The sequence below is a fragment of the Epinephelus fuscoguttatus genome, linkage group LG7, assembly GCF_011397635.1.
Source record: "Epinephelus fuscoguttatus linkage group LG7, E.fuscoguttatus.final_Chr_v1".
Taxonomy (NCBI): domain Eukaryota; kingdom Metazoa; phylum Chordata; class Actinopteri; order Perciformes; family Serranidae; genus Epinephelus; species Epinephelus fuscoguttatus.
This window is the reverse complement of record NC_064758.1, coordinates 22,904,640-23,131,104: the sequence shown is the minus strand read 5'-3', so window position 1 is coordinate 23,131,104 and position 226,465 is coordinate 22,904,640. Positions and strand designations below refer to the sequence as shown.

At 41.5% G+C, this 226,465-nt stretch overlaps 11 protein-coding genes across 18 annotated transcripts; 4 read left to right on the top strand and 7 right to left on the bottom strand.

Annotated features, from left to right (window-relative positions):
• Positions 1-15,920: 15,920 nt before the first annotated feature.
• LOC125891702 (vasopressin V2 receptor-like) lies at positions 15,921-35,939 on the top strand. Of its 3 annotated transcripts, none has more exons than XM_049581144.1 (7): positions 15,921-16,201; positions 17,237-17,312; positions 24,658-25,043; positions 27,072-27,317; positions 27,550-27,696; positions 28,654-29,203; positions 30,489-35,939. In XM_049581144.1, exons 3-7 carry the CDS (start codon positions 24,660-24,662, stop codon positions 30,689-30,691), a joined length of 1,530 nt encoding a protein of 509 aa, XP_049437101.1. In that variant the 5' UTR covers positions 15,921-16,201; positions 17,237-17,312; positions 24,658-24,659; the 3' UTR covers positions 30,692-35,939. The 3 variants fall into 3 exon arrangements, with proteins under 3 accessions (XP_049437101.1, XP_049437100.1, XP_049437102.1); XM_049581143.1 differs by having other exon boundaries at positions 15,921-16,268; XM_049581145.1 differs by having other exon boundaries at positions 15,921-16,268; positions 30,492-35,938.
• A 5,410-nt stretch (positions 35,940-41,349) lies between these two features.
• ssr4 (signal sequence receptor, delta) lies at positions 41,350-46,338 on the bottom strand. The gene is made up of 6 exons (XM_049581545.1): positions 46,159-46,338; positions 45,812-45,930; positions 45,645-45,719; positions 44,327-44,416; positions 44,119-44,184; positions 41,350-42,019 (listed from the first exon to the last, which is right to left on the bottom strand). Exons 1-6 carry the CDS (start codon positions 46,205-46,207, stop codon positions 41,915-41,917), a joined length of 504 nt encoding a protein of 167 aa, XP_049437502.1. The 5' UTR covers positions 46,208-46,338; the 3' UTR covers positions 41,350-41,914.
• Positions 46,339-47,934: 1,596 nt separating this feature from the next.
• Positions 47,935-63,739, bottom strand: LOC125891439 (rho GTPase-activating protein 4-like). 2 transcript variants are annotated; one of them, XM_049580742.1, is made up of 22 exons: positions 59,899-61,139; positions 59,503-59,592; positions 59,113-59,284; positions 58,817-58,979; positions 58,514-58,576; positions 58,310-58,429; positions 56,951-57,079; positions 56,628-56,849; positions 56,415-56,516; positions 55,071-55,241; positions 54,830-54,914; positions 54,579-54,603; positions 54,376-54,475; positions 54,160-54,220; positions 52,513-52,590; positions 52,264-52,392; positions 52,072-52,177; positions 50,524-50,751; positions 50,393-50,442; positions 50,074-50,305; positions 49,939-49,978; positions 47,935-48,756 (listed from the first exon to the last, which is right to left on the bottom strand). In XM_049580742.1, exons 1-22 carry the CDS (start codon positions 59,906-59,908, stop codon positions 48,577-48,579), a joined length of 2,556 nt encoding a protein of 851 aa, XP_049436699.1. In that variant the 5' UTR covers positions 59,909-61,139; the 3' UTR covers positions 47,935-48,576. The 2 variants fall into 2 exon arrangements, with proteins under 2 accessions (XP_049436699.1, XP_049436700.1); XM_049580743.1 differs by lacking the exon at positions 59,899-61,139 and adding an exon at positions 61,162-63,739 and having other exon boundaries at positions 47,938-48,756; positions 54,579-54,606.
• A 142-nt stretch (positions 63,740-63,881) lies between these two features.
• Positions 63,882-66,940, bottom strand: naa10 (N-alpha-acetyltransferase 10, NatA catalytic subuni). The gene is made up of 8 exons (XM_049580744.1): positions 66,746-66,940; positions 66,481-66,579; positions 66,300-66,358; positions 66,160-66,205; positions 65,925-66,040; positions 65,738-65,782; positions 64,615-64,699; positions 63,882-64,450 (listed from the first exon to the last, which is right to left on the bottom strand). Exons 1-8 carry the CDS (start codon positions 66,764-66,766, stop codon positions 64,268-64,270), a joined length of 654 nt encoding a protein of 217 aa, XP_049436701.1. The 5' UTR covers positions 66,767-66,940; the 3' UTR covers positions 63,882-64,267.
• Positions 66,941-69,323: 2,383 nt separating this feature from the next.
• zgc:158263 (ceramide kinase family protein) lies at positions 69,324-80,015 on the top strand. The gene is made up of 13 exons (XM_049580467.1): positions 69,324-69,696; positions 71,874-71,969; positions 72,216-72,353; positions 72,443-72,571; positions 72,685-72,748; positions 72,844-72,989; positions 73,930-74,004; positions 74,137-74,289; positions 74,568-74,673; positions 75,582-75,685; positions 77,653-77,849; positions 77,931-78,247; positions 79,656-80,015. The coding sequence occupies exons 1-13, from the start codon at positions 69,573-69,575 to the stop codon at positions 79,741-79,743; spliced, it is 1,737 nt and encodes a 578-aa protein (XP_049436424.1). The 5' UTR covers positions 69,324-69,572; the 3' UTR covers positions 79,744-80,015.
• Positions 77,959-86,335, bottom strand: LOC125891312 (glucose-6-phosphate 1-dehydrogenase-like). 4 transcript variants are annotated; one of them, XM_049580470.1, is made up of 13 exons: positions 86,127-86,335; positions 85,394-85,431; positions 85,168-85,276; positions 83,520-83,737; positions 83,277-83,435; positions 82,996-83,121; positions 82,814-82,907; positions 82,525-82,711; positions 82,166-82,401; positions 81,591-81,667; positions 81,403-81,495; positions 81,230-81,295; positions 77,959-78,098 (listed from the first exon to the last, which is right to left on the bottom strand). In XM_049580470.1, exons 1-13 carry the CDS (start codon positions 86,253-86,255, stop codon positions 78,089-78,091), a joined length of 1,542 nt encoding a protein of 513 aa, XP_049436427.1. In that variant the 5' UTR covers positions 86,256-86,335; the 3' UTR covers positions 77,959-78,088. The 4 variants fall into 4 exon arrangements, with proteins under 4 accessions (XP_049436427.1, XP_049436425.1, XP_049436428.1 ...); XM_049580468.1 differs by lacking the exon at positions 77,959-78,098 and adding an exon at positions 80,151-80,525; XM_049580471.1 differs by lacking the exon at positions 77,959-78,098 and adding an exon at positions 80,539-80,718.
• A 784-nt stretch (positions 86,336-87,119) lies between these two features.
• Positions 87,120-97,507, bottom strand: galnt6 (UDP-N-acetyl-alpha-D-galactosamine:polypeptide N-acetylgalactosaminyltransferase 6 (GalNAc-T6)). 2 transcript variants are annotated; one of them, XM_049580466.1, is made up of 11 exons: positions 97,294-97,507; positions 95,523-96,031; positions 94,770-94,942; positions 92,189-92,338; positions 91,267-91,501; positions 91,063-91,180; positions 90,043-90,243; positions 89,718-89,849; positions 89,505-89,606; positions 89,254-89,412; positions 87,120-88,001 (listed from the first exon to the last, which is right to left on the bottom strand). In XM_049580466.1, the coding sequence occupies exons 2-11, from the start codon at positions 96,002-96,004 to the stop codon at positions 87,888-87,890; spliced, it is 1,866 nt and encodes a 621-aa protein (XP_049436423.1). In that variant the 5' UTR covers positions 96,005-96,031; positions 97,294-97,507; the 3' UTR covers positions 87,120-87,887. The 2 variants fall into 2 exon arrangements, with proteins under 2 accessions (XP_049436423.1, XP_049436422.1); XM_049580465.1 differs by lacking the exon at positions 97,294-97,507 and adding an exon at positions 96,156-96,608.
• Positions 97,508-101,634: 4,127 nt separating this feature from the next.
• On the bottom strand, positions 101,635-145,056 carry LOC125891397 (adenylate cyclase type 6-like). The gene is made up of 24 exons (XM_049580665.1): positions 144,811-145,056; positions 142,450-142,647; positions 141,408-142,299; positions 118,987-119,136; positions 118,471-118,592; positions 115,879-115,990; positions 115,483-115,610; positions 115,123-115,281; positions 114,877-115,018; positions 114,574-114,702; positions 111,604-111,632; positions 111,202-111,349; positions 111,007-111,104; positions 110,768-110,855; positions 110,513-110,629; positions 107,818-107,982; positions 107,465-107,640; positions 107,211-107,243; positions 107,088-107,117; positions 106,844-106,976; positions 104,474-104,737; positions 104,111-104,315; positions 103,800-103,924; positions 101,635-102,104 (listed from the first exon to the last, which is right to left on the bottom strand). The coding sequence occupies exons 3-24, from the start codon at positions 142,296-142,298 to the stop codon at positions 101,976-101,978; spliced, it is 3,573 nt and encodes a 1,190-aa protein (XP_049436622.1). The 5' UTR covers position 142,299; positions 142,450-142,647; positions 144,811-145,056; the 3' UTR covers positions 101,635-101,975.
• Positions 145,057-151,551: 6,495 nt separating this feature from the next.
• cacnb3b (calcium channel, voltage-dependent, beta 3b) lies at positions 151,552-177,783 on the top strand. Its single transcript, XM_049582018.1, has 14 exons — positions 151,552-151,784; positions 167,796-167,915; positions 168,689-168,811; positions 168,933-169,054; positions 169,304-169,356; positions 169,792-169,811; positions 170,017-170,097; positions 175,716-175,774; positions 176,003-176,103; positions 176,271-176,422; positions 177,027-177,122; positions 177,232-177,402; positions 177,494-177,541; positions 177,649-177,783. The coding sequence occupies exons 1-13, from the start codon at positions 151,746-151,748 to the stop codon at positions 177,521-177,523; spliced, it is 1,167 nt and encodes a 388-aa protein (XP_049437975.1). The 5' UTR covers positions 151,552-151,745; the 3' UTR covers positions 177,524-177,541; positions 177,649-177,783.
• An 8,867-nt stretch (positions 177,784-186,650) lies between these two features.
• rnd1b (Rho family GTPase 1b) lies at positions 186,651-199,133 on the top strand. Its single transcript, XM_049581133.1, has 5 exons — positions 186,651-186,882; positions 187,415-187,502; positions 194,546-194,655; positions 194,841-194,975; positions 196,106-199,133. Exons 1-5 carry the CDS (start codon positions 186,763-186,765, stop codon positions 196,349-196,351), a joined length of 699 nt encoding a protein of 232 aa, XP_049437090.1. The 5' UTR covers positions 186,651-186,762; the 3' UTR covers positions 196,352-199,133.
• Positions 199,134-217,696: 18,563 nt separating this feature from the next.
• On the bottom strand, positions 217,697-225,195 carry LOC125891699 (probable E3 ubiquitin-protein ligase DTX3). Its single transcript, XM_049581134.1, has 3 exons — positions 224,836-225,195; positions 221,856-222,073; positions 217,697-218,612 (listed from the first exon to the last, which is right to left on the bottom strand). The coding sequence occupies exons 1-3, from the start codon at positions 225,133-225,135 to the stop codon at positions 218,534-218,536; spliced, it is 597 nt and encodes a 198-aa protein (XP_049437091.1). The 5' UTR covers positions 225,136-225,195; the 3' UTR covers positions 217,697-218,533.
• Positions 225,196-226,465: the final 1,270 nt, after the last annotated feature.

The window sequence follows — 226,465 nt, the reverse complement described above, 5'->3', positions numbered from 1 at the left end:
CCACTGTCAGTCACTGAAACTTGTCATCCATCCCATTTGGCTGGTTGATGCGGCGTCATTACTGCCCTGTCACAGCCCTGTCATCATAATCACAGGAGCCCAGACTGAGCAGGAGCAGATGGAGAAAGAGACGGAGCTCGCGCTGCCACTCTTGGTTTGCCAGCACACTTGACTTATGCAAGGCCTGTTACGGTGCTCGGCAGGACACAAAACAGTTTGTTCCAACGTCCCGAACTCCTAAGTCGAAGTGACACCTCTGTCCCAGGAGAGGAGGAGCATAAAACCGGTACACCAAGGTCTGTTCATGGCCTGAATGGTCAAACTGATGCCGGGTTTCCACAGCTTGCTCAGTCTCCTGTCCCTGGGAACTGTAGGGTCACGCTCCGTGAGAAGCTACGGGAACACTGCCATAAACACATTATACCATACAGCTTACATTGGCGCTGTGAGACTATATTTGATGTGAACTTAAAGTATAATTCTGCTGACAGTTGATTGCGATTTCACTACCATGCTTAGCACAAAATTACCATAATAGTGTGTCTAGACACGGTCTAACAAAGTTACTGTATCAGATTAGCACCCTTGGTCGAGTGAACAGCCAGCGCCAGATCAGGTGTTAAGACTCCTTTTACACATGAGAGGGCTTCATTAAACAAACAGAAACTGGTGGACGTGCACACACACACATGCAGAAACACCACAACGAGTGAGGAGAGCCGCTCTGCAAAGGGCACTAACCTGACACCTCTCAAACACACTATGGTGACTGACACACTCAGTGTTTCATTGGCTGTAACAGGAGATGAACTCCATCTTCCTGAACACCCTCGTTTATGTATACATGTTTGTTTGGGTATGCCACTGTGTGTGTGTCTTCCTCTCTCCTTTTTAATCACCCCATCACTTTTCTGACATTTCCTGCTTTCTATTATCATGTCATGAGGTTTTCCAAAAGATTTTCCAAAAGATTACTCCTCAAGGCGAAAAACAAAACGTAGACTCCCTTCTCCACAACGGTCTCTGATCTCTGTATTCTGTTTGGCTTTTTCCATCCTTCCACCCCTGAGACAATATTCTCCCCCATTCCTCCCTCCTCTTTGCTTATTGAATAATGACAACCAGCCTGATACAACAAGCTCCTTAGCAGCTTTAAATTCAGGGAAACACTCAGATGTGCACTCATGACTCACACCAATTGTTCCCACATTATTTGAACTTTGCTTCAAAGCAGAGCGGAGCGTGTCTGCTGGTGATGGGTCATTTCCTGATAACAACCTCGTAGCAACATATATGTCTAATTAAGTGCATTGATTAACGTGTGCAATTGTTCTGAAGTGGCCGGGTGCAGTTCAGGAAAATATGGATTTTCATCTTGGATCTAAATACAGTTGAGTAATTGTGGAGTTATTACTTGCAGGTGCCATTTATTTTCCATAAATCACACCAAATTTGGTTCATTTTCCAATAAAATATACCTCCACTGGTGTCTCTCGGTCCAAAGCAGCATGAAGCCAAACCCCGGATTTACACTGCCTGCCACATGGAGGAGGATTGTAGCTTTACGCTATGATAAATCACAATGGTGGAATAACCAGGAGCAAACCCTTTAATACACTCCCCTCTCCGCAAAAGCCAGGCATTACTTACAATGTCCAAAGGGTTACTAAATTAAATTACACACAGCAACATATCATTGTATAACACTTAGTATGTAATAGACGTAATGGTCCCACTTAAATTATAGCGTAGGGAAGCCTAGTATTTCAATGTGGAAACCCACTTGGTGACACAAACACACACACAGATACAATCAATCAGACGAGGAACTACGTTGACATGTAAACATACCACAAGAAGCTCTCTCTTTTCTCTCGCTTCCCACACAGAGATCTATTCACCCCTCTCCTCCTCGCTCCCTCTTCCTCGCTCCCTCTCTCTTCCTGGCTCCGCTCTCTGCAGCCCCTGACACTGCACTCATTCAACCGCAGTCTACCTTTTTCCACCTCCGCAGATAAATAAACACCATCATCTTAATCATCATTAACACGGTGACGTCAGCACACTCATGCATGCAGATCTGCACATGATAAGTAGGTATGTGGAAACATGCACCAGCACATACATACATGCGAACGCACGACTTGGGTTTAGAAAACTCCTTTTCCACAGGGGAACACTGGTTTCTTGATGTGACATAAACAAATGCCCATTTTGACAGAAAGCACAACACCTTTAAGGTGGCATGAATGTGTGTGTTTATATGTGTGTGTCCATTTGGGCTACAATCCATCTTCCACCTTCAGTCTTCATTAGGTGAAACATCTAGAGATGATTTCCAACCTGGATTTACTTTGACTCAAAAGTGTTTATGTCGCTTTCTTTCACTACAACCATAGAAATAGATTCTAAGTACTATAAGTGCTAGGCAACTGGACTTGCTTGGCGTTTCACTTCTTACCCCAGAGGCCTCTTCAGCTCCGAAGAAGAAGCCAGAACTGAAGAAGCCTCTTGGATGAGAGGTGAAACGTCTTCAAGAAACTCAAGCAAGTCCAATTGCCTACAATAGAAGCACTTAGAATTACCATGACCTGAATTACCTGGATGATGGAGAATCTTCACCAACACATAGAAATAGAATTATTATTATTTTTATGGCTTTAACGCTTGTGTGGAAGGCCATCTTTTCTCCTACGCTTTCCTCTTTGTCTGATTTTGTAGTTACAAATGAAACTGATACACCTCTATCGTCAAATATTTTCCTCCTGCAACTCTTCATCCATCTCTTCCAGTTTGTGTAACACTGTCTCACCCAGTCCGTCTTTTGGGGTTTTCAGACGGATGTTCCTGGATTCAAGTAGATCTTTGTAAACAAACAGCTGTAGCCCATCTGGTGGTTATCTGGATTCCGTTGTCATTCTTCTCCTCACACACTACTGTTTCTGTGTGCTTAAATATCTGCACTGCCTCAATACATGAAGGTATACATGACCACAGAAACCTGCTATAGACGGCCTCACAGCAACATTGAGCTAATGGGCCCCTATTGACCCCCTTCTCCTCCCACTCTCTGTGCATTGTGTATGTACCCTTCTGTTCGCCTGCAAGTATCAATCAAGTGCAGAACACACTGCTGAGTGCGCCTGACAGCTTGATTATATTTTGCCTGGAGCACCAGAAACCAACTATTAGTCCGTTGCTGGAAAACCACCTGACCCCAGGTTTGCTGTGGGTTATATAGGAATAAGCACCATGTGAGCACAACAACATCAACTTAAAGGTCTTAAAAAAAGATGCCGACAGACAGAGCCTCAGTATTGCATATAGAACACATATTCAATAGATCAAATCAAAATGTTTGTTTACAGTAACCCCCCCCCCATCAACAGCGCAGAGCAAACGCTGCCTCAACTGGTTAGTTTTAGCCACCTAAAAAAGACCCATCCAAGAAAAATCTATATCAGTTTTGGTATAGATTATGTTTAGAATATTTTCACTGCTCTACCAAACTGTCAAACAGCCCTTTTGATGGGGACCTGAAGCCGTCATCTCAAAGTCACCACACCCCATCGTCAACACAATCAGATTACAGTTAAACAGGGGGAGATGCTGGTCTGCCGCTGCCTCAAACAGTTTGTGTACAATGTAGAGTTGTGAAAATATTCCAAATATAGCTTACATTTAAACTAGTATTGATTTTTTTGAGTAGGTTTTTTAGGCAGCTAAAATTTCTTACTGTAGTCGCCATCCACAGCAGTACATAGCTTTGCTGGTAGATTTGATTAATCAAAGATGCTAGCAAAGCTATACAGTACATAAGATAATGACAGAAAGGTCAAACCACCGTGTTTAACTATGTATCTCTGAATGTTACAGTTACAGCTTCACATATCTCTGGGTTCAAAACAATTCAAAGTTAAAGTTAAAGCACAGGTTGGAGACTTTGGGAAATACCCTTATTCACTCTCTGGTGGAGAGTTAGATTAAAAGATTGATGCTACTTTGTGTTGTTACTTTGAATATGAAGTTATCGCCAACAGCTAGCTAACGTAGCTTAGCATTAAGACTGGAAACGGGGAAAACCTGGGCTGGCGCTGTCCAAAGGTAAGACAATCCACCTTTCAGCACCTTTGAATCTCACTAATAAACGCTTTATTTGTTGTTGTGTTTTTAGTGCAAAATCCAACATGAAAAAACAACTGTTTGCTTTTTTGCAGTTGCCAGGCAACCAGGGATGTTAATCAAGTTACTGTCCGGCCAAGGAACAGTCTGACACCTAACTCCTTGTAAAACAGTCAATTGTCATTTTTACACTTCTGGGTTTTTTGTGTGTGTTGTTTAAACAAACAAGATAAACTGTGTCAATTACTATTTGCTTTTTTTGCAGTTGCCAGGCAACCGGGGAAATTACGGAAGTTACTGTCTGGCCAAGAAACAGTCTTGCACAAAACCCTTGTAAAACAGTAAATTGTCATTTTTACACTTCTTTCTTCTAACACTTTTTTGTATGGATTTAACAAAAAAAGATAAAAAAGAAAGTGTTAATTACTGAACTTTAGAGGTGCTGATAGGTGGATATTGTTACACTTGGACAGAGCCAGGCTAGCTGTTCCCACACTGTATGTGAAGTTAAGATAACCAGCTGTTGGCTGTAGAGTTATATTTGATGGACATTTACGAGAATCAATCAATCTTCTCATCAAGGTCTCTGCCAAAAAAAGAGAGCATCTTTTCCCAAACAGTCAAACTATGACGTTAAACAGTAAGCTATAAATACCATGAAACACAAACAAGATTTTGTGCATGAAAGAGAAGCATGATACCAAATAAAAACACAACCTTATTTCCACTGTGGCTGCCCAGGCTTTTAGAAATACATGAAATGGATACCTACAGTGCCTTAGGCTACATGGTGATGGGCATAATATGTGTTAAAGTTGCATGCTGGCAACATGAAAATAATGCAAATGCAAAGTTAATGAGGATCTTGTGTCGTGGTGGAGACACAAATTAAGTAAGAAGTCCATGTAGGTCAAGTGGATCGAACAAACATGGACAGACACTGTTCGTTTTCTGTGTGAAACAAACACAGTAACATGACTTTATGGACTTTATAAAATATGCAAAGTATGTAAGTTTACAGTACTTATGTCCTGTAGCCTGTTATAAACAAAACCACAAGCAGCATGAAAATCCATTATTTGAACCTGTAATGCATTTTTATCCCATCCATATGATAAATGGATGGAATAACAACAATAACAAATGGCTAAATGACAGGTGGACATTTTTGTCATGGATGGGATTAAAATGCATTACAGGTTCAAATAATGGATTTTCATGCTGAAAGTTGGGATTTTCAAATTTACCCCACAAAATTACTCCAATAATAATAATAATAATAACAACATGGGTTTTGGGGCCGTGGAGATCTGGGTCATCTCTACACATTAAGATGCATGCCACATACAGAGACACTGATCCGACTTTAACCATGGATGTGCACATGCATAGATAATGGACATAAAGATGCAAATGTGGTTGTGAATGCTGCATCCTCTGCTGTACACACACACAGGGACACAAACACACACACACTGCAGGTTGTGAGTCCAGACCCAGCTGGGGGTGTTGGCTGACACTGAGAAAGTGGAGGGAAATTCAGAGGGCAAAAACTTCTCAACACTGCCAGTTTATCCCAGAGATCCCCGAAGCGCACAGAGTGCTATTCACCACATCTGCATCTCCATCTGCATACTCACTTCTCACACTCTTGCTACTGTAAACAAACTTCCATCTGTATGGAAACATGCTCCGCACTGCGCTGCTCACTGATGTACGCTCTGTGTACACACACACCACCACCATGCTGCCTCCCACAACCATCACGTTGTGCTTACTCTCTGTTTTCCCCGGACGATCACGTTCAAGGCTCCACGGGCACAATGCTCCTGAGCCGTGCACTTTATTCCACTGTGACGTCATGTTCCCATGTCTTGCTTTCTCTTCACTGAACACTGACAGACAGTCCCCCTCGTCCTCCTCCTCTAATTTACCCTGATCTCTTCCTTTCCACCTAATCCTGCTAATTATTTCTCCTCATGCTGTCTGTTTTTCTTTTTCCAGGATACATTTATCTACCTTCCCACTGCCTTCTATCCATCTTGATGCTTGAGTTACAGACAATCCTGTTTTTCCTGTTCCCAACCACTTTGTGCGCCACAGAGGAGATGCAGGATCCGGGAGGATGGATGGGCAGATAATATGTGTGCAGAGGGGAAAATGCTCCCAGTGCAGAGAGATTACAAATGTTTGTTTTTGTTGCAGCTTTCCCTGACTGACGCTTCAAATGGCCTTAAACACAGCTGTCATTAGTGGATCAAAACATTTTAAAAGCATCTTCATGCTGAGTTAAAAACATAAAAACTCCGTTCCCCTCATTGTTTAACTGTGTTGTCTCTCACTGATTTTCTTCCACTTTTTTTTCTTTGTTCTCTGTTTCTGGGCTCCTTTTCTGTTGTCTCCTCTTGTCTGTCAATATATTTGCTTTGTTGTTTATCCTGTCCTTATCTGAGCTTTTTGTATGTTTGCTGTGCACACAGAAAATCCATCATAGCCATTGAGCAGTAAGGAGCCCCTGACAGCTTGAGCAGAAAAAAACAGCCCATGTAAACCAAGTAAGGGGCCGCAAAGAGGAGAAGAAACAGATGATAAAGATGAGGAAAAAAACAGGTTTGGATTCTTGACTGCTAACACAGACCCTGTAGAAAGTACACAAATATCCCAGACCCTCCTGCAGAAGGGGCCAGTTCTCAGGACCCCTGTGTGGTGGGCACACTGTAAATATTGAAACTGCACGTATGCTTTAAAATTAGAATTGTCCCAAATTCATGTTATTCCTAAATCCCATGGCTTCTTATTTCAGTCCAATATATTTAATATTATTTTTGTGCTGTTTTCTTTTAGTTGTAGTAGTCATTAGATCTCCTCCGACATTTATCTTTGACTGTGGATTGGCTCTATATCAATATATGTAGCCTATGGGGCCTGATCAAAGCTTTTCTTTGATGGTGTCCTATATTATCATGTGCTATTTTACTGTGTATCTGTGGAGAGAGGAGTATCCCTGTGGTATCCTTGTGGCAGGAAAGTTTCGACAGATTTGTGACAGCCTCTCTTCATAAATTGAAGATATCAAGATCTAAAAAACAAGTAGGATGTAAAGGGGAGAAGTCTGAAAAAAGTTTGAGAAACAGCAGCAGATGTGGATCAAAAACATCTGTCCTCAGTCTAGAGGGAAGGATTCTGCCAATGCCAGATATTAATGTTACAGCATTGTGTTAAACATGACTCAAGTTGGATGCAAGTACAGTGTGCTGCGACTTCTCAGTATTTGTAGCCACAACCCAGATTTTAAAGGACCCAGACCTCGGGAGTGGTTCATCTGGTAACTAGGATAAAGTAGCTAATGTTAGCTAATAAGCTAGCAACGTTAGCCTGAGATGAGTTGAATGTTATACTCAAACACGTTTACCCACCTGGCCAAAAACAAGACAGCAGTCATTTTTGTTGTGGACACAACATAAAAGTCCACTAGACCTGTACGCTTTCACTGGCTTGGTGTATAACGTTGGTATTCTTAGGAGGTCTGGGGGATGAGGTATTTCATAGCAATGATTGTGTCCACTCTGGGCAAATCGGTCAAATTGTGGAAGAGATCAGTTTCTGCACTTTGTATGGATCACATCCGACATGAGTCTCAATTTTCTCAAGATACCTGCTCCCCGCGATCCCGGTCTCACTCTGAAGTCGTCGAAATCCGATGCTTGGCCAGTGGCTTGCGCCATCAGAAACCAACAAAAAAGGCATCCTTTAACGTTGGCATGATACATGGCAGGTTGCCATTATTGTTTAATGGCGCTCGGCGGCATCAAGGGGAAATGCGGTGGGACAAGGACGAAAGTTAAGAAGGCTAAAGTCCGAGTGGGGCAGGCTGGAGGAGTCATGGGTGAGTCCAACAACCACCAACCTTCACCCGAGAAAGCGGTGTTAGCATCTGTAAGATTCTAAAGCCAAACCCTGTTGTTTTTTCCTAAACCTAGCCACATGTTTTTGTTGCCTAAACCTAACCACATGTTTTTGTTGCCTAAACCGAACCACATGTTTTTGTTGCCTAAACCTAACCACACGTTCTTGTTGCCTAAACCTAACCACGTGTTTTTGTTGCCTAAACCGAACCACGTGTTTCTGTTGCCTAAACCGAACCACGTGTTTTTGTTGCCTAAACCTAACCATGTGTTTTTGTTGCCTAAACCTAATCACATGTTTTTGTTGCCTAAACCTAACCACACGTTCTTGTTGCCTAAACCTAACCATATGTTTTTGTTGCCTAAACCAAACCACGTTTTTGTTGCCTAAACCAAACCACATGTTTTTGTTGCCTAAACCTAACCACGTGTTTTTGTTGCCTAAACCTAACCATGTGTTTTTGTTGCCTAAACCGAACCACGTGTTTTTGTTGCCTAAACCTAACCACGTGTTTTTGTTGCCTAAACCGAACCACGTGTTTCTGTTGCCTAAACCTAACCACGTGTTTTTGTTGCCTAAACCGAACCACGTGTTTTTGTTGCCTAAACCTAACCATGTGTGTTTGTTGTTGAAGGGAAAAAAACCATCAATTCGATGTGTTGTACCGACGTGGTGCATTTATTTAGAAAGTGACCCAGGGTACCTTGCGTGTCGTATGTGGACATGGAAAGTCCATGACCAAAACGTCAATATGTGAAGAAGTCGGAGTGAGAATGTGTTCTCCCTGCAGGTTCATCCACCCCTTTTAATGTAGTCACCTTCCTCTAAATTTACACAGTATAGGGATTTATCACTTCCTGCCCTCTATCTGAACTTCACACGTTACACTAGTCATGTGATTCTTTGGTCACATGAAAAAAGATGTTCACAACGCTTTGTGTTTCAGAAACAGTTCGAGTTTTTTAAAGGACAGGGTGTTTGACAGATGGCGTATCCAGAGCAAATAAACAAAGAATCAAAAATAGACAGAGTTCATGAAGTCAGTATTCATTAATCCGTTTAAAATGCCTGGAACGGGACGGATCCCGACCCTCCTGACTGACTCAGAACGTGACATTCCACACGCACACATGCAGCCTCCATGCTTTTGTTCCTGTCCAACCACTTATCTCTCCTCTTCCCCCACATATAGATGCACACAAAATAAACAATTTATTCTAGCTGTCCAAAGATTTGGATCGTGTTCATACAGTAATGCTGGTGAAAATTCTTTCCTCGCATCAGTTCTGCATCCATGTGTGATCCATCTGTATCCGTGAAGGCCAGTGGATCAGATCTTTCTTCAAAAGCTTACATTGACATCCAACTTGGCAGCGAGAGTCACGGGTCTGCCATTCAGCTTATTCGTCTGTGTCTTCCACAGCTATTAGAATGACAAAGCACACGGAGATAATGGCCGCATTCGTTTATGAAAAGTGGTTATGGCTAGCACACTGTGACCATGTGCAGAGCTGGCTATGATATGATGAATTAATTCAGCACTCCACGCTTAATGCTTTGAATTTTCATAAACAGATTATGTCATGGACAATCTGTCTTTTGCAATGAACATAAAGTAAACAGATACTCATAGCGTCTGCACTTTCGAACAGCAGGAGTTTTGTTTACAGAGCTCTTGTAGCCCGTGCGCTCTTAGCTCAAAGACCACAAACCCGATCCCAACAATAGCATCGGATCCTGCCAAAGTGCCTCATTTATAAATCCTACTTTATCGATCTCACAGCTGTATTAACTTCATAAAATTGATATGGTGTCATGAAAAATATTTCATTATGTCATAAGAAGAGCTTTATGCAACTTTTTTTTTTTCTTCATGCACTCGGTGGGATGTAACTTAAAGATGGAACTGTACTTAAGTACAAATTTGAGTTTTAATCTCATGTCACTTTCTATTTCTACTCTACTACACTTTAGAGGGAAATATTTTACTTTGTACTCCACTACAATCATTTGATAACTTGAATTAAAATACTTAGAAATTGAGATTTTGCAGCTGAACCCATTAGTTGAATGATTAGAAAATTAATTGGAAATTATTTTTGTAATTGTTGAAGTTATTTTTTCATGCAAACACATTTCATAGTTCAAGCTACTTAAAAATGAGGACTTGCTTCTTTTTCTTTGAAGCATTTCTGATTTATTAAATAGATCTAAATATTTCTGCACTGAGTACTTTTACTTTTGATAGTGAATATACAGTACAGGCCAAAAGTTTGGACACACCTTCTCATTCAATGCGTTTTCTTTATTTTCATGACTATTTACATTGTAGATTCTCACTGAAGGCATCAAAACTATGAATGAACACATGTGGAGTTATGTACTTAACAAAAAAGGTGAAATAACTGAAAACATGTTTTATATTCTAGTTTCTTCAAAATAGCCACCCTTTGCTCTGATTACTGCTTTGCACACTCTTGGCATTCTCTCCATGAGCTTCAAGAGGTAGTCACCTGAAATGGTTTTCCAACAGTCTTGAAGGAGTTCCCAGAGGTGTTTAGCACTTGTTGGCCCCTTTGCCTTCACTCTGCGGTCCAGCTCACCCCAAACCATCTCGATTGGGTTCAGGTCCGGTGACTGTGGAGGCCAGGTCATCTGCCGCAGCACTCCATCACTCTCCTTCTTGGTCAAATAGCCCTTACACAGCCTGGAGGTGTGTTTGGGGTCATTGTCCTGTTGAAAAATAAATGATCGTCCAACTAAAGGCAAACCGGATGGGATGGCATGTCGCTGCAGGATGCTGTGGTAGCCATGCTGGTTCAGTGTTCCTTCAATTTTGAATAAATCCCCAACAGTGTCACCAGCAAAACACCCCCACACCATCACACCTCCTCCTCCATGCTTCACAGTGGGAACCAGGCATGTGGAATCCATCCGTTCACCTTTTCTGCATCTCACAGAGACACGGCGGTTGGAACCAAAGATCTCAAATTTGGACTCATCAGACCAAATCCCAGATTTCCACTGGTCTAATGTCCATTCCTTGTGTTTCTTGGCCCAAACAAATCTCTTCTGCTTGTTGCCTCTCCTTAGCAGTGGTTTCCTAGCAGCTATTTGACCATGAAGGCCTGATTCGCGCAGTCTCCTCTTAACAGTTGCTCTAGAGATGGGTCTGCTGCTAGAACTCTGTGTTGCATTCATCTGGTCTCTGATCTGAGCTGCTGTTAACTTGCCATTTCTGAGGCTGGTGACTCGGATGAACTTATCCTCAGAAGCAGAGGTGACTCTTGGTCTTCCTTTCCTGGGTCGGTCCTCATGTGTGCCAGTTTCGTTGTAGCGCTTGATGGTTTTTGCGACTCCACTTGGGGACACATTTAAAGTTTTTGCAATTTTCTGGACTGACTGACCTTCATTTCTTAAAGTAATGATGGCCACTCGTTTTTCTTTAGTTAGCTGATTGGTTCTTGCCATAATATGAATTTTAACAGTTGTCCAATAGGGCTGTCGGCTGTGTATTAACCTGACTTCTGCACAACACAACTGATGGTCCCAACCCCATTGATAAAGCAAGAAATTCCACTAATTAACCCTGATAAGGCACACCTGTGAAGTGGAAACCATTTCAGGTGACTACCTCTTGAAGCTCATGGAGAGAATGCCAAGAGTGTGCAAAGCAGTAATCAGAGCAAAGGGTGGCTATTTTGAAGAAACTAGAATATAAAACATGTTTTCAGTTATTTCACCTTTTTTTAAGTACATAACTCCACATGTGTTCATTCGTAGTTTTGATGCCTTCAGTGAGAATCTACAATGTAAATAGTCATGAAAATAAAGAAAACACATTGAATGAGAAGGTGTGTCCAAACTTTTGGCCTGTACTGTATATTTTTTAATAGTACAGGGTTATGCCTTAATTTACTTAAATAACATTTTCAATGCTGGGCTTTGACTTATAACAGAATATTTCTACAGTGTGGTAATAAATACTTCTACTCAAGTAAAGGATCTGAATACTGGCTCCACCTGTGTATGCAGTAGAACTCCCTTATGACCTGCTGACAGACTTTACAGATGTGTAAAATGGGTGGAGTACCCCTTAAAATACATCTTACTGCAGCAGACACACCTGTACGGTACAGCGACTACATTCAATGCAGGCCTTATACACACAATGGTGGCTTCACATAAATTACAAAAAGGCAGATTCATCACTTATCTCTGGTGGTATTCAGCCATGCAGGTAGTTTCAGTTTTATTTGACCAGGTGTTTGAGACATTCATCTCTTGAGATTCTTGCTGTCACCTCAATATAATAGAGGTGGATGGAATTCTATTGGTGATACTCACAGCATTGGAAATGTGCTGATTTTTTTTCATCAACAGCAAACACACTTTGACTTTTTTTTTTTTTTTTTTTTAGTCATGCGTATACCACAATCAAAATTCCATTCACTTTCATTGCACTGTGCTGGAGGCAGAGGATGGGATTGTTAAAACATCAAATAAAACTGAAACTATGTGGGATTCAGATGAAGCAACCTTATAAATGTTGTACTTTTTTGATGTGGTATAGCTTCAGTTATTTAATGGAATATACACCCAAGTTATCAGTTGTATATAAATTACTCACCCCTTTGCAAACCTGTCACTAACTATTAAAAATATATGTCACACCTTTATTTTGAGCATTGATGGTAAGGCTCTTACAGAGAGCAACACAGGTGAAAAATAAAACACTTATTTAAAGGAATACTTCACCTCCCAAATGATCATTACTCACCCCGTGTTAACATTGAACTTAATGTTTTTCCCCCATACCTCCATGGTGATCAAAGAATCTTAAAATGGAGAAAATGCTTGATGAGTTGAAGTCATAGGGGAGCATGTTTAACGACACCAAAACATCTGTTTACAAACTCTCACACAACTCGTGCAGCACAATCCAAGTCTCATTTATCCAGTCAAATTCTTAGTACATCCCAAACACATGCATTTTTGCTAAAACCTCATTAAACACATCCACATGTGCAGTCTTACACATGCGCATGTAGCACGCCTGCACTCTTTAAGTGTTTTAAATAGTAACGTTAGCAAAAATGTATGTGTTTGGGAAGTACTGAGCATACGACTGGATAAATGAGACTAGGATAATACTACGGGAGCTGTGTGACAGTTTGTAAACACATGTTTTGATATAGTTTTGCTGTTGTTAAACTGCTAATGCTCCCCTATTTCTGCAGTTATCAAGATTTTTTTGGATTCTACGTTCCCCCGTGGAGGCATGTGAGAAAAACTTTTTTTTTTTTTTCATAAATTCATTGAAACACAGAGTGGGTAATTGATTTGTGACTGATAGTTTGTGGAGGTTAAGTATTCCTTTCAATAAAATGACTCACCTTTTCACCTATGTTGCTCTGTATATCAGCCTTAACTTCAGTGCCCAAAATAAAGGTGGGATGTGTATTTTTAATTTTTAGTGACAGGTTTGGAAAGATGATTCACGCTCATAGCATCTCATGGAAAAGGGCTCTGAGAATATTCACAATAATAGGGCCTTAGATAGAAATAAAACTGCACTTCATTGGCAGAGTAATGTCCCACAGTGTCTTTTCCTGGTTATAATGGATCCACGCAAGATGAATCTCAAATTCTTCATCTGTCTCTGTTATTCATGGGTCGGACGACAGTTAATGATTCCCTCAGATGCTTCTTAACTTTCCAGTGCCAACTTTGACAGACCAGGTGTTGTTCTGTGCTCTGTGCACTTTTTAACCTAAGGCATGGCCTAATTCAGGCCGTCCCACAGGAAGACAAATGTCTCTGTTGGACTTTTCATCCCCCCGAGTGAACATTTAGTTAAGCCTCATCTCTCTGCACGGAGGTTGATGGTAGCCATGTTTGTGGTCTCTGACAGAGTCGGAGATGAAGCCAAACACTTTGGACTGAAAAGTGAACTTGATTGAATGACTGCTTTTGGAGTCGGTTCAGTGTATTTCAGGACTGTCTTCATCTTTCTCCTGTCCAGGCAGAGGAGCTGACTGACCACATGGCAGATTCATGCATGCTCAATGCAAGAATTTTCACGATTGTCAACACCTCTGTTCGAATAAAGAGGTCCCCGAGAAGAGTCATTAAAAAGCCTTTGCAGAAGAGACTCCCTCCCAGAGGAAAACAGCTGTCATTTTTTATTTCTGGCACAATACTAGGGGCTGGAAATAAGCCCCAACATGTGGGAGAATGTCCAGCCAGAAATCTCAGAGGGAAAGGTTGTCATAGATTGAGATATTTAAAGGTCTCAACATTCCTTTTAAACTTTAGGGCTGCTCTGCGACTGAACATGATGTGCAAGATGTGCTTTACCTGATGATAGATAACAGTAATATAATGTGGCTTGATGTGTGATATTTCTTACAGGTTCCCTGTGATGTTATTTTCCTAACCTTAAAACTCTGAGCAAACCACACATTATCTCTCTGTCACACATTCGTTTTCCAGCTGATGCCTTTTCTCTTTGACGCCGCTCAGTTTCATCAGTTGTCATGTGTGGCTGTTAAACGAACAAAGTGGATTTTGGAGACACTTTGGTGCTTTACCGTCTTTGTGACAAAGCGTCCTCTAAGACCAGAGAAGCCAGGGTAATCATATTAGAGTGATTCTCAGGGAGCTCACAGCCCCACCTCCTCAGTGGCAGGACAGAGTGGTTCGACTGAGGGAGACATCTGATGTGAACCTGGCGGCAGTGCTGAAGGAAGACCGCCAGGTTTTCTGACATCATGGGACAATCCAGTCTCTGCTGGATAAGGATCAATGGCTTTGGGCTAGACAGGCAGAGTGCCCCGTGCATATAGCATGGTGTCTGTGTGTGCTGCTGGGGGGCCACTGGATGATATAATACTCATAAAATGTCAATGAACTACAGTTTCCTTGCAGCTTTTAGGGGAAAAAGTAAGAGGAAGCTGCAATTTAGTTGTCAAAATAAATGTGGATCCATCACCAGCATTTGCCTGTTTGCTTGGACCTTTGTGTCTGCACGTGTTCGAAGTTTGTGTGTGAGAGTGTTTGAATTTATGAATTCACTCGTTGTTTACACCTGTGTGTGCGCGTACATGCCAAGTCTATTTCCTACCATCACGTGTGTGTGTGTGTGTGTGTGTGTGTGTGTGTGTGTGTGTGTGTGTGTGTGAGAGAGAGAGAAAGAGCCTTGACATTAAAACTAAGAGACAGCCATGTTTTTTTCTTTGCACCAACATTTACTGCTGTGTGTACACCAAGGGCGTGACCTGGCTGACTCAGCTGATCGGCATTCCTGGATAGGTGAAGTGCACCGGCCCTTGTCCACCATCAACAAGGGAGATAGCAGGTGAGAGAGCACAACAGGAAAAGCTTTGAATAAAACCATGAGTGGCATGTGTGTCAATGACTCACATCAGGCATAAATCATTACAGTGAGAGGAGGTACTTCTCTGGCACACACACACACACACACACACACACACACACACACACACACACACACACACACACACATTAACTTGAAAACAAGTTTGCACATATATATGCACACACAGATACACTATGTGCACATGCAGATACACCCAGTACCTTGTCTCACTGTCCACCTACCTCCCTCTTTCTCTCTGTCTTTCTCTCTCTCTCTCTCTCTCTCTCTCACACACACACACACACACACACACACACACACACACTGTCCCTCTCTCCTTCTCATATACACTTCATAGGTATGTATATCACCCTCCCTCCACTCCTGGCTCCATGCTCCACCCTCAGTCCTAGAGGACAGGCGGGTTGACCCAGGAGGAGGGGATAGTAGGGGAGGGAGGGGGAGGTAAGAGCAGACGGGGCTCAGATTCATTTCTGCTGGTGTTGCTGGAGGCACAGCACATTGCGAGCGCATATCGTGACGCACAAGGAGCCGGGACACCCATGGCTATCAAATGGATTACTCTGCCATACACTTGTGAACTCCAACAACACAGCGCGGACAATACGGTCAGGAGGTACACAAAGGACCTGCACAGAGCTTGCAGAACTTGTTTGTCACACTGACAGAAAATTAAAAAAAAAACTGCCTGGCTTTAATGAGGACGCGTTCATTCAGGAGCCAGCTGATAGCAGGCTGAGCGGAGGGACTTGGGCTGACAGCACTGAAGATGTGAGTGAATATTTTGGGGGGGGACTCTCTTGCCTCTTGTAACACAGCTGTATCAAGTGGATCACAAGTAAGTGCGTTTTTATTTACTCTGTGGTGACTGATTGATTTTTCATACAGATTCTGATAGGGATATTTACACTACAAATACTAATTAAAATCCTTCAATAATTCTCCTCCATTGACTTACAACACTGCAGCCTGGGAGTCTATTGGAACTTAAACTTGTTCACATTGCGTGGGAATGGATTTGTTTACTGATCAATCTAGGTCATCTCTCTGTACATCTACAGGAACTCATGTCCACACGAGACGCAAGTGTGACACTCAGGCTCTGTACTCAGTATTTTAAAAAATGACTTGGACTTTTATTTCACATTACATTTCCAACTTGTCACCATCAGTGTCATGAATCTTTTTCTTATGATTACTAAAACATTTCTACTCTTAACATAACAGTAGTAGGTTTTCCTAAAAAATATTTTAAAAAGAAAGACAATGTGTGTCATTTATTTAATAATTAATATTAAAAGACAAGAGGAGAACAAATCTAGAAACAGTACCACAACATGACATCTATTTTGGAAAGTGCACCTATGACTGAAGCAATTTAATGTATTGATTATACATAGACATATATCTAAAAATGCAAACATATACATTAGTTATGAGTTTTACACATTAATTTTCAGAATATTGTTATCTGCTTATTTCAAATGATTTAATATCACTCAGGCTGATTTGACAAAAAATATACACACCATACATAAAGCTTCTGATGAAGTAATGACAGTCACAGTTTGTTTTTAACTTTCCTCTCAGTCCTGATTTCAACACATTCAATATTTAACATATGTCCACTATGCTTGATTGGAAATATTTTATGACAGCCTAATTCAAAAATGTGTGTGGTCCTCTAAGTGTTTCTGTGGATTAAAAAAGCTCAAGGGAAACTGTCAGGTTTTTTTATGTGATTTGCTCTTGCATGTAATGTTAATGGATTGTAATGGTGACGGCTCTTAATGCTTCGTCCCACAGCCAACAAGACAAGAGCATAACACACACCAAGAGAAAAGGACACGCGTGAGAAAGCTTACCATGCACTGACAACAAGGTGAGTAGTGACTGAGGCGTATACACTCACCTTGAGTGCTCTTCTTTAATGTGTGTCTGTGTCTTTGTGCGCGTGTGAGTGTGTCCTACCCGTATTTTAAAATCAAAGGTCTTTAGATGATTAAAAGGAGATCTGTGGTCCCACAGCAGCTGTGTGTTTATGGTGAACACAAGTTTGCACTTCAGAGTTAATTGCTTTATAGCCTGACTTGATTTGTGTACACAACTAATGACTTAACATACAGACAGAAATTTGAAATGTTTCCTCACAGTGAAGCTTTCATTCTCAGTGAGAGCCCATAACTCTCCCATCGCTGGAGATTGTGCTGTCAGTTTACACTAGTGTCATAGCAATTAGACAATTAAAGAAATCCCTTCAGCTTGTCAGTTGGATCAACAAACCACTGTTTGGCAGGATCATCATCATTTTTTGTGAATGAGAACAGGAAGCTGTTTGTGTCAACTCGAGTGCTTTAAAATTGTTTTTCCATTACACTTTTCCTGCGTTTGTGTTTGGCACAATCTATATTATGCACAAAATGACTTTCTTGATTGTGGCCCCCATCAGGAAAAATCATCATCATCATCATTACTGTTATGTTCATGGTCAATTTAGTTTGGTCTCTAACAGGGAATCATTTCATCGTGTGGCACGGAGCTGACCATATCTGCTACATACTCCCCGGCCTGTTTTAGCTGCTGTGGTAACACTGCGGCCCAGTTTCCATTCTTCATGGGGAATACTGTGAATTTTATAACAGCTATGTGACATGAAAAAAAGGCCCTGTTTTTGTTTAGGTCACATGCTTGTTGGCAGTGTGCTGGTTAATGATACATAACAGGAGCAACAGTCAGTGGTCTTATGCGCAGGCTTTATCAGTGCTGATAAGGGGAAGTTGGACCGTCTTCAACACCAGACCTGGAGAGTTGTGTCCACTGGCTGGTGTATTATGGAAATAAACTCATAGTGATGTATGTGAACACAAAACTCAAGTATAACAGCAGCACATATGGCTGAAATGTTGGCAGGTAATGGTTGTATCAGCATGTGCAATGAGGTGTGGCCCCTCATGATTAACATTTAATGGGTTGTTTGGGCAAGACAGTAAAAGAACAAAGTGTTTGCTTTTATTTCTCACATGGGCTGCAGTCTGGTGTCCGGAGGCTAGTTACATACACTGAAAGGGAGGAATAAATCATGGTCACAGAGCTCTGAATTAATGAGGACAGCTGATGCCCCCACAAATTGAAATGCATAAATATATACAGAGCGCCCACCTGTCACTGAATCGACCCATTCAGATGGGGAGTATATATGCTGCATATGAGAGTGCCAATGTGGAACTCATTTACTGATATGGGGGTCTTTAAGAGGAGAGTGTGATGATATCTGCTTTATCATGCAGATGAAATGCTGCGCAGCCCGGCCTGTGGCACCACATGACTCACCCAGACCTTTATTGTGTAAGGATCTATTGACCAGTATGTAAATAAAGTCTCCAGCCACACCGATAAAAGCAGAATACCAACGCTTAAGTATATCACATGGTGTGATCTAATGCTTGATGCATATGTTTATTTTCAGTCTATTTATGCAGATCAGGCCAGGCCATTTTAATCCTGCTGCCAAGGTCTATTAATGAGGGCGATAATTAAAATCAAACAGAAATAACAAGCACATCAGACACAGTTTCCTCTGCAGTTTTGATCCTTAATGACAGGAGGTGGTGGATTCGTTAGGACAGACGGAGAACAGGTGAAAGGACGTGGGGAAAAAAGGAAATTAACATGTGAGGGGAGGAAATAAAAAAGAGGAAGAAGAGAAGATTGGAGGGGGAAATTAGCGACAGGTTGTTTGAGTACACACCGGGTTGCTAATGAGGACAGAGAGAAGTCCTCATTAATCAGGTTGGGTCAAATGTGGTCAAAGGGAACTAATCAAGGGACTGACATGCGGACACAAGACAGGAGGGGCAGTGATGGATCTTTCATTATGTTTGGATTATTGCACACAGTGCTAATAAGCACCTGTTTGCCTGTCTGCCACTGATGTCACAACCATTTCACGTCAGCTACTGATTAGCTTTAAATCTGCCAAACAGGTTAGATTCACAGCTGTCAGTGTAGTTAAATGCAAATAAAGTGCTCAGGTCATGTAAGAGAGGGTGTTTATCTGCCATGCAAGAGATGGCAGCGCAGAACCAGAGGCAGGCAATATTCTGACATCCAAACACAAAGTAAAGATGGGCGGTTTAGTGTCCACTTCATGTTTTCTACTTTTATTAGAATGTTAATTTCTTTAGAAAAAGTTCTGATTTGACCATCAGTACAACACTAAACACCCAAATCAAAAACACATAATTTGTCCTCTCACTTCTCAGGAACTCAATCAGCTTGTGGTGCTCAAAGCACAAAAACATATCTTTGAAAAATTCAACAGCAGTGTCTCATTCCAGAAATCATGACCCGATTACTCAAAATAATCCACAGACCTTGTTGAGAGCGGTTTTATGTAGAAACTATTCTATTTCTACCAAACTCTACCAGCCACCTGTATCATGGAGCAGAAGAAAGTGTGTATCTACTCATGGATGAGAGGCTCGTACTCGTAACAGTGCAAGATGTCAGTATTATGGTGTCCTCTTCAGCTAAGCTGTAACTTTAGCTACCTCGGTGGTGCTAGGTGAGCTAGCAGTAGATGCACACTTCCTTCTTTGTGTGGTGACATGATTGATGGGTGTAGTTTAGTACCAAGAAAATAGTTCCCATATATATGTATATTTTGTTGGCATGCACTTTGAGCACCACAAGCCCAGGGCCATCTAGTTCCATATATTCAAGAGAAGGCAGGCATCTCTACGTGAGTTTTGGAGACTTGGCAACTCACGCCAAAATAATCTAGACTGATAAATAGCACTAAAGGTAAGAGGAAAAATATGTAGTTTTGATTTAAGGGTCGCAGTGGATTTGCATCACATTCCTCACACTTTACATCACAACTGCCTGTTTTGCAAACCTTTCTTTTGTGTTGTTAAAATTTGCATGTAATTTGTGTACTGTTCCAGTCATCCATTTCACACAATTTGAAACTCCATTAGCATCCCCAGAAACATGATTGTTACGTGAACATTCACAGTGCCAATCCAGTTTGCATTGGTTTTTGTCAAAGGAGTGCAGACTTCAAATCAATCTGTGCTCCAAGTGCATTATCACACTACAATAATTCAACACTGACAGATATTGATGTAGACCAGTTTTTAAGTGTAGCGGATGATGCAAGTTTAAAGTCTGCTGATTCATTTGTAGATTGCACAGAAAATAATAAAAAACAAAGGGTAGTTTAGGCCTGCAGGAAAACACAAAAAATACAAAAAAATAAAAATAAAATAAATAAAAAACTTTATATTGTATAACTTGAATTTGCAAATAATCTACAAAAATGGCAACTATATATAAAGAATAAGATGCAAACATACTGTTTTGTCCTTTAAGCATACCCTTTCTGTTGCGTGGAACATTTTTGTTCATATTTGTTTTAGTTGCTGTAAACCAACACATCCTGTAAGTCTGAGTCAACACGCAATCTTAACATCACATGTGCTTATATAACATCAGATTTATGACCAAACTACCCTTTTTTGAACATCTGTCAAATTGACAAAATGGCCAAATAAGTCATTTTGACAAAGAAACACAGCAGTGATGATCTCATCCTAGAAATGTTTCTCTTAAAGGCATTTGGTACTTTACGTACTTCAAGATGCTTTAAGAGGACTTTGACATTAACCGATAGTATTTGAATCTCAGCATATCTGAAACATGACGTAGGCTGTCAAAGAGAATGATCAAAACATGTGTGAACAGCGAGAAAAGTGGACTGGGATGTTGACAGATGTGAATGCTTGGTAGCTATAATGTTTTTGGGGGCATTTTAAATACCTGTTACTGTCACCCCTGAGGCACTGAGTCCTTGGTGCGGAAAAGCGGTGTATGGAGAGGACACGAAAATGGATGGTTGCACACAGGTTTGCCTCTGGAGAGGAGTGCAGGAGAGGAATCGACTCCATCATTAATCACAGTGAAAGCTTTAAAGTAAAGAGAGGAAGCGACGCACTGTACCAACTACTAAAAGCAGTGTCTTTGCTTCGTCCAGCACAGAGCGATGGAATAATTTGTGCCTTGCAGTAAGTCGATCAGACAGACGGGAACGCTGCGCTGTGCTTGTGTTATTAAAGAGAGAGCAAAGCAGAATCCATTTTCAGAGACAGGGTATGTAAAGGAATTAACTGCATCCAGCACAGATCTGCAGACAGTATTTACTGTCTCTATGTACCCTCAGTTTAAGGAATTTCCTCTGAGGAAAGGAAAGATCAGTGCCAGAAATTTTGAGCCATGCGTGGGTCTCCTGTAGTGGAGCCATTGAGCAATTTCAAGACAATCCATCTTGATTTCTTGGATGCACAAAGCATGCAAATGAGACATGAGCATATTTGGAGAAAATACTTTGTGTCCTTGAGGGGTTTGGGAAAACAGGGGCTCATTCAGAATTTATAAGAATAAGACTTAGATGTGGAACAGGACTTTATCAATCTGTTCTGGAGAGAATGCCTCACACATTTTCCCATAGTCTTGACGCCATCATTGAGGATGCTCCCATAAGGTTCAGCGTGAAGGATTTGGGCGGATATATCGGCAGAAATGGAATGTAATATGAAAAGTCTGTTTTCTTTAGTGTATAATCACTTTGAAATAAGAATTATCGTGTTTTTGCTAAGGATCCGTTTATATTTACATTGGGAGCAGGTCCTTGTTTATGGAGTCTACCATGTTGCAGAGTAGCCCAGATCGGACAAACCAAACTCTAGCTCTAGATAGGGTCATTGCATTTTTGCATTTTCACATCAGCCACTGTAAAAAAACAAAAAAAACAATGATTTTTAAACATGAAGCTGCTTTTTGAAGTGTTTTTACTGGTTTAAATCACAGGGTCTATTTGTTTTGGAGAAGAGGAGACCTTTGTGGATGTCCCAGCTTTGCTAAAAACCTGCTGACTGTCTGGATCTTAACTTATCGGCGAAAAAAGGGAGCACACAGTTGAAGGTCCTGGGCAAGACGGGTTCATTAAAACACTGATTGGTAACATGAAGCTGCTTTGTTCAGCATTTTTACCGGTTTTAATCACCTCATCTGTTTGTTTGGAGAGGATGCAACCTCTGTGGATAATTTGGCTCCCGTAAAAATCTCCTGAGCAATGAACACTGAAGGAATTCTAACCCGGAGTTCACACACGGCACATGGGAGACGTTTTACCTCACCACTAGATGCCACTAAATCCTACACACTGCTCCTTTAATACTTTTATTTCATCTTATCAAATTCAATTGGGGATATCAGTCTAGCATCACTGTTATACTGTGGATTAATTTCTCCCTCCCCCCTAAGTCATTACACCTTATCTTCACCGAGGCATGCCTGAGAAAGGGGACTTCACTTCAGAAATTTGTCACATGGGCAAATATACATAATGAGATTATATAGTGGGTATAAAGGACTACAGCAGCACAAAGAATCCTCTCATGAATTATGCTGTAATTACAGAGAGGGGCACAAGGCTCCTCAGGTCCTGACAAAGAGAGGCCAGGAGATTCCTTGATGAAAAAAGGCCCCATTGTCTAAACTCCTAATGAAAAAAAAAACTTGAAAAGGAAAAAATAATAAACAGATAATAAGAAAGAATATTACCAGCTTTGATCCAAACGACCTTCAGACAGGGACAATATTTGAGCAGAATGTGAAAAACTCACTAAACCAGCGCAGGCTTAGACTCGGTTGAACCATTTATGGCAGTGATGTGGTCGCCTGGTGCGGCAGTGGGGCGTCACTCAACCCAAAGAGCCCTTGTTTGACTCAGAGGGTGCCACTCAGATTCTCTTCTTCTCACAGCTCTACCTTCAGGCAAGGGCAGAGAGGTCCAGCTGGCCTGGCTTGTCATGCGTTCATCTGAATACATTCCTCCGGCCAAGCCAGCATGTGACGCCCGACAATATCAACTGTGTTATCTCACACACCCAGCAGTGAGTGCTCTATTACGGGCAAATTGGGCATTAGGCCTCAGTTGAGTAGTGGGAACAAGCTTGTAATGTCTTGTTAGTCATGCCGAGTTGCACAATACTATGACTATTGTTTGCCTCCTATTTTTAGATGTGGAAAGTTTCCAAGCGCCCATTCAGTGTAACATTTGTATACCTAACCACTCCTGCACATCAGTCAAAATAATACATCAGCTTGGTGTCAATCAACACACACTCTATGTTAAGAAACAGACCATAGCACTCTTTAAAGGCACATTCAACACCATCTCTTCCCTTATCTTATCATCCGATTTCCACAACTCTATTCTTTTACCTTTTTTTCCCTGCCCTTTCTCCACTCTGCCTTCATCACTCTTCTTTCATCTTCCTCCGTTTTCCCTCCCAGACTTTCTTCTTCATGCAGTTTATTTGACCAAGGCTTCCCCTCAGCATCCCACGACCGTTTCTTAAATTGTCATATCGGCTTTCTTTTCTTATGGGACATTTATTTATAAGCAAAGAAAAACAAACATTAAGTTTAGTAAGATTAAAAGAGAGTGTGACAGGGGTAAGAGAAAAGGACAGCTGGATGTATGAGAGAAGAGAAAGAGAGGAATGGGGGGGAAACAAAAACAGGGGAACGCAGGAATGTATGGGGGTATGCATGGGATGAGAGCGATTACGAGGTGAAAGAATAAGAGTGGTGGGATAGAGGAGAAAGCTGTCAAATCAACCTTGAGAAAATATGAAAAAGAAAATAAACCATTCTGGACTTGCGTCAAATGGAGCGGGCAGCTTCGAGAGATACAGATACGCTGAGGACTTATTAAAAAATTGGAGACAGCACCAAAAACACAACGATATTCACATGGCAGCATGATTGGTACAGCCTCTGGATTTCATTACTTCCGCTCAGATTTCACAAAATTGCATAAAATAAGCTATTTATAATGTTGTTGTTCATCTCAAATAAAAGGCCCAAGTGTTTTGGGTTGGATTTCCAGTGAAATTATAATTTAAAAGAAAACTCAGCTGACAAGATTAAGGGTCACACATGACATGGAAATTATGATTATACAGAACAAGTAAATTGTTTGTTGATGAAAAATGTTTATTGTTAACGCCCAGCCGCAAACAGTCATATGACCCTGCGCTAGTGAAACTCCTGGGGTCTATTTTTTGCAGGCTGCCCCTGAAACAACCCAGAAACAAAAACAGATTTTATGGTCTTTCATGGACTTTCACAGATTAACACTTGGTTTGTGAATCTTTCAGGAATGGAAAGCATCAGTGTGGAAACAGGCTGGGATGGGTTGGCCCTCTCCTCTCTGGTCGCCACAGGAAGGAGCAACTTCTCCTCCTCGTCTTTGTTTGTCTCTGAACTGAACTCCCTGAACAGTTCTCACAGCGGAGGGTCCTTCTTCGGGATCTTCCCTGAGAATGGTACCACCACCACGCCTCACACCCTGCCCCAGCCCAGGATGAGGGACCTGGGCCTTGCCCGGGCAGAGATCGCAGTGCTCGGGGTGGTGCTGGCTCTTACCACCCTGGGGAACAGCTTTGTGCTGTGGGTGCTGCTGAGGAGGAGGAAGCACAATGCGCCGATGCACGTGTTCATGGTGAACCTGTGTGTGGCTGACCTGGCGGTGGCCCTCTTTCAGGTCAGTTCGACAGAGATGCCAGATACAACGGCCTCGTCACTTTGTTGATGCATTCATTTTTTTTAAAAAAAATATAAGACTCCTCTGTTCTGGTGATCTCAAAAAGAGATGAAGGCTCAGACCTTAAAGTGTTGCAGTTGTCTGCTTTTCTCTTTGCTGCATTAAGCAGAATTATTTATGACTCGTGCAATTCAGAGGGACATCTGGCCTTTTAGTGAGCATTAAGTAGGTTGTTACATCTGTTTAAGATGACACATATTGCAAATATCTCTTTAAATTAATTGGACTTATAGTGTTGCTGTCTTTATAACTGTGATTTATACTACTAATGTGATGGGTTGTATGCTGCCCGTATTGCTCAGCAACACTAAAAAAAACTATGGCAACAAACGTTAACCTATTCTTAAGAGGTGAATAAATGGTTTTGAACTCTGTATTCCTGTTTTGAACTTTAAGGTATTTCAGCTGGTCATGCCTCTATTCAACAGGTCTCGGTGTTCCATATTTGTCTTATCGTCAGCAAATCCAGTGACCAACAATGTGTCAGACCGTTTCTCAGTACTGTGTGACTCTTGCCCCCAAACCCACTGCTTTCTGCTGAGCATGTAAATCTTTAACTTAAAAAAAACATACACACGTTTCAAAACCCACTTGGTTATTTTATGTGCTACAGCACCATAGCTGAGCATTTTCACCTCAGAACTGCAGTGTATCAGTGACAGTCTCAATAATGGGGATTCTGACTTCCAGGGTTTGTGACATCACAAACTGAAGGAATCAATCTTGTTAAATTGCAAAACAATGGGTTATCAGAGGAGAAGCCAGGTGTAGCTATGTAGCTCATGGAAGAAGTTTGCCTTTTCTAAAAGAATATTTATTATTTTTAACCCAAACCATTATGTTTTTTCCAAGAAATCCCTGTCTGGCAGACAGACCAGAAAGCAGACTTCTCCCAACAGCAGCTATGTATCGGTATTTTGCAGGTTAAGTTTCACTTTCACTTTGACTTGTCAGAGCTGGCAATCAGGAGGCAAATTTGCGTTTCCTACGATAGCAAAGCCATGACCCGCCCTACTCTTGTTTACTCCACCTTATGACTGGCTTACCCTGACATTCTCACCCTAACCGTAACCAATCCCATTCCTCTCGCCTAAACCTAACCAACCCAACCAACAAAGGCAATGAGTACTAGCTAATTGGAGTGAAAGTAGGGCAGGTCATGCCTTCACCATCCTAGGATATGCAAATTAACGATCAGCAACACATTATGAGCTGTTTGATCAGTAGTAGTCAAGCTGAAGGCTCATGTTATGTATCACTGTTTACAAGCAGAGGTTTGTGTGTTTGATGAGCTGGGGCGAAGGTGAGATGCTACACTCGATCGGCTGTGGAGCTTGACTAATTTGCATATTCACAGGTCTGTGCAGGTGCATACTAAATGAGGCGAAGGTTAGAGTTAGATCTAAACCCTAACCCTGACTGAATGTGGAAAAACTAAGACATACTGTTGAATTTGCACACATTTTCTGAGGATATCGCGGGCTGTTTATCATTTGTTTCGTAAATGGATGAACATTTTCACAATGTTCTTCTTATTATGCAGTGGTTTCACTGGTCCAGCCTACTTAAGCTCAACTTGGGCTGGTTGCGGGCCATGAACCACAATGAGTTTGACACCTCTGCACTAGGGAGTGTTTATAGCAGCAGGATGGTATATGTGGGCAAAATATACTACTGTGCCATGTCACCCAGTGTAACAGTATGGCTCATTAGTGTGTTTCCGGACAATAATGAAAGTGTATGGCACAGAGAGATAAACTACATGAAGACTTGGCTACACTGGGAATCAATTCATTATTGTTCTTTTCATGGGTTTTTTTTAACAGTAAGACAAATATACAGTACAAACTTACCAGACTTGTCCTTTAGTGTTTCTTTTCTACATTTCTAAATGCCAAACTAAAAACAATGCTCCACTATTCCAGGAACCACTTTTACATCAATAACTTTCTTTTCTAATCTGTCCAGGTTCTTCCCCAGCTAATATGGGACATCACAGAAAAGTTCCAGGGGCCTGACTTTCTCTGCCGGTCCATCAAGTACTTGCAGATTGTGGGCATGTTTGCTTCCTCCTACATGATAGTTGCCATGACAGTAGATCGACACCAAGCCATCTGCTGCCCTTTGCAAGCCTACCGTGGGGGAACGATGTCCCGCTGGAACACCCCTGTCATGGTGGCCTGGGGCTTGGCGCTAGTTCTCAGCATACCGCAGGTAGGAAGGGATGGACACACACACAAACAGAACCTTACACACACACAAAAACACATGGTGAAATAGGAAATGAGAACTCAGCAGGTGTGCACACCTTGATCGCTACAGTAGAACTCAAGATGTTGGTCTATTTTTAGCTTGGTGAGGTCATTGCAGTTCAGCTAATGGAGGAGGAAACTGACAGTCATGTCTGCGGGTGTGCTGACCACCCTACTTGTGTTCGGTCTTTCAGGTGTTCATCTTCTCTCGGTCAGAAGTGGCTCATGGAGAGTTTGAGTGCTGGGGTCACTTTGCTGAGCCGTGGGGGCTGAAGGCCTACGTCACCTGGATGACCGTGGCTGTATTCCTCCTGCCCGCCCTCATCATTACCATCTGTCAGGTAATACAGGTTGTACTGGCTCGTCTCTCGATCTCTGCACCGCCCACACACAACACCACTGACTAGGATTACATACTGAAGGCAACCTTATCCGATAATGACACGTGTGGCATGAATGAAATTCTGTTTTGTTTTCATTTAGGGTGCATTTGGCATGCATTGTTTGATAACCCATGGGGGACCGTGGTTGGTGTTATGTAGCATCCCATGGTGGACTGGCATTCTGGGCTGCCTCCCATCAGCCCTGCTGCTCTATTTAGGGAAAGATATTTCCAGGGTCCAGCTATTTCCCCTAATTAACACAGCACTTGAAGGACCACTGCTGAGACGGCTGCTCAGAAAATGTGCCCACTCTGAGAACCTCCCGCCAGGAAGTGGAATGTACCAGATCTCAGCCAAACATAGAATCCCTGACCTTTTTTTCATTATCGGATTTCAAATCGAAAGGTTTCTTTCGACACTTTCAGAAGTATGAAAGCCGCAGTGTCTAAATCATGCCCTCATAAAGCTGTTTAAAGAAGTAAAAGGTGGCAGAAGATCAACAGTTGGCAGTAGCAAACCTTTAAAAGTGTAAAAATAAACTTAAAAAGCTACAAGTATGAATGACTTATTAATACTATTCAGTTTCATATTATTGTTTTAGTTTCCCAAATGAGCGTGAAGAACCATTTTACTGCAATAAAATTTTATAGTAGCTTCTCTGATTGGAGTGGAAGAGTGGCAGTATGACATAAAAATGTCCGACATTGGTTTATTGCTGATGGTGAAGGCCAGCACACGTTCTCTCTTTCGTTTCAAGTTTCCTCTCACTGTTATTGCCAGAAAGCAAACAAGAGCAAAGACAAGAATCTGAGTCTGGCGCGTGCCAGTCACAAAACGTAATCCTCGGGCACTTCAGTCTGCGAATGATGGAATGGTTTGTTTCCCTGCTAATTCTTGAAATTTGTTATTTTTCAGATAAGAATCTTCCGAGAGATTCACAATAACATCTACCTGAAGTCAGAGAGGATGGTGATGGCTGAGCTGAAGAAGAACGAAATCTTCTTCCGCTTTCACAGTTTTAAGAAGGAGGACGAACGTGCCAGGGAGAGGGGGAGACGGGCATCCGGAGGGTTCAGGGATGGCAGAGGGGGACAGCTCTTAAAGGGTGTGAATAACAACCCACACAGTAACACCCATAGCAGCCAAGAGTGTTACGACTACGTACCAACCGCTATTCAGTACAACAGTTGCTGTGGGGAACATGTGACAACAGCATTGCCTACACAGCAGCACTGTGCACTGAACAACTCAGATTGCCATGACGAGCTGGCCTCAGGCTCACCACGCTGCTCCCTTGACTATGCCCCCCCTCCCCCTCCAGCCACTCCGCCTCCAAGCATCACTAAAGCCATGTCCAAGACGGTGAGGATGACTCTGGTCATCGTGTTGGTCTATACTATCTGCTGGTCACCTTTCTTCATCGTGCAGCTTTGGGCGGCCTGGGACCCCAACCCTCCAGACCAAGGTCAGTCACACATTCTTCACATTCTTTATCCATGATAAAGGAAGGTGGTTAACATTCACCAATTCATGCAATAACCCTCACAAAGCAACAAAAGCAGACATCTTTTCATTGCCTGTGAATCACCTCAATTGTTTTCTCAGGTGGGTTGATGTTCCTTAGCCCAGTTTATCCGTTTAATTGCCCTAAATGTGCATAGACTTTCTGTTTTGCACTATAAGCAGCCAAAAACAAAAGCTTAACGATCAGGTCTGGTTAACAACAACAACAACAACAACAACATCCTCTGATCAATGCTGTTGTCATTCTTAGTGAGGCAGCGTACTCATTCATTATTCCAAGGATACCTAGCTCCTGCTAAGCTGTGGCAACAGTGAGTGAAATACAAGGTCGAAAACAATGTTTGTTTTGACCCACAACCAGAAACCCCTGGATGACATCTCTGGCCTCTGTACATTTTGGCACACAAACAGCATCTGTTGATGTCCTTACTGGCAGCCAGTGATGAAGCAAGTGAGGTTAGTGTAGCCTGAGGTTGTGGCCGATAGTATGGACTGGGTGTGTGTCCTCTGATCTGGAGCTAAAGACAAACATCAGAGGCCTGTAAATAACCTGTTTATATCCCCTACTGATTTTGCAACACGGCCAGATGTTGACATTTCATCAACAATGATACATGCCAGCAGCTTACACACATCATCCAAATCACATGCAGGCACACAGAGCAAGACACATAAACACACACACAGAAGCTCACTTGCATATACAAAGTGTGAGCATACAAGTACGCATACACATGAATGAGTCCTCATTGGCAGGCAGCCCCTGTTCCCGCCACACAATCGTGCACACACACATGCACGCACACACGTACACACAGCTGATTATTATCAGCTTTGTATTCTAAAATCAGTTTTCCACATCTATTGTCCTCAAGTGTCTGTGGTAAAATAGGCATTTTTAGTTGTTATGTAAAAGACTTATTATTAGCAGGGAAAAACTGAAAAAGGAAGTATGCAGGATTTTTGTCCCTCTGGGATATTTACAGCTCCTGAAAAACGTAAAATAACAAACAATAATCATGAGCAGTTTACATTCAAACTGAATAGATGTTGTACATATTTCTGTTTGCTTCATAATGGAGAGGAAAACAATGTGATGTACACTGTGATCAACTGTCCCAAGTTGTTCATGTGAAAACAGACATTTTAATGCTTGTGTATGAACTTGTTCCTGCTTTTTCATTGCACACTTGTCTTACAATGTGTGTGTTTGTGTGTGTCCTCAGCAGGCGTGGCATTCACCATCCTGATGCTGCTGGCCAGTCTGAACTCGTGCACCAACCCATGGATCTACACAGCTTTCTCCAGCAGCGTGTCCAGAGAAATGCAGAACCTGCTGCAATGCCGGTCACGAGCTGGCCGCAGGGGCTCCCTGCCCGACGACTCCACCACCACACACACCTCCACCACCAAGGACAGCCTGTACTGACAGAGACTGATGAAACAGATATAGACATATTTGAAAAAGACATGCACGGATGCACGTGGGCCCGTTGCAAGGACGTGCCGTTGTACATAACTCTGCCACCATCACCTCCAGCGTCGCAGCCTGAGAGCAGAGCATGTTGACCTCTACCAGATGTTTCCAACAATAAAGGACAGCTGTACTGTCAACAGGACCTCTATCTGTAATCACCGGTCCTCTCCACCCCAGCAGAGGGAAAGGGTATCATTGAGGATGTCAACACCATTTGATGAAGGCACTGTGGAATATACAGTGACAGCATCTGCGATGCAAAATGGCCTTGAAAGTAAAGAGATTTTCACCTCAGCTGCAGCGCTTTGCATTGATTCATACGAGAAAAACTCTTTCCCTGCCCAGACAGAGTGGAGGAGCAGGAATGCAAGGGGTGGATCACTGCATTAATAGCCTTACGGCACGCCTAATGTACAAAGCAGCAGACAGGGCTATGGGTGTAGAGAAAACAAAGCAGTAGGCGAAGGGAAAGAGACAGAGAAACACATATGGGCAGAGAGGGAGAGAGCGAGACTGCTGCTGGACTGAGAACAGACAGGGGATGACATGGATGTTACAGCTGCAGGAACAGCCCTGAGAAGGCTGCAGGAGAAATCTAATAATGTGAACAAACGTTGTTGAATTAGAGAAAGTGGATGAGAGGTGGATGCTTGAGGCTGAATTCATATTCGCTCAGAAGGAATCCAGTTCCATGGAAAAAGAGTGATTAGCAAGATGGACGCAGATTCACTCATGAGGGCGGTGCGGTAGAGTCAACACACTGTCCCATGAGTAACTGGAATGGCGTGGATTAATGCAGACAGATAAACACATACACACACACAAAAGAACCAGAGGTGACAGAAGGGGGATTAAACCTAGAAGAATACAAATGAACAATCCAGGTTTCTGCAACTAACCGGGACACAATTACCTGATTGTGTTTTGTACAAACACAACATATGAGGTACATAAAATTACCTTCCTGTCATGCTCTCCTTAATGAACATTATGCAGAAGATGCAGGAAGGAAACAAACAGCATTCCATGCACAGTGATGAACAATGTAAAGTATATTTATTAAAAATGTAAGGCACATTATATATTATTACTTTTTGTGTAAGATGAATGTTGAATGTGTAACAGAAAACAACAAGGGGATGTCAAACCAAAGATTTTTTAAAGCTCAACTCTGTCAGTTCAGGTCTTAATAGTCATTGCAAAGCTTCAACAGATACAACACATAGAGTGCTGCAGGGGTGACGTTTTTTCTGTAGGTCAATATAGAAGATAGCATCGCCCTGGTTCCCTTGAAAAAAGCCAGTGGGATTTTTGCATTGGATTATTGCAGAAAATAAGCTCTATCACAAACAAAAGTTTATAGCACTTGCATGTTTTGTTCAGCAAGATAATCTTCACAAATGAAAACCACTCTTATGACTTTGAAGTGTAAATGCAGTCACTACAAGTAAAAAGCCAACGTTGTGCTATAAACAACACCATAGTCGCGTGACCTAACATCACCACCACCACGAGGCTGTGAAACTGTGTTCACTTGTTACACATAAAGGCTCCAAAATTTACAAATGGGGTATTTATGTCACAGAACAAAATGTTAAAGTCTTTTAAGCTTGTGTTAACCACAGACTTTACTGCAGGCATCGAACCAAAAAAAAAAACCCCAGAAAACCCACTGACTTTGACACGAGGGAAATGGGAGTGCTAAAACTCATTTCTGCATTTTGGGACTCATTCCTGCACCACTCTATGAGTTGCAAAGAGAAACTACTGCATGTCATGTAGACGGTTCGGCAGTTCAAGACAAACCGCGCACCAACAGTGAAAATACTCCCAGTCAAACCAAGTGCCTGTTACGTCAGTAGACAATTTCAGAGGGGCCTCCCTTACTGGATTAATCTCTGAATGATGTCAGCCATGTTATTCTTAGACAGAGCTACTGTTCCACCACAGCAGGAGTCATTGGTTATATCACACCATGAGCCATGCATTCTTTTATCTTTTTATTTATTGTTGTATAAATGAAAATACACACACACACACACACACACACAGACACAGACACATATATGTGTGTGTGTGTATATATATATATATACAGTATATATATTTCTCAGTTTCTGGTACTGCCTCATGTTCATGTACAGTTTTTGTATTGCATTTCTTCAGTGTAAAGAGTAATGTATTATGCCCCTCAACTGCATGACAGACTTAAAACAGTAATTTTTTTTATTAAAGTATGATTATATAAGCTGCTGTACATACATAGATGTGATGACTTTCTGTGAGTATAAAATAAGATTAGAATTTACTGATGTGGTCAAACTATTCATTTCCGTCAAGATGTTCCTAAGTAGTGGCATTTGTTCTTTTAATGTCTTGTTGAGCCAGTTCAACATGTCCGTTTTTCATGAGAGAGCGTGTCGGCGAGTCTTCAGGACAATACTTGGATGCTTTTAAGGTGTCTCGGGAGTGCTCGTCTGGGTCAAAAGGAGAAGCCTCACCTTTTCCTCTGTGTGGCTGGAGTGTGCATTTGTTCCCCAGACGCGAGGCTCTGCTTTGATTCTCTGCCAAACGAAAGGCTACGGCAACAACGTCCCGTGTTTTACTTTGTTATATCAGGAAATAGATGAACTTCTCCCAAACCCTCGGGGTGTTCATGTATTTTCCTCTTCCTGTCAGGAAGTTGAAAGGTCACAGGATGATTCCTGTCCACTGAAAGGGCCAGATCTCAGACCCATCCAGCCTTCCAGACTGATGGGCGAGGCCGAGCACACTTTGGTTGTGCATTATACTGTCCGTGCAGCCATTAGTGCGCATTACAACAGCTAAATAATGAATGTTCTCCAATAAATGACACAAATACCCTTTAAAATTAGACTCATCGCTGCAGAGAATTTCCCTGTGACTCTGTCTTATTTCCTGAGGCTAGCAGATCTGACAGTAGCTATTATCACCCCAACACCCATCACAGCACATGATAGATGGCCTGTAGGATAGGTCACTGCGTTTTTGTAATCCTGCTGTGTGTGTTAGTGAGGGTGTGTTTATGCTGAATGTCCTGATGCTTATGGTTTCCAAGCTGAAGCAAGGTTGATGTCTGAACTCAAGGTCACTTCTTCATTACAGAGGGGCATAGAGAAATAAATTATTCCTCCGTGTAGTTGTCACAAGGGCAAGGAAACAGGTAAACCTCCCTCTCTGAATCTCTGAATCAATTTAGGGTCAGCCAAGAAGTGCATCCAGTGGCTTTGAAGAGTGACGGAGGCCCCCCCAGCCCTGACCAAAGTAGGAATAAATCAGACCTGGAGCCAGGAGCTTTACTACACTGAGCAATGTGTCTGCATTGCTTAACTCAAGACCCCTCAGCAGACCTGATGACTGGCGAAGCCGCTACTGAGCTCATTCCAAGACACCGGGAGGTATATCTGGCCCCAACCAACTTACACAACCAACTCTAGCGTCTGTGTTAGCAGAGAGCACTGAAGCATCATACGTTATAAACAGAGGAAGCAAAAGAAACATGAGCCAGGCGATTTATCATTCCTTTTCAGAGCACAAAATTATTTTCTTTGTTTCACTTTTCTCTCTTTCGACTTGATTTTTTTCACAAGGCTGTCTGTCAAAGCAGCTGAGAATTTAATTGGGGAGTTTGTTTCACACAGAAAATTGTTCTCACATAAAAGGTATCTGCATGCAGATCTGCCTTTGTTTACTAAAACAGCTAAACTGCAGCTGTTTGTGAGATTTTTTTGCCAAATATAGCCACACTTGTGTTTTTATTGGCGGCTGTTACGATTTTACAGAAAGATGAAGCATTTATTTATCTTGAAATGGTTTATTCCCCGGAGAGCCAGGAGGATCAAGGTTAGCTTTTATCACTTTCGCCCACCTTGTTTTCATTACTTAAAGCGTGGTTGTGTTTACAGCTCAACGAAGACCCTGTAATTTTTCTCCTTCGTAGTAAAAACAGGCATGTGGACAAGGTCTGATAAAACCCATTTTATGGGAGCTCATTCAACATGCTTTCTCAGGATTTATGCGCAAAGAAAAGGTTTGTTGTGATGTGTCTGCTCCTGTTTAACCTACAGTATTTCATGGCTCCCGGCCAACTATGAGTTCTATTACAGTGGTTGACCTTTTGAGTGTGAAAGTGGAGGTGATGTCTAATATGATGGTGGAAAAGAAATTGAGAGAGAGAGAGAGAGAGAGAGAGAGAGAGAGAGAGAGAGAGAGAGAGAGAAAAGGGCATTTCCCCATATATGGCTGGTTCTTGACTGGCAATTGCATCCACAGACAAAGCCAATGAAAGGATGCCCAATCAGGACAGGAAGAGGGAGATAACCATAGAGGAAAGCACAAAAGCTTGCAAATGACAGTGAGTTTATTCACCCCAAACACAGCTCAGTTGTTGTGGTTGAAGCAGCTATGCATATAACACGCCTCACTGTACATACACGTCCATGAAATAACCACAACAATAACTGTTATTGTAGTGTGACGAAGGGGAAGCCAGCGTGAAAAAATATAGCCTGTTGTCTGATCACTGAGTTAGCCCTCAGTTTGTTGGCCTTGTGCTGCTTTACAAAAAGGTGTGATGAACGAGCAGCAGAAACAATGCTTAAAATGTGACATCATGTGAAAATGGTTTGTGCGACGCCAGTTTCCACATTGCTGAATCTCACTAAGCCCATCAGTGTCTGCCTCCCGGAGCTGGTGTTTTACACACCTCTGTCAAAGCGGCTTTTCTCTGCCTCACAGCATTCACACACACACACACACACACACACACACACACACACACACACACACACACACACACACACACACACACAGATTCCTCTGCACTCACTCCTATTTATCTGTGAAAATGTTTTGTCTTATGTAATAATAAAGATGAACTGAATAATAATAAGCACATGTACACTGTACCTCTAAAACTAATTTACAAGTGGTAGCACCACCAGAAATGTTTTACAGATGTAGCTAGACGGGACCACTGAAAAACCATAAATGAATTTCAGGGATTCAGTTACGCTGTTGAAGCATATGGCAAGTTGAAAACTATGTCAGTGCGAGAGTTAGGAATATACTTTGGTTTCTTTTTTTACAGTTCAGATTACTTATCATCTGATGTGCATAGACAAATACTGGTACAGTTAACATTTTGAGCTCCATAACAATCCTGTTATGTCCATAATGTGTTATGTATGTATACATGTGTAAGATGATTCGTTGTTCTTCAAATAGGCTGGTTGTCCTTTTCCTTAAAGACAAATAAACAGTTTTGATTTGATTTTCGTTGATTCTAAGGATCAAAAGATTCACTGAGAATGATTTACTGAGCACTGTTGCCCCACAGCCAGAGGGTTCTGGGTTCAATTATTCTCCCCGTGTCACCGTGGGTTTTCTCCATGTACTCAAAGACATGCAGGTTAGGTTAATCTGTGACTCTAAAGGTGTGAATGTGGGCGTGAATGGTTGTCTGTTCCAATTGCCCCCTTCATCGTGCCGTTATGCTGCCTTGCTATACTGTATATAAGGTACAATCACCTCTGACCCCGGAACAGGGGCAGTAACAGCGCCAACACAATGTTTGTGATCCCATCCTGCAGTTTGTGTAAATGGCACAACCAGCAGGACGGGATCATGGGCACCACGGGTGTGATGTTTTGATGACATGTTGTGCGTGCGGCCCACCACGGGAGATTTCAATGTGAACATGTCCTCAGATTGGGAAAACAATGAGGTGCAGGAGCTCCTTACCCTCCAAGCAGAGCATGAGATCAGCCGCCACATGACAGGCAGGTAAATAATTGTTATTGCCATGCTATGCCATTGTTTTGGTCAAGGCTGACACGCCTGTGTTACATGCCACGCCCAGCACGCCTCTTTTGATTCCACAGTCCTGGCATGCTGTCTTAAATCACACATGGAGCAACATGATGCTGCCATTGTTTGGTTCTAAAAATGCAAAGGAGGCATGAAGAAAGGATTTGGAGTGTCTCTATGGCACGATTAAAAAGGGCTTTTGTGACAGCATCGTGTCAGATACTCTGGCAACCTGTCCAGGGTGTACTCAGCCTCTCACGCAATATCAGCTGGCAGGAAGGGCCATGGCCCCCTCCTGCCCCCCTTGAGAGTGCCAATGATTACAAAATGCTTTCCAATGGTGAATCAGATTAAAACCATGTGTTGTGTAATTCTGTTAAAAATTTCATGTGGTTCAGATTTGTTTGTTAACCTGACCTCGTAAATTAGTGCCTGAAACAGAACAAAACATAAACAGATAAACAGTTTGTCACTGGAAGAATAAATTGCAACTTCCTGTGAGTGCATTCACTCTGAAACAACAACAAAAATCTCAAAATATTTCAATCTACATGCGCAATCGTTCGTCCTGATGTGTGGGTTCGGAGTTAAGCCCTTTGAACTCCATCACACAACAAAGCGGAGGAAGAGTCTTGTGTCAGCATCGACTCAGTGAGGCCTTCTTTGACTGTTTGTTTGTTCATTCCATTTATATCCGTCCCCCACTTCCCACAGCCTAATAGGTGACTCCATGAGGGACTGCCTGGATTTACTCCAGCTCATGTCTTCCCTACATTACCAGCATTGTGATGTCTCTATTGTAGCCTCATCAAGGTGACAAGAGACAAAAGCTGAGATGTGCTTACACCATGAGAACATGTGTTTACGCTGACAAAGCTACAGAAAAGCAGAAATATGAGAAACTCCTTGTGTACTCTGTACACCCCGCAGTGTTTATGTGTGCGGATCATGTTACTCATATACAAAGTTTACATTAGTCCCATGGGAGTCAGTGAGAAGTTGCAGTTGTGCTGCTCTTGTAGACGAAAAAGCAACTCTCCGTGTGAGGTAGGTAGAGTGTGCAAACACTTGTTCGAGCCAGCTACAGAAATAGACATGCTAAGTTTAAATCTGTAACAAACTCGATCACATAAGCATGAGAGTACCTATAAATGTGACAAACTAGAGTAACTGGAGTGAAGTTGATGTGAAACAGAACAGGGGCTCAAAGTGCATAATGCACCGGTTGCATTACATTACCAACAGCTGATACTGAGCCAGGAGTGTTATCTCTCCATGAGGTAACAACTGGCCTCACTGGAGCCAACAGAGGCCTTACACAGCAGCACAGAGCTGCCACAGTGTGTTCAACTGGTGGCACTGCAGCAAGTCAAAGAGGCAGCAACAGCTCCAGTGCCACTTTCCTGATTTAACACCTGTACTGTGTTTACTGTTGGTGTACTCTGAGAGAGAACAGATCGGGACATCAGCTGCTGGTGTGCTGCTGTGTTCAAACACGTACCCCTCCATGACTATCTAGGAATGCCAGGAGGACAGTCATGCTTCTCGTCTGCAGACAAAAATAGCTCCCATGTCCACCAAGAGTTCGGCCACAGTGTTCAAGCTGAACATGTTTACAGCAGAGGTGTTCTTCATGGTTTGTTAATTTTTAAAAATAAATAAATACATGGGGTGAGTTTTAAGAACACACAGGGTGTCTACAGATACCATGTTAAATTTAAGACTTCTTAAGACCTTTTTAATACCACCATATATGAAATTTAAAACCAATCCTGCAATGGACATACACAATATATGTGTGTGTGAGAGAGAGACACACACACACACACACACACACACACACACACACACACATGTGTAAGTACTCTTTCCAAGTAAAAACACTGATGTTAGTTCAAAATGAACAGTAAGTAAAAATTACAACAATTGGGTGAGTTTTAGTTTAATGTAAAAAGAAAACAAAATCTCATTGCTGTCATAAATGCTATTTATTATTGCATTCTTCAGTCTGTCCAATGATTGTCAGGCTGCAGATTTTCAAGGTAATGTGAATGAAAATATTGAACACCCGTTGATTCTGAATTTAAGACAATTTAAGTCTCTTAAAGGGAAATTTCAGTTTATTTCAACCTGTCTCCTATTGTCCTAAATTTGTTTCAAGTGACTAGTGACATAATAATAATATATCTGCATAATATTGCGAAAATTAGGCCTATCCTGACCCGAAAAGATGCAGAAAAATTGGTCCACGCTTTTGTTACCTCTAGGCTGGATTACTGTAACTCTCTATTATCAGGTAGCTCTAGTAAGTCCTTAAAAACTCTCCAGCTAATTCAGAATGCAGCAGCACATGTACTAACAGGAACTAAGAAACAAGATCATATTTCTCCTGTTTTAGCTTCTCTGCACTGGCTCCCTGTAAAATCCAGAATTGAATTTAAAATCCTACTGTTAACTTATAAAGCTCTAAATGGTCAAGCTCCGTCATATCTTAGAGAGCTCATAGTGCCTTATTATCCCACCAGAACACTGCACTCTGGGAACGCAGGGTTACTCGTGGTCCCTAAAGTCTCAAAAGTAGATCAGGAGCCAGAGCCTTTAGCTATCAGGCTCCTCTCCTGTGGAATCATCTTCCTGTTACGGTCTGGGAGGCAGACACCGTCTCCACATTTAAGACTAGACTTAAGACTTTCCTCTTTGATAAAGCTTATAGTTAGGGCTGGCTCAGGCTTGCCCTGTACCAGCCCCTAGTTAGGCTGACTTAGGCCTAGTCTGCCGGAGGACCCCCCTATAATACACCGGGCACCTTCTCTTCTTCTTCTTCTTCTTCTCTCTCTCTCTCTCTCTCTCTCTCTCTCTCGTATTCTATTACTGCATCTTGCTAACTCGGCCATTCTGGATGTCACTAACTCGGCTTCTTCTCCGGAGCCTTTGTGCTCCACTGTCTCTCAGATTAACTCATATCGCAGCGGTGCCTGGACAGCGTGACGTGTGTGGTTGTGCTGCTGCCGTGGTCCTGCCAGATGCCTCCTGCTGCTGCTGCTGCTGCCATCATTAGTCATTAGTCTTACTTCTACTGTTATTATACACGACTATTGTCACACATGTATACTGCCAGATATTAATACATACTTTCAACATATTGTACCACAGTAGCCAGAACTATAACTATAATATTATTACTTTCAATAATGTTGTTGTAAGCTACTGTCATTACCTGCATCTCTCTCTCTCTCTCTCTCTCTCTCTCTGTCTCATTGTGTCATGTGGATTACTGTTAATTTGTTATGCTGATCTGTTCTGTACGACATCTATTGCACGTCTGTCCATCCTGGAAGAGGGATCCCTCCTCAGTTGCTCTTCCTGAGGTTTCTACCGTTTTTTTTCCCCATTAAAGGGGTCTTTTTGGGGAGTTTTTCCTTATCCGCTGCGAGGGTCATAAGGACAGAGGGATGTCGTATGCTGTAAAGCCCTGTGAGGCAAATTGTGATTTGTGATATTGGGCTGTATAAATAAAATTGATTGATTGATTGATTGATTGACATAAAAATAATAGTTAGCATGTTAGCCGTTAGCCTAGATACAGCCGGGGCACCTTGTAGCGTCAGACCTGTTAAAACATAAGTGAACAGGCATACTTCAAGTGCAAAGTTAGTCCACTAAACAAGCTTTTTTCCACAAAGACCACCTCATATGGTTAGGATAAATGTCAGAGAACATATAGAAAATGACATGTAAACGTCAGACTTCGACTTTGTGGAGGAGGAATTTGATTTTGCAGATTTTGATGGCCACCCTTCGTGAAATTGAAGAACGGAGGAGGAGAGAGAGCGAGGCACAACAGGTAAGGGACGAGAGGGGAGGAATGGCTGCTGCAAGCTTGCGTAGCTCTGGAGATTGGTGATGTACCTGTGAATGCTGTGCCCCAGTGGAGAGGACGAGACACCTCCACCTGGAGTAACGTTAGTATCCAGCTGGGCTTTATGTAGAGCTCGCGAGAATTCAGGCACGGTATGAGATCGCTGCTTGTTCTTGCAATATTTCAGCCGCGCTTTGGAAAGCAGAGCTAAATGGTAAACAAACATGGCAGCACACCGGTAAGGTAAGACAACACGTTTACATGTCGTTTTCTATATGTTCTCTGACATTTCTCCTAACTAAAAAAAGCTTGTTTAGTGGACTAACTTTGCACTTGAAGTATGCCCGTTCACTTACATTTTAACAGGTCTGACGCTACTATGCGCCCCGGCTGTATCTAGGCTAACGGCTAACATGCTAACTATTATTTTTATGCCACTAGTCACTTGAAACAAATTTAGGACGATAGGAGACAGGTTGAAATTAACCGAAATTTCCATGCCTTACAATAAGAAAACTTAATTTTACTTCTTAAAGATCTGTAGACACCCTGACTTCTCACATGACTCATATCTTTCTGAAACGCAGAAATGGAAATTCTTAACTTTTTTATTGTTAGATTTTTGAGTGGAGGACAGAAACAGTAGCTGTTATGAACACCTGCACAATCTTTCATCCCTCTACCAATTAAGTGTGTGGAAGCTAAATCTGCTTGGAACTGGTTACTGTTTAGTTTGGATGTGGTCAGGGACTGTTGAATCATGCAGACTGCACTAATTTACTACTGGCAACCAAAAACAGGACAAAAACCTTCTTGGTTAACATGTTGCTGGGGAACGAGAGATAAATCTCAGTCTGTCTTGGAAAAAAAGGAATTTATGGAGGAGGTGGTCTGTCAGTGAACTATCAAACGAAGCAACACATTACACTGGAAGAAAAACAAGCCATTTATTCAATTTACTGGAAGAGACATGTACACTTGGCCAGTTCAGTCCAGCTAGTGGAATCACATGATCGACATTTTATGTGCACTGAGGCCTTGGCTGCTCTCTTTTGGTGTTGAGCACATCTGTACAAGCCCCACTCCTGCCAATGCATCCACACAGAGGGACAAAGGATAACCTGGTCTGGAAGTAGCAACATCCTTAAGCAAGACAGAATTCAGGACATAACCTACATTTATTTTCATTTATTTATGTGGTCCAGGTTTATTGTTTGGTATTTATCAAAAAAAAAAAAAAAATTACAAAATCCCATCCCTCATAAAAAGACCAACTCGTGACGAAATTCATCTGAAAAACTGATAAGACTGACGGCATACAGACACAGTCTGAATAAAAGAAAATTCAAAGACTGCTTCTCCTGGTCCTCGTCCCCAAGCAGATCAAGTGGCAAACTCCTTTTGGCTTGCCACAACACTGGATGATGGATCGTTGGTCGAGATCCACCAGAATTCAGTCTTTAACAATCCAGTGATTGTGAATCTGTTTATGCCTGGATGGTGCTCTTAGCAGTGAAGGCCATGTAGTAGACCAGGATACCTATGAGGGCAGCCACCACCTCGGTAGACACCCATGGGCCGTTCCACGCACCCTGTGGAGAGAATTAAAAAAAGCTCATCACAGGTTCCGAGGAAGAGAAGTAGGAATCAGATCATTTATATCCTTCAGAATAGATTATCAGCGTCTTTTTTTTAACAGATTCACTCGCTGCTCCCAGAGAAAACAGACCACATGCTGAAACTATTGCTGCAGATTGTGAGCCAACAGCTGAGATTGGCACCACAGCACATTTAGTGTGAACAGTCCAAATGCTTAACATGGACACCGAAAGGAAGCGGGCATCGCTCCACAGACAATCGCCACGCTTTGCATTGATTTCACATCCGGCGTGAACCCAGCATGAGGCTTAAGAGCAACATGGATGGATGATTACACAGACTGGGCCTCGTAAAGAACACAATTAATCACAGTCATTTTTAAAGTACGATGTTACTCTCAATGGAGCCGTCCTACTTTTTTTTTTTAATGATACAATAACAATATTGTAGAGGATACATTTCTTATCAACAAAATATTTTCCCAAAATGTCAAAACAAGTCTCTCTGTAGCCAAAACTGAATTACTGAGTGTCTCTGTGGGCTTCATAAAAATTATGTTTTTCATGAATGTAGGGATTCCAGCTGTGAAGCAGAGCCCTTTCCCATTGAAATCAGCACGGCTGCTGTCATTGTGTCATAAGAGTTAGTTGATCCTTGTTCACAATCTATGGACCAGCTCCAGGATTTGTCTCAACAAGACACAATCAGTACAGTCATGTACAATAAAATCATGTATTGAGGAAGGGAATCCTGTAAAACTGACCTCACTAATCCTGAAACAGTCAGTACGTTTACATGGACAGTTTAATTCCACTTTTAATCGGAATGAACGGCCATTCCGATTAAAAGTGGTCATGTAAACGGTCATTCCGATTGAAAAATGGTCATTCCAATTGAAAATTAAATCCGATTAAAGGGGGTGGTTTATTCCGTTTGTCATTCCGAATGAAAGAATTTTGTGTGCATGTATACACTCATTCCTCTTTAAGTTCATTCCGGTCTTTCTGCGCATGCTCGTTTCCTTGCCCTTCTCGTGCGATGACGTATATAGCGCGCATAGCAACGGGCTGCATAGCAACGGGCTGAGCTAGAGCAGTCGGACTCGTTGCAGTCACCGGTTTCCATTCGCCACAGCACGGTCTTCTGCCTCCCTTCTCCTGCTCAACAGATGAAGTATTAGCAGAACAAGGTTGTTGTCGTACTGCTGCTTTAAGAATATAAGCAAAACACGCCCGAAAAAGGCACTAAGAACGGCATCGTCAAGCATCTTGTTATCTGGAGCGAGTACTACAGTGTTTTCTTCCGGTAAACGTAAACACGTAACATCCGCCCCGCCCCCTATCCAATCAGAAACCTTCCCTGCCCCAAACCTTACGCAGACCTGAATAAAGGCGATTGAACTGATCTCCCATGTAAACCCTCATTCGGAATTAATATTTCCCATGTAAACTACCTGGAAACACTTTAATTCCGAATGATTTCATTCAGATTCATTTCATTCTGAATGAGAAGCCATCATGTAACCGTAGCCATTGAGTGGTGTAAAATTATTCTTCTAAATGGACTGTGTCTAACAAAATTATGCCTTAAAGCCATTACAAGTTTAAAGTTTTCTTATGACTCTTTGAGGAATAATATGCTAACTTGAGCCAGCAATAACTGATTTTTTTGGCCTCTTGTGGGCAGCAGACTAAAAACTGGGAACATACATTTAACATTATATTATCACCTTTAAAGTTTATGCAGCAAATACACAGCAACATTAGCATTCACTGGAAGTTATTTTTCAGGCTGCCTATTGAATGCCAGTCCAATAATTACTCTCTTTTACTCTTGTTTTTAGTCTCTATATCCTGAGTCCTGGAGGAAACAGCTGCTAAATGCACAATAATGGTTATCAGCAAGTCAGTAACTGTGTGTTTGGTGCTGGGTAGGTAGTGTACAGTGGGTTTTCAGAGCTCTTTTGTGGAAAGCAGCAGCCTGCTGATAAAGCCATAAGACTGTTATTGACAGTAAAGTTATTGGCAGTAAAATCAATACACTACACTAATGCGCATTCATGTTTCAATCTGAGGGTCTAAAAGACACTCACCCTGTGGTCAATATTGACAGAGAAGAGAGGCTGGATGGCATTTACATCTTCGTTGTTTCTCTGGGCCTAGAACAAAGAAGATGCAGACATATAAATCAAATTAAACAGCATTTAAACTTTCTTTTAAAAAGGTCAAACATTGCAACATACAGTAGAGCTCACCGGCAGTAAAGAATGAGGCTATCAAAACTATGCATCAAACACTAACCTTGCGCAGGGCACTGTAGGACTCCTCATCGAAGAATTTGACCTGATACGTTCCAGAGCTGGCCTGTTTGTGAGGAAGACTCCAGGACACCTGAGGGAAGGAATCACATGTTCACAAAAGCTTCTTTGATAAACTGTAGGTTTGAAGAGATTGTTCATCTGAAGAGGGACTCTATTCTGCGGTTGACATCAAGGTCAGGAGCAGAATCACATGTAGCACTGCATTTGTGGTTTACCTGTTAAAACAACCATGTGATTTGTTTCATGTTGGGAAAACAAAATGACAGTTAAAAACCAGGACCTGTGGACATAAAAGTCCTATTTGTGATCATGATTTTAAATCACCTGTGGCTAGGCACTTCAACAGTCAGAACCACAGTATGAGTGAACTACATTACATGAGCTTCGAGACAGTGAAGATGCCATGGAGAGGATGTAATGGTGACAGAATCCTTCTCCAAAGGTGTGTTGTTGGATACATTTCCCTTGCAATCAGGTCCGCCAACTCTTTTAGGTCTAGGCTCAAAACTTATTTTTATACTTTTATTCATTATCATTTGAGTCCCCCTGATGTGGCGTGCCTGTGTGTGTTGTGTCTCTAAATGTGTGAGCTGTGTACCTGACAGTTATGTTGCCTCCCATGTATGTGTTTCTGGCATTTTATTCCTTTTGTACAGCACTTTGTTCAATGCGAGTTGTTTTTAGATGTGCTTTATGAATTAATTTGAGTTGAGTTGATTACTTTTGTACCTCTTGGGATGAATGAAGAGATTTTGTTTGCTTGTTTCTCACGAAGAGAATATATTTATGTTGTTTCCTTGGTATTTCTTGTTTTAGCACTCTGTACCATGACAGTCTGTGCTATGAACGGTTGTGGCTCCCCCTGTTGGGATCAACTTTGTGTACTAGTTGCAGTCACCTATAATTAATCCCACCTGTGTATATTGTTTGTGTCACTGCCAGAATACATGCTAAGGAAGAGCGTCTGCCCTAAATGTCCATGTGCCAATATTAAAAAGTTAAACTGGAGTGCTGTTCTAGTCTTTACTATGATAAGATAATTATAGAGGAAATATTTTAATTGAGGACAAGCTTTTGGCATTGAGTGTTTCTGTAGTAAAGGGTGGGAGGTTCAGGGTTGTGCAGAATAAGAAAAGGAGGCCTGTGATTTGCAATTAAACAACACCCGATGCTCAAATCATAGTGGCTGTAAGATCAGCCTCCTTCAATGTCATGTGTGATCCAGTACCACCCATAAAACAATACCAAGTCAGAGTCAGTCTTAATCAGTGCACATGAACATAAGACCACTACCATACCTGGTACTTGCCAACATCCTGTCCTCTAGTCACAGGGAACTGTCTTCCATTGACATCAGCATACAGAGTCACACTCTGCAGAGGTCAGAAATGATCACCAGTGAGTCAGCTGCACAATAAAATCAATACACAATCATCCTGTGTGTCTGGAGTGTTGGGGGTGCTACCTGTGCTCCGTTGGCACAGGCCAGGCTGAGTTCAACGATGAAGACAGACTCAGAGGAGATGACGGCGTCAGAGGTGGTGTAGGCCGAAGGGGTGATCGCTGGGTCTGTGCAGCTCTCTCCTGTCACCACACAATACAGAGGTTAGCTAACATCTCAGACACCAGTGAATCATGCTCACAGTATAAGCTGTTAATTAATACACATTTCTCCAGGACTTATATTCCACCTACTCTGGAGGACAGAGAGGAGTGATTTGATTGATTGAACTTGCTACTAGCTAAAGTTGTTTAGCATCACAGGCTAATTCAACCGGTAAATCTCCCCCACCGGCCCCCCCGCTGACTCACCCGAGCAGGCGACCACCAGCAGAGCGAGGAAGGCGGCTATCCGGATCATTGTGGTGTCTGAGAAGTTGTCAGTGAGGTTTCTAGTTGTTCCTGAGCTCCAGCTGCTGAACTGTACTGCTTCTTTCACACTGACAGAAAGGAAGAAGTCCACCTCAGCGCACTGCTACTACTCCTCTGCGCCTGCGCAGTAATGACGTAGACTGTTGCGTCGCAGAGCACTCTGGGTATTTACTATGTCGACACGTCATCCGAATCAAAACATATTTTATTTATCAAAAATAACTTATGAGCGACTTTTCCTTGTTAATCATTACTCATAATAACCACATCATTTGATTATATATTTAAAACTATTAATGGTCTATCCCATCCAATGAAAATCATCTGAATTTTCAAAACGCACCCTCTTCATGATAAATGTATTGACATAATGAATAGCCTGTAAGTGCCACAGTAAACATATACTTAATACACTATATGAAAGTAGAAAAATACTCCTCGAGGAAAAGCTTACTGGGAAAACATTTTTACTGGTACTGACTGACAGAGGGTGCAGCTAATTCTGTATTAATAAAATTGAAGAAATAGTCCACACATCAAAATTTTACATAATATATCAAACAAATCAATACTTTAATTTTATACTTTCATATATATTGAGAACATAGCCCTATGCAATTTTTGCAATGATGGTCCACAATCTCAGAGACATTTATTTTACCACTGTAGCCACTGTGTTACTACTCGGACTTGAATAAAAGATTATATATTATGTAAAACTGTGTAAAACTAATCATCGTGTCAAAATTGAATGTAAAAATGTGTTAAATTATGAACATGATAAATACTTACTTATTGATTATACAGTGTATGTTAAAATTCATATACATAAATGCAAAATAGCAAAAGCGACCCTCAACTTTAATGAATTGTTATGTGAATTTAAAGAATGCCTATATCAAGACTCTCAAACTCACACTCTAAAACATAATAAAATGTCAAACTATATGGTGAACTTTTAAAAGAATAATAGGACCTCTTTTTCATATTATAAAAGTTTATTTATCCGTATTCTATTTAGCCTATTATTATTATAATAGTAGTAGCAATCAGAAGAAGAAGTAGTAGTAGTAGTAGTAGTAATGGTGGTAATTATTATTAGGTATTATTATTATTAAGTTATTAAAGTTTATCTTGACACTATCATAGTACTAACCTAATACAGGCAAATGTATAAATGAAACAAAGCTTTTAGTCTGGTTAAAATCATACCCAGAATATATTCAAGCATTTTTTTTTTTAGACATTTAAATGGTGCAAAAGCACCCAAATGTATTTTTTGTCTACTCTCTCGTCCACCTGGCATTTCCATGTGTGTCACTAGTGCTTTTCTATGAAACAAATGCAGCTATCATGAAGTCAATAGACCTTTTACACAGAGGTCATTATGGCAGGTCATAGCAGCAGAAGCACAGGTGTTACTAATAACAGTAATGACAAATACTGGCTGCATCCATTTTAGGTGCTCCAGTTCCAAGCAGCGCCTGGATTTGCATCTGTGTTTTTCCTATGAAAGTTAAAATGTCTGTTGTGAAAAGGTTCTGTTGCCAAAATATCTCAACCATATTTTTTTTTCTCTTTCAGTCCAGTCAGAGTTTTCTGATGTTTTTGTGTTATGAACTGTGATTTGACTCATTTGAAATTTCTGTTACCATAATACAGCTTTATCTAAAAAAAGACCTCAGCTTATTTCACAATTCATAAAAATGGAACAAGACATATTTTGAATGATAATTATTTTATATCAGCCCCTACACCCACTTGTAATAAGCAAGGCTTCATGTAAAATAAATTTACACATTTTACAGTACTCATATTTATGACAAATAAAAAGCAGTTAGAATAGACAAAATATTTATTTGGCATGTAGCCTAGATATACAGATCAATCATAAAGTGTGAAACTAGTTAGAAATAATATGTACAAATCCATAACAGCTACAGTATTCACAGTTTTCTTATCAATGTGACTCTGACTAAGTGCGTGTGCTGACTGGAACTCAGAAAGTTTGGCTTAAACTGGAAGTAATGTAATATCAACACCTACACAGAGATGCAGATACAAAGTCCTAAGTTGCATAACAATGTTCAGCTGAACACAAACACATCAGTGCATTTCAAGTAATCCGCAGCTTCCACATTGTTCTGCAGGTTTGCAGTCTGCTGTATGAAATATAAATGACAGGGCTTCTGAATGAGTGGGGAGCAACCCCGTGGAAATGATCTCAGAGAAATGACCAAGGGTCAGTGATCTCAGCTTTCCAGAAATAGATATGCTGAAAGCTACTGTCAGAGCACATCACCCCACACCTCTGTTTTCATTTGTGTCATCTCTCTCTTTTTTTCATGTCATCAGCTCTCAGTCCAGTGGATCTCCTGCTCTGAAGAGCCCTGATCCTCTCCCCCTGCGTCCATCCCGCTTCCCTTTCCTTTGGGGACCCTGGGCAGAGGGAGAGGAGGAGGTGGTGGAGGAGGGATCCTGCAGTGCTTGCCGTGAGAGAAGCTCCATGAAGACTGAGTCCATCTGGCGACAGACCTCCTGTGAGATGAAATAAACAATAGCGATGAGAGGAGAGACAAAAGTCTCTTTGTTCTCTGCGTTCCCTTCTGCTCGAAAGCTTCGTATCATGTTTGTTTGAAGACATAATGCAGTTTTGTAATTAGATCATTAATAATTTGGTGCCGCTTTCTACCAAGGCACTTTATAAAAAGGGGTTTGTAAGTTATTAACTGATCAAATGATAAATACAATAAAATAATGCACCAATGCTTTATAGATCAGCCAATAGCTGTTAATAAACTACTTCTGCCAGGTTGTATAAAACTTTAGTCCTTTTGTCCATCAGGAAATCTCTCCAAAGGATGGTTCAACCTCTTACCCTCTCAAAAAGTGGTACAAATCCATGTTTTGGCAACTTGTTAAATTACAACATTTACAACTGCAGATCTGACTGATAAAAACCCTTCAGTGACTTATTAAAACTTATAGTTGCAGATGACTCACTAAAACATGATAAATCTGTGACTTTTTATCAAAGCAGAGGTAAATTATTTATGATCTCTTGTAAAGGGACAGTTCACCGTCAAATCAAAAATACATATGCTTTTTCTTGTACCTGTAGAGCTATTATCAATCCAGATTATTTGGGTGCGAGTTGTAGAGTGATGGAGATATTATCCGTGGAGTTGTCTGCCTTCTCTCAATTATAATGGAACTAGATGGCACTCGGCTTGTTGTGCTCAAATAACTAGAAAAATACATTTGAAAAACTCAACAGCAATGTCTCTTTCCAGAAATCATGACCTGGTTACTCAAGATAATCCACAGACCTTGTTGTGAGCAGTTTCATGTAGGCACTATTTCCTTTCTACCAAACTACACCTATCTTGAGTAACTAGGTCATGATTTCTTCCAAGACACATTAGTGTGGAAATTTTCAAATGTATTTTTTGTCTCTTTGAGCACCACAAGCTGAGTGCCATCTAGTTCCATAATACTGGAGAGAAGGCAGACATCTCTACAGCCGATATCTCCAACACTCAGCAACTCACACCAAAATAATCTGGAGTGATACATAGCACTACAGGTACAAGGTATGTGTTTTTAATTTAGGTGTGAACTGTCCCTTTAGAGCCATTATTACAGCTTACAAACCCCTCAGTAAAGGCAGCCTCATTACAGAGTGGAACTATATAATTTAAAATGAGAAACAACACAGACCTTGTCTATTTTAACTGGAATATCTTCAGAAGATGAGTTTCTGTATGCAGAAAAAATAAACCAGAAAACAGTGAATATTCATTTCTCACACAAACATAAGTCAGTTGTAACACTGCAACATTCAGTGGTACTCACTCTCTGCGCAAATAGGCAGGAGAGAGGCCTCGCCGTGGCTTGCACTGTGGTCCAACGGGTATCTGGAGCATTAACTTTCCACTTGAAGCGATGCCGCCCCCAACTGGTCCAGCTGTCTGCCTACTGTAGTCAATTGCTCCGCTGCTGTTGGCTCTCGGACGCTCTGCTTTTCTCTGTGTTGGTGCTGCCGATGAGCTGGTGTTGCTGTCAGCTGAGGATCCTGTCTCAAACTCTGTAGCACATCACATCAACACACTCTTTAATTCCATTCAGAGATACCATAAATAATGATAAACTAAGATAGGCACCTAAAACTTACCATCTTTGCTATACTCTGCTTCCACATCTCCCTCTTCAATGATAGGCTCACTGTGATGAAAAAACAGCTTCAGATAATTGTTCCAGCGCACACTGTATCCATGTTATGTGTATGAACATTTTCTCAGTTACCAGTCATCCTGTTCCAGTGTCATGCATTTCTCGTAAACTGGTCCCTGTACTTCGCTCTGGCTGGGGAAGATGCTTTCATGCTGGAGGATGATGTCCTTCACCAGGGCGTTGATCTGAGGCTGCAGGGTGACGACATCATCATCATTAGCCCCTCTTACCAGGCTGGGACCGAAACACACAGCCAGGTTGTAAGGCTGCATCATGTTCTCGTCACTGTACTGAGACACGCTAGAGGTGGAGGACAGAGAGAGGGGGTGGAAAGTTAAAGTTAGACGCACATAGTGACAGGTAGACTAAAATATCCTGATGCATTTTTTGTGCCTTCTTCTTACAGTGTGTTTATAAAAATACTATCAAAACCAAGGTCATTACAGTTCACTAAATGAAACTAAAAACTAGATGTAAAAAAACATTTTAGTTTATTAAAAAAAAAAAAGAAGAAAACTAGCTGAAAAGACATTGTGTACTTAAAATCCAACTGAAATAAAAAATATTCAGGAAAATATTGTCTACACAGGAAGCATGAGGAGGCACTGTTGCAAATGTTTGAGACTGAGATGTCCACATAATAATCAATGTAGATTTTTAATTCAATAAAACCATTAAAGTAGTAGAGGACTTTTATTTTGACAAAATTTGGGATATTTACACCATAAATTGAAGTAGAAAAGGCACAGACTGGTGCATAAAACTTCACCAGAATGCAGGAAATTAAATGTTTGATGCTCAAATTTTTCTTGTGGAGGACCCTCAATAGTAACCCCCTTTTTTTTATATGTGCACTTTGCTGAAACAAACCCTGCGGCCTTTTATATGACTTTGGGTCAACTGCTTTCCCAAAGTGTCATGTTTATATTGTAGTACCTATTACAAACGTCTTAAATTTTGCCCCCGATGACTAATTAAAAAAAGTAAATTAATTAAAATAAAAACATTGCTGCAACTAATCAAAACTAAACTAAAACTAAACATCTTGAAACAATAAAAACTAACTGAAATGAGCTAAGTGAACCTAAAACTGTACTGAAAATAAAAAAAAAATAATAATAATGAAAAACACAAATCTATAATAATTCTGATCAGAACTTTACCTCAATCCATCTTCTACGTGCTAAACCTGCTACTGCTACATTGATTAAAACTAGATTAAAATGGTTTTCATTTAATTTGGTTTACTTTCATTTTGTTGCAGCGTACACCCAAAAATTGTGGGCTATTGTCTATTTTCGTGTGCTGTCTCATCTCTATTATCTATCAAACCACTATTTAGTCTGTCATCTTTTTGCACCAAAAAAAAGTTTTAATTTATTCTAAATTAAAACTCATCAATCCAATCTTTTGTAAATATGTGTTGGTCTAAAAAATTAAATGTGATAATAAAATAAACCTGACCCATCACACTTCTCAGATCTAATCAGCTAACAGGTAAAAATAGTTGCTCCTTCCTCTTCCTGTAAAAGAAGCTCTTTGGTTCCCTGTGACTGATTATATGACTTTTGTAGAAACATGTCCAGGGCGGTGATGATTGCAATGAGTTGCAACACTCACTGATGAAGGAATGCAAAGAGGTATCTCATGACGATGATGATGGGCTCAGGGTAGGAGGAGATGACCGTTTTGAGCTGAGCCGCTCTCTCTGCCTCGTTCTTTATTTCTGAGAAAAGGCGATGACAGAAAGATAAGCCCCTGCTGTACACCCTCAGCCACACTAATTTGACATTTCAGCACCCACACACTCACGTGCATACTCCAGGAGTTGGCTGGTGCTGTCGATGGGGAAGAGGGGATTCTCCAAACCTCTGAAGTAGAGCTTCAGCACTCCGGCAACAGAGTCCATGTCATAACTGCGCTCAGCCAGGGGGTCCTCTCCTGCAGGAGAAGCCCACAGCACACTGCCCCACATTATTAATGCTCTTAAGTGAGAGGGCTACTCTGTGAAAGGAGATCTACAGGTCATGCCAGTGCAATCACAAAAACACACAGGCCTACCTCGCTCAAATGCATCCCTCAGATTGTTGACCTCCACCTGAGACCCCGGCACTCTGAATATGCCCTCATGGTGGAGACCTGATGGATAGACACATTGTTAGAGTTGAGAACCTGTAGATCCAGTAGCCACTATTTTATGCCAGTAAAATTCTTAAAATGAAGTTTGTTTGTAGAAAAAAGGGACAGTCATGGTTAATACTGGTTCACCTATGGTGCTGTTTTAAGCTCATTCATGTCAGTGTTGTAAAGCCAGATCTGTGGCAGAAGGGGATTGTGATGTCAACCACAGTGGCATTTTAATACGAACACTGGGGACACTAGAGCTGGGGATCTACGCCATAGATTATATGACTAATACTGGACATAGCCACTCTAACATCATCCATTGGTTTGTGGTTTTAAATTTCAAATTTGGCATTTCGGCTGTTGCCATTTTGGATTTTTGAAGGTAGAAGTAATCGTGGGTGCAAATCGCATACTTTTTCTTTTTACTTTTAGAAGGTACTGCAGCTGCCCTTAAAAAGTACGTACTGTTGCATGCTGTATGCACATAATTGGGACATACTACTGTCTCATAACATTACGCCCTGAACTTTGACCCTCTTGTTTTTATATCTGTTACCATGGAGATGAACACAAATGCCACTCACTGAGTTCTCCACAGACAGATCAACCCAGAGAGCTCTGCTGTTGTTACTTTGCAATGTATGTAGTTTAACTTTAAAGTTATAACTGAACAGATTGCAGATTGTAACATATTATATATATGATAGTGAAGTTACATCTGCAGTTCTGTCATTGTTATTTTTATGGTTATGTCCTTTTGTTGTGAGTTATATTTATGATTACTGAAACAATCAGTACTCCTATAATTACTATTCTGCTGGTTATCAGTTACTTGAATGCGCTGTCAGCCATCATTACTTAACTTCTGGCAGCTGTTTATTAGATATCATCAGCTGTCAATGAGCTGTCAAGCTGTCATCTGTTTGTGGCTCAGTGGGTGTGACATATCATCCGCTATGCAGAGGATTGTGGGTCAGAATAGCCAGAAAAGCATGCTGACTTGCATACAAAAAAAAAAAAAAAAAAAAATCAGCAAAATCAGACCGGATGTAGTAGAACATCCTGGTATTTTTGGCATACTGTATTTGACATACTATTTATTGGGACATACTGAATATTTGGAAGAGAGGGTGGAGATGCAGAGGAGCGAGGTGTGGATCTGAGTCAGACTGTCATCACAGACTGCCTGTCAGTCAGACAGCCACTCCCTTAATTATGTGTGACTTTAAGCCTTAATAAAAAAAGTTAAATAAAAATTTACCACCCGTACAGTTGTCATGAAGGAGGAAGTTAGCAATAGAGACCAGAACTGTTTTTTTGTACCAGGCTGTAAACATGTTTATTTCTGCTGTAAAGTTTGGCATTTTAACATGGGGGACTTTCAGGACTGACTCACTTTTGAAGCCTCCAGTGGCCATTAAAGGAACTGCAGTTTTTGGCACTTCGCATTCATGCTTCATTTTTCAGCCCTGGAGGTTGTAGTTTGGTTCTATGCAAGTCTTATTATAATTTTTTTGTTTTAAATATGTTTTTCAGTAGATTAGCACAAGTGCAGCTGCTTTTTTGGGACTGAATACTCACCATTGAGGTTGATAAAGCAAATGCAACTTTCCACAACAATTGGAATCTGTTGCCCCGATGCCTGGATGGAACAAATTTAGTGATTAATTTAAAAAAATTCAAGGCTAAAACAACATTGATAACTGATGTGCTGTAAAAGGAGAAACAGACTGAATATATCTAGAGAGAAATGCTGAAAGAGGAAACAGTGAGATAGTGTAATCATGATGTCGCTACCTTTATGAAGGACAGCATGTCTCCTTTGAAAAGTTTGTGGTTGTGAAACAAATTGGCACTTGAGTGATTCTTCCTGATACGCATCGACTTTCCACTGTGTCTGGGGATCCAGATACCAAAATGTGAAGACATGGTAAACTCCATTTTGTTGCAGTTGTAATATAATCACAATATTGTTCACAGGAACACAAATATGTCTGTACCTGGGGTGATGTCCATTTGATGCTTCTGCTAAGAGAGAAAAATGCACACAAAGAAAAAGAGAAACAGCCAGTAAGAGGAAATAGGGAATATTTCAGAATTAAATAAATATATATACACTTTCATTGCAGGTGAAAAAGGGAACAACATTATCTTGGAAAACAATACCCTACAATGCAACAGCTGTAATGAGCTGACAATGTGGGTCAGCAGTTTTTTTTACATTGTTCAGTGTGAAATGCAGAAGTGATACCTTTTTCCACAGCCACCTTCAGCTGGTCATGTTTGGCTTGCAGTTTAGATACCAGAGAGCTGCCAATAAGGTGTTCTTTTACTCTCTGTTAAACAAATCAGACGTGATGTAATGTCATTGTCATGTTGTTACCAACAGTCAAACAAACAAAAAGCATGTCTGCATATCCACCAGCTGCATATCATTAAAACCTCCATAAACCGTGTGCTATTCTGGTTTATTACTTTAAAAAATGACTCACAGTGAAGTAGAGGTTTTCCATTTCCTGCATGCTGGCCCTGCGCCGGGCCACACTGGGCTTGACTGTCAGGTTCTCAGTGCTGCCGTCCTGAGAGCCACTGCCGGGATCCAGATCATCATCGCCAATAGTCTCCAGCAGGGAAGACTGGGTCGCCAACATGCTCTTACCAGCCTGTATGACAGTGGCAGAGATAACTGAATATCATGCATTTGCAAAACTGCACTTCAGAATGGACATTTGAATGCACTTATTCTTAAATTTGAATTTTGCCAGTGCCTCCAAGTTAACATTGTGTTGATGGAGTGCAAAATATGAGGTAAACTGACAATGTGAGTGCATTTATGTTGCATTCAAGCACCTGTTGGAAGTGCCAGAATTACAATATAAGCATGTGAATAATAGACTCCTGCAGGGAAAACCCAGAAATGAATTAGCATTTTTGCATTTCTGCTTCCCTCATTTCAAAGTCAAAGGGTTTTTTGAATGGGTTTTTGTTAAATGACTGACATGGGGTCGGTGGTTAACACAAGCTTGAGAGACATTTTGTTCCACGATATAAACGTCATTATTTGTTTTATGTTTAATACATGTTTAATAATAGTAATGTGTTTTATTTGAGGCCCCTTTCAAAGCACTAAAGGACACCTTACAAGCAGCAATGTATCCATAGATAGTAAAGTCAAAAAAATCGGTAATACACAGTCATAAGTTAATAAAATAACTGCACAAAAAACAAACTAGGTATAAAATTATCATTATAAATTCAACATTAGTGCAAATCTCAATGTGTGTGTCAACCAAATATGCTAGCTTGACAACGTGTGTTTTCAGACAGGATTTCGAAGATGGAAAGGAAGTCAATATTGTGAATGTCATGTGGGAGAGAGTTCAAAGGCAGAGGGCAGAACGGCTGAGGACTCTAGAGCCCATAGTCGTCAAGCGGGCTGATGGTGATGTGAGTTTAGATTGCAGAAGAGGATTTGAGACTACAGGAGTGTGTGTAGATGTAAAGGGGGTTCAGAAAGATACAAAGTACCTTGCTTATGAGGGGCCTTGAAAGTGAGAGGCAGAATCTTGAAATCGACAGAACATTCAACATAAAGCCAGTGAAGCTTGCTTACAAGTTTACAAGCTTGACTTCACACCGTTTCTTGAACTCGGTACACTTTCCATTTACTTTAAAAAAAAAAAAATGGTTTAGAAAGCAAGAAAAAAAAATCCATTTACAGCTATGGATGAACTCTGCCTGGACTCAGGCGCGTTGAGTCAAATAACACTGGCACTTACAGTAGACCGTGACTGTGACAGACAGTGAGGTGCTGAGGGTGGTGTGATGTACTCTACCTCCTCTGTTTCCTGAGTGACTGCTTTCAGTCTTGTTTGTATCTGCTTGAATCTGGTCTCCAGCTCGCATCTCATCTCACCCTCTGCACTCACCTCGGAGACCTGAGAGACACATAAGAGGTTTAGCGCTGATGCAGAACGGCTGAATAATCACACACACACACACACACACACACACACACACACACACACACACACACACACAATACAGACCTGGTCTCCATCATGGGGCTGGTAGGGGAAGCGTAAGGGCATACAGAAGGTGTTATAGTGGTCCTGCAGGAGCGTGTCTCTGTCACGGCTCTGGTCCAGTCCGGACACGGTGGTTTGGAGCTGCTGCAGCCCCGTGCTCAGGTTCTCCTGGGTCCGCCACCGACTGGACAGGTAAGCCTGCATCACCCGGCTTACAGAGAGATGGTACCCTATATCTGCACACTGAGGAAGACGACTACATTTCAGCCTATGTAATTTGGGTGCTTATGTGCTTTAACACGATATTTTAAAATACAAAAAGACAAAACTGATGATGCACTCACATCTATGAGAGTAGAGATGTCTTGGAGGTAGTACTTATTCACGGAGGAATTAGCTGCAGCCAAGTTTAGGAGGTAATCGTTTCGGGCCTTGCTGCACTTCAGGTAGATGTCTTGGACCTTACCCTGTCTCTATGGTACACAAACACTTATCAGTAAGAGGTGAAATAGACACATATAGATATGTATCAGGGTTCCCACACATTTCTACTATTGAATTTAGTAAAAATTAACATTGGTATTTACATGACTTAATAATATGCAGAAATCTATAGCGATCGTCAGGCGCAGTATGCTATACTCTAAGTGGCAAAAATGTTGCATGGAATATGGCATGAAGTGTCTTTGTGTCTATACATACAGTAGACACAAAGTGGTAACATTATCCGGCTACAGCAAGCGTGAAAAATGTGCTGATGCTGTTTCTCTGCTCAGTCACCTTTTGGTTGTATTGATGCTTTTTTCCCCTAGCATGGCTGACCAGAGCCACTTCCTCAATGTTGCTAATGTCAAACATTTTGCTGTAGAGCGCCTATATGTGGTGCAACTACAGTCTGCCTCTTTCTTGAGCAATGTACTGTTTTTGTCATTCAAAAGTCATACGTAACAGAGTGCTCCAGGAAGGAGTCCTGAAAACCAGAAATGAGTTAGCATTTTAGCACTCCAGGTTCCCTCGTCTCAAAGTCAATGAGTGTTTTTTGTAATGGGTTTTTGGTTGCCTGAAATAAGGTCTGTGCCTAACGCAACCTTAGTATGTTCTACAACATAAAATATGTTGGCAAATACCCCACTCTGGAATTTTGAAACTTTTATGCGTCTTAAAAAAAGCGGTTGCTCACAAGTGGCTAACTGAGACTACAGAACATCAGCTCTTTACCTCTGGCGATTGGATTTGGGCTTCAAAAATCATATCATATTGTTCATTTGTGAGGATTATCTTGCTGAACAAAACATGAAATCATCATAAATGTTAGTTTTCCACAGACCTTATTTTCTGCAATAATTCGAAGGAACCAGGGCGACACTAACTTGCAGGCTGGCCTGCAGAACATCATCCCTGCAGCACTCTGTTAGCACTTCCCAGGCATTTTCGGATAAGCGAACTGCTAGCGTTTGCTAACTTTACTCGCTAGTTAGACATTCCTGCCACCAGCTACCTGCATATACCAATCATTTGATGCTAGTGACGTTTCACCGGTCACACACCACAGAAGTATATTTAGAAGTAGTAATAAAAGAATGCATTTTGTGTAAGGTTAAACATGTTTTGGGAATTTTATGAATATATTTTAAACAATCCAGAAATTTCATGACTGTGGGAACCCTGTCACATGCACATGATACTACATAGAGGGTATTTACTTTTTCTATCAACCGCTCCAGCTTCTTGGAGCTTTGCTTTTCCTCCTGTTTCTCTGCCTCCTTCAGCTTCCCCTCTGCACACACATAATCTGAGTGGTACTGGTAGTACGTTCGCCATGCCTGCACACAGACACATACAGCCATGCTTTAGTTTGTTTGTTAGGGGAAACGGAAAATGTTTTGGGTGGTTGGTTTCTCGCTTACAGTCTGTAGCTCCGTGGTAACCTTGAGTAGTCCATCTTGCAGCTGTGTGCAGATGTCTTTACTCTGGAAACGGGGCACAGAGACAAAATACCACAAAGTGAGTTGGTACAACACGGAAGGAACACGGTGAACCACAAAATACTAAATGTCAGGGGTTCATGAGAAATACAGGGGTGAGAGTTAGAAAATAAAAGTGGTAGCAAAGCAGTCAGGTAAAATGTGCTGTGCATGCACAGACCTGTGTCAGATGCCTAATGAAAGACTGAGTTTGTGCTTGAAGGGTGCCAATACCAATGTTCTTACCTTCTTGGCAAGGCGCTGTGTGTACTCCAGACAGTGTGTGAGGGGCTGGATGAGGAAGTTGCTGCAGCGCTCACTCAGTCCATTGTGGTCCTTACTTTCCTGGCGGGTCTGGGACAGCAGAGCCAGCCAGACCTGGGCCACCGTGTTACTACTGGGCTCCTTCCTGAGCATATATTGAGAGGGAAAGGAAAACACAAGCACAGTTTGTAAGATACAACCAGGAATGCTTTCACAGAAGCGTCCTCACATGAACTGCTGGTTGAAATAGTACATTATGTGCTGAGGATTGCCTTCACCTCTTGATCCTAGAAGTGAACCTTTCAGCAAGTTTTTCAAGGGAGCGGGCGTACTCGCTTTCTATCTCACCCCGCCGCCGCAAGTAGTCTGTCAGGTCCTGCAGCTGCTGGCTCTTCTGCTCAAGTTGCACATCTAACACCTTCAGCTGGTCTACAAGCTGGCAACGCATCTCTGAAAGGGAAAGAAAGAAAGGGGCGAAAGAATAACAGACGTGGCGAGGAGGGACAAACACATACGAGAGAATGAGACTCATTGTGAAACTCTTGCTGTGGGTGAAAAACGGATTTTACATAATTCCCCCACATAAATGCACACATGTTGATCGTAGTGAAGATGTGGTGTGATAAGGAGGGAGGAGTTGTTAAAAGGGTGCAGTTAAATGTAATAACCTTTGATTTGTGTGTCATAGTCCACCAAGCCGACCCTCTCCTTCCGCAGTTTCACGTGGGAAGTCATTGTTGCTCCAACTGGGTGGAATTCTGGATAAAGGACGTGAATATTTTATTATTTCACGGCGTAGCATGAAATATCACTTGCTCTGGTTCTTCTTACCTCGTTTGCCAATTCAAAGTGTACTTAATATGCATGCAAGCTACTCTGATCTTCTTTGCTGGAAAAAGCTGGGTTAAAAAATATTTATGTGTCAAGGCCTGCTACACCCAAACATGCCTGTCTACAAACTTTCACACTCTGAGTGCTGAAACACCCCCCCCCACACACACACACACAGACCATGCTAACTTCCTCCTGCCACAGAAAGAGTGAAAAGAGCATGTTCAGCTTACTGTAACACATCTCCTCAAACTGGTTACCCGTTGCAATCCTCTGCTGGACGGCAGGCAACTAGAAAACCAGTTGGCATGTGCTGCCTGCTGCACGGTCATGCTGCAGAATTGCATTGGGTGCAAAAATAGCTCTAGCAACATCTCAGCTGCCCTAAAAATAGGGTGAACCACACGCCGTACAGCTCTGTGGGGATGTTTGTTCTCAAGACTACAGGTGGTTTTACCAATGTTACTTGAGTCAAGTCAAATCCAGCTGCTTGTCGCCGACTATTTCTACATACCCTACTAACTGAGCGGCTTAGAAGCTTCACAGAAAGTATACTTCAGTTCAGGATAACAAATTGGGCTGGTTTATCTGACTGAGACTAGGCCTTTCATAAAATAAACATCACAATGAACAGTCAATGAAAAATTTTTTTTTTTGCCATTTTCATCATGTTATGTGACAGAAAGTTACTGTACAAAGCAAGGCAGTCATTTAAACGCAGTCATTTAAACACATGATCATCTCACAGGCCTTTGACGTATTGAGAAACAACAACTTATTTGTTGATATGTCTGCAAGATATCATTTATTAGATGACATTTAGTACATTTTAAAAAGGGGAAGAGCAGGGTGTTTTTTGCTTGATCATAACCCTTTGTACACAACCACCACACATTCTCTCTTTTTACCCTTCGACTTCCCCTTTTTTCAAAAGCCAAACATCACTCATCAGCATTCTCTTCAGCTGAACTGTGCGCTCTCTACTTCTTTCCCACTGAGACGTTTACCGACTGACTTGCTAAAATGAGTCTGCTGTGTGACAGCAAACCCCAAACTCCTTGTAGAAAAGGAGAGTGTCTCATTTTTCCAGCCTATGTCACCCTTTTCCATTAGCCCTTTTCATTCTTTCTCTATGTGATCAGCAATGAATCACCACCTCCTGTCGTCACAATCTGCTTCAATACTTTATTATAGAAAAGGTGTAGTCTTTACCTATAATACAGCAACTGCTTCTTCATCTGCTATTCTGGTAATTCAGGGTATTTCACTTTGGGTTTTCACAAGTACCAACACATTTAGATGCTGCCTCAGCCACGAGACATTAATGGCCTGAGGGCTATTTCTGAAGCCAATAATAACGATCCTTCATAAGAGCACTTACTTCGCAGCACAAACATGTTTATTAGAGCTAGACTGGCAACCTGTCTTGTTTTGGCGAGACAGGTCAGTAAATGGAAATCAATAAAAGTCGAATGCATCCAAAGAAAGAGTCCTACCTGATGGGGAGCAGTCCTGACTAGTCTCCTCTCCAGACTGAGGCAACTAAATAATGCCAGTTAATAGCACAGTAAGCTCTCAACTGTTTCACCTCCCCCTCACATTGGACACGGATGGATGTGGGTGGAGTGGAACTCATCTCTCTGACTCTCTCACTCTCTCACACACACACACACACACACACATACACATTCACTGCTCCACCGCTCTCTCTTTCTCAACACTCATCGCACTCACACATTCAGTTTGAGCCATCAGTGTGTGATTGTGCAAGTGTGGCGAGGAGTGAAAAACCTTTCTGAGTTTCTCTTTCATGCTGCCTCTTGAACTCCACAGCAGGTTTTCAGTCCAATCAAACACCAGCTGTTTTCACTGATTAGTCCCTCTGCACTAGTATTCACAGGCTACTGAGTGAAATCAGCTGGTATAGTGTTCAGTTGAAGAAAAAGAAAGAAAGCTCCTGAATACTCTGGGATATTCTTAGCACAAATCTGGCGGCCTCTCCAATTGCTCCACAATTTGCTTACATACTGTATGACCACAGTTTATGATGACTAATGCATGACTTGTAACCCTGGAAACACCTTGTGTCAAACAGTTACACAAAGGCTAAAAAAAGTTTCTGACTTACGAGAAAATTCCAAATTCCTTTCATTACATGTGCACTGGTGGTAAAAAAGTGAAGCCATTGCTCCTATTAAATCGTTGCTCAATTATCTGTCCACTGTGGAAGACTTGTTTTGAACAGCAGCAGCATCTGTTGCTGTCTTCTCTCACCTCTTGCTAAAAGTGTTACATGGCATGAAGGTGTGAACGTGTACTATTGCCAATTTGTGACAAACAGCCAAACTTGAATGTCACTGTGCATTATTTGCCTTTATCTGCGTACTTCTCTCCCTCCTGTTTCCTTCCTCTAACAGGCAGTGTGATGGTGATGTGCAATCAGCATAAAGAACTACTAAAACTGACATAGGCTGGCCAACATGACACTGCTCGATAGAAGGAAGTTTCTAGTCCTGATGTTACCAAATTTAGGACCTTGACACACCAGTTTACATTAAAGGATTTTCACACAGCGTTGATTAGTTGTGGTTTAAACAAGGAGGGTTTAAGTTTACAGATCAGACATTCATTGTAGGAAGTGTTCAACTTTATGCTGAGTAGTATGCTTTGACTTCTCTTTAATCCCCTGTACATACAGTAGCATTATTGTCATCACGATGGTATACATTTTTATTTGTAAAAATGCAACAACCCTAATTAAAACTGGTGCAGTCTGATGTGTTCAGCCCATCATTAGTGCCTAAAGTGCCTAAAGGTCAGACACATTGTGGGTCGACAGTGAGCAGTGCTACCTGCCAGTGTCTTTTCTGATGCTGCCACCAGGAGTCACCAAAGTTGGATATAGTCAAATCCTACACACACTGACTTGGCTTTTTCACGATCAATGGAAACCTTTACTATGGATCTTGTGTGCCTTATATAAAAACAGAGCACAAATAATATCTGTGACAGCTCTGGCTATACAACTTTAAGAGTATATGATTAAGTCGCTAAATTAAATATATTTTGACATGTCATTGACCTCATACTTCATTGTTTCATTGTATTAAGTTTTTATTTTGATTGTACTGTATATATGAGTGTCTGGACCCCAGGAAGAATAGTCTTCACTTTGGGAAGACTAATGGGGATCCATAATAAAAACATAAAACATATTAAATAGAGGCCATGGACAAGTCAAATATTTTCCCACAATTATTGACTGTTATCAGAAAGTAATGATCTATGCTTAGTAGTAGCATTTCCACCAAACACTTTTGATATAGTACCTTTGGAACTATACCTACATGGACATGTACCTAAACCCTAGATCTGTCTTCGCATTTCCGCTGCAGACAGTGTTCTTAACATGTAAACAAGGTTGTTTCTAGATGGTAATAGCTTCATCATCGCTCCATCCAGCTCTCACTGTATTTCGTCTACACCAATGATGCAGAGGAACATCCTTGCTGATCGGCGATTTTCAGAACAAAAAGGAGGCAGCTGGTGTGTTAAGAGCAGGGGTGTAGCACTGCTGGAGTGCACAGGAAAGATGCTCTGACATTTTTTTTTCTCCCAGTGAGGAAATAGAATATTTACAGTTCGCAAAAACCGACTGACATTCATATTTTTTGCTTAAGGATTCAATCATTTCTAAAGCATGTCATGCAAGAGAGCCTATAAAAACAAATGGACTGGTCAGCATTATCATATTGACATTTAAGGTGTGTTAATTGGTTCAAAATGTCAACTCATGCATTGAGTAACAGGCAAGAAAACATTCCACCTTAAAAGTTGCCAGTAGCTGCCAGCAGTAGCCTTTGAATGGCACAGTGAATTGAATTAAATTGTGAACTGGCAAAGATGGTTCCTTGCCATCATAGGAACAGTGGTTACAGTCCACTGTAGTCCGAGTGTTGATTCTTCATTTACCAATCTGTCTAGGTCTACCTTTGAGTATTGGATCAGCATGATTGGTGCCTCAATAGAGAGGTGATGAAAAACGGTAACAAAAATGGAGTTCTATTTGTACCATCCACAACTTTTGACCAAGGAAACAAAACAGATAACTGTTCTAAAGTGTAATTGACTGAACTGAACCAGACTGATTGGTGGAAACGAGGCTGACACTGCTTTTATGATCACTTACTGAAAAAATTAAGTGTGATACAAAAAGGATTATTTGAAAGATTTATTTGCAGTAATTCTGTTAAATAATTAAGAGACCAGATTGAGACAACTTGAAAAGCAGAAGTTGTTTTCAACTCTCTAAATCTAACAGAGCTTTGGGCCACTTTTGGTAATGACAACAGCAATCCAATAAAAACATTGAGAGACCTATGATTCATTTTAGTTTCATTTAGATTACACCCCAATTTATGTCAGTACCAAGACTCTTTGTTCATCGCTACACTGGAAAGCAAGATTTAAGGAAAACCAGTGATGGAAATGTTGTAACAGCTTTGATGCAAAGATGGTCAGTTTGTAAAGCCAGACATATTGTCAAATAGACATAAAAAGAGGAAGTGAGGGATGAATTTAAAAATGTCTAGGACTGCAGCGTCATTGTGAATCAGAAGAAGAATCTTTAACGTCTGTGCTTTCCGTTGCCTCGCTGACTTCGCTCAGCTCTTTGCTCTCTCCTCCGCTGTCTCTCTCGTTCTCTCTCTCCTGGTCACCAGACCCTGATGGGCTCTGGCCAGACGGAGCCTCCTGGCCCGATACACGCACTCCAGGCTTTCTCAGCTTCGGGGCATATAGACAGAAACACAACACATTCATAGTCAGTATCTGCTCATCTGAGGTCAGTGGTGTAACACGTCCCCTGAGGACACAACGAACTCTTGAAAATGATGTCAGTGTAGCGTCAATATGTATTGTCATACTGGATAAACAGAGAATTTAGTCACCTCATCGGCCATGTGGGCCAGGTCTCGTTTCATGGCGTAGGCATCCTCCCCATCTGCATAGTATTTAGGCTCTACTTCACTAATCCTGTGAAGGAAAAACAACAAATCACATCACTTAAAGTCAGAATAAATAGGTCAAATCAGGGCTGTCGCTGTCATTGAGGACACTGAGGTCATGTCCTTAGTTTTTGGGAGGTTAAGCAACATGGGAGGATTTTACAGTTACTGGTTGAGAATTTCATACTGCAGTTTCAGAAATTAGCAGTGTCAAGTGGGAGTAAATGAATAGTGTAGGTCGCAGTTTGTCCATAAACAATGCAACATAACACTATGTGCTGCAGTAGTGTATAACAGGACTTAGGTATGTTATATATAGTTCTGTATTGTCCTTACATAATTGTAATGTGAAACCACAACCCACCAGATTACATGTGCACAGTGTAACAAAAGTGCGTACCTTGGTTTCCTGTATGAAAAGGCCCTCAGTGTTTTTAAGACATAATATATTCAAATAAGCTCACAGTCAACAAGTTAAAGAGGCGGAGGCTTGAATGTGTCAACCTTTCCTAACTGTACTGTTTTAAAGTGATGGCAAACATATTAAAATAACTTCTATTTCTATTCTTGTATAAAATATAGAAATGCAAGCACTTTCAATGACCCAGGCCTATTTATGTCTATTTTCAAAAACTGTCAAAGCCTTTATTCTTTCCCTCAAATTCACAAACTTTCAACTATTTCAAGGACCTGTGGGAACCCTGCCAAACGGTACTGGATTTTTGAGGCCAATACAACATCAAACACTGGCCACGAATGAACACTGTTTCTTAATGGCCTTGATGATATGAATGGGGTTTGTGTGTGTGTGTGTGTGTGTGTGTCTTTGCACAGTGTGTACTGCAGAGTTGCAAAATGAACATGCAGTCAGAAAAAAAAATAATTATGCAACACTTTGCAAAACACCATGCTTTTGTAAGTGTGATTAAATTATAACTGATAACATATTATAATGTATTTGCAATAAACCCCTATTGACCTGAACTGCACTACACTGTAATAATACCACAGAAGTACATGTATAACAATTAAAACACCAAATAATGTTGGCAAAGAACAGACTTACTGGAATTTGAGTGTGTTTGAGTACAGGTGCAGAGCTGCTCGGTTGCTGCAGGGGGGAGAAAAGATTGGTAAGTCCCTGAGAACAGAAGCACTGACACACACATAGTCTGAGCTCATTTAGAAAAGGGGCACCATACAATAACTTAAAAGAGACACCAAGTCCACAGCAAGCCAACAGTGCAAAGTACCTTTTACGAACATGAAGCGAGACATATTTAGCATTGAAGTTTTCTATCATGGCCCGACTGGCCTGGTCCATCAGCTTCTGTGCCAGGCCAAGGCGTCTGTGGGAGCGCTTCACAGCCTGCAAGACACAGATGAGGGTTTTTATTATGCCTCAGAGAAGCCAGCATATCTTAGTACAATAAAACATGTAACATGCTGAATATATAATTGACGAGGGTGTGTCTCGGTCTGACTCACCAGAGATGTGATGTGTCCATGGGGTACATCATCAGGGTCCTCCTCCCTATTTAAAGTTAACAAAAGTGTTTTGAAACACTTTATACACCTTCTTTGTGCAAATGATGTCGGATAAAAAAATCACAGTCACATATACTCACATCTTTGCTAACACATATCCCACAATTTTGCCATTTTCGTCCTCTGCAATGTATGACAGCTGAAACGATTCAAACAGAAAATTAGTGTCAAACACACAAATGTGCAACACTGTAAGGATTTAAATGACAGGAGCAGTATTGTTAGCAGAGATAAGGGTCCACTGCACAGTGAATGAATCACCTGAGGCCAGGACAATCCGTGATAGAAATAGTATTTCATCTGGTAGTTTTCTGGAAGACACAGCAGGTTACAGTGCTGCATATTCATAAGGTCCTCCGGCTGAAAGACAGAAAGAAACTGGTTAGTAAATATCATGTGCATGACACAACTCAAACCCTTTAATCGGCAAACTCTGGACGGCTAACTAGCAGGCTGTGGTAGCTATGCTAACTTAGCTAGCAGTAAGTAGAAACAGCATGGCTGTTGAGGGGATTCAGCAACTTACCCGTGCGTTTCGTATGTTCATTTTGTTAGCTTGTTATGTGGACTACGGAGACAAAAGTAAAATATACAACACGGATCAATCAATTCATAATAATAACGCTTAGGTTACAGGGTTTTAAAGAGCTTCTCTCGCTAGCTTGCTAAACCGAGTAGCTAGCAAGGAAGAGAGGGGAGGAAGGAGCGTGCCACAATAACGTTAGGCACTTCCGGTCACAGTGTGCCCTGGGACTTCACAGTAAAAGTCGTAACATATATGTGAGGCATGAAAGCATGCCACCTATCACTTTTATTATGAAGAATGCCTTCACGTCGATAAAAACACGGATGTTATGTTGTTGGATATGGTACATAGTCGCCAACTTTATACACCTGCAGGAATTTCCGGCTGTTCAAGCAAGACAGGCAAAATGGGTTACTGCTGTGGGGCCCCGGATCCCTAGGGCCCCCACAAAACCCCGGATTCACTGTGTGCCAATTAGTTGTTACAACGTTACAAAGAACAACACCAAATCAATTAAATGAGTCGTGTCTAATTACCTGTCTTGTGGTCCTGCCAAGTTTTTTATTTGTAGCCTATATTGCAACAAATGACAAATTTGTTGTGCAAAATCACAAACAAGACTTTTGGTTGTTTTTTAGTTTAGCTGTGCTTGTGTGATCTATACTCTTTAATATAGTTAAATAAACACATTTTTCCAACTAATCTGCATGGGGCTAAGCAGTATTATTCCAGCAAAATACTAGGCTACTGGTCTCTTTGCCTGTAATGAAACTGCCATCTGAATCTGCTTTGATGGGAACTTTAGGGGGTCAGCCTACACACAATGCACAGATGATGGGAGTTGGAGTCAGTAGAGGCCAAAAAGCAAACTTTTGCTCTGGAGCCCCCTTTCAAGTCAACATAACTCTAAACTGATTTAACAGGTATTTCTTATGATTACATTTTTATGTAGCCTTGATTCAGTGTACCACACATCTCCACTGGGTTCTAAACTGCATTTTCCAACTCTGCACCGTGGACATGGAACAACCTTCAAGCAGATCCAAATTAGACACACATATATCCATTGATCAATTTTAAGCCATCATAAAGACTGTAGTGATAGAGATGTGCTTGTTTTTCTTAAGAGGCCACATGTTTGAATAGTTGTTGTTGTTTTATTGTGATTTTCTGTATTATATGTATTTGTTGCATTTTAATTAGTTTTGAGTGGCTGCTATCTTGGCCAGGTCTCCCTTATAAAAGAAATTTTTAATCTCAATATAACTTTCTGGTTAAGTAAAAGCAAAGAAGAAGAAAAATGTGTTTTGGATAAGTCCATGTTAAGTCTAGTCAAAGTCTTTGAGGGGAGACTCGTGACATATCATAGATTTTCATATTTAAAGGCATTCAGGTCTCTGAGTGCTTACCATTGAAATAATCATAAATCATTCTTCTTTTTCTTTTAAAGTAGCCTATTTAAAGCTTGATAGTGTTCTCGGAGACCAGGCTTTTTCAGACCCTAATAATTGAATATGCATGACCATGCAAGGTTTGTTAAAGTCAGTGAGGGCCTAAATTGTGTTTTTGCCCAGGGGACCCCCTAAAGTGAGTTAATCTTGCCCTGGTTGACACCAGGGTTGTAAGACAGTACAAGCAGTGCAGTAGCCCATGGGATGGAGGGGGCCCATAAAGCCGGCCATCCAACAGCATGGTGACAGAGGACAGGCTCTCGAAACTCATTGACATTACCACCTCAGAAATACAACAGTGTTCAAAGAAAAACTCATGTTAGATTTAAACAGTGGGGCCAGCTACATGCGCCATCATAAGGCAAACCAGTCTCCATCATTTTTTTTTTAGCAATCTATTCCACAATAAAAGTATATGCTTATTCTACATACACTATAAAACCACAAACTAAAATAACTAAAAACTAAAATAAGTAAATTGAATACTTTTTACATTTTATGTGGTATTGTTGTCATATACAGATTTGTGCTTATGATTGCTTAATAAGTATATGCATGTTGATGCTGTGCAATGTCAAGCTGTAGCTAGTTTAGATGCAAAATCTTGCACTAGGGCCCATCATAATAACATGCACATGGGGCCTGTAACTATCATACACCACTGATTAACACCGTAAACTACAAGCACAATATCCTGTCCTCTGAGTACTGAAGGGTGTTTTTGATCCTTTATAAATAATTTTCAGACCATCATCAACAGTGAATCTCATTCCTTTTAAATTTTGTATATAATCCCTAAACTCTATTTAACCCCTTTTTTCTTATAGACTTCACAGTGTTTTGGATTTGGATATTATAATTTATAGATCATCCCACTGGCTGGTATCATAGCCTGCTGTATATTTTATAATTTACTGTGACAAGATCAGATCCTTCTTTCAATCATTAATTTATTTGTGCTGCTGTATAAAATAACCAAATCCCATAGCAGCAGCCTAACTGGTCAGTATATGCTCGCACTTCAGGTAAAGTAGCTGCTGACATCCAATGAGCAGTGCAATATGCAAATGATTCAGGTGTCAACAGGGAGGGACTGTACAGGAAATATTGTGAGAATAACACCGGTGTGCGAGGCGGTGTATTCACCATTTCACGGGTGTGATGTCTTAAAACAGATCTTCGGATTAATTCAGAGGAAGATGAAAGCTTTCACATGTCAGATAAGGACTGGTGGGTTGTAGACTGATGACGAGATAAGACTGTCAACCTGCTGCTGTTTCTCAGAGATGTAAAAGTTATGGTTGTGAAATGTAAACATAAAAGTTTTCGGAGAAACGGAAAAAGAGCGACTCTGTGGTTGAAAAAGCGCTTTCCGGATGGAGACGGACCTGAGGCTGGAGTCAAGTTTATGGGTCGGGAATAAAAGATACCGGGCTGTTCTGACAGGCTGGCACTTCAACTGGACCGAGGTGGATAAGAAGAACCGGGACAAGAAAACAAGTAGGTGGCTCCTTACTCTCCCAGACATCATCCATCTATAATGTCTATAGACTATAGCATCACATAATGTATTATAATGATAATAATGTTTACATACGGCACCATAATAAGCTATTACTGCACGCGCACACAGGGGAATACTCTTACAGTCACGTTGTTGCCATGTAACAAGCGCAAAGCCACAACCTGTTTCCTGCTTTCACTGAACAGGCACATTATCATGATGAGAAACAAACAAGGCAGTATTATTTCTATAGAGGTAACCAAGGAAACACCATGAACAAAACAATATTTGATACACCATACATGTAGACCAACTAAATTTTGGACCATTAGCCTACAGGGAGGGTTTAATTAATAAGCCCATGGCTGCTTTCAGAAAACACGTAGAACAAGTTCAGCAGCACAAACATGACACACAACCTCCTCAGACAGCTCATTGAAAACACGAACTATAAGAAACTCACATACCTCCTGGCATTTTTCCTCAACTGCACAATGCCTCTGCCTTTATGTGGCTGTCACTCATGTACACAGAGAGTGTGTACTGTGGGATCTGCTGTCACTACAGAGAAAAATCTGATAAAAGTTTTACAGAAATGTACGTGTCTTTTGTGGGACAACACACTTCTGGTGCTCAAACAAACACACAAACAAACAAAACCATAATGACGATATATTTTAGCACACCATACAGTGTGCTCTCTTTGACGTGTTCAAAAAGCCCTAAAAATATTGACCCAAAGAAGACGCAGTAATGTTTTACATGCTTCACACAAGCTGTATCATCCAAATCTCTCTGACACAGTGAGGCTCCAAAACTGTTGTTGAACACCACCTACATCAAGAATTCCAATATATTATCCCCATGGCCTTGGTTTAATCAATATTTGTTATCTCTCAAAGCCAGAAACCAGATAAGTCTCAAACTCAAGTATAAAGTCAGACACAGTCAATGGCTGGGTCCGAAATTCTGTGCTAACATACTGTTTAGTAGGGTAAAACAGTATGTGAGAGGTTTTAGTTTGTCCGTAACCTTAGAATAAAAACATACAGTATGTGAATTATATACTATTTCTGGCAAAATATTATATTATAGTAACACTAGACACTACGCCGCCATAAATATCGTCGTCAATGGCGTCAACGTTCCTAACAGACATTGACCAAGACAGCTCTGTAACATCAATAATGCTCCAGTCAAGTGTCCGTATGAAAGAAGTGTAAGATTTCACTTTGCTAGGCGTAATATAGTTATAAAAGTAGAACTTAGGTTGGCATGGGTTACGATGGTTACACATCTCCAGCCAGATCTGAGGAGGTGACGTGATAATTACAGCTCAGTGCGTCTGAAAAGATACATACCATCTTTACTTACACAAAAGTATGTCGAACGATAGAACACATATGGGGTATGTAGCCTAGTGCATAGTGTGCAGTTTTGAATGCAGCAAATAAATGGGAGCCTGAATTTGTGGACCTACAGAATCTTTGTTATCTTTTTCATCCCCTAATAAGCTTTATTCTATTGTAGTGTTCTCAGTTCTGAAACACAAAAGTCATCCATATACTCAGGACATTCCCCTGGGTGCTCTCGCTGTCATCTATAACATCTTTCCCAATTTGCTGTCTATGGAGCAGCTCCAGATTTTATACCCTATGACATCACAGATTTGAGTTTTAGCACTCTTTTGGTTGGTTTGGGGAGAGAGTCGCTCATGTTAACTAATATTTTTGTACTGTCTTGAACCATAGTAATAACATGTATGAATTTTGAAAATAGGCATACTTCCCCTTTAAGGCAGACATTAAGTTATTTTTTATAGGCTAGGTGTGAGTAATAATCTGGATAGGTGGCCCCACTCTTATTAGGTGTGCCAGTGAGTCACCATGCATAATATCAGGACACTGAACCTGAAGCTGCCAAATATAATGCAGCCATCATCAACATTATTAGTAACACTTGTGTTTTTCCTACAAGAGATTCCCAGCATTGGAACAACTAATTGTGATGCAGCCATTATTCATTTTACACCTGTGCTTTGACACCTGCTTTGAAAAGTAAACATGTGTGAGGGAGGTCTGCAGTCTTTTCCAGTGATTTAAATATACTATTCATGGTATGCAAAAAAGCACTGATGTTTTAGTGCTCTGTGTGTGTGTCTGTATGATTCAAGTTTCAGTACCTGTGGCGGAGTTGGTTGGAGTGGAGGATGGCCGAGTGGAGATCCTTCCCCAGAAGTCAGTCGAGGACACAGACAAAGACTTTACAGGTGGGTTCTCTTGGGAGACTCTCAGGCATCACAAACCCACGGCCACAGTCAGTGCTGTAGTAAATAATAACACAGCCTGAAGCATGACATGTCGTCTGTAAGAACATGGGTAACTTGCATACAGGTGCACGGTGCTCAAGCTTTACAGTTTAGTCAAATATGTGCCTGTAATTCCTTACATTTTAGCAGGTGATGTTGTCGTTTTACACCATGGTTTTGTTTTTTTTATCTGTCATTTACTCCCAGTTTTCTACGTGAAGCGCAGCAGCAGCGGGAGCTCTTATGGGTTACTATGGAGACTGGGCCGGACCCAGTTCAGCTGCCTCAGTCGGGTGCTCAGAGACCAGTGGACGAAACACTTGAGAACTGCCGTCAAGACTCACAGTAAGGATGGATGATTAGAAATTCATTTTTAAATCCTTCAGAGTTTGCTGGCTCTCAACAACCTTTGACATTCCAAATATGTCTTTCAGGTCCGTTGCGTCCAAACAGGCTATTGGTGTTTATCAACCCATTTGGAGGGAAGAAGAAAGGAAGGAAGATCTACCATTCTCTGGTTGCCCCTCTTTTTGAGCTGGCTGGTATCAGCTCTCATGTAATAGGTAAAAAACAACTAAACTGTGTCTCATAGATGGCCTTAGAGACCTACTTCTTTAAGAAATAATCAATGAAAGTGACTGGCAGTCTATATGTAATCACACCATTTATTGTTTAGTGACGGAGCAGGCAAACCAGGCCAGAGACCACCTCCTGAAGAAAGACCTGACGGGCTTTGATGGGTAAGAGCCACCAGCACCACAAAGTAAACACTGTGGTATGAGAGAATTCAGGGAGGTGCTTTCACAACAGAAACTCTTGTGTTTGTTTATAACAGTGTGGTGTGTGTGGGTGGGGATGGCATGTTCAGCGAAATACTTCACGGTTTGATTGGGCGGACACAACAAGAAGCAGGCCTTTGTGAGAATGATCCCACTGTCACCCTACAGCCCTGTCCGCTTCACATTGGCATCATCCCTGCAGGTAATGACACTGCTGTTAAAGGGATAGTCAAGATTTTTTGAAGTGGTGTTGTATGAGGTACTTATCCATAGTTAGTGTGTAACCTACAGAAGTGGGCCCCCAGTTTGGAGAGGCAGGTAGGGGTGCCACCACTGAAGCTAAGTAATGCACTGTGATGAATGGAGGCAGCAGCAAAACATATTTTAGCCATTTAAAAAAGGCCCATCTACAAAAATCAGTATTGGTTTAAGTGCACACCATATTCAGAAAACTTGACCGCTTTACCTTGCCGTCACACAGCCCTTTGCGACTGGTAACTGAAGCTCTTATATTGCTCTCTTCTCAGCCACCAGACTCCATTGACCAAAGCAGTAATTTTACTTTGCTGAACATAAGAGTTGCTGGTCGACTGCTGACGACTGTTTCTTTATTTGTGTTATCTTATGATATGATATGATTCGGTGACTCAGAATCAACCCTTTTAAATACCAAAGTCACATAATAACACAAACAGACTAATCAAATGAGGCAGCAGTAGACCAGCAACTCCTGTTTCCTGCAAAATAAAATTACTGTTTTTGTCAAGTTTCACTGTTAGTTCACCTTCTCATCGGAGAGGCCTGTCTGACAGCAAGCTAAAGCGGTGAAAATATTCTAAATATATCGTATATTTAAACCATTTACTTTTAGGAAGGCCTTTTTTGGGTAGCTAAAATAAGTTTTTACTTCCGGCCCTGTCCACAGCAGTACATTGCTTAGTCTTCGTGACGATAGGCTCCTTCTGCCTGCTTCTCCAAACTGGGGGCGTACTGACCACCATCTACTGTAGGTAACACACTGACTATGGATAAGTACCTCAAACAACCCCACTTCAAAAAGTCTGTACTATCCCTTAAAATATGAATTAATGATGGAGTTAGAGCAGTGACACACTCATCCTGCTCTGTTATATCTGCTGTAGGTTCTACAGACTGTGTGTGTTATGCCACAGTGGGAGTGATCGACCCTGTCACTTCGGCTTTGCACATCATCATTGGTGAGGAAGGATTTTCTTTAAAATAACTCACTAAATCAAAGCGTTATTCTTAAAATACCTAAAAAAATTTGTTCACTCTGAGCTCCATGATAAAGCCCTCATGCCCTTTCTTATTCCTGTAACACCTTGCAGGAGACTCTCAGCCTTTGGATGTGTGTTCAGTCCATCAATCTTCTGCCCTGGTGCGCTACTCAGTGTCTCTGTTGGGCTATGGCTTCTACGGTGACGTGCTGGCTGAGAGTGAGAAACACCGCTGGATGGGACCTCTCCGATATGACTACTCAGGTGTGGACTGATGATTCATTTAGAGAACACAAATGACTGCATGGGAAATTACACAAGATGCTTTTAGATTCTCTGCATCTGTTTTTAGGTGAAAGTTAAAAATTAATTCTGAAACCGTCACAGATAGCGGTACAGCTAAGATGAAAGGACTTCATGTGACGCACATGCACATTATGTGCCACAAAACCATATTCCCTGCTTACATTCTCTTTAAAAGTGTTGTCTATTCATGCAGTGTTGTGCATTTTCAGCTAACCTAATTGCTCTCCTTTGTCTAGGCACAATGGTGTACCTGAGCAACAGGAGCTATGCAGGCATAGTTCAGTATCTACCAGCAGACCCGCTGCTCTCCAGCCCGAGAGATAGGACACGCTGCCTCTCAGGGTAAAACACAAAACTACTGACACAAAGACGGGTGTATACACGGTGCAATTAATGACAAACACAAAAGAGACTCTCAAATTACAGTGTGCATAAGAAAATTACAGTGTGCACACCAGATTAAACATTTGTGATGTGGAGGAGTTTTAACACTTAAAACTAAAAACAGCAAACAGCAACTATCTGGGAGCGTGGGAGCATTCTCGTACTTTTCCTGTATCACCGAGGTGACTTTATCTATGAATTAAGGATCCATATTCATCACTTTAGTTTCCAGCGTCATGTGACCTCAAACATATTTTGTATATAGCACCTCTCCATGAGTCCCATTTGTTTATCTCTTATAAGTGACTCATCTTGGATATCAAAAGTAGTGACCATGAAAATGCGGGTGCAAGGTGGCAGTGTTGGAAGACGCCCAAAATAACATAAACCTCCATAAATGAAAGCCTGTTACATTTTCTAGTGACTAAATGTACTCAAAGCCTTTCTGTAAGACCTCATTCTTATCTAAGCTGTCTAAGGATGAGAGCTATTTTGACCTCGCTGACCTTAAACTCTTTAACGAGAAAGTGAAAAAGTGTCCCTGCGAGCAGAGTCATTATTATTAACGCACCAGTCAGGTAGTTCAAATTCACTGCTAGAGACACTGTAACTGCTACCACCTGCAGCGGGGACTCGGGTGTTGGGTGCACCTCAAGGAGGGTAGGATCCACAGCAAGAGGAACTTGATCTAGATGAAAGGTGAGCCTCTGTCTCCCATTAGCATGTACAATGCCTCTGCCTTTGTCTGAGGCAGCTGCCTCTGGCTGGTGTCAAGGTCGAGGAGCTTGTTATTTCACAGACTTACAAGCAGAGTGAAAATTCTTTGTTTTGTGTGTGTGTGTGTGTGTGTGTGTGTGTGTCCTTAGGTGCAATGTGTGCTCCAGAAGCACAGAAAGACTTTTCCCCCACTCTTCAGATTCAGGCTCACTGTACAGCTCCCACTTCAGCCACCTCAGCAGTGACTCAGAAGGTAATAACATACACATATAAAAGTCCTGTTTTTGCATGTTTTAGCCCATTTAGCAGAAATTATGCATACTTTAAAGCAGCTTTTTGTCTTGTGACCATAGACTGTATAAAAAAATTGGACATAGTCAATGTGACGTCACCCATTTGTTTGTAGACTCCCATTTTGAACCCTTCTGCATGTTGGCCATCGCCATCTTAGTTGTTGGGGGGCCAGAAGAGACCATATTTGGACGAGAGGATGGAGCTGTGGGGTGTCATAAACTGTGGTGACACCTCGCAGATGGCCCCATCCTTAATTATGCATAATTTTAAGCCTTAATAAAATGTGAACGGGTGAGTTGTATAAAAGTTCGGCCCCCAGACAGTTGTCATAAAGGGGGAAACCAGCTATAGAGACCAAAACTGTTTTTGTATCAGGCTGTAAACTTGTTTATTTCTGCTGCAAGGTTGGGTATTTCAACATGGGTGTCTGACTCATTTTTGGAGCCAGCATTAAGTAACCATTAGAGAAACTGCCGTTATTTTGCACGTGCTCATTGTCTTTATTTTCCTGCCCTTGAGGCTGCTGCGTAATTGTTAAGCTTTAAAACAAAGCTTAAACTTTCATTAGTCATTCAACATGTTCTCGTTGACTTCCCCTCGGCACTGGCCTTTGGGAGAATCTCTGCTGCCCTCATAAATGTTGTTCCACTGAGTGGTTCTGAAAAACTGAAGTGAACTTGTCACTCCAGAGGTATCACCCACAATGCATTGCAGTTAAGCATTTGATGCATGAAAAAAAACATGGTTAGGTGGCAGTAAACTCTGGTTGCTTGTCACCATGGTAGGAGAAGATAAATTATTTGGAAAAATAATAAATAAAATAAATAAATTTAGTATCTGTCATGCTTTTTGGTTTCACTTTTTAAAATACATTTTATAGGTCTCTGTACATTTGTAGAGGTTCTTGAGTTAGCAGATAGTTTCTTAAGACAACTGAACTTAATACAGTTCAGTTTGATTTCTTTATTCTCAGCTAGGGTTGCAAGGATATGAGATATTCAGGGTACGATAACTGTCTCAGAAAATATTGCGGTTCACAGAATCACTGTATTACAACATTTTTATTATCAGTCACATTTTTTACTATTTTTTGGCTGAACAACGGGTTTATTGCTATAATTAAAACCTTGAATCATTTTTTTATGGATGTATGTGTAAAAAGTCTCCCTTTTAAAAATAACCAAAATGAGGGTGAGAATCTACCATCCAGATGCATTTTTTAAAATATTGTAGATAAGCAAATGTTCACGGTATGATAACTGTCAATTGTCATATCGTTGTATACCTTAAGACAGGTATACTGCTGTGACCCTATCCCCAACATAATCTCTGTCACAATAATAGTTATGATACTGATGCAGCTTATAACCAAGTGCCTGCCAGTGTATTACAGTTATCCCCAGAAGACGCCTTCACCTCGCTGAGATGATTAAGCCTGCAGGTATTTCTGATAGTCTGTAAAAAGCAGCGTAGCACTAATCTTACTGTTGGTGGTTGATCATAATAGCTTGGGCCAAAAGTGTGCAAGGGCTGGTGTGTTCATTTAAATCCCCCACTCCTCCCCCTGCTTGCAAAGTGGCATCTGTGCAACGTATGCTGTGTAAAATGAATGAGGGGAAGTGTAAGTCTAACTGAAACTCCACAGTGTGAATCTTATGTCTAAGATTGTTTTATTTGCAACATATAGAGAGCTGCAGTGGTGATGAAAAAACTTTTGTAACAGAAAACAAACACAGCAAACTCAGCTCAAACCAGTGGTTGCCTATAAAGTAAATCTTAGAAATCAAGGGTAGGAAAAACATTGTGGACAGTGGTGAGCAGTAAAGTGCTTGATGGGCTAAAACATGCAAAAACAGTAGTATGGTCCTTAAAGTTTCATCTGTGATTTTTTTTAACATAGCATGATGTCTCTCTGTCTCTGTCCAGGCGAGTGGGTGAGCGTGGAGGGCAGGTTCAGGTGTGTGTCTCTCACTTGTATGTCCAGCTCATGTCCCAAAAGTCCTCTGGGCCTCTCTCCTTCTGCTCACCTGGCGGATGGAACAGGTGACCTCATCCTGGTGTGGGACACTCACCCACTGGGATTCCTCAAGTTCCTCTACAGGCACACAAGCTCACAGGACCAGGTACGGGCACTTCCACATTACAACCAAGCTGGACATGCAAGATTAAACACCACTTAACCTGATCTCTGCCACTTGTCTTAGTTTGACCTGCCGTTTGTGGAGGTTCACCGGGTGAAGGCCGTCCGCTTCTCCCTCCCCCCCAACAAAGAGGAGGACCCATATGAAGAGATCAGGGAGACGAATGGTGTGGTAGATGAAGAGGAGAGAGGCGACATCGAGACTGTAAGCAGGAATGGATCTCAGCAGCACCTGGCAGAGGGAGGCACAGGACGAGACATGACAAAGGAGCAGAAAGCAGCGAACCCCTTCATGTGTGGTCTGTGCTGCAGTAAAGCTCCTGCTGTGTCAGTGTGGAACTGTGATGGAGAGATTCTGCCTTCCACTGAGATCCTCAGCAGGTAAGAGTGTTCAGTCATCCACATGTTGTTTAGTGCAGTGGTTCCCAACTGGCTCAGCCACGGGGTCCAGATTTCTCCTTAGTCATTAGTTCAAGGTCAGAAACAGTTTAATATACTCAATGTCATACTTGAGTTATGCCATGTTGTTGAGCTAGTTTGCTGTCTCTATTAAGTAGCTGTCAGTCACTTGCACTTCTTCTATAAGTTTAATGGTGGTTGGCATACCAGCTTTCAGGTGCATTGCCGCCACCTACTGGACTGAAGTGCAGAGCAGTAGATTGGCAGGAAACAAAACAAAAACCAAACCTAAATTCTCTCTATTAATTCTGTTCTTCTTAAATAATTAAATAGAAGCTTATGTACATTCCTTGATGTCTTTCCAAGTGGATTCCCTAATGTAATACTGTGGTTTTTTCCACGTTAATCCTGTTTAGTCACTCACTCTACAGCAGGAAACAACACTTCAAAATAAAAGCTCTGTGGGGCGTCGGCGGATTAGTGGTAGAGCAGGCGCCCCATGTACAAGGCTGTTGCCGCAGCAGCCCGGGTTCTACTCCAGCCTGTGGCCCTTTGCTGCATGTCCCTCTCTCTCTCTCTCTCCCCCTTTCACACTTGTCTGTCCTATCCATTAAAGGCTAAAAATGCCCCAAAAAATATCTTTAAAAAAAATAAATAAATAAAAGCTCTGTGCCAGAAATTCACTGTACTTAAAAATAACTGTGTTTTTTACAAACTTGAAACAGTTGGGAGTCACTTGCGGTCCATTCAGAATGGACTCACGACCCACTTATGGACTGCAACCCACCAGTTTGGAACCGCTGATATATTGTATTCTCATATGGTACTGTATTATCCTCCTAATATATGTCAGGTTTAAACTTAAAGGGATACTTGGCCGGTTTTAAACAAGCTTGTATTATAACAATATGGGTCGTATGTGTAAATAAACTACAGTGAACTTTCCTCCATCTTGCCAGCGCTCTGATCTCCCTGGTCTATGAATCAGGAACATACTTTAGCTCATTGTTTAACTGTAATTCAAGATCATTTGCTCCCCGCCGACTACCATATTGTTCCTGTGTCAAAATGTCCAAGCTTGCATTACATCACCCACCAGCGGGAGTGTTTGTTGGTTCTGCTGGGTGCAGTGCATTCTGGTAATTGTAGGTTTTCCACCTCTTGAGCAAAAGCAAATCACACAGCCCTTTGTTTCTATTTTCTCTGGTCATGTAGAACCCATTTCAAAAGTATTTGCTTTCATTATGAAAAGAGCATCCTTTCAGCAGTGAAATACTTCTTTAATCTTAACTCAGCTCAGTCATATACCAACAAAACAAAATAGTGCACAGATGGCGAAGGATGACTATTTCTCAGGAGCACAGTTTTTAACTGTCTTCACTTCTCTCAGGATTCATGGCCAGCTGGTGCGTCTGTATGCCAGGGGCATCGAGGACAAAGCAGCCATACACAACTGCAGCGGGGAAGGACTAGTGTGAAAGGGGATGCACCCGAAACAAAAAGTCAGCTAAACTGTGGATGATGACAGAAAAGTGACACAGTTTCTAATTTGTGAATTCACTGAGACAGCGAGTCTGTCATGGCCAAAGAGTTCCTACAATTTCAGGTACTTTTACATGTTTTCTCATTGCAATAATGAGATAACTATTTATTCTTAAATGAGTGTGTGTTTGTCGAATACTGCTGCTTAAAACACTAATAAAAGACTTGCTAATTGATACACCTGTCTTTAGTGCAGGTTTTAATGCTATATTGTGTTTGTATGGATTGTTTGATCTGCATTTTTTTTTTCACTTGAGCTTCCAAAGAATAAAGTCATGTGGACTGTTAAAAAAAACACATCCTAACGCAATAAAAAAGACTGAGCTGACTCCTTTTATTCTTTATTTTTGTCAACATTTGTTCAGCGGTGCAGTGTACCCTCAGAGGAGCAACAGCTTTGCCTCCTTTTTGTTGTGTATAAACAATCATGTATGATTGATATCTTCACTATTTGTATTGTCAACATAGCTTCCCCCACTGACAGATTATATTACTATTGTAAAAGCCATTTTACGGTTAAAAATCATGAACACATGAAAGAACAAATAAAATAGTCCCAAAGAAGAAGTTGTTTAAACACATGTCCGTGCCTGCTGCACCTCCCACGGCCCTCTGAGTACTGCCAGGATCAGCAAATGGTTTGTTATTGGTCGGAGTGTGTATTTATTTAAGTGTGTGTGTATTTGTAGATGGGAGGCCTCCCAGCCAGGACACACACCTGGTAGAGACACACATAGGTGAAAAGAAACAGCATCAGTCTGTTGCAGGCAGTTAAAAAAAATAAAGGTAAATTGAAGTGTTAATGTTAAAAGTAATTCATGCATTGTAGCAGATTGACTTAAAACACATACCTGGATGTCATTTTTACCTGAAGCGGGACATTTGAACTTGCCTTTTTTATTGAGAGTCACCTGTTCTTACAAACCAGACCAACAAGCCCTCTTAGTATAAATATTATGTGGTGTTCAGTATCATGATGGTGTAGTGATGACTGTAAACACAGCCCTGCTGATAGCAGAGAGCAGGTTTTTATTCTTAACATTCAAATGAACCCATGTGTAAACACTGACCCATATTCAGTCCATAACACACAGGTCTGTCTTAAGGCTAGAGGTGTTAGGTGTGGGCAATTCCAGTTAAAAAAAAGTGCAGGCAAAAGAGTGCATGATGATTTATTTAAAAAAAATCAAATTTACAGGTGAACACTTAAATCAAGTCTCCACAGTTGTTATTTCCACATTCGATTAGGACTAAAAAGCAGTGATATTTCTTTCACATGCAGACAAAATCAAGCAACATACAGCAGTGACAGATTTTAGTAAACTTTATTGTTTGTAAACTTGCCTAAAGTGGCGTGCGAGTTCATGAGTGTATGTGCATGTGTGAGATAGAAGGCATCATGCTGTGTGGGGCTGCACCCACTTGTATGTTCCCTCATAGCGGAATCCCACTCTCTTCACCAGCTCATCCGCCTCGTTTGGACCGCGACTGTGGAGGCAACACAGAAAAGACAGGATGAGGATAAATGATCACTGAAAAGGAAACTGTGCATTGTGTATTTATTTTTGTCTCATAAAAAAGACACATAATTTTACCTTCCATAGGTGTAAGGAATGGGGTGTGTCTTTTCTCCCTCTATTTGGTGCAGGAGGGGGGTGAAGATCCTCCAGGCCTCCCGCAACTCATCGCTGGGACAGAAAGTAGAGCAGTTTAGGCAAAAAAACCCACCACGTTAAAAAAAATGCCACGACAATAAAGTAAGATAGTAAATGTTGCAAACAACCTGCGGACAAAATGCATCTGATTTCCACAGAAGACATCCAGTATCAGCCTCTCATACGCATCTGGGAGCTTCACATCCTAAAGGAAAGATGGCAGATGTTAAAACGCTGTAAATGCCACTGGATAACCTCCACTATATTGCAATTCAAAACAACATCAGTGGCCTTTATTTGGACAAGACATGATGGAGAGGCATGGATGGATTGACCGCTCAGAAGGAAGTGTGAACCTACTCATAGAAGAGAGCCTCATGATCATGACAGCGCAAGATGTAAACATCAATAGCATACTCCTTTAATGTATTTTTTGGTACTTTGAGCACCACGAGCCAAATGTCATCTAGTTTTATTGTATTTGAGAGAAGGAAGACATCTCTACAGCTGATATCTCCAACACTCTGCAACTCACACCAAAACAATCTAGAATAATACACAGCACTACAGGTAAGAGGAAAAATATGTATTTTGGATTTTAGGGTGAACTGTCCCTTTAAGTCATTTATCAAGTGTACCATAAATGCCAAGTATTCACTTGTCATAACTTTTCAAATATTCAATTGTGCTTCAAGTGTAGCACCTTGTATCTGCTCCTGTAGGTGAGGTCCAGCTCAGTCTCCTCAGGGCTGAAGAAAACTCCAGGCCTCTTGGTCATCATCTTCAGGTAAATGGCTTCGTCTGGCTGCACCCGCACCACCAGCTCATTCCTCTGACAGCGTCCACAAAAGATGTCTCCTGGCACGTCAGTGAACTGCAGACGCACTTCTGCCTTTCTCTCATTCAGAGCTTTGCCACAGCGGAGAATGAAAGGAACGCCTGGTGGAAGGTGGTTGACATAATGATTAACATGAAGAGTGGAAAAGAAGTGACGGGGTGAGAATCACAAGCAGATGTTGTCACATGTAGACTAAGACAGGAAACAAAAAAGTTTTGCCTCACCATCCCATCTTTCGTTCTGGACATAAAGCACCGCAGTGGCAAATGTTGGTGTGCAGGAGTCCTTTGGTACGGTGGGGTCGTCAAGGTAGCCCAGCTTAGAGTGACCCTCACCCTCAGGGTCCCCTACGTACTGGCCGAGTACCACATCTGAACCAGCAACAGGAGCTATACACTTCAGCACCTTCACCTACAGCATATGAATGATTACAGGACTGCACTGACATGGATGCTCTGGAATTTTAGACTGGAAATATGCACAGATTATTTAACATCCAGGCGTTGGTGTTACCTTCTCATCCCTCACGTCATCTGGGCTGGTGGAAGCAGGCTTCTCCATGGCAACCAAACAGAGCATCTGGAGGAGATGGTTCTGCATGACATCTCTGCATCAAGACACAAGAAGTGGAATCAGGGCAAGTAATCATATTATATTCAACATTTTAACGTTCATCTTAATGTGCTGTCTCTCACCGAATGATACCAAAGTTATCAAAGTATCCTCCACGGCCCTGAGTGCCAAAAGGCTCCTTGAAGGTGAGGACGACACAGGCCACATTGTTCCTGTTCCATATGGGTCCAAAGATTTGATTTCCAAACCTGGAAGTAAGAGAAGAAATCACTACTAAAGTGAAATTCACAATACCAACAGCACAAGAAGGAAGAGATCATGAGTACTCCTGAAATCTAATCTATGATGCTTAGTTTTACACAGGTGGTTAAGTGTCTGAGAATGTGTGTATGGAGCGTTTTACCTGAGCACCATGAGGTTCTGGACCATCTCTTTGCCCAGGTAGTGGTCTATGCGGTAGATCTGGTCCTCTGAGAACAGGGAGGACAGATGGGCCGACAGCTCCTGTGAGCTCTGAAGGTCACGGCCAAAGGGCTTCTCAACAATCACCCTGCTCCAGCCTCTGTTTCACACACACACAGCCGATTAGGATAATGTGATCAAATAGCAAGTAAACCATCATTTAGTAAGACAGACAGACACTGACTTGCAGCTCATGCAGTGGGCTCTGATATTTGTGCTGACATGCTGGTAGACAGTGGGTGGCAGGGCCAGGTAGAAGAGTCTGTTGGCGTCAGCTCCCCCGGGCAGAGACGACAGATGAGCGTCGAGTTGAGCGAAAGAGCTGTTATCGTCATAGAAGCCGCTCAGGTAGGAGTTCTTACTGAAGAAGGCTGAGAGAGACTCACTCTCTTCATCAGTGACCTGAGGGAAAAGTCAAAGAATGATTCCTGAAAAGACACCCCAAACTATGTGCTCAAAGATTGTGGGTCAAATGCTTGAGTCAAGTTTTCATGCTATGTACACTAAAAGAATGTTGTCTCTCAGAAAGAACTACTTCTGCTCCCAGGGGTGTAGCACAAAATTCTTGGCCCTATGCATATGCAGTCTCTGTGGGCCCCCCACCCTTTCTCTCTTGATCCATGTCCATCCATGTCTCTCTCTCTCTCTCTCTCTTTTTTTTTTTTAACAAAGTCAGTTTGCTTTCTGTCCCTTTCTTTCTTTTCTTTTTTAGATGCCAGATTTCACTCGGTAAGACTCAGTGTCCGTTGATGTTCCAGCAGCATTAACTCATTCGGCTTTAGTTGCATTTAGAGACAAAACCTAGTGCAGGGGTGGACTAAACAATTTTCCACCTTTAACCCTTTAAAACCCTTTAAAACATGGGAAGAAGGCAGTGAGCAACAAGAGAAGACATGACCAAACAATTAGCAAGAAATTGGTAAAAAAAAAAAAAAAAAAAAAAAAGAGAAAATTAAAAACAAGAAAATTAGTAAAAACAAAAAAGAAAGAAAGAAAAAGAAAAGACAGAAAGAAAATTAAAAACAAACAAGGGAATAACCTGAAAAGAATGTTTAAAAATTTAAATAATTCTGTCACATAATTTTAAAGTGTGATAATAATAATTGTTATAATCATAAATATAGTTTTCCCCATTTTTTTCTTTTCCCCTGTTTTTTTTTTTTATTAAAATAATTTTCTTAATCTTTTTTTTTTTTTTTAAACTTTGTGAGACATTTCTTACCAAGTTGCTTTTTTCCCATGGTATTGAAATAAATCACCAATTTGCTCATGGTTTAAAGGTATTAATACTTACAAAAGGTATCTGAAAGCAGCACAAGAAAAGTGATGTCTCTCAAGGTTTCGAAGGGTTAAGAGGCGAGCGGGGCCTCAGAGTGCTTCCAACACTTTTTTAATACAAGGTTTAGTTGTTCAACTGATTTATTCAGCCAATTTTAATTTTGTAATGGAATTTAGCAGTCCCACTTGTCCCCCCTCACTATGTCGCCCCTGTCCATTCTCTCTCACAGGCTTGACTGAACAGGTTCAGGAACTCTTTTACTCAGTCTATCAAACTACTAAATAAGAGTATGTCTTCTAAGTAGGATCAGTGTACCTGGGTCGAGCACTGAATCTAATAGGATGATCAGTTTGCTGCACTGCATCCACTTTTCATACTATATGACATGATTTGTTTGGTTAAATATTGTTTTGTATGTTTGTATTTATGTGTACTTATTGGAAACGTCCTGGGAGACTCAAGACAAATTTCAGATTTTTTTTCTGAGTATGACTTATCAAATCAAATCAAAATTTTGTGTCAGGTAGCCAACAAGGAGCCTCAGGTGTACTACCTTCATATGAGGCAGACATGCTGTCTTGATGTCTTCCACAGTCAGCTTGGAGCGGGCAAAGCCCACAAAGTAGGTGTCATCTGGGAGCAGGCCATCTCTGAATAACCACCTAAAAAGGGATGGCCAAAAAGCAGTGATGCAAAACACTGACCAAGGTCCAAACTCATGAAACAACTTGAAAGAACTGTGTGTGCAATGGGTGTTTACGCAGCAGTTCTTTACTCACCATAAAGTTGGATAGATTTTCTTTTTAGCGAGATCTCCCTATGTAAGAAACACAAATAAAATAAAGATCTCATCATTGACTCCTGTTGATAATCACTGTGACTGAAGAGAATCAAGAGTCCAAAGAGTAGGTAAACTTTAAACACAAGAGGTGATGTATAGTGGGTGGATCTGTTGAGTAACAGGAGAACTTTGAACAAACCCTTTTACAGAACTCTGAAACTCTAGGTAAAATCTATATAGACGAATGGCTTCGATAAGACAAGAGAAAACAAAAAAAGGATAGATAAAAACAACTACATTTTTGAACTTGTGCCAGGCTCAAGGCCAAGAACAGTCTGACAAAAATGTTTGTGCTCCAAAATTATCCCCTTCTTTCACTGCTTGACAAAGAGAAAAGTAGATGCAGCACATTTCAGTCAACATGTGCTCATTCCCCTGGCTTTCATTCCCTGATTACCACACTGTAATATTACCCACTGAACTGTTCTCCTGTTTGGCTTTGTGACAACTCAGTTAGACCCCTGCCACTTTAAGATCTGTCACTTTTTCCACTGTTGGTAGTTTAATGTAGATAGAAACCCAGAAGAGTGAAGTGACCTCGGCAAACAAGAGTTTGTACAAAGACCAAACATTCCTACAGATCTGTGTTAAAGGGAAACCACAAGTGTACGAGTTACAATTTTAGAATAGGAGAAATAGTCATGTCATGTTGTAAGAAGTTTTGTACTCACAGAGGCTCCCAGTACGATGAATATGTGAGTGTTGGACTGACTGGACTGCTCCTCTCCATAGAGCTCCCTCCTGAGCTGTCCAAACACCTCAGAGCGAGTCAAAGGCTCAGAGCTCATCTTCTGGCCCATCTGGTCTCAGTCTGACCCTGCTGTGGTCACTCTCATTTCCCTCTGGCTACATAACACACACACACACAGCATGGTGAAATTTCAATTGTCATCCTTGCCTTGCAGAAAAACACTCAGTGAGTTAATGCTGCCACCTACTGATGCAAAGAAATAATGCCTTTGTGTTGCCACTTCCTCATGCTTTGTGAAGTGACCTCTGCTCTTAAGCCCCTACATTCCAGCAGGTTGGGTGAAAGGAGCGACGTCACGCATGAAATCAAATCTGTACATTCAATCAGATCAGGACTGGCAACCTGGAATAAATGCTTCTTAGTCGCTGAAACCTGCACGTCAGGTCTATTCAGACAAGGCTGAGAACAATTGGCAGGAATGTTTCTTGCTCTGAAACCACTCCTTGGACAAATGTTGCGCAAACATTAGCAGGTGCCTGTGACTGAGAAAGTCTTCTGGCTTTGTTGCAGCAAGAGTCCTTATCAGTACATAACCTCTGGCTTCAAAACTTTCACGGGATTATAAACTAAGGCATGAATCATGGCAGGAAATCTGTGTTCAAATCCATTTGATAAATATCTGTAGCTTCAGTAACCACAGTGAGTTAATCATTCTTTCAGGATATAACCCGGTAAATAAACACCGACTATTAAGCAGCTGAAAAATAAGTAAATCAAAGATGATTCTAATACTAACATCAGATTATTACTGTACACATATGGATGAATTATTAATCAGGACTGATGAAAGCTGGTTACAACTAAGGGTGTCTCAATATACCTGCATTGAGGATAACTGATATTTAGAAAGAAAATATTGATATCTTGTTATTACACATAGGATAATATTGTGTAAGTAATCCAGCGCCTCTTAAATCTTTTTTTATTTTTATTTTTTACAATGTTGTACAGTTACGGTGACGGACTCTTTCTCCACCTCCCTGTACTTGTACCCTTTAATTTTTCCATATTTGTCACAATAATATTGTTATCATGAACTCTTTTGGCCACAATACTTGTGTAGTGAAATTTGATATCATGCCAGCCCTAGTTACAACTGAAATATATTTCACTGTGTAACTGTAAACCCCTTAATTATTTTTATAATTATTTTTGGTGATTAAATAAAACTTTTTCATATAATACAAATGATATTTTTTCTGACACAACAAAGATTTTTTTATTTAAAAAAACAGACATCTCTTGCTCTTTAGTTAAGACGTGTGCATATTGTCATCTTTCAACATTCACTGTCTCACCAAAAAGTCAATAAATGGTGATTTTCCAGCTGGAGTGTAAATTCACTGAAAATAAGATCACTGCAGCTCAGCCAAGCTGCCACCCCTGAACATGAAGTCCACACTCTGGTGTCCGATAATCCCCCAACCACCTTCAAATGTCTTTCTCGAGTCTTCATCATAAATACATTTAAAACAAGTTAAGGGCAACCCCGAGGCTCCTCCAACGAATGTGACTGTCTTCACTTTGTACTCCATCTTTAACTGTCCACTCTGTATGGCCATATTCCCCAAGCTCCACAGCACAAAGTCCCTCTGGATCAATGTTGCGTTGGCTCCTTGGAGCCGAGTCTAAGGAAGGGGACACAGGGTGCCAGTGGTCACCTGATGGGCAGACTGGAAGGTCAGCTAAAGCTCCAGTGCTGGAAGAGGTCAGCAGCGTTACAGTTGTCCATCTGAAGCTGACCTCCTTTCAGTTGTAAACATTTCCCACTGCTGGGATTCTTCAGAAGATTTTCCTAGAGAGAAGCACCAGAGAAAAGATAGATCAATCCAAAAGCCCAAAAAACATCAACATATCAAAATATAACTCTTGAACTTTTCCTTTCACCATTCTATACTGAATAAATACTTTATTCAGTATAATTATAAGCTTAACCTTTCTTGCAGAGTTAGACAAGATCAATACCACTCTCAAGTCCGTCTGGTAAATACAAAGCTACAGCAACAGCTAGTTATCTTAGCTTAGCTTAGCATAACGACTGAGCACCTCTAAAGCTCACTAATTAACACAATATATCCTGTTCGTAAAATCCTTACAACAACCAAAAAAAGAAAACAAAAACATTGTGTTTATATCTTCACTGGGTGCACTGACTTCCAAAAGTCTTTGCTAGTTGCCCTGCCACATAAGCTAAGCTAACCAGCAGCTAGCTAAAACCTTATATGACCAATATGATAGTGATATCAATCTTGAGGTAACCTCAGGTAAACTTTACAATCCCACATGGCAAAATTCATGTGGTCATACACATTCTGTTTAAAACACAAAGGTACACTGTCAAACACTCACACATATCATGTGAAATGCTGGGAATATAAAATTAAAATCCACATCATATATGTTTTACAATCTAAAAGTACATTATACACAAAAACACTAAGTGTACATCTACCTCTTATTTAGTAGTCTAATCGCTGTAGGTACAAATGATTTGCTGTACTTTGTTCTAATTTTCTGCTGCAGGTTTTGACCTAACATTCCCTCACAAATTAAGGTGGAGAAGATGGGTAGGATCATTGGGGATCCGATCAGCCTTTTTACGAAGGCTGGAAACAAGAAAGAAGTTAAAAGTTCAAGGTAGAAAATTAGTAGAAATGAGTTTTGCACACACACTCTAGCTCCATATGAATTTCTCTTTATTTAAGATGATGTGTTGGCCCCCAGGCCTTCTTCTAGGTCAACAATCAAAGTCAGTCACAGGCATTGATAATTATAGACAACGCCCTTATCACTGGTTTTATGTATCCAACTATGATTGCTGATCTAGAAGAAAGCCTGAGGGTCGAAACATCCTAAAAAAGAAAACTGCATTAGGATCCTAAAGTCTACTGCTAGTCATTAGCACCTCACTAAAACCACTGGTGTGTGCTACTTTCATACATTATGTAATATCCATCTTCTCATCTAACTCTCTGCAAGAAAATGAATAAGTACATTTCCCAGAATGTTGAACTATTCCTTTAAGCCCAGCCCCAAGTGCTCCTTACATCTGTAAAGATCCACTCCTGCTGTGGTCCCAAACTGGTGCCCTTCCCCTTCAGCTGGCATAGCTCGATCTTTATCTGCTCTGGCTGGGGTGTGGCATGAAGACACAGCTGCTTTCCAATATTGTGACGCAGCTCCTTATGAGATGTGTATTCAAAGTACTGGAGGAGACAGTCATCCGGTCAGAGATCAAATTGTCCCAGAGAACATTAATCATCTTCAGTTCTAAATTTGACATGTGTGAGTCACGTACCTGGTTGCCTCCCATGTTGTGACAGGGGTACATGATCACAGGTTTACCTCCCTGGTTATTCTCTCCAACATCCAGACAGGTATGAGATCCAGAGTTTCTAATCTGGTGCAAACACAGGCACAAAGTAACAGTAAGACACAGCCATGGTTACGTAAAAATTGTGTTATATCGCTGATATCCACATCCAAACAAAGGGAAAGGGAAGTGACTCACTGCTCCAAACTTTTCTGGGTTTAAGTCTGGAATGAAGGCCTCTGGGTAGATTGTGTTTAAGTACCAGGTGAAGTTCTTACAGTGAAGCCTCTCTCTCAGATTCAGACGATCAGTGATGTCCCCAAACTTATTCTGAAACAGTGACGTGGACATATTTAAAATAAACAAAAACAATCACTTACAATTACATTATCATATCAACTTGTTCAGCAAGGGGGTATAAATTCTAGTCAAAAATGTTGTGGAAAAATGGTGATAAATGTCACTGTATCTGTGTGCATTTAGCACTTAAACACTGTTGCTTCTATCAGCAGGTCACACTGACCTCTCTAGCCATGATTGCAGCATTCTTGTTGCGGCGATAGTAGATGTTCTTGAAGTCATCCATCCAGACCTCCGCCAGGCGCACCTGGTTGCGTGTGATGACCTCTGTGCCCTTGGGGAAAGTGTGGGGGCTCTTGTTACGGAAGACATGGCCCACCACAGAACACGGGATGATCTCTAGCTGACCGCCACACTGCCACACCTGTGAATCACATGTAACACAGGTAGAAATTAATGCTTTTAACTTGATGACAGGGAGATTTGATAAATATTGGGCCTCACGCAGGAAGCAATATACCAACAAATTTCTTCTTATATTTGTTTGCATCCATGATTTGTTCTTATTTTTTTGGGATTCACCAATGTTTTCTTATTTTTGCTCTTTTCTTGGGTAAGACAAAATTTTACAAGAGGTCAAGAGCTGATATCAGTAAATATCCTCATTGTCTTTTACTTGGCTGCTTGCCATTGGCTGCCTGGCTCTAGCACTGTTTGAATGTTTAAGAAGGAGGTGTACTTTGACAATATTGACACAGACGTGCTGTCTATATCCATATCTTAAAGATGATGATATGTATTGATGTTTTCATTTGGCATTGATAATATTTGATTGTTCATTGTATCGATGTAGATCTATGCATCATGACACCCTCTGTTACATACTGTTTTTACAGTAGAGGCTTTGGTCATCCAGGCCTTACACAGAACATGTTTTTAGAGATTGCACTAATCTATTTGATGAGATAGATGAATGGCTGCTGAGTCGTTTCAGATCACCAGGAGCATTGCACTCTGGAGCCTTAACGTAGGCAAAACACACACCGGTCAAATCGTGTGCCTACAGTGGCATCTCCAATTCTTGGGCACATGCCAGAGTATTTGCACACAGCATAATAACTGCCTCCATTTAGTGTCTAGGCCGCCTATGCTGATAATAAACATCGACCATGCAAATTTAAGAGACCGTTGCTGCGTGAGGCCCAATGTGTGGAACTATGAGAGTATAGATAAAGAGACTGACTCTGAATGACATCTCCACATTTTCACCGCCCCAGATCTCCATCTTGTCATCGTATGTTCCAATGTGTTCAAAGTATTTCTTCGAGATCGAGAAGAGACCTCCGGCAAACGTGGGTGTTCTGAAAGTTTCATGGACAGATACAAAAGTTTTAGACACTTAAATGACTCAGGATGTTCTGAGAGAAACCAGCATGATCCTTCTTACTTTACAGGGTAGGTTTCGTCCTTGCGCAGCTTCCTCGCTTCTGGAGGGATTGCCTCCCAGCCGAAGGTCAGGCTCCAGTCAAAGTTACCTCGGTTGAAAGCACGGGCGGTGGCTGTGGGCTTGTTGAACTGAAAGCTGTTGAGGTCAATGGTGGAGATCTCTGGACTAACAACAGCAGTGGGTTCCTCAACAATTCGGGCCAAGAGGGGCTCGAGCCAACCATGGAAACACTCACCTAGACAGGAAGGAAGGACAGATAACTAACATCTACTAACATGTACTGCCGCCCTGTATCATAAAAAATAATTTACTACTTTACACCAAGGGTTTCATTTCAATTTAGGGGGGACACATATGAAACGTGGGGTGTGGGGGTCCTCCACCAGAAAATTTTGAGCATCAGATACTTAATTTCCCGCATTGTAGAGAATTTTATGCTCCAATTTGATGGAGATGTCTTTAAATTGTCAAAATAAAACTAAAGCTACTTACATGTTTTTACTGGGGCGGCCAATGTACATGTACTAACTCCTGAATGGGAGGTGTCCCTTGCCCCATGCCCTTTTTTTGCATCAGCATCTCCACTGACATCACAGAAGTCAAAGTATACTGTATGTGTAACTTGCCATAAATGTGCAGGTAAAGAAAAACTAATATTTAAAAAGTAATTCAGTGAAAAGAGAGCACAACTGGCCATTTACTTCTGCTGATGGCAGGTGGTTGAAGACTGAGGGAGATGTCTTCAGGGTGCAGATGATTTAAAAAAGATGTGGCGCTGCACAATTAACCGTGTACCAATCATGATAATGATTTTTACAATTTAACCCTCGACCCTGGCAGTACCCGATTGAGCTAAATACAACTGCTTAAAAAAGGCCATTGTGACTTGTGTATTGTTGTGGTTGTGTGTGTGTTTTCTCACAGTGCGCGTCAAGAAAGGTTAGCACTTCGCCCTGAGCGATGCTGGCACCCAGGAGCCTGGCAGTGATGAGGCCCTTCCTCTCCAGCTGCCTCACTACATGAACAATCTTCAGTTGACTCACAAAGTCCTCCAGTTGGCTCTTCAGGTGCTCTGCAGACATAAAAACATCATCTTGTGGGTGATCCATTTGTGGTTGATGCTTGTTAGATTGTGGTTACAAACTGATACGACAGAGCACACCTTTAATAAATACATCAGAGCAGCTTACTGCCCCCGAGAAGAAAAAGTGAAACGATCATCATATTTATACCTGTGAAACCACTGCCAGGAGAAATAGCAATCAAGTGGAAACGTTGCTGGTAAAACTGGGTTACACTTCCTTTCCAAGAGCATTTTCTGACCACAATGCACGCTGCGCATTGCTTATAAGTTTCGGTCTAAATGAGTCCACCAACCACGTGTTAACGTTATGACAGGCATGCAGCAGTGGTAGAAAAAAAAAGGGAAGTTTGGCTGCAGTAGGAAACACGGGACAATACCTTATGACAGAGATAACTGACAAAGAGGGTATTTTGAGCTCAGCCAGCGGGTCACTGAACATTAATACATACTTAACGCTGAATGACTTATTATAAGCTCTGCCATTTTAATACCTGCTTTACTGCAGGGCTGATCAGGCTAGTGTCAACTGATGTGTGTATAAAGATAAATTAATATATGGAACAATCCATAAACCTATGTGGTAGTGACAGGAGGCATCGGAAGTCTAAAAGTGTTTCTTTTATCTACCTAAAAGTCACTCAGTTATGCTGCTACTGTACAATAACCCATGACAATAAAGGTTGGACTGTAAAACATGTTCCAATGCAAAACATATGGCAAAGCTGCACTCATATGTCAAAGATAAGCTTCTTTTATCATAACTGTTCTGTTACTTTTGACAAATCTCACTGAGCTGGAGGTGCTTTTGTAGAGTCTGCTGTCAAGCTAGTGTGCACCACTGTAATTTGTATTTCACTGGAGGCCAACCATGTGAACATACCCATAGTAAAATACACAGGGTGATTTCCATTTATGACCACCTGTTACTGTGTGTGTAAGCTGCTCAAAATCCCGTGCTAACATCACTCTTATCGAAGCTCAGAGTTTACAGTGACTGGAATGCTGCCCTAAATACTCTGAAGGTCAGTTTAATTAATATATCACTTATAACTTGAGACTTCATGATTTCCCAGATAAGCTGTCTGTCCTCTGGAGCTGTCTGTCCCTGCCTATACCTTGTGTAAGAAATGACTCACCAGAGCTTCCTGGTGATTTTCTATTATGCTGTTGAAAAATGTCTCCTCGCTGTCAAACATTTCTATGAAACACACCCAGTTTACAGTGAGGACAATTTAATCTTTACATCATTAAATAAAATGTCAGAACTAGATGGAGGGCAGATTCCTCTCCTGTAGTGTAACACTGACGGTCTCTGCTTATCTGTAAATTATTGTGTTTACAGTCACTTTATTGAAACATCAACATGCCAGCATTTACCAGGTTAGAAGAACTGTTGCGTTTACACATTTGTTCCTCACTTGCTCCCTGATTAAAGCCACAGTTGGTAACTTTTATAATGAGAATGTTTATGACCCAGCTGCCATGTTGCACAAGCTAAAACAAAGCACCGCCCATCGGCTGCACCAACTTTCTCATTTCACAGCTAAACAGTGCACTAAAATACGTTTCTGAAAACATCTGAGACGAGAAATAGACAGTGTATAAGCAGAATCTTAATTGACATTTGATCTGCCCTGCCTAATTTGACGGTTTGACTGCAGTTAACAAGCAGTGAGTCCACATCATTAGCACACTGGTGTACACTGTGGTGTGCTTAGTAGTCGGAGTCTGTGTCATATTGTGAATATTTCCGTCCACGCAGGCAATTATTTGTCAAGTAGGAAAGCTACCATGGCTTTTGACCTGTAGGCCAACGTCGTTTGTTAGGTCAGCTGACAATTACATGGCTGCTACCTGAGCTAGTGATTAAACTCTATATAAACTGTTTTTTTTGACTCATGTGTTGGGGCAGCAGTAGCTCAGTCCATAGGGACTTGGGTTGGGAACCGGAGGGTCTGGTAGCTGGAGAGGTGCCTGTTCACCTCCTGAGCACTGCCAAGGTGCCCTTGAGCAAGGCACCGAACCCCACAGCCGCTTGGAACGCTTGTCATGGGCAGCCCCACTCTGACATCTCTCCACTTAGTGCATGTATAGGTCCTGTTTATGCATGTGTGTGTTCGGACCTGTGTGCAATTGAGAACCGAGTGAAAAAATTGAATTTCCCCTCAGTAGGATTAACAAAGTATATCTAAAAAAAAAAAAAAAAATTAAGTGGGGCACCAGTGTACTAAAATGGAGTAGACCCCTCAGCTCTGATTATCTGTCTCATGTATCTCTGTCAGGATATAACTTTTATTTTCATAAAAGTCACTAACTGTAACTTTGAAAATAGAACAAGGTCTTTTAAACATTTTACATTTATCTGTAAGTCTTTGAGTATGTTTTGTCATTAGTGTCTGTGTGTTAAAATTTTTCACACCTGCAGTACTGGCGTCATCTACCATGATGATCTCTTTGAGCAGGATAGCAGGAGATGAGTGCAGGACGCTGTAGACCGTCCTGATGAGGGTGGACCAAGCTTCATTGTGGAAGACAATAATAACACTGGTGGTAGGCAGAGGAGGACAGCGACGAAACTTCCTCTCCACGCACCTAGGCGATGTGAGCCACGTCAGAGCACAAAGATAGACAAAGAGATGTCAGTGTGAGAGGCATATCTGATGAAATGAAAGTCATACAAGGGCCTGCAGAGCCACGTATAACAGACCATTGTTTGCTGATATGCAAGGTTTATTCACCGCTTTGAATAACGCAGTGAGCAAACAGCCATAAACAATCAGCTTGTTTTAAAAAGCCGCTCTGCAAAAGAAACAGCTCAAGGCCTATCGAGCCTGTGACATGTTGAGGTGTCAAATTTGACAAGCATTTACAGTGAGTGGAAGTATTCACCTCAGCACAGATAATGCCTCAGTCTCAGTCCCCAGGATACTGATACGTGCATGCTGCTATGTGGCTTTTTTGGTTACATGTAGATTAGACTTTTAACTAAGTGAATTTCCAGGATAATTCAGAGCGCAATATGAAAATGCATGTAAATAATTTACTGCCCTGAGCATGACCCAAGCTGAGACCCAGGAGATTATCTGGCTTGCTGTGCACATGTCAGCACACTTGTTGGTGAAACAGTGATTAGTCCAAACTATCTGAGATTATTTTGAGAACATGTTCTTACTCTGGAGGCCTCGTGTCATCCCCAAGACTACGGCTGAGCGAAATGCGGTCACTGGCAAACTGGTTGAAACAGTGCCGTGTCATACCCTCCTCCTTTTCCTTCTCCTCCTCTGGGGTCATGTGGTCTTTCTTAAAGGGCTTCCCATCAGCCCCGGGGCTATTGGGGTCCTGAGGCGGTCTCTCCAGGTGAGGTTTGAGCTCAGCCTGAGTGTAGAATCCAGTGGGACATTTGGCGTCCTTGGTGGGCTGCTCCTCCACTGGCTGTGGCTGCGGAGCTCTGATTTGGAAGCCAATGTTGTTGACAGCGTCTCGTACCATGACCATCACCTTATCCTTCTTGATCACCAGCTCCTTAAACCAGGGGTCGACAGCAGGCGAATTGCCAACATCCCTCTGGAGAACCACTAGCACCACCATGAAGAGAGTCCCCCCAAGGAGCACCAGCTTCAGGGGGGACATACGTCGGCGTAGGAACCAACGCATGTTTCAGGATGGTTGTTGCTCTCAGGGCTATTAAAAACAGGAAAAGCAAAAGTAACTGCTGGCTGCAAAACAACTGTACATGTTACCTGAAGAGTTTAACCAAGCTCTGAAAAATACCTTAACTAAAAACCAACTCCTCTGAAACCCTTACCTGATGTTATTCACTAATCATTCAGTGAGTTATTCCTGAAGAAGGCAAGCAGGAGAAAATTCCCTAAACCGGTTTGTGCGTCTCTGCAAGTGTCATAGCAGCAGGTAATCTAGCCAACCTCGCTCCTCCTTGTCTCTTTAGAAAACAGTCCCACAGGGCGGGTGTAAAGAACAGGGAGGAGGAGAGTGTGAACAAACACACCACACCTCTCAGTAAACACCTGAATTAACCTGCTCCGGCCACAGTCCTCCAGGACCCACGTGGCAGCAGGTGGGCTGTGACACTGCTGGCTCAACCTGCAACTCCCTCACCTGTTAATGACTGACGCACTACGCCCTGCCTAGACACCTGCTCCACAAGACACCTCACCAGTAATGATCAGCTGTCATCTGCAACAGGAAGTAGAGTTGCTACGTAGAGAATGACAGGACCATAACACCACCCAGCTTTGGCACAATAAGAGGCTGTTTCCTGTTATGTGAAACAGGATATCACTGAAATGTAGGACATCTGCGTGTCCGTAGGTGATCACTGTTCAGTTAGACTCACTCTTACTTCTTCATAATTAATTTACTCTATTCTCAAGCCAGCCCCCTTCATAATTGATTCAAGAGGACACTCTTTTGGTGCTCCAGAAAGGGGAAACAAGTCCACTCAGTCTCTAATTGGTAACCAGTTGGTCCAGTTTGCTGTCACCACAGTCATGAAAGGAGAAAGGAAAAATAATCAATCTTAAATGTTAAACAATATCATGTGGGCCTGTAAATCTGGATTCTCAGTATCTTAATGTTCCCTCAGGTTAGTATATTCAGTAAGGCGCTTGCCAGGAAGTAAATATTGACACTTTTCTACAGCTTAAAGTGACTTAAAGAACAAAGAGACAACACGGCACAGACTTAAGTAATTCAGTAACGTCAGAGCAAAATGAAAGAGGAAGAGCTGGCGGTATAACTTTCCTGCTCATTCAGAACATGTCAGCACATTCAGTAGAAGCTATTAATATGTCTTTGAGCGGCTCTCCAAATCACACATTTGACAAGTCATTGAAATCTGGCAGTCAACCTCACAAATGACACCGAGACGCTACTGAAAGGTGATGATAATGAGGAGTCTAGGTGTCCAAAACGCCACCACTTACCTAAAAACTGTCGAGCAGCTGTCGCCTTCACCTGTTGATAACTTTATTAGTGTGTAAAGTGGGCAAATGACCACGTTGCGGGCTTTCCGGTTTCTTAAAGTTGTCAGACTGGAGTTTTGAGCGCACCAGCATACAGCAGCTATGTGGCCTCCCGGCTTTTCCTTTGAACCTAACAGGTGCCATTTGTTGAAATAATTAGCTGAAGTGAGTCCCCTGCTGGTCGCGCGCGCCCTGTACTCAGTTATTTCCGTGCAGCGCGTGAGAGGCAGCTTCTATTAAAGACAGCGCGAGTTCCTGTTGAAAAAAAAATCATACAATCTGCAACAAATGCGGAAGAACCTAAAAATTACAACAACAAAAATACAAAAATAAATCAAAATTAAAAAAAAAAAAAAATAAAGACAGAAAGAAAAAAATATTTTAGTATAAATATTATATATTAAAATATTATATAAATATCACGCAGCAGCTAGAGGTAAAAAAAAAAATAGCCCATGAGCTACAGCAATCACAGCGTAAACTTGTCCAGTAGTGTGTATTACAGACACTTTACAAGCCCCTGTATCATGAGCCCATTATAGTGACATTAGTGCTTTTTCATCGGGGATTAGGAGGAATTTATGTCGCTTAATTAATGTTCAGCATAGAGTGCTGTGAGTGAACATTGCCATTACCTCAACAGAAATTCATTATTCATGTGCAAGCAATTAAATACTCTCTCCTGTATCACCCTCTTGAAACCGTAGACTGATTTATTCAGAAAAGGAGAAGGAAGCGTCTCTCAGGTTACTGTCACAGGGAGGAATCTTGATTGCAGGCTGCTGATTGACATGAGGGCTGAATTAAAACCCAAACAAATAAGCAGGCCAAGGCTGTGTTGTGAAATAAACTGTTGGGGAAGTTTATTGTTGTTGTTGTTTTTGTGAAAGAATGAATATATTTGCATTGAATTTACATTTGTAAGTGTTTGATTTCTGTTATATGCAGCTGCCCTTTCTGAAACAGCAATAATTATAAATAATTTTTTCATTTTTCACTATTTATTCCTCTCAACACACATTAATAAGAACAAATTAAAGGTGGGTGGTGCCCTTGTTGTCTTTTGTAAAATTCATTTTACTGTCATTTCTACCGTAGAGATCCAAGAGCCTTCAGTTTTGTTGCAAGGACAACACTGAAGTAGACAATGCAGTAATGAATATTAGTCACGGAGACCTCAATTCTTCCAGAAGCTTTCTCGAGTAAAAGGTTTCATTGGATGATCCTAGAAAAATCCAGGGCTCCTAAAAGAAGCATTTTACGCGCTGGGTTCTTCTAGGAACCCTCCAATGTGCATGAGGACTCAAATTAAAAAGGGTTTGTCCAGAAGCTGTGAGCTGAAGAAAAGTGCTTGTTGGAGCACACTGCGGTCTGAGGTTCCTCCAGGAGCTTATAAATTGTTGAGGGTTCCTCTAAGAACCTCATCCTATAGAAAGGTTGCCTGTTTGAGTACCCACTTTGACATCTGAGTGACCTCACCATATGTAAGGGGTTTCTCGAAGCACCATAAATATATTTTTAAAGGTCCAGTGGGTAGGATTTATGGGGATTATGTCTGAGAGGGAATGTAATATAATGAGTATGTTTTCTTTTAATGTATAGTCACCTGAATATAAGAATCCTCGTCTTTTCATTACCTTAGAATGAGCCCTTTATATATACACAGGGAGAGGGTCCTTAACCAGAGTCCATCTGTTGCGCCACCATGTTTCTGCAGTGGCCTAGAACTGACAAACCAAATACTTGCTCTAGATAGAGCCATTAGCATTTTTGCATCAGCCGCCAAAACACTTTTTTTTTTAACATAAAACTTCTTTCTTGAGTGTTTTTACTGGTTTTAATTACTATTCAGTGCATTTGTTTTGAAGAGGAAGACTCTGCTGTCAGTGCTGTCAGTTCCTCCTGAACAAACACTGAAGGAATTCTAACTAGTTTCAGTTGGTCGCAATCTGCAATATCATTATTATACACATATGATTATTATTGTCACATTCTCTCATATAGTAATATATGCATATAACATACATACTGTCACATGGATTACTGTAATTTTATTATGCTCATCTGTTTTGTACACACAACATCTTTTGCATGTCTGTCTGTCCTGGAAGAGGGATCCCTACTTAGTTGCTCTTCCTGAGGTTTCTACCATTTTAGTTTTTGGGGGCTGTGATGGACAGAAGGATGTCTTATGTTGTGTGAAGCTCTCTGAGGCAAACTGTGATATTAGGCTTTAGAAATAAAATCGAATTGAATTGAATCCTAACAACTAAATACCACTTAATTCCCCTAGTCTTTCAAAACTGTTCCTTTAAATTCCTTGGGTGCCCCTCTAGATATTTGAGGTAGGAATGATATGCCTACAAAAAAATCATATTGCAATTAATATGACAGATTCTGCGATTGCAATATGAGTCACGATTTTAGAGGGAATGGTAATTTCGTGAATTTGAATTTTCACTGAAAAAAATATTAAAGCAATAACGTGATCATTGATGGGTTCTGTACCAAACAAGCTTGTCCCCTTACTTGAATATGATTTGTAGGCTGGGGCTTCATTTATAATGGTATGTTGTGACATACCATTATAAATGGTATGTTGCGACATACCATTTATGTTGTGACACATTTTGCCTTTATCAAAAAACTGCAGCTCCTGTAAATGCGATATTGCACTTGGCCATATTACAATTTCCATAATAATTCCATTAACTGTGCAGCACTAATTTGAGGCATTTTTTGTACAATGCAACAGAAATAATAAAACAAATAAACACAATCAATGCAAAAACAGCCATTTATTATTTTTTTTATCCAGGGGGAAATAAATCAAATTAATCATTGCACTATTTCTTAACCTCTGCCACTTTTTAAAGGAAAATGCAACAGTGTTCAGCTGACCTTTTTTATTGTAAGGACAGAGGGATAAGCGAAAGTGAGGACCTTTTTAGTAGCCTGTGAAGGCAACATTGTTTTGGCTCAGACAGAAAAGTGAGCATATCAACACCGGGTGTAAAGCTCGTCTACATGTAAAATACACCTTCACTTTTTAGCAAACATGACGTCCAATCAACTTGGCCTCTAGTACAATGATTAAGCTCCTTCCTCAGTACCAAAGGCAATGTAAAGAGTGTTTTTTTTTCAGTAGTAGTTTCAGTGTGGACAAAAATATTACGTACATTCATATGATTATTGTGTTGAATGACTCATTTTAGGGGGTTACAAGCCTCCACGTACCAAATACAACCAGATGGGGTCAAATACTGTTGTGTAAAGTGGTGAATATTGGTCCATAAAGTATGCGGACCTTGTAACTGCATAATCTCAAGGCAATACTTGTGAGCAGACGGAGAATTCCTGCATACGGTTAATCCTGAAACCAGTTTACGTTCACACACGTGACACAATCCAAAGTTTACGTCTCTTTGCTTATTTAGGTTGGAATGAAATCAGTCAAAATCACAGTCCGCTAAAAAGCGCAGTAGACATAATTCTCTTCAAATGATAATTTTGACACGAGAAATCAGGAATGGACACACAACTCCGAGGAATAATATAAAACATGCCTTGCAGCGACCAGTTTGGCAAGAAAGCATTGTCATACAGTATCATAAAAACCTCACAGTGAAAAGTTACAGTATGCCCCTTTATAGATAAAGATCAGCATTCAGCTATGTGTGCTCACACCCATACACACACCCAAACACCCATACATATTGTACTCACACACACTTATATAAAACATTTCATAACAGTTTAACAATCTCTCTTCAGTACCGGGATACTAATGCAAACGTTCCTCCTTCAATTCTCATTTTTGGCTTGAACCAAAAATACATTGCAGGGAGCGAGTTATTAATCGTACATTTCAGTGAACCACAAACAGCCTTGTGTCCAAAAGATTGTGGCTAATCACAGGCTAGAAGAAACAAAGAAGGCCCTGATAAGAAACACAGAAGTCAAAGCCAAGGTTATTGTGAGTGTTTCCGTATGTGTGCATGTGTGTGTGTGTGTGTGTGTGTGTGTGTGTGTGTGTTCGCCTTCATGAGTTAAGTCCACAACAAAAAAACAAAAAGTGTTCGCCCCCATCAACGACGGTGACGTTACCGTGGCCTTTACTGTCAAAAGATGAATAAATTACTGAAGTTTGCTGTAGTTTAGAACAGAATCATTAGTGTGTTTCATATCAAACATTTGTTCTTTGGTCATTTTCATCCTTCATGTTGTCCTTGCATATTTTCTTTTAAGTAACATAGTTTTTTGTATGTATATATATATTTCTTTTTTGTACAAGGTCATCACAAAAATCCATCCACACCAAAATAAATAACGACTCCAGATGAAATACTTGTACTATTGCTCATAAACACAAGCATAGCCACTTCCGTCCTAAGGCAACTGGGCTTCGTGATCTCTCGAGCAGCTTGAAAAAAGCCTTCAAACATGAACAACGTCCTACATGTGTGCATCTGAGTACGTGACAACAAACAGACAGGCCGAGCTCGTCTCTGTTGGCCATCTCCCGTCCCCAGTGTGTTTCGCACCGTGCTTTGGTGCTCCTCGCCGAGCTGACCACTCAGTCTTTCTGCAGTCTCTGTCTCATCAGTGCAGTGGGAGTCACGCTGCGGTCGGCCTGCCTGTTGTTAACTGCCCGGGGGACCGCTGGTGAGGAAGTAAGTGGTCATCTCTCCCTTGCCCTTCACCTTGACAACACCTCGACAGTCCAGCTGGTATCCGTTGTTGACCAGCACGTGGTATAAGTCCGTGGTCACCTAAGAGAGGACATGGACATTTGACACCCGGGACGTGAGACACTCAACCCTTCCCAAGAGAAACACTGCCAGTCCCAGTTTCACATCGAATCATCTCCCTACAGTGACTGAGATGAAGGAATATTAAGTATGGGTAGAAAGATACAGATAAAGGGCTTTAAAAGTATTCAAGTACAGCAAAATAGACCTTCTTATCTATTAGTGCTGAAACAAATATGCAGTTGGCAGAAAATGTATCCACAAACATTTTGACAACCGGTTTAGTTTAAAGGGACAGGGAATGCTATTTATCAGTCTAGACTGTGTTGGTGTGAGTTGCCAAGTGTTAGAGGAAAAAAAAAACAGCAATGTCTCTTCCCAGAAATCATAACCCAGTTACTCAAGATAATCCACAGGTGTGGTTTAGCAAAAAGAAAATAGTTCCTGCATAAATCTACTCACAATAAGGTTTTTTAAATGTATCTTTCTGGCATTTTGAGCACCACAAGTCCATTATATTCAAGACAAGGCAGACATCTTTACGGCTGATATATCAAACACTTGGCAACTAACACCAAAACAATCTCGACTGATAAAAATCACTACAGGTAAGAGGAAAAATATGTATTTTGGATTTTGGGGTGAACTGTCGCTTTAAGTAAAAATATCATGAATGTCAAACATTCACTAGTTCTGTTTTTATTTATTTTATATAATTGTAAACTACTTTTTTTTTTTCATTTTTTTATATCAGGGGTGAAGATTTGTGTTTATAATACATTTGAATTTGGACTATTGGTTGAATAAAACAAGATGCACATTTTATTTTTATTTTTATGACATTTCACAGAGTAAACAATTAACCAATAAAATGGACAAAAAAGGTAATTATGGAAATAATCATTAGTTGCATCCCTACTAGTTAGTGTATTTTGTCTTGCAGTAGCTGTAACTGTACAACAGATGGCAACATTGTTCTGACTGTAATGTTTGCAGCAGCCAATTTATGGATTTCATTTGGTACAAGAAAATACATAAATCACCACTGATCTTAGTCGGCATGGCATTCTTAACATATTTCAAACTGAGTGTTGACATCAATCATATATCCATGAATAAGAGAGTAAAAATTAGACTGTGGGAATCTTCCTCCAGTGGTTGCTCACAGTGGTTACGATTTTCCTCTTTTAAACTTTCAGATGAGAATAACACAGGGCATTCAGATTTAGCTTCCTGCCCTCCTCCAGAAGGACATTAGAGCACTGTTTCTGTAGGAGAACAGCATGTGCTGACAGTGATTCTTGCTCAAGGGCACTTCTGCAGAGCAGATGTGTGGACTTAAGGACTGTGCACTGAGTGTATCTGTACCACTGGTATCTGCTATGATACTTTCATACTTTCAGTACGAGGCACATGACTTTGTGTCTTTTAAACACCACAGTACTTTAAATGTACTTGCCTTGGAGTGATAAACATCTCTCAGTTAGAGGAAAGATGTCTGCAATGTGCGTTTTTTGATTTGGGTATGAATAAACATAACTGACGCACACTTTCATGTTGGAGTGACTAATGATAACAGCATCATGACTAATTTCATCAGTAACTGGATTAGTATTCTGCTTTGGCTGATTCACTTTGCAATAACTTTGACTGCTAAATGCTTCTTGTAAACATAAAGTTGCTGAGGTCGTACTGAGAAGAGTGTGGGGGCAGTACCTGGATGCAGTCTGGTACTCCTGTGCTGTCCATCCGGCTGGCCACATTGACTGTGTTCCCCCAGATATCATACTGTGGTTTCCTGGCTCCAATCACCCCTGCTACCACTGGCCCCATGTTCAACCCTGAGAACAAATACCCCGGCGGTGTTACATCATACTTCTTACACCACAATAACTCAATTATAATGCTGTTTGTGAGGAAGTAGATAACTGTAACTGGGAAAAGCATGGTCTTTAGAGGAATGCCAATCAAAAGAAGCTTTATCAGATAATGCTTCAAGCCAAATCTCTGTTACCCTCCAGGCTTACCTATCTTCATCTGGAAGTTGTTGAAGGAGTGCTCATTGATGTATTTCATCTGCTCCCTAAGCCTCATGGCGTAGTCGGCCAGAGCCAGGATGTGTGAACGGCCCTCTCTGTCGTAGGTGGAGTCATTGAGGCCAGAGGCTGCCATGTAGGTGGAGCCAATGGTCTTGATTTTCTCCAGCTGACGGAACCTCTCCTCACTGATGATCTGGAGACGAGGAACACAAGCTTATTAAAGTTGCAGAAGGACACAGACAACCAGGACAAGGTGATTGTAAGCAGCAAAAACAAATATCTAACTGCCCCATTTTACAGATCTGATACAGAATTTGTATTCATCTTTCAAATTTTTCTCTCTCTGCTCACCTCGTCAAAATCGGCAATGATCTCGTTGAGCAGCCTGAGACACTCCACTCCCTCGTTGTTAGCCTCCAGCTCCACGTAAAACTCAGAGAAATTGCTGATGGAGGCGAACATAACTGCAACGCACTCACATGACTGGTAGTACAACTCGTCATTCCGGCGCTCCCGTGCAAGAAAATGGGCGGCTACATCCTTGGGCAGGATGTTGTGGAGCAGGCGCCGGTTGTATGCCTGCAGCTCCTCCATCTCCTCCTTCTCTTCTGTGGCCTGCGGAAGGGATGGAGAGAGATGTGTTTACTTAGACTTATTTGTCATGTGACTGGATTCCTGAAGTACTCACAGGTGTTGCCGTAGGCCTGTTTTGCAGAAGGTATGATGACATGTCATAGTAGAGAGAGCACGGGAGTAAAATGTAAAATGCATCATGGCTAAATTCACACTGTCATGACTTACTGGGACACCTGAATAGACCAGAGCCATTGACAGTGTAATTATTAACCCTGTGCTTTTCCTTTTATGACAAGTCAAAATGTCTGCTCCATTTATTTTTGGTGAGTTTATCTTCATGTTTATTTAAAAGGGAGAGTAAACATTAATTAGCATGAGCACTTAAAGGTCCAATGTGTAGGATTTAGGGGGATATATTGGCAGAAAAAGAATATAATATAATAAGTATGTTTTCTTTAGTGAATAATCACCTGAAAATAAGAATTGTTGAATTTTCGTTACCTTAGAATATGCATTTTAAGGTAACGAAAATGCATATTCTAAGGTAACGAAAATTCAACAATTCTTATTTTCGTTACCTTAGAATATGCATTTTATATCTACATAGGGAGCGGGTTGTTGCCAGTGGAATCCACCATGTTGCACTGCCATGTTTCTACAGTAGCCCAGAACAGACAAACCAAACACTGGCTCTAGACAGGGCCATTTGCTTTTTTAAGTTTTTGAATCAGCCACCATAGCAGCAACGAGCACCGTCGAAAAAAAAACAACAAAACAAAATCCATAGCTTTAAGGTTTAAATCACCTGGTTCTTTTGTTTTGGAGAGGACGATACATTTGCAGACAACTGGGCTACCGTTAGACCATCCTGAACAATAAACACTGAAGGAATTCTAACCAGGAGGAGTTTCAGCTGGTTGGAATCTGTAGCCTAATCCTCACTGCTAAATGCCACTAAATCCCTCTGAATCTGACATACTGTTCCTTTAAGTCCATCGTGTAAATGTGCCAGATTTAGCAATACAGGGGAATTTTAATCTGCAGTCCCTGGCAGGTGATGGCATTAAAAGAAAAAAGTAAATAATGCAGTAGAAACCTCTTAAAGTGATCATGTCTGTCTGGGTCACATTGATCACTATAAGCAGATGATTATTATAACCATTTTTGTCTTTTGCTTTATTGCTCCTGCTCATCTAGTTGACATTTGTATATTTATTACATGAGTGTAAAATAATGAGAGGCATTATTATCTCGATGTTTTATTACAAATGCAAAGTCAATTACTCATCACTGCATTCTTTATGATTTGGTGGATTGGGTCATTGACCATTCGCAGAAGACAGCACTTGTTTATTCTTTTATCTACAAAGCAATATAGGGCAAACTTCCTGCCTACCTCTGTACCCTCCTGTGTGTCAGCTCTGATAGTTACCAGCTACACTCCTCCAGTTGGTTGCTTTTCAATGTACCCTGGGTTTTAACAGATCTGGAGAAAATTGCATTTTCCTATTATGCACCTTGTACATGGAACAATCTCCCGAAAGATCTAAAATTAGAAGCACTTATATCCATCAGTGAATTTAAGGGCATCATAAAGAATGTGGTGACAGAGACATGTGCTCGTTTTTCTTGAGAGACCACTATGTTTGAATAGTCGTTGTTTTACTGTGGATTTTTGTATTATATGTTGTATTTGTTGCATTTTAAATGTGCTTTGATTGGCTGCTGCCTCGGCCAGGTCTCTCACGTAAAAGACATTTTCAGTCTCAATGGGACTTCCTGGGTAAATAAAGGTGTTTTCCCTAAGCGCATTTGTTATCTGTCTCCATCTCTAGCAGCCATGACTTTTTCTCATTGTTTGAGTAGACAGCACAAAGTAGACAGAGGAGCACCAATTTTTCTCTGCTGGCTTGTTTTTGGCAGTTTGTCATAAGCTTTGAGAAGACTGTGTTTTTCACTGAGAGAAGATAACCTTCTTTTTCCGGTCACGATTTCAATGTGCACGCAGCACCGGCCTCAGGAAGCCAGCTGGAGGCAGTCGGGTTATTACAATGTTAAGTAACAGGGAGTAAAGTGATAAATATATAAGCAGTTTCCACTGTAGCAACTTTTATTCTGTTATACACATGAAACTGTTTCATTTACCTGCAGCTTCCAGAGGAAGTCAAGGCGAGCGGTGGACTCCACCTGCTGGCCATGCAAGTAGAGAGCCAGAACAAACACGGTCAAGATTACAGGGGTCATGACCTTTAAGGGTACCTGAGGCACACTGTCCAGGCTGAGGAGGAAAGAAGGAGTTGACATAAGTCATGAATGAGCGCCTTGCATGGCAGTAGAATGTACGCAACCTGACACATTCTAAAACATATGATAAGTGAAAGCTACTCACCACTGTTCTGCAGTTTCATTGAAACCAGGCCTAGAAAATAAGAAAGAGAAAGAGAGAGTCATGTCGACAAAAGTGTATGAGTCACTTAAATTAGGCAGTGAAAAACAAAAGAATACAACTTACTGTTGTTGGGAATCATTAACAGGTGATAATAGCCTGAGAAAAAAATGAGAACATGTTTAAAAAAAATGGAGCCCAGCTCATACATGAGAAATTAGGTCTTTGACAATCTAAAGATTATTGTATTAAATTAGGCCATGTCCAGCCTAAACCACAGTATTGTGACACAGGAGTTAAACAATTCAGGTTGAAAACTGGGAAAGAGCGAGTGTACTGTGTGTGTTAGTACATGTGTGTGCTCCTAGCAGGGGACTCACAGGGTGTTGGCAATGACCAGCAGGTCTGCGTTGTCAAACAGGACCACCTGAGGCCACTCCACCAGCAGGAGGAAAGTGAGCTGGATGAACACCATCAGAGCCAGCTTCCCTATGCTGCTGATGTGGAGGAACACAGAGCAGGCCAACAGGGTCAGCAGTACACTGTAGCTGAAATACTGCAGCAGAGAGAAGACAGCGAGGGAGGGGGAGGAGGAGGAGGAGGAGGAGGAGGAGGAGGAAGAGGAGGAAGGTTAGGTGAATATTCAAACTTTCCATGCACAAAGAAAAACACACAGACATTTGTATGAACACACACACAATATACACACACACTAAAATGTTACGGGACTGACCTCGGGGAAATGGCAGGGCATGGGCATGGAATCAGTGGAACACAGAGTCAAACCGTCGACTGCTGTCTTGGTCAGGTTGTGCAGCAGGCAGAGAGTCACTGAGTTGGGAGTTGTGTTCAGCGTTTCAGCCACACATTCCCGCAGTTTCACTCTGCTGCAGGTAAACTGGCAGGAAAGGACAACACAGTCTGTCATTTCAGCGCCAGCCCATAAAGGTACAACAGCGAAAGACACACACAAATCTAACGCTGAAAACAGAAAGCCGCATTTATAACACATGTCAATACTTTTTCTTGTCCCCATCGAATGACAGTGAGGCCCAGCTGGTACTGGGTTTTTGAGGCCGACAGCAATATCCCTGTTTGGGATTTCTGATAACGATGTATTTGTGCATAACATCTGCAGTTTGATAAAGATCATGATGGGTATTACATAATTTGGAACAAGAAATGCACTGAGCACAACATTTTACATTTGGGAAATAGTTATCAGTGCTCTCTGGTAAAAAAAAAAAAAAAAAAAAAGTGTAAATAATGTCTTCAAAATAACACAGGCCATGTCAATGTAACTTTTCCCAAACAACCCTTGGGCCTGTCATTACTCAGCAAACACTGTAACCAGGTGTTTTCATCCAAGAATATTCGTCTTTTCTACCATTTAATTTGAGTTTTGACACAAAATTTTAAATGCCCTCAGCCACAGTGCTTGAAATATTTTCTGCACATACTGTAGGTACTCATATAATATCATTTTACAAATTGCATTTTGCGCATATTTGATATATAGGTGGGGGTGGGGGGTCCCAATTAAATATGTTTAATTATGTCAATTATGTTTGGAGTCAAACAATGACTCCAAAAAAACAAGAAGAGTGGTAGATTCTCAACAGTGCAGACATAGGGAAAGCAGCTGCTGATCTGAGCGAGCGAGCTACTGAATAAGTCTTTATGAAATCTAAATTGGCTAGCTCGATGTTGGAGTGTGACACTGAGCAACCAATCGCAGGCTGAAACAACCCTGCAGGCAGCCAATCTTAGAAGTAGAGCAAAAAGCTACAGCTGCAGAGCCATAATCAAATATAATAGCTTTACAAGATTTACAATGCAAAACAGGTACAGTACAGAGCATCAGCCTGTAGTCACAGCACACGAGGCATCTGTGGGTTACTGTTTCTGATACTTAACATTGTTTGAAAGCACATTTCATGAGGATGATGCAAAAGGGCTTTCACTGACTCTTAAAGGGGACCTACGCCCATTTTCAGAATTCACACATGTTATTCCTAAGGTCAAAAAATATTGGTACACATGAATGACTCGCTGACATAGTGCTAAAACTCAAATTTGTGATGTCATAGAGTATAAAGTCTGGAGCTGCTCCATAGACAATGAATAGTGAAAGATGTTCTAGATAACACAGAGAGCACCCAGGGGAATGTTGGGAGTATATGAGGACATTTTCTGTTTCCAAACTGAGAACACTACAATAGACAAAAAGCTCATTTGGGAACAAAAAGAAAACAATCATCGTGAGTCCACAAAATCAGTCTCCCATGAACTGTTAAGGGAGTAGCTTCAGACTTTATATCCTATGACATCACAAATTTGAGACTTCTCTGGTTTCTGGCTTTGAGAGAGAGTAGCTCATGTTCACAAATATTGATTGAACTTTTCTGGGCCATCGAAGTAACCCTTTAACACTTGTCTTGGTCATTCATCCATTCATCGTCCATAACCACTTATCCTATTCAGGGTTGCGGTGGCTGGAGCCTATTCCAGGTCTGACATTTGGCGAGAGGCAAGGTTCACCCTGGAGTGGTTGCCAGACTATCACAGAGCTGTCTCTAGGTTGTCAGTGTCTCGGCTGATGCATAGAGACAGACAAACATTCACACTCAAATTCACACCTATGGGCAATTTAGAGTCCCCAGTTAACCTAACCTAACCTCAAATGGATTTGGATTGTGAGAAGAAGACAGAGAACCTGCAGAAACATGCTACAGTAACTCCACACAGAAGGGCCCCAGCTGGTGGCTAACCATCCCAAGGTCATGGCATTTATAATTTGGCATGGCTAGAATTAAACATTCATTCATTCATTCATTCATCTTCTAACCACTTCATCCTCTTGAGGGTCGTGGGGGGGCTGGAGCCTATCCCAGCTGACATCGGGCGAGAGGCGGGGTACACCCTGGACAGGTCGCCAGACTATCGCAGGGCTGACACATAGAGACAAACAACCATTCAGGCTCACATTCACACCTACGGGCAATTTAGAGTCATCAATTAACCTAGTCCCCAATCTGCATGTCTTTGGACTGTGGGAGGAAGCCGGAGTGCCCGAAGAGAATATGCAAACTCCGCACAGAAGGGCTCCCACACCCGGGATCAAACCGGCAACCCTCTTGCTGTGAGGCGACAGTGCTAACCACCACACCACCGTGCCGCCCTAGAATTAAACATGTTTTAATCTAAATATATGCAAAAGCAATGCTAAGTAGATAAACATGCTAAAAAATTTGATGGATAAAATGGTTAAAAATAGACCTATTTCTGTCACAGTGATGGATCATGAATAATAACACCTAACCCCTAACTACACCACCCCCTTAGGCAATCTGGTCTAATTTGAAACAACACCAGTCACAACTGTCACAGGATAAAAACGTGACAAGATGGAGAGCTGCCGTCCCTACCATGTTAGCAAAGGAGGAAATGAAGAGGAGGATGATGGTGAAGACGCCCACCAGTGTGCTGTTTGCACGAGACTGGACTATTTTCCTTGTCACGGTCTGCAAGGCAGCTGGGAAGAGCTTTAACACAGACGGCAGGGAGAAGATCAGATAAGTTAATACCATTAGTGATGCTGGCTGAAGACATATGATAATGAGTCTTATCTGAAGATATCTGCACGAGAAATCATATGAGTGGAGAGGGCCTTTGTTTCTCACTTTGATGCAGGAGTAGATGGCACAGATGAAGAGGATGCTGGTAAGGACGATGAAGATGCTGATGTAAAGACCAGTCATAAGCATTTTGCTGCGGAAGAGAAGAGAACAGGCTCAATAGGACGTGTAACTCTCATTAACTCCTCATAAACCAATCAAGACCACATTTCCTGTCCACAGTTCAGTAGAAGTGGGGAAAGTGGGAAACTGGGAAAGGCAACTTATCGGAGAGAGCTACTTACTCTGGGAAAATAATGATCTGAATGGAACAGATGCAACAGAACACAAAGAGTGTGCAGGCCACGTATCCTCCAAAACGATCATCAACCTTTTTGGAGTACTGGAAATACAAAATAAAAAAATCAAAGAGAATTAAGTTTAATCAATTCAGTTGATTTGACAGAGAATTATGGTATATTTTCAGAGCAAATATCAACCTTTTTCTCAAGGTCGACAGTCTGAAAGGTGAGTAGGAACTTCTTGACGTGGTCCTTCCTCAGCTGGTCAATGCTTCGCGCGTCAATAGCCCGTCCAAGAAACTCATCCACCTCATCCTCAGGGTTCAGGGCCTCCTGAGCACAGCGGCTATGAGGTAGATGGAACAATAGGTCACTGTGTGGTGTGAGTTTGCGTCTGTGTGTGAGTGTGTATGAGGGAGTTGGCCTATGCTGTGACAGGCAGGATGACTCAGAGCTAATATGGTATTAGTGCTGGGTTGCATCTGACTGAATAAAACCAACAGTGGGCTCTAAAGTTAGACTGCTACACTGACAGCCTGCAAGTCGATCACTAATAACAAAAGCCACCCTAGTAACATAAACTGGGGCCGCAACACTCACTTGTCTTTGCTGGATGCTTCGTCGATGCCCTGCGAAAAACAAAAACAGAGAGTTAAAATGAGACCAAAAAGCAGAGGAAGTGCAGGAAAGAGAAAGGGAGAGATTATCGTGTAGCCACAGTGCAACTGAAAAATAGACAGAGACTCAGACATCTGCACAGCTAATCCCTGAGAGCCAGACTGATGTTTTAATTAATGCTCGGAGGCTTCAAATTACAACCTCTTTGCCCCTAGGGCTCAAGCCCTCTGAGATGGAGAGGACAAAAGGAGCAGTAGAGGGGGAAAATGTAGCAAAGACAAGGAAATGAGACTTGCAGCATGAAGAGAGGGAGGAAATGAGACAGAGTGAGAAACAGAAATATCTGCAGCTGCAGCCTCATCAGATTAGCTTCAGTAGTAAATGATGCACTGGGAATCCCTGGGAGCCCTGTTGTAACTCCTGTTTGTTTGACAGGAACAGATCAATACTTGTTCTCACGTTTCCATTGTCTCCTTTCGGCTTAACCATATATACAATTCAGTCCACATTAGTCACCCTCAGGCAGTCAGATTCAGTGATGAAGTGGCTGTTGTTGAGGTAAGTGTATTACTAGGTAGATGGGTAGGTTACCAAGAAGGAAGTGGGTATACTCTCTCCTTTGTATTCTGGTGGCTTTTTTTGGCTGATTAGTGGGTATACTGTAAATGGCCAGAAAAAGAGGTGTGTACCTGCGTATACCCTCCACCACACCAATGCTCAAATTCATATCTACAAAGTCATGCTGTCAGATTTGTGAGGCTGCGTACATAGGAACAATTACTAAGGACAATAACAACAACAGGCTAATGCATAGTAAGGGATAATGCCGGAGGAGGTGTCCATTATCAGGAATGTATGAACGTCAGGGAAGCCAGAACCGTCCAACACGAAACAGAGGACGATTGCTTCAGCGGAGGAAATTAATTCCTAATTATGGACACCTTAAAGGCTACTATCCTGCTTATATCATGGTCATTTGCCAAAGGAAAAAAAAATTAGACCATTTATATTTCCATGCAATTAGCATACAATTTTTTTCACAAGCCACGATTCAGTCCCTCTGTTTCACACCTGACTAATACCTGGAACAATCTTCATCATCCCATAAGGTTCTTATGCAATGGAGACATTGTTCACTACTTCAGTAAATAGGATGAACCTTAGATACTTCTTGGCAACAGGTGATATTTTTAGTCTGCTCTGCTATGAGCCAGAAAGCTAATGCCAGACTAGCAAGATTCAAAGTCAATAAAAGTGCGTATTTGGCGGTATGTTTAACAACAAGAACAGCTAGCTATCCAGCCATGTCATTGTCCCCAAATCAATATCAAGATGTTCACGAACAAATACGTGTCATGTTACTGTCAGCCGCAGCCTGAAGTAGCGAGTTGAATATAGTGTACTTCTTACAGCTTGTGTTGTTACAGTTGCCATCCTGTGGTGTTCAGGGCATGAGACATTTCAGGACTGCACAAAAACAGTAAACAGAGGCTCTGACTGCGTCCCTGTTGCTTTGGTTACTCATTTCAGATGCAGGCTGATACTGTGTAGCCAGTCCATTAATTTAGAGTGGTGAACAGACAGTTTCACTGGAACTACTTAGTAGGTGTCCTATATCAGGAATTAATGGACACTCTGAAGGCAATCAGCATCTAGTATTCAGAGAGTATAAACAGGTTTAATGTTTATCATGTTCACTGTCTTAGTTTAGTGTGCTAGCACGCAACATTTGCTACTTTTATACTGTGGTCATATTTGAGAAATTGAAGGGAGAAGCATATGTGAGTCGTTGTAAGTTCAGAAAAACAAAGTTCCACAAAAGCTTATCTTCAACTAAGGCAACAGAAGACTTAAGGAACCTTATTATTATGTTATCACATGATAGATGCAGTACTTTTACTTTTTGTATTTTATACGTTTTATGTTTGTAACTTTAAGAGATATCTGTCTTCTTTTGTTCTTGATGTGATTATGTTGCAGGTGGTGCGGCAGTTGGACATTGACAATGGCAACTCGCACTTGTGGATTCACTGTCCGCTAGATTTTAAATCCATCTATCTATCAATTCATTTTCATTGACTTCTCTGGGGCTGGGTCGCAGGGGCAGGAGGCTAACCAAGGTATTCCAGATGTCTCACTCCCAAGCAACACTTTGCAACTCCTCCTGGGGGATCCCAAGGCATTCCCGGGCCAGTCTGAGCTATATAATCCCTCCAGCATTTTCTAGGTCTACCCTGGGGTCCCACAGTCGGACATGCCTGGAAAACGCTAACAGGAGGTTCCCTGAAGGCATCCCGATGAGATGCTCGAACCACCTCAACGCAAAGGAGTTGCAGCTCTACTCCAAGCTCCTAATTTGGAATCCTGGGTAGGTTGACGATATACAATATGTCACTGACTTTTTGTCTTTATTCTCTTTGGCTCTGATGTAGACAGAGTGGTGTCGAAACGTTAGCCTGCTTGCATAACTAGCACAACAGACTAACTACTTTTTAACTAACTAACTACTTTTGCAAGTATTAAGTTATAAATCCAGGGACTGGACACTAAAAACTAAAATGTTGACCTGATAATGGCAATAGAGAAAACCCTACAGGATCACCAAAGCTTCTACAGTCCATCCTGTTGGGGACATGAATGTCTGCAGCAAATTGCAGACAGAAACCGCCCTGCCTAGAGCCATGCGTGACTGTGTTTTCAGAGACTCTATGAGAAAAAAGGAAGTTGGTATTAAGTGTATTGATAGAAAGTTGGGCTTTAGCAATAGGCCTCTGACCCTTGAATGTCCCCGTAAAAGAAAAATCTAATATTAACAGCTACTTTGAGGACATAATTAGAAAGGATATTTGTGATTTGACTTCAGAGAGCGGAGAGAATGACACAGGAAATTAGATATAGACAAGAAGAACAGGTGCCATGCGCTCAGCTAAGTGCTCCCTGTGTGTATCTCACCATCTGCCTGAAGACTTTGGACTCCTTGGTTCTGGAGAAGGATCTGTCAGGCACCCAGCGTGGCATCAGTCCCTCGGCAGAATTCGCACGTGCTCTCTGCATCTTGGCCATCATGGCTTTCTCCTCTTTCTGGAAGTGAAGAATCCCCAACAGAGTGACAAACAAGCTCCTCTATGCCTGGTGACAAGCCATTATATTGTTTCTGCGAAATATGGCACTAGTGTGAAGTTGTGAAGAGGTCAAGCAGGTAATCAAGGACGTGTGTGTGTGTGTGTGTGTGTGTGTGTGAGACCATGAACTAACCCTCTTCTGGCTACAGCCCAGCACCAAGAAGGTTTCAATGTTGTTCTCCTTCAGGTAAGCATTCCTCTCTCCTCCAAATCCAGGCTCCACCTCATAGTCCCCGTTCAGATACTGTAGCGTGGCTTTGGTGATGTGGATACGCCTACACACACATACACACATATACACACACACAATGTGTAAGAAACAATACAGGCTATGGGCGAATACGTCAATGTAGTCACATGCAGAGTAGGAGGGCCTCACCCAGCCTTCCCCCCAGCTTCCATTTGATTGGCGAGGGTGACGTCGTTGGACCAGACGTCAAACTGCCACTTGCGCAGGCCCAGCACCCCGCAGTGGACGCGGCCGCTGTGAATGCCCACCCGCATGTTCACATTAACACCCGTCACCTCTCTCACCAGCCTGCAGATGCACACACACATTATTGTCACAAAACTAGTGTCACCTTCAGGTTCACAGCATCTCTTCGAAACACCCTGTGCAGCATGAACAACGCCAGAAATCTCAACTTAACCTTCCGTGGAATATTACTGTGTGGCTGTAAGGGTGTGTGTTGTCATTTGAGTGTGTTTCTGTTTGTGTTTCAGTGTGCATTTGACTCACGAGATGGCCTCAATCATGTCTACTCCCATCTCCACACAGCAGTGGGCGTGGTCAGCCCGGGGCTCAGGAAGCCCTGACACACAGTAGTAACAGTCCCCCAGGATTTTAATACGCAGGCAGTGGTTCTCCTGTACCGGAACACACACACATATACACACATGTTCATGATGTTCATGTCAAATACAGAGCTTTTTATACATAATTTAGATGACTCATCATTCTCAGCAGAGTCTAATAGATGTTTTACACAGTGCTTAAGTAATCCTCCCCCTTCAACAAGTACATCATGTTGGCTTTGTCATACTAACAGTAAAGACTAAGACTTAACGGTTACATAAGCAACAGAGGCTCAAAGTTCTACTGTGAAAATGACGGCGGCAGGTTGTCAGTGCTCACCGAGGCCAGCTTGTCAAAGCGGGCAAACAGCTCGTTCAGCGTCATGACAAGCTCCTGGGCCGTGCACTGAGACGCCAGGCTGGTGAAGCCCTCGATGTCTGCAAACAGTATGCTGCAGGAGAGGTGATGGGGTGGTTGGCAGTGAGGGAGAGTTGGTGAGGGTCACCAAAACAGACAGAGAGGAGAAGAAAGACAAAGGAGACAGGGAATGAGATCAATCAATACAATATAGAGTTGGTTAGCATGGTCTAGCACCTCCCACCCTCCTCAGCGTCCAGCTGCCATGTGAGCAGGGGAGGGAGAGAGGCAGACATTTGTTCAGCTCTGGCTCTCATCATCTAGGCCAATGTAGGTCACCTCCTCCAGCCCGTCCCTCTGAGAACACCACCCCCCGTCCCCCTGTCTGCATGCCTTTCATTGCTAACTTTTGATAGTAATGAAAGGCGAGGATAAACAACACCGCAGACATTCTGAGTTCCAGTGGAAGACGACAGATGGCGCTGTTGGTCCCATGAGGTCATCCACTCAGGGACAACTGGCCCTTAATTACAGCAGCCCGGAGCCTGTCTCCATCTCCCACCCTGTCCAAAGCTGTGGGCCATGATGCAATGGATTATCTTCACAAGGGTCAGTTTCTCACTTACTCACTGGTGTTATCTAGCCGTGCAGTGGATGTCCTTTTGGCATGCAGTTTTTTGGTTTATTTATCCAAGTCCTGAGATATCCGTTTCTGCTGTCACTGTGAACAGTTTTTACTGGACTGCTTAAAACTGTGAAAATACTCCCAAAGAAAACTGGCAGCAGGGTGTGTGAATTGTACACAGTGACTGGGCTGTTGTTTCTGGAGAAGGATGTAGAATTTTACTGCTGCTATAGGATTTTTTTTCATTTGATTTTTCAATGACATCAGCACCACAAACAAAATAAGCACCTACATTGTACTGGGTGGCAGCAAAAGACAAAAGTGACAGAATATCTGAAAATATAACCAGGACATCCTGCATGGCCAGATATTACTAGGAGGACTGTGAAAAACTTTTTTTCTGTAGTCTGGGTGATCTGACCTGCTGACGGAGCAGTGTGTAGGATTTAGTGGCATCTCGCAGTGAGGATGGCAGATTGTAACTAGATGAAATTTCTCCCATGAGTGTGAACTCCTGGATAGAATTTCCTGAGCGTTCACTGTTCAGGAGGTTTTTAATTGAATTATCTGCAGAGGTCTCGTCCTCTCCATAAACACAAAATAAAGCAGTATCATGTACCAGCTCAGGGTTTCTATGATGCTGTTCAGCTCATCACAAACAGGCGTTTAGCCCAGCACCTGCTAATGTGTGCTCGCCTTTTTTCTCTGATAACTTCAGATCCAGACATTCAGGAGCCGAATCATCCGCAGGTCTCCTCCTCTCCAAAACACGCCAACCCAGTGATTTAAACCAGTGCAAACACTGAATAAAGCAGTTTCATGTGAAAAATCAATATTTTTCTGATGCTCTGTTGCAGAGGAGCTGCTAACTACGGTGGTGGATGCAGAAACGCAAATGGCCGTATCTAGAGCCAGTGTTTGGTTTTTCTGTTCTGGGCTACTGTAGAAACATGGCGGTGCAACATGGTGGACTCTGAGGATGAGGACCTGCTCCATATAGACATAAATGGCTCATTCTCAGGTAACAAAAACACAATGATTCTTATTTTCCATTTTCCATTTCTGCCAATAAATCACCCTTAACCCTACACACTGTCCTTTTAAAGCCCAAATCAATATTTTTTGACCATGTAAATTACAGGTATAGTCACACCCATAGTAAAGAGGTTTGAGTTATTGATAATTATACAGATATGCATTTGAAGGGTAAATGTACTGACCATAATATATACCAAATATGAGCTTGTTATGCAAACATAAGTGATGTAAACAACTGTATCAAAAAAAATGAATAATAGATTTAGTTGTTGTCTGATGTTGGAGCTTTTACAAAATTACCTGCTGTGCATCATTTTGGAATAAAAGATAGCAGGTTTTAAACTTGTTGTGTCACATTTGGATAATGGATTGTTCCTGCTCTACAAAGGTGTAACCTTAGTAGAGCAGTGACTGATTATTCCACTAAGTGCATCACCTGCACCTATTTGGGTCACCTCTAACAGGAGATCACTGCTGCAACCTCGTTTCACCATCTTCAACACAACCTCAACAGCACTGGCTGGGCTCAACAGCAGGCTAATGGATGGAGAGTTTCAATCACCTGTTTAGTACCGAGTTATTCCCTCTCGGGAGGTGAAATCCAGTGGTGATGGCAGAGACAGGGGGCCAGAAAACTTGGGGTCTGCCTCCCATCATTTGCTACAGAAAGCACAGCAGTCTGCAGCCGGTGCTGTCAGTGTCAATAAACAACAACATGCATAATACATGCTGTCAGGGAAATAGCTGTTGGAGTGACTCTGTAACTGACACATCAGTCAGCGGAGTGGGGTCAAAGCCACTGGTGCTAGTTGCGATAGCAAAGTGTACGAGCTCTCTCCGACATCCTCCTGAGTGTGTGACAGTGCAGCTGTATGGAAGCATGTATGTGTATCTGTCTGTGTTTACTGTACCTAACGTTGTCGTGTTTTTGGATGTAGATCTTGTGGAACATCATATCTTCCTTCTTGGCATTGATATCAGCCTTCATCTCCATGGCAACGTGCCTTGGCAGCACTGACAGCAGTAGGCGCTCCTGAGAGAGAGAGAGACAGAAATTAAAGAAAGAAAGGCAAAGAGAGAGACAGAGCCCATTCATTTTCATCAGTTTCTACTGTTAAGAATGCTCAATGAGTCACCCTGCCTCGTTGGCATCTGCGTGGGAACGTGTTAGTCAAATAGAGAGGAGTGGAGATATGTGTTATACTTCAGAGCATATTGTTGACCTCAAAAACTGAGACAAAAAAATTAGACTGGAAAATGGAGACACCCATTTGTTGCTCTTTTGCATTCATGTGTTTAGTTTTCCTACAGGACGCAGGCAGGACTGCCTCCCTCTCTTATTTGTTTGAATATGCATGTGTCCGTGCGTGTGTCTCTGTGTGTGTGTGTGTGTGTGTGTGTGTGTGTGTGTGTGAGCATATGTGTACCTGCTGCTGGTTTTCCCTCTGCAGGTACAGTCTGGCCTGGATATATCCTCTGGTCTCCTGGAAGGCTTGCCTCTGGGAGACCTCAGCAGGGTAGTGGGTACAGATCCCGATCATGTTAGTGCACACGAAGATCAGCACGTTGGCACTGATCTGAAAACACAAACATGGCAAGAGAGACTGAAATGCATGCACACATGTCACATCATAGGAAAACAGTGAACTCTGGCTGACCTGGGTGAGGTCAATAAACGAAAATTGATAACACTCTGTGTCATAGGATTTACTGCGAGGAGAAAAATTCCTCAAACGTCTGAGGGGCCATTAGACGTGATCTGGTTAGAGAAGATGAGCGTGGCCTCGTGGTTGCTCTGCAAGAGGACATTCTCCTCACGTCGTGCTTGAAACAGCAGATAGGAAGCCCAGAGGGTTCAATCTGATGCACGACTGGGAACACGTGACATGTGTCACTCCAATTTTTGTGCTACTTGAGCTTAAAGTTTATTTTGTCTTTTATGTTGTTTATATGGAATCAATTCAAAATGGAAAAAACAGGAAATAGATTCATCCAGCATGAAAAGCCTTTTTTTGAGAACCAAAAACAGATGACACGAGCCTGCCTGCACAACAGATTCTTCGTGTCACAATGGAGCACTTTAAAGCAGTGCAACAGAGACATTTTCATGTTTGAATGTACAGCCTCAGATAGCAGCCATTAGTGTAACTTTCTTGTGTGTACCTAGCAGAGTGAGGTATGTTGGTTGAACAATGAGGCTTTCAGAATGCAGAGGGACAAACTGTAAAACAGCATTATCTGTGGCTTGAGTAAATGAAGCTTAGATACAGTGTACAGTTAGCTTTGTGGGGTCATCGACCTCAAAAACATTCTTCTGCCCTGTTGCAGCCTCTTTTTGTGCGTCCCTGTGTGTTTATGGATGCGTGTGGTGAGTCTGTGTAAGTCTGTTACTGATTTCTCTTCTCACTCGTCTACAGCCAAGACCGAACATCAGAAACGGAGCCTTGAGCTCTGGACTTCCCCTCTGCTAAGAAATACACTCTCACACACACACACTCACACTCACACACACACACACACACACACGTCCTCTCCATGCTCAGAAACACACTCCAGCCTGGGAAAGTCACTTGACCCATGACCAGAGAACAGAGTGCTTCCTCTGAAGATGATATCATCAATAATGAGAAAAAGACATGCAGGCAACACACACACATTAACGCTGAGTTTCAATCAGTCCTAATAACAACATTATCATTAAACTGAGGAGGACATGAAAAACTTCATCAGAAGTACAAGCATGTCTGAGACACAGCTGGTATGTTGCCAAACCAGTACATGTTTGTAAGTTGTGTTTATGAGAAAGACTCCCAAAGGGAGATGGTGAACTGCAGATACAGGATGATTATCAGTATAGATGCACACACGGCATATCTTAATGAATGTGTCTGTGTGCTTTTTTAAAAAAAAAGAGGAGTGGTAAAATACTAACTTGGCATCCATATGCTGATTAAAATTAGTAGGCTTAAACAAACTTACAGGCTTTGTGCCATGGTCCAGAGATGAGGTTTCAACTGTATACAAAGGGACTCGCCCATTGTTGTCACAACAAGACAGAGACAATCTAACAACCTGCACTTGAAACACAACACCATTACCACAGGACAGTGGTGGGCAAACTCTACTGTTTATTCGAGGAGAGTTGGAGGTAGCTTCCTATTCCATCTGAAAACAAATGGCCAAACTAGATTAGAAGCACAGCAGTAAGCAAAAATAAACACGCTGATGGTTCGCAGGTGCAGAAGCAAACATGCTTTTGATGTATTGGGTAAATACTAATCCCTGATGTAGCTGATGCAGGCAGAGAGCAACAACATTATTCAAGGACTAACAACGGAGCATCCAAAATGCATCCTCATTTTTCATTTCTGAGGGTGTACAGTGGATGCAGCCAGGTTCCTTCAAACAGGTTTTCAGGGAAGAACACTTTTTCCTGAACTCCTTGATGCGGGATGACAGAGAATTGCTGATGCCAACTGTCAGTCAACTTTCAAAGATTCAGATCAAAGCTGTCAGGACGTGCGAGACACCTCATCACCAGGCTATTGAAGATCAGTTGTGAGTACCTACAAAGAATATCCACTCTTGTTCTTTGCATGACTGGCTGAGCAATTGTTTCCTCAGTGCAACATTGAATTTGTGCCGCATCGTCACTTAATTAGCGATTAGCCTGCTGTGGTCATAAATCATTGACAGGCCAGGGCTTCCTGATAAGCCCTGCATCGTTATGTTATAGACCACCAATGGAGAACTGACACTCCGCTCTTGAAGGGCCCCTGATACAACCTGATCGTATTAATCCCAAACAGATGGCCCTGAACAGAGCAAGCCAGATAACTTGGTTAAATGGCCTGTCTGAGATACAGGGCCACCTGCAGTTCCCAAGACCACGCTTCTCAGCAACGCACTCAATTTACATTCAACCAATTCAGCTGTGAGCGCGCAAGGCATTCCTATCAAACTGATTATGAAAGTTTGGCAACAAACACAGAGTGTGCTTGAACGCAGCTTAGGAGGTCCCACACTTAGGATTCTGTGTATTTTTGTTTCACAGAAAAACACACAATAATGCTGTGGTAGCATGGATATATATTTATGTGCAAATGCGACTCCAATGCGAGAGCGGCATCTATTGAAACCTCGAGAATGCCCCCAATATCAGCAGGTACGGTGCGTTCAGGGTGAGCATTATTAGAGCTGAGCAACAATTGAGTGACTACATCTTGAATGATAGCTCAATATAACAGCCTGATAGCTCTGAATAGGTGAAACTAAAGTGTGGGGAAAACATGATGAACAACGCTTGTGTGTTAATGCCAAGTTATGCTTAGTCACCACACAGTCTGGAGATTAGTGGCAAAAGCATTTAGAGAGGCTTTTGAATAAATCTTGTGTGTGAGCTATGCGTGTGTGTGTGTGTGTGTGTGTGTGTGTGTGTGTGTGTGTGTGTGTGTGTGTGTGACTCCTTTTGGACTGGCAGTTCTTTGATCCTGAAGCTTGTTGTGTCTGTTGCTGCACTTATATCACCCAGGCCTGCAAATCCAGCACAGATCCACGGTAGCTCTGACACTTTGCTCTCCAAACAGTAATGTGGTGTAAAGAGAGCAGTAGAAGCTCCTCTTCATTAGCACGCTGCCACTCTCTTTACAACCACTAAGCTGGACTTAGAATATCTTCCCCTGATGTCTCCTGACCATTCTTCCTTCAGACTTTTGGCTCTCAAAGACAAGCCTTGCTCGACATTTACTTAAGCAGGAACCTCTTGGCGGTGAAGTTAAAAGGAGTCCAAACATTGGCTTATAAGGCGCGGCTCCCGGCAAGGTGCTTTATAAAGTAAGGCAGACGGATAACATGTTAAAGAACAAGTGAAGGAAGGGGATGGAAAAGATTTTGGCTTGGCAAACATACAGAAAATCCATTCTGTCTTTAATAATATCCCACTGGACAATTCCATCACGCACAGGCACGCTGGAATGTGCGTGTGCACAAGTCAGGTTTTCACACCAAGGTCCATTCATTCAGAGACAAAACTTGCCACAGCTTTTATGTACTGATCAATAAAAGATGTTTCCATGACGTTTAGGCCTGTGGCAACTGTACAAGTGTTTCTTTTATTCTTAAAAAGGTTAAACTGTAGAAGCCTTGTCTGTGAGCAGAGCTGACGTGGTCACACGGTGATGAATTTGTGGCTAATATTAACTCCTATAACAATACAGTGAGAGGTGGTAAACTAAGAACTGATAACACACTGTCATTTCTTAAATGAAGGCATTGTCCATCACGTAATCAATGTTTGGATTTATCCAGGAGTATTTGAAAAGGCCTGCAATGAAAGATAAGTTTAGATATCCCACCAGCCCTGAGCTCCACTAAGGCTAAAGTTTAAACTTTAAAAAGGCCAGAATGCTACATCCCATAAGTCAACACACTGACTCAAGGGACCCTGACTGCTGTTGACATGGGGGCTACTCTCCAGCACATGACCTTTGATAGGCATTTTGGAGCTTTTTAAAATGTCTTACAGAGATGAACGTCAAAGCCCAGTCACACACGGCTGTTCGTAGCCGGAAAAGATAATATGTGGTACAAGAGTGGTAAAAATAGACAATACTATGAGACTCTGTTGCACTGGCCCAGATCTAATCAGGGGTTACTATAATGTGTAATCACTGACATAAGGAAGAAGCCATTCCTTATAAAGATAAATGTTGCAGAAGGGTGGGGGTGCCTGTCTTTGCCATCTTGGATCACTGCCATCTCGAATCAGAGCTTTGTTTTTGTCATGGCTCGGGCCAAACCAAAATTGGTCTCAGGCGACCAGTGAGGCCACGAAGTAATCTTTGTGAAACGCTGAAGCAAAATCCGCAAAGCTAAATAGAGCTGGACCCAGGCCGCACATCTGTCAGAAAAACAGATCCCGAATTAATACTTGTACATAAACGCTGTCCAAACATGAGGAAAAATCTCCCAGAGATCCTGGAATTATTGACTAAAACAAACTAAAACCAGCAAGCTAAATCTACCCACTCCACTTTTCTAATTTGACCAACAAATTTTTCCTCAAATCAAAAGATTACAATGCTCATTTATCCTTCTGGTTCAATATCTCGACCTTCAATTTACTCTCGACTGGCTCAAGTTCAACAGTTCCAATAAGGCCCTGATCTTATTTATTATTACACTGAATGTACCTGCACAGCCTGAAGACAGCCGTGACAGAAGATCTAACAGGAACAGAGAACTTACTGGCCTCAGAGAAATAAATGACAGCGAGTAGAGGAGAACGACTTTCGGTTTAACAGTACACAGATATAACAGATTCTTTGTTGTTGCAGTTACACTGTCATTTGAGAGCTTTGAACAAGGCCGCTCCCTAAAACACGAGCAGCAGGGTCACATGAGCTCACGTTTTAGTCGTCCTAGTACTTTCTTGTGGCTCACTTCACTTGGCTGAATTATACCATGTAACATCCTGGGTTTAGGTTGGCTCTGGGACATTTATTATTTGTCCCTTTTCCCCTCTTTTTCCAAACATATCTGGTCTCTGTGAACTAGAGGGGACAGCCACAAAATAATCTCACGTTAAATGAGTGTGCAACCTCAAGTTTTGCAGAGCTTATATGCACTTTGTGTGACCTATTACTGCTATCTCCTTTCTGATTTTACATTAAGGCTGCAACTACCAACTGATTAACAGTTTGGTATTGAATTAAGCATACATTTAGGGGTTGGGGTGTGTGTGTGTGTGTGTGTGTGTTGTTATGTTTGATCATAATTTCCCAAAGTCCCAACTGAAGTCTCTAGATGGATTGTTGTGTCTGGCCAACAGTTCAAAGCCAGGACATCATCAATTTACCATCATACAGTAAGATCCAGGCTATATTTGGCATTTTTGTTAATAGATTCATCAGCTAATAGATGCTATGCACTGGCCCCACCGATAACCAAACCCCAATAACCAAAATTTGGTGGACAAAGCACATTTTGGTGGTACAAATGTAATCTTGGCAACTTAACACAGCCTTCCTTAACTGTGAGACTCCAATAAATTACATTAACATTAGAAAATTAGATAACAACAGTATAAAAATATATAATTATGTATTTAAATTGAAAACCAAGTTCCTCGTATGGTACATATGTTCTCTCACAGTCTCTTAGTTCACAGTGTATCTTTTTCACACACCCCTCCCCCTCTGTGCCTCTGCCTCACAGTCTCTCACTCGCTCCCTCCACTCCTCTTACCTTCCCACCCTCCCTCCAAGCACTGTCTGTAATAAAAACATTACAAAACGCAGTAAAAAAAACATACAATACATTCTTCAAACTGTAGCCGTCTTTGTCAAAATACATTGGTATTCCTATTATCCTAATTTTTTGTTGCTGTTTCGGTTTTTATCATCCGCTTTTTGTGTTTCTGGTTCTTCTGTAAGGATCGTGTTCACAGTCCGAGTAGGCTTACTCTCTTTTCCCACCCAAATAAGCACGTGTATGTGGGTTTTTAAACATGGGAAAACCAGTTCAAAACAGGCAATAGACTGCTTTCTCACGGCCAGCAAATGGGTTTGCCTTTCTGTTTTTTTTTTTCTCTGTAGTGTCACTTTGGTGTCAGTAGCCCCTTTTACACTGTCAGATTTTTGGCAAATGTTGGGCTGTTTTGCCAGCAAGCTGCGAGCGTTTAGACACACAGAGCGAGTTGATCCAAGGTGCCCAATTTTCTGCCTCGTAGGGTAGACATATTGGTGGAACCTTTTTGGTTTGGTTTTGGTTTTTTGGACCGAGGCGGCCTTCCGCCACAGGAAGGGCTGTTGATGACTTGTAGGAGGAGCTGTTGATGACGCCGCACGTGCGAGCCACTGGCAATGGATAAACAGGAAACAGCTGATAGCAGGAATGAGCAGCTAGTAGCAAGAGGGAAACACAAATCTGAAAGACGCTGTAAAGATGAGCAGCTGGGGAGACAAGTAATTGTGCGCCCTCCTTGCCCTCGCAAACGAAGAGGCCATTAACCGTCAAGTGACGGGGACGGTAAAGGACTGACTAGCCGCGGCTTCCCTCCTATGTCACTGCTTACATCACACGCTGAGCTACACGATTTGTTACTTGCTCACGCCCCCCATTTTCCCGACAAAGGCGCATTCTGTATAAAAAAAAGTAGGCAGGCTGCATTTTGCCGCACTCCCCGATTTTTGTTTTTCCTGCAAATTTGCACAATTCCTATTTAAAAAGGGCTACTGACAGGCTGGAAATAGGTTAGGAAGAAGTAGAAAGCAGCATGGAGGCCAGTGAAAATGGTGCACTGGTTACTTATTTTTTTTAATCTATTATGTATTTTTCTTAAAGTCGGTGCAGATGACATTTTGAACGATGTTCGGGTGCTGCTTGGGTGGAGACGGACAGTATTTTGTGGCAGCCCATCATTACATCACACAGGCAAAGGGGCTAAAAATTAGCGCCTCTACTGTGTCGTATTTCCATCAGAGCTGGAGCAGATAAATACCCATGACTACTGCAGTCCTTTTTCCTGGGAGTGAATGCAGATTGTAATCTTTTCCACTGAATACAAAAGCCAGATATTAGTGGCTGTTAATGGCTTTTTTTGTCCAGTGGGAAAGGAGCTTTAATAAACCCATACTCCAGTAGCCCCGACACACCACTAGCTAGCCAGTGACAGAATGCTGAACTAAAATACATGCATGAATCGGGATCTTTGTTGAAATGTTATGTTGTGTTGGCAAAGGCTTGCAGTATGATATTCTAGGCAGGGGCCTAGAATATCATACTGCTATTTGGTGGCCAGATAGATAGATAGATAGATAGATAGATAGATAGATAGATAGATAGAACATCACTATAGAGGTGGGAGTGACAGTAGTATGAGTAGTTGCATTAGTAACAGCACAAACCAACAGGTGTCCACTGTCATTCTCTCATTTGAATAATGATTCAACATTTCAAATGTATTAATTAACACATATTAGTATTAATGAGTAGTGGATACAAAACTGTGCTGATGTGTACTCCAGTGTGTGTTTGTCAGTGGTCTTGGCTGCTCAGTGGTTCGGGGTCAGAGTTTGGCTGGACAGACAGAGAAGGGGGGGAGTGAGGGGGAGGAGTGGGCAGGGCCGGACACAGCACCCTCCTCCCAGCTGTGTCCTCACTAACCCCTCACTTCCTGCCCACTCACACCCTCACAGGCACAGCTGCAATTACAGCGCGGCGGCTGCATGAACACAAGATTTGGTTAATTAGCCTAACAAACCAACCAGGCGACCAGCCCCGTTCACTCCTCTGTTGGCTGCTCCTGCTGATTTGAACTGTGTGAGGGAGTCCAGACCTTGAACTGTGTGACTGTGAGCTAAACATCCAGGAATTCCCATTTCAGCTGCTATTGCCTCCATCTCCTTTTAAGCACAATGCACAACATGAACCCAAGGCCACCATTTCACTGTGACAGAGACCGATGTAACAGGAATATTAAGAGATTATTCCAAAATGGGAAAATGTCTGCTGGCGACTCGTACTAAGGCACGTTTTTTTTCTTTTAGCCAGACTGTCTTTAAATACTGAGTAACAGAATTAAGTGCGGGAACATTGAGCTACATTAAATGAGATTGTGTGTGTGTGTGTGTGTGTGTGTGTGTGTGTGTGTGGGCCAGATGCTGGAGCTCCATTAAAAACATACAAGAGTTTAGTCTTACTGTCCAGTTATATAAGCATCTGCTAACATTCATTACACTGTTTTAACGGCTGTCCTTCCCTGCTCTGACTCCTCAACCATACACAATATTGACTTTTACTACAAAGCACACAGATCAATACGGGTACAAGAACAACAGGTTATAGTTTAAACAGCAGAAACACAAGAGCAGTTTGGTTACTGCTTCAACCCAAGCTTTGGCTTTAATGAGCTGCGCCGTTGTGGATGAGCTGACACTGAACTCATGCATGTAACACATCTGCCTCCCGGGCCATCTTCGGGAAAAGTCGCATGTGACATGTTTGCGAAGCCTGACACTTCAGCAGCGTTTCTTTGGAATAAAAGCACAGGTGTTGAGTTTCAACACATGGTTTGAAAACTACAAGCTGAGCTGCTACTGTATATGTCTTAGTGTTGTGGCCTTTTGTTTATAATGTCCTGGTGTTCTCTGCTCAGCCCTGAAAGGCTTTACACACCAAAACAAAGAAGAAATGTGATTCAGGCGTTATGAATGTTAAAGAAAATGTAGAGTCTAGCAGCTTTGGCAGCTATGATACTTCATCCCCAACAAAGAAAACAGTGCTGTCTTTCTGCCACCTTAAAAGGAGAGGCTTTTATTTTTTTTACGGGTGAGGAGGGAGCGTGATAAATTAAGACTTTTTTAGCTTTCTGCACACTTCAGTGGGAGGATCCCGTGAAGGCACAAGACAGAGTGCAACTTCCTTTGGATTAACCCTGAATGTGTGAAATTACATCATGGGACCAGAGATCTTGTTATTGTATCTGACGTCATTCACTGAAAATGTGAATAAGACATGCTGTGAGACACGAAGGCTCAGAGCTGCAGACAGGAAAAACTATCCACACTGACTGGACAAAATCATTAGGGTGATCTGCTCTTTCCATTTAATAAGCTGGTCAGGTGAAAGTCAAAGAGGCAGAGCAGGTTAAAGAGGGTCTGTAACATCTGCGTCATCGGCACAGGGCTTCAGAGGCTTTAGCCGGGAATGTTTTTTATCTAGCCCTGAATCTTTCTGAGAGAGGAAAAATATCTATAATCACCCTGAAATGTAAATAATTCAATTACTGAACATCTTAGCCTTTGCTGCTGTGGCTTCCTATGTGTGTGTGGATGTAGAGAGACTGAGGGAGTGGGTGGTGTTTGGGTAACGTCCTCTCCAAGCTTAGCCAGTCCATCTATAGCCCTCTTGACCTGGACACAAAGCCTACAGTCATGGATGTATCATGCGCTCATTACATCTTCTGCTCAGCTGCTGTATGTAAAATTACCACCGTAGGGACAGTGGTTACAAAACCTTCATAACAAGCCCACCTTAACTGTCACAGGTGCGCTCCAGTACAAATAGCTATACACCCCTGGTTATCAGGCTCACAGAGCAGCAGTAGCTGACAACACTACACCAAAAAGTTATGGTATAAACACAAGTCCCACTAGCGACTTTACTGAACCACTGGTTGTTGAATAATGTAGATAAGCAAAGCCCAACTAGGCCTTTATATCTGTGATATCTGATGCAGGTGCAATAACAGTACAATTTATATGATGATTGCTTTGTGATAATAAAAAACGTGTTATGGGAACAATGTTTTAGGCAACAGATGATTTTGTCATGTAAGAATAGATGACATAAGTTAAAGGACATTAGACACTTGGGGAGCTGGTCACACAATTTTAAGAAAAGGAAAATAATCAAAACACCTGATATTCCTGAATGTTTGTCCAAATAAACAAATGTGTCCATTCAATCGACTATAATAATAATAATAATATTAATAATAATAATAATGTAAAAACAGAACAATGTAAAGTAGTAGAAGTAGCAATGAAACACTGGTGCCATAGCTTTGAGGATTCTCAGCTGCCGCGCAGATGTCCATTTTGTCCAAAGCAATGGTCTTAACATGATTATTGTTAATCATCAATGGTCCATTCTCCTTAGTAAAATTACTTCTTTTGTCAATGGGGACCATTTTGTCCATGCTTTGGACAAAATGGTCTTAACATGAGTAATCAATAATCATGTTAAGACCATTTTGTCCAAAGCAATGGTCTTAACATGATTATTGATTACTGATTGTGATTTCAAAATTGATCAAATTTGACAGCCTTAATAGATAGATGGATAGAATAAATAAACACCCACAGGAAAACAAGCTGTTGTACTGTTGTGCTGTTGTATCCGTCCAGGACCGGGAGATCGAGGCTAATCGGAAAGCTGCTGGGGCCAGGTGAAAATGGAGCTGCTGCCCACAGACAGCTAGCAACAACTGGGTGATATCAGTCCTGTGTCCTGTCACAGCACAGTCATGTCTTACTGCATCCAATGCATTTTTTAGGGGTGGCAGCTGCCACTGTATGCCACCCGATAGATCAGCCCCTGCATACAATGCAGTAAAGCTAAATGAAATTTAGGTGGTATTGTTTCAGGCATAACAGTGGGGACCACCCAAAAAAAATGAGCGCACACACACGCTCACCTAAGCCCCAGACGGTCCAGGCTTAGTCCCAGTTGTCGACTCCTAGAAACGGCATTGGTCTGTAATGTCTTTGACAATAGATCCATGGCTTGTTCACAGCGGCGTACATTTCAGTCGCAGGAAGGTGTTTGTTCACTGATAGTCACTATGTGTGTTAATTACTGCCTCGCTCCGGTGATGCATTCTCACACCAGCCCGACATATGTTTGGGCTGTTATAACAGTGTAATTGTAACTGGGATAGTGGGATAACAGGACAGTTGGCTGGTGTGATAGTGACCTTTGACAGAGAGCCATTCACCTTCCTGTCACCAGCACTGGGACAGGGTGCACTACACTGAACAGGATCCAGAGCAAAACTGCCCTTAAAAGCCTAGGGGCTTGCATGCCACACAGATCAACATTTAACACTGCTAATGGATTCCTAATATATATCTGTTGGCTGTCCGCCATGGCCGTTCAGCCTTAAATCCCTGTGTTTACTTTTGCAGAGAGCCAAGTTGTTAGTAAACCATGAGCTGTTATTAGAAGCCTGCACTTCCTCATCCCGACTCGCACAGCTATTATTAGCCCAGCTATTATTTGCCTTATCATCGGCTGTATTTAAGAGCAATATTTCGCTTATCACTAATCCTAATTGCTCCTACCCGTGGTGGTGGAAGTTATCCGGGTTTGTATCGTTGCCTGTGGTTGTAATACAATAAGTGGATGAGTCACAAACACTCTCCCTCTCTGAGGGGGCGGGGTGGGGAGTAAAGGGGGGATCTATTATTTGAGCCAGTGCATTGTTTGGCACCCACAGCACCTGATGATGGGTTCTCACCATCTGACAGCAGCCAAGTGAGCCACTCTGATCCATGCAGCTCACGCAGACAGACACAGATCACACACTCCACTTCTCCTGATCTGTGTGTGTATATGTGTGTGTACAGGATGTGTGAACACTGGACACCGGATTCACTAAATATAAATATGACAGGGTGTCAAACTTGTCAAGACTTATTGAGTGCTAACCAAAATCTGTCCACAGAATCTGGTATTGATGAGTGTCAAGTATCAAATGCAACTGATTCTTAGTCCTGTTAGCTTATTGTTTGATCTCATTATGTCATGATCTAAATCAGAGAGCACATTTTTAAAAATCCTATTTAATCTAATGTATCAAATTTTAGGCTCTATATGTTTCTTTGTTAATGCCGATGTTTAAAGGGGAACACCACGTACATTCAGAACTCTGAGCCACCAGACTCCATTGACAAAAGAAGTAATTTTACTAAGGAGAATACCGGAATTGCTGGTTTAACGCTGCCTGGATCAGTTAGTGTGTAAGGTAAAGCAGGTAAAATATTCCAAATAAAGCATACTTTAAAAAATGTTTTGAATAGGTGGGTCTTTTAAGGTACTTTTTGCTGCAGCCCCATCTATAGCAGGTAATTGCTTAGCTTCCATGTTGGTAGCTTTTGTTTTTCAAAGATGCTAGTGAAGCAACATGGTACATAAAATAAGCACAGCATTAACATCAGATACGTCCCACCACCAAGACTAACTATATATCTTTGAACATTACAGTTATGGCTGAAAATAACAACAGAAATAACCGATTTCACGACTCAAATCAATTGCCAGTCATCTACCCAGAAGTGATAGCGTGATGTTGCAGTGCTCGGTTTATTGTATCTCAGTTCTGAAACAGAAAGCGTACCCATATACTCAGAGCATTCCCCTGGGTGCTCTCAGTGTCATCCAGAACATCTTTCCCAATTAACTGTCTATGGCGCAGCTTCAGACTTGATGATGACATCACAAATTGGAGGTTTTAGCACTCTAGTTTTTGGATTTCAGAGAGAGTTGCTCATGCTTACTTATATCATTGGAGTGTCTTAGACTACAGGAAGAACATATAAATGTTACAAGTGTCGTAGTTTTCCTTCAAGAGGTCAAACAAACAGATTTAGTACTTATCTCTCAAACTAAAGCATGAAAAAGTTGTTTTGGTACAGGCACCAGTATCGGTTAAAAAAAAAGATATCCAGCCCTAAAAATAGGCCACTGTGAACTCTAATACAAAAGCTGCACAATAAATCAATGTGATAATAACCTGCGCAATAAACACATTGTGAAAGGCTGCAATATTTCACTCAGGGTGTTAGCTGAAAGAGAGTACCAGTAAAAAAAAAACTGCCATTTAAAATGTGACAGTCATCTTTTTTAATTGGTGCCAGTTATGTTCCATTAATTATTCAGTTTGAACAATAAATGAATGTTGGAAATAATTTCCTTTTTTTCCTGTTTAACAAGCAAATTATTGTATCAAAGCAGTATGCAGAAATAAGGCAGGACTGAGTACAGTACAGATACCAAAATCAGATATATATCCTGCACATCCAGAGAGATAATACTAAAAAGATACAGAGCCAACACGGCATATTTTCTTTCAGTTTCAATACCACTCAGAGAGCAGAGGGTGTTAGCCTGCAGTACATGAGAGTATCAGACACAGCCCTTGTCATACTCCCCAAGCAAACATCATAAATAATTGCATAAAGGTTAAAGTAGCCTGTGTGGCTGCTTTGAGGTTTTACTTAGGTAACACCAATGTTCTGGCCTAAATGCATTATGCACGCCTCGGTCATGCCTGTGACATTTCATTGATTGGTATCTTTTTCACCAGTGTTAAGCAGAGGGATCAGTATGTTTCCACTAGTCCCACATTCGTTGACCCCATAACAATCTGCCAAAGGAACAGGTTTTTCCTCTAGTGTCAGATCAGCACACAATAACAAAAGCACAGACGAGATGTACCTTCGAGACTTCACTCTCTTCTTGACCTGCATGTCAATAGCTCACTCTTCAGAGGACTCCATTTGGGATTTGCCTATTCAAATATATCCTGCTGCACATAAAAGAACAACTTCACTTGGGTCCTTGATAATCCATGTATGACATCTTGCACACAGGCTGGTTATACATTCTTAGAACCAAACAATGGCACCAAAAGTCACATAATCCCCCTTAAGGCATACAGGCGTATGGACGCACAGCTGTTCATACTTAACTTATGGAAATACTGTACATATATCAAAGCAAAACTTCTCTTCCCACAAGAGAGAGTGACATAAGAAAAACACGAGGGACATGTGGCGTCTCACTGGGAAGCACTCAGTGGGCCAACTGAATCTGTTCTGGACCATGTGATGTGTGTGCGTGTGCACTGGCTCGTACGTGTCTGACTTCCAGCCACAGTCTGAGTGCTCGGCGCCACAAGATGAAACCATAACTCAGGTGACGGGACAAAAGTAGGCCGATGCAAAGGGGGCATTTTCCACGGGGGGCTCTTTCAAATTTGGAGTTTGAGTACATTTCTAAAATCTCTAGAGATTGTGTTCTGTACTCCGCAGCCAACAGGATGAGAAAGCTGTGGGTGACAAAAAGTCTGATGGCAATAATCTGACAATTGTCCATTAGGATTATTGCACGCTTACACTAAAGGTTACAAACAAAACCTCATGCGACTTGAAGATAAACTGCTAGCTCTGTGTGGTGCATTCATGTGCTGGAGTGAAGATCTGACATTAGAACGTTCAGTGCTAACCAAACATGGGAACAAACACTGATGCCACCAATAGAATAAGAGGAATTTGTTAGCTTCTTCTAATCAAAGGGCTGCTGCGCGTCTGTCAAAACTTGGAAGTAAAACAGCTTCCACAACGTCAGCTGTCAGAGCAGCCCGCAGCAGCAGACTTCTTAAACCAAATGCAGTTAAAGGGATGAAGCGTGCAAAATCCCAGAAAGCAGAAGTGAAGACGAGGAAATAATGAATTGACCCTTCTGTGGACAAGTTGCAGCACCAGAGGGGCTAAATATCCATTCAGAGTTTCCAGCAACTTGACTCACTTTGCAGTCAGATGTCTTCTGCTTACAGTAATATGATGAAAAGAAGTAATTATGTGAGTGAGATGAAGACAGATGAGTTGTTCAAGAGCAAAACTGTATAGACTGTAGGGCCGCAGGAAGACTGTTCTCATGATCTGTTCGCACATATACTTACTAAGAGTAATGCACCAGAATTCATATATAAACCACGTAATCTGTGTATGACTCAGTCAGGACGGCTATGATCATGTGACCAGTGCATCAAGAGGAGTAGAGGCGGCAGTAATATAAAGACAGAAAGTCCATGTAAGGAGGCAGGTTAGGGTGGAGGATGGGTCAAACAAACATTGGACTTTCCACCAGGAGACCGCTGTTTGTGACCGTTTGAAACCAAGAGAACCTTTTTTCTCACACCGATGTTCAGTATGTAACTTTGTGTTTAATACTTAGTATGTAGCATTATGATGCCCAGCCATATTTATTTTCCTAAACCTGACCTACAGAACTTTACTTGCTTAAACTGAATGGCAATAGACACAGCACATTTCATTACACGTAACCTCAAAGTGGTTTACGTTAAAGACAACATACAGAAGAAAACACAAGTACCTATGTAACTTTATGTTAAGTTAGTAACTTTACATTAAGCATGTAATGTGACGATGCCAGCTGAAGGGTTCTAATTTGTTAGATACCATTGTATGAGGATACGTTGCTGCACAATATGAGCAAAGTATGTGATAATGTTTAACATCATGATAACAATATTACTTGTGATAAACAGATATTTAAGTGTAATCAGGTCTTGACTCAGACTTGCACACTATCTGTGCTGGTGCAACGTCATCTCTCCTGTATCCAAAATATTACCAGATGGCTGATGTGCTACTTTTTTTAGGCACCACTTACTTCCTTTCTGGCTTTCACACTTTCATCTGCACTTGTCTTGTCAACCTTTCCCCCTTCAACCATGCAGAGGAGGACGGCAGCACTGGATGCCTAACTGTGAGGTCTGACTGGCCAGAGAGACAGGATGGCATGTGACGGACAAAACAGTACCTACAGACAGAATGTCATTTAACATGTTGGTACTATATTCAAAGCACAGTATCACAGTCTTTCATGATATGTTTATTGCGCAAGTTGACTGGAAAGTTGACGATTAAAAAAAAGAACCTGAAGTGGGTTGAGTTTTTTGTTTTGGAGTGAAATCCTTCTTTGCAGAGAAGAAGATTATAAATATTAAAGGTATCATTTACTGAATAACTACTTAATTCATGAAATAATTCTTAGTTTTGACCTGCAACTTTTACATCATTTTAAAAATATAATGTCTGTGTTCTGACTTACAGATGGTTGTTTATCATATTAAACTCTTAAACAACAATAGAATAAAGCTAAGTAAGAACAGTTGTGATGAGAAAATAATTGATAGTTACCAATTAAACTATATTCCAAAGTCTGCACTGTGACTGAATGCACACACAAACACATTATCCTCACATTATAGTTGTATATGCCATTTTGGTAACTTCTGATGTTTCATAAGTAAGAACAATAATCAATACAGCATTCCAAAATCTCTAGAGGATAATTTTGAAGGAACTGCATGTTTCAAGAAGAGCTGCCAAAGACAGGCCAGCAAGTAGTGAAATAAATGGTTCATCATGTTGATTTTTCTCTGTGAGGAAGAACACTTGTCAATAATTTCTTGCCAAGCCTACATGAAATGATGCTCATCTCAAACAAGCAAAACTTGTGAGCCAGCATTATGACACTAATATGATACTTCTAGGGGAAATAGTGCCAAGAGGGAGAGAGAGAGAAAAATGTATTCACAGAAGAAATTAAATATTCTGGCTAACTATGAGAGTTCACTATCTTTCCACCATTGGTGTGTATTCAGGTTGGTAGCTACCACTGAGGACACGAAAGTCAGGACTAGAGCGCAGCCCTCGTCACTCCTGTCTGAGTCAAAATCTTTCATTCGCCACCTGTACGAATGAATGAGGTCCCTCTGGAGACTGTTCCTGTAGGACAGTGGAGGCACTTCAAGTGAGCAGCAGCAGTGTAACTTGCCTCTTCCTGAGAGCAGTTAAAACTTCATCTCTCTATAGTTGTCAGAGGAGGCCCTTCAGAGCCGAGCAGTGAAATGTGGACATCCATGGGAACAATCCCCATGAGTAGCGTGAGCTCAATCTCAGCCCGTTGAGAAATAAAAGGCCACTCCATCTGAGGGGGATTTTGTGAGAATGGAATTATGACTCAGAGAAAAAGAGGGAGAAAAGTGGAAAGAGAGAAGAGACTGGCAGCTCTTTTACAGCCGGGTGCGTCAGCCCAGCATTATTTCACACTTTTCATCTGTGGCCATCCTCTTGTCACCACTCTAACCCCCCCCCACACACACACACACACACACACACACGCCTCCCCGGCTTCATCGTGGAGGTCCCTAACAAAGACCACTTTTGTGCTCGTCGTCATCGGTCTCACATCTTCTCAGCTCTGATCCTGCATGAACATCTCCGCAGGGAAAACACAAATAAGGAAAAAACAAGAGATAGCTGGAGGATGATGAGGTCCCAGAAGAAGAAACCAGCTTTCCCAGATCAGAGAGTCTGGCCATGTGACGCCAGGAGCCACAGAGTTTGTGTGAGCTGACGTGTGTGTGATAGAGATGGTGTGACAGACTGAATGGAGTCCTTCTGTATTCATAAAACTGCAAGTGGTTTGAAGCCAGACTAAGTGATACCTGTTGAGACTGAGCACTGACTCTGCCACGTATTGTGCTGCTCTTTTCTTGAGGGTGAAAACAAAGAAATTCCTCTTAGTTTCTAAATATTTATGAACGGATGAGTGTGATATGGCTGATAACAGCATTAAACAACCCCAAGCAAACCGGACATCTTGTCTTCAATCTCTATTACAACCCTACGAGCCCCAGGAGAGAGTGAGACGAACAGTGCGAGACGCATGTCCCATCATTGATTGCTCACAGAACTGGAACGCACTGTGTTGGGGGTCCAAGCCTGCAGGCAGGGCAGCAGTCCATCATCATCAGAGGACCAATTCAACCAACCAGGGCTAGAGTGCACAGAGGCAACAGACCAGTGTGCCTGTAGTCACCCTGTCTAGTCTGGGGCATGGGTACTTAACACACAAGCTCACTAGACCAGTAGAGTTATGTCAATATTGCCTTATTCAGAGTGGCTCCACATTCATCTGGTTGCTTAACAGTGACGGTTGGTAGAGAAAACCAATCACATGATGTCTCTGGAGAGTTACAGAGTTCAATCCATGTGTGTTTTTAGAGTTATTTTGTGGCACTGACTTCAAACATGACCACGTCAAACAGGGAAACATCATGTAGTTAAGTGTGTGGCACGATTCTTTTATTCTCCTCTGAAACAGCATGTAGGCCATTATGGGACACCCCACTGAAAACTGTTCAAATGAGATTCTTCCACTACACTACACAGCTCTTACTGGCAAGATGACCTATGGCACCAAGTAAATGGCACGAAAACTGTAGGATACATACATTAATAAGGTGAATAACCCTTTTTCATAGTCATAGCTGTCATATTGGGTTCTATTGTTCTTTTGTTTATTATTTTCTCAGTTTTCCAAGTAAGCCATGACAGTGTGACAGTGAGCCTACACACACAACACAGGGACGATAAAACTCAAGCAGCTAAACAGAATCCAACCATCATTAAATGTATTGTTTACACCTAACGTAACGTAATGGGTTTGAGAACCTTTTCCAAATGGTCCCATCTATCTCAATCGTAAACCTCCGAGCTAATCAATTCTTTTTTATCAGTGCAGGTGTTTTTTTTATTTGTGACAACGCAAACAATGACGTAAGAGTTTGTCATTTATCTACACTGTTGGAAACCTGCAACAAGGGTCAAGGCGTGGAGGATGAAACAGTCCAAAGCGTGGCAACATTCAACAAATATGCAACAGCACTGTTTGTACTGTCTGTAAAATGGCTTTTTTCTACTCTTTTTCTACACTGTGTTCAGACTCTTGTATAATAATAAAACAGTTGCTGTGATGCTAAAACCCTATAGGACTACTTTTTTTCCCCCACACAGAAAACTCATCACAAATCAATAAGGGAACTGATTAATCGTATCGATAAGCAGAATCTATAACAGCATTGGTATCAATGAAATCTTACTAATTCCCATTGTTACACCTGTGCTTTTTCTACTGTGACGTGTCCATAGGTCTTCAGTGTGAATGTTCTGTTGTATCAATGAACGTGACTGGGTAACAGTTAAAAAACTACATTTTAAAGGTTTGGTGCTTAAATGATAAGTTGATTTTCAATACTAGATAAACAGAAAAATGACCATTTAAAAAATCTTTGATGGCATCTGTCGAGGGAAAATGCCAAACATTCACTGGTTCAAGTCTCTAAAATACCAGGGTTTGCTTTTTTTCTGTGTTATATCATTCTAACTTTAATGGTTTTGGGTTTGGATCAAAACAAGCAATTAGGAACATGTGATGTGCATTTTTAATGTACATTACAAGTTAATGTTTTTAATGAAAGTAATGGTTATTTGTTGTTCTACAAAAGGTCAGCCATTCCTTCTGTTCTGCAGGTTCATGAATAGTTTTTGAATCCCTGAGCACAATTTCATAATACAATCTGAGACAGCGTAAACCTCAGTAACACACTGAACATAAAGACAGAATCAGTGAGGATCTGACCGCACATACAAGAAGAATAAACACACAAAACTAATGAAGAAATAACTCCAATGTGTTGGGAGCCGAAGCCATAATAAAAGTCTAATTCTGCTTTTATTTTTTTTTCCACAGCCTCCAATACGAAGACGTAGTCATCCTGTTTTCCATCGAATTCATTGCACAATCCGAGTATCCCACCCCACCCTGTTTCATTTTACTACAATAGCCTCCTTGTTTTAGGGAATTGCGGCCTGAATGGCACCATGCTACATTATCATGATATTCCTCCACGATGCAGCTAAACGGGCTCATTCAACCCAGATGACCTTCCACAAACCCCAACAGAGTTGCCAATAGCTGCCCTACAGCACAAAACATAGGCTCATTAAAAATCTCATTTGAAAAACTGCCGAGATCTACAGCACCATCTACTTTTAGTACGGCACCTTTGACATGGAAAAGTGGTTGAAGAGTCTGTACAATGTTTGTCCTATATTGATGGGAAGAAAAAGTAGGGCGTTTCCACTTGTGAATACAGTAACAACATTGTGCTCAATTGTATGGTGATAATAGTGGGCCCTGACTAGCACGAGTCTGAGACATGTTTCTTGTTTTCTCATGAATATAAATGTTCACTTTCATTTTCAGAGATGGCTGTATGTTGAGCAGCAACTACAGTCCAAAAAGACACATCAAGACAACATTTTTTACAGCTACTGATTGACTGATTCACATTTTTCAAGTCTGTCTTAAAACAATACTCACATGTCCAAACGTACAGTATATGAGATATAGGCTGCTGTTATTGTTCTTCCTGTCTGTGCTAGCTGTGAAAAGACTTCATGTGACTTCAGTGTGATGGGAAACAAAATCCACAGCTCTTATTTTGTTCAAAAATGCATTGTGCTCAGCCAAAACTGATAAGAGACTGTCAGAGTTACACAAATCAAGTCAGTATCTTAAAGTCTGGGTCTTTTCAGTGCAAAATTCCCTTCAATATTTCACACAAAAAAGACAGTAACATTAGAAGATGTCTACTTGATTTATTTACTTCAGACTGCTGACGCCTCGCACTAACTTTGACTGAACTTTGTATGCAAAACAAACTCTGTATTGTATCTCCCATCATTTACACTGAAACTGCTTTAAGAGGTGACCAGTATGGACAGGTGGAGCAACTACAGTGACTTTCACTCTACATGTCGCTGTGTGTATTTTAGTAAAACAGAAAATTTGTGAAACTTTCCTTTAAAAAGAATTGTGACTAAAAGGTGCATCCAGCTCAATAATCCCTCCACTAGAGATGCACCAATTGATTGGCCAGTGACCGAAATCAACAGATTTTCAGCTTGATCGTTCACACCCTGTCAGTTTTAGATATAGCTGATCCTGTGCCAATTAAATTTACATGCATGCCCACACGATGGTTCACGTCACACGCACAGTGACACAAATGATAATCAACTATTGTTACATCCACTGCAACCTGTTCTTATTCGCATGAATGAAACGCTTTGTCACGTCCTCTTGTTTGCGACTTTTCAGACCCTCATAACGCCTTTATTTCTAAAAAGCAACTAGTGACAAATTTAGCAACTCGGTTGGATTTTACTTGTACAAAAAAGCTCTGTCCTGTAACCTGGAGCACTTTTTCATTTTGAGATTTGTTTGAGTGAGAGCGAGAAAAGGTCCTGTAGCCTGGTGCAGTTTCAGAGAAAATGTAAAAGTTGGTTAAGGGTCAATGTTTTATTATGAATATACAACTGAATTTTCATCGTAGAAAAGTAACCAAATGTTTTGTATGCTGCCAATTGTAGCTTTTAGAAAGAAAGAAAATTGGAATCGACCAGAATCGGAATCCCCAGCAGAATTGTTCCAATAGCGATAGCAGTACTTGGATCAGGTTAAGTACACAAGTCTAATTTATTAATTAACTTTAAAGTAGTTTCACATCGGATAAAAATGGCAGTTTTCTCAAAATTTGTTTTTTGCTACTGTAAACAGCACCCTACACAGCAAGTCGCACTGTGCAGCCACTGATAGCTACCGTTTTAGAGTGGCGAAGAAGAACTGATTACTGGTAAAAAAAAAAAAAGGGTAGCCATTAGTACAATGTCAAACTAGATATTAAAAATAAAATTCTATGACATTTGTTCTCTGTATTTCATCGTGTTTTACAAGTGGTTCAACCTGAAAGATGCCAATGATAGCAATTATTTCACATCTATGCAGGGTTAGAAAGGTTTTTTTAGTGCAATGGTGCGGATCAGTTCTTGGTATCAGTCAATAGGAATCAGAAGGAAAAACGGTATTGGAACATCTCTTATTGGCAAGTCAGACAAAAATCATAATTTGCCAAAAAACTGCAATCAGTACATCTCTACATTCTAACCTCAGAGATTTTGCCAAATAGATGGAATGACTATTTCTTTGATATATCTTGTTGTATGAGAGCATTGTGGGCAAATTTGCAATTCAGTGAGCAGAAATGCTTTGTGGCAATATGTGATATTCTGCGTCAGCTTGATGAAGTAGATTGATTTGTCAGATGTCAGATCTTTGTGTATTATTTCATCTATAAACATTTTCTCAACTGAGTTTCCAACAAATGTACAATTTCACTGTCAGAGCTGCATCTCACCATTATTTTCATATTTAATTAATGTGTTATTTGGTTTTTCTTTTTCTATAAAACGCCAAGAATTTGTGAAAAATCACACCACAATTTCCAAGACCCCAACCTCCCAAACCAAATTTCTTGTTTTCTCAAACAGTCCAAAACCCAAAACCCAGAGATATTCAGTTTACAATTATAAGAAACAGAAAAAATTAGAAGTAGTTAGATTTAAACTCACATACCTGCTAATGTTTGCTTGATATGTGCATCAAACCATACTGTCAGCTCTACTCATAATACAGATGTTGGTATCGCAATATAAAATTAAATGTACCATGACAGAAAAACATCCATATCACCCACACCTAACAGACCCAATCAAATCTCCCTCCATTATTTTTTGTGTTCTGCGTTTGTGTTTTTCTGTTCCGTGATATTTCTGCTCTCACTCACCTGTTTAAAAACGAACTTGTAGTCTTGGTTGAGCTGCCAGGAGGTCACTAGGTGTATGGTGGACAACACAGCTCCGCTAACCACAGCAGCTCTCATTCTGACTGGCAGCAGCGTGTAGATGATGTAGATGAAGAAGACCGTCCACCAGATGCCCTCTGAGGCACTGGGGGGGTACACCCTCAGCACCCCAAATATCTGCACTACAATCAGCACGCCGATCACAAGGTAGCTCACAATCCACATGTAGTCCTGGTGGAAGCCGTTGCGGTTGCAAACCACCATCATGGCCAGGAAGAGAGCCATGGCCACAGAGAGTACTGAGACGTAGGCCACGTCGGGGGTCGTGTGGATACAGTGGAAGGCCAGCATGACCGCACAAACCACCACCAGCACCCCCATCAGCATGGTCAGAGAGCTCTGGTTGAGTCTGAAGAAGTAGCGCTGGTACAGACGCTCCAGCTTGGCTGACTGAAATTTCTTAGATTGGAAAACCCACACAATCCGCATCCAGCAGTCTGCTGCAGTCATCGCCTTGCAGCCACCCTCTGCTGATTCCTCTAATTCATCCTCTTTCCTGCCCTTCAGCTCGCCATCTTCAAAGCCCAGGTCCACTGCCTTTAGACCCAGATCCCCACCACCCATCCTCTTCCCATAGTGGTCCTCCTGCCAGCCACAGCGCAAGCCATAGCTGCCCCCGCTGGTGCCTGCTCCGCAATGGTAATGCTGGGGGGCTGCATTAGGGAGCTCCAGGTCCTCAGGGTCTCTCAGACAACTCATGTAGTGTGGGTTGCACAGCGACGAGCTGTCCTTTCTCTTTTTGCCATTGCGCTCTCCCCATGCTGTCTTTCGCTCATCCACTCTGCCTACAAAGAGGCCTCTGGCCCACGACATCCTGAACACAACACAGGGACGTTAAGAGAACACACAGATGGAAAAGCTTCTCATTAAAACACTGCTGATGTTGAGGCATTTAATCTGAACATCCAACATGCAAAATGTCAGTTTAAGAGATAATGGCATGGAGAGATGAGGATCCTCTCACCTGTGTGGGCTTTATAGTGTGTAGCAACACTGCGCTCTCTGGCCAGGCCACTAGTTTATCCCAGCGAGCACACACCATGAGCTCAGACTGGCCCGAGGCATCAGAGGTGTGTCTGTGTTTGAGCCGTCCTTCTCTGTAGAAACAGTCAGTGTGTCAGCCCTATACACCACCAAGTGCCTTTATAGACCACCTGTTTTCCTGTGAAAACACACAAACGATACACATGATGTTGAGCTAACATCGCCTGAGGAGATATCACCTGAGGGTCAACATCATAATGGACACATGAACACCAAGGAAAACACTTATTTGAATTGCATCTGTTGATGGGATGACTGTCTCGTGTGCATGTCTTTGTGCATGACTCTCTGGCAGAAAGTTTGACAATCAATAGCGGAGACAGGAAATAATATCTAGCAAATGGCTTGTCCGCTCCACTCTCGCTCATCACCTTCCCCCTCCACCCTGGGCTGGGACAGTATTACCATGGAAATGATTTTCTGTTTTGTTTGCAAAACACTGAATTGTGACAACAAAATCTCCTCCAATTATTACCTCATGCTGCGGGTGCCACTGGTCAATTTTGCCATCAAGCCATAAAGTTAAACAGTCCTATTTCAACAAAACTCTCCGACTGCTGTTTTTTGAACACACACCGTGGGGGGGGGGGGGCTTTTGGAGGACACTAACAACTCTTCCTGGTGGATAGCACTCTGCTCTGCTCTATCATTGCAATCTGCCCCTAACATCTTGAGTGGGCAAGAATGGGTGTGCTCTATTTGACAACAAAGGCCTACTGAGTGGGCACCATCAGAGATCAAGAGCTCTCCAGTCCGGATTAAATTGTCCATGCTTCCCCCATTAGCTTTGATGACTCACTATAGCTGTAGCTGGCTCCTGGCAGCACATGTCAAGGACACTGCTAACCTCTAAACTTAATAAGCAAATCTCTGCCAGGCGGACTGAGGCTGAGACAAACAGTGGGAAGGAAGCACATGAACTGCACACATGGCCGTGTTTACAATCAACAGCATCTTATAATGTGAGCTGCTCAACCAGCACAGACAAAAAATCTAATTGAAAGGGTGGTTTCAGATAAACATTGTCTCTGGATTGTGAGTAAAATACATATTTTAAATAAATATTACTTCCTAGATAGCTTCAATTAATTAAACTTCTTATGATAATAATCTAGTAATAAATAGCCCTACAATCATCATGATGTTTCACACAGAGAGCATCACTTCAGCACACTGACCCAGTGTGGAGTAATGCAAATATATGACCACTTCACCTTCTGCTCCGAGATTACAGGCTTCCTGCTGCAATAACCTTAATCCTCGACTCACCTTTGATACATTTACGACAGGTCAGGCAGCGACATGCGGCTCTTATGTAATACAATCTGTACATGCATGCATCTGCCATTGAACATAATCTGTACCACATATGGGCCGATTTGAGTCAGCCGTGCTGCATGCGCTACAAATTAAGGAGATGCTGATGCGTTCACTCACATTTCAGAATAGATTAACAACATCTTGCTTCCCTTCTCCCTGCACATGATCCTCACCAGCAGCCCCCCTGTCACCACCGCTAATGCAGGCCTGATGTCAAAAAACATGTTTAGCAGTTACACGTGTAGGCCCAGGCTGTTTGGATGCGGGCAGTCGGCCGAAGCGCATTACATAACAGGACGCTCCAAGTAGCCTACAGGCGAAGTCGACAGCTCTCCGTGTTCAGATAAACCACACTACACATGGAGACACTGTACCACTGGGTAGCCTCAAGTCAGCCTGGAGTCTGTGGGCTGCAGGAGAAAGTGCAGCTCGACACACATCGCCGCCTTTACCAACTTATCAGGAGTAAAACATTCCGTCGGGCAACTTCAGTCTTGGCACTGGGTCTCCTGATGTCGCAGGGATGTGCAGTCCAGCTCTCAGGACTAGTGTACAATGATAATGGGCTCTACATACTGGGCCTGTCTCCCTCTATATAAACGTCATTATGTTTAGACTCCAAACAGGTCACCGGGCGAGAAGGAATTGGCGAGACTGCTGTGGGCCAGCATGCAAAATGTAACACAGCTGATTTGTATCTTAATCGCGGTTTAGAATAAAATAAATAAGTGTATGTGAATTGGCTCTTCCTGCATAAGGACCAGTGCTTAGTGTGTGTACAGTCCCGCAGGACAGTTCAGGCTGCCGCCGCAATCGTCACAGCAAAACACTGTAGTACAAGTCAGCTGTTGGACTGCTGTATCCTCTTACTGCGTTTCAGTTTAGCCGAGCCGCAACAAATTCACATTGTGCAGAGCCCAAACACAGCCGCGGGAAAGCTTAAGATAGGCAGCGTACTTACCATTGGACATCCTCGTTACATGAGTAACTGTAACACCGCAGTGGAGCTCCAGTTTAGCTCCGCGTTCAGTCTCCACGCAGCCGCCGTCACGCGCTTCAGATGCGGGTCTGGCCCTCTGGATGAAGGTACAGAGGGAAGCGAGGAAATAACTGCGAATCTGGCCGGACAACCTTCGCTCTTCACAGCCAGAGCTACAGTGCATTCCCACTGCTTCGACCTCCCCAACTCCCTCTCCGTCTATCTCTCTTTCTCACACACACACACACACACACACACACACACACACACACACACACACAGGCTGTACACACTCACACAGGCTGCATTCGTGAACACAGGAGTCCCCCTAGAGGTGGCACGAGTGTGTCACCTTTGCTGCAATGTTGTCCAACTTTTGTTTTCTCACCTTCACATCACTCTACAATGTCACCCACATAATACCACACCACACACATTAGAAACATTACGCATTTTTACTTTCAATTGGCAGAAAACAACATGAAACTCAAGTAGTGCCTTCATACAGCACACCCAGACATTGTTATGGCACCACCTCGTGGAGAAAATGTATGATCACTGCCCTACAACAGTCACACTGAAACTACTCCACATCCATTTCTGTGAAGTGTTTACATTCATGAGAGGTTAAATGATAAAGGCAGTAAATACACAGGATCAGGTTTACAACCAGCCAGTAACCAACCAGCCACCACATGATTATGTTTAATCTGTAAACCAGTAAAGCAACATTGGTGTTGACACAGAAGAATGTGTTTACTTTTCACCCTTTAAAACAACTACACTCCCTGCCAGATCCCACCAGGAGCTTTCAACATGACATTACAGTAAGCTGTTACACCACTGCATAACATATATCAATATAAAGTTGAGCTAGCAGAGTAGTTTCTATGCTATAGTAATTAGAGTAGGCTGACAGTACAGGCCTACTGCACTGTGCACAGCTTAAACAACAGCCTAATGCTACTGGTGAATCCAAGTGTCACAGCAGCAAAAGCTCAAGCGTGACACATATTATGCAACTTTGAAAACCTTTTTCAAACTAAAATGCATCATCTACACTATGAAGCACTCAGAAAGTACTACATGATATATATACAAACATAACTATAAAGTGTATTGAGACAAAAATAGTCACTGCAGTGTAAACAACTTAAAAAATATGATTATTGCACTTGTGGCAGTTATATTCTATATTAATAGTTAGTATAATGAGGTATTTAGAAATTAAATCCTAACACAAAGGAAAAACAATATCATTATAGCTGAGGTGAGAACAATGTGTCTGTAGGTCTTTAAAAAGTCTTAAAATGTCTTAAATTATGACAATAAGGCCTTAAAAGTAATTAAATAGTCTTAAATTTGAATTTGTGAGGTCGTAACTGCTACAAATATTTTATGTAATTTCATTTATACATCTTTTAATTTCTTTTTGTTGAACTAAGTGAAGCTTTTCTATGTAAAAGTCCACATTTGTAATGTAACAAATCTTTAAAAAATGCTGTCATTTTACTCCATACTTGCACTTATGTGTTGGCAAAATGTAGATCAACTTAATTCACTCTAATAGCCACATTCCTACATAACACCTAGCTCTGCGCAAGACCACATATATAATACTTCCTGCAATGTTCACCTGTGATGCTTAAATAACTAAAACATGATTTGTCCAAAATCTGTGCTAAATTTGGTTAAAAGGTGGTCTTGAAAGGATTTTAAAAAGCACATAAACACCCTGGAGACTTGTAAAGCCAACTTAAATGTATCCAGCTTTGTTCATACATGAATGTAAATACAGACGAATACACTGTAGGTTGCCATTTCATCAGTTTTACCAGCAGTCGGCGCCATTGATCACTGATAGTTTCAACAGTCTACCTCTGTGCAGGTGTTAGAATTGTTTCCTTCTGTTTGAGTCCCACTTCAGTCAAACATGTGTTTTGTTTGTTGTGACTTCACATGAATGTTTTACCTTCACTGTGCAGAGTGATGTATGCACAGCTGGACACTAGAAGGATGTTTCCACATTCATCTGCTGGAGGGGGGCTTTTCTCTGTGTTTACCTGAAATCTCAGTTTAACAGATGTGTGCCTGCATGGTTTTGTGACATCACAATGGTTTGGAGGTCAGTCCTGGTCCAGTATGAAACTTCCAAGCCAACATTTGTATGTGGGTGGTAAATGGGCTGAAAATGGGCCCTTTATGGGACCATATTGGCCCTGTGACAACCCTCCTCCCATAATCTAGATGGCTCTCTTGCTCGTTTTAGTCTGTGTAGCAGGAGCTAAATGGAGGGTCTATGGCTGACTGAGCCACACCTGGGCCCGGTGTGTTCTCCAGCATAAATACTCCCTTTGCCGTCATTCTCGCTCTCTCTCGGCCCGAGGAGAGCTCTGGGTTTTCTTCTTTGTTTTCCACACATACACACACTGCCACGCACTCACACATGCATCTCATGACTGATTACTCACTATACATGTTGTGGTTTGATTTAACTTAATTTTTATTGTAAATAAATTATCATTATTGTCAGCCAGCTCGTTTGTCTCCCGTGCTTGTCATAGCTTTTGAGCTGGGCTCTGACAGCCCCATTTGCCCATGTGGGTGGGTTTACCGAGTGGGCCCCAGCTAAGATGCCCATTTTGGACCCATACCCACTTTGTACCCAGGTAGCCCCCCAGCATGACCCATGTGACAAATGCTGGCTGGGTTTGAGCATCCGGTGCACAAACACTGAGGATGAACTTTATAGAGAAGTAGGAGAACTCTTGTGTCCAGTAGTTTAAAATTTAAAATGTATAAATAAACAATATTTACATAGTCTGATTCTGGATTTTGAAAAGGAGTACTGGAGACTGGAGATGGTTGTAACTTTTTTTGTCTCAGCACCTATAACTTGCTGAATTTTTTTGTTGAGCTCTTAAATTTTGACTCAAGGTGCCCTTATTTGTCTACTACAAAAAGTAATGTTCCCAACTTCTCCATACAGAATCAGTAACTGATGTCAGAAACATCAAGCTCCATTGTTACACCCTGCCTCAGTACTGGAGTATTTCCAAAAAACACACACTAAAAACTGATACATACACTAACAACAAATTCCTACTTCATATGCTTCGTACTTCATATGGAGTGAGTCTGCTGTGTCAGTCAGGACATCCTCTCGCTGCACACTGAAGACTTTATAACTCCTGTGATCGCCCACACAGGGCAGCTGTGTTTATTTGTTCTCTGAGGTAATGTCTTGCAGTATCTGCAAGTATCTTTCTTGCTGTCATGGTTAGTTTGCAGCACTTTTTAAAAGTTGTAACAACAATGCCCCCTGTCAGCCATTGTTTGGCTAGCTGCAGCAGTACGGGGGTTTGAAATGAGCATATAGATGAACTGCCTCACATTTTGACATGACTTTCTAATCTTATACAAGTTACATAAATCCAACTTCAACAGTATCAAGACTAATCAAAATATTGACTTGGTCCAAAAAATACTTTCATACCTTTTGTACAAGTTTGGCTGTAAAATCTGTAACCTCTTTTCACAGCTATTACATTTCACATATGAAAAGGAGGGTGCTCTGCTAGAAAATTTTGAGCATTTCTATGCACAAACATATGCCTTTTCTGCATCAATTTAAGGTGTAAATGTCTTTAATTTTATCAAAATAAAAGTCCTCTGCTACTTTCATGTTTTCATTAATATATACAAATAACTACAGACCAGTATTCAAACTACATTTTCTTTCTAAAACTCTTGTTTTAAGTAGTTTTTTAACTGTTGTCCCACCTGCCTAAAACTGCATTTTTGAACATTTCCAATCTGTTTCAGAGCTCTTCACTGGATCAGCTGTACTAAGAAAAACGAATGACCTCCTCCTAGCTGCTGACATGGGTAACTGCTCCATTCTCTTGCTCCTAGATCTGACTGCAGCCTCTGACACTTTGATCACTCTATTCTCATTCACAGATTCAAGGAATCAGTGGGGGTCTCTGGTTCTGCTTTAACCTGGTTCTCGTCAATGGAGCCCTCATTGTCTCTGTCAGTAACTAATTTCCTTATTTGTCTCCTGTGGTGTACCCCAAGGTGCCATACTTGGTCCAGTGCTCTTTTCCATTTATTTTCTTCTGCTAGGCCGCAATATTCAAAAACATATCTTTTCACTGTTATGCGGATGTCACACAGATATACCTCTACTCAGAGCCAAACAACAAGAGCAACCTAACTGACCTCAATAAACGTCTTCATTAAATTCTGGATGGCTGCAAATTTTCTCCAGCTCCATGACAGTAAAACTTAAGTTATTTTTTGGGACCACAGCACTTGACTAACATTATTTCCCCCCTATCTTTGCACCCTCAGTGAAATAACATGTAAAAAATCTTGGGGTCATATTTGATTCTGAATTGAAGCTAGACAAATATATCAGTCAAGTAGAAAAATTAAGTCTCACGTGGCTTTGCACATCTCCAAACTCAGATCAATTCTCTATCCTTCTGACATTGGAGAATGTCATCCATGCCTTCATATCCTCCCGCCTAGATTATTGCAACTCATTATATTTTTGTATTATTATATCCCGTTTGTAACTAGTCCAAAATGCAGCAGCAAGAGTTTTAACAGGGTCAGAAAAGGGAGCACGTCACCCCCATTGTCTGTTAGCTACAGGATCAATTTTAAGATTCTGATGTTCGTCTATATACTGGTTAATGGCCATGCCCCTTCTTACATCATGCAGCTCCTCTGCCCATACATTGTAGCCACTTTTACACTGCCTGTTCAAGACTGGAATATCATGCCATTATGCCGCCTTGCCTTTCTGTGAGGTACAATCGCAGAAAGGGGGCACAAGGTGGTCTTGCTTCTGAGCCGGGAACAGAGTAGTAACAGCCCCAAAACGAGGTCTGTGTAAAATGTAAAGCTGGATGTGACGGTGGATGGAACAGGTGTGATGTTTTGATTACACATTATGTTGGTAACCCACCGCAGAAGATTTAAAAAGCAGCTGGTAGCAGCTAGTGGCTAACTCAAAGACGAATAACAGCAGCTGTAAATGTCCACAAATCGGGAAAACAATGAGGTTTGGTAGCTCCTTACTCTCAGAGGACGAGATCAACTGCAATATGATAAAAATAAATGACTGTGATGTTGAAAGCACTGCTGCTGATGCAGTGTATAATCACACAAAGGAGCAGCGTGATGTTGTTGTTGTTTGCTTCTGTATATAAAAGCAAAGGAGGTATAAAGAAGTGACGTCGTATCTGCACATGGTTAGGTTTAGGAAAAAAGAACAGGGTTTGGCTTTAGAATCTTACGGGACACAAACACCGCTCTCTTGGGTGAAAGTTAGTGTATGTTGGACCCATCCATCACCCCTCTCATCTTCCCCAGTCAGACTTTCGCCACCATAACTTGTGTCCTTGTCCTGCTATGTTTCCCCCTGACACCACCAGGCCCCGTTAAATTATAATGGCAACCAGCTGCGTTTCATGCCAACGTTAATGGACACCTTTTCCGTTGGTTTCTCACAGCACAAGTCTCTGCCCAAGCATCAGATTCCGATGACTTCGATGAGACTGGGCTCGATTCTTCCCTACCGCTGATATTTTCATGAGACATCTTGTCATTATTGCTGCTACTGTCACAGTGTAGTGACAATATAAATATAGCCTACATGTTCTACTTACTGAGGGGGATTTGTCCCCTGCGACCCCTGGAAATCTACACCGATGCATGATGCTCAAGTCATCCCTTTTTAGTGACTGTGGCGCTGTTACAACCGTCCCTCTCCCCAAGATATAATTTTAGGAGTTTTTAATTCGATATTTGAATTTGTGGGGACACAAATTATTTTGCAAGTACTTTATATGTGTCTTGGAACATGTATGGAGGTGATCTTCAAATCTGACTTGCAGTGGATTTTGCCAAACGTTATTTCTGCTTGTCCCAGGTTGTCACAAACTCAAACAAGCTGCTTCAACCCAGGACTGTGTGAGTAATCACAAACCACAAAAGGTGCTCCAGTGTGTGTGTGTGTGTGTGTGTGTGTGTGTGTGTACAGTGACTTTCTCCTGTCTTTTTGACATTGGCAGTCTACCTGACTGGGGCGGTCGATTGGCCCTGTGTAAATGGAATGCGTTTACAGGATGTGAGGGGGCCAAAGTGCTGGATCAGTGAAAACCGAGAAGACCCGCATCTCACCCCTGCCTGCCTGCCTGCCTGGACATCCTCAGCCAGCGAACACAAGACGTCTCCTTCCGCTGAAAACAGCACCTCAACCCAACTACAACAAAAGGAAATATGGGAACCTCTCAGACTCTGACAATTATATAACAGTGTGGACTATAATAATCTTCTCCATGTGCGTAATGGCTCATCCCATGTCATTCATATATTTGCATCCAGTTTAATTCTGTTAATATGAATTCATGCTGTTAAATCTAATAAAAATAGAAATGTCAGTGAGTGACTTAGGGCACATTTTCAAGGGAGCTGATGCCAAACTCACAGACCATCATCACATATTCAAATTCAAAAATAGAAATCCTGGTGGGAAAAAAGAAAAAGCCGCAGAAAATTCTCGGGGACTTGGCTGTGTGAAAAGTGCAGGTCTTGCATAATTTATTAAGAAAGCTGTAATCTATCCATCCGTGTGTCCGTGCCTATGGCTTTGTGTACAGTCATTGATCATGCCGTGAATCCAGAAACAAGAGATTTTACAGCGCAGATGCCGCCGGAGCTCCGCATCCCAATGAGGCGCTGAGCAGCAGCCGAGCCGTTTTCTCTCGCGTCTTGTGGAAATGTTGGGACGAGGCGCGGTGCTCTGTCTTTAGTTGATGCCTTTTACCGTAAAACAAAAAAAGACACTGTGGTTTTTTTCACCCAAGTTGGGCTGAGGTGACCGAGATCCCCGTTAACTGCGGATGTCCCTGACCAATTCAAGCGTCTTTCTGCTCAACGAGGTGGGTTGTTTTCAGTTTGTCTCTTCTTTTTGGATCTCTTCAGGGATGAATGAGGTAATTAACGAATGAATGAGAAGGAAGGGGTTTGAAAACAAGCTGCATACGTCGTGTAGCCCTTCATTACTGCACCTCCAGACATAAACAAGCACTAAAAGGTAGGAGCAGGTTCTTGTTGGGATACCGATAATTAAATCAGGCACGCTGACCTCACCGGGAATCTTTCACTTCGGAGGAGTCTCGGCATGTTGTTGGCACTGTCAGTCTGCCACATGAAATTAGGGACATATAGGTGTAGCTTGATTTTAAATGTTCACAGTAAACATGTGCATGAAATAATTGGTCAGCAGGAGCAACAGATGAAAATCCAGCTCTGTTGGACTGTTAAAGCTTCCACCTTATCATTTATTAGGTTATGGGAAAAATAATTACAGCTCTGCTTCAGGGTGAGCCACAGTAATTGCATTTAAGATATAATAATGATTTTGTCACACATCAAACATGCAGTGAGAGGGTAATAAATCAGGTTTTACATATATTTGAATGAGAAAAACATTCATATTCCTCTACTCTTCAATCCATGGCACTACACGTGACTTAAACGTGCATGCTTATGAAGTTTATGTCATAATTATATTCTTACTGTACACTTTTATTACTTTTTGCAACAGAATGACATCAGGAAAAGATTCATATTCACAAAACAAAATGAATACCTTTGGGAAATACACGCCTACATAATAAAGGGGAATATAGAGTGGACCTTCCTTCTGTAACAATGTTGTCATGTGTAGCAATTGATGACGTAAAAGCTGTAAATGCAATATGCATGGGCATGATGTAATTCAGCTCAATGACTCAGAATTGTAATCCCCGTGTGTTTCCAAATGTAATAATGCTCTCTTGGTGTGAGAATGCGATCCACTAATAGCTGGTGAAAAGAGGACAGAGGATTCTGTTATTATAGAGAAAAGTGTGATGAAATAATGACGCAATCCTCTATAAGCCACAAAATCTATAGTGTTTAATATTTTAGGCTGTTTTGTCTGTTTTTGTGTGTGTTTGTTTTAACATGGGTGGAATATGAGACAATGAGCCCCTGGGCACAGATATGCAGAAGGCCCCCACCACCTTTCCTACAAAGGAGACCCACAGACTTTGTGGTGTAGTTGTTATCTATCATTTTGTGGTTTGGTATCTCTGTGGTAATTTTGTGTCTGGTTGTGGTAGTTTAGCGTCTATTGGTAGTTGTTTCACGTCTCTTTGAGGTAATTTATGGTCTTTTTTGATCATTCTGTGTCTATTTCGTTGTTTTGTGTCTCTTTGTTGTTCCTTTGCATCTTTTTGTATCTCTTTGTCATTATTCTGAATATCTTCTCAGTTGGTACGTATTAATTTGAGCAACATTTTTCAGGTGAAGGCCAGGGAGGCTCCCTGACACTTTCAGCCTCTGAGCCTGTGCTCAGTAATACATCACTGTGTTTGAGAGTTGATGACTTGCTTAACCCTGATCATCCTAACCATTAACTCAATTTTTAGGTTACTCTTTCCGGTCTGATTAATAGAAGAAATAATCAGAGAGAATGATTCTGCATTTTCCATAATTAACACAAACTTCTGAAGCTTGACAAACTGAGGCCCACCTGTGAGATAATCCATGATCCAGGACACCTTTGGGGCGTCCATCTGCATCTCTATGAGCTTGTTTCCCACCCAGAGGGCCTGGACTGTTTTGAAGGTGCTTGAAAAGTCAAAGCACATGATTTTGACTGTGCTGCCAGTCTTATCCAGCTGGGAAAAGGTCCTCTAGAGGAGCTAGATGATTGCAACATTTGCTTCAGTGTGTGTCTGGTAGGCAAACTGCAGGGGGTCGAGTCTCTGCACTAGATTCATCCGGTGTGTCAGAGTGCTAAAAGTCTCTCTAGCATCTTGTTGAAGAAGGTTTCACTCTTCAAATTAAACATCTCGTCTTGAAAAACAAACTGCAAATGACTTACGCAATTTGTGCCATTATGTAACATTTAGTGAGGTATGACACACTTACTTTAGAAAAATACTGAGGAAAGAGAAAAGTTACTGAGCAGAGTTCTTTGAAAAGTAAAGTAACCAGCAAAATTTGTCTCACTTATTTGTCACATCATTGATCAAAGGTTTTAGGTTGCAGCATGAGACGGAAAACAAGACTGGAGTTTGGTGCATTTCCTGCATATTCAATTCTTCCCATTGCAGTAGTGCAGAGACTAAATTTGTGTTGTTTATTGATGATAAATGGAACTTCACAGAGGTGTGGACTGGAGTCACACGACTTGAACTCGAGTTAGAACTGAAAACCAAATTTGATAACTTTAGACTCGACTGGAAAAAGACAAAAGTACTTGATACCTTTCTCCAGGCCCAAAGATTAAAAGGTTTGTTTGAATCAATCTGACAACATCCAGACATACTGTAAGGGGGAATCATAAAGACCTAATCTTATTACTGAGCTAGTTGGGGAAAAAAAGATACCAAAGATAATTTTGTTCACGTACAAAAACTACTTGATAGCCAACAAAAAACAAATTACAGATGGAGACACAACAACTTCCAACACACTTGTTTTAACAAAGAAAAGTATTCCTGACTTTTGTAAACTTAATATATCATTATTCTATTGTTAAAATGGCAGAACAGTTGGTGTAGAGCGCATTATTAGTCGTTTAGGACTTGAAACTCAAAGTTTAGGACTTGGGACTTGTCAGTATTGACTTGTGACTTGCAAAACAATGACTTGGTCCCACCTCTGGCACTTTGTAAACAATATGTAAAGTGTTAAAGGCATTGAACACCCAATTTAAAGCTGGCAGCATGAACATGCATGCCCATGACAAATAATTATGTTATTCATCATCACATTTGGAACAGTGATCATTGCTTAATGTCTCATTTCATGAGGAAGAGAACATGCTTTTATTTATTTGTTTTGGACTGTAGAGTGATGTCATGTATTTTTGGAAATTTACAGGTAATATTTACATTAACAGCTTGAAAAACCGTCTTCTGCTGTGATTAAATGAACTGCTCAGTGATCTAACTAACTGCCCCAGATATTTGTAATACACTGTATATATGTGTGCTTTATCTGTACATAAAGTAAAGTGTTTGTGCAGAGAGCTGCTTGATGACACTATCACTCACTTCACTGGCGTCCCAGCAGTCTGTTTACCTCCTCCTGGTGTGCGCACTTCAAACAGGGATCAGGTCTGTGTTGGAACACACGCTGTACCTGCATGTCTGAACCCATCAAGTACTGTACGAGCCTCATGAAAGGATTTGGCAGCACCCAGGTGTCATCTCCCTCCACTCAAAAATCAAAACGCAGCATCCCCGCTGCCTTAAAATAGCCCCTCATCCATAATGCACCAGCAGCAGCTCTGCCCACAGAGGCGCTTCTTATGGGACAGACTGACAGACATCTGCACTCAATGCTTGGGTGCAGCTCCTAAAGCTGCTCTCTCTCTTTTCCCTGCCTGTCTCGCGCTCGGCGCGAAGCACTGTGGAGTTTAACTTTCAAGCCTTCATTCATTCATGTTTTATTCACATCTACTGCTCATGCAGAATTCGAGTGAATGCCTGCTCTGTCTCTCTCTCTCTCTCTCTCTCTCTCTCTCTCTCTCTCTCCTTTTTTCCTCCTCCGCCTCACTGTTTCCTGCAACCTATCCTATGAATTATGAATCTCAACTTTGCTGGAGATTTTCACATCACCCGTAGTCATGGTTTTATGCTGTCAGACCGGTCTGTCTCTAGATACATTTTGTTGATTTCACACCGTGTCTTACGCACAACGTTCTGCACACAAATTAACACAAGAAGCAGATACAGCCTTCTTCTTTTGAGATATTTGGTTGGTTCGTGCTTGTTTTTTTTAAACCTCCCACATCCACATCTGTACACATCCATAACACACACACTCGGCAGCTGAGCAGGTGTCAAAGCACAGCAAGCCATGACATCTACTGAACACACTCAGTGAACAGAAGGCTACACAGGGGACGCCTCCACATGTCGAACAGAGACAACTTACATGGCTCCCATATCCCCTCGCCACCACAAGACTTTCTCCTGTCTCTAAACTTTTGGCTTTTGACATGTTGAAATCCTCAGGGGCTGAAATAAAAGTGTGATAGGACTGTAGATGGCGGATTTTTCCCTTTGAGATTTTGTCTTTGTGTTTGTGAGTTATACAGCGTGGTTGTGGATAGCCCTGTCTGCATACTTGTGTGTACCTTTGGTCTGGAGCTCATGGTCATAACTTGTTATATTAGTTCCAGTCACTGCAAAGCTTAATGATACAACATGCAATTATATTTTAGAGCAGTGGCTCCCAACTGGTACAGCCACGGGGTCCAGATTTCTCGTTGCTCATTAGTTCAAGTTCCACACAGTTTAATATACTCAGTGTCATGCTTGCGTTTGGTTATCTTGTTGAGTTAGCTTGCTGTCTCTGTCCAGTAGCTGTCTGTTAGTTACTCAATCTACAGCAGGAAATGGCACGTTAATAGTATAAAAGCTCTGTGTTGGTACTTCAATGTACTTCAATATAAAGTGTTTTTTACAAACTGTTTGTGAGTCACCTGCGGTGCATTCAGAATGAACCTGTGACCTGCTTGTGGACTACGACCCACCAGTTGGAAACCACCTTGTGGCAGCAGCTTCAACACAGGCCTCCAGGAAGTGCACCTGACTTTGAAGCCAATTTGACATAGTGGCCAAACTGTGTAACTACAACTTGGGGCTGTGTCATGTGATGACATTGGGCCGAAAACACTTTTTCCAATAGACTTGTGACAGAGACATCTGTAAATCAATGGACACTTTTTTTTGAGCATTCTATTCAGTCCAATAGCATTTTGAAAGTCTAGAAGAGCCACCAGATTAAATCATTTTATTCCCATTCAAGTTAGCGGAGGACTACAGCGGGTGTTAGCCCATCGGCTGGCGAAATCTCTTGTGTGTTTATTCTATGGACCCAACAATGCAGAAATCAAGCTTATTTGGCGTCATGCGCCATGGAGCAACTATCATAGGAATGACAGGGCCCCGCCCCCAGTGTTGTGTCCAGTTCTCTTTACACATCCATGCTTCAACATGACACCGACCAAAGCCATGCACATAAAGAAATATGTTTCCTGACTTTAATGTGGGATATTTTGACTGGCCTACACCAAAAATGTGATCTCAACAGCATCAAACACTTTATGGACCACCAGTTGAGAGCCATGACCTTCACCTACCATCAGTGCATGACCTCACCAACACTCACGACACTGAGTGGGAGCAAACCTCACAACTATGTTCCAAAATTGTGTCCTCCCAGAGGAGTGGAGGCAGCATGTTAATGCCCGTGATCTTGGAAATAGATTGACAGTAACATATGGATGTGAAATTCAGGTGTCCCCATACTTTTGTCCGTTATGTGTGTGAGAATCCCAAGACGTGACTAAAATGAGAATATGGTGCTTCAGAATAAATTTTTCACTCTGATCTGAAAGTGTGGATTGATTTTACATCGCAGTAGCAGTGAGATTTTCGTAGCCTGGTTGTCGCTGTGAGATATGATCTCATCCAACCTAACTACACCTGGTAATGTTGATCTCCAAAGAGATGTTCTGTCGTGAATGAACTTAGCATGCGGTTGCGATACAGAGTCCCATTGGACAGGAGAGGTAGAGATGAAGAGAAGCGAGGGGAGCAGCAGAGAGGGTGGGAAAGATGATATGCAGAGCGGAGAGAGCCTCACTGACGTAGCAAAGGGTTGTGTACTGAGAGTGGTGGAGAATAAGAGAGGGGGGGGGTGTAGAGAAAGAGAGAGGGATAGACTGCTTACAAGCACGCTACAGTACACTTCAGTGTTACCCAAGAGAGAGAGCACACCATGACTGACTAGCAGAGAGAGCGAGCAAGAGAGACGGGGAGTGTGCTCTCCTACCTCCAACTGAGTAAGTACGCTGCTATCTCTTCTGCATCTCATCTCTGCTGCAAATTGCATTCATGGCCACCTTAAACCTAACAACAGATCTATACAAGCTTTTTGATAAATATCTGATTAGATGGCGATAAAAGATTTACTTTGGAGAAATAGGAAAACCTCTCAACTCCTGTAATTTTGAGTGAAAGTTTGATGTGAGTTGACGTATGCGGCTGTCAAAGTGGGGCATGGCTAGTTTTTCATCTACATTTGGAGCGCTTTGAACAAATTTGATGTACGTCCAAACTCCTCACCCTCAGCGCTGACATTTCTGTGGAAAGTCTGAGTTGCACTAAAGCAGAAAATGGCATTTAGTGCAGTTGTGTGACAGAGGAGCAGTGGTGGGAAGCTGTGGGCACACTTGCAGGCGTTCATGCTTTCTCTGTTGGTGGGGGGAAGGAGTGCATTTGGGACCGCTAGGCTTCCTGTGTGGGGTCAATTAAATACTGCATGAGACAGAGCACTAAAAGCCTGTCCCGTGAGGAGCGAAGTGCTTTGTGTGTTTGTGTGTGTGTGTGTGTGTGTGTGTGCATGCATATGTGTGTTTGTTGGCGCATCAGTGTGCAATGCCTTGATTAAATTTGATGAACCAGCAATGTTGAGAGGGCCAAAGATTCCAGTTCAGCTTCTGTTTGAGTTCCTGTCAAGAAACACTGCCTTTTTATTATTTCTTTTACTTATCAAAGATGAGGACAAAGTCACAGTGTAAGGAAGTAATCCGTCTCATTTTTTTATATGACATCTGTATGTTTGGCTGGTCTTATCTAGGACATCTTTTTTTTTTTTTTATAAATATCTCCAGTTGATTCATCTGTCTTTATGGGCTGTAACATTTGCAATCTGTTCACGCAAATGACTTTTATTTTTATAATACAACCCTGTGCAAAAAATGTCTCAAACTTGAAAGGAAACACTCTGTTTTTAGATGTAAAGCCGGGATGTGCGAATATGTAGGGCACCATTACATATTGATAAGTCTGACATTCCCTCAGTTAGCTCAGCCCACTAGCCAAGACGCACCAATTAGGCCTAACCGAAACTTAAATCAGGTCAGCGTCTAACAAACACATCTGATTTAATGAAGGATGCAGCAGCACTGTGCCATTCTGTGCTGCACTGTAGGTACACAGCTTTATGTGGGTTAGCTTGAGCCTCCCTGCACTTTGAAGCAGTTTGGTGAAGTCAGGTTGAGGGATCCCCGGGGGGGATGAAAGCCTAAGTATGCACAGCGTAGCCGGCAAGGCCAAGTCAACAGCGGGGATGAAAGATAGAGATCCCCGGCTGGGCTCGCTGCGTCCTGCTCCTCTTCCTCCTCTGTATGCCAGCTTCACTGTCGACCCATCCCTGATGATTCACATCATTGCATTGTCCTCATTGCATCAGGAGTATTTCTCTTTGCAGTTGGCTAATAGGAGATGCTCCTGATTCTTTAAACGCCATACAGACTGCTGTTACTGTGAGGACTTGGTGTGTTGTCTTGCGTGTGTTGAAATGACTTGGAAGTGCTTATTTATAGGCTGCCAAGGGCTCATTACAGGCAGGGAGAGAAAGTATCCTGAGGCAACATTAGAGCAGGAGGAGGGTGGAGCTGCTCAGGACAGGATGGAGTATCAATCTGGGTGGCTCTCCTATTGATCCACTCTGCCCTACTCTGGTTGCACTGTCAGGAGACCTTCTCTCTGGCCGATCCACCTCTGCCTGTAATGCTGCCTCAGCTCCCACTGCACACCGATATGTGAGGTGCATCTTCACAAGTCAAAAGGTGGGAGACGCGGGGCAGCTTCTCTGCTTAAATCTGCAGATTTGCTGGGGAAAATCTGGAACTCTCTCTTCTCTGAAATGCCCTTTTGCAAAAGCCACACAGTTCCCAGTTGGTGCAGAGCTTCTCAGTTGCTTACAGCACAAGAGTGTGGTTGCACTGGGTGGCTCTGCGGTGCTCAGCAAGAAAATAAATAAAGGGCTCAGTATCAAACCCTGATTTTTTTTTGTACCAACTGAAATGTTTCTGCAGCATTATCAGGGAGTACAGAAACATATTTGATATTTAAGCAGATATTTAAACATGTTTTGCCTGGATTCGATTGTATTTTATTACATTTATTACTAATTTTTGTTCAATAAAAAGGATTTTGAAGAAAGAAAATATCTCTCAAAGAAAAGAACTGTTAATATGAAAACTCATCTTCTGTGTTGGCACTTGTTTTTAAAAATGTAAACCGTGATGAGAATTAACATGCGTAACCATTTACCTTCCTTTCCTCGATTGTGACGGCCTCTGTGAACTTTAAAGCGAAGTGCTAAAAAAAGAAACATTATGAAGTATGCCTGCATCACATTACCAGGAGGATTGAACAACGCTGGATGTAATATTATCCTGCTGGAGAGGAGAAGAAAAAACATATCATATCATTGCAGCAGAGACTGAATTCGTGCTATACGCTGAGCAAAGACGAGCCTCAGTGGCTGTCTGTTCTTGTTCTCCATATAGACACTTAGTTCACATTCAGATGGGCTATCTGGCTTCAGTGAATATAGCTGAGCCAGTCTCAAATCTGCTTTGCTCTTTCTTGAGGGAATTCATCAAAACTCAGTGAACTTTGACAATCCTCCGCTATCCTCTCCCCACTGCCAACCCCAGTCTGTGATGGGAGGAGTGGAAGGAGAGGAGAGCTATATTTAGACCCACCGAACAGCAAAAAATAACAAAAAAAGAAATGATTCTGCTGTTAATCTGTAGTCCCATTGTTCTAATATGCTGGCTTTCTTCTTCCCGCACCCTTTTTCGTCTTTGTCCCTCTGTTTTTTTCACACTCTTCACCTTTTCCTGTTGTCTTTTTGTTATTCTGTCTTCCTCCGTTTCTTTTAAATTTAAGCAGTTTAAACATTTAACACACATGACACATGACATGATGCACATTTATAAATCACTTTTCAGGATTTGTCTTCGAGTTTTCCTAACCTAATTCACTGCTCAGGTAAATTCCCTTCCTTCTCTCAGTTTCTAGCTCTTTTTTTATCTCTTGTCTTTTCGCTCCCTCTCCATCTTTGCATTCCTCTCCCGCTGTTTGAAAAGCTGCTACTCAATGGCTGCTGCATGCACTAATGATGAAAATTGTCGCCCCATCTTCTTGGCTCCAGAGCATCCGAGGAAGCTAGCTGCTCCCACTACAATAACATGTGTATCAATGTATGCTTGCTTCCCTGTACTTTTAAAAAGCCATGTAGAAACATAGCCCTGAGACATTTTTTGCTAAAAGCCCCGGTGGAGTGCACTTAATTCTTAAGCAGCCAAAGTTGAATGAGGGTAAGGAGAGCGCACGCTGCCAGCATAATGGACGCTAAAGTAGGGTCCTCAGTGCCTGGGGCGACCTGAAGAGAAGGCATGTCGACCTGGCTTGCCAGGAACAACAAGGCTTGTCTCCTACAATAGAGACCTCTCTGCTGGCTTATTAAGACATCTGATGGACTCTAGATGGCTGCTTGCTGACTCACCGCTGCATTTCTGTTATGTAGGCTCATGCATCACCTTCCTGTCAGAAGGATGGTGCAAGGCAGGCAGACAAGCAGGCGGGCACAGCCCTGCCCTCCTCTATTCCTCCCCTCTCCTGCTTTCATTCCTCCATTCATGTCCTCCTGTCGTTCTGTCTCCCTGTCCTCCGCTACCTTTACACCCTTTGAGCTGTTAAAGCAGTCACCTGTTAAGCAAAGAGAGGTACTAATTAAGAAAGGAAAGACAATTATAGACTCAGCCGTCTCTTGCTTGGTTGTTATTGTTATTATCACTTAGCATGGCTTACATAAGGGCTCAGTCTTTGTTCTGTCTCATTTGGAGAAGTTGAATCTATGGGAAAATGACACTCTGCAGTGTGTGAGTAAAGTATTCATCAGCTCAGCTTGAGCTGATGTCACTTTTTAGGACCTGTTAAAGCAGGACATAAGAGGAATGTGTTAATGTGATGCTGGAGAGTAATACATGAGATTTGTGGCGTGGTGGGGCAACTCGAGAGGAGAGGAGAGGAGAGGAGAGGAGAGGAGAGGAGGAGAGGAGAAGAGAGGAGAGGAGAGGAGAGGAGAGGAGAGGAGAGGAGAGGCGGTGCATGAAGCCAGAGAAAAGCTCCTTTTCTTACATGAGGGCAGGCTGGGAGCTGAAGAAACCCACTGTACTCTACCAATACGCGGGTGTGTACACACCAGTACTGCAGTCAGGGCATCAATTTTGTATAGGAAATGGCTGTTGAGGCAGCGCAGCAACGTCAGCTGTGAAGCACTTAGCCTGAGCGCGCCTCTCTCTCTCTCCCCCCCTGTAACCACGGGCTGAGGGGAGGAGGGTTCCGCCTTTTCTGTGCAATGGGGGAGAAGGGAGCGCTGGCAGCACAATCATGTCTGCCTCCGACTCGAGCGCTACAGGACTCATCTGTAACAAGGTACGCTGTTGATGCTCCCCTTTTCGTTTAATCACTCTGCATGCAAACTCAGTCTCCTCATTCATGAGTCCCCTGTCTGTCTGCTCTGAGACATCTTCTTCTCTCTGTTTTTCCCTTCTCCCCTCCCCGTCTCACTCTTGTCTCAACAGAAGTCTATTCCTGCTCACTCACTTTGCCAGCATCTCCCCAGTTATCCTCTCCTCCCTCCCTCTTTCTCCTCACACTGGACATACTGTACTGCACACATACAGTTTTTCTGTCTATCTCAACTCTGTATAGGCTACTTTATAGCTTTGCATTGAACTGTGAGGATCATCTGTTGAATATCATGGGTTTTGGCTCTGTTAGAGTCGTTTCTCCTGCCTTTTTATGAAGTCATGCTTACCTTTAAACACTGAAGTTGAGCCCATACTCTTGTGGTTCTGTTTGCTCAGTCAGGTCCAAGATGTTACTATGAGTGCGCAACAGCTTCTTAGAGTCCACTGTGAAATATCAACAATTTAAAAATAAAGTGAGGCACCATATCCACAGTCAAGTGAGAATATTCACAATCTTTTTTTTGCACAAAATTTCATCTTTAGCTTCCTACCTGTCCACTGCAGCTAAAATGACAGTAACTTCGGAAGGTAGCCACTTGATTAACTACAGACTGAAGCCCAAACGTATATGTACCGCTGGTTTCTTTTATAAGAATAACTTTCTGTGAGGCTGAAACTGTTTTCTAAAAGAATTACATGAGACGGATAATCTGTTAAAAAAAAGGAGGAGTGTTGGAACATCGCCTCACACGGGACACCATGTATTGGTGACCCACTACATTCAACAAGTTCTCAACAGGAGTCTCAAATGCACCTGTCAATCATGTCAATCACCACTTTCAAACTGTCAAACTAAGCAGCAAAGATCAAATATGAATCAAGATTATGTTGCTGCGTTACCTACTTCTCATTATAACTAGAAACATATTTTAGTGTACTGTTTAGCTGTGAAATGAGAATTCTTGTGACCCAGCCCCTATGTTGGAAAAAGTCAACCCAAGTACCAGGCACCCCCCAAAAACTGTACTAACTTTCTTATTTAACAGCTAAACAGTACACCTAAATATGTTTCAAAGGCAATAAATAGGCAATGTAGTAAAAGAATCTTGATTCATATTTGATCAGCGCTGCCTAGTTTGACAGTTTGACCGTAGTTCATGAGCAGTGATTGACATGACTGACAGCTGCGTTAGACTCTTCTGCTCTGATTGGTTATTTTCATTAATGTGCGGTAAGGGCATTAAAGTGCTACAAGACAACAGAGTAGACGGAGGAATATGATTTTTTTCAGACATTATCTGTTGTGTGTAGTGCTGCGTGAATATAGACACCGTGTCCACCAAATAGCAAAAAGTATTTTTTTTTAATTAAAAAAAACTCACAAACATAGCTTTAACTTCAGATATATGAGAACTGTGGGTTTTGTCCCACATCACTGCATTGGAAGCATGCTAAGAAGTAATGGGAGGAATGTTCATAGCAAGCAAAATTTGTTTCAATGTCTACATGGACATGTTAGTATTATTTTAAGACAAATTTGAAAAAAATGTGAACCTGTCCTTTAATAGTAATTTCATCTTGAAAGAGTAAAACTGTTTAGTAAAAGCTCAAAGTAAGTGTGCCCATAATTCTTTTGGTGTTGCAGATGATTGGGATCTGTTTCAGAGTCCGTTCTGTTGGCTTTTCAGTCGACAACCATTTTAAAATCTTCCATATTCCTTATTGGGTCTCTTCAACAAACAGCAAGGTGAATTACACAATACATTTGACTTAATCATTCATGCAAATAATAAAAAATGAATAAATACACACACACAAAAAAAAGAAGAGTATGAAATCTCCCTGACTGGGAATGGCTTTGAACAGCAAAGCACTGAAGGATGTGTCAGAGTTACCAATGAGGTGACACTCTACATAGTAATTGGCTGTAATATAAAGCATTTATCATGTAGTTGAAAGGCACCAAGGAAGAGAGAGAATAAGAGATAGGAGCAGAGGCCTTTGAGATTATGTAAAACTTGCCATACATTTGAAAGAAATATTTTACACATTTAAAAACTTGTCAGTGAATTAAATCAGTGACTCTTGTGTCACTCTTTGTATTGAAAGCTCAGACAGTTAATCTTTAAAACTGTCTTCAAACATCTGGCATGTGGTGAAAATGGTGGGGCAACAGGGACCAAGACACTACTGCAGGTGACAAAATAGTCTATACATGACAAGTAATGTAATCATCCTACAATACAGTGCACTCTTTCTCCACCCATATCTACACTGTTGTCAGCAGTAGGGATGTCATGATTATAGATTTTCTTGGTACGATTATTGTCAGAGAAATAATCACGGTTTTACGATTATCACGATTATTATGCATTAATTAATTTCACACTATAAATGTGTAAAATCACATGAACACTCCTTATAGATCTTTAAGTTTCATTTATTTCCATGTGCTCTTGCTTTTTCTTTTATCTCTCAACACAACAGTGATGGTTATAAGTACGTGTGGCGACTATTTTGTTCATGTATGAAAATATAGTAGCCGTACAACCGGGCTTGGTAAGGTTGGAGTGTTTTTAAGTTGATGTAAAAATAAACGACGAGCATTTGTGAAATCCCACACTCGTGTGGACGTGAGTTTCTGCCTGTCGTCTCACTTCAAAGAGCTACACTGACCCAAAACCATTAAAGCCTCACGCTGTGTGCACACAAACTGCAAAACTATCCATCAAAAAAGTTTTTGAGACGTGCCTTAGCTTGTCACGTTGCACTGTAAGCCCAACTCGTATCATACCACTACGCCATTAATTGCAAATGACACGCTAACATATAATTTTTTAATTCAATGTTACATTAGATAAATTGAGATTGACGTATTTTAACCCAGTTATTGTGCATTTACCTTTACTTGCGCATGTAAAGCCAGGTGGTTGTCCCGTAGGTGTTGTATCATGTTGCTCTTGTTTGATCCTTTGGCCGCGACTTTTTTGCGACATGTTTTACAAACTGGTTGTCGTCAACAATGACCCCTTGGTCATTTTGCGATAGCCAAAATGATCCCACACGGCTGACTTTATCCATTTTTTTGGGGGGAATAAGTCTTCTTCATCCATACTTCATCACTCGGAGACGCCGCTTGTGTAACTTTGATTTCGTTCCATGTGAGTTGCGCTGACCTACTGTATATGGTTCCATTTCGCGGCATAATCTTTGGAGAGTGATGGTGTTGAGGAATCTTTACGAATAATTAACCGTGGCGTTTAAAATCGCGGTTAATAGTGAAATCAAGTAATCGTGACATCCCTAGTCAGCAGTGGAGGCTACTTTGAGAATATTATAGTTAAAAATATAAAGATGTTAGCCTTAATATCTGAGTGTCTGAATCTAACATTGAAATTTCTGCAGGTTTAGAACAACTCAAAAGCCAAAAATTAGACAGCAAAGACATCTGAGCATTTTGCACTGTTGAAGCTCATTGGGAATCCATGCAGTATTAGGCAAAGCAGTGTGACGCTTTAACAAAGGATTTAGGGATCTGGACGGTAACAAAGAGAAAAAGACTGGCAGGCTGACTGCTTCAACTTTAAAGGAATGTTGTTTTAGTGTTCACTTGTCTTTTTTTAATCTATACAGGAATTCACTGTTGGTCCTCTTCAATGAATCAAAACAATATACATTTGCAACGTTACAAAGTGTGATCGGTAAACTGTAGGTGAAGACAATGTATATACGTCAGTGCTAAAGAGACACTGAAGAGTCTGTACTTGAGAGTATCAGTCCTCTTCATCCATCTGCAGAGCTCGATGTGCTTTAATTAGGTTTTGTTTCTTCTGCTGGTAGACTCTTCAGATTCTGCTCCACCTCTGGCAGCCTTTGATATTCAAATGATATCCATAAACTCTGTGCTGGATTCAGCTGAAACAGTTTTTCTTTTTGGTGGCATGGGAAAAAAGCAAAGGAGGGGTGGAAATGGTGGGGAGGAGGGAAGAGAAGAGGGAGGAGGAGACAGATAGGGGGGAAAAAGGTAATAAAGGATGACGTTGTTATTGAGCTATATTTATCTTTTGTGGGTGCTCCTGTCTGCTATGTGAGGAGGCTTCCAGCCCTGCACCCAGCTGGGACTGCAGCCCCCAGGGAAGAGCAGGATGCTGATGGAGTGAGAGGACAAATGTAGGATCTGGTGAGGTGAGCTTTGGGAGAGTTTTATCAGCCTGGAAGTTCTAAGGGTAAAGAGGGTGACAGGTTCTCTGTCTGTATTGTAAGTGTACTCCAGTGAGTTTTTATTATGATCCTTCACAGTGTTTCATAGAGAAGAGATTGCTTTTTTGTTTGTTTTAGGGTGTTCGGAAGTGTGATGTATTTGATGATTGAGATTTTAATTCTTTGTAAGGAGTAAGAGTTGTGCCAAAGGCCAAATCAATTAGGATTAGGCTACATGTAATTATTTTTAGCACTAACTTTGAGACTTTTCAAATGTTGTCAGACTGAATGGATCAAATACCAAAAGTGAAACAAGTCATTTTGTGTGGATTGTGATGCTCAAAAAAAATGTACTAATTGTTTTACAAACGTCTGTTTCACCATGTACGTCAATATTAAAAATGTCCTTTTTTTGCCGCATGGCATCACGTGACAGACGTAATTACACTGTTTCGCTGCTATGAAAATTGGCTCTGAAGTCTGGCACACTTCCTTGGAGGCCTGGTTTATATCTACATTCAGAGTGTGTCCTCTTCCACAGAGTTCGCCATGTTGTTGTGTTTTTTCTCATTTTGATCAGCCACCACAGTTATACACTTGGCACATGGGAGAAGTTTCAGTTGGTTGCACTCTGCAACCTCACCACTAGATGCCACTATATCCCACACACTATACCTTTAAAAATGTTTGCAGTTTCAAATTAACACATTTTAATGACAGCATGTTGATTCAGTCATCCACAAACAAATTCAAAACACAAACTTTGAACTCAAAACATATATTTAGAAGTGACTCTAGTTAAACAACTTCTACATCACATCCTTTGTTGATTCAGACCAATCTGAAGTCTAGAAATGGAAAGATGGATTTTGTTGCATTATCCTGTATTATCAGACCTCTCAGAGTTTTGTCTTAGTGTTTTTTCTCTTTGTTGAATACTGAGCATTTTCCAACATGTGGTGTGCCTGACTGAGTGGATAAATAGACAACAAGCACTGTGATGGTTGTTGGTGTTGTTGCAGTACTCATGCACATGTTCCCCTGAGATGGCTGCTTTGGAAAGCTGCAGGAACTCTCTGGTCCTTGCAGGCTGGATCACATGGCTTCAGGAAAGGACAGGCAGGTTCAGAAACAGGTTGAACAAGGAGAAAGACATGGGAGACACAGAGGGAGATGTAGGTGATCTGTCCGGAGCGTCATCGGAGCTATTTATACTTTAACTATATGTCATCATTCTAAACAATGAGCAACAGCTGCAAGAAGGTGTTAGGCACGGTATTGTGGTGGATTTGTCTCCTCTCTGCCTGAGCTGTAACAGTTATTTCTCTCCTCTCCTCCTTTCTTCCAGGGTTCAGCCGATTCCTACACTAGTCGACCCTCGGATTCCGACCTGTCCCTGGAGGAGGACCAGGAGGCGTCTCGGCGTGAAGCCGAGCGCCAGGCTCAGCTGCAGCTAGAAAGAGCCAAGGTGAGAGCCTGAGGGTCAAAGGTCAATGCTTGTCTTTAAATTCACCTTCAGCTCCAGCAGAGCAGCATTCAAACAGCTGACTCATGTTAACACTCAGAGATCGCTTTACAATAGACTGATTTAATCTTGTTGTAGATTGATAAAGGTCTAGCCTAGCCGCTAACAGAAAATTTTGGCATTGTATGTTTCTCCAAACCTATGTATGTTACATTTGTGAGTTTCATGCATATCATATGAACGTTTCTAAAGTGACGAAGTTCATATATATGAGCTAACTTTGTCGTGAGAGGATGGAGGAGATGGTGGATGTAGTGACAACCAGATGAGACAGCTGCCAAGCTGCAGACCGCTGTTTGAAGCCAACAAAAAAATTTTTTTAGTGATATATTACAGCATTTCCAGCAGTGATTGTGCTGCCAGAAGCGAGCGTTTTACAAAACATGATCTTCTCCTGACCACAACCAAGTGGGTTTTTGTGCCATAACATAACCACACATTAACTACAGCACTGTTGAAACATAAAGAAATGTAAAGTTCCAGCTACAACATACAAATGTTAGGTATCTGTGGATTGCAGTAACATGCAATGCCAATGTTTATACTGGTGGTTGGGTTTGATTTGTCATATTGGGCTACATATAAAACACTTACATGACTTCTGTATTGTCAATTATGATCTCTAGACTAAAGATTTTTGCGAGTATAAAGGCAGTGATACTGCACATTGTTATATATGTAATTTATATTCTTGTCTTTTTTTTGTCTGTGAACAGTCCAAACCAGTAGCATTTGCAGTGAAAACCAATGTGAGTTACTGTGGGGCCCTTGATGAGGATTGTCCGGTCCAAGGTGCCGCTATTAACTTTGAAACCAAAGACTTCCTGCACATAAAAGAGGTGAGAGGCATTCAGCATTAAGATTAGCATGTTACATACAAATAAAGACTTTTATTATTAAACTTGATCCGTGTCAAGATATTTTGCTGCATAACTCCTGAGTCATTTCACTGTGTCGCAGAAATACAACAATGACTGGTGGATTGGTCGGCTGGTGAAGGAAGGGGCAGACATTACTTTCATCCCGAGCCCAGTCAAACTTGAAGCCATGAGGATAAAACAAGAGCAGAAAGCAGCAGCAAGGTCAGAGGTCACACAGCTCTAAGAGATCTCTGTTATCCCTCTACTTGTCTCTGTCTTTCTGTCTCTCTCTGTGTTGCCCCAGTTCCACCAGTTTCTCGTCTCAGACACTCTTTGAAAACTTTTTTTTTTCTTCCTTTGACGTAACCAGTTCTTGCTCATGTGTTGCTCTGTTTTGGAAGTCCTTCTCTCTAAATTGCCTCCTGAGGGGATTTTTCGCATAATGAAGCTTTGCATTATGTTGCTCCACAGGAAAGGAGGGAACGCTTCATCTGGAGGCTGGAGGTCCACCCCGCCATCTGCAGGTAAGTGGGACTGGAGGAGTCCTGCTGCTGCATCTGTCTGCTCTGCCTCTACGGGGACTGCATGCTCTCACAGGGTCACATTTACATACAGGGCTAGGCCTGGGCTAAAATATTCCCTTTAAGAGGAAATGTGTGTGTTTGGAAATGTCAGCCTCTAAACATAGTCTGACATCTACATCAAAATAAAGCTTGATGATTATGTGAGATGACCACTGACTGGCCAAAAATGTATGAATAAATGAATAAAAGCTGCTTGAAGGGCTACAGTGTAAATGTTACTTTACTGCAGCATGGCATGCATGTCTTTGTTTTGTTAATACACTCTTAAGTAGCCTTAAAACTCAAATATGTTATACTGAAGTAATAACTTATTGCCCAAGCCTTCTCATTAGCTGTCATCCTCCTTGTTTAATGTCCGTTCTGTTTATTCTGAAGCCAAACAGAAGCAGAAACAGGTATGTTTTCCATTGGCCCTCTTCCATATTTATTATTTAGGAACACCCTCAATTCTACTGCTAAACCTAATACATTTCAGTGCATTTATATGGCTCTGTACATGCAGAGCAGCTAGCTTAATGTGTGTGTCATGACAGTAAATTTACTTCAGCGTGTTGTATATTTTCCACCTTCAAACCCTGCCTGTGCCTGTGGCCTGTGCAGACTGAACATGTTCCTCCATATGATGTGGTCCCTTCGATGAGGCCGGTGGTGTTGGTGGGCCCCTCACTGAAAGGCTATGAGGTAAGACAACCATCAGAGCTGCTCTCTTAGTTAGACTGGTTCTGCTATGGATCAGATAAAGTCATTTATCAAGTAAAAATACCAAACATCTGCAGCTTATAACATCTGACATATGAGTATTTTCTTACTGAAGACCACCTGACATCACGAAATTGATGACTTTTTAGCAATGCTTGCATGTATGCATGACTCTAGGGACAGGTTTGTCATTCAGTCCACCACTTTGGTCCTGACTGAAATGTCTCAACATCTACTGGATAGACTGCCATGGAACTGGAGACATACCCAGAGGATGATTCTTACTGACTGGTGATCCTCTAACCTTTTGTCTAGCACCACCAAGTGGCGCCTGCAGACATTAATAATAGAGGTGGCCAGATGGTGCCACTGAAAATCTTAGGGTGGCACACCAAAACCAAAAACCATAACCTAATTTTAGGAATTCAATTATGTTGTTGTAGCATATAGGCTAGTTGAAAACTGTGTCAATATAAGGATAAAGGTTGTTGCATTCCGATTTACGTTGGTTTCTTATGTTACACTTAATTTCACTAATTATATGATGTGCATAGACTAACACTGGCACAGTTACATTTTGAGTTCCACAACAGTCCTGTTTTAATGTGGTATATATCTATACATGATAGGTGTGTCATTGTTCTTTAAATTGGCTGGTTGTCCTTTTCCTTAAAAAGGCAAATACAAACCTGTAATTTGAAGGAGTACTTCATTGTAAGGAACAAAATATTTACTGTGAACAAGTCTCAAATGTAGAGCAGATCATGGGTATCCATAGAACCCATTTTCATTCAGATAGGTGGGAGTTAAAGGGACTCCTTTGAAAACGGCCCTGCCAGTTGTACCCTTGCCAAAATTTAGTCTAAGTTTGCAACATTATTTAGCCCACTTCCCAACAAGCTATACTGACATGGTTGATACCAATGGATACCTTAGGTTGTCTAGTGTCACAAGACACCACTAGCTTCACCTAGCTTACAGCCTGTTAGAGACAGAATTATTGGCTTGCAGTTATTTTTGCCTGGGGGCACCAGTTAAGGGGGCAGTAATTGTGTCAGAGGGGCCTCGGTCCCCCTCTGGGCCTCCTTTGGGCATGCCATGATTTTAATATTTTTGAATTAAGTGTCACAACAGCTGTAGAAAGGATTTCTTTGAAATTTTGTTTTTTTGACCAAATACGGCCAAAAGTATTCCCATCAGCCTCGGCTCTACTTTGTGTAGTGTATGTTGTCTTAGTCCTAATTTGTAAATGTTAGCATGCTAACATGCAAAACTAAGATGGTGAACATGAGAAATGTGAAATGTTAGCATGTATTGTCACTGTAAGAGTGTTTTATGAATTTCAGTGTTAGCATTTAGCTCATAGCACTGCTGTGCCTAAGAACATCCGCACAGAGCTGCTAGAATGTAGTCTTGTTTTAATATTAATGCACATAAGCAAATTTAATGTATTTTTTCATGGTGCTGTAATTAACACACATTTATGCACCACGTATATGTGACATTATGTGACATATCTGAAGGTTTGAGCTCAGTCTCAGATCTTTTGTTCTTGGGCTTGATATTGTTTGCTCCCGTTTGTCTGGTCTAGTAGGACTTGCCTGGTTTGATCTGAAGGGAATCACTCTCGCCTCCATTATCCCATTAACACTGATACTAAACACCGCAGTCACATCCTGATGAAATTATGGCACACGCAACAGGAATCTTAGATCCATTTTGAGTGATACAGAACAGCGTGCATGCCCCTTTATGTTCGCTACCGTCTGTGATAGTCTCCTACACTGAACTCTGTGTAACTCATATGGGATGAGATGTATGAAAACACATCGCAGTTAAACTCGATTAATCTTAGAATATGTCTATTTCCAATGACTCTGCGGATGAATATGTTGAAATGTGAGGCGTGTAATTGAACAGAATGTCTCTGTGCTTCAACATTTTCTCTCTGCCCTGCTCTCTCCTCTGTGACTGCGCAGGCTGTGTGCCAAGCCGGTTGTTTTGTGTGTGTGTGTGTGAAATATTTATGCATCGCTCTAGTGATGTGCTTTGGGGATGCTCCAGTGGTGAACGCCAGCCTGTCTCCCTCTCTCTCTTCCCCTCTCGTTCTCCTTTTCCCTGCTTTGTCTCTCTTGTGCATAGTATTATTTTCGGTTGCTCGCCATTGTTCTCTCTCTTGCACTCTTTCCCCCTCTCATTTCTCTTCCTCCATCTCTCTGTTACATCGTAGACGAGCAACACCACTGTGCGCTTCATCCCCTATTCTGAAGGCCATCCATTTTTCAGGACTGTTTGAAAATAGACTGCTTGTCTTCATCCTCACAGTGCGCATGCAGACACACACTCTCACACAAACATTCAATCTCTCTCCATGTCATATTTAAAAATCTCCTCCACACATGTTGGAAGACATTTAAATAAACTCTGCGTATGGGTTTTCTCACAAAAGATGCTATTGCTTGCTTAAAAATTCTTAAAATTACATCCACTGTTTCTCCCTCATTGAAAAATCAAAAATCTATGAATATGGCAATATTGTTAATTTAAAAAAATTAAATACTGGAAAAGGGGACGTCTCTTACTTCACAGAGAAATTCATTTTCAGTGTATGGACACTGGACAGTTTAAGTTTCCACATCACACCCTGATAAGTTTACATATTGGATCATAACTGGCTCCTGACTAGTTGTGATGTCACAAATCCTCCAAGCATAGAGTGCTGCAGGAATCATAGTTTTTTGTAGGCCGACATGGCATCGCCCTGGTTCCCTCATCAAAAGCCTATGGGATTTTCCCATTAGCTTTTGGATTGCAGAACATAAGCTCTGTTGAAAACAAATGTTTGTGATACTCACGTTTTATAATAATCATCACAAAAAACACCACTTTTGTGATGTTTAAGGCATAAATGCAACCACCAGAAATAAAAAGTTATGCTAAAAACAAACAACACTGTGTGCGCATGACTTAACACCGCGCTCGGCATGATGCCTTTTTAAGACAAGTAAAGCCTTCAAAATTTGTAAATGAGCTATGTGTTGGCATATTTTATGTCATAAAACAAAATGTGAAAATCTCTTAAAGGAGCTATATGTAAGAAATCTAAAGCAAATAGTCATAAAATCATCCTAATATGTCACAGAGACTAAGGAATAATGTTCATATAACATACTGATCTCACCGACAACAATAGTACAGCCAGAATATTTGCATTTAAAAAAAAAATTACAGTCCGCAAATCATGTTTATGTTTTGAATTTGTGTTTTGGCCTGTTGCGTCACCCACCGCTGTCTACCAGTCACGCAGTCAGTAGAGTCTCAGCATCAGTTACAGTTATGACTGAGCTACAGCAGCACGGCAAGCAGCATTAGCAGTGTCCCAGTACACAGCATTAGCAGTCTCCTCAGCTGTATCCCAGCAGCAGCGTTAGCAGCAGAGAAGCCGGACTTGCTCGTACGGTCCACTGGAAAACCAAAGATCAAGGACGCAGCAACGCGGCCCCGCCACGGCAGCCGCCCGTGGGCAAAAAAATCAATCTCCAGCGTGTCGCTGTCCAGCAACCTCGAATCTGTAGGGGAGAGGGGGCAGTATTTTGAATTGGAGTGCAGTAACTGTTTTGGCCACATTCTTACATACAGCACCTTTAAGCTTGTGTTAACCACCTTATTTCAAGCATCAAACCAAAAACCCATTCAAAAAGCTGGTTGACTTCAAGACGAGGGAAATGGTAGTGCTAAAGTGTTAACTCATTTCTGGGGTTTAGAACTCACTCCTGGAGCATTCAATATTAGGGATGCACTATATTGGATTTTTTTGCCGATATATCCACTTTTCTCCCCCACCAAATTTTAGTGATCATCAGGCCTCTTCTGTAGTGGAATTAACAGCATAGTACGCATGCATACTCTTATCATGATGGCCCACCGGCAGATGGAGACATGAAATAGAATGCTTTCCAATGTATGTAATATTTATTCAGTTTACAAATGAAGAAAAAGCATGTTGGCAGATTCTAATAGTTCATTTTAAAGCCAATATCTGCCAATACCTATGACGTGCCGATATTATCGTGCATCCCTGCTCTATATCTGTAAAAAAAGGGGATACAAAGACACTTTTCCCCCGTCAGCAGGTGAACCTAAAAACAGTCTTCTTGTGTCAAACTCTGTACAGTGAAGCTCAAACATCCAAGTAAAGTTACAATAAAACAAGCACATTTTTGAGAAGGACTTTAATGGGACTCATTTCTATCTGCGGTGACTGTCTTTAACACCCTCTTTCTTCATGAGGAATGTAACTGTTTTAATAGTGAAAAAATGTTTTGTTTGTCCTATTATATTTAGAATGATTGTGTGCTAGCTATATGATGCTGCCATTTTGGCCTTTGGTCTTTCTTGTAAAATAGATCATATTAATCCCACAAAGACTAGCTCTGTCTAACACCTAACACTTCCCTTTTTATTGGGGTGGCTGTGGCTCAGGAGGTAGAGCAGGTCGTCCACTAATCACAAAGTCTGACTCCAGTCTGCATGTTAAAGTATCTTAGGCAAGACACTGAAACCATAAACTACTCCCGATGGCTGGGTTGTTGGTGTGTAAATGACTGAATGTATACTGTAACTGTGTAGCAGGTGGCATCCTGTATGATAGCACTGATCACCAGTGTATGAACGTGTGTGTAAATGAGTAAATGTGACAAATAGTGTTAAAGTGCTTTTAGTAGGTAAAAGATGCTATACAGTGCAGGTCCATTTACCTATTTACCATTACCACTTTAAGTCTCCATATTTAGTATATACAAACTGTATGTAAACATTCAATAAATGCACATTAATGCACAATGTGGAAGCACATTTCTGCTAGTTTAATGAAAAAAAGATCCCGTGTCTCAAAATAATGAGAATTTTTTTTCAAAATAATGACTTATCTCTACATAATGACTCAGTATTTCAAAAAAATTACTTAGTATCTCAAAATAAGGACTTTGTATTTCAAAATAATGAGAAATGTTTAGAATCTCAAAATAATGGCTTAGTATTTCAAAATAGTGACTTATTTCAAATGAATGACTTTGTATTTTTAAAATAATGACTTACTTATCTTAAAATAATGACTTATTAGGCTATCTCAAAATAAGAATTTTGTGTCACAGCATACAGTAGTGAGAAACTTTCTCAAAATTATGAATAAGTATCTCAAAATGAAAAACTTTCTCAGCATATTGACTAAATATCTCAAAACAAGGAGAAATGATACGTCATACGTCATAATAATGAAATATATTTGAGATAGTCATTATTTCAGCAAAGTTTCTCATTATAATGACTTACAGGCTCTTTTATTTTATCACATAGTCAGAAATGGGCTTCCATATTTAGCAGGTAAAAGTAGGTAATTAAAGAATAATATGTGAACTATAACTCTTCTTGTGAGCACCCATAAGTGGAGACTGGTGTAGTGCTTTTGAATGTTAAATAAGGGAATTAACACCAAAGTGTGACCAAAATCAAAAGTGAGTGAGAAATATAATTAATACTGTCGGGCTAAGTGTGTGTGCTTCTCTTCTCTCCACTCTCCTTTCCACCTATCTGTCACCTAGGTAACTGACATGATGCAGAAAGCCTTGTTTGACTTCCTGAAGCACAGATTTGATGGCAGGTGGGTACGGTTGTCTGTGTGGCTCTCCTTACAGCTGCAGCTCAGCGTACAGTGACACTGTGACCGAGCTTCAGAGCTGTTCCTGGGATTCTAGCTATCAAGTTTCATAGTCGATAGGACACATGGTGGTGATGATTTATTTTTAGCTGCAAGAGAGTACAAGTTCGTCTCATCCTTTGAAATGCTGAACAGTTGTGGATGTGATGTGACGAGACGCTTCTTCTGTAGGATCTCTATTACACGGGTGACTGCTGATCTGTCACTGGCAAAGCGCTCGGTGCTGAACAAGAAGGCCATAATGGAGAGATCGAACACGCGCTCCAGTCTGGGTGAGTGATGAGAAACTTGTCTTTGATCTTTTTTAGCTAAATAAAGACTAATACCTGCTAAGAATAGATGCCTCCTCTCTCTTTAATGTTAAGTCTGTGAGAAACTCAAGTAACCGATGTTGCTCGTGTCTCATACAACTGCCCGTCTTTCTTTGGTTTGCTGACAGCTGAGGTCCAGAGTGAGATAGAGAGGATCTTTGAGCTGGCCAAGTCTCTCCAGCTGGTCGTCCTGGATGCAGACACCATCAATCACCCAGCACAGCTCCTCAAAACTTCTCTGGCTCCCATCATCGTCTACGTCAAAGTCTCCTCTCCTAAAGTAGAGCACAACCCACATAAACTTCACAAAGAGATGCTAGCCTGTATAGTTGCTGATTATTGAAGGGACAGATCAAACATATTACATATTTTTCCTCTTACCTGCAGTGCTGTTTATCAGTCTAAATTGTTTTGGTGTGAGTTGCTGAGTGTTGGAGATATCAGCCATAGAGATGTCTGCTTTTTCTCTAATACAGTGGAACTAGATGGCACTCAGCTTGTGGTGCTCAAAGCACCAAAAATACATTTGAAAAACTCAACAGCAGTGTCTCTTGCCAGATATCATGACCTGGTTACTCAACATAATCTGCAGACCTTGTTGTGAGCAGTTTCATGTAGGAACTATTTCTTTCTACCAAACTACACCAACCAACTGTATCACCGGCTTTGAGCACCACATCAGTGCCATCTAGTTCCCTCATATTCAAGAGAAGGCAGACATCTCTACAGCTGACAATCTAGACTGATAAATAGCACTACAGGTTAGAGAAAAAAAAATGCATATTTTGCTTTTGGGGTGAACTGTCCCTTTAAAGATAGGGCTTTCATTACTTGGATTTTTTTTTTGACTGTCTGACTCTCTCTGTCTCTGGCTCATCTCACAGGTCCTTCAGAGGCTGATCAAATCTCGAGGGAAGTCACAAAGCAAACATCTCAATGTCCAGATGATGGCAGGGGACAAGCTAGCACAGTGTCCACCTGTATGTCACTCAGCCTAAAACTTTATAATTACATAACGCTATATGCTCAGAAAAAGCTTCACACAGTGATTTGTTATGGACACTCATATTTCTATCTTTGACTCATCAGGAAATGTTTGATGTCATCCTGGATGAGAATCAGCTGGAGGATGCATGCGAGCATCTTGCAGAGTACCTGGATATCTACTGGCGTGCTACGCATCTCCCCTGTTCTGCCCCTGTTAACCCCTTACTGGACCAAAGCGTGATCACCCCACCCTCAGCTAACTCCAGCCAACAGGTAAGACAAACACACAACTGATGTTTGATTTATTAATATTTTGGCTGTGTTATTAATCACAACTCTTCTGCCTCCTGTGTTCATTCACTAGTTTTCTGAGACTCAAGAGTTGATAGAATGATCACTACCAGAGACAAAGGTGAGAGGGAATGTGTTTCTCTTACTTATTTTGGTGAGCATCGGTCCTTTGCTGCAGGTTTCTGGTGTTGTTTTCCCCCTTGAAATGTTCCCTCTGTCCCTCTGCAGGAAGCCTGTGCTGTCGGCTGGGGTCAGACTAGGAGGTCATAGAGCACAGGGACCAGGGCGCCACCAGGGGGCAGCAGCAGCCCTCATCTCTCCAAAACCAGCCACCACCTTCTCTGGCCTACACCCAGACTGAAGAGGAGAACAAGAGCAGAGTCCCTTGCTAGAGAGAAAGAGCAGGAGGCTGGTGAGCTGGAGGAAGAGGAGACACGAAAGCAGGGAGAGGAGCAGGAGGAGGAGGGAGATTCGGAAGAGGAGCCTCCACCTCACTGCTGCCCCCTTGGGAAGAGCTCCCTGCCCCCACCTCCACGCGACAACTCAGGGCCGCTTTCTACAGCTGCACACCTACTGGTAACAAAAACCAGTACAGCAGTGCAGTCACTGCACACCACCTTCCCTCACCCTCCCTCCCAGCCTGACCTTGTCCCCAACTCCCTGCTTTCACACAGGAAGTAACCCCCCCCCACCCCCACCCCCACCCCCACCCCCAGCAGAGCTGAGCCAGCCCATGTGTGATCAGACACCCAGGGGTGGCTGTCCAAGACACACATAGACTAACTCAGCTCCCGTTGTAGGCAAATTAAACACCTGTGAAGGCAGAGTATGTTAGCATACAGAACTGTAGCATAGCAATGCTATCAGTATAACACACAAAACAAACATGAGTAGCTTCCCATCATAGGGTTCCCAGGGTTTCCTCTCTGATACACCTGGCTTCCCCCTCTGGCCAAAGAGTGCAGAGAGCAACAGAAACCCAAGTCCGTATGTCCTCCATCTCCACAGCTCTCTGTGAGCTGAGATTCCAGTTTAACCAAATGTTTCCTCGAAGGCACAATCGTTCAGCAGAGTCAACATGGTCTCACCTGTATTGACAACGTTCCTCTTCCTTTAGCACTTGCGTTCTCTTTTGGTTTATCAAGTAGCCTTTATTTCATTTTATTATTTTTTTTTTTACAGTAGCTATCTATACTACTATCTATGATTCATATCTTGGCTCTTAGTAAAGCTGATCACATATCTGTAACGCAACAGTGATGCAAAACTCATGCATGACAAGCACATACTTGCACATCAACAGTCTATATGCATCTTCTGTCACAGCTGTGAATGTATAAAAGCTGGTCCGTTGTCTTAGCAAGGATAATTTACAATAACTGTGGTTTGTTTGAAAATATGTGGTGGTAAATCCCATCACCTAAATGCAATTCAGTATTAACCAAAAAGTGTGGCTGTTGTCAAATATGATTTTTTTTTATTTTGTACTAAAAAAAAAAATAATTAAAATTCGTTCCAGATGTCATGAAATTTAGTCTCAGGCTTTCAGTTTTGGTACACTTGGTATTTATTAGCTGTTGTTTCACATCAAACTGCGTCAGATGAGGTTTTTAAAGTAAAACTTAAAGCTTGAGACCGAAAAAAAATGACTCTGTCCTTTTTAGGAGAAACCATACTTTTAAAAACAGATGTTGCACAAACTGCCATTGGCTGTTAATCACATTAAGGAGAACAAAACGATAAATTGTGAGAGATTTAACAGGTGGACTTGAAAACACCTCATCAAGTAGATTTACTGTCAAATTTCCAAAGACAATAGATGCATAGGTTAATAACACAGTTAACTGTTACCTCAGCATGTGTGCTGAATGTAATTCTCGGTGATGTTAGCACTAAAGTACGCACATCAACAGCAGTCAGGAAAATCTGCATTTTTTGTTTTGTTTTAACACATCAGTGATGTAATTTACATTTCACACTTCACTGCTGCTCAGTGGTGAAGTGGTGACCGGAGAGGTGGAGCTTCAGAATGAAGTGAAAAAGGAGTTGCATTCACCCTCCACTACATCACTGTGCAAAGAGAAGACTATATTTCCACTGAAGAGACATCAACAGATTGCAAAGGGCCATTTCCTAATAAGCCCAGTAAATTATCTAATTATCTTTTGGCACTAACGGCTAAACTCAGCATGTGTACAGCAGGCCTATGAGTATATGGAGGGTGACCTCTGGTGGTGTAGTTATGTTACACTTATATCCACCACTGCTTATTTCTCTGCCCGTTGCAAACAAGACATTTAATAAGCATCCACATTCACTAGTTATATATACAACTTCCAGTCATAGGAGTTATTAAATGTCTTTGTTGCAAATACCAAAAACTTCCAAACTTCACATAACCACCCACCGTCTCTTCTGTGTTAATTTAATCATCTACTGGCCTCCATATCGTACAGTATTCACAAAAACGAATGCATCTTAACTGAGATTCTCTACATTCATGCATCTGCTTTTACCATATAAACTATAGACTTCAGCTGACATACCACACATGTAAATAATCTAATGTATGTGCATGACATATTGTATTCCTGTTTCATCAGAAGGGCTTTTTAGGACCATCCTCACATGAGCCATTCACTCTTCAGAGTACATAATCAGTCACATATATCAAGGCTTAATTGTACATACTGTATATTCAATATGCAGATATTATATTATTATTATTATTATTATTATTATCAAATTGCACAGAAACAATAAATGCTGACTGGAAGTAGAAGGGTTTTAGTCACAGTACACAACTCTATACTCAATGCCTCAGAAAGCATGTGTTTATCTGTATGTTCCTCTTGTTTTAGAATGATGCACTGCAGTTATTTAGGACCACCGTAAAGTTTGCTTCCACCGGCACCCACATTCATTTCTGAAGGACCAGGTTTGAGATACATAACTTCTACTTGACGAAACACAGAGAGCACAGTACCTTCTTTCGATAATAAAAAATACAGATTTCAACTCCTTCTATTTGCTTAATTTTTATTGCAGGAAATTTCTACAAAAAGTGAATTATTCTTTGGACGTCCAAAGCACAATTTTTTACAATTATCATTTCCTATTGCGTTTCACTTGCCTAAATTCTGTATGCAATACAAAGTCTAGCACTGACGAGACACTAGCTGAGACTATCAAGGTATCTCCTCAGTTATGATGGGGTATAATTGCACTACTATCATTTATATGTCTGCTTTAAGATGCAATAAATGCACTAAACGTTATGCTGTACCCACCTCCAATACCGAACAAGTTGTCTGGTCTGATGATGATGTCAACATTTCATGTGGTTTCTGACAAGTCGACGGGATAAATGATATCCAACAGTGTCTGATGATGATGTGTACAGGGTGCATTTGTCTATAGCACATTTGAAAGAGGGGGTGAATAAAACACAAACAACATTTAAGTAACAATTTTTGTCTGTGGTGTTTTTATTTCTCCTCTGTGACTCCTAACACCACCAACAGAGGGCAGAAGTGGCCTGTCTGTAGTTTCAGGTTGTGTGGTGATGTGAAGTAATCAGCTCAATGTAAATCAGACATGCCATACAGTGATTATTTCTCTCTTTTTGAAACTGCTATTTAAAGGGCCAGTTCACCATAATAACAGCACAACCATATTTGTCACTTTGCAGATAGTTTTGGTTTTATCTGGTCAGAGTTTGTGATAGATGTCTCTGAGATTTCTACCAACCCAAACTTCACTGTGAACATTTTCATTAAAACTACAACTACCAAAAAAAACCATCAGTATAAAACCTGCACAACAAAGCAGTGTTGCCACATTACTGGTATTTCAAACCACGACACAATACCTGATACCACTTTATTTGGATAGTTGGCCTACAGACAGTTTATAGATCATTAGTAGCATTTTAACATCTTATTCCACTGTATTTGTCTGCAGATGTTTAGCAGATTATCTATAAAGTATGTGTGATAATTCATGAATATACTTACATATTCTCAGAATTATTCAGCTGAACTCTATACTCTATATTCAAACTCTATGCTCTCTAGATTAACATCTACAGACAAAGCGAAAAATAAGCTGCTAAAATGTCACAAATACTCTGTACTGTAAACTAACTGTAGGTGGACTGTTCAAATAAAGTGCTACCCAGTACCCTGAAAAATATTAATGTTTGAAACCATTTTTGACCATAGGGAATGTTTGGTCATTGTTAGAATGCCCATAGTAAATCTTAACAGTAAGGGGAGCAAGAAAGTGTTGCTGGTACTGTAGTGGTGTATCAATACTGCAGAAAATGTATATTTAAATAAAAAAAAAAATCAAATATTCAGAATCAGTATGTATGTCACTACATCAAATCATCATATTTGTGACAACACTACAGTGAAATACCTGGATTGTCTGAGAGTAGCTGTGACATTATCGCTCGCAAAACAAACTGCTACAGATTTTTTTAAACAGATTTTTTTCAATCCTGCTAATACCACAAATAAAACTTCTTTGACCACCATTATTTTAATTAGAAGAAGTTACATATGTATTTCAAAACCTGGACATGCATTAGCATGGCTAGATACCACTAGATATAAATTAAAACAATCTATATGCAGTATATTTTTGTAATTTGGGTGAACTAACCCTTTAAATGTGTCCTGGTAACTGGTTCTACACTGTCTGGCCAAAGGTGTATACTACTCTGCTGTTGGTCGGTTCCAATTAAGATAAATCTCAGTGCAACAGCATGCCATGCAATCATATTGTAGACATTAGCATGTTTGCAGGTTTGTGGCAACACTTAAGAGAGGTCACTTTCCTGTTTTAACATGACAGAGCCCTTTGTAGAAGAAGTGTAGAAGAATCTGAGTGGTCTGCACAGAGCGTGGCCTGACCTCACTATTCAGATGAATTGGAGCCAGGCCTTATCACTCAGCGTCAGTGCCCAACCTCACTTAAACACACATTAAACATGGCTTAATAGAGACAATTTCAATCACAAGTACACAAATCAGCTTCGCTATAACTCGCAGCATTCACAGACAAAGCACTTGTCTTTTGCTGGACACATTTTCTCCACAAATACAACATGCTAATGTTTTTAGCACAAGCCTATGGCATTTTACATTGAGTAAATTATATGATATGAACTATGATAGTGTAATCACATTTCTGAGGAGGTGCATGTCAGGCTAAAGTGAAAGGTACTATGTGGGCTCTCTTGACGCAGAGCCCATGCTGTAGGTACGCCGTCTATTCAGCCGAGAAGTATAAACCCACATTAGTCAGCACTGTTGCCACTGTTAGCACTGTCAGCTGCTAGGTGCTGGCTCAGCCCCCTCCAGGTTGAGAACTGTGTGCAGACAATTCCAGCTCAGATTCTGAATCATATATATGCTTAGTATGCTGCGTACAGCTCTTGTGACATTAACATGGGTGTCTGGAGTGTCTGACATACGTTTGGCCTGAGCAAAGCCAAGCTGGGATGTTGGTTTGGCTCTGCACAACTGTATCAAATCTATATGATAAGGCGAGGTCAGATATAAGTCAATATGCATGAGAAGTAGGGACCTTTGGCATGTTCTAACTCTCTTTAATCAGTCCACACATGCTTTTTTGATGAGCTACAGTCTGTTCAAATCATTCATAACTGCACCCATGTCCCACTCATTATAATTCCACTTGAGCTCCACTTCCTACAGAGACCCACGATATTCCCACCTCTATCTGCATATGATCATCATTTACCATCTGTTCTGCACTCATAATGCCACGTTTTATTGATAGGCAGCTTGACATTCCCTCTCTGGTTGATCTAACATGAGTTGTTCTAAATTGCTGCTATCACATGTGAAAGTCATGTTAATCCTGGGTTACAACACCATCTGCTGATGAGTTTGTGGCAGCAAAACAAGGAAGTCTCCCTGTTAACGTTTGTAACTGCCTGAGGATCCAGTGAGAAGGAAAGTGACTCAGCTTTTGCCATGTGTATATTGCTGTCACTCTTTCATTGTGTTGATGGTAATTACCAACGCTGTCACCAAATACATAGAAGTGTGATGCTTTAAGGCGCCAATGCTTTATCCTGCCAGTAGTAACCCCCCCCCGCCCCCGTATCCTCCTACTCATCCTCTAGTGTCAGCCATATTGGAAGGTGTCACTTTATGCCTGATGATTATTCACCGCCACCTGTCTCTCCCTGTCCCATCAGAGGAGCTCTGTGGTGGTTTCACGGACATCCCTGTATCCATTGCAGCTATTTTAGAAGGGTTAGAGAGAGTTCATCGTCTGCAACTTTTCTTCTCAACTGTTTCTATCTTCCTGTACTAAAGTTTTATTCCCGACTAATCAGCGGCTTAGCATAAAAATATGAGCCCTGTACATATGAAGCTCAAGAGGGCCCCTTCCCTCTTCAATGCATCCATTGTCACGCCTGTACAAGTCATCAATCAGGTGTTTATAATGCATTAAAGCTGGACAATCTCACATCTCAGTGTATTTCAACCCTTTTTTCTCCACATTCTGAAATTTCTTCGTGAAGCTTTTACTCTAAACGACAAACAACGACTGTCAGTTTTTAGGTCTCCATTACACACTTACTGGGAATAAGACAACATGGAAAGCTGTCTCACTCTGGGCCCCACACTGAGAAAGGATTACTGTGTTCCAAGAAGTAGACCTCACCAAAATCCTGCTTTATTACTGAATTAAAGTGAATAAGTGTTTGCCCAGTTTCTTGGAACCATGGAAATATCCCATGAAAACTTGAAAAAACTTAAAGGCACAATCCATATGTTTACAAAAAGGCTTGAAACCACTGACTGTAAAAAAAAAAAAACTGGACATAACACCCATTGGTTTGTGGACATTTTGAGGACTTGAGTTTGGCATTTTGACGGTCACCATTTTGGATTTTTGGTGCAAGAAGGGATCATACTTGGATGAGAAGGTGAGGCTAACCCTAATGCTAACTGCTAGCTTGGTTAGGACTGCTCATTTACAGTCTATGGTTAACTGTGATTATGCTAATGTTAATTTTTACTATTAAAAAAAATTAAATCAAAATGCATTCATTGAAAGAACTGAACATCAGCACTTTTAGTACAACCAAATGCTGACCAAAAATTTTTTTAGGCTTTAACTTTCATGAACTGAAAACACACTGAAGTAGCTACGCCTACATGTACACCTAAAGGCTTTCTCTGTGAATTTGGGGCTATGGCTACCTTACCTAACCAACGTTGTCACATGAATGAATAGTGAAGTTAGCTACAGAGACCAAAACCATTTTTTGTACCACGCTGTAAACATGTTTATTTCTACTGTGAAGTTGGGCATTTCAACACAAGGGTCTGTGGGGACTGACTCACTCTTGGAGCCAGCCTCAAGTGGCCATTTGAGGAACTGCAGTTTTGGCATTCTTGGGCTCATGTTTCAGTCCTGGAGGTTGCTGCTTGTTTGAATCTGAACGCTGCTTCAATTATCAGCATGCTAACTATTATAATATCAACTAGCTAACCAAGTTACATATCAATATCAATCCCTTCTGTAGCAAGCAAGTTGTGTTCATCCCCCTGTATTTTGAAAGATTTAGCTGCCTTCTTTCTCAAAGCTGTCTTTCTTTTCCTTTTTAGTGCACTGATTTACCTTTTTGAAATTACATAACGGCTTCAGCAGTCTTTGGCACCAGCATCAAAGCTGTTACTGAGGTTTTTCCATCCTTCTGCAGGATAAACACTAAAGTAATTTTAAAAACTTAATTTATATAAAATCTAGCCAAACATGAAATTGTATTACAGCAAAGTGCCTGTTTTTTTGCCCTGTGCTGTGTTGTGTTTTTCCACTGATAATAACCATTATTATTTCACAACATTCATTTAAAAGGCAGGTGTAAAAAACACGCTCTTCTCACAGAGAAATACTATGAACAAAGAAAGAATGTGCAGTCTGTCAAATGAAACGGTAACAGCAATACAAAACATTTCCTCTCCTGCATGCAGACACAACCCCCACAAATCAAAGCTGTGTACGATGACAACAAGACATATTGGGCTGTAAAGCAGAGACAGATCCCAGCATGGGGGGATGAATGATATGGGCTGTTTATGAACAGAGGCAAATTGCTTTGACCCACTGGGGCAACAACCACAAGGGCTCTGATTGGCAACAGTAAGTAAATTAGCTAATAGGCTGCCAGACACAGAGGAAGGCGGCTAATTGACTTTTATCTTTTAATTCTCCTTTTCCTAACAATGAGATGCTGTTTCCATACAGTAATAACCTTCAGGGTGTGAAAGTCAGTGTCTGCCTGTGTCTCCAGGGGTTTTACCAGCACAAGTGAGAGGAAGGACCTCTGACCTGACCCTGTGGGCAGCCGATAGCTGGTCACCTATCAGGGGGCTTCACACCAGCCCACTGCATGTTGACATGGTGGTAACACAAGTCACACCGCCTTTTGATCAGCAGTCACTGAAACAATCTTGAAATGGTACGTATCTGTCCTTTATAGGGCAGTAAGAAATGTTGGTTTTAAGAGGAAATTGACCACGTCTGAGAACATCATTGTCCTCACACTAAATCTGAGACAGGGAATTTCAGCCCAGTTGTCAAAGAACGAGAGCAAATTTCAGAAGGACGAATCTGAGCTGTTTAGATAAAATCGTCTTGTCTCTGTAGTGCAGATCAAAGCAAACTAATTAGTCCACTGTGGCTTGGTCTATCAGCCCCATTGTCCTCGGCCAGTGCTGTGCTATTGATCCAGCCAGTCAAGTCAATCTAATCAATCAATTTGCAGCAGACCAAGTGACAGCCAGGACCCACAGGTGACAAAGACAAGTCTGCAGTGACCGGCTGCTTTGTGCTGTAATTCATGAGCCCCAGATATTAAAGTTAAAGCAGTTTTAGATTAAATGATTGGAAATTAATTGTTCATAACAGTTAATTTAGTTTGCAGGTAAACACGAATTAATATATGTCCCTTAAAATTAAATCTTGCACAGTATTCTGACTAAAGTATTTTACTAAATCTCTGCTCATAACGCAGCTGTTGTATCATCTTAGACAAAACAACTTGTCTCTGCTCTCTGAGAACAGAGTGCAGTACAGGGATGTTAGAAAGCCTGTGGAATGGAGAGCTCCTATTGGCTGCTGCTCGCTTGTATAAAGAGCCGCAGTGGCAAATTCAATCAGATCAACTGCGAGCATCCTCCGAGAACTAGACACCGGGACGCTCCATCACACTAGGACGATTTTTTTGTGTTGTTCTGCTTCTTGTTTTTACATATTTTGTGCAACAAACACTGGACCATCATTACCACCATGAAGGAAAGGAGAAATACACAGCCGCTCGTGGTGAGATGTAAACTGGTTCTTGTGGGAGACGTTCAATGCGGAAAAACGGCGATGTTGCAAGTCCTGGCGAAGGATTGTTATCCAGAGGTATGCTCTAATGTGGCTCCAGATAGTGAGAAATGAACATAATGTGAATGCACATAAGCTGTTTTGTATTTTTGCTGATATTTACGATGTTAAGTTTGTTCAAATGAGTCAATGTGGCAGAGAGAAAAGCAGTGCGCATGCTGCAGACACTCAGTTTTCATGCGCATTTTCTTTAAAAATCGTCCTCTCTGTGAATTTTGCCTGCATTTACCGTAATACTTTGTGATGCATTTGCTTTTTTATCGCATGATCAGTGGAAATGTAGACTATTCTTTACGCATACATGGATAATTCATGTTATATTTGTCTGTGCAGAATGTTTCTTGCAGCTGCAGTGATTCATGTGATTGATTGATCCGAAATTCATCCAAACTGAGGGGGAGAAAAATATCTTAATCTGAGTGTTACTATTTGATTAAACCCTCTGTGCGTGTTTGCGTGTTGCACTAATTAGCCAGATAAATCCCATTACCTGTAGCTGACTGACTGACACCTCCCCACTAATGGCACCATGTTGCTAATTGCTCTCCAGACCTACGTGCCCACGGTATTTGAAAACTACACAGCCTGTCTGGAGCTGGAGGAGCAGCGAGTGGAGCTCAGTCTGTGGGACACTTCAGGTAACTGATCACCTTTTTCCCTCTGTCTGTCTGTCTGGCCTATCATGGCCTGTATTCTGCCTGCAGCACTGAAGGAGAATATTAGGCAATGCGCTGTGAATATAATGAGCATCTATCTCAGCTGAAAGCAGAGCTACATCTTGGATTTTTTTTTATCTAGATGTTCTTCTTTTAGAGGCAAGAAATGTAATTTTCATGACCATTCTCATCTTGGAATAAAGGACACAACGTGGAAGTGGTGTTTGATTACATAAAGGCTAATAGGCAGGCCTAGTACTCTTTGTTTCCATCCATCATTGATGCAGAAATGTGCACTTGTTGAGCTGCAGCTTCTCCATCATCTTCCAAATCTCAATATTGCAGCTGATTTAATTTTTGTTATATCATCTGATGCATTTCTGCATGTGGCAGGAGACAGTATTTACAGATCTACAAGTACATGTCTGTGCCCAGTGTGTTTCACTGAAAACTAGGCAGAAAGAGACAGGGATTATTCCGCTTCACTTGTTGTTATTGCTGACTTTGTGCATCGTATGTTCATTTACCCTAAGCGTGAAAAAGAGGGTCAATGTGTCAGTGTGGATCTCCCGGGGGATCCGCTGTTAGTTGTGTTGACCTGGATACTGTGAACACGGGTCTGCAGCACCTGTTTGATTCCCTTCATGCTCACTGCACAATGGTTCCCCTCTCCATCCTCACCCGTGCCGGATGTATCTGCAGCCTCACTAGGTCACTGCAAGTTGCCTCGTGTGCGCGTGTGTTTTGCGTGTCTGCGTACAACAAATCCTTTACGTAACAGACCCACTTGTCTGAGATGATGCAGTATTTACTCTGGTCTCCTGGTTTACCCTCCCTCCGTTATCCAAAAGCAGCAACAGGGGGAAAAAAAAGTGAGTGTAATTCCCTCCCCAGACCAAATCCTGCTTTTTAATCTCAGACTGTGGACCTTTGGTATGGCCAGCAGGAGTGGGCCTGGTGCCGGGGGATGATGGGCACACAGGGACATCCTGTTGAGCAGGAAGGTTTTCTGGAGCAGACAGACAGGAGGCAGCTCAGAAACTCTGGTGACCTGCATTTGCCTCCATATGCTGCTCTGGGTCACCCACTAGAACAGCATGATGCAGAGGATTAAGACTCTGAATAGGTCCACTGGGCCACCCCTTCTGACCAACCCAATGAGTCTGACATGCTGTCTGTCTGTCTTTCTTACTTTGTTTCTTTCTGCATCCTGTCACTTTCTGTTCCCATTTACACTTTTGTCCTTCATATGTTTAATTGTTTCAACTCTTTTCATCCCTCTGTTGACTCCTTTCTTTGTTGCTTCCTCGTTATCCACGCACAATCCAAAACTGCACCAGTTAGTTTCTGGCTAATTTGCATTACAAGGAACAATAAACACACCCGGTAACAAACACATGCCATGCAGTACAGCTAGGGTTGCAACAGAGTGAGATTTACACAGTGAAACAACCATCTCAGAAAATATACTGGTGTCCATTATCATGGTATGTAGTAGTGCACATTTATTTTTTAATATATGTTGCAATGAGTCTTAAAGGAAAGAAAACAGAGGGGTTTTTTGGTTGAACAAACCCATTAATGTATTGACACTTGAAACCATTTTTATGGAAGTATGTGTAAATAGTCTGCATTTTGTCTCCATTGTCCAATACCACAGTATACCATGAAACTGGTGCAACCCTGGATACAGACACAATAATGTATGTAGTACACATGTCTTTCAGACAGTTGAAATTACTGAATTAAATCAGCCACGAAAGGCATCACAGGAAGTTACTAATGGTAATGTAAATATTTTTATTTGCCACCAGCTTTAGGTTTGATTTAAAGACCACATTCTCACTCTCTTGTTCCACAGAGAGGAAAACTTACGTCACCCCTCCCCCACATCATTTGTTATGGATGACTCTCATGTATCTCATGTCAAGCTCCCGGTGATGGACGATAGGCACCGGTGCTATTTGTTGGTCACACTGTACTGTTTCTTCTTCCTACTGTAATTTGCTCTAATTGCGTGGAGTTGTGCCGCTGCGGCCCCACCACACTGAGAGGGTCTCCTCATTATCCCGACTCCCCTTCATTGATTGGACTGACCTCATCACCGGCTCCACATGGCAGGCAGCTCCTTCTCCCAGCCCCGCCATGGATTTACAGACCAAAATCAATCCACCGGTTTTAATCAGCCCGGTCCGATTGGACATGCAGGGGAGGAGAGAAAGAGGGGAAGGAGAACAGTGTCCAGTGGCTGTAACTCATGAATAGTGGATAATGAATCTCGTTATGGTGTTAGTGGGTAATTTATTTCAGGTTGAATGGTCTTGCTGATAAAGCCTTTGAGTTTTAGAAGAAACTGTATATATATAATCATTTCATCAAATGATTAATGAACAGGATTGATATGTAATGAACCCAATATCCATTTGAGCTGATGAAACAATCTGTATGACTGTAAAAGAGAGGCACTGTTAATAGACAATAATCACGTTAAACAATCTGTATGACTGTAAAAGAGAGGCACTGTTAATAGACAATAATCACGTTAATGGATATATGTCAGTCGTTTTCTAACAGCCACTCAGCTGTAAGTCATTTTCAGGGCTCAGTCTGTTTGAGGGCTGCAACTAAAGATTATTTTAACTATTGATCCAATAGTTGATGAATAGTTTGATCTATAAATCATCAGAGTAGAGAAAAGTAGCAATTTGATTGTTTTATCGGACCAACAGTCTGCACAATCATAGGTGGAGATTTTTTGGGGGGGACACAGTGGGCACATCACCATAAATATTTACAACATGTGCATTTGTGTCATAATAACTGACTCCAATGATAACCCAATGCAACAAATCACTCATGCCCTGATGAAGGCCAGTGAGCTTGGCCGAAACATGTTGGTGATTTTAATGTTCATCATGAACTAGCCATTAAATAAAGGCCTTTTAACTTTTACACCAGAGAAGAGTTGCCTTGGATTTTGTTTTTTTCAAGTAACAAATCACTTGACTGATTAATAGTTTAAGCACTGGATCCATTTTTGATTAAAATAAAGGATAAGGAATACAATTGCATTATTTTAGAGTTCTAGACTAGAGGCAGATGAAATCTTTTCAACAGACTGGGTTAACTGATTGGTATTAGCATTAACATTTAAACAATTTCAGCCCTTTCTCATAGAACTTTGAAACAACAAATCTGTTAGGAGGGAAACAAAATGCAAATTATGTTTTTTATTAATTTAATAAGGAAATGTTGCTAATTAACGTATCTGTCAGGTTGCAAAAATGTTGATACTGAACAAATTAGCAAAATGATCACTAAAAACATATTTCAGTTGTTTCCCCACCAAAAAAGGCAATCTTGCAAGACAGTACCTAGTCGTAGTGACTACAGCATTTTATTTTTAATTCCTTTTTATTAGAATGTAACCCACATCACAATCTTTCCCTAACCCTTGCATAAAGTGCATTTGTTGCCTAAACCTAAGACAGGACTCTGGACATGGTGTCAAAGTCCTGCACTGTATACGCCCACCATCCTCCACAACCTCCTTCTGAAGCCTATGCAGTGTAAGAATGTAGTGTTTAGTTATCTGAGAGAAACTTTGTCTCTGAACATACACAGGGTTGACAGTTTTTACCTCAGAGGCTCTGGCTATGATGCTGCGAAAGCTTGTAAGCAGAAAACACTTTTAATTGAATGCACATCAAGGCTTTGGTTTAAATTTTTTAAACCATCTGCTGTTTGAGTCAACTTCCAAAATCCAGAGTGTGATGAGCTTTGACAGTGTCAAGTTACAAAGTAAAGCTTGTTAACAGCTCAGACGTGGTGATGTTCAGGAACAAAGAGCCATCCTCTCTCTCCCTGCAGGGGTCTTCAGCTCTGATTCTCACTGGCTCTGGCATGTGAAGCCAAGGAACAACTGTCTGACGCAATGTAGTGTGTTTTTTGGCCTGGCTGTGAAGTCCGTAGTTATCAGCTGCTGCAGCAGCAGCAGCAGCAGCAGCTCCCAGTCGGCTAAGTGTGGGTGGAGGGGCAGGGCTACTCTCATCCCCAAATCTGTGAGTCATCCCATCACTGGATCATTAATCTGTCTGACCCCTGCATTCTCACTGTAGGAGAGGAGTGTGCTAATGATGAAGACGTGCTATGTCGCTCAGTTGATTTAGCACACATGCACAAAAATACACTCACAGTCTTACTCCCGTACACTTGGAAAAAGCAGATCCTCCCCTCCCCCACCTGTATGCTCCACCACAAGGCCCGTCGTCTCGGCCTGCAAAGCCTACTCCTGCTCTGGCCCAATTTTCACCTCGACACATAGCTCTGGGCACCACACCATCAAGACGGATGGAGCTGAGCTCAGCCGCAGGAATTTAGTTATGCTCTTTTCTTTTCCCTCCATTCCCCAGTTAGTGAGCCTCACTCTCCATGTTTCATGCCTCAGAAACTCTCCATCTGTTGTCGAGGCATGCTGTTGAGAAAAAAGAAGAAAGGGAACATTTGGAGCATGCTTGGGCTCTGCATGTGTATTGATCTACCCAAGCCATTCTTTGGGTTGTCGCAATGGAGGGAAGGAGGGAAGAGACAGAGACTGGTACTCTGTGATATCAGACTGCAGGGGGTGAAGGATTAATGGCATAGGAGAGCTCTTTGTGATCTCCCTCAGTAGGCTACACTCCTGTTTTCCCTCTTCTCTTCCTCCTGGCTTTTTCTTGCCACAATAGACTGAGCTATTTCTTCCAGGATTAGAAACTGGGTCCTGGAGTGTCGGGAGAGTGCTGCCAAGGCTGCTACTGTACCCAAACAGTACACTGTGGAGCTTCAAATACTAATATTTACACATTCATACCATTTTTTATTTAATTCCTTTGAAGATAGGATAAATACACCCACTGAACCATGAATCCTTTGTCCAAAATAAATGATAAAATCCATTTCTGTGGAGAAAAAAAACATCCTAGACGTCCCTTCCATCTCCCCTCCCTCTTGACAGGGTAACTAATTTGTCAGTTTTAATTGCAAAGGCTCTTGGACCCCCTGTGCAACTTTCCATTGATTGCTGCATTTAGATCAGTGGCCATTTAATGCAGAATCACACCCAGGTTCCCGGCTCTGTGATAACCCCTTGAGGGAGATTGAGAAGATTTATAAAGCGCCCTGCCCCCCTGACTCAACCTATGAAACACCTCAGAGTCACCCCACACACACTCACACTCACACTCTCACACACACATACACAGACTCATCATCCTAGTGGTGCTAATTGCTCTGATTTTAATGTGTGTCAATTTTCACAGTCAGCTAACGCAAAGTTGTCTCACAGATGAGCGTGGCTTTCCTACTCCAGCCCTAGGTGTAAATAGTGTTTGGGCAATAATGTCATTTGCATTCTTAAGGTGGCGACGTCTGTCCTCTTTGTACAAACACAGCAAGTCATTTGCTTTAATCAGAATGTTTCAGTTAATTCGCTACTTAAGAGTAGAACAAAGTCGTTTTTCTATCCAAAGGCACAGAACCCCAGTTTTAATACAACAAGCGTGTGCCTTTGTTCCTTTGCTGCGATGTTTACTTTCTTCAGGACATTGAGCCCTGAGGAATTTCATCGCAGCTTGTCATTATTCCACTCACAGCGCCCGGCAGCTGGCAAATTCAGTTTTACCCTTTGATAATGTGGAAAAATCATTAAGTATTCATGAAACTGATCTGTATGCACACATCCATGTTGCGTGTGCTTTTTCATATGTTTTCGTCTGATGCATTGTTTTTCCACGCTGTAAATCAATTAGGATGGTTGTGTAATATCTAATGAGTGATTACACAGCCTGCTTTTGTTTTCTGTAGCTATAAGAGGAATGCTGAATCCCTTTTGGGATTCACACCGAGCCCAAAGTAAACACGTTAATCCCATTGAGCTGCTCCTCTTCTGTTTCATCTGATCACAGACCTGAGGTTGCTGCCAAATTTAAATACTGAGTTTGTGTGTCATAATAAGGTGTGGTGTTACCATGTGGATGAATGTCTGTGGTCCCCAACTCTGTTGCAGAGCGGAGGAATGTCCCCAACAGTAGGTGGGTGGGCAGTTTGCGGTGTAAAATGATTGATTGGCAGTTAAAGCGAGCCTTTATGGAGAGGTGGGAGGAATGCCTGATGTAGATGGTGGATTCCAAGGCTGTTGCTGTGGTAACAGAGGGACTGGAGGTATTGCGCGCAGAGCAGAGGATTTTTTGGGGGGTGGGTGGTTTACTTAAGGATTCTGAGCATGAGTGGGAGCGTCTGCCTGCCCCGAGCCCCACCGTTCCACTTGCGTAATCTACTGCAAGAGAAGATCAATGAGGATTTAGTGCTCGATTGTCATCTTCTCTCCCTCTGAAATGCCAGCAGAGGATATAGGAGCAGGGAAAAGAGCAGTTGCAGGGACAGCAAAGTGAGGCTCAGCAGGAGGAGTGATGCCGATTGCACATAATCCCTGCAGCTGTATTCTCTTGCTCTGCCTCCGCCACTCCGCTGCTCCATCACCCTTTTTGCCCTGACAAACTGCCTGTTGTCACAGCAATCGATTCCTGAAACTATCTCCACTTAAAACGAATAAATCATTGGCTCAAATTATGCACTCTTAAACATTTTTCAAAGCAAATTTAGCCTCAACCCTTGTGCCTGTGATATAAAAATATACCTTTGAATGTGTGAATCAAAATATCCTTTTCCATCAGACATTCAGGAACAAAAAAAAACTTACAGAGAAACTTTAAAGCACTACAAAGTATGGAAACTACAAGTGTGTTACCATTTCAGCACAAAAATAACAAAAACACTGAGAACCTTTGTCGGTATTTCAAAAGAATGGACTAGATTCCTCTTAAACGTCACAAATCAGCAATAGTCAGCACTGCGCTCATTCTTCTTTGAGTCCCTGTGATTAAAAGGGGCTGTACTGAAATCACTGATGGCACCTGAAACTTGAAATCAGAAATGCCTTTGTGTGTTTTATCCCCATTTAAATTCTCTATTTTCTGCTCCTCAAGGTTCTCCATACTACGATAACGTGAGGCCTCTCTGCTACAGTGACTCAGATGCAGTTTTGCTGTGTTTTGACATCAGCCGTCCAGACACTGTGGACAGCAGTCTGAAGAAGGTAACGGCTTCAGTACTTCTCTTTTGTGTCCCATTGTCGCACTGAATATCAGCAGTTTCTTCATATATAGCTTGTTTTTGTTAAAATATGCCACCGAACTGTCTAATATGTATGTGAAGGTCATTATGTACTATACACTTTGGCAAAATGGATCCTCTGAACTGACTGTCCTTTTGTATTCACAGTGGAAAACTGAGATTCTTGACTTCTGTCCGAGCACACGGATCCTGCTCATTGGCTGTAAGACCGACCTGCGCACAGATGTCTGCACGCTGATGGAGCTGTCCAATCAGAAACAGACTCCCATGACGTATGAGCAGGTGAGACACAAGAAGTAACAAATAGAGTCAATACCCAGATTAAAAACATCGACAAAAACATGTATGACAACTAAACTTTATACTATATAGGTATACTGTGTGGGATTTTCTTGAAAAACACTGTAAAGACTCATACAAAAGTGATCCCTCTCAATCATCACTTATGACCCATGAGTGTGTGGCAGTGTATTTATCCACAGAGACTCTGCCCTCTGCCTGTATTCTCTTATTCTCTTCTTATTTTACTGTGTTTGAGACTTTCCTGGCCACAGCACGCAGGCGAGGTCTGAACTTTTGCAGCATTCCTATTACCTTTAAAGTTGTAAGCCAGAGCTGGGAATGATGTTACACCTAAATTGACAGTGTTCCAGTTTAACAAGTTGGAAAAATGTTATTTTACAGTGGGATTTGCTCTAGTTAGGTTAGGGTAGCAAAGCAATAAGCAGTAATTTGTGCATACAAATACCGTAGCAACATGTCCACAGATAGACGTTAGAGAGTATTGTGTGTACAACTGATTTAATGAGACACAAATAAGACAGATGTGGTAATAAGCTTTCACTCCAGTTGAAGTTGTGGTTGATGAGGTTCTCCCAACTTTACAACTTGGAAATCTGACTTCAGGGTGCGTTCCAGTTGAAATTTCCAAATTAGAACTAGGAAATTTTGACTCCCCTGTTTTGATGGAACACAACCTGGTCCCAGACCATAAGCAGCACACATCCAAAAGTAAGCTATATAGTGCAAATAGTGCAGTTTGGAAACTTTTATGTTGTTGCTTTAATTCTTGCTTTTGTATCTTCAAGTATGTCAGAATCATTTTGGTAATCTGACCCATTTATTCCTTGAAAAACATTATGATTACAATGGCAGTTGATAAATTATAAATATCAGTAATTCCTATTGTGTCTTTTTATGAAGACAAAGGGGTAAAGAATATCATAAATCATCACCTAGAGGAGTCACTGGTGGCATGCTCCCTTATTTTTAATTTGACTTAATGAGTTTGCAGGGGTATTTCCTCCTGAACTCAACATTACATAGTGACCCTGGTGCACATAGAAACCTATGAAAATATATTAAAGGACGTCATGAGCAGCACCCTTCATCACTCATTACATTTATTGCAGGGTTCTGCTATGGCTAAGCAGCTGGGTGCAGAGGCATACCTGGAGTGCTCAGCGTTCACCTCGGAGAAAAGCATCCACAGCGTGTTCCGCACAGCGGCGATGGCCTGCATCAACAAGCTGCAGCCTCTCCCTAAGCCCAGCCCCACCCGCCGCCTCTCCAAAAGACTTCTTCACCTGCCCAGCAAGTCGGATTTGCTCTCCTCCACCTTCAAGAAGGAGAAGGCCAAGAGCTGCTCGGTCATGTGAGTGGAGACCTCTTGGGTTACAGTCTTCACATGCAACCCCCAGCCCCTGCCTCTTTGGTCTCGGGGAAGGGGGGGTGGGCAAGATGGTTTTATCAGGGCTTCCTGCTGAATCCTTCCCTCACCCCCCCAGAAACCAAACACCCCTCAGAAGAGGTGGACACCTCGCTGTCCACTTGCTCCTGAACCTTTTAGCGCACATCCATCTTTTTCCACTACTGTTTATCTTGCTTTCGAACAAACAATATCAGTCAAGGTTTGATCATCGAGCTATCATTTCTTTTCACCTGTAAAACAGTATGCAACTACAATGGTGTTACATCTGTCTGATTTTACTATCTCTAGGCACATGTTGATTTTGTCCAAATTGGAAATGTGCAACGTGTGACGTTTAATCTTGTGATGTAAATGCCTCTCAGACAATTCAATGGATATTTTTCTAAGTACAAAAATAAATCTAGCATGAAACCGTCAGGAATTAGCAAAATCCTGTACATCCCTCTTAGTAAGGTGTGTGAGGTGTGAAATAGCTTGTCGCTGGTGTCCCCATTTAGGCCTGTGAAAGCACAGAGATGTAGAGGGAGTAGTGGGACAAACCACAGCGAGAGCTATTACATAGAGAGCTGTTCTCATTGTCTCAGTGGTGATGAGAGCAGGGATAAGAGCTGTGAGCGCAGGCTGCTGTGCAGACAGCAGTCTAGACTAGTTCAACCTGCATGGATTGTTGATGCATGGTTGTGTAGCTCTGGACAGCGGTGCTCCACAACCTTTCAGTGGACTAAGTGGAGGAGGCTGAAGAGGCTCTGTGCGTACAAAATGACTGCAGAAATGACGAGATGCAAAAAAAAAAAATAATAATAAAGTGAAGTGTAGTTGGGCTTCCGGTGTCTCTGCTGTCACAGCTGGTGTCGATTTTAAAATACAATTTGGGTGATGGGACAGACACATTTTAATGGATGAGAAAATATGCTTTTGTTGTGACCAGGAGCATAAAAACAGCTCAATGCCGAGCTGTCGAGTGTTATTTATGAAGCTGTGGCTGGTTATTGATGCCAGTCACAGTGTTATGAGGCATATTTAAAAGCATAGGAAAACGCCTACTTAAGTCAGGCCGACTGCTAATGGGAAAAAATCTGGTCTGCAGTTTCAAATATTCTTCAGAAAAGATTTGTAGCATTGCCTTGTTGACAGGTTTTCAACAATTCTCAAATGGTATGCAGTTTTGAAAAATGCCTTTCATATCATGTTCCCGGAAGTCAGTGAGATTTTTGGACTACTGTTAAATGCCTTTGGCTTTCTCTCGTTTGCAACAATCCAATGTAGCACCCCCAACCTGACTCTCCTCTTCCAAGATGACTCTAGTTTTTGTGTCGTACACTCTTGTTAATCTATTGACCTCCAATAAGCAGCACTTACTGTAGGTTACGACGACTACGGAGCAAAAATTTGACCCCTTTTCTGAGCTTAAATCTTTGGCTTCATGGTTACGTGTGTGTGCAGCATTGATCTCTGTGCTTCTAACCATAAAGCAATAATGATTTAAGTGCTTGTGATGCAAGGTAACCTGTGCGGCAATAAAGATGCAGCTTTGTGATTACTGTCATGCTACTGCGCTCCATGGACATCCATGTTATAGACTGAACTGAAATCATCTCTGCTGTACAAAGAGGCTGCTGATCTGTGTTTGCCCCTCCTCCTCCGTCTAAGTAGCCACTGGTATATAGAAAAACCAATGACGATGTCCTGCTATGAAATAGATGAGAGTATGTGAATAAGAGGGAACAGTGCTCTTTGAGTTGAAGATGCTAGACTTTGCTGTCAATTTTACATAATCATAATAAGAAGTATTGAGGCGGCAGGACTTAAATAAGCTGCTTGAGTGAGTTGACAGTGCAGTATATGTTTTCGAAATTGGAAATCTACTTCAAAAGTCTAACAATCATCTTGTAAAAAGGGCTAGTGAGTGGGGAAAAAAGGAAATAACGTGAGGAGAACAAGTAATCAAAATGCACAGGCTGGCCCTGTCCAAAGAAAGCTATTTTTCCATTCTTTGTTCATTTGATTGATGTGTATTTTCTTTTCTCTTTTTTGGTATTTAAGTGCATGATGTGAGTCCCGGTGTTGTTTTGGAAATATCTCTGAGATGGTTGTAGCGTCTTTATGGAGCTGTGGACTGCCCCCCGGTAGTCGGAGGAACTTAAAGTGGTGATTTGCACAAAGGCTTCCAGTTCATGTTCACACACCAAATTCCTCAGCATTGCCTAGCAACAATTCAGCATAGGAAACAGAGACTGGCTTTTCGGGTTGGTTGTGTGGACAGAGAGGGTTGGCTCACAAACAGACATCCCCACATCCATTATTACAGCATCAGTTCTGCATTTATTGCCAGGCTTGTTACAAACAAGACGTTTCTTAATATTTTCCTTTGGGTTAGGGAGCTGATGCCAGGCCTTCTGATGATGGGATAGATGGGCGGCTCACGGACCTTGTCAGTTAATATGCAGCCTTTGTGTTGTAGTCAGTGTGTGGTACAATGGTGCAGTCAAACTCCTAAGCATGTCCTATTAAAGTTGTATGATTGTACATACTGTCTCTTGTTTTATAATCATTGTAAGACATCTATGAGGATGTCTCATGAAAATATTGTTGTTGATGTGAATATTTATTTGGTAGCTTTTTTTGCCTTTTTTTGATTGACATGTACATTTGTTTAAAATCTATTTTGGAAAATTGAATTTTTTTTCCCCTTTTCTTTTATTTTTTTGGCTTTCTGTTTTTTGGTTTTGTTTCTGCTGTGTTAATAAAGCTTGCCCTGTCCGGCACCCTTGAAATGTTGTTCTCCTGTCATTTAAAATGTATGTTGTCAACAATTCAAAAGTCCTCACACAACGGTTTGTGTGTTATGTAATGCAATAGCACTCCATAAATAACGTTACACACTTAACATAACATTACATAGGTCAGGTTTAGGAAAAGAAACATGGTGATGATATACCTTAAAGATGAATCAAAGTTCACTTGGTTTCACACAGTCCAAAACCGTCTGGTCTCCTGGGGGAAACGTCATGTGCTGAAAAGTCCTGTGTTTTGTGACCAATCCACTACTCCACCTACGTCAGTATGCAGACTACTTTCTTTACCCTGGTCAACTCATTGCTCATGTGATCACAGCCTCCTCAATTACATGGGTTCTCCACAAATTACTGACTCATGATAACATGGGATATACGTGCATTGTGGTTCATAACATTTTGTAGGTATATGCACAAACAGTGCATGAGAACAGTCTGGCCAATTAAACGCTTCTTTGCACATGACATCATACATTGATGCGCTGTCCAGATGGGGGGCAGGCAATGACTTCCAACACTGCACAAATGCCTGTGATTAGCACTGTTTACAGCTGTTCCAATCTATCTAATTGGGAAAAACAAGGGCCACTTTAAGTCCCAAAAATAGTAGGATGTAAAGGGGAGAAGTTAAAAAAAACAACTCACTGAGAAACAGCAGCAGATGTGGATCAAAAACATCCGTCTTCAGTCTGGAGGAGTGGAATAAACTAATGTCAACGGTTAAAGCATTGTGTTAAACATCCCTCAAGTTGAATTCAACTACACTGTACTCTTCCATGTTTTTAGCCACGACACAGATTTTTAACAGCATTTTTTCTTGACATTTGGGAACAGCTGACCACACAGGTAGAATATAGAAGCTAGAATTAGCTAACATTAGCTAGCCTGACAACAACACATCCATGTGCTCTGTGCATGATATATAAAAGACAGTTATACTCAAACACATCTACTCAGGCTGCCAAAAACAAGATGGCAGTTTATTTCGATCATGGACCCAACTGCACAAAAAATAGGTCTAGTCCCATAGACTCTTGTGCACTTTCATCAACCTGCTGTGTAATGTTAGTAAGGTTAGGAGGTCTGGAGGATGAGGTAATCTATAACGACGACCTTGCCAACACCAGTAAAATCGGTCAGGTTTTGGGAAAAATCACTTCTCTTCATTTTGTATGGATCACATCCAACACAACTTTCAGTTCCCTGATGATACCTGCTGCCTGCAGGTTCATCCAACCCTTTTATGTAGTCATTTTTCTCTATATTAAGTTCATGCAGTATGTGGGTTTTTCACTTCCTGCCCTCCAACTGAATTTTGCACAGCATAATAGTCACATAAGTGCAAAAAAAGCTATTACTGAAAAACTACCATTCTCTGTGATGACTTTCTGTAAGATAGACTCACAGTGTTGTCATAAATTATCCAAATGTGAATTTATATATTTACTCAAGAATCTAAATAAAACAGCTGGTGGTGAGATCAATTATGTATTTGCATATACAAGTACATATTTCAAGTCTCCTTAGAATACATTCATGTATGAAAAACTATATTTAAGTACACTCACTTTATAAATTCAGTATTCAGTAGTGTCCTAGTCTGACTGCATGAAAAGTCCTGGAAAATACAACATTTGCGTTTGGCTGTTGAGATGCCTCTGAACATAGCATTGACAATCCACAAGTTCTCTTAGCTTCAGCTTTTTTAGAAAAAAAAAACTGTTAACATATGAAAATTAGTCCCATCTAGTTTAAACCCTCCTGACATTTTTCTGATCACACACTTCTGGATGTGTTCTAATGAAAGTGAACAGATGTCTCCACTAGTGTATCACTTCAATCATCTCTGTAGGAAGTGAGGTGCTTATCTTTTCTACTCTATCAGCACTAATAATTCCTTTAACAGGCTCCGTGTCACCGCATGCATGCAGAGCATGTCTCATTAAGGATAGAGCAAATTTAAATCACGATGGATGGGGGATTACTGTCATTTTCGATTACTTCAACCCTGAACTAAGATCATAGAGGCTGATTATCAGGGAGTTATTATCACAGACTGAGAAAAGAAAACGTGTCAGTCAGATGTGTAACAGGCAAATGATTAACAGCATAATAAACATGAAAAGAATGATAGAAAGTTTTAATATCATCCACGGGCAAAGTATAATACATGCGTTGATTAATGGAGCAGTAAAACCAAGTTATTAATTTGAAAGTAATGAACATTCTCATAGATGGATAGATAGATAGATAGATAGATAGATAGATAGATAGATAGATAGATAGATAGATAGATAGATAGATAGATAGATAGCAAGCACCTGGCACACCTTCATCCTTACAGGTTGTTGGAAATCTTCACAGCTTCTCGGTCTCTTCTAAAGATGCAAATGGCTGCTGCTCTCATCTGTCTTCAAACGCACCACATCTGGTCGCTGCAGCTGCAGAGGTGTCTAAAACTGGCCTGGTGCCACAGAATGTGGCAGAGATGCCAACAGGCCAACCAGCACATGTGCCCTCACATTGCCTCTTCTTCTGATGTACTTGTGCTAATAAGCTGTAATGACACTGTGCAGTGAGGGATGACTGCAAGGTGGTGCCAGCTGAACAATACTGAATGATAATGTAGCAAAGAGGAACAGTAAATTTAAGTAAACTGGATGCAGTTGAAGTGGCTATGTGTATTGTGCCCTGTAAAAGTGTACAGGGGATAATGTAATGTTATTCCTTTAACTAAGGGCATATTTTTTTAGTTGTCTGAAATAAGGTCTGTGGTTAACACAAGCTTAATTGAATTTCATGCTTTCCTATGAGAAAAAGGTTAGTAAATACCCTGCTCATGAATTTTGAAGCTTTTACGTGTCTTAAAAAAGGCAGTAGCTAACACTGGCTAAATGAGACTAAACCAAACACGTCTTTACGGCTTCATTGTGTTGACAATGAAGTAACTTGACTGTGGTGTAGTTCCTTTCCAGCCAAAGGTTAGATTTTTAATTCTGGAGATTGCATTTATGCTTCAGAAACCATCAAAGTGATGATGCTGAACAAAACATGTACGTATCATAAACTTTTATTTGTCACAGAGTTTATGTTCTGCAGCAATCAAAAAAAAAATCCCATTGGCTTTTGGTGGAGGGAACCAGGGTGATGCTAACTTTTGGGTTGGCCTACACACAAACCTCAGCGGTGGAGCACTCAGTGGCAGCCTAGCCCGTTCTCAAGTTGCTAAACACCGCGGTGTATCACACCTTTGGCAAGGGTATGATACGCTACTGGCAGTTTCAAACCGCCACTGGTAACAATGTAATATAAGGATCTTGAGATTCCCTATAGGGCAAGTGGGAGAGATGGTGGATGAGACCAACAAACCCTGGACTTTCACCCGGGAGGCTGCTGTTCACTTCTCGTGTGAATGTTAAGCCAAACCATGATGTTTCTATCTAAACCTAACCAGTGCTTTTGTTGTACTGGGAAATAAACACAAATATGAGGCATTTTACAGTGTTGTAAGTTTATTTTGAAAAAGACTGTATGCATTTAACAAGCAGAAACTGTACATTTCCTGTGAAAAAGGACGTGTATTTTAAAAAGACACAATGCATGTAACAAGTGTAAATTGACACGGCATCCTGGAACATAAACAACAGATGCAGATGAATACCTAGTGTGTCATATGTAGAGGTGAAAGTCCACTGACCAAGCAGTGATATTTGAAGATTGGGATGAGAACGTGTTGAGCAGCTAAATTGACCTGGGTCTTCATGTAGTTGCTTGTCAGATGATTCTGGGAGAAACTGTGCATTAACATGACCCCAAATTTTGTGCACGGCCTTTTTTTTCTCAGGATATGGGACTTGGTTGTGTTGCTGTTGAACACCTGAACTGTAAAACTAAAAATATAATCTATTTTAATCAAAACGCACTGAAACAGTAAGAAACTGATGCAAGCATGTTGAGCCTGAGCCATCCTGAATTCTCGCTGCTTTTCTACTAAATAAATAAATAAAAAAAACACTGCTGCTAAAAACAAAATGAATCATGGGATGTCAGTGAGGTGGAGGCTGGAGCACCTGAGGTAGAGGCTGACATTGTACACATGCAGGCACACACACAGGGTGTGAGGACATGTAAATGGGCCACATACGCTGCTAGTCGTAGTAAATTAGGCCAACATCTGGACAGGCACAGAGAGTTCAATTGCCCACTCAGCTGTGGCTTGTACCTCGAGGGCTCAGTTAAGGAGAAGTGGCATCATGGCACAGTCCAGTGAGCTTTTAGGATCAACCCTGCCATTTTGTTAAGACTTTGCCATAACCAGCCACCTTAGAAAAGTTCTTTGTGTTACAAATAGAGGGTCACGGTGACCGAGGCTTACTGTGTTGCCATGGACAAAAGCTGAAGGGGCATTTTAGCTTCACAAAGCCACTTTAATGGACTGTAAAATACTGTGGGTTAATTCTGATTCACACAAGTTTACCTAATCTGAATATAAATCCACATCACAACAATAAATTCGTAAAAGTGCTAACATCATTATCTCTCTGGTGACATTTAAATCAATAAAATATAGATTGATGATGGACGATGTGACAACAGGCATTCCTCTATTCATTGTAGTTATAGTGATTATATTCTGGCTCAAAGCTATGTGCGACTCCCCCCAAAAACTATATATATAGTGCAGTGAGTCAGTGTTCAGGCTGGACTGGACAGTTTTTCTGCGGGCCTGAATGGTGGTGTACAAAGGGTGATCTGAGGGGAGTCATGCAGCACTGAGTGGACAGCCCTTAGTGCTGTTGTGTAATATTAACATCATGTTCCGGGTCCTCAGATAACTCTCTGCAAGGACGCAACAGCACAACAACACATTCCAGAAGTAACCTGTCACTTTATGTTTCCTGTTGCAGGCAGAATCAAATCCATACTGTCATCTTAAAACCATAAAAAACGGTGCTCAGGAATGCTACACCAAAAACTGCACGCATCCATCGACACGCATCTGCACAGATACGTGCTAATCTTTGATTACTGATGAGGTGTGATGAGGTGTCGAGTCCTGCGGTGTGTGCTCTCCCTCTCTCTCTCTCTCTCTCTCTCTCACTGAGACACACAGACACCAGATTCTCTGCCTCTGCCGCAGTGCAGGGCAGGGCCAGAATATCCAAACCCATCCATTTCCAATTCAGCCAGTTTGCTCTCAGAGAGGGGGGGTATAAGAGGATTTAAAAGGACATGATCACAACATTCCTAATATGCCTTTTATCCTCACAATCTCCATACAAGCTCCCGCAAAGACTGGCAGTAAAATTTAGATTTTTCTTTTCACATTATTTTTTTTTTAGATCTCAGAGGAAATAATGAATTCATGCGAAACTACAAATATATTCTTCCCTCTATGTCCTTGTTATCTTGTTGATGACTTAAATAAATCACCCTGAAAGACACCCTCTGGTTCATAATGTTACACACACAGCACCAGCAGCCGTCCACCTGAAAAAGACCTTCCCTCTGTATCTTCTGGCTCACTGAGGACTAAACTCGTTGCAGCTCCTCCACCACCCCCACCCCTGTGTGTGACCCCTGACCCTAAACTCCCTCCTGTGGCTAAACCCACGGCTCCCCTGGAGCTCTCTCTTGACCTTGTGTTTCCCTGGCAGCACCACCAATGAGCTCAGTCAAATGTGAGCAATTGTTTAATGTTCCCTGTGGCCACAGTGGGAAAGCACAAGTTGTGCCTCAGAAACTGGATGCTGGTTTTTTTTATTTTTTATTTTTAAGCAATACAAAAAAATCAGTGTTGTTTTTAAGACACATCCTCATGCATTAACGGGGATGGATCAGGGATGTGTATGTGGCACAAGTCATGCAAATTGAGAAGATGTGGGCTGGATGAGTAATCATCAGTTTACTCTAATCCTTACACGCTGTGTGTGTGTGTGTGTGTGTGTGTGTGTGTGTGTGTGTGTGTGTGCAAGCGTTACCTCTGTTATATGTTTACTCTATTCCATTTGCCAGAAGAGCAAATTTCCTCAATCTAGTTCACACAAATGGCAGGTATTTGTTGGACAAAAATAAAAATGTGTACAGTTTTGTTCACATCATACAAGGGACGTTATGTTAAGTATGACACAATGTGAGGCATCCTGTACCAAATTTCAGTGCTTTATGTTTGTTCATATGTTTTAATTTTCAGATAAAAAGTCTGGAGCTATACATCAAATGGCGGTGTTTAATTTTCTGTATAGTTCTATAAAAAAAATTCTATTTCATATTGTTTCTTAGGTTGTTTTGGGTACTGTATTGTGCACGTTTTATACAAGGGATGTTCCCCGTGGTGAGTGCATCAATCCAAAACTTACATCCAAAAAACACAGGGTACAAACACACACACACACACACACACACACACACAATATGCACATGCTCTATGCCCTGCTTTGTGATCTCTGGGCAACCGCACACAAAGGCGAAGGCGTGTTCTGCTCTGCACAATGTGACACTGTCTGAGCACGAGAGGATGAGCACTGGGCTGTGCCCGTAACACACATAAATACACACACACAGAAGCACACACAGTGGATTTGGCAACATGCCACATCCTGCGTGTGTCTGCACAAGCCAAAATAACATGGAGACATCCAGTACATCGCCCATAAGCGCCGTCCCCTCAGCTGCACCAGAGCAGGGTCTGATGCTTTGTCCTTCATGCTGATTAAAATGCTAGATTAGGTCAGCTGCAGCAGACTGAGTGCACAGCAGTGATAATTACTCCATAATTACACCATATTGTGTCTCTGCTGTGTTTCACCACTGTCGTTTTCCTTTTTGCTCAGTGGTCATGTGCAAAAGCCCCAAATCAAAGCACTGAATCCAAATCTGGCAGCCTAAGTAGATGGATGAACCTGCTCCATAACTTAGAGGGAAAACATCAGCATCCATTAAAAGGACCAGTGCATTCCTCCAAACAGAGCACGTCTCTATCAGTGATTAGCGTGCATGCGTGTGCGTGCATGTGTGCAACTGTTATCCCTAAGGTCCCTGCAGCTATGAGAGGAGTAGAAGCAGTGGGGGGAAGGATGGGAGGGAGACAAAAGGGAGGCCGCGGCTACTGCAGACGGCACTCTGCTCATTTTTGTCTCCGCCACTCCTCTTTAGGGAACCATGGCTACAGGCGGGAGCATGTGCCTTTAGAGGTTTGTGGGAGTGTGAGGTGTGTGTTACGCTTGGTCCAGGATGCATGAGGGACCAGAGGGCCCTCCCACTGAGCAATAAGTCTTCTGCTCTTTCGTGGAGGGGGTGTTGGGCGGAAAGAAACAAGGAGTGAGCAAAGGCCGAGGGGGAGGGTGTGAGAGGAGATGGGAGGATATCTTCAATAGCTCAGTGTCTTTAAGCCTCATCTCTATTTTACTATAAAATGAGGTGGACTTTGAAGACAGAGCTGCTTTAAGTTTGCCCTGCTGCAACAGATGCGGACACTGGAGTGTTAAAGAAGGAGGGGTGGATCTAAGAGAAACACCACAGCCGAGCGATGACATTGATCTTTAGTGACAGGGGAGCTGTAAAAGCACTGAGAATACACACAGTAGAGGGATGTTCTTGCATGTACATACTCAAAGGGGGAACTGAAGCATAGAGCCGATGCAGATTACATAAGCACTGCAATGGGAAGAGATCTTTGCTGTCAGGCAGCATCCACAGGAAGCTGAAATGAGCCAAGTCGCAGTGAAGATGTAAAGATCAAACAGACGATACATAAGTAAGGTGTATATGATCACTCTTTCAAACAAGGCGTCGTTATCAGCATAATTACCAAACAGGCATTTGATGTGCTGATCTACAACAGTTTCATTGCAGGGATATGTTGTCATGACAACAACAGCTGTTTTATCTGTGATGAGAGCGTGTTTCCTTACTTTTCTAAAGGAAGAGACAGGAATGCAGTGCGTGCATTGAGGGAAACAGTAGAGCTGCACAGATGTTTTTTCACAGACAGTATCAGTTCTGCCTGTTTCACCATCGAACTGCAGTGTGCATCGCCTTGTCTTACAGTGCAACAGAGGTGTCAAGAGCCTGGCGTAGATTTACAGTAGGAGCCTCAGTCACTGACTCACAGCAGTGAGTTTTCAAAGCCTTTGCATTTTCAGCGGCACATGCAGTGCAGATATAAAAGCATCACTATGATACACATGAGACAGTTGATGAACTCAGTAAGCGTGAGTCCTGCATGCCAGAGTCTGTGTGTTTATGGCTGCATGCCTGAGCATCCACGCAGCCTCTGCCAATTCCACTGTGTCCAAGGGAGAGGAACACCAACAGTAAGCATTCTTGCTTATTTTCAGGCCTGGAAGTCAGGCGGTCATGACATTTCTAATTAACCGTCACACTTATGCCAACTTATGCAAATATTCACTTTGCTTCTCATTTCTTTATCCTAGAATGATCAACTTGTTCTCATACCAACTCGTCATATATGTCCTGTCACATACAGTTACAGAACAGTTTCTGCTCGTTACATGCATACAGACTTTTTCAAAAATACACTTACGTAAAACACTTGGTTTTTGGTTTATTGGCAACAAAAGCAAGTGGTTAGGTTTAAAAAAAAAGCCCATCATGGTTTGGCTTAAAATAAGTACAGTTGTTGCTAATGTGATGTGACTACACGTGACATACATCATGTCACATACTAGCACAGACAGTACTTTGTTATTAAAATAACTCCATTAATGTTTAGTTTCACACAGGAAATAAACAGCACGCTACGGATGGCCTCCTAATATGGCCTGTTTCGCTCTTTATGCTAGAGTAGTTTCCAGCAGTGCCCGCTGCATATCATAGACTGCTGCAAAGGGTGCTTCTGTGCGTCAGTGTCCGACATCAAGATCAGTGTCAAAAAATGACCGTATTTGATGAATTGGGAGCGAGAATGGGCTGATGTTATGCAAATGAGAAATTCAAGAATGTGTGCCTTGAACTCCAGCAGATTCAGCGTCAGATTGCAGCTTCTCTAACAAGCCATGCAGCAACTTTCAGGAATAACATAAGCCAACATGGAAGTGTCAAAAACTGCAGTTCTTTGAACGGCCACTTGAGGCTGGTTCCAAAAACAAGTCCATTCACATGGACCCTTGTGATAAAATGGCCAACTTTACGGCAGAAATAAACATGTTACAGCCAGCTGCACAGTTGCACTCAAACAGTTCGAGTCTCTATAGATAATTTCCCCCTTCATGACAACTGTATGAGGGTGAATTTTTGTACAACTCACCTGCTACATTTTAGGCTTAAAGTTGTGCATAATTAAGGACATGGCCATTTTTGGCAACAGGTTGTCTGCGTGGCATCATCAAAATCTGTAGCCCCTTTCCCACTGCACAAATATCCAAATGACACCCACTAACAAATAGCTACTGTATTAAATGGGAAAGGTTACATTCGGCATTCACTCACGGGACAATTGACTCTGCAGTAGTAACAGGTATTTATCGGCTCCAGCTCCAGCTGTTTTCAATCAGCTGTTGAGTTAGATTCACCCCTCGCACCTTCAGAGCTCCAACCTTTTGTTCAAATATGGCCACTTCAGACACCCTGAAGAATGTCAAAAGAGCTCCAGCAACACTTGTGGTATGGAAAGAAACTTTATTGACCGATGCGTTTCAGCTTGTGGCCTTCATCAGGGTCATCTCTTCACTTCACTTCACTTCAGACACCCAAAATTCAAGATGGCAACGGCCAAAATGTCAGAAATTTAGGCTTCAAAACAGGAGTCCACAAACCAAAGGGTGGCATTACGGTGATTATGTTTATTACAATATATTTATCCAGTCTATGTACCAAGGAGTGTTGTTCAGCACAGCAAATGGTGCATTGTTGTGGTTTTACTTTGGCATTCTATATTTAACTCCTGTCTGTTTGGGTACGCATCATCACCTTTAAAAAGCTGAGAAAGAAAGTCGTTTGAGATAAAAAGAGAAGTTCCTAATCAATGCATGGTCTAGATAGTGGAATGCGGTCTGTTACTATGCAACACATCAGCTCCAAAGATATTCCCGTGGAGGATTTTCATCCGCCCTCTGTCTGTGTCCTTCCTCCTGAAGCTGTTTCTTCTTTTCCCTGTTTCTTCTTCCTCTTCTTTTTGACTCGCATGTTCCAAGGTTTTTGATTCACAGCTGCTTGGAAGGCATCTTTGATAAGTAAATATGCATTTCTCCCCCGGTTGCTATCCTTCCTGCCTTGATACTGACTGTAAAAGGCTTAGAGGCACCTTTGTGACAGGAATCAGTGTGCCACACTGGCTATATTTAAATGCTCGTTTTCTCCGTCTTCTCCATCTCGCTCTAATTATTGAGATGGCCTTTGATGTTTATAAGATCTTTTTTTCCTATTACATTACGTTACATTTTCACAATCATTTAGTATTAAATAAACAATTTAATAACAGTTCTGGAATCATGAAATTAAGTAGGTAATCTTTGCCCGGCTCCGTAGCTGGCACACTATCATAGAACATGGGTATGATTGATTTCACTGAGGCATCCACAGTCGGCCTTGGGTTGGAATATTTTTGTTAGAAAAATAGCAATAAAGGTGGGAATTACAATCAATCAATGCATCGTGGGATAGGCTGGGTCACGATGGATTCATCTGTTGCATCCTCCAAATTCTGGGAAAAAAGACTCCATTTCTCTGCGGCATTTGAAGGAGCCTTCAAAATGGAACAGCCTTGGTCGCGCCGATGCGACGCAATCGGTCTCCAAATGTTGCCTTTGAAGGCTGCAGCCCCTGAATTGAGGCACAGTTCATGAATACCTTTTTTGAGTTACACAAACCCTGCAAAATAACTGGTTTCACTATCAGAATTATCAGACCAATGTTTCCACCTGAATCTCACATCATTTTAGGGTCACACTGATGTGTACACATGCCAACATACTTGTTTTGCTGGGGTTTTAATAGTGGAGTGGAGCGAAGTAAAATAAACTATGGTAATAACTATGGTTTTTGGTGGAGTGGGCGGATTCCAAAGTCTGGACCCAGGAAAATAATTTACCCCACAGATAAAATCTTCTGTCAAGACTTCCTTATCCTTCTAGGTTTGGAGCAATCTTTATTTTTTAGCTATAAATATGAAAATGTATTGTATGACTCACTCAGATTCATGTTTCATACGAGGACACACTGTAGCAGGAAGGGTTACTCACATAACATTCTCAACTCTTGCTATAATTATCTGACATGATTAAGCTTTCTGTTTACTCTTATGATTCATCAGCTAAACTGCTGAGTGAGCTCTTTGTTGCCATAAGGTGCAGCTGCTCCATTTGCTAATTGTAAGAGCTCCTGCTCTGCCCTCTGGAAGTGTGATGTCTTCTCATCAACAAACCACAGGTGAAACAAGGTGCCTGCCTCATAACCACAAGGATTCACCTGCCCTGGCATACTTTACCTTGAGGTTAGAGACTGGTATTACTTGTCTGATAGCTCTGCACGTTTATCCTGATCTTCTCTGGATCTGTATCAGGTCTCTGTGTGGAGGCTCAACCTGAATTACAGTGCAAGAAATAGTTACATCACACATGGGTAAATAAAATCTTTGTGTGGCCCACAATATCTGTCAGCAAGTGCACTTAGCTGCAGCAGAGAATGCTTTCTCAGCCTACACCTTGGCACAGCAAAATAAAATCTACAATTGTGCAAGCACATTTTTTCTTGAGCTGGTCCATATTTATATTTACACTGCGAGGCATTAAAAGCTTATGTGCAGGATCGTGCCTGAGCTCAGGTCTTTATATAATAATGATGCTTTCTCTACAGTTTGGGAAATCTTTAGAAAACTACTGGTTAATGCTGAATATATTCGTCCTATATATTTGTCTTCAAGTGTAAATAAATGGAGATGAAATCCAAACACAGAAGATCCATTAGATATCTATTTAATGTGTAATTTTGACATCTAATTTTAGATTTATAGAGCAAACCCTACCTTCAATACACATGAACTTATGCTATGCCAACCTGGAGATGTGCTTTATATATGAAGAGATAAAAGGGCTCATTGCTATTTGAGCAGTATAATAACTGGTTCCTTCAAAGTCTCAGTGGGGCTCACATACAGTAAAAGTGCCACTTGATACAACCTTCCCGTGCAAAATATACCAAGCTGCATCAAAAATTGATGGAATCCACAACATCACTTATTTAACAGATTCTTTTAATACCCACAGTGTTGGGTAACCAGTGACATGTAACACAGTTATGTAATAAACTTAGAAAACAAATGTAATGTATTAAATTACATTTATAATAAATGTAATCTGTTACATTCACTGAGAAAAAGAATGTAATTTGAGTATAGTTACTAATCAAAATGTTGGTGACTACAGAAGGGTTACATCCACAGTAGCATAAGTTAGTTACAAGGAGCCTCAGTGCATGCTATTATGATGCTATCGTGCCCATATCGTCTTGTCACGTGATCAGAGACTTGACATTATATAACAACATACATATTACCCAGCAATCATCATTTCATATCTGTATACAACAAAAAATACCAAAGAAAATAAGAAACGATTGATTTATTTTAACAATTTTAATTGTTGATTTATAGAATAGTTGATTTATAGTTAAAGAATAAGCATGTAATTTGTTATAGATGCTACTGACCGTTTTACAAATAAAGAAAAATAAACATGACAGAGATGGGTTTTTGCCTTTTTCAAGGGCACATATAGCACATGGCACTGTTTTTAATTTAATGAGAGTTCATCTTTGAACACAGGCATATTCTCAGGGTGGCAATAACTCATAAGGGACCATTCTCCATCCAACATGTTGTCCAACACATTGTTGGAGGGCCCTTCTCTCTCTTTAGGCACAACTCACAGGCTCCAGTGCAACCACACTGCCTGTACGGTCTATATTTACTCCTCTGTACATCTGAATATATTTAACATTCATTCTGTTGCTTTGCATCTTTTCACCATGCAGGATGCCTTCTTTTGTTGTGGCCTATTTCCCAGCAATTTTCCAGCTTAATTACCTAGTTATAGGTATACCATGCGGGATTGTTGGTTACTGTTTGCAAACATGCTTGCAAGTAAAGATAAAAGTGAAAGCCAACCCCAGATTCACTCTTATTTTGTGTTTCATCTCGTTAAATTTGCTTTTTTTTTTTTTTTCAGCACTGTGTCTGCTGCTTACAGTCTGGCTTCCAGTCGCTACCTTTCATAAAGCCCTGACCTCACCTGAGCACTGTGGGGGTACCCACCCATAAACATCCCAATCATGGAGATAAGTAGAAAATAAGGAAATACATGTAGAGTCTCTGCAGAAAAATACACCACCACCACACACTTACAGTGGGTTATAAGTGATGATTGGGAGGAGTTACATCTGTATGAACCCACACATTGTTTTGTAGGAAAATCCTGCAAAGTATACCTTTAAAACATTTGTTAGAAAAGTAATCAATTTACATTACTTTGATTTAGCGATTAAAATAGCTACTTAATACATTTTTAATAGGGCAACTAGTAACTATTACTTTTCAAAAGTAACCTCCCAACACTGAGTACCCGCTGAGACATGATGTGTCCAGAGTCCTCACTGAGACACATCTCTGCCAACCTCAGTCTGATTTTTGTCATGAAAAGAAACATTTTTCCACTAATGTGAAAAGAGCTCCAGACAGCTGCTACAGTTGTTCAGAAGAACGACAGGCCTTGGTTGAGATTCTCGTTTGTAAAGTGACAGAAAGGTCATGCTAGTTGCCATGACAGCCACAGCTAATTGCTCTTACATGAGGCAGTCTGAGAGTGGCTGGCCAAGGCTGAGGATGCAGACAGGACAAGACAACAAAGGAGTTTGGCATTCCTCAGTGCACCCAGAAAACATTTGTAAAGATTGTATTCGCTTTGGATTTCACTCATCTTTTGTTGAACATTTTCATGTAGCTGCACAGCCTGTTACTGCAGTTTCACAGGAATGAAACGATCAGGTTGGGTGTATGAACAAAAACGCTTACATGAGCGTGATAAACAACTGATAACAACAGTGGTCCTGGTTTAAGTTTGGAGGGGTAATTACTGGACATTATTTTAATCCCTCTCACGGTGACAGATAATGGCGTTGCTATTCTCATATCAGGGAGAAACTCGGCTGTCGCTAATGAAGAACAGCTTGAGCAGAGCCTTCAATCTGTGATGCTGACATCTCAGCCAAAGACCCCAATAGTTGCCAGCTCTGCTGTTGTGTCCTGACTGTGAGGTAAGTCAGTAAATCTGTCAGCATTACTAAGAAAAGCAGAGGGTCTGTTCTGCTAAATCAGGCAGACAAAAAGCCGTGTAGCCCCGGCTATGAATCAGAGAACAGAATGTGAGAAACTGCCTCGATAAAGACACACACACACACACACACACACACAAGTATTCACTGGTGCATATCCGTACATACAGTATGCACAGATGCAGTCAAGGGCACACAGACAAAAGCCACAGAAGCACAAGCACCCACACACCCACCTTTACTTTGCTGTTCTTAAGCAAACAGCCTTAGGCTCAGTGAATGAGCATGTCGGCGGTGTGGGCTGACATTCTGTCACACAAAGAGTGTGTGTGGAGACAGATGCCTCCTCAGCCTCCTCCTGTCCATTTACCTAACATATAAACACAGCCTGAAATATCCTCATTTGTCCCATATAGATGCTTTTAAATCAGGCAAGACAGAGAACATTTATCTCTCAAATTTGGCATTAAAAGAGGAAACTGGGTTAAGAAATATATATATAAAAAGCATACCTTCAAAGGTATGCAAAAGTAGGCTATGTCTGGTGGAGCTGATCCTCATTACAGTGAAGGGAGACAAAGAGTAGCGCACCCTGCACATAGATAGACAGGTATATCTGTGATTGGGTAGCTCTAGCACCAGAGGATGAGGAGGCAGGCAGGCAGGCAGGAAGGCAGGCGATGTGCCAGGGTTCTCCCCACAGCCAGAGACACTCTAATTAAGGAGCACAGTGGGGAGAGGGGGCGAGAACAACAGCTCTGCATTGTCACATAATGATTTTCTTATCATCTCTAGTACAGGAAACACTGCACATCTCCCGTCTGATGGGTATGCACGTCTGTGTGTTTCCTGGGAGCCCCTCCTGAGCGGCCGTCTAGTCACACCCAGAAACACGAAATCACCAAAGCCTTGGTGCTATTTTCAGCGCCTGACAGGGAGAATATTCAAGTCATCCAACCACAACGGAGCAAAGCGACGTTTGATGGGAATGAACGCGAGCAGCCACAGATATATTGGTTTTAATCCATACAGAGAGCTTATTTTCACTGTCATCAATCCATTTTATAGGGCAAGGTTGTCACTGGCTATTTACATTGATGCATGTTTAATCCACCCACAATATTGCTCTGCATAATCTTTGATGCATATTTATATCTCTGGGTATATTTCTGTGATTCTTTGCCCCTGTTCCCAGATGTCCAGATGGACAATGACAGGGAGGGGAAACACCTGCAGAGAAGGGCAAAGAGCCGTTCAGTTTAATGTAAATTCTGGACCCAAAGTTTATAAGTGAGAGTGCAAACAAAATACTGAGTCCATGCCTTTTTGTTTAAGTTTAATCAGGACAACAATAATGCCTGAAGAAATACAGTCAGATGGGTCTTTTTACAGAAACCGTCTTTAGCCTTTCACATGAAATATCTTATGTTCAAAAGTAGGTTACATTTCCGCACTACCTCTCTCTGTGTGTTAGGTATGTTCAGTGTTCCACTTTTCTTTTTTTATCACAATCTGCTCCACTGCTTAGCAAGCCAATTTTCCAGTCCATCACTGTAAATCACTCCTCTGTTGAAAGGTCTACAACATAATAATAATTCACAACAAAATATACAAATATGTGATGACATGTTCATGAAGTTGTATCAGACATTTACACACTACAGCAGAAAGGGAAATAATTGGCAAATAAAAAAAAACATAAATAACAGACATTTAATGGAAAATGATAATATGATGCGACAAGAGAGGAAAAGGGATGATAATGAGAAATGGATGGACTAGACTGATGAATTATGGGAGAAAAGGCGATAAGGCGAAGGTGGGGGTGGGAGGGTACATTTGACCAGATGGGTCCTGGTCTACTTTGTGAGAGCAGCAGATGCCCTGAGATCCTAGGCCACAGAAATGCCCCCAGCCGCTAAACACCAGAGCGCTAAAGAGCTGAACTCCGTAGCTCCACCTTGTTACGTATGCACTCTCTCTGATATAGAAATATAGGTTAAAGGTGTTTCCTCATCCTGTAACTCTGTTGCTCCTGAGAAGATCAGCTGGATATTAATTTATATTCAGCTGTAACTTAGTTAAATAGATGCTGCTCAGAGAGCCTGTAGTGAAAAGCAAAAACAGAGCTTGTGTCTCCTGCTCGGTTTGCAGTGTTTTAGGTTTATTTGTGTGGGTGATGGCTCGGACACTTTTCAGGCGTTTACAGTAACTTTCAGTTCAACAATAGATGACCCTTGAATTCTTTTGTCTTTATTAACCTTTAAATTGAATCAGGGTTTGTCTGTGTCCATACAACGACTCATCTTTAAAGGGACAGTTCACCTGAAAAGCATAAATGGGGCTTACATGCAGTATTTGTCCTCTTACCTGTAGTGCTATTTATTAGTCTACATTGTTTTGGCATGAGCTGCCAAGTGTTGGAGGTATTGGCCGTAGAGATGTCTGCCTTCTCTTGAATATAATGGAACTAGATGGCACTCGGCTTGTGGTAAAGTGGAAAAAAAAAAAAAACATCTGAAAAACTCAACAGCAATGTCTCTTTCCAGAAATCATGACCCAGTTATTCAAGATAATCCACAGACCTTGTTGTGAGCAGTTTCATGTAGGAACTATTTTCTTTTTACCAAACTACACCAACCACCTGTATCACTGCGCAGAAGGGAGTGTGCATCTACTGTTAGCTCACCTAGCACCACTGAGCTAGCTAATGTTACAGCTTAGCCAAGGAGGACACCATTAATGTTTGCATCTCACACTGTCATGAGCACAAGACACTTGTCCATGAGTAGATGCACACTCCCTTCTGCACAGTGATACAGAAAGAGACATTGCTGTTGAGTTAAATGTTCTTTTTGGTGCTTTGAGCATCACAAGCTAAGTGCCATCTAGTTCCATTACACTGGAGATAAGGCGTCTACAGCCGATATCTCCAATGCTCGGCAGCTCACACCAAAACAACTTAGACTGATAAGCAGAATACAGGTAAGAGGAAAAATATGTGTATTTGATTTTAGGGTACACTGTCTGTATAATAGTATATTCACAGCAATCAGAAACCTTAAAACAATCAGTTCAATGTGGTCAAACACATGGTGATAACAGTTCCCTCTGTCGTACATACGCTGCTGCTAAAACTGCCCCGAGCACCATAGAAACACATGACTCATCAACTATAGCTCTGCTCCTCTCACTGACTTTGGGCGATGAGGTTTGGGAGGTGCTGCGGGACTGTGGGTTTGTGATGATGATACAGCTGCATACCAAGCAGACACCATCACACAGTCTTCTTTGAGGAGAGCATCACCCTCTAGTGGAGCAGACAGGCAAGAGGCAGGACTGAAAAATATCAAAGATGCTTTTGGACCAAAAGAGTTTGATAGCTACATGACTGGACTTGAGATCGCTCCTGACACTCCTTTGGTCTGCCACAAGTGTGCTGACTGGTGTGATAGAAAGGCACAATGTTAATTAACATGATATTAAAGGTGCTTTATGATAAGAGTAATGATTTTCTTTATGTCTATATAAGCTGCTGTCACATACAACATGCTCAGAAAGCAGCGACACAAGTACTGACAGACGGGGACAATGTATTTTTAGGTTCTCTAAGTAGTTTAAAAATCACTGAATGGCCTGACACCAGTCTATCACTCAGACATGCTTTTTAGATATGTACCTAGCAGGTCTCCAGGGCCCTCTGCAGCTGGCCTCCTACTAAGGCTCCCAAGGATCTCAAAAGAAATGCATAGGGAGTCAGCATTTAGCCTCTGTGACCCTAGTTTCTGCAACAGTCTGCTTGAGGATGTGAGGCACGGACATTTTTAAATAGACACCTTAAGACTAGCTTTTACTTAAGGTGCACCAACATTTGTTGCCTCAGTTTTTAAGTCTGGTCTTTCTACTGTTTTTTTATCCCTTGTATTTTGTTTATTGTCGTAAATTTTAGTCTTGCAAAATTCTACTGACTGTTGTCTATTTTTATTGTTCTGACTTTTTTGTCTGTGCTGTTTTAATCCTGCTCTGTGAAGCACTCTGGACTGCATGTTGTATAAAAGGTGCTATATAATTAAAGTTGAGTTCAGAGTTGAGTTAGTGTCAACATATCCCTTGAAAGGACCAAAACCGACATCTCAGTACTTTCTGACTTCCCCGTCTGTGTCACTCATCCCTGAACCTGTTTAATCCTAATAAAGACGTAAGCATATGAGACGAATATTAATTTTTATTATTAAAACATTAGTAAATACTGCTTTTGTTGGAGTCTATTTTCAGCCACAGATCTGGTGCATTACTGAATATTAACAGCAGCAGGACGGTGTATGTGAATCAGCTTAAAACAAACTACAATGCCCATGTCCATTGTAATGAAGGAACATGTCACCTGTGGTTATATTAGGGTTCTGGACAACAATGGGGGTCCACAGCACAGTTAGCTATATCTTATATAGGCTTTGGCTACACAGTGATTATAGGAATGATTCAGATTTGTTGAGAATAAGAGATTATCCTTTGCATACAATACACTACCTATGACAATGCCATATATATATATATATTATCATCTCTCATATTCCTAGGAATCTTTATCTATGCATTTCACAGATGATGTGTTTTTACCACCTGTTCTGCCTCCTATGTTGCTTTTAGGCTCCAGACCTGTGATCCAAAGTTGAAAGATATATACCTTAATGAACTCTGATGATCGGTAGTACTAAATAACTCTTTTACTAACCAACTGCAATGTAATCTTTGTTTTGTTGGCACACATGCTGCACAGACTGTGTTCAGAGCTTTTTTGTGTTGTTTTTTTTTTTTTGCATAGTCAGTTGGCAGTTAAAAAAAACTCTTTGGGAAAAGCCACCGACCTTCACATCTCTAAACAATAGTTCCATGTATCCCCTTCATAGACTAAAAACATCTCATAGCGTCAGTGATGACGATCCCTGCTTGAGGAGTGCAAAAAGTGCAAACTGGAAATCAGAGACTTTGTAACCATACAAAGAGTCAAATGTATTTGAAGGACATCCTCTGATTGTCTTCATCCATCAGTCATCTAGTGTCACTCCTTTAAGACGAAGCTCCTCTTGAACCCTGGACAAATAATCTGGATCTGGATACCCAAAACTGGAATGGATAAAGACACATATCAAAATGTAGCAGGTACATCTCTGGAACAAGGATAACAACTTTGCTTTAACTGTAAACAGTAACTTATCAATCGATAGATTAAAAACTAAGTAAATGGGAATTATATGTTGAATGTAATTATGATGATGTTAGTAGGTCCAATATTGTTGAAATTCCACAAACTGTATAAATCTCAATTTAACATACTTAAATACAATTTAATATCTTCAATATAAGTTATCAAATTCCATAGACTCATAAAAAATATAACAGAATGCCTCCCCTAATTGCTGGGGATGTAAAACCTGGATGAGGAAGGTTATTATTATCATTATTATTATTATTTGTTAGTTTCTTAATATGCTTTGGAATTGCTTCATATTACTCACAGGCACAGCTGTAACAAAGCGTGTTTTGCAAAAGTGTAAATCTGAACTTCCTCTTTCACAGAGGTGATGGTTAAATTAATTAACATCCTATAGTAAACGGGAGAAGATTTTATACAGTGTGAGGAAGAAAACAGAAACGTATGAAAACATGGGGCTCTTTTTGGGCCTAACTACCATCATTACACCCCGAGGCTGGAGGTTTAAAGTGGAAACTCCTCCTGCGCTCTTATTGTCTAACTTAGTGTTATAAGTCTTTGTTAGCATTTAGTTGAACCTCATACTTTACTTGACTTTTTTCTGTTTTTTAATTGTAAACAAGAGTGCAATTTCTACCATATCAAGCCTGTGGGTGTGGAGTCAGACAGTTTTTTTTTGGGTTTGTTTGTTTGTTTGTTTCCTGATTTGTCTTTCTCATGTGTATTTGTTAATGGAAAAACGGCTATTATACGCCAACAAAGAATCTGAAACTTTTTTTTAACTTAGTTTAGCTTACTGTCATCTGTACTAAAGTACAGCAGAGGCTGCACTTCCTGAGAAGGCTGAAAACCTTTAGTGTGACCCAGGAAGTGCAACTTTTCTATCATGCTGTGATGGAAAGCCTACTGCGCTATGGGATTTCTGAATGGTTAGGAAATTTGACAGTCCAGGCCAAGGCCCAAATTCACAGACTAGTAAAATCAGCCATGAAGATTATGGGAGTCTGCCAACATCCCAGTCTTCAAGATATATTTTTCAACAAACTATAAATAAACAAGCGCAGAAAATCATCTCAGGCCCTGTTTAGACGACAATGGTTTCTCTAAAATCGGAAAAGTCTGTCCTTTGTGTTTTAAAACACTTCTGCGTTTATATGACGACGTTATTGAAATGATCCCCGTTCACACAAAACCGCAAAATCTACTGGGAATGTTGTAGTATGCACGCCAGGCCAATGGGTGGCATTGTAAATTTGCAAAGCAACACCAAGGCATGACGCCACGTGCCTGCGCTGAAGCGCTTTCCTCTACAACGCGGTGATTACAAACCAAAACAAAGAAGACACAATGGCGATAACTTTGTCTGGACGGACGATGAAGTGACCTTGCACTATAAGGCATCAAAATTTCAAGAAAATGTTGACTGGGAATCATGCCAGTCAAAATATGCGGATATCTTGGTGGCATTTCTCCAGCAGTATCCTTCGAGTGAAACTGCAGGAGAAAAGGAGTTCCTGCAAAAGAAAGACTCCATTACCAAAGCCCAGGTGACCTCAGAGCTAAAAGCCATCCAAGGAAAATACAGACATACCGTGGACTCTGGACGGCAGAGTGGCCACAGACGTGTGGTTCGGATATTTTTCAAGTTATGCGAGCAGATATGGGGTGGATCGCCAGCGACTTACAGCATAGAGGCCAGTGTTATGTCCCTACTGGTTTCCAATTTAACTGGTTTCCTTACCAAACAGCTGCAGATGTGCTGCGCCTCCATCAGCAGATTCGTCACAAACATACACAACATTTTACTGGCAATTTTAAAGTCACAGCCCACATCTACCACAGTGAATATGCTTCTGTAAGTGAGCACTACGTACCAACGACATTAAAAAAAGAAAGTAAAGAAAATATGATATACACAAATTTGCTTCAAGCTGGACTCGATTTCACGTCAACAAAAAGACAATATAACACAAACCGCATGTCCTACCTGTGTGAGCCACTGAGACTCACAGAGAGCAAGGCTTTCCTCAGGTATTAGTAAATTACGTCAGCATCCAGGTAACATTTTGATTTGGGCTGACCTGAGACAACTGGTTACCCTCGGCTTGCCTTGAAAATAGTTTCTTGTTCTTCTTCCACAAGTCTACAAACATATTCAGTGCCACATTATAGTCCGCACAACTATGCACACTATGACAAAGCCTGCCAAGAACCCATAACTTCCAGTTATATAGATTTTCTGCCATTTTGAATTTTTTGAAAAACACTTCAAAGTGATCTCTTCCTAGGAAGTTTGACCGATCTGCATGAAACTCGGTGAACATAATCTAGGGACCAATATCTAAAGTTCCCTAATTCTCAACTGGGTGGCACTATAACAACAGAAAAATGCTTAAAAATGGCTAAAATGCAACTGATCACTGTGGCTCCCCCTGTGGCTGAATGTTGTTGTTTTTTTTCTCCTGTTTTTTTGGTATGACTAAGTCATGGTATGGTATGCTGTACATAATCACGGAAACTGTCAGTGTGTCATTCTGTCAGTCAGTCATTCTACCAGTGCGCCCCACTTTTAAGACAATACAACATATAAACACTTTAACTATCTGCCTTTCAAAGTGCTACCTCAGCTACTAATGTACAGTTTTAGCCCACTAACTATGCCACTATTGGCAATGGTACTACTGTACTTTCAATAAAGAATCGTACTATCAAATTCACAAAAACTCTGTCTGAATACATTGCTCTTCTTAATGGGTTCAGTTGACTATTTAATCTGCAATTTCCTATGACCTGTATGCCAAACACACACCATGTGAAACTGTACGTGGGCCAACTATGCACTCAATGGGTATGGACTAGTAAGAGAAACATACCAAATCACATAAAAATGAAATTTCTTTTCTTCATTATATGGCAGCAGCTAAGTTAAGTAATGTTATGTTATGCAGGTATCTGGAATACACACACCTCTTTTTCTGGCCATTTGTAGTATACCCTCCTATCAGCCAAAAAACATCGGAATATATAGGAGTATACCCACTTCCTCCTCTGTAACCTACCCATCTACCTAGTAGTACACCCACCTCATTAACTAACACAACACCACTGTATATGGGTGTAAAAAAGGCGTTATTATACAGCAGTGATATGCATACCATTGTGGACCACCCGCCATGTTGGTCTTGTGATGAATGTCATTCCAGGTGATGACGTTGTTGAGGCCTGTGGTGACAGATCGTCCTACGGTGAAGATGAGTCTCCTGTCGAAGGCTTTCTTCAGCAGCTTTAGGACTTTCTCGCCCTCCTCTGTGGCTGGCAGGAAAGCAGTCCGAGAGGTGCCGCTGTATCTCACTCCAGGGTTTGGGTGTTGAGGCTGTAACATGATAAACAGCTCATATGTAACACTGATCAACAATTGTGGCCCATTTCTGATAATGCTTAAATCCTGCTTTTAGGAATTATGGAAAAACAAGTTTCATGATGCATCTTGTTGTATGATATCTGTGTTACAGATGAGGAGGTAAAGCTCATTCTAACATCTCCCTATCAGACACATGTGGGGTTGTTTCTGCTGTCACAGTTTGTAAGAAAAAGACTGACTTCTACTAACACCAAGAGGCAGAAATATTCCCAGAAAGCATCATCTTTTACAACAGAGACTTTAAGATGCATTCAGTGTTGCACAACATCCAAAAATATTGACCCCTCTCTCTTGCTGTCCCTCTCCTACACACACACACCTCCTCCCTTTATATCCTGACCTGTAGAACATTTTGAACACAGGGCTGCTGGTGATGGATTTTTCTTTCTAGTACATCCAAGATGAAAAACAATGCATGTTTTCAGTATTTGCTTTGGTCTATTTCTCCAGTCTGACCCTTCATAAACACATCTATGTCATGACGGGTCTGTGTGTCTGTCTGTCATAGACAAACAGACACACACACTGTTTCTGCAGTGATGTTTGCTGGTTAAAATATGCTCTAAAATGGACTGCAAATACAACTTTTGACACACATTTGAGGGGTTAAGAGTAGAGCTGAAAAGATAAGGCAATCAATCAATGCGACAGAACAATTAGACGAAAAAAAAAATATATTTGAGGACATCATTGTGGGCTCAGGGAAGCTCGAATGGACACTTTTTCACAATTATTTGACATTTCATAGCGAACATGGTGGACTCTGTGGACAAGGGCCCATTACAGGGTGTCCAGTTTTTCTGACAAATTGTCATGATCCTGGGTTTTTGTTGATATTCTGTTATCCTATTGACTTTGTTTTTAAATTTTCTGTTTGTGTTCCTTGTTTCGTGTTATTCATTCATGTCTGATCTGCTTCCTGTTTTATTTTGTAGATTTTCTCCAAGTGTCAGGTCTGGTTTTGCTTCCTGTCTTGTGTTTTCCTGCCTGTTTTCTGTCACACCTGTCTCGTTAGTCCTTCCCTGATCCCTGAGTCTTCCCTTCACACCTGTTCTGTATTACTCCATCCTAGTGTTCCCCATCACACTCTTGTTGTTAGCCAATCCCCATTTCCCTCCTTTTGCCTGTGTCCTCCTACTCTATCTGTGTCTTGTTCTTGTGATTAGTTTTCTGTGTATATGTATCTGAGTGTTTCCCTTTGTTCTGCATTCATCCCTGTGCTCATCCCTATGTTCTTGGTGTTGGTCCCTGCTCTGTTTCATGCCTGGTGTTCTGTTTGGATTTTTTTTTTACCTGAGTTCATCGTATTATCCCGGTTGCTTTTCAGTTTAGTTTTTGTTCTACTTTCATTTGGACTTTTAGTCATTTGCCTGCTCTGGATGTTTTTTATCAGATGCATTAAAGCTGCCTTTTTGTTATAACTGCCACCTGTCTGCTGCTCTGCATTTGGGTCCTCCCTGAACTGATTTTTGACACAAATCATGTTTTACTTATTTAAACATCGCAGGTAAGCATTGCAGGCAAGTCGTACATGGTCTTGCACAGAGTCAAGCGTTATGTAGGAATATGGTTATTAGAGTGAGTTAGGTCAGTCTACATTTTGCCAACAGGTGAGTGCAAGTATGAAATAAAATGGCAGTATTATAGTTTAAAGATTTGTAACATTAGAAGTGTAGACTTTAACATAGAAAGGCTTCACCCATTTTCATAAAAAGAATTTTAAATAATGGATAAATGAAATTAGATAAAATGTTTGTGGTAGTTAAGACCTCACAAATTCAAATTTAAGACTATTTAATGATTTTCAAGGCCTTGTTCTGTAGACATCTTGCACCAACTATATTAACAGCTCATGCTAAGGTAAGGAAAACACAGCAATTCTTATTTTCAAGTATTTTACATTAAAGAAAACATTTTTATTAAGGTATATAAATCCACACTGGACCTTTTTAATAATAAACAGTCATTAGTTGCAGCTCCAGTTGAAAGTTATCAGACTTTAGAAAGTCTTTGGTTTCGAGTTATTGTATATTTGTTCTATTTGAAGAGAGAGGAGGAGCGCACACCAGGGTTGGAGAGTTGCTGAAAATACAAATTTGAAAAAAGATGTCAGGCGCACACTCTAAGACTTGATGCAAAAATATTTTCTTTTATTCAAGTACCAACGTTTCGACTAGACTGTCTTCGTCAGGGTTTTTATATTTGTTATTTGTCAGTATAAAAAAAACTTTAATGTGCCCTTTTAACATGTTAATCAAATTCAGCAATTACCAGATAACTTTAGGAATATTGCTGTCACTTAGATTGAGAAGTATATTCCTATAAAAAGTTGTGGGCAAATAACAGCGAAATCAAGCCCATCTAGTCCTCCTTCCCTACACGGTTTCTATGGCAACAAGAGGATGCGCCTCTGAAATCACCTCCATATTGGATTCCCTGGATTTTACAGGCTAAATATTTTACTTTGATTTACTTCTTTTGGCCCTTTAAGAAATCTCTTTGAACATGTAATAAAACTTTGAACTGGCGGCCATTTTATCATACCTAATCCAGATGCCTTAATGTTTCCATGCAGGACATGTTTGAACAAACAGCGCCCTCTGGTGACAAGATGTAACATCACAAACAGCTGAGAGGTGTAGTCTTTACTGACACAAGCTCTGTGGATATGTAGCCTGCTCATGTTGCCTCTATCTTCAAAGTGTGAGTCTCACCCCTTGTATCCCTGCTGGGAAACTGTACTGTATGACGATAGAGCCGCAGTGCTCAAAGCCGGGCAGGGTCTGCCAGCTGCGCATCACCGTCATGGTGCCCTCCGGCTGGGTCCCCTTGTACTCTCCGTGGTAGGTGTAGCATATCGGACACGCCGGTTTAAACTTGAAAACAGAGTCGATACACGCGGAGCAGAAAGAGTGACGACACTTTAACGTTTTCTTCTCCTGAATTTTGTCCAAGCAAACGGCGCAGTCTTCCGTACTTTTACAGACTCCACCAGTGTTTGGGGTATTTGCCATTATTTTTCCGGTATGTGACGACAAGTCTGTTGCCTTTCCGTGTATGAATGCACGAGGGGTTGATATATGTCCGGTGATATGTGACGTCAGAATAAGGAAAGAACCACATCCATGTGTAAGGAAGTGGGGCAAACACTGGCCTCTGATTGGTCTGAATTTGATACTAGTGATTTCTATGGAGACTCTCTCATATTTCATAAACCAAATATAAACAAGTGTTGCCCCCAGTGGATAAACTAAAGTACATTTACTATTCAATCTTGATTTACTTTAACCCTGCTTGAGTATTTATATCCTATGGTACTCTATACATCTACAGAGTAATGCTGCTGCTCACTGCTGCTTAAGCAGCCACTGCCATTGCTTAAGCTATGACAGCTGGTTACTAGGCCTTTATTTTTTACAGTGTGATATTGCTACTTTTCTACATAACTCTAGACAAGTAAATTTAGATAATGCTCAGGTTTGTGTATATCAGCAATGTTTGTAATCAAGAGAGTCAACATGCCTGGATTATGATCACACGAGAAACACACCAATGCACATTTTTTAATCTGTAACTGTGATACTTTAATTATAAATGAGTGTATATGTCATCTATTTGGCCGTTCTGAACCAGGGTCCTTAAGGGAGTTCCAGGGGGTCCCCAGAAAAATGAAGAGTCGTTTACTTTCACTTTTTAATTCACTATATAAGCAATACCAGTGTAACAGTGACTATTCTGATCATAGGTTCCACTTCCTCCACAGGTGTCTCCACAGATATAGTTGACATCTGTAGAATTCTGGCCCTAATTATATCACACAACCAAAATCTTTTCAGATGGAGGTCCCTGAAGCAAAATTATCGAATGGGGACCCATGCTTTAATGTGTGTAAATTTAGGGGTCACTGACATGAAAAGGTTGAGAACCACTGGGCTATTATATATGTAAAACAGATAATTGAGTCCATTGTTTATTGGAAGTTTAGTATTTGCTTTGACAATGTGTGATAATTAGCCATACTTAGTTAATGTCTTGAAAAATAAGGGTATTAATTGGTAACTATCTGCTGCCTTTGTAAAACTACTTCAAGTATTGAGCAGGTTTTGTAGACAACGGGTAGTTGTTATGAAGTTGTAGTGTTTGAGAAAGCAAAGACAGGTGTTCTTAAAGATGATTCTTCCTAAATTCTTCTTAACAGCTACTCTGTATATATATATACACACATATACATCAGTGTTTCATAATCAATTTGCTTTTAATTTTGATTAAATTAAAATTTGATGTTTTGACACAGTAATTAATACTTATCCTAAAATTAAGTGAGAGAAGGACAGATTTTTAAAA

Excerpts from the sequence above, each read along its gene's own strand:
- naa10 (XM_049580744.1), bottom strand. The coding sequence starts at position 66,766 with ATGAACATACGAAACGCACGG. Across the intron at positions 66,041-66,159 it reads ATGGACACATCACATCTCTG|GCTGTGAAGCGCTCCCACAG; the intron begins GTGAGTCAGACC and ends TGTGTCTTGCAG. Across the intron at positions 64,451-64,614 it reads TGGCCCACATGGCCGATGAG|CTGAGAAAGCCTGGAGTGCG; the intron begins GTGACTAAATTC and ends TATGCCCCGAAG.
- cacnb3b (XM_049582018.1), top strand. The coding sequence starts at position 151,746 with ATGTCCCTGACCAATTCAAGCGTCTTTCTGCTCAACGAG. Across the intron at positions 175,775-176,002 it reads AAGCACAGATTTGATGGCAG|GATCTCTATTACACGGGTGA; the intron begins GTGGGTACGGTT and ends CTTCTTCTGTAG. Across the intron at positions 176,423-177,026 it reads TCAAAGTCTCCTCTCCTAAA|GTCCTTCAGAGGCTGATCAA; the intron begins GTAGAGCACAAC and ends CTCATCTCACAG.
- LOC125891702 (XM_049581144.1), top strand. The coding sequence starts at position 24,660 with ATGGAAAGCATCAGTGTGGAAACAGGCTGGGATGGGTTGGCCCTCTCC. Across the intron at positions 25,044-27,071 it reads TGGCGGTGGCCCTCTTTCAG|GTTCTTCCCCAGCTAATATG; the intron begins GTCAGTTCGACA and ends TAATCTGTCCAG. Across the intron at positions 29,204-30,488 it reads CCCCAACCCTCCAGACCAAG|CAGGCGTGGCATTCACCATC; the intron begins GTCAGTCACACA and ends GTGTGTCCTCAG.
- LOC125891397 (XM_049580665.1), bottom strand. The coding sequence starts at position 142,298 with ATGTCGTGGGCCAGAGGCCTCTTTGTAGGCAGAGTGGATGAGCGAAAG. Across the intron at positions 115,611-115,878 it reads GCTTTGACAAGCTGGCCTCG|GAGAACCACTGCCTGCGTAT; the intron begins GTGAGCACTGAC and ends GTTCCGGTACAG. Across the intron at positions 107,641-107,817 it reads TGCCCTGCCATTTCCCCGAG|TATTTCAGCTACAGTGTACT; the intron begins GTCAGTCCCGTA and ends TCTCTGCTGCAG.
- LOC125891312 (XM_049580468.1), bottom strand. The coding sequence starts at position 86,255 with ATGGGCCAGAAGATGAGCTCTGAGCCTTTGACTCGCTCTGAGGTGTTT. Across the intron at positions 85,277-85,393 it reads AAAATCTATCCAACTTTATG|GTGGTTATTCAGAGATGGCC; the intron begins GTGAGTAAAGAA and ends ATCCCTTTTTAG. Across the intron at positions 81,296-81,402 it reads ATTCCTTACACCTATGGAAG|TCGCGGTCCAAACGAGGCGG; the intron begins GTAAAATTATGT and ends TTGCCTCCACAG.
- LOC125891699 (XM_049581134.1), bottom strand. The coding sequence starts at position 225,135 with ATGGCAAATACCCCAAACACTGGTGGAGTCTGTAAAAGTACGGAAGAC. Across the intron at positions 222,074-224,835 it reads TCCCAGCAGGGATACAAGGG|CCTCAACACCCAAACCCTGG; the intron begins GTGAGACTCACA and ends ATCATGTTACAG. Across the intron at positions 218,613-221,855 it reads ATGGCGGGTGGTCCACAATG|TTTTGGGTATCCAGATCCAG; the intron begins GTATGCATATCA and ends TATCCATTCCAG.
- rnd1b (XM_049581133.1), top strand. The coding sequence starts at position 186,763 with ATGAAGGAAAGGAGAAATACACAGCCGCTCGTGGTGAGATGTAAACTG. Across the intron at positions 186,883-187,414 it reads CGAAGGATTGTTATCCAGAG|ACCTACGTGCCCACGGTATT; the intron begins GTATGCTCTAAT and ends ATTGCTCTCCAG. Across the intron at positions 194,656-194,840 it reads TGGACAGCAGTCTGAAGAAG|TGGAAAACTGAGATTCTTGA; the intron begins GTAACGGCTTCA and ends TTGTATTCACAG.
- ssr4 (XM_049581545.1), bottom strand. The coding sequence starts at position 46,207 with ATGATCCGGATAGCCGCCTTCCTCGCTCTGCTGGTGGTCGCCTGCTCG. Across the intron at positions 45,931-46,158 it reads GCTGGTGGTCGCCTGCTCGG|GAGAGAGCTGCACAGACCCA; the intron begins GTGAGTCAGCGG and ends GTGTGGTGACAG. Across the intron at positions 44,185-44,326 it reads CCTACAGTGCCCTGCGCAAG|GCCCAGAGAAACAACGAAGA; the intron begins GTTAGTGTTTGA and ends TCTTTGTTCTAG.
- galnt6 (XM_049580466.1), bottom strand. The coding sequence starts at position 96,004 with ATGCGTTGGTTCCTACGCCGACGTATGTCCCCCCTGAAGCTGGTGCTC. Across the intron at positions 92,339-94,769 it reads AGATGACGCCAGTACTGCAG|AGCACCTGAAGAGCCAACTG; the intron begins GTGTGAAAAATT and ends TTATGTCTGCAG. Across the intron at positions 91,181-91,266 it reads GACGAAACCTACCCTGTAAA|AACACCCACGTTTGCCGGAG; the intron begins GTAAGAAGGATC and ends TGAAACTTTCAG.
- zgc:158263 (XM_049580467.1), top strand. The coding sequence starts at position 69,573 with ATGGAGACGGACCTGAGGCTGGAGTCAAGTTTATGGGTCGGGAATAAA. Across the intron at positions 69,697-71,873 it reads GAACCGGGACAAGAAAACAA|TTTCAGTACCTGTGGCGGAG; the intron begins GTAGGTGGCTCC and ends GTATGATTCAAG. Across the intron at positions 71,970-72,215 it reads CACAGACAAAGACTTTACAG|TTTTCTACGTGAAGCGCAGC; the intron begins GTGGGTTCTCTT and ends ATTTACTCCCAG.
- LOC125891439 (XM_049580742.1), bottom strand. Across the intron at positions 56,850-56,950 it reads ACATCTCTACTCTCATAGAT|TGTGCAGATATAGGGTACCA; the intron begins GTGAGTGCATCA and ends CGTCTTCCTCAG. Across the intron at positions 50,306-50,392 it reads AGCAGAGTATAGCAAAGATG|AGTTTGAGACAGGATCCTCA; the intron begins GTAAGTTTTAGG and ends GATGTGCTACAG.